At 34.9% G+C, this 288358-nt stretch overlaps 2 long non-coding RNA genes across 2 annotated transcripts; both read right to left on the bottom strand.

The window, feature by feature from the left end:
• Positions 1–140871: 140871 nt before the first annotated feature.
• LOC135301253 (uncharacterized) lies at positions 140872–278529 on the bottom strand. The gene is made up of 3 exons (XR_010362987.1): positions 278252–278529; positions 263477–263600; positions 140872–144812 (listed from the first exon to the last, which is right to left on the bottom strand). It is a non-coding gene; the product is annotated as an uncharacterized LOC135301253 (long non-coding RNA).
• Positions 175496–178309, bottom strand: LOC135301252 (uncharacterized). Its single transcript, XR_010362986.1, has 2 exons — positions 178055–178309; positions 175496–175751 (listed from the first exon to the last, which is right to left on the bottom strand). It is a non-coding gene; the product is annotated as an uncharacterized LOC135301252 (long non-coding RNA).
• Positions 278530–288358: the final 9829 nt, after the last annotated feature.

The raw sequence follows: 288358 nt of genomic DNA, 5'->3' as shown, positions 1-288358 counted from the left end.
TGTTCTGTAACCTAGTGTGGAGTCTGGCTTCTTGTCATGTTCCAATTAGTGAAGCAGATGTGAAAGATTTATTATCATCACCTTAGCCTTCAATTTAGCTTGAAATGGAACATTCATAACTATGCTGGAGTTTACTAGTTCCGTTGTTTTTCCCTACATGCATATTGATTTCTAAGTTATTTCATTTTAACTTTAAAAATATTGGTCTGCTCCTACTTTTACTGCTCCTGGACAATTTTTTGTTCTTGGTAAGTTAATGGCAGTTTTGTCATAATCATTAGTGGGAATAGAAGTAGTTTCTATAATGTGCTAATTATTTTAAGCCAACTTTTAATATGTAACAGACAGTTCTCTATTGCTATATTATTACTTAATTAATTTGCCATAAGATATACTGATAAAAATTTATTCAATCCACTTCATTACGTGTCAGTTTCAAATAATTTTCTGTCTCATTATCAGAGTTCTTTCCCATAATAAATGCAAAGCCTTATGCATACCTAAGAGCTTGTTAACTTTTCAAATGGTCTTTAATTCACTGGCCTGATGATTTCAGGGGCTACTTGAGTACAGGCTAAGTCTTTAACTAAGGTTCTAGTGCATGGGGAGCTATGACCTCCAGCCTCTTCAGAGCTTTACTAAGACCCACATCTGTGACAACTTTCTCGGATGTTTCCTCAGCTGTTGCAGTGCAAGGGGGGAGTTTCCACTGCAGCAGAGACCACCACCACCACACAGCAGCACAAGCAGCACAGGTGACAACCAGCAGCACGTGGCCCATGTGCAATAACCACAGTGAGTGGGAAGTCTCCTATTGGGTAAAAAGCAGCACAGCAGCCATGGTAGCACAGCACCATCTCTATTCATAGTCTAATTTCCAGGGAGTGCTCTGAAATATGTAATCCCCCTGGAAAATGGATTGTTAGACCTTACATAGCAGGCAAGTGGAGGTAGCAACAGGATTCAAGGAAGAAACATTTTTAATTATCAATGCAAACTTAGCTGCCATCTTGATAAAAGGATTGCAATAATAGAAACCGGAGGAGGAATTCTGCATCAGTCTTGTCCCAGGATAACCAAAGAGTCGACAGAAAGAAATTACCAGTAAGCTTTGCACAGAAAAGAAAATTTTTTTTCCTTCACCTGATACAGAGAAGCTATCTGTCTCTCTCTATTGTCTGTGGAGAGAAGCTATGGAACTAATTTAGATAGGATGCCTTGCATTTTAGGCAACTTCAGTGAAAGGAATCTTAATGAATGCTGAAGAAATGTACTTCATGCTAAAGAGAAAAGAGAAGAAAAAAGTGTACAGAACTCACTGTGATTCCTCACAATACCTCCTGACATTAAAATAAAAAAAAAAGAAAAGAAAAAAAAAAGAGAGAAGAAATAAGAAGAAATAAGAAGGAAAAGTAAAAGATGAAAAAGTTTTGAGAAATGAGACTTTTTAATAGTAACCATGTAGACATTCTTAGAAATTTAGGACCTTTAATAGAAGTAATACTCCCAATATTAGTCCTAAAAAAAATAGCATGCAATAACACATAAACAAACACACTATAGCTATATCAGTGGTTAAAATCAAAGATCTGCTTGACCTGAACTTTTATTTTTCTGAGTACTGTCCAATAATTTGCAACTTCCTAAATCAAAGTGTTTTCCAACAATTTAGGAAACTTCAACAGCTTTATTTACTACATTTGTCCCACCTTTCCTTAAACCCAAATACGCTTTCAATTTTCCCAGCATTCTGAGACAATGTCTTCCATAGCTTAGATTTTTTAATATCTCATAGAATCCTAGAAAAATTGAAAGTTTAGTTTAACCACCTGCTCAGGGCAGGGATGAGTTCAAGATATGGTCTCTTTTTGTGTTACCTGTTAGTTTCCTCTGACAGTCCTTCCCATAGTTCTTCCATTGGCAGAAGAAGGAAGAAAGATATTTACTATCTCTAGATATACCATAAAAGTCGTCTGTCATGTCTTCTAGATATTTCCTCTGTTTTTCAAACTGAAGAATTTAAAACCTACTTATAATATGAAACAGTCAATTTTTCCTTCTTTAATATCTTTCTTGGAATTCTCAAATTTTTATAAAATATTTATTCTGGTATTTTTCCTATTTATTTTTGAGACTGGTAATATACTGTTTTATTTTGATCAAATTACATAACATTTAATAAATTTAATTATATCTGAATGATCTGAAGTTTTCTAGCCCTATTCCTTGTTAGAAAAATTGTCTCTGAGTCACTGAAATAGATTGACTTCTAACACAATGGCAACTACTAAAAGTACTTGAAGCCACATGAAATCAGACCAAAAGCAGTGTGTTCATAAAAATCAGACAATTTCTATTTCAGACCTCCTTTCACAAATACCCTTTAAAGTTGTAACACACTAGTTTCATAACTAGATTATATTTGAATAGTACAGAATGATTTCAAAACCAGCAAGGCAGTTTTGTCAGCTGCCTTGGTGGTTTTGAAATCACTTAGTTTGGCATGATTCTGTGATTCTGTTGCGCTGGTCCTTAACTCTAATAATTCACTGCTTGTTTTTCAGTACTATGACAAATAAATTAAAGTTATGGTATAAAGATACAAAATTTGAAGTCATAAACAAACATTTCTTTCTTCTTTTTTCCCCCAAATATGTTTTTAATAATGTATTGTGGTATCACTCTCATCAAAAGAGTAAACATTCATTAATTGATCAATCTGAAACTAATGTATCATATGGAAGAAGATTTTTAAAGGGCATTTATTAAATTGAGATATTAAGCTGCTAAATTTTAGTTACAGTAAATGTCACTGAGTGCACTAGAAACAATTATTTGCCTTAATTTTCAATTTGTTACATTTTAAAATCAAAATATGATGGTTACAAGTCATGTTACTTTTCCTTTGAAAAAAAATGTTAAATTGCATTATTCCAGTTCAGTACAGTGTCATCAATTTATTAAGTTACCATTACATATATCACCAGGGTCTCCACCGAATGTGACAGGTACATTTCCCTATTCTATTTGAGTTTTTTCTACAGCCCATCAAACTGCTCTAGCAATTGCTGATCTGCAAGTAAATATTCAGTAAGTAAATCTTCTAAGGTAGTGCCTAATTGAGACTGAGAACAACATCAGCTGAAACTGACTCTAAGGAAGGCATGTTCACAGTGGCTTGATCAGCCATGCTTGTTAATTCCAACCCTGACTAGATCATTTATTTCTGGAAGTGTTAGTAACAGCAGATAGTAATTATCCCACAGTGAAGGAGAGTGCAAGGGGTCACTTTCTCATTAAAAAAGGAAAATTAAACACACCAGACCTAAACCAGTTTTTTTGCCTTTTATTTAACATTTTGATGAAATGACTTCCAACTAGAAATAAATAAATTATATAAAAAAGTAATTCTTTTAACCTGTATAGACAAATAATGTTATTATATGATGCATTCCCAATACCAGAAGAATACATATTTAAACTCTTTTAGGCAGCATCATGATAAAACAAGCTGTAATATTATGTCAGTTTGGGGAAAAAAATCTCCTTTTATCATATTTGTATCTAGACTATGGAGTACGTTCCACATCATGAAAATGTTGAAGTACATTTTGATGAAGTGAAATTTCCCAATAAAAAGTATTGATCATTTTTTCTAATACGATGTATAATATATAATATATATATTATATATAACATATATATATAAGTTATAATAAATGTAACATGACTGGCTAATGAGCTCAATCTGCATCTCAATCTGCTAGTCCAAATGCATCTTTGACTAACACTTGACCCCAGGTTCTGAGTCATATACCTGTATTTCAGGCAAGCTTGTCTGCTACTATTGTGCATACATTCTCCACCCCTCAAACCCCTTCTGCATATAAATAATATACTGGGTCAGGTGTTCACCTCCTTCTCACTGCCAGAGACACTCCTGAACAGTCTGATGGGGAAGTTTTCTTAACAACTTTTTGGTAAATATTTTAGTTATATTGGCACGTTTATTCAAAACTGCAAAATTTGAACACAGTAGGATCCACCCATTGCGTGTGATACTGAAAGTGATCCCCAGCAACACTCTAATTGGAAACTTGCATCTGGAAGGAAAAGAAATACTCAGTCTGTCTGTTAGAAATTGAGAAATAAGAATGCCCACTTGTTATATTTACAAAAGCATAATGACATGTAGTCAGAAATACTCTATATTTTGTAAGTTAGAATTTAACAGTGTCTACTAATTAAAATGTAGACACACTCTCACCCAATTTCAAGATCATGAATAATTGTGACACTTACCCAATAGCACCTTGCCAGTTCACCATTTAATTTCAGCTGTGAATACCATTTTTTTAATTGATTGTTTTCCTTCTAGCTGCAAATAAATGCATAATGGATGTTTTTTATAGATATTTAGCAATTAAAATTTCTGTATTCATTGTTTTGTCATTGGATGTTCAGTGACATATGACCTAACATAATAAACAAAGAGAAACTACAAATATGATGACATATTTGTGTTATTTTCTTTCTACACTGATATAAAGATATTTTAATTTATGGGATTATTTTAAAGGTCAGTCAGATATTTGGATTTGTCTCCAGATTTCATGTACCATTTTTTTCTTTTTATTTTATTGGGTCATCTGTTTTATTATGCGTGATCTGAGTAAGTAGTCACACCTGCTCCAGAAAAATTTACTGGAAAAAAAACCATGACAAAACCATGTTTGCTCTGTAGGTCAAAATACCAAGTGGTTAAATAAGAATGATAAAAATCATGTCTATTTCTATGCAGAGCCCAAGGGCATCAAAAATTGTTTTTTAATGTATCCAGACTTAAGTTCTTGCCTCATTTTAGTCAAATACTAGAGAATCTTCTAAGTAAAGAATTGTTAGGATATTTTCACATCACCATAAATTATTTCTTAACTATACTTAAGTAAGAGTAGAAAAATGTCCAGGTTATAATTCATAACCTAAGCCACTCCTTCTCTCTTTTGGCAACATAGTGTAGCTATATTTAAACACTTAAGACACAGATAAATGCATATATGCCAGGACTATGAGGAATAATGCAGATCTACTAAAAGGCTGCTTTGACTTCATATTGCATATAATATATCTCACAGCTTAATCTTTCTTTAGCTATTACCCATCAAGGACATATTTTTTGCAGTTATACAAATGATGATGCAATTCTGAAAGAAGCAATGCAATTCAAACTAGAAGGAGGCACCTAAAATAATGTTAAAACCTTATGTGGCTACTCACACAAAGACATTTAGTATCAGTCAAAAACCCACTAAGAATTGATAGGGAACAGGCAATAATGAATTTTCGACAAAAAAACCATTGGTGATTTACCTCGACAAAACAATTTGTAAAATGGCACTACCCCTGTGCTTAGGCAAATAAAACTCTATGTTGCTATCTAAGGCGATCCAATGGCTCTTTCTCTGAGATTCAGTGACTGAAGTGATGTCCCTTTTTGAATAGCTCCATGCCAAGCATGAAGACACCTTCTGCTCAGGCATCTTACACCCATATACAGATGTCTGAATGCAGGCCTACTACACAGGAATTGGAGGAAATCTCACTCCCCAGCCTATTAACCTCAGGTAGTGTTGATGCTCAGACAAGGAATATTAGCAGAAAACCAGCCTTTCTGTGTAGCACTTCATATGTTTGCTGCAGCGGAGTCAGCATTATACAATAGGTATGGATAATCAGAATTATTTCAGAATTTTAACTCTGCATTAGCATTTTCCTTTATTTTTTCTCTTAAGGGATTTGGATCTCCAGAGAGCTCATTTGTCATGTAAAAAAAAAAAAAAATAATTCTGGGATGGGGATTCACAGATAGTGAGAAAGTTTTAGAAATCTGCTTAGGATTTTGTGAATCCTAAGTGCAGTGAAAGGCAACAAGAGTAATGAAAAAAAATTACAATGCATTGAAAACATTGTAATGTGTTTTTGTTAATCAAACCCAGAAGAAAAATCAAACTACTAAATCCTTTTGCATGCTGCTTAGGTAGCTCCTACCATGAGAATAAAAATGAAAAAAAAAAAAAAAAAAGTTTTTGAGTTTTCCTCTAATAACCTATGAATTCCAAAACTTGGTATAGTCAGAGGTATTTGAAGCTTACCAGAAGTAGTGCATTGACCCTGGCTGGAAACCAGATACCCACAAGAGTTGCTCTATCACTTTCCTCTGCAAGTGGACTGGGCAGAGAAAATATAGCGAAAGGTTCATGAGTTTGTATAAGGACAGAGAGAGATCACTCACCACATATTATCACAGACAAAACAGTCTGAACCTGGGGATAGTAACAAACTTATTATTAACAAAGAGCAGAATAATGATAAGTATAAAATACCTTTAAGAAAACACCTCCTCCCTACTCCTCCCTCCTTCCCAGGCTCCTCCCCTGCAGCAGTGCAGGGAGACAAGGAATGGGGACCTGGATGATTATGGTGGTTTCATCCCCTGTTGTTCCTGCTGCTGCTCAGAGAGAGGAGTCCTTCCCCTGCTCCAGCACAGGGTGCCTCCCACAGGAGAGACAGTTCCCACAAGCATCTCACACATGAGTCCATCCCAGAGCCATTACTATGACTCCTGACTGGCATGGCCCTGGCCAGAGGTGGCAGTGGCTCTGCAGAACACAGAGAAACACTCCTGCAGCTTCTCAGAGAAGCCATCCCCATAATGCTCCAGCTGCCAAAACCTGGCCACACAAACCTGATACATCTGAACACTTACTGTTGTTACTCTGGAACTTAACTCTGATCTTGGTTTTTGATCTTCTCTAAACATAGCTAATTCCCTTGAAGAGAATTGCATTTGAGTAAAAGTAGTCAGGACAAAGAGAAAAGTAATATAAAATGCTCAGAAATGGTTAGTCTTGATTTTTCCTAATTTCCACTGGAATCACAAGTCAGTGGAACTCACAAGTCATATTATACCCAGAGAATTTCCATCATAATACAAGTTACAAATAAACAGATGAAAAAATATTTCTTTTCAGAACAAGGGCCCTGTATACTAAAAATAAATAATTTTAAAGCAATACTCAAGAGATATGCATATTACTGTTGCCAACAACATACTATCTAATTTTCCTATTCCCCAGTGATTCAGGAGTAGTAAAACACAAATTAGTATGGAGATTTTTTTGCAATGGGGCACATACTTTTTGCTAATCAAGCAAGTCTGTCAAAGCAACAGAGATGGAAGAAAGAGTAATTGGATCTTACTTGAAAACCTTCAGCTTAAGTTGTGGTCTAGAACTGACAGGTTCTGTCAATATTTACAGAGAGATTTATTACTATGTCATATATGCTTAGAATGACACACACAATTCTACCATCATAAAATGAAATAAATAATGTTATTTTCTTTTTTTTTAAATTTGGTGTGTATAAAGTGAAAGAATATTTTTTTCATTTGCATGAAACTTACAATTAACCACAGGCTTTAGTCTCTGGTTTTATTGGAAGTAAACAATTCATTATAAAAACTGTAAAAGCACATTACTTTCATAAATGAAAAGCAGATATTATGCTATTTTATGCATTTTGCTTTGTTTTATAGTATAAGATCATAATTTAAAAATAAATTAATAACAAAAGACAATTGCAAATACATGTTAGTAATTAGGGTCTGCTAAATATCATAGTTTAATTTCATTCACAAACATATGATCAGAAATAACTCACAACAAAAACCATATAAAATAATAAACATGAACAACTTTGAAGTAAGGGGAGGTTAATTTCTTTAACATTTTTAATGTGACTCGTTTTTTCCACAATTTCAGTCTCAATAACTTACTAATATTTTCACATGCTGGGTAACTGCATATTTTTCTAAATGAACAATGGTTAAATGGAGCCTTCTTTCTAAAACGACTCTGTGTTTCAATCTTATCTCCGACATTTCTCGTGTTTTACATATGATGTTGAATCTTGACCTGTCCACAGACAGTGGTAGATACATGATTGATTTCCATTTCCTTTTGATTTTTTGCCTTGAAATAATAAACAGAAATGAGACCTAATTCCAAAGATAAAATTAGATCTGCTATATATACTTAGAAGGGAAGTCTGAAAATTTCGGAAAATTGTTGATATTTGCATTCCTGAAATCTGTAAAATTGATCAGCCATTTGGTGAATAATTGCATTATTACCACTGCTTCTATTTCTATTTCTTTGTTACTCATACTTCGTTCTCACTGAGAAACAAAAAAGACTCATGAAAATTTGGAATGCAATTATATTAAGGGACATTAGTCAAATAAACTGTGATGTTTTGTGAACAAAGCTCATTGCTTCTAAAGAAATGTCAGTAACATCTGCTGTGTATCTGCACTTTCAATTTAAAATTTGAAGGGACATTTTTCTTACGCAATTACATATGAAAATACCAAAAGCCTGTTTTGAACTCTCAAGCTATATGAACTGTGAGAATATATGGCTAAGCTATCTGAAAAACCCTTTTCGCTTACCATTATTAGCTGAAAAAGGCCGAACACAAGGGTTTTTAGGGAAGAAATATCTGACAAGAGCATGCATAAAAATAATCTTTTATTTTAAGATGTAACTGCATAGCTCCCAGAAGAGTTTTTAGACACTAAGTTCTCCAAAGTACCTAGTGGGAGTTCTGAATTTAGTACTTAGGTACAGGAGACAATTTGAGAAAAAGCTCTCATTCCTGGGTGCTACTCATTGGCCTGTTTAGCATAACTGACTTGTGGGAATTGCACACTTGGAGCTTTGAGTTGCTGAATGCCTACAGGATGCTTTGCTGCAATATCTATAAGGCAGTTAGGTAAGATAAGTGTACTTAGATTTCCAAATAATTAGAGGGAAAAAAAAAGCTCATTAGATAGTATCTGTTAAATATTTTTTGTAGTAAATTTTATTAACACCACTGTCATTTTTTTCTTTATTCTCCCTAGATTTGCTTCAAGAAAGAAATAAACAACTTTTGCATATTTTTGATTTTAACTTTCTTCTATTTGCATATTTTATAATATTGCTCTCAAGTCTAAGGAGATATATTGCATAGTACATAAAAATGACTAGAGTCTGATCTCTGTTACATCTGAATAATAAATAACACAAGATGGCCTTACAATGCAAGCAGCAGTACAAGCACAAGATGTAAAAATGATCGAGAACTCAAGTTTATGGGAACACACAACTAAGGGGAATAGAAGTAAAGAAAAATTAATCAAACGTGTTTATGAGGAAGCACAGAATAAATCTATGTGGGTTACTCTTCTCCATCAGGCATGTATAATTGCATTGTTTCAAAACTTGTTTGCTGGCTCAATTCACAAATGTATTCAGGGTTTGGAAGCTTGCTGTTTTGCATTTGTGAGCCCTCTCCAAAAACCTACACAGTGCGGTCATTTAGAATGTTGCTAAAACATATTCTCTAAACCCAGGTCCATGTCTACTGCTTGTCATACACTGTGTAAAACTGAGGGTACTTTAATGTCAGTTAATGATGGAAGGGGAGGGGAGGGGAGGGGAGGGGAGGGGAGGGGAGGGGAGGGGAGGGGAGGGGAGGGAAGGGAAGGGAAGGGAAGGGAAGGGAAGGGAAGGGAAGGGAAGGGAAGGGAAGGGAAGGGAAGGGAAGGGAAGGGAAGGGAAGGGAAGGGAAGGGAAGGGAAGGGAAGGGAAGGGAAGGGAAGGGAAGGGAAGGGAAGGGAAGGGAAGGGAAGGGAAGGGAAGGGAAGGGAAGGGAAGGGAAGGGAAGGGGGTCCTTAAAAAATTTACCATTAGACGTAAATTTTGTGATCCCAAGGATCCTTCTTTCTATATCTCTGTATTATGGGAACCAGGTTATAACTGATTTTGTTTTGTTGTTTTTTTTTTGGTTTTTTTTTTTTTTTTTTTTCATACAGAGTATGAGAGCTATTCCTTGCTCATGAAGCTTTTTGAAATTCCTTTCTAAAAGAAGTCAGACGAACAGGTTGCCTTACAGGAAGACGTAGTAGTTGTCTCAACAAGCCTTGGGAGGGTAATTGTTGTATAACACTGCCAGTTTACCACTGGCTGATGTTTCAAATAGAAAATGCTGAGTATGCTGAGGCAGAACACATTTTCAATTCATGTCTTATCTCTATCAGCTGTTTTTGCTGATCATGGACAGTCAGCTAAACATCTATAAACCCTCTTCAGTCACAGAGCTGGAAAGGGTAGATCTAAAGAAAGAAAAATATGCTGGCAATGTGACAGATCTTCCTGCTTGCCAGCCCATCAAAAATGGTGCTGAGTGGATCAGAAGAAAGCAGATGATGAATCAGTGAGTCAAGCTAACAGAAGGACATAAAGAAATTGACAGTTCTGTCAACTAGCTCTTGGTGAGAAGCAATTAGGTTATGATGAATAACAGAAATAAATCATGCAGAAACTGTAGACAATTAATTAGAAGAAACCTCCTCCCAAAGTACAGAATTGCTGTAAAATTTCAAAGAGAAAATCCAGATTGCAGTGTTTTCACTGCAAAATTAAAATTAAGAGACAGAACAAAAAATGCACAAATATCTAGTGAAAACTCATCATTTCTTTCATCTGCCTTTTCTTCCTGTCTGCCCCATCCTGTTCCTTTCTTACCCTTCCTCCATCCCCATGTTAATTTGAATTTTGTTACAGAATAGCTACTCAGAACAGAAGTGGAGAGAAATACTTACATAAGAGCAAGAGCTCAGGAATATCAAGGCCTCTACAACTGGGGAGACAAAGAGAAACAGAATAGTGAAAATGTGATAGGAAGTCTGTACTGGCCCGAGGGGCCAAGGTACTACAGGGTAGTACCTAGGAATGCAGAATGTTGCTCTTGTGGCTTTTGAAAAAGCATTATGATTAGGACATGAGAGTTTCAGAATTCCCCTAAAGAACCAGGCAGCTCTTTCTCTCTGAAATCTCTCTCTTTCTCCCAGAAATAATTTTAATAGTTACCATGGATTACACTGGCCAGAGCTACAGACAAACTAATTTTTCTTGTTTTTTTTTGTTTTTTTTTTTTTAATTTTATTTTTTTCAATTACTAAACAGGATCATGACTTCTATTTCTCATCCTCCTAAGCACAATAAAAATATTTAGGTGAAATATTTAGGTGAATTGTCTGCAGTTTTGTATTTTCAGAATTAGAATCAAAGTGGGCCAAAGCTGGTGTCAACAACTGATCATTTTCTACTGTGCAAGCCCACTTCCTTTTTAATTTCGTTTCATTCAGAGAAATAAAATTTACTGTATCATAAAATTATATGAGTATAAAATATAAGGGAACAATCTCTCTGACTGTGTGAAAAAAGTGTTACAACAGGGATGTTAAATCTCAGTTGTCCCATTCCTTCTTAAGATTAGCTCATAGTGCTTTTAATTTTAACTTCAAAATATTGTATGGGTTACATCAGCATACCTAAAATGTAATGACTTGTTAATAAAGAATCCTAAAGTAATTTCTCATTTGGAAGAAGTATTTTATCAGTCATTTTCAGATTACATTATGTTTACTTTATGTTTGGCTTTGATTGCTCAGAGAGCATTTTAGTAACTTATGAGTTCTTTTAAAAGCTCGGGTTCTTAATATTTACTATTAAAAAGAATAATTTTATCTGATATAAGGCATATTAAGATGTATTTAGCTGCAAATTTTATTATATTTTTTGGCGTTTTTTAATTTTTAAATTTCTTTTATCTATCATCCACCTTGTAAATGTAAATTGTATGTGTAATTGTAATTTGTATGTGTAATGTAAATGTAAATTGTACGTGTAAATGTAAATGTAAATGTAAAATGTAAAAACACTAATAAACTGCTATCATAGAGAAAAATCTATTATTGTATCATACAAAGATAAACATATGTAAAACAAAGTAGATGCAGAAACCTTGTCTTTCATTAAAGGTACAAATAAATGACATTAAAAATCAAATTCAAACTCAAATGCAGTCAAAACTGATCTAGACAAAAGAAGTCTGACAAACTGCAGTACTGTGATTTTGCAAAATTGTTGCGAAATTTTAGGAATTTTGCTGGCAGTGGCAAGACTGCATGATGTGAGATGCTTTCAGGTTTGTTCAATTTCTGTGTTTTGGGTTTAGGTTTTTTTATTTTGGGATCTTGGTTTTTGAATTTTTTTTTTATTTCATGTGATTGAAGGCTCTTGCAATTTTTGGAAAAAAGGTAACAAAAAAAACCACACAAAAATCTACCGAAGCATTTACATCTGATCGTTGACTTTTTAACCAAATAATGATTAAAAATCATATAAAGGTAGGACAAGTCAGCTTAGTTCCTCATTTGTTTATCATATTTTAATTTCTAACCCTGGGGAGGTCTCTTCCTTTTATAATGTGTATTTCTTGCCTGAAGTTTTAAGATTACTTACCTGACTTACTAAACATTCCTCCCTTACTAACTACAAATATGATATAGAGATCAGAATCTTAAAATTCTCCATTTAAAATTAAATCCTCATATGATTTTCCTGTCAGTAAATTCTGTGTCTGTAAGTGCCTGTGTGAGATCTGTGATAGAATCTTCTACCTTCTCTAGTTCCTAGTTTCCAAGTGGAACTCTCCTGGGTAATAAGAACTAGGTACCTCTGACATCTGCACCAATTGATAAAGACTGCAATTATGAACAAATATATTCCTCCTTATCCAAATCTGTCATTACTGTGTCCTCTTGGCAGTAAATTGGGCTTTCTGGTTAAAAATCGTGTCATCATCCTAACTATGGTGGTTTCTCCATTTTACTGCCACCAAGACTTCATCTAGACAAATTAAATAACAGTGTACTATATGAAAAAGCATTTACCAATGTAATCTCAAGCACACATTGGCGGCTTACAATTTAATCCAAAGCTAATAAACTTAGTTTATGTAAATGCAATCACTATTACAGTATATGAAATTTGTGCAGGACACTGGTACTGACCAGATTTCAAATGGAAACTGGAAAAACTCTGTGTATCTAACAATGAAAATCATTTACATAATTTCTTTTAAGTATGTTTTTTCTTGCCTAACATATGTAAAGTGCCCTAGGCTGATTAGATCAATGTTTACTAGCAGAGAGCTTCCAACATGTAGAAACATGGGATGAATGTGAAGGGCGGTGTGAGGGAAGTCTACATCCATAAACTGAGTTTGAAGGACCTGAACTTGGAGACAATAATGTGCCCCAGACATTTCATGCTTTCATTATCTTGCTTCTGTCGTAGAATTTCTGAAGATTTCATTTTTATTTTAGATTGAAGAGTTAACTCAATAATTTCTAGAAAACTAACATGAATAGAGCTTGTGTGAGGCATGATGTATTCATGTACATTAAAGCCAGAAAAAATAGATTTCAAGGACTTAGGTATCCATATTTCTCACCAAGACATTAGTAGGTTGTACTCAATACTCAATACCTTTTGTTCAGGGTAGTAGCAGTAGCAGAAGCAATTGTCAGAAACTGATAATGATTCAAATTGTGCTTTCATAAAATGAAAAGAGTCCAGCAAAAACTAGGGGAATCAAAGAGTGAGTAAATTCATGTTCTTTCTGCAGCAAAGATTGAATCAGCTTTATAGGCCTGTCATACTCCTACTTATAAATTTAAAAATATTCTTGATTTCTCATAGGTTATTAATATTCTTCACCTTCTAAAATAAATGTAGCTGATACATATATCAATAGCTACATGCCTTGGGAATATCCAGCTGCATTTCCCACTGGATGCCACTGTTTAATCAAATTCAGGCAAACCAAATCCTGGAATAATTGTGAAAATTCATAGCTTAAAAAAGCCATTAAATCAAATTAAAACATAAGGTCTTTAGGAAATATTTGAAGCATGTTTTATTAAAATGCCTGGAGCACAATTACAGTGGTTTTAGTAAGGATTATACAAAATTGAAGACTGCACGAGGAAAGAAAAAGAACTTACAGGGCATGATAGAACAATAGAAAAATGTAATTATATGTAGAACAGAACTTATTTGTTGAATAACAGATAATTGTTTCAACATCTTACTCATTTTGAATATGAGTTTGTAATTTGACATTGACCAATAAGGGACTTGCCACTAACATTTCAGTATTTCACAGGTGAAAGATCAAGTATGCTTATCTTTGTTATAATAGAATTAGCTTAGTATGAGCAGTTTCAGTTATTTCTGAAAGCCAATATTCTAATTTTACTGTCACTGGAACCATTGGCACTTCACCATTCACTTTCAGAGGATATCATCAGACCAACATGAATATTAAGAATATACTTACTTCATCTAACTCCTTAAATAAGCATTGTTCAAGTGACAATAACAGTATTCAAACGATGGTAAGTGCACTAGTATAAAATCAGAAGTGGTCTCTAAAATGTAAGTAAACAAAATGCAATAGCACCAGAAAAGAAAATATTGTAAGAACATACCAGTATAAGGAGCGTAAATGAGGAATACATGAAGAAAAAGCAAAGACTGTAAGTAAAATTAATTCAGTTTCTGGAGATTAATTCAAAAGACAAGGAATTATCAGAAATTTATTATGAAACATGCAAGGAAAAGATGGTGATAATATTGTAAATCTTCCATTGTGTCTAGATTACCATGCACTAGTCATTTTTATAGCATTTGAAGCTTTGCTTTTGCTTTTTTTTATATAATTTGAAGTATTACACAAATTGTGACAGCAAGACATTGATTTGAGTATCTTACATAAATCCTTGACTTTTGTAAGTACAAAAATGTACAGCTAATTACAGTTATCTTATAGCAGGGACATAGCATGGGGATTTTTTTGTGATAAATTGAAGTAATCTTTCACATTACTCTTCAGCCTCTTAGCCGTTGTGTATTATTTTCTGATCTCTTTACATTATAATATTTGTAGAATTCTGAATATCCATCATACATCACTCAAATACATTCCTAAGGCTTGCTTTTTGCTTGAAGACAAGAATAACAAAAGCCTACTTATTTTAAAGATGGTGTACTTTACAAGTCCAGGCTTCATGAAACACTGCAGTTAACTGAGCCAAGTCTTGTTTTTCCAGATTACTTTAAATAAAGACCGCACTGTAAACCTTGAAATAATTGTAAATTCTGGCTGGCACAGTTTCATGGTATCTTTTGACAGTATCTTCTAGCATTCTAAAACAAAAAACTCTTGATATGTCTCTTGGAAGCTGATACAGTATGACTGTCTCAAGCCTTCGATCAGCAGAGGAAATTCTGGCAGAGGACAGTCAGTTTCATTGGGATGTGGAATAGCAGAAGTTAAGAATCAGTAACAAGAAGGAAAATGACATGGGATAAAAAAAAAGTGTAAGAGAGACTCAAAACAACAAAAAGTGAAATGTTTGGTAGAAACTGAAAAATAAAAAGAGAGGAGCAAAGAAAAAAAAAAGATAAAATTATAAGTGTTTTATATATCAGGTTTTTTGTTTGTTTGTTTTTAAAAAAAACCTATTCTTTCCTGCATTTATTCTGTGGATGGATTTTTGGAGGGGATAAATCATCTCAGGGAAAACTAGTGAGTATGCTCTTTGTTTTTATCAATTCATACATTTATGTGTGTGTATCCGTGTATCTAAGAGCATGTGTGTGTACGTTACTATTTTCTTTATGGAACACTGTTCCACTTTTCCTAGGAAGCTGTCTATACTCTGATTTATTTTTATATTTAATTAAAATTTTCTATAACTAAATAAAGAAAAAAAAAGGATGCGATACTTTGGACATTGTATCATAAAAAGGAAAAAACAAAAAGAGTCATACATCTGTGCACATATTCTACATGTGATTGTGAGGTTAAAGTAAAAGTCTTCCAGACACTCATCTAAACTACATTAAAAAAAATTAGCACCGGTTATTTAAGGATGCTGCAAATGGCTCAATTCGAAACTTACATATGGATACTGCCTAGAAGAGACAAGTGCATAGAGAAATCCCATCTGTCCCAACCATGAACCAGTCAGTTAAAACCCAGCCTTGAGTGCTAAGTGCCACCTTGAGTCAAAGTGGCAAGTTAAAAGGCCCTGCAGGAAGCAGGCACAAATCTCAGGTGAGAGCTGATTTGTGTCAGAGCAGCTCAAAGCAGGCAAAGCAAGCTCCTGTGTTCCTGGAACTAGAAGTGCACACAAGTCTAGACCCCGTGTCCCAGGTTTCCAGCAGCGTGTGCCAGCAGTGAGCTGCTCAAGCATGGCAGGAGGCATGTGACAAAGAGGACAGCCCTGGTGAATAAGCTTTAGCACAGCCTGAGAATTATGCCCAGGGCAATCGGTGATGCCTACTGCTGCCAAAGCAGGCAATGAGGAGGCACCTGTAAGGGCACAGGAATAGGGGAGAAAAGTAAGTCAGTGTAGGCTTCAATCAGAAAATATTACTGTAGATTCAATAAAATAACAGGTAAGAATGGGGTTTAAATGATAGCATTTCATTTGACAGCACAGCTTCCCTTTGTTCTTACAATCTCAAATAAATTAAATTAAAAAAAAAGGGCTTGATTCTGAAAGTATGCTTATTAGCAATAACAGTTACATGAGTATATGAATACACATTCCAAGGCTGGCAGCACTGTAAATGACCAAATGAGTGCTAATTGTCAATATAATGGTTGAAAAGGTCTTCTGCACATCTGAAATGTTTAAAGAAATCTTTTTGCATTACCTTTTTTTTTAGAGTTCATAAAATTAAGCTAGTTGTGAAGTAGTGCTATGCAATCTGACTTGGTTTCCTTCATCTATGTACAAAATAATAATAACTTCTGTATTGTCATTTTTTGATGATATTTCCCATTTGTGTTTTTGTTCTTCTTCTTTCCTTTCAGCAAAGATACTTAAAGCAAAGTCCTCACTGACACATCTTGCCATTTCAACATAAACTAGGCCTTCAGTTTCTCATCTTAACCCACAGTCTATTTTTTTCTGCTTTTGTTTCTGTGGAATTTTGTGGGTTATTTTAATCTCTTACTTTAAAGACTCACTAAGAATCTTTACCTCTAACCATGGCAATTACAAACAAAAAGTATTCCCTAGATGACAAATGAAGTACAGTTTTTCAGATTTATCTGTTCTTTAATGTTTAATGTAATTGTTAGATTGAGTGTGGTTGATGAATATGAGGATGATAGAAAAGGCAATAGCTTCCATCTTAAGCAAAGATATCCTTCTGTGGTTTTGGTGACCTAAATAGAAATAAATTGAATTTCCATATGATTTCCATGACATTCCATATGGTTTTATTGACAAATTCTGATTCATAATTTGTGATGATGATAAAATATAAGTGCATATTATTATTTTCTATGTAAATAATACATTTTCTTGAAAAGTTTGCCTTTTGACTTCAGTAATCTTAAAAACAAATTTATCTTCAGGATGGATTTCTGAATTTGGTATGGATTTATTCCATCTGACCTGCAGTTTAAGTATTCTAAAATATCAAAATTTTTCCATTGATGTCATTGTAGTAATTTTGATTTCTGGAAGGTAAGAAAATTATCCTTCCCATCTTTTTTTTTTTGTCTGAGTTCACGGCAACTACTGGAAGACATAAACTATCATTTCATGGGACTATTATAAACAAGTAATATTTCACCTGGTATTTTTTAACACATGAAGAACAAAGCTTAGGTCACAGTGAAGTTCAGGTTATTATATCAAGGCTTTAAAAAGTCTCCTTTCTTTGAAGTCTCTGAAAAAAACATACTTCTCTCATGGTTAAAGGTAAAATCTATTGCAGGTCTTCAGTGTGGGAAAGTGGATATTTATAGAAAGGGTTAGGGACAACATATCTTAAGAAGTTTAAAATAAATTATACTCTGTGACCTTCAAATACTAAACATTGCAGGTGATCCGTCATTACATTGCGGTGACAAAACAGCAGCTCTCTTTCTGACCAAACACTCTATAAAAAGAGCAATATTTTTGCAAAATTTCTTTTCTTATCTTAAACTGCCTTGTCTACCCTAGGGTACTGTTGTTTAATCTGTCAGTACTCAGGGATATTATACAAGCAGATAAATTAGCTATAATCCTTGCCCCTGAAGAGTTTCATTACACATAACTACAATCATATGAGAGAAGGTAAAACAAAAGAAAGAATTAGGAGGTAATAAGGGGAGAGAAGAAAGGACATCAGTTATGAAATCCTCAGTTTTAATGTTGCTTTGGATAGCTTTCTATTTAGATAGATTTTTATCTTTCACGGAGGAATAATGCAATTAAAAAAATGAGAGTGGTGGAACAGAGAAAAATCTATGAGTGTGAGGAGGAAAAAAGAGTATGTTCCCAACAAGCAGGGACAATGGAGGGAGAGATGTGAAATAAAATGTGTCTCTTAAGTTTGCAAGAAAAACAGTTTTTTGCTAATAGAGGTGCATAATACACAAAGTTGATCCCACCTCCAGAACAGGAGACTTTCCATTCTGTTGAGAGAGGTAGCTTGAAGAAACAGAGCAGAGAAAGAAAAAGAGCAATAAAAAGAAATCAAATTAACCTGCCCTGCCTGGTTTTCTGAATCTCTTCATGCTAATAGAAGTTAGTCTGTCTGAGAGTGCTGTTCTCTTCTTTGCAACAGATACTTCCCAACCCCAAGGTAATTTTACATTAATTTACTTTTTTTTTGTTTTTGTTTTTTTTTTTTTTTTTTGTTATTTTTATCCTTGTATTCACAGCCATGTGGTGATTTTCCTCACATATCAAAGCTGTCAATTCTCCCAGCAGGTATTTATACATAAGTAAGATTCCTCTTGAGCTCTTTTGTCTCCAGGCTAAACAGATCTAGTTGTTTCAGCCTATCCTTATACTACAGGTGATCCAGTCTCTTGATAATAATCAGCAAAGATTATTATCTTTGTGGTCCTTCTGGCAAAACAAGGGCTGAGAACTGTACTCCACAATTTCCACAAGTCCTGAACAGAGGGGAAGGGTCACCTTCCTGAGCCTGTAAGAAACACTTTTCTTTATGCAACCTATGAGGCCGTTGGCCAAAAAGTCAGACATTCAACTTGATGCCCTCAACAGATACTGCAATCTTGAGATATACTTGCCATTTCCTTTTGTTGAAGTTTGTGAGACTCCTCTATGCCTGTTGAGATCCCTTTCAATGACAGCACAATGATCTGATCTAACCCACATTCCCACTTCTCTATCTTGTGGAAACTTATTTTGGATGCAGTATATTTCATTATGCCTATCATTACTCAAGTGAAAAAGTATTGGTCCAGCCTTGACCCCCAGGGCACAACATTAGTGACTGCCCTCCAGCTGAACTTTGCTCCACTAATGGATACACCTTTGATCTGGGCAGCTCAGGCAGCTTACAAATAATTTCACTGTCCCTTTAACGAGCGTGGAATTCAACAGTTTGTCAATTAAATATTATGACTTTGTAGAAAACCTTGCTGCAGTCAGGTTATACAAGGTTATACAGCATCTACCACTCTGCCCTCATCTACCTTGCCAGCCATTTCATCATAGAAGGTGATTATCAGGTTGATTAGGCATGCTTTCCCCTTCATAAATCCATACTGACAACACCCAAGAGCCACCGCCTCATTCATATTTTAGTAAAGGTTTCCAGGATTATTTGCTTCACCACCTTCCTGGGGAATGAGGTGAAACTCTTTAGTTCAGTAGAGGATCCCCAGATTCTCCTTCATACCCTTCTTGAAGACGACAATGATCATTACTTTCCTCCAAGACTCAAGAGCCTCCTTCACTTGCCATGACCTTTAACCACTGAGAGTGGTTTAGAGTGCCAGGTCCCTCAGCAGGAAGGGTTGTATCACATTGGGTCCCACAGATTATGCCTGTGCAGCTTTGGTTTTTTCAGTGCTGCTTAGCATTTGACAGGGAGCTATGATTTTTGACAAAGTCACAACCTCAAATATTTTCATACAACCCTTTGCTTGCACAGTGTGACTGTGTCCATCCACAATTTCTACTTTATCAAGAATGACAGAAAAGGAACACACAAAAGCAGCTGCCACTTTTGTCAGTAGCATGCGCCATATGTTTTCATATGACTTTTTAGTTAGCAAGTTTCGATTTGTTGAAACTGTTGTCCATTTTCTCCCTGAGAAGCCTCTGATGGTTCACATTTTTGCCTTCAGATGAGAAAGGCTCATGTATGAAAATATAAAGAATATTCCATACACACATATATGTAAGTAAGTGCACAAATATTTATAAAATTCAATACCTACATATAGATAAACTTTAGATATGTATGTATACACCTTTGCTTTTGCATATACTTATATATAGATATAAAAGGTAATTATATGGATTAATAAAGGTGCATGTACAAAACATTCAGAAGTAAAAGTTAATGGGAAAAATAATTAAAGCTTAAACATAAACAGAAAGTAATTAAGCAAAGTCAAAAGTGTTGGGCACTCCCATGTTACAAGGCTAATGAGCTATTCCAAATGATTCCTGTTGGATCATGCTCCTTACTGAAATCAGTTTCTTGACGAATTGCTCCCAGCAATAATCCTTGAGGCCAGGTGGGTTGACATTACAGAAGGTCTACTTAATCTTGCATTTAGTTTCTTTGTGTACACCACTGCTGTGTTTCTACCTCAGAAAGCAACTAAATCCTGCTCAGCTGCTCACATATCCACTCCTTGACCAGTAGGGAGGGGAATCAGAAAAAAACCCAACCTCTTGGTTTGAGATAAGAACAATTTAATAATTGAAACTAAACAAAATAATAATATTAATAATAATAATTATTAAAATACTAGAGAGAGAGGAATAAGCCCCAAGAAAAAATAAGAGCTCTATAATAAAATAGTTCATCATCCCCTGACCTCTGCCAGGCCATCCCTGCACTGTGACTGGCAGCTCTTCCTGGCCAACTCTCAGTCTATATCCTGGGCATGACATGCTATGGTATAGAGCATCCCTTTCTTTTTGGTCACCTTTTCTAGCAATGTTCTCTTTTGGCTTATTTTGCACTTACTCACTGGCAGATCATGTGATACTGAAAAATTCTTGACTTAGGTTAAGCACTACTCAGCAACAAACAAAATTCCAGAGTATTATCATCATTATTCTCAGGCCACATCCAAAACACAGCACTAAATCAGCTACTAAGAAGAAAATTAACTCTATCCCATCTGAAAAGAGAGCAATCATATTCCTGTATGCACGTTATATCAGCCCAGCTTCTGAGAAGCTGAAAGGAAGAATGCCCTGAAAATGTCCCAGGGTCAGAAACAGATCCAGAAGTGAGTGCTGGTGTGTGTCCAGGGGCTGTGAGCTGCAGGCCTTGCAAGCTCACAGTGCTTCAATTCACACTCTGAACCTGATAAGGGCTCTGTTGGAGGCTTCTGTGATTCCTTCTGATGGCATAGGATGAAAAGTAGACAGTCTCTAATGAAACTCTAATAACAGCTGACTAAAAACTCTCTGTGAAAAATGATTAGTGAGTTTTATATAAATCAATAATTTATCTTAATATTTAAAAAACATAGGTCTTTAAAATGTTTTTTAAACTGAAAAAAACCCCCTCACTACCACCAAAAAACCAAACAAGCAAAACAAAACATGGAAGTAACAATGAACTTTCCATACAGAGAGAAGCTTCAACTAAATCTGATAGTCATAGAGCATCAACTGACCAAAACACAATTTTCAAAGGAGCTGCAAGCATTCTTGCAGTTTGACAATCATCATAATTTAAAAGTATTTAAAAGCAAATCCATGCATGTTTTTTGAAAAATACAGCACAATTTGTGGTTCCCAAGGGGTATTTTTCCACTGTATTTCAACAAATACTGACATTTAGAAAGCTCTTTTTTTGTAAAGTTTATTCTATTACACACCACATACTGTGGTTTCAAACATGTTTTTTTTTGCGTTAGATAGATTCATCATTGCAGTTACTTAGTTTTTCTACAAATCAGACCCACAAAATATAACAAGATCTAAGGTGTACATTTTACATTCATATGGCAGCTATGGTGTGCAAGAAGCCCATGCTGTGTCAATGAGAGATAATATCTCTACACACTGCGCAGAAAGATAAATCCCCTGAAGCCTGAGCTGTTAAGTTTTACGTGGGACAGCAACCATGATGTTGTGGAATATTAACAAGATAAAACGGCAATTGGACATTTGATTCCCCAAAAGTGTGAAGCCTAAACAGAAGCAGCAGGGAATGTGTGCTTTGTTCTCATATGGCAGACAACAGATCTCACAGTCCAGAGTAATACATGACTTGTAAAATACTCTTATTTGTTCTTTCATTTGTCTGGTGCCAAAACTTCTAGCCATTTGTTAAGTTCAAATCATTGATGTTTTTAAAAAATATAAAAACTGTGTCAAGTCACTGGTGAACATAATTATATCACAAACAAAATTTAAATATATACAAGCAACGCTTTCCAGACTGAAAATTAAGGGTAAACGATAGCTATTGTCAGATAAATTTAATTTTTACCCTTAATAATTGTTACATTTCCTCTCTTTATTTCGCCTTCCTTATTTATCTAAAAGATATCATCTAATCATAGAGAAATAAAGACATTTATCTGAATTTATTTCTTTTGATTTGTACTGAAAGGAAAAAAAATATTTTATATATATGCTGAAGAAGAAAAAATATTCTATGATTAGAAGTTCAAAATTGGTCTTGTTCCAAAAATATTCTTCAAGACAAACAATGTATCAAAATAGGTAAATATTTATGAATTTAAATATTTAAGAACTCCACACATCTGCAACATGATAAACAACTATCAAATTGGAAAAATAAATATATTGCCTTGTGTCCTTTCTCTCCATGCCCTCTTTGCAAAACCTGGTATAAGTACCTCTGTCTAAAAATAGAAATAATAATGCAGCATGAGTGAATCATTTCTTGATATCATGAAAAATAATTAATTTTTCAGGTAAAGCAGATCTGTATTTTTTTTTTGGAGGGAGGTGTTGTTTTTTCGGGGTTTTTTTGTGGTTTACTGTGCTTGTTTTTTTGGTTTTTCATTTTATTTTTTAATTAAAATAAACCCCAGAACCAAACAAAAACCAAACAAAACAAAACCAAAAAAAAACAAAACCAAACAAGAAATAAACAAGAGAGACATTAGCTCAGTGATCAACATGTCAACATTTTTGAATAGAGAACCAGTTGCTCACAGTCTGCATATTGGTTTCAGTATCCTTAGAAAAAACTGCCCATAAAAGTATACTGATGGCAGAATACAACAATGCTGAAAATAATATTTCCAGAGCACATTTTCTTGCTTGGTAGGTGGTGATGTATAGACAGAAGTTAATCTTCATGTTGCGTCAAGTGTTCTGTTTCCTGTAATTTATTCACTGGCATATTTAAGTAAATGCAACAGCAACTGTAGCTGGGATGAGATGCATTCACCACGGAACTATCGCGGCTGTAGGGTGCTGTGGATGCACAGGGCACGGGCCTGGAGACAGTGCAGCAGGAGAAAAATGAATGTTCTGTAGTCTTCAGTCCAAGGAAGGAATGCAATTGTTAATACTGCTAACATTCAAGGCCTGCTCTCTGTCAGGTCTGAGGTAAGCCATAGAGCTGTGGTCACAAATACCTGTGTGTCAGTGCAGTGTAGGTATTGTGTAAGCTGCTGGAAGGATGAAGTGCCCTTCATCAATACATGCATCTGTGCTGTGACAGAAGCATATCCCCCTTAATAAATTACTGCTTTTCATATTTATCTGTTTCTAAATATTGATAATTCAAGCACAGTGACGCAAGCCTAACTGCAGGTGTGCCAAAGAATAAATTACATACACACTCCCCCAAAGAGATATTGAATAATTTGAAAAACACCAGCAAAAGTCACTTTATTTCATCATGTTCCAGGAGATAGGCTTTCTTAATCACTTTAAATGTATTTTAAAAAAATTTAAAATAATGTTATGATATATTAGAAGTTTCCTCAGTTGTCTTTCTCTTTATCCTGGATTCCAGGATTTGAAGGGTTACGTGCCCCAAGAGTTTGCTTTTCCTCCTGTTGTCTAGGCCCTGAGTCTGCATGCTGTTCTACCTGCAACATCATGCTTTTCTGAGTGCTAACGCTTTCTGGTCCTTCATCTGATTTCCCCAAGATTCTGTTGCTCTTTGTGAAAGAAAAAAAGAAAGACCAAATCCAAACTATTTACAAATACTTCCTAGGAAAAGCAAAGTCAGCCTTAACGTGGAGATTTGAAGTGTTTAGAATAGTGTAAACTCTTACTCATTATAGTGTTTCTGAGTCACTGACCTGTGTTGGACACTGCATGTTGAGGTATGATTTTATTGTACATGCCACACAGAAAAGCGTGGCCTTTAAACTCCTTTCTTTCTACATTATTAACTGACAACTGGGCTTCTGGACTGCTGCTACAAAGCGGGACTTAGGACAAGAAAGCATAAGAATGGCATCATTGTCTGCTAGCATAGTCTGCTGCTGTCCTTGGAAAGAGGCTATCACCCTGAGAGAAGAAAGCCCTACTGATAAAAAGCTATTTCTCTTTTGCTACAGACCAAACCCCAGTAATTAGTCACACTGATATCAACTCAGAAATGCAACTGAAACAATACATTCCCATAGAACACAAAAACTCATTCCAAGAGGTTTACATAAAAAAAGGAGAGAATACAAATGTCATAATTTTGAAAAAAAATCTTTCAATTACGTTCAAAACAGAAATTATCTACTCATCCTGTCCCCACTCTTGTTGGTTTCACTCCAACAATAAATTACAATCTGGCTGGAGAAGAAATGTTAATCAAATATACATCTATATTTTTCATCATGAGGATGTAGGGAGTGAGCTCCTTACCTGCCTTTACAGACTTCATGACTGGTATGCTTGACATATGTTAGCTTAGTTACCTGGGTTTTTGAACATTTATAGGATGACTTTTAAAACTCTGACCCAAGATTACTGTAGTGAACAATATTTTTCAAATGAGCCAAAAGCCCAGAACAAGACAGCAACAAAAAACAAAACAAAACAAAACAACAAGAATAGTATTTTCTAGTAAAAGGCATTATATGTCCAAGACATTTTGCAATGATATAGTATCTTTTGTGAAACTGATGAAAAAGGAGCAAATAGCCCCACAAAACCTTTAGCTGATGAGAGTAGATGTCTTAGAAAAATATTATTTTCTAAGATTAACAAATCAATATATACAACAAAAACTACATCTATCTATAATATTGCAGGTTTTCTGTTTATTTTTAACAGAAAAAGTGAAGCATGAGAAGGCTTTTATTTTAATTCTGGTATATGGGTGATGCACTAACAAAGTTTTCCTCTTGGTAGCAGTTTCTAAGTAAAAGTCTCAACATAAATGTGATTTTGATAACCTAAACTCATGCCTTAGTTTTCTAAATTTGTACAATTAATTTTTCATTTAGTGAGTGGTTTCTTAGTCAAAGCTGAAGAACAGTTAGCCTTATTTTAACAGCTAAGTGTTTGGCTAGAGAAAATATTTGACTTGGATGAGTCTATTGACATGTATTGATTCACTCTGGATTTATGGATAAATAAGTTAGATTTCATTACAAACTACAAAAATGTATTCTAAAAAGTTTATTTACACACTCAGGAATGGGGCAGGTGTGGACAAAGTAATTAATCTCAATTAACTTTGGGCATAAGGCTACCAATTTTACAGATCCTTTAGAGTGTTAAGAGTAGTGTAAGCTCTGCACCAGCCTTAGGAAGCATCTGTTTTTCTTCAAAAGTTATTCAGAAAGTCCAAATTGAAAAGTGTCATAACCTTAGATGCTTAAATTTAAATGATACTTTTTTTTTTTTTTCAGATAATAAAAATTATTGGCTGTGGGAATCCTTTGATGCTGTCACTCAGTCTTCCACCTGGGTGTTTACTGGATGTTTATAAGTACAGATACTTATCTCTGAACCTGTCACTTTATTTTCTCTATGTGTTAACATTGTAGTTCAAGCTCTGGAATAAAGGCTATTTACTATAAAAGCCATTTACGCAAAAAAAATGTGGGTAAAGCAATGAGGCAATTTTTTGACAATGCAAAACGAGCTCTGACTTCAAGAAAAACCCTGTAAGATATGAAAAAAAAATAAAGCATTAGTAATGGAAGATACACTTTTCTCAGTGGAATATTGTTCCCAGTGGTTTGAACCTGTGTAGTTTTAAATATCTTATGCAGACATTGCAGCAATGAATAATCCAAATATTTGAATGTTATTGATCTTTTGGGAAGATTGCCTCTGCTAATCACATACTATCATTATTCTAGACAGAATTTACAGAACTGAAGCCGGAAAAATTAAGTTTTCTTTCTTTTCAGGTGTTTTTTGTCACCAAGGAGCAGAATGTGCTGTATTTCCTCTGCCTGTCATTAAATTACACACACATAGTCTTTGGAATGACCAAGGGAATACACTTCATCTACATTCTATAGTCATGGAAAATTTTAATTACTTTGCACCTCTTAATATATTTTTATTACTTTCATAAAGATCAAAGAGCATCCTCTGTTGGCTTATACAACACCTGATTCTGTTGTGCTTCTCACTTACTATTGCCTTGTGAATAGGATAACTAACAGTGTTATGAAAGGGTGTGGGTTCAATTCCTGTAGAGGATTTGCTTTCATTAAAATTTCTTTTATTAACATCTACCTTCTTCTTACTGGGATGAGACTAAATTAATTTTTAAGTTTAAATTATTTTTCTCATATTTCTAAATAGTTCTAATTCAGGAACCTGGGAGCATGAAAACAGTAAGGCAGACATTAGAATAACAAAAGAGATATCTAGGCAAACTTTTCTATTTTTATACAAGATATAGTCTTAATGTTTTAAAAGAGAGCCCTTTAAATTTTGACTTAAACTTCTAATGGAAGATTATAATTTGATCTGCAGTTTGAGCTGAACAAGATTTGGGTTCTGTCTTATGATTAAGGATGGTATTAATGATGGCAAATAGAGCAGCTGTAAAGGAATATCTTTCTTGTCTGACAGAGCATGCCTTGTACTATATAAGAGAGATCAGCACTTTTTTGTGAGTTCAACATAAAATATAGGTAAGGATTACCTTAAGCCATTGTGAATTAGTTCTGGATGATCAAGGTCAGTTATGATTATCTGGTGGGTTTCATTATGATTATTCTTTTCTACAGAGGCCTAGCTATTTTTCTTCCTTCTTGCAGGCCAAGAGTCAAAGCCTTGAAAAAGCCTCTCAGGTGGCAGCATTAATCTACTCTTACATGAATAAATCTGTTGTATCACCTCTCTCATACAAGACAGAGGATCATCATTTCAGAAACAAAGTATCATTCAAATTGCTTCACCTCAAAAAATGATATTGTAGAATCCAAAAGATTGAGAGAAAAGGTGACAAAACTTAATGGAATTACTTTCATTTACTTAAAATACAGTCAATCTGCAGAACTTGTTACCATAGGATGCCTTAGATGTATGAAAAAAAAAAAAATTCTAAGAGAAATTTAATACATTATTACATGGCAAGGTCAAAAATATTTACCAAACCTATGGGAACTTACAGGACATAGGGATTGAGTTGTATGTGAGTTGAGACCTTTGGTATTTGATGTAGTTTTTATATGGTCCAACTCCATGACCTTGACTCAAACATGAAAATTGTTAAATTGTGAGAAAGGACTGTGAAAAAGTACATAGCATAGAGCTATGTAAGATGAGAGAGATAAGATTGCTGATACAGTGATAGTTCAAGGGTAAGAGAGGAAAGACACTGATAGGAAAATATATGAAATCCTAAGGAAGAAACCCCGAAGCAGTGAGCCAGAAGACAGCAGCTCAGCAGCAATGCACATCAGTCCGTTCAAAGGCGCAATGGAGGCCGACCTGCCTGACCCCCCTGGCAGCTGAGAAGGCTGCAAAGACCCTCCAGCTACTTTATTGCAGATGGTGAACACATTGTTGGTCAGCTAAGTAACTCCTTTGACCTAAGTATCTATCATGTGTGTTACTCTTTGATATCTGCCTTATATTTCCAGCTTGTGTTTAAAGAAATTTTGTGGAATCTCTGTATGAAGTGAAGGTGCCAAGGAAAGATGATTAAGAGGGGGAGGGCTACATCATCTTTTGAAAGATGCATTCTGTAGGGAAATACATTTATTTGATTCTTTGGATGTTAACTTTTCTCATATGCTTATTAATTCATAGCAATTGCTGTCTTAATTAAAAAAAAAAAGGAAAACAAATAAACAAACAACTTCCATTAATTTTAAATTTCACTTATCTAGACTGATATAGGACTTGTTTCATGTCCACCTCAGTTGTATTAGAAAATTTTGCCTCATTTATAATTAACATAATTAGTAATCTCTCAATCCTGACAAATGCCATAAGTTCAGAATCTGACCTGTTCCAATACATATTAATGTTAATTTGCACCTCATTGCCTACAATAGGATGCAATTATTTTGCAATTGCAAATACAGTTTGAAAAAGCAATGTCTATTGAATTATTCGAAGCCTAACTCTAAAGTCATTTCATAGCTTGTCTTTTTTTAATGACAGGAATTGTTCTTATCATTAAAGTATTTCACGGCACTTTTCTTATTTTTGCAGTTACTTTTGATCATCACATGCAGTATTACAGAATCATTCCAGAAATATAGCAAATAGCTTTTTTCTGAGAAGTCTCATTTCATGTTTAGATCAATATTCATTAGATTATGTTCTTTTTTTTTTTCTATTTAGACATTACAACTGGGACATATTCTGAGAAAAAGCAGTGTGTACTCTCATATGTGTGTTGTATTTTAAATGCATTGGCAATTTTGATAATACTTAGAGCAATATTTTAGCATGAGATATTGACAAGTGTATATATTATCATTTTCCCTTCACAGCCCAATTACTCAGAACATTTTCATTAATATATGTTAACTAATTATGAGATTTGGAGGGTAATTGTTACTCTATTATCTATTGCCTTGTTGAGAAGGATGAAAGTTTGACAAGAAAGTCTCACAGATATGTATGCTTAGCAGAAAGATTTTTGAATGTAGAAGCTGAGGAAGGAATAGAGATGGAAGCAAGTTTTGATATAGAAGAAAAGAATTGCTGAGCCAGTCTTACTGGATAACCAAGGAGGCAAAGGGTATGTTAGTTAGAAGGGGGTTTTTATGACTTAGAACAAAGGATAAACTTACCTCGAACAAGAAGATGTTTACCAAGCAGAAAGATAGCACAGGCAAACAAGTCAGCAAATGTTGCAAGTAGAAAAAAGGTCTCAGAATTTTCCACTGCAAGAAAACTGAAAAACAACTTCTAGCTTAAACTGTAATGTACTAACATTTGGTGATTGGAGAATACTAACATGAATATGGTAATTGTAGTAGTTATGATAGGCTATAGATAAAAGTTAAGGTATAGATTGGTTCTACTGTATTAAGATGCTCAGCAAAGAAAAGTATATAATGCATTTGTAACCTAAACTAAAGGTCTCCAGGCCTGCCTGCAGCTGCAGCTGACAGCTGTAGTCACAGGCTCTGTCGCCCACGACCCTGGACTGCTCTAACATTTTGCATGTAATAAACTGCGTTTTGGAAGAGCCGCCTGGAGTCCAGCATCTATCATTTAGGCTCTTACATTGCCTTTTTAAAAAAATATAAGTACATAAAATAATCAAATGAGCAAGTATTGGTTGCTCAACTGTGTTATGTTCCATCCTTAGAGTGGTTCAAACAGAGTTTTGAAAGATTTGATGAACTACTGTGTGTTTAAACCTTGATGAACCATGCACCATATTATAGAGTTAGACACATCAATACACTTATTGATTCTGATTATCACTGATGGGTTTATAACAGTTATTCAGAAAATCTCTTTGGCCTTTGCCACAGCAATGCAAATCAACCCCTACTTCACTGTTGTCAAAGTTACATTACTTCAGGACAGAATACTCCACTGTAAGCAGCAGTAGATCATTGAATTTTAAGAATCTGCTAGCCCAAAGATTCCCTACTGATCACAAAAGCACTTGAGGTTCACTAGTGAGTTTGGTAAGAAGACAGTACTGATTTATATGAAATCCTCAATAATTGCTTAGATTTTCAGGTACAGAGGTCTGAGATGAATTCTGTTTTTCTTAGTTTAATTTTCTTTCCACTCACATAATTTTATTTTTAATATGGAAAGTAGAGTTTCAATTAACCACAGTTGTAGCTTTAGGCTTTATCTATCCAACAGTTTAAATAATTAAAGATTTAGCAACTCTCCTTGGAGAGTTTCAGCTGGGATAGAGTTAATTTTTAACTTAGTAGCTTCTACAGTGCTATGTTTTGGATTTAGTGTGATAATAACATACTGATGTGTTTGTTGCTCCTGAGCAGTGCTCAAGAGCTTAAGTCAAGGGCTTTTCAGTTTTCCATGCTCTGCTGCTGAGCAGGTACACAAGAAGTTGTGAGAGAACATTACCAGGACATTACCTGAACTGGCCAAATGGATATTCTCTAACATGAATGCCCAGTCTACAAACTGGGGGGAAATTGGTTGGAAGGGGCAAATCATTACTTGGGGATAGGTTGGGCATTGGTTTCAGCAGATAGGGAGTAAATACATTGTACATCACTTGTTTTTCCTTGGGGCTTTATTCCTCTTTACTTTTTGTTTTAATACTATTTTTACTACTATATCCACCACCAATAATAATATTTTTATTATTATATTTATTATTATCTTTATTTCAGTTATTAAACTCTTCATACCTCAACCCATCCCACCAGGGGGCCAGTGAACAAGCATCTGCATGGTATTTTGTTTTGCCTGGGGTTAAACCATTACACAAATTCAGAAGTGTAATTGTTTATTTCACTGTCTTCTGCAATCTGCATCTGTTAAATTGGTAAGACTTTTTCATTTTATTCTGAGGAACAGAAAACAGTGGATCTGAAACCAGCAGAGCCCAGTCAAGAGTTAATAAACCACATCATAATATACTCATTTGGAATGCAATTTACTGCTTTTCACAAGCAAGTTCATTGTAGAAATGCACTGACTTGCAAGAGGAAAACTAACCTACTCAAAGAAGTCGCTTCTGTTGATTATCCTTTAATATTTTTACTTGACCTTTTCTGTGATTCTCTAACTTACATATTTAATATGAAAGTGTATTCCTCCCATTTGCTGAGGTTTGATGCCTAATATGCCTAATTTATCTTTAGGTTGCTGATTCCATCTTTTACTTTATTTCGGCTTTGTCAGATCTTTGGTTCTTAAGCCTCCTTATAAGTGTGTTTAAATTTCTGAATATTTTACACAAGGTAATTTAATTTCTGAGTTGGTTAGAAGAGCTCTTAAATCTTCCCTGTTTTATTTTTTTTTCCATTTTATATTCTTAATCCTCTAGAACTTTATCTAAAGAGTATTCTGTGTGAACTGGATTTTCAAAGTGCTATTCTTCTTTTTCATTATTGTCTAATGTGGCCCAGAATTGTTCTGCGTCCAGGGCTTTCACCTGGGGTATGGATGACCCACTTGTAATTCAGCTTTACCTGATTATACAGTAATCAATATTAATCACATGGGTTCCAGGTACATAAAATCTCTCAGATTATTAATATCTCTTGTCTTGATACAGTCAAATTTTCTCTAAACAAGTGTTTGATAATTTAGAAAAAGTAATCAAGTAATTTAACAGCCAGCTTGGAAGAATCATATTAAAACCCTCAACAACATTATAATGAGTGGGCTGCCTACAATATAAACATTAACATAAAATCATCCTTTCAAAATATTTCATACTTCACATCTTTTAATATTATGACTAGTTTATAAATGCAGGGATTATTATTAACATTAATATAATTAATAATATTTACATTACAATTAATAATATAGATACTATTTACAGTATTCTGAATTTCCTTAAGGAATTCTGAGATGAAACAGGTTGCAAAACTGATTCTGTCTATTTTGGAGATATAGAAATAAAAATAAGATAAAGAAGGTCTAGAAAGCAGGAAAATAAGATTGTAGAATTGCTGATAATGGACTTCTGATGAAGGTCTGAGTTTCATGGATGAATTACAACACAAAGTTAACAGTTGGCAAGCTGAGAAATTAAGATATGGATCAAACTCATATATATTCATGTACCACATACTCAGATTTCGGGGTGACACAGAATAATAAAGTGATAGAATACTGAGATTTATGTTAGATAATTATGGTATGTGACATTAAGGATTAAGTAAAAAGTCATTCTACCTGTTGATACAGCTGTAAACACAAAATAACATCTGAGATATTGACAGTTGAGGTGTTTTCATTACATAAATCTGGTACATAAATAAAGAGAACATTTTATTTAAATCTAATTTACAACACAGAAGCTGAGAAAATTGCACTTTAAGAATATAATACCCTATAACATATAATTCCCTGTGGTTTTCAGTGGAAAGTGCTTATCATATCAGAAAAATAATAAAAAGTTGAACTTCCTTTACCTACTAGCACATGATTATTTATATAATGTTTAAGTGACCACAATGCTGATTGACACAATCCATAAAGAATGTTTAATGATAAAATCTTAGCCTGAAATGAATAAAACAATCAGATCAAAATTGTAGAAAATAAAATTTGAAATAAGATATTTTGTTCTGTAACAAACCCTATTTTAAATTAAAGTTACATGATAAATATTTCAATATAGTGTATTTATCTCACAATTTCCATATTCACTAATTAGAATTACTATCTGTTGTCATTTACAGAAAATAGTGAAATGGTATAGAGTTACTTGAGCATTGGGAATTGTTGGAGAGTCAAGTCAGTTATGGGAAGAAAGGAAAATATAAAAATGAGCACTCACATGTCATGCTACTAAACAGCCAACCCCACTTTGTTGCAGCTGCATAATAGTGTTTTGGACACAGTCCACTCATCTCCCCCTGTAAATGACTGAGAGATGCAGCTGCTGTCCAACATGTTTTCTACTGGGACCCTTTGTATATCAGGCCACACAGTAGAAAAAATAAGCAAATAATTGTTATAGGAACTAGGACAGGTTTAGTTTGGTTATGCTAAAATCTTTATTTTAACATTTTTGTTAGTTTTTCTTTATACATACTTTTGCTTTGTAACTTTCACTGTTAACATATTTTTAACAACCCTTTCTACCCTTCACAGGACAACAGAATTCTAACCAGGCAGTAGCCATACAAATTATCTCCCTATTGTGGTGAACAATATCACTGTAGTCTTTCTGCCCTGCCTGTGCTTGCTTCCAATGTCCATACAGTTTCCTTTTCCACCTAATTTCAAGAAGATCCTTTCTCAGCCAAGCTGGGCTTCTGCCCGTTTTCATTTTCCTCTGACACTTTGGGATTGTCTTCTCCTGCACGCCTAACAGATGTCCCATATAAAGTAAACAGCACTTACAGACATCAATAACTTCAAAGGTAGATTACCAGTGATCTTACTAACTAGTTCCTTTAGCAGGCCAAAGTCTTTTCTGCCCATACTGAGGGCAAAAGTTTTGCCAGCAGCTTTTCTCCTCTCACCCATTATTTCAAACTCAACTACTGCATGATCATTGTGACCAAGGTATCCACCCATCTTAACCCACAAGTCCCTCTCTGTCTGCAAACAATGAATCTAGGACAAATCCTTTCCAGCTGGTTCTCTCAGTAACTGCTCTAAAAGCTATTTTCAACATATTTCAGGACCTTCCTGGACCTGCTTGTAATGAATGTATGATATTCCCAGTTGACATCTGGGACATAAAAGTCACTCATAAGGGCAAAGACCAGGTAGACTTTGTTGTCTTTTCCGTTTATCCTTACACAAAAGTCTCTCAGCTGTCATCACCACTTACAAGCCCCACACAATGAAATACCTCCATTGAATTCTGCACCATCTCCCTGGTTTGTGTGCCTTCCCTGTCCCTCTTGAGGAGCCTGTGACTGTCCATCACAGCACACCAGTTGCAGAACTCATTCCATCTGGTTTTGCATATGTCAATGTGCCACAGATCTGAGAGTGGATCAAAGCTTCTAGTTCCTCCTGTGCATTAATTAATAATATTTCATACAGAAGAATCTGGTATAACATATATAATATATATACTACTGTACATAAAAATAGAAGAATATATTAAGAATATACTTTATATAACAAATTGTTTTATCAATGTATATTATTATTTTATATTAACATAGAAAACATATAAACCAATAAAATCTTTAATTAATTAATGTATTAAAATATATTTAACATATCAGTACATTACTAGAATTCCCGCCATGGCATGGGCTTTGGAACTAGAAAATTTGAAGCTTCTTTTCAACCCTGATCATTCTATGATACTATGATCAATAATAATTACTTAATGATTGACATAATGTATTAAATATTATTTTATGTAATAGATAATGTAAAAATGCAGGTTTTAGAATGGTAGGTACTGCTGCCTATTTCTCTTCTCCAGCAAATGTCTCCTGTTGTAAAGCAAGTTGAGTTAACATTCAGGCAACGCAGTCAAACCTCCACTCAACACTCACTGCAACTGGCTCAGCAATAGAGGCAAGAAAGGCTCTTTCGCAGGGTTTTATTCCAGCAGGGTCTCATGTAGCTAAAGGAGAACCCAGTGAGAAGGAGAACAACCAAGTGGAGCAGGCAGCTTCAGAAGGGGAAGGGGTGGGGGGCAGAACTAAGGCCTGGGCAGAGGGCACTGGCCTCCAGGAGAAGGAGGGTGGCCACCAGGGATGCCAAGTCAGTGAGGGGACAGGGGAATTTGTGACACAGAAGTCCATTAGGGATTCTGTCCTTTTTTCTCCAGGAGGACCTACTCTATGGTAAGTAGTTACTACTTTTTTCCAGGGCTGAGGATTTGGAAATTGGATGATGTAGGAGAGTTCATGGGATGCTACAACTCCCCTTTTTTTTCTTACTAAGAAGACACCCCCAATGGACTTCTTCATACACTTAGACAGGGAAACATAGGTAAAGCCAACACAAAAAAAGTGGTGGTGGAGGGGTGGGTAACAGTGCAAACGAGCGAATAAAATTCAACAGAGAGTCACTTGTCTTCAGGAGCAGCAGAGGGTCATCTTCTTCTGTGAGGGACCTTTGTTTTTACAGTCTTTTTCCTCCTTCTCCACACTGCCTGAGTTTGGGCTCTTTCTTGTCTCTGAGGTTCTGGGGAAGTGTCTATGGGAGCTGCACTTGGCAATTTGATGAACACCTTGACATTCTTGCCAGAGATCCACCTGGGGCCAGATTCTGTGGACACACAGGCATAGCCTCTGCCCCGTGTTACTAATGGAAATGGACCCATTATTTGGATTCTGATCAGCACAGTGGGTTTCTCAGTGAGTAGAGCTCTGCTAGCATTGGAGTAGTGCCTGGGTATGTATTATTCTATTGTGTTACATTTTTTTTCTGAAGTCAAATGCTTTAAGCTCTGTGCTTTCAGACTTTGTAAAGTATTTCTGGAACTTGAAGTTAACACATATGTAGGGACTTTTCCATGGAGCACAGCCAGTGCCACTCATCAGATTAAATGTAACTGTTCTCAAATCAGACACACCTGAGGTTTTCCAGGGAACTGACTGGTGGTTAAAAAGTCACTGCAAAAAACCCAAAGGTTGGCTATTTTGTGAGAGTGAAAATGGCATCAATCAAAATAAATTCCTGTCAATTTTGTTATTTTTAATAAAATTCATCTTTTAAAATTCTAAATGGATGTATAAAAAATCTCCTTATGAATTTAACCTAAATATAACATGTTATTTATATATCTCCTAAAGTTTATCTCATTTATAAACTGATATTTTTCAATAAAGATTTTTTAGTGTGAACATTGTCATTCGTGAAATAAGTTGTACCCATTTTCTAGATATTCTTACAGTACAAGTCATAGTTTTGCTTATTAAAGTGGCTTACGTTCTGCAATGATGGACGTATTTATGTCCACCAGCCAAATTATTCTTTTGTTCATTGAAAATTACTGTAGTAAGTGATTCTCTGACAGTGGAGATAAAAAATAATTCAGACTAGATTTGATCATTTACTGACACCCTCAGTAATTTCCTACTCATGACACTAAGCAGATGTTTTTGCTATGTAACTCAAAGGGTACCTGATAAATAATTTTTTTCTCTCTTAATCAGGAGCAGATTTGGATGCGTAGAAGCCCATGCACTCACTGATGGAGTAAAAAAAGCCCAAAGAGCAGCTGTACTCATGTAGCTTTGAAGTGGTATTCTCAGGAGTACTGGGAAAGATAGGCTGTTTTAGTGGCCCTTATTTATTTCATAGTTTCTCTTTTACAATCCTGTCTCATACTAGAATCAACAACGTGGTGGGGTTACTGTATCTATATGCCAACTCACTTCAGTGAAAGGAATGAATCCTTATCTGAATAGGCAAGTAAAAATTGAAACACCTCTTAGGCATAATCTCTGTCTTCTCTAGTGCTTAAATAACAAAAAGACTGTAGTAAAAGAACAGTGCCAGTAGCAATGAAAATATTATACAAATATTAAAAAAAAAATATAAGCAGAAAAGCTGATATATTTGTTAGAAAAAGTGGAGAAGGGTATAAAGGGAGAAATTATAAGATAGCTGTGAAAGACAATCCCATGAAAAATAATACATTTTTTAAGGATGGAGGTATTTTCTACAATGAAAGAATTCAATGAGCACAACAAAATAAGATCCATAAGGTCTTCTTGAATTAATAATAAAGATTTCCCTGCAGCAGTTGCAATACCGTTATATATATAATTTGTAAGGAGTAAAAGCTTTAGATACTAAGTTCTTTAACAATTTGCTCGGGAAAACAGATTTTACAACTGAGCACTTCAGGTCTAAATTACTTTCATCAAGATTATATGAATCAAGTGCACTCAATGTACCTTTTGGATATGTTACTCATTCTAGTCAGACTCTAAAAATGGTTTATTCATCTTACATGAAAGCATTTAAGACTAACATGCATAGAGAAGAGCTGGAAACAAATTCTCCTTTCTTCCTATATCACTCCTTTTCCATGTTAAAAAGTACGAGGCTGACACTTGCATTTGGCAAGTCTGGCACTCTCATCTGCACACTCCACCTCTTCTGGAATGAAAGATGGAGTTTCCCATTCCTACCTCACAGCCAGTTTACTCTCACTTTTGTGAAGAAGGTGCTTGGTTCTCCAAAAACAGCAAAGAGAAATCAGTGAAAACTCAAAGAAGTTAAGTATCTTTTCTAACAACTAAGTATTATTTAGGAACATTAAAAAAGAGAAATTTGTGCTACCTCATTGTATGACTTGAATCTAAAAATCTGGTTGGCTAAAAACATCATCAGAAAATAAATATTTTGTATAAAAATGTCTAATTGAAATTTTTATGAAACTACATAGTGTGAGGCAAGGAACAGGTCGCACAGGGCTTGAAACAAAAAATGACTGAGACAGCTGGGAATCAGCTATTGTAGACTTCTTTCATGTCACAGTTGGTGGGGAAATATGCAGCCTTTTAATATTATGCTCAAAAAAAGGTAAATATGTGTTGCTACACTTATCAGGAAGAACATCTTCCTCCTTGGCCTCAATGGAAAACTCAAAGCATCTTGAATGAAAAGACTAAGCAGAATATTAGATAAGCTTCTGTCCAGTCTCTCAAAAAACGTATCAGTCACTCATCATTTGTTGTAATGTCAATTTAGGAAATTAAACTACTTGCAGAAAGACTCTTGAGCCAAGTGACTCACAAAGTGTCTGAACTCGCACAAGATAATAGTAAAATTTACTGAAATACTATTATATTATCTACCTGTTGCACTTATAAAATAACCACTTTATTCTCTAATCAGAAATACTACTAATAAAAAATTATTATTCCATTCTTGTCATTATCAGCTATCTTTGCCTTTCTAAGAACCACAAATGCTTTTCATGATAGAGTTCTCCACCTTAATTTTTTTTCTCCTATCTACAAGAATCCTCTATTCTTGCATTCTTAATTTTCTGTATCACAAATCTCATCACAAAGGCACTGCATACAATTATCCGACTGGTGACATTTTCCCATCAATATTCAAGTAGGTAGCACCACTTATTATCAGCATGTCCTAATTCTGGTACTTAATTAAAAAGTCAGGAAGAAGGGACCTTTTTGGTTTTTGCTCACACTGCTCTCAGATGTGTTGGGAGGGTCGTGGCAGTCGTGTGTGGGTGATCCTAGACCTGCACATGGTCCAGAGGCAGCACAGCACATCCCTCCTATGGAGCAGAAAGCCCAGGATGTCACAGCCCAATGAATACAGTCATATAACTTGCTCTGCTTTTCCTCACTACATCAAGCACAGTTTATATATTCTATGTTGTTGTCAGAGAAAAAAATTGTGAGCAGGATATCTTTAGGCAAAGGAAAGGGGAGGTTTAAGGCAGAATCTCATGAAGCACGCCTCTCAGGTGTAGTTTATCATCACAATGCAGCTTGCTCTTACCCAGCCTTTAAAAGTGTGATTGAAGATCCATGACCTGTAACAAAACAGTGTTACTTCAGTGGGATTCACACAGTAAGAGGTTTGCTGTTGCAGCAAAGGGCAAACCCAGCTGAAGTGAATGATGCATTCATTATACTAGACACTGAGCACTACTGGAGGCAATAAAATACAATTCCTTCGAGGAAAAACTTGCTCTAAACAAACCAGACATACATAAGTTAAACATGGAAATAGCAGCAAAATTTTGCTACAGCAAATTTTTAAAAGTCCCAACAAAGTAACATGTACAAAATAGACAGCACTTGGTGTTTTTGGAAAGAGGGGTACATTTGCTTCTTTTCAATCAGAACTTCTGATGTCCTTCCTACCATACACCACCATCAAAGATTATGTGTCTTTGTAATATGGTGAGGGAAAATCGAACATCAAACTGGAAGATCTAAATCCTCTGTAATCTGAAGTCAGGGAAAAATATGATCAAGGATAATGTTCCACCTTTTACCAAATCTTCAGAAAAAAACATCCCTTAAAGCATGAATAAATACTCAAGGCAAAACTGAAACTAATTAACATCAATGACTATTTTAAGGGGAATTTTGGCTGAATAATGTTCAGTATTTTGATATGATTTTTCAGAAGACAGATGCAAATCCCCAAGAATTAAAAAGGAGCTCTTTGGAAGATTCTATTTTGCTTTACACCAAGTATGAGAACAGACCATAAAACCACTTATCTTTTAAATGAAATTTAAAAGATAAAATAAGACAGCATCCTCCAAAGACAACATTCACAAAGAGGAAATTATTGTAAGTGTTTGTATACTTCATTCAAAAGTATCAGCTTGGTACTTGCTTAAGAACATATTAATATGAGTGAAGGGCATGGAGAAAATAGCTATAATTGTCAAAATTGTGTAATACTAGCTTAATGGATTTCTGTATAATGAAAAGTTTCAATCTGTTAAGAAGCCAGTTGGGCGTAACAAAAATGCCAAAAAATAAAATATGATGCAAGGTGTTACACAGAATTTAATTTAATGTCAAGGCAAACATATTTATTCAGTATTGTATTAGCTCAAATGACATCACAGCCACTAAGGATCTTTATTAATTTTCTGTATAGCTTTCAGTATAGACTGTGGCAGAATATTTTCATAATAACGATAAATTAAATCAACCTCTAAGTACAAATAACATTACATTCCTGTATGCTACATCTAACCCCAAGATTAAGACAGCATCAATGTCAGGAACCTAAAAAGATAAATATACCCTTCCCTCCTCCAAACAAATGCCAGCTAGTCCCCAAAGACTATCAAACTGATTTTTATGAGGAATACTTTCATTATGTGAATGATCTTTCAGCCATTGAAAACATGAAGTTAATGTACACAATAATTTAACACAAGTTACTATAAATAAACACTTCAATAAAAATCTTCAATAAATAATTTACGAATTAAAGAAACACATTAGATATCTGGGAGTGGGAAAGAAGCACCAGGTTAAACCTGAACCAAAGTAGTATTTTACATAAAGAAGTGCCATATTGGCAAAAAACCAGAATAATACATTTTACAGTATAGAGGTTAGAATAAAGACAAGGAAAGATTCACAAAACTAGAGAGGGAAAGGCAGCTTAGACAATTGTCAGTGAAGATAAGCAGTACATGAGAAGGGTTCGTCAAAGGAATAAATGCAAATGACAATGTTAAAAGTGGAGAAGAGATTGAGATGATGGGGATGTGTGACCTGTGGAGCAAGTGAAAGACCATGCACTAGACTGTGCAGATTAGCTCTGCTCAGGAAAAAAGGATGTTAAAATAAATGTACTTTTAGGTGCCTACATTCTAGATGTCTGCAGCGATGCAACCAGAAAAGGCTGGAACTGAAGAAGATATCTGAGGTAGCTGAAGGAGAAAATTAATCAACCAAAGAGGTTTTGAAATTAAAAATGGTTAATGGGTTGAAACCCTAATACTGTGGGCATTAAATGCACTCAGAGGCTCATGAACTAGAAATAACTTAGAATTTTCCTAAACGGTGAATGAATTTGGGAATACTAATGTAATTTTTAAGCAGTTTAGTTTGAAGATCCTCTTTAAAATGTTAAAAGGTGTTTAAGATCATTGGTTTCATTATTTTAAGGAAAAATAGAAAAAAAAAATCAATTTTACCAGTGTAACTTGAAATTCTAGTAGCATTTGTGCCAAGAATCATGAAGTTTGGGAGACATGAAAGTTAAATTTCAGTTGGTTGTTTTGTTAAAGTGGAGTGGCTGGTTATCAGGGCTGGGGCTATGTGCACACATCTGCTGCACCCGGGCCTCTAATTCCCCCAGTGGTCCACAAATTCCTTAGTTACTCATCTGCAGAGACAAGATAGGGATGATGAGTAATGGACTGCCCCATGAGGAGGCTGAAATGCTGGCTGCCTTGCAACAAAGCATTGGATTAGCTGCTGCAAAAGCTCTTCAGGTAGGAATTCTGTTCTGACTTGAACATTTCTTCTGACTTGAAGATTTCCTCAGGAAGGACGTGCATTGCCTACACTGAATTATATATTTCAATGTGTAGATTTAAAGTCTTTGGAAAAAGATGGACTTTCTGAGGACTCCTAGAAAGGTTATTGCTACAGGACTCACCAAACCTACATAGATAAGACCTTTACAAATAAAAAATGGTCAAGTAAGACAAGTTTTGCATATGATTACCATAGTTAGCTTGTTTGTGTGTGATTTAAGTCAACAGCAGTGGGACAGATTGTGTCTGAGCTGGAGTGCTCTGCTCGTGTAGGAGCACAAACCAGCTGGTTACAAGAACTTGAGAACTGGGTGGAACAGCAGGGTGGGGAATCTCACCCAACCCAGCTGAACACACCACTGTAAGAACCCTTGCAAAGGAAACTTTCACCATCTAGACAATGACTGAGAATTTAGCTCAGAGTATTCAATTACTTATATAAGCATTCACCTATTGCAATACTGCAAACATTCAGGAATTTTGAACAGATTACCAGTGATTGTGCAGCAAATTCTGATTATAGGGAGGTAAAAAATCCCAGATACCTATATCTTCCTCTGAGTATAATAAACAGTATGGTGGAAAAAGTTAGATTGCTGTACCCCTCAAGCCCAAAGCAAATTTGAATTATCAGATTTCAGATAATGTCACTTAATTGTTTTTGCTTTTTCTCCTAAAAGTGACAGATTCAAGGTCTTGCATGATTTTTATTATCTGAATCGGTTCTAATCATCAGTTGACATCTTTGTATGTGTATGATTACTTCTATTATTATTAAAGTGTAAAAAGGAGAGAGAAAAAGAGTGGTTAAAAGGTATTTACAAATTAATTTGCTATTGGCATCACTGGGTATTTTAGATTCTAAGACTAAGTTAATTCACTTAAAGATTTTCATCTAGATGGCTGAGTCAGATGGAATATTCATAATGTATGAAGCAATGTTTTGTAGTTTATGTTTTTATAACATAGTTCCTTAAATCATTCCAGTGCACGCATCCTGGGATGATAACTATTTTCTTTGTAAAGAGCTAGGACTTTGAAGAGAAGATGATGCTAATAATTCTGGAAAAATTCCTTTAAAATCTTTGGAGCTGTAGAAGATCCTCAGGCAAATAGTCTTACTGTTACAGTATCATAGTAAATTGTTTAACAAGATAAGATAAGATCTACATAAGACACCTGGATGTAGCAAACTGTCCTTGGGGGTAAAAAAGGGTAAGAAAAATGCTTTGTGTTCTCTGCTGTCATAAAACAATAGGGAGATCAACACATTTGTTGAAGAATCTCCCTATCAGTAACATATGCAGGTCCCTTATCAAGAGGAAGGGGCTGAAGTAGTCCTTCCTATACACTCTTCGAGCTGTGCTCTTGAGATATGACTTTCTCCTTAATTTGACTCTGATATTTCATAGGCATTGAAATGACAATCATTGCTTCAAATCCTAGACATCATTTATCTAAGGAGTAGACCTACAAAACTTTTCAATATTAAAATATATAATTCACTGCTTTACCAGTGAAATATGAACTGCACCTGTTTTCATGCACTTTCTTGTGTTTTGTTTTACTGTTTTTTTTTCCCCCCGTGGATGAATAAAATGAGGTTGGATCGAATTTTAAAATATTTGTACCATATGTAATTATTCAGCTGTGCAGTGTTATGAATATCCCATCAATGACTTCTGCCATTAAAAATATAAAATATGTTGATGTCTTCATTAGGCAAAACCATTTTGGAAAAAGAAATGTAAATATTGTAATTTTTTAAAATATTACTGTCATATTAAAGCTCAAATGAGTAAGTCAAGTAGAAAAGTGTTGTGATTCATGTTTATTTTGCTAAGTTGTAGTTAAATGGTTTGCTCTCCCACCCCGCCCAAAGTTGCCCATAAATTGATTTACCCCCGAGTTGTACCCTCCCTTCAAGCTGTCTCTCAAGCTATTCCCCTACCTTTGTTCTAATCCTTTCCCTGCCTATCAAGACAACCCTACCTACCTTCACTGCCTGTCAAGGTGACCCTGCCCCTTCATCCGGAATGTTCTTTGCCACTCATCCCCTGGGCCAGTCCCCAATTACAACACCCATTTGGAAATCCCCTGGCCCCTGTGACCTTTCCTTCTCCTACCCCTATCCTGACTGGTCCTGTGTTATTGATGCAAGCCCCTCACTCCTCCTCTGGTACTCCCTTATTGGTTGGTTGTATCCACTCCTTGACTTGTTAGAGTATTGAGTTGTGAGCACAGAGATGCTTGGGGCTCTTCTGTCTTACCTACTTTGCCTGGTGTAAACCTTCCGTGTGGAAGCTCAAGACAAAGAGCCTCTTCTTTCCCCTGGTTCTTGTCATGGCTTGGTGTCATGCACCTGGCAGCAAGCAGCTCTTTCGGCTCAGCTGTGGGCAAACTCCAGTCCCCAGCTGTTCTCCACTTTTGGCAAGCTGCCAGAGTATTCACAGCTAGGCCAGGCTCCAATGGGCTACATCAGAAAATGTAATGTATTTCATTTTATAATAGCTGAAAAATAGATGTTAGGTAGATGTCATACATTTGAATGTAAGTAGGAATTCCAAATTTTCTACAAAGATTTAACAATGTATTTGAAAAAAAAAATGTGATGGAAGTACAATCTTCAGTGAATGTAAGTGTAAAGATAATTTGTATTGTTTTACACAATTTGACAATAGAGTTAGTAATAATATTCTGGCTCATTTCTAAAACTATCCAACCCATGCAAAAAAGCAATAAAGTTTTCTGTGTTTTAAATGTGACTTATAAAAATACATATGAAGCTGAGGTTTGATTCATCCTTGCTTTTCATTTTAAAGATACCTAGGATGAGAAGTTTCTAAGGTCAGTTCTTCCTCACACCATCCAAGAAACTACCAGAATGTCACATCATGACCAAGGAAAATAAACTTTTTTTGCCAGTCCTCCTCTGCTAAATTTCCTCTTTCAGTCACTCCTGTTCTCCTTCTACTAAATTATGTGTCTGACAGTTGAATTACTTTGGTACAACTCATTTTATGAGGAAAGGAATCTCAGCTAAAAATCATGATTCAACATTTTACCTTAAAAGAAAGTAATGTAAAAAACCCCGTAGCATATCAGTGCAGGTATAGCTTAATTTATTTCCATCTGATTTGCTGAAGGTCTTGAAGTTCAAACATTTTCAGGCAAAAGTGAAAAATGTTTTCATTTTCCAAATGAAGTTAAAATCTGAAAATATTTTGGTTTATGTATAATTAAGTCTTTTCGTCTCAGAACAATATGTTTTTGGTAATGTTTTCCTTTCTTGTTTATAATTCTTAAAAAATTTCTGAATGAAGTAAAGTTCAAAATGAAAAACAAGTGCTAAGAAAATATTGAAATTAGCCTTTAAACTCTTTTATTCTCTAATTTTGCTTTTTCAAATCAGGTAGAAATGGCATGGTTTCAGTAGCTTTCAATAATCTTATCTATAAATGTAGTAAGAGAGTTCAAAATTCTTAATGAAAAATACTGTAGTTTCACTAATCTGTAGTTTCTTTTTCTAATGCAATATTAAAAGTGATTTCTTAGAATCAAGCAAGAGATTTAACAAACATCTCATATCTAAAAATGTAGAAAAGCATTTAGGCAGTAAACTCATTTTATTGTTAGATCAGTATGGTCTGTACTTACTCAAGCATGTAGAAAAACTGATTGTTTACTGTACTTATGAAGCATTAGTTGATGAAGTAATAATAATATCTAAGTATCTGGATTAAATAACTATTAATAAAATTGTTACTGATTTTACACACATGCTTAGCTATATAGCATTTTTTTTCAAAAAATGTTATTCCTCGTTTTAGCACTATTATTAATTTAGGGACATATCCATCAGCAGAGATAAAATCTATTCCATTCTATTTCTATTTTTATATCACCTTCATAACTGTAATGATGAGCAGATTTCAGTAGTGCATAAAATATCATTAGTAATATTTTTCCCGTGAGTTTTGCTCTCTCTCTCTCTCTTTCCCTTTTTCTAGATAATGATTATTGTGATAATAAGATTTTTTTTTAGACTAAAATGCAATACATCCTTGACTAATTATGCACCAAATGATGATTTAGTTTTTTAACTCCCGTAGATCTCTGGAGTTTTGGCTTGTAGCCGGTGTAAGTATGTCAACTCTCTTTATGAGTATTAGTCTTACCACTGCAAAATTCATGGATCTTTTCTAGCAGAGCAGCCTCAATGAGAGTTTTATTAAAGCTCTATTTCAGCTGGTCTATTTGCAGTCTTAGTAAGACTGCGAGCCCAGAGGTTCATCCAAAGACTTCTGTATGAGCCCAGACTAAATGTGCTTTAGGCCTAGGAAGGAAATATATCACGCACACCTATGGGAAGGCTGTTGATCAATTAATGTAATTATTCCTCCTTTCTTCTTCAGATCTGAATTTACACACATCAAAGAAAAGAGAGTAAAATAATTAAAAGTTTGAGATCAGACTTACACCCTGTTATCAAAAGTGTACAAATGAGATGGAAAAGTCTGAATGTGTCAGTGTTTTGCAGTTACCCTAAAACACCAATATTAACACTTAAATGTTAGCGAGACCTCTGCTGAGCTGAAACATGAAGCAATGAGAGCCGGATTTCAGAAAGCCTTCAGTGGCACAGCACCTTTATTAATGCCAGAAACATCAGCAATACAAGCAGCAGCTCAGATGCGCGTTCACTAAATCCTGATGTTCATAGGACAATGCAGCCCTGGGTCATACCCCTGATAGCTGCTGCCAAGAGCCATGTTAGAGGTAAGGTGGAAGAGTCAGATGATTTTCTTCTACAAAGAGGAAATAATAGAAACACAATCAAACCCCTAAATAACAATATAAATATCACTTAAGTTAGCTTATTTGATGCGATTAAAGGAAATGAGTATGCCTCTCTTTAATAGAGATAGTTAAAGGGTTTACTCAAATACTGCGAATAGCTTAAACTACTCTAGAAACTCATGCATTAAAGGGACATCAACTTACCAATTTTTTACAGAGATATAGAAAGTAAATCAGGCAGAATGCAATAAATAACTGTATTGAATTCCTGACACAAAAAGAAATAGAGACAGCTTTTTGTCTGAATTGACAAGTGGCCTTTGGTTTTGTAAACACATCTTTGCTCTTTGTAATGAATGTGTCTAAAAATCTTATTATGCCTGAAAATCATATCACTCAGCCTAAGTAATTCTGAAATTTAGAAAGAAAAGCCCCATTCAAAATGACCAATGTCAGGCTTGTTACATTTTGATACTATTTACATGCACAATAAATTTAAGATGTAGCTATTTGCAGAAGAGTGATTATTTGCAAGATAAAAAAAAATATATTGAAGATTTTAATTGAACTGAACAGTCTATGTGGAGCTTGTTATACTACCTGAAAAGGAGAAAGTAAGGAAGGAGGAATAGGTGAATGATGAGTATGAAAATAACTGCTGTAAGATAAGATTATATTGACAGATATAAATTTTAGTTTTGAGAGCAATGGCTTCATATTTTCCAGCTCTTCCCTCAGTTGTTATGATCATGGTTGTTGGCAGATGTTTTCAAAGCTGTAACGCAATGGCATATTGATGTTGGTATCCCATCCCTGAAAGTGTTCAAAGCCAGGCTGTAGGGTTCTGATCAACTTGGTGTAGTGAAAGGTGTCCCTGTCCACTGCAGGGGTGTTGGAACTCTAGATCATTAAGGTCCTTTCCAACCCAGGCCATTATATGGTGGCTATTAGTTCTCACTCTTAAAATCCCAAGCTGCAAAGGTGCTGAAGAAATATTTGACTAGCAGTGTTTAATTTAAAAAAAGTCTTTCTTTGAGTAGACGTGGAGCAATTAGTGCAAAGACTCAGTTATGTAGATGCAAAGGTGCACTCAGAAGTTACGGTGGTAATTCTGTAATTTTGAGAGTATTGAATGCTAAGTGTAAAGTGCTGAATATTGGTTTTGATTACTTATAAGAATGCTTTTGGAAAAAAAAGTCATGTGTGACTAGACAATGAAAAAAACATCCTGAAATCTAGGGCTCCATCCCTGCTACCTTCTTTATGGAGTAAAGAGTATTGAGTTTGGATATGGAGATTACAGGGGATTCAGTGTGTGTAAAATGATTAAATTATGGGTTCTGCTTAATTTGTCCCTTCACTTTTTATTTACTTACTTGGACACACATTAACTTACTTCTAATGTAGATATATACAGACCACATAATTGCATCTCACCACAGAGGACATCTCATCTCTACAAAATCTGTCACAGACTCTTTTTTGTACAAATCAGATTTGTGTAGACTTTAGCAAAGTCTATAATCATTGAATTTTCCACCAGAGAGATGAGACGTGAACAACGATGTTGCTCAGGACAACAATTCAGGCACTGCTGATGAAAAAGTGCACCAAAAAGCCTGTCAACCCACTCAACCAAAACAACAAAAAAGAAAGTGATTAAACAAAGAAAACTCCACCAGATTTTGTCTTTCCAAGCAACAGCAACAAGTAAGGATAGGCTTTTCTTTTCATCTTGTAAATTAGGTTCAACATGGGGGCAAAAGGAATAGCTTAGCAAATTGTGAAACACTTGAGGTTGTTACCTTTGTTCTTTTCAAAGGCTGCCTTTAATCTCATTTGAGGAAAAGTATTTTTTATTTGAAAATTCAAAGATACAATTTATTTCTGAGATCATAAAATGAAAATACTCTTTCTAACTAAACAGATTATTTTATCCTGATCTTCTCATAGGTTCCTTTTTTTATAATTTACCCATACTTTTTTTTTTTTTTTTTTTACGTCAAGATTCTTAGCACACCTTGAAGTCTCGTTCAGTTTCTCACTGTTGTATCTGGCTCCTTTTCCTGTGCTACTATTTTATGAGTTGTTCAAGACAGATTGCAAACAAGTGTCCAATTCAGATGCTCCTTTTTTTCCATGTGGCTAGTTCACTCAACTTCTATCACATATCCCACATTATTTTTATGAGAAATTCCACTTAACATGTGGCATTCCTGTTATCCTCTACCTCCTAGCAGTTCAAGCTCTCTTGATGTTCTTGAGTTCACTGTAAACCTGCTTTTTATTTTGCCTTTTTTTTTCTTTTTTTTCTTTTTTCTTCCTCCTTTCTTTTTTCCTCCTAAACATGGAGCATAATATTTACTGAGATTTTTTTATATATACCCATGTTTATTTTATTTCATTAACTCCTGCATCAAAATCAGTGTGTCTTTCTGCCTTGGGTAGCATTTCTTTTTTTGCTCTATTAGACATATATCTTTTACACTAAGAAGCCATTCATTCCATTAACATTCCTTGTCAGCCTAAAGAAATAACTAGTAATATGTCAAAAACTTGGTCCAGTAAAATGACAGCAGGAAAACTAGGAGAGGGGAAAATAGTTTATGTAGGTTTTTAAATGTTTCAATACATGTGCAGAACTAGTTATTTTGAGAATGACCATGACCACACATATAAAAATTACAGATAACTTTATCATATGTAAAAATTTGTAAGTCATTCAAGACATAATGTTTCCTCTGCATCTTTGATTCAATAAAAGATAGGTCATTGTTAGATTCAGAGAAATGTGTAGTCACTCATACAAATCACTGATTTCTATCCCTCACAAAGATGAGAAGACTGGGGTTTTTCTTGTCTTTTGTTTATGAGGTTGTGTGAGTATTTTTTTCTATTTTCCCTAAAATATGTTATGTTTTGCAACATTGTTCCTTGTGGGAAATGGAAGGACGGAATAAAGGATAAAATGGGGGGAAAAAAAAGGGAAAGGAGCTAAGCGATGGTGCTGTTTGACAATTGCTGCAACTACTGTAGCATGTTATCCTATTACTGCTAAATACAAAAGTTACTGAGATTTTCCTTACAAAGTGTCATGTCAAACAAGACCTGGATTACAGCTAAAATGTTTTAATCTTCAGAGTAGAGAAGTATAGCATTTTTGTAATAGGATGTGAGCAGTGATACTCTATTGTCAATGACAATGACAATGCTACAGTTTTTTAGTTAACTCTGGTACTAGCTGCATTTTCTATCTGGTATTTTGTTTAAACTTCATCTTCTAGAAATTAATAACATATTTCTATGACATCATATCTTTAAGATGGGGATACAGAGCCATTTGAAACCTGCTTTCTGTCTTATTTAATGTTTCACATAAACTCCTTACCTGAGCTAAAAATGACCAGTACTACAGATGAAAATCCAAGTACTGCTGGTCTTACTGGAGGTTCTGTATTTACTCTGAACCATCCATAGTGTCCTCTAATGACAGTTTCAATACTGGAAGGCAAGAATTTCAGAGCCTGTCAAAGTCAACAGAAAACCAAGACATGACTGGACAAAGATCAGCAGGTCTTTGCAGCAAAAACATTAACCATAACATACTGGCTAAATTTGAAATTTTATATTTTTGTGCTCTCTATTTACATGTTCTGCTAGGTAACAATTAGAGACAGTGGGACAAATTCTATCATCTGTTTTTGATAACATCTCTCAAATGTTTACCAAATCAAATTAAAATCTGCCACATGCAGATATATCTTCTGAGCTATCAAATCATAAGAGGGAGCTATATGGAGATAAAAAAGGTTTTCAGGAGATTTATGCATTTTACTGCTTTCCATAAAGTATAAAATTTCATAAGGATCTGTTATTAGATAGATGCAGTTGTTTTATTTTAGATTTAATTTTGGAAAAACCAAAATAAATGGCACCAAATAAGAGACACTCACCTTCATTTTTGTCTTATTTTCTTTCCTCACCTCTCTTTTTTTTTTTTTTTCTTCTCTGAAAAGTTCTGTAAAAGACAGATATGTGTAAGCTTATCCAAAGACCTTTATTATCAATTATGTTATTTGGGGAGAAGAACATTTCAACATTAGAATGTTTGAAAACACCCTGAAACAAGAAGAACATATGTAAGGATCACTGAAAAATGGTAGACTATACTGCCACCCAAAGGCTCTGTTTAATATGTTGCTTTTGTAGTATGGTGAAATAAGGATTTACTTAGTTATTTCTTGGTTGTTAGTTAACATTACTGATTTGCCAGCATCAGTAATTTAATGAAAAATTTTGTGAGCTTTACTTTTAACTATGAAGTGGGTTTGTGACTCTTTTGAAATAAATATTTTTAAAATTAATAAAATACACTTTCATATTTATTCTTCACTTTTGTTAGCTAGTGTTTTTAATTAAGGTGCTATGTGCTTGGATTTAATAGTAGTCTTTTCATATTATATAGCTTTCTCTTTTCACCAAGAAGAGAGTATAAATTGGTAGCCTCTGGAGTAGAATTGGTGGTGTCCATTTGGAAATAGGAATGTGTCTCTAAGCTCTCTCTTATTTGTACATAGTGATTGATCTGAATCCCATACGATAACTTACAAACAATTCACCTCCTTATTTTTAATGGGTGTTTTCATGTGCACAACATATGCATGTCTCATTTACCTAAGTGTGACATATGGCTTTCCAGAATGCTCATTTTGCCTGGAAACTTAGGTGTTGTAGACAGATTTGCAAACCCTGCTCCACACTTTTTTCTGCTGTGTCATTGAGTGATTGTGTGCTGCATAACTTGACAACCTCTTCTATCAGCTCATCAGCATAAACTGCAACATGCATAATAATTACAGTTTCATTTCAGGAAATACATGAGAAGGGGACAGAAATGTGTCAAACTGTCTAACTTCTTCTTCTACCACATCTGTTCTACTTAGTACTTGGACAGAGTGGGAATGCCTTATAAAATAATAATGCATTTTTAAAACTGGACTAATCTTTTAGCTGTCACACTGCTCATTCAATGTTATTCTATAATGCATATTACTGAAAATTTCTTTATAAAATATATTTTAATAATAAATTATAAAAATCATTGTGATCACAATACCATACACACAGTTCTATCCTTCACCAAGGCTTGAATCATACAAATACAATATAAAAAGTTCTGTGTCAATGTTCTGTGTAGAATTTAGCACTATTTTGAGGGCCACAGTTAATATTAAGATGCCTGTCATAAATTATTTGCAGGTTTTTGAAATGTGCAAAAATAATTTGATATGTTATAAGCGTATCACTAAAGGCATATATATAAGTGGCTAAAAGCCATAATAATTTTATTTACTTTCTGTTATATATATAATTTTATTTCATAAAATGTGTCTAGCAAGTTTAGTAACAATTTTTGTGAATAAGGCTTTAAGCTAAATTCTCCCCTTTAATGGATTTGTATGTGTACAGATTTTATTATTGCTCTTTTATTGGTGATCATTAAAACATACTTTCAGTGTATTCCAGGAAACCATTTTTTGTCATTAGACTTCATTTTTCATCATTAGACTTCATTTTTCACTTTAAATATAATGTAGGTAGACATGCAAATACATCATATGCACCGTATAATTTGTATTATATTACACATTATTGTTAAAATTGATGGAAAAATTACTTATAATTCAGTTTTCTGATAAGCATCAGGAAATTCTGAAGTAAACATAACATATGGTAATTCTTATTTTTTCTACTTAAACCTTCAAATTCAATTTCCTTTTTTTTTAATCAAAAGATCAAAGATGTCTTGCAGAAGCAGGAACCCGCAAGCTGTAATTCATGCCCATAAACTAGTATATGCAAATGCTCCTCAGAAATTTTCAGAGCCTAAAACTGTGGCAGAGAGATTCTTAACATACTCGAAATTAGAGTCGTCTAGAACTACAGGGGAAACTATCTTTCTCACAATAAAGCTGCAGAAAGGAAAGCTGACATTGCAATAGACTTGTCAGAGCTATTTTATAACAGGTGATCTGTTTTCCATCTGATGAGAAAGCAAACATCAAGGACACTGTCCTACTTGGCATTTTTGTCGAAGGTTTCAGAGGAAAAAACACTTTTAAAGAATAGCAAGCTTCTTTTTGAGATTTTGATTTAGACTGAACAACAAAAATGTTAGATGTTACAGTGAGTCAGATGATGAAAAACTGTCTTCCATAGATTTAGTTTTGTGTGCGTCCACTGGTAGAAACATAAGTATTGTTGTATTTTTCTTTTTCACTGAGGCAGAAAGAAAAAAAAAAAGTGATAAAGTATAACATCTAATAGAATAATTAAAATGTATTGATATGTTATAACAAAGAGGTGATGAACAGCAATGTAAGTCTTGTACAGATATCTAAATCAGATAATTGTTGACCAAATTCTTACTTCCTTAAGTTCATGTAATCAATCATACTAGAATCAAACTCCTGCCTCTGTTTTTTTTTTTTTTTTTTTTAATCGGGGGAAGGGTCACTATTTCACTGTTTCATGCCTGGAACATGCATCAGGACGTTGGGTCCTGCATCAGGGTGTTGTATTTTGTTTTTCAAATGTTGCTGAGTTGAAAGCATGCTAATAAGATCTCTGAATTGTAAAATGGACAATATGCTATCTGAGAAACTGACTGATGGTTATCAGAACCAAAAAAAAAAAAGGGGGTTAGTAGTCAATTGAAAAAGGACTGCTTTTCTATCTCTTGTTTGAATATATAAAAATATATAGTATAATCCTTCTGATTATTGTCTGAGAAACTCAAAATACATCTATGTATGTCTGAATATATATGTAAATGTATGTGTATGGATGGATATGTACAGTGATAATTTTAAATCTGGAGACAAGCTTTATTTTCCAGTGGTCACAAAGGTTCTTTGAACATATTTTTCTTGGTTTCCTTTATTCCGACAATCAAAAATTTAGAACACATTAAGGTTTTTGTGCACTTGAGGATTGAGAGGAGGATGTCCTGGGATAATTTGTTACAATGATGGCATAAAGTTACTTGTAATAATTGTACAGTGTGATTTTTAAAAAATTCTTTTAGCCATTGTTGGCAGAGACTGTGTAATAAAGCCAGTGAATACCTCTGGTCCTTTTGGCTCTTTTTTGATCTTGAAGGTAAATATATTACTTAAATTGTCCCGGATTTTCTCAAAGTCTCCATTCTAGATATATACCTACATCAAAAATTCATTATACCCAGAAACCAGACTGAATTTTCTCTTTTTTTATTCAATATTCTTATCTTATCTAACTAATTATGCAATAAGCCCCAGTTTCTTTCTAGTTTATGGGTTTATCATCAAATGGAAAAATATTTCAACATATGACTGGAATCAGTAAAATATGTTGATATAATCTCATCACATTTGATATTTTGTTATATTTAAACAACATTTAATTCCTTCTTGAGTTACAGAATCAAAGTATATGCAATTTTCATTCTCCTAAGAGAGCACGGGTTTTGGAGTCAGTAATAATGGTGCTGTAAATTACACTAATGACAATAATTGTTTTATTTTGATTCACTGATAAAATTTTAATCAGCCCAAGAATAAACTTTCAGCTCTTATACAGAGTGTGCTGTAACAGGCTTTTTTATGTGAAAGGTGTGCCTGTCTTCTTTCCTAGGAATATCAAGTCCAAAAATCTGGAATGTCATTCAGAAGCAAATTTTATAGCCGAGATCAATATTTTTAATTCACATTTTTATTGCAGATGAACATCAAGTAATTCATTAACAACTTTCAGACTTTGAAATATGTGTTGATCAGGCATAACTTAAACCCTTCACAAGTCATTGTAATGACTAGCTATCATGCTTGTAGGGGGTTTAGATCAAATGCCTCATATCTTTTGTATTATTCTGTAGTGGAATTAATCAGAAAATTGACATTCTGGTAAGTTCTCATGGTCCAGAACAGGAAATAATTAAGCATATTCTTACTTTGTCAATGTGATGGTTTGTGAAGAGCATTAGTGGCACTTTCCTGTTCTGCTCTTGACTAAGAGCAGCATTCTCTTCTTCTTCAAAGAACTAAAAACTATTGCCTAATTGGTCGACCTTAAAATCATAAGGCACTCCCACAGTCCCCTCAGATTAAAATGAGTCCTCTTGATTTAAACAGATTTATAGTTCTTTGTCTGCTTCCTCAACATGCATGTTAAAAAATGTCCCCTCAAATTTCAGCAAGGACTCACTCAAATGTGATCAAATTCATTGCAATAGGACTACCACCAATTTATGGCTTAAGAGATGCACTCTTTTGTTGTTTTCACACAACTACTTATCAAATATTTGAAAGCACTTCAATGAAATGCTCTCTCTGGAATGAAATTAAAGAGAACTTTTGATCCTCTAATTCAATAAGGAAATATTAGTACATTTTTTCATGGCAGTTTTAATGGTTTGATGCCAGATAAGTAGGTCCAATACCGCTCATCACTCTCATTCTTTGTACAGTGATAAGATTGAGTAGTGTTATTACTCAATTATATGCTTAAGGTGTTTTAATTAAGCTTTTTAAAAAAATGTTCCTTAAATACATTATAAGATTTTGCAAGCATGTAGTCCTATGTCTTGTCTAAGCCTCTGTTCCTCCCACTGTTTTTTTTCCTTCTAATGATAGTCAATAGTGCTGAAAAGAATAGTCATCTCCTAGTGCTCAGTACTTAACATGATTTTAACTAAGGAAAGTCTGCACATCAAAGGGTTACAGTATGTAATATTATACAGAATAATCAGGAGTTTATTTTACAGAAGAGCCCTGAATATGTCATTAGGCATGTAAGAGATTTTCAAAAGCACCTAAGCAGATTATGTATCTAACTCCCATTGACTTCAAGATAGCCAGATGTCTTTGGGAGCTGTGAAACTGAAAATGTGATAAGACAGATGATGTTTGAATTACTAGAGTAGAGTGACACCTCTAATATTATATCTAAAAGCTGATGCATTTGCCTGGTGGGGAATGAAAGTTGTTTGGGCAGAAGTGGAAGATCTGTGGATAGATGGAATAATTTAAATGATAACTAATGAGATCTGTGCATGTAAGTTATGAATCAAATTCCTAATGCTATTATAAATAATCCATGAATACCATGGCAATTGCACAAAGTCAGGATACAGTGCTCTAAGACTTTCACTTTTATCCAGTGTAATTTACTTCATGAAATTTTATAAACAATGACAGTAGAGAAAATTAAATAAAAAAAATAAATGAAAGCTTATCACAAGTAACACTTTTTCATCTTGTTGTAGTGACACTAGCTTAAAACTAAGAACAAAATGCTAACACAGAAGAAAGGGCTTGGTAAATTTTTGTAAACACTATTTTGTGGTCTCCCAATTTGCCTTGCTGTAGAAATCATGCAAGTAGATTCTGATTAAAATAGGTCTAGCAGACAGAATTGTTTTGGTGGTTTTTTTCAGTGTAATTCACAAAATTGTGCTCTTAGTTCCAAAATAGTGTCCGGATGAGACCATGTTGAAATATTTTCCTTTGCTTAAAAACATTCTTCAATTCCAGTTGGGGAAAACAATTTCAAATAATCCTGTCTTCAACATCTGATTTCTACCTATTTCAACAGTATGTCAGACACTGGAAAATTTCCCACTGGGTTTTTATTTGACTATAACCTACTGTTGTTTTTTATTTGACTATAAACCTACTCACTGCTATTGGTATAATCAACAGGATCTAAAATCACAGTACCATTTGAAAAAAAGAAAAAAACAAACACCTAAGTGAAAGCCTAAGGTTTAAAAATTCAAGATAAAATATCATTGAAATGACAGCCTCACATCCTATAATAACTGTCACCTTCATCTCCTTACTAGTGGACGCAATTCCTTTTGTTTCTGAGGAAATTTTTCTCTCATTGTCAAGGACCATACTTATATGACATTCATAAATAAGAGATTTCTCTGTGTTTTATCAGCAAAGAAAATAAATCTAGTTGAATACTAATAATTGAATTCTAATACAATGATTTTCCTATTACCTATCAGTATTTTTTTTGAAACAGGCAAACAAACCTGTATGAATAAGGTCCAAGTTTTCATGGTAAAATATTAAGCCAATGTGCTTGATGAAACAACTGCATTTCCTGTGTACTATTCACTCAGTCTACAAATCATATCTTCTTTCTGACAGTTATATCTGTTATTCTTGCAAAATTAATTAAATGAACACTTAGAAACAAATGAGAAATTGTATAAATCCAGGTTTTTCAGTCAAAAATTGGCTTGAAACCACAGAATCTTTTACCTACAGTAGGTCTTCTTTGAGACAGCTACAAAAATGTGGTCTTTAAGTAAGACATAGAAAGCAGAAATTCATCCCCAATTACCCACAAACATGCTTACATCCATGTTGCCAATGGGCACATCACTGATGAATTTACCCTGACTTCCAGGTTACTGATGTTATGTGAATACCTGGGGATACACAGCAGACTGGAGGTACTCATGTTCTTCTAAATTCTTTTGTGACATATTGTTTGATAGAGAATACATGTGTTTTCTGTTTAGGAAAAGTGCCTTCAGACTGAAGAATAATTCTTTCTTTAAAGACATCATTTTGCAGATAAATCAATAAGGTATTAACTAGAGTATCTTACTAGCAAACAGGATCCTGGTTTCATGCTGCCACTATTTTCTTCAAATAATATCTAACTGTGGGGTCTGGACATACTCAGGAACTCTTTAGACAAAGATCCTTAAAGTGAAGAGAACTTTCATACAGCTGTCATGTAAATAAGATGTCATTTTTCCAGCTTTTCTTTCACAAGACTCCCCCACCCATAGATCCTTGCATCTCTAGAAGCAGTAGGAATCTTGTCTTTCATCTGGGATTTTGTTGGATCTTACTGGGCTATGAAAATCTGGAAATCTTGCACAAATGCCCATCTGCGCAGTTCAATGAGTGATGAGTGATTAGGAGTGATGTATCATGCTTTTGAACAGAATCTGTAAATTTAGTGTGTTTGTGTACAATAGAACAGAGGTCTCGTCATGCTCTGTAGTGATACAAACAATTTCCGTTGTGGAAAAAAGACAGAGTAGACCAACATACAGTATAAATGTGCAGAACTCTGGAATTAGCTCAGTTGCTTAAAAAATGGTGCAAATAGCACCTAGGTTGTGAGTTTGATCCCTGTATGAGCTGTTCGTTTAGGAGCTGGGCTAGATGATCCTTGTGGGTCTCTACCAACTCAAAATATTCTGTGACTCTGTACAGACGAGTTTCATCTTTGATCTACTAAAAGTGTTCTTTGTATGACTTATATAACCTTTTTTTGGCCTGTTTTTCTATATTAGGGGTTCTCCCACCTTCATTCTCAGTAGTAAGAGAATTTATTTGAAGGAAAATGTTTTGCAAAATTATTCTATTCTTGACTCTCTTAAAGAGCCAAAAAGTATGCACATATTCTTTAAGATTTCCATCTTGGAGCATTTTATACATTTCTAGTTTCTCCTTCTTCCTCTTTCTCAGAGCATAACCAGATATGACTTTTTAACAGTTTCTTTGTTTATTTTGCCTGAAGCTGTTTTGAAATCTCTTCTATCCTTAAAATTATGTGTTGGTAGATATATGATCACACTTCTTTGCATATTTTTTTTTCTTTTATATTCTGGCTAATTACCTATCTGGAGCAGGGAGTTGCATGACCAAACAAATGTACTTTCATACTTAATTGTACTCCCTCTGAGAGAAATACAGTTGAATAGCTCTTTAACAATTTAGAGATCAGACACTGTTTTCCAAGCAGAAATTTAGCCAGTAAAGACAGGAATGAGAAAAAAAATCTATAAGATTTTCCTTACACTTAATTAACCATGAACAAGTTTTTGGTTTGGTTTGTTCTATTTTCTTCATTTCGTCTTAGGAAAATCAATAGTGTTGCATGATGAAAAGCTTCTCACTGATACATTTTTATTTTTGCTCCTTCCACTTGCCTGTATAAATATGATCACATTTTTCATTATCCAATTCGAATAAGCTCTCTGATGCAACAATTAATAGTCAATTTAAATATAAATATCATGCTATCTCCAGTTCTGGCCAGAATCATTGATTTAATTTCCTAATGACAGAAGAATTAAGTGATAGGCCCTAAGTAGGAATGCAAGCAGTCGTGTGAAACCATGTGCCAAATTGATATTTTAGCAACTCTGATAACTTATTAGGATGATGGCCATGAGATGTCACAGAACTGAATGATAAATCTTCAGTCTGCTTCTTTCCTACTTCTTATTTAAAATAATTTTTCTGTTGCAAAATTAATTGGCAATTGTGTTGACAGTCAGTCATCTTTAGTAGTGTTTAAATTAAGAAGCTCACAGTGTTACTAAATGTGAAAAAGTAAAGCAAATAACTTTGCCCAATAAACAAGCAGATAAAGGAGGCTGGAATCCCTTTCAAATAGGGCCAAACAAAGTCTGACACATCATTAAAGTTCATTTCATGGCAGGATACAGCTCTTAAGCACTGCAGAGTTCTATAAATGGAGAATTTCACAAAAGAGAGGTAAATTGAAAAACTCTGAATTGCTAAATTGCTATCCTAAAAGCATAGATGTCAATAGTAGCAGAACAAAAATATCTCAAGTCCGAAATAAACCTCTGGCTGCTGTGAGGATTTTGGGGAAGAAGTCAGAAACACAGAGTAGTGATGAATCTTCACAGTTATATAGTTTTCAGGAGACTGAAAAGGGTCAATAAGATTTTAATAAAAAACCCAATATGACTCATGCCTATAGGCTAGATTTTATGCTTTCAACTGAACAGAAAAATTCTTTACATGAATTAATGGCTAGGCAGTGTAATTATCCCCCATTATTCTCAACTTCTTACCTTCTCAGCATACTTACCAACCTCGGAAAATATGTCACTGATCCAATCATAACAGAAGGATTTTTTTTCCCGCCATCCTTGGAGTACTCGAAACATTGACAAAACTGTAGAGGTTTCAGCTAGTGATATCCTTGCATATACTTTATCAAACTGCCGTACTCTAGATTCTGTTCCAGAAAGCTACTATAGAGCTGGGTTTCTTTTTCTATTCTTTGTGCTTACACAAAGAATGCAGACTTTTAAGACTGTGTTGAATATCAAACAAGCTGGGAATGTCCCCTGAGAGCAATGGTGCAGCTGTATTCCAGCCTTACAATCTTGAAACAGATTATGTATACAGAGGAGAAAGCTCTGTCTAAAATACAGTGTAATCCCTAACAATACTAAGAATCAGGAGCAGTAGTGGTCTGAAAAGGATTTGTCAAGCAGTGACATATATGAAAACAATATATGTTGCAAAACTATGCTACTGTTCTTCTTGCATTCTATGGTTGCTAGAGATTTTCCACTCTTCCTGATGGAACAGGTTTTGCACAGACAAATGTCTTTGAAAGTTAAGGAAGATTCTGTGTTTTGAAAATTACACTCCCAGGTACAGAAACCAAGTGGATACTGTAGAAATGATGATGTGTAACTTCTCTGAAGCATTTCCATCCCAGAACTCATTTACAGGTTTGCAACAAGCTTTGTGTAAGGGGACCACACATTGCTTCTGCTACAAGAAAGCCAGGAATTGGATTGTAAGGATGAGCAACTCACTAAAGTATGGTGGCTCAATGTATATTCCAAAAGCTTCATCCTCACTCCAAAGCCTACAAAGCTAAACAAATGAAGTGAAGAAATCTTAGTTTCTCTGACACTGTATCTCTGGGCAGTTATGACATCTTAACAGGTGAGCAAAACAATTAACCTCCAAATTAATGGTTAGAGTACTTTAAATACTAAAAGTAGTAAAATAGAGCAGTTATAAAAATTATTCTTTCAGACACATTTTCAGAGATGAAAAAATACAAATGAGGCTGCAAAATCCTATGTGAGTTAAAAATACACTTGTAAAACTCACTCCTGTGTGAGTTAAAAATACACTTGACTAGTAAAAGATATATCCAGTGTATCCAAAATAACTGAAACTATTTGTGACATTAATTCTTTCTTCAGGTACTGTAATGATTGCATAAAAAATTTCTATGAGAAGTAGAAAACTAAAATTTTTAAAGAAATTATCCCTATAATTAATCATGAGTGTGGTAATTCTAAATAAACAGAATAATTCAAAATGTGAATAAAGAACTTGAGTCTTAACTTTACTAAAAGGTCAAATTCTGTCTGCAGATACATGAACTTTGAAAGAATGTTCATGGGCAGAGTTTAAGCTCTGATGTTAATGACACAAATTTAACAAATACATTACTGAAACTATGGCTGTTTAAAGACATTTCAGAATCATGTGTGTTAGCTTGGCTGCATGGGGAATAGGTCTTTGTGAGAAAGCTCAGGAGAACAGAAAGTAATTTGCTGTAGGATATTTATTAACATATAGCTTACTATTATATTTATGAAAATAATTTGGGTGTGGAATTATAGAGACAGTTCCAATATTATAGCTATTTAGTATTTCTTTAAATCGATCATTTTTGGTTGTATATCATATTGCCAGGCTTCAGAAGTGTAGACTGAATGTATCTACACTTGGTAAAAATTTATTATTATTATTATTATTATTATTATTATTATTATAGCAAAATTGTAAAGGATTTTTTTAAGTTTGGGGGGGCAAAGTTAGCAACAGATGCTGCAGATAGTTTTGCCTGCTTGATTGTTATTCCACTGCTCTTTATAAAATGTCTTTTGTGAGAAGTGTATCATCTGTGTGGCAGGAAAAAAATCTGCAGTCCACATGGTGTCTTACTAGAAATCCTTCCCAACTCAGATTTATGTAGATAACTGGAAATTTTTATTTGGAAAAGCTAAAGCACCTACAAAAAAAGTAACCCAAGCTCACCCAAAACCATAAACCAAACTAAAAGAACACTCAGGGAGGGAACAGTTTTCCCTGTTTATTGAGAGCAGTGAGTGTTTAAAGTGTTCCAACACTGATTTCAGAGATGAGTGTTCAACGTCTTCATTCACCTGGCAGGAATCAAGATCCACATCGTGGGGAAAATGCTTTAGGCAGAAAGATTTGAATAGTTTTTGTGTCGGGAGCTAGGCAGGAAGAAGAAAATATCACCATTTGAAATTCTTCCACAGCACAGTGAAAATGAAATAATTCTGTACTATGCATGGTAGGACACTCAATAAATAGAAGTTTGTAGGTGCCAATCCCCAGTTTGAAGCCTGGCTATGCATTTTAGTGAATTATCTTTTTCATATAAAATACACAGGCAGGGACTGAAGCTGAGATATATTTGCTAGTTTTTTCCAGTGCAGCAGCAACTTCTGGTCAATCCTCTGGGATACTGACAAAAGAAAAAAAAGAATGTGGATTCCATCCAGCATAAAAATAATTCCTATGACAGCCAGAAAACCATGAATACAAAGGAAACACACTTGCATTAAAAAAAAAAAAACCACCACCAAAAAAAACTACTACAAGGAAATTGCAACTGTCATTATGGGGTTCTGAGGATCATAAAAGAGAGAAAAATAAGACAAAACAGAATAAAAACACAGAACACAGTTTTTGTCTTTTGGTTGTTTGAGGAAGGCACTAGAGACGAACATGCAGGTGAGCAGGGTTTCAGGATTTTAACCTTAGGTACTGAAATGTATTAGTTTGAGGGATTTAAATATTTATTTTCTTGATATGTCCCATTTTAACTTCCTAACTAATAGTTCCTTATAAACAGTTAGGGGTGTAAACCTCATTGATTTCTGGGAAAGAAGTTACCAGATTCCTGCCTGTGCTGTGATGACTGTCAGCTTCTGGTTTCTCTTTCCTCATGGGGAAGACCCAACTTTGTTTCTCCAACACTGTGGGCCTTAATGAAGTTCCTGAAAGGAATTAAAAATGAAAGTGTAATTATAATGTCATAAGGTTATTTTCCACACACCATATATTTTTCACAAAGCATATATTCATTGTTCATCATCATCCATTCTTGGCAAATGCAGTTGGACAAGTTAGGTGCTCCACTTCTGGTCTCCAGTATCTTAGATCTGATTTATGTAGTGGTGTTACTCAGAGACTCTGGGAGTACTTCAGAATGCTCATTACCTTGCAGTGGTTAGCATTAGCAGAGATTCATTGTTTGCAGAGAAGATCTTTATTGACAGACAGTAATGGCATTAAGACTTTATTTTAAAAGAATTCCTGCAGTCAATCTCTTTTAGCAATGTAGTATATCAGTCAAAGCCATGCACAAATTAAGGTTCAGCTGAATTAACACTACCTTTAGAACATGACTTCTTCTTTATAGTATAAAAAAATCAAAGAAAAGTTCTTTGTAGAGGTCCATTTATTAATTTAAAGACAGCCTTTAAGTTCTGATGGTGTTTTACCTGCTATGTATTCTTTTCAAGTTGAAAAAATATCAAGTATTTTTTCTTGTATTGATTTTTTTTTTTATTTTAAATCCCAAACAGAGACCAAGGTAGTTATTTCTAGTAATAGATAGTGCAATTTTAACATGGTATAATAGTGTGGCAAGAGTTGTATATTATGTGATGGTTATGACCAGATATCAGACAGGATGTTATGCTGTTGGAATAATCCTATTGCATTATGATACTATAGACTTTCCTGGTACTCATGGATTATTTCTTACCATAGATTGTTCCTTTGAAAAAATGTCATAGCCTGTACTTCAGCCTGCCTTTTGCTATCATAAGCATTCATATATCACATATTTAATCAAGCAGGAAAACAGAATTTGGAAACATAGTCTGTTGAGACTTTTTATGAGTTAAATTTTAATTGGACTCTGTTACTCCTTTGGTTTACTATGCAGATATATGAATATCAGTTTTAGTAGCAATAGAAAATAGAAAATAGAGGCCTCCAATACAACTGCCTTCATTCAGCCTGCTAGAAAAGGTATATTAGGTCTCCTGGAATAGCAGTTTCTTGTGCATGATGAGAAGATTAACAATGAAAAAACGTGTAAGACAGTCATATAATTTTACATAATATTTGGAATGAAAATAAAAATGTGGATATCCAACAGCAACTGACTCAAGGATTGGTCTTCTGGGGAGTTATTGTGTAACAGTTTCCTAAAAGGTACACTCATCCTGAAAGCTTAATTTCTGAAGGATTCAGTTATTATTCCATATGTTCATAAAACAGCATAACAATGTGTACAAATTATTTATCCTACAGTAATCAATAAAGATTAATTTGTTTTACTTTGTTCATCACATGCTTTCCTGTGTTAGATTTGGAGCACAGGATTAATTCTAGGAACACCACTTACACTTTCATCTATCTGCTACTATATATTTACAAAAATGATCTGTAATTAATGCGTGGATTTTTTTTTACCTGCTTCTTTGACAATTGTTGAAAAGCTTTCATAACATTTTCCTTCTCTGCAATATAACTTTGCAATATTGTCTTATTTGAAGATCTGGAATGCGTGCATCAATTATAATCCAAGCACTCAGGACATATCTACTTCAAAGTCCTTTCAACATACTCTAATGTACTGAATTAATCTTAAATAGCAGAGACAGAGCAGAGCCTATGTTTTCAATTTCTGTTGCATATTATTTTGCCCAAACCATGATGTCACATTTAACAACTTCCAGTATCTACTTAACAATGACCCCATTGATATGCATCCAGCAGGTAAGAGTTTTCCCTCCTTAGCCTCAGTCATTATGCAGACCACACCAAGCCTGGCAGGAGTGTTGATCTGCTGGAGGGTAGGAAGGCTCTGCAGAGGGATCTAGACAGGCTGGATCAATGAGCCAGCAACAATTGTATGAGGTTTAAAAAGGCCAGGCGCCAGGTGCTGCACTTGGGTCACAACAACCCCATAAAATTGGGCTTGGGGTAAATTAGCTGCAAATCTGCCTGGGGATAAAGGACCTGGGAATGATGTTTGACAGCTAGTTGAACATGTGCCCAGGTGGCTGAGAAGGTCAATGGCACCATGGCTTGGATCAACAATAGTGTGGCCAGCAGAAGTTGGCAGTGATCATCCCTTTGTACTTGGCACTGGTGTGGCCACACCTTAGATCCTGTGTCCAGTTTTGGGCTCCTCATGACAAGAAAGACATTGGGGTGCTGGAGCACATTCAGAGAAGGGCAACAGAGCTGGTAAAGCGTCTGAACACAAGTCCTGTTAAGGAGTGGCTGAGGAAGCTGGGATTGCTCAGCCTGGAGAAAAGGAGGCTCAGGAGGGACCTGATAACTCTGTACAACTATCTGAAAGGGAACTGCAGGCAGGAAAGGGTTGGTCAGCTCTTCCAAGTAACAAGGGACAGGACAAGAGGGAATGGCCTTAAGTAACATCAAGTGAGGTTTAGATGGGATATTAAGGAAAAAACTCTTCACTGAAAGGGTTGTCAAGTATTGAATCAGTCTGACCAGGGAAATGGTTGAGTCACTGTCTCCAAAGGGATTTAAAATACATGTAGATGTGGCACTTGATGACATAGCTTAGTGGTGGAGGTGGCAGTGCTGGCTTGTTGGTTTGACTTCATGAACTTAGAGGTTTTTTTCCAACCTAAAACATTCTATTATTCATTATATCACTGTGAGAAGTAAGAGAAAAAAATTCTATTTGGCTTATGCCAGAGACCTGATTAAAAAAATTAACAAACAAAAAATCCAAACTATTAAATTGCACAAAAAGAAAATTTAAGACATGCTTCCATTTGTTTTTCTTGAAAGTATTTATTTTTGAAACTTTTGATATGTGCTGTGACAGTAAAATAATATTATTTCCTTTTAAATAGCTCAATCATTTCACAGGAAAAATAAAATGTCATGAACTGCTAGTTGTTTTAGTACATGGAATCAATATTTTTCAAGCACCTTCACAGTTCCATCTAATAATAATCTATTTCATTGTATTGTACCACCTGAAAGTCCTATCTCCATATCAGCTGTGCAAAGATGAAAACGCCTCCAGCTAACACTGCAGTCAACATACTGTTGAATTATGAATTTTGTTCTGAAACACAAAAAATGCTAACATTTTTTATGTGACTCATACCAAAAACTATATAAAGATTCAAGTTTCACTCTGATTTGTTAATAAAGGAACAAATATTAAGAAGAAATAAAGAAAGGAGATTGATTATGGAACCCTGAGTTGGAATGGATGTTTCTGAGAAATTTCAAATCACCTACTGGCAATTTATAAAACAGAAGAATGTATGGAAATTCCTTGTGAGATTTTTTGATTGTCAGTGTAATTGGGGTGTAAATGTGGAGAGAAATATATCAGACTTCTAAATCAACAAAGCAATCTAGTGAGAGAGCAATGTAAACCTCATATTTTAGTTTGAATATACAGATGACACTGCTTAATCATCTGGAGTTATTCTTGAAATATCTATAGGAAACTATGATCTAATTTACCATAAATCTGAAAAATACTTTTTTTTTTTTTTTAATTTTAATGGAAACAAATAAGCAAAACGGAATGATTACTTAATTACAACAATTTTGTAGTCCACTGTACAGAAAAAACAGTGAAATATATTTTTTTCTACACTGATGGGGGTCTTTAGAGAAATTACAATTATTTGAATTTATGCTGTGTGGCACTTCCTTTAGTGCTACTTCTGGGTTTTAAGCAACATCTATCTGAGGCAACCTACATAAATAAGTGACTGAGTTGTCAGTCTTATACCTTACAAGGAACTTACCTCCTGTGACAATTTAGTCCCTATGAGACATAAAAAAGTATTCTGATTCTCATAATTTTTCTGTGTCTTGGTTCAAGGAACTTGCTTGTTTTCAGGAGCATAGCATGGCTTTTTAAAAAGGGAGTCTTTATTCCTTCCTGTTCTCCTCATCTCCATCCTTGTCTTCAGCTTGATGGTTACAGCACTCTGTGTTCCACACAAGTAGGAGTGGGTTCAAATCCTGGCAGACTGAAGTGAGAGTAAAATCAAGTCTTCCACCTCCTGGAAAAGTGCACTAACCACTATCATGAAAATAAACTGGTGGTAGTAGCAGCATTCAAAAAGAAAGCAGCAGCCACCACAGTGTGTGTGAGGTGCCCAATCTTGTTGGTACATGTCAGGGATTCTCTGAACAGCACCATGAGGTCAAGCCCCTCATGGGACTTGCGCATGAACGTGCTGGTTTCTGAGTTGCAGTCAGGCAGAGACTCTCCTATGATGACACATATCTCAGCAGCCTCAAGTTTGAGAGACCTGTGGCCATACTCAGGACTGAAACTTTCAGGTACTTAAGTGCTTAAAATTAAAATTTTTTAAAAACTCATAAAAATAGGTAAGAATAGGTGATACTACTAACCTTAGATGGACTTTGAGTTTTCAAGACCACAGGTTTTGACATAAAATAGTATATTCTATCTAGCTATCCGGATCTACATACATAGGAAGAGTAGGGAAGGGATAAGGGGGTTGGGTCTGTGCCATGATTTTATTCTGGAAATATTTCAAATTCTTTAAAAAAATATTTAATGTAGTTAGCTAAACTCTCAGATTTCACAGCCCAGCTTGCAACTTGACGGAATAAACCATTTCTGTGTATTTTATTACTTTGATTAAAGTGGCTAACTGAGTAAATATTCACCTAAGCAAGCATATTAGTACAATTAATTAAACTAATTATAGACAGAAAAATTTTAATTGGGGTCACAGTAAAGATGGAGCCAATAAAATTACTATTTTCAGACATCTAAATCTTCAAATAAAATAGGTAATCACTGAATTATGGGTTTGACATAGGATGCAGTTATTTTGTACTAATCTTGATTTATGAAATAGAATTCAGAATCTTTAAAACTAGTGAACAAGCAATTCCAGTCACTGCAGTTATAATTTCTTACCAGGGAATTAGCAAGGAAATTTACAAGATGTATGTGTTCCTTATTTAACTGTCTCTTCTGAGCAAAGCTAATTGAGAAATATTTTAAATTTTTAATCAAAAGAATTATTTACTCATTCTAGACTTGCTAGTTAGGCATTAAAAATATTATTTTCTTCTTAAAATTATTTTAAATAATATAATCTTTTAAGTCCTATGTTTATTGATTTATTTATTGGCAGATGCATTTATTTTACAGAACTGCAAATGATGTTTTCCTTCCACATACCTGCATTTGTGCATGGCTATGCAAAAAAAAAAGGGAAAACCTGATTAATGTAAAGTTTACGTTTCTTCTGCTTTTTTTCTATAAATAGAAGACATTTATGCCAATAAAGTAAAAGTTTGGAGCTACATTTTTGTACTTCATCACAGTTGTAAACCTATTTCAAATAGATTCAAGAAATCCTGTTTCCAATGAGGAAATTGAAATTATTTAAATTTAGATATCATAAATGGTAATGTGTCTTTTTCTTACCATTGTATTAGAAATTCCCTTTAATCATGTTGTTGGTTAAGAAGTATTAAGTATTTGGAAAATCAATTAATTAAAATATTTGTTAATTTAAATTTATTATTAGGAATATTTGGTGGTTTAGTATCTTCAAATTGATTAAACTATGAAATCAGTCTAGTATATTGATGTACTAAGCATTTTACCACTGTGGAAAAGGGGCCTGCATTTACATTTGCTACATCTCTGTGGAAAGCTACCCTTCTTCAAAAGTTTAAAGAAACGAGCTCTTTCTTTTAGGCAAGTAAAAATATTATTTTTTTATGAAAAAGAAGAATGAACAGAGAATCTGAATGTGCCCATGGCATATTTCTGATGTCAAGAAAAAAAAATTGTGGTTTACAATTGTGGAGCCACGGAAAGTTGTTACAATGAGCAAAATGGCACCGAAGAGGAGGGTGAATATGTCTGCAGAAGGGGAAACCTGACAAACACCAGTGTACCTCATGCTATGCTCTCCTCTGTCTAACCTCTCCACTCAGAGAATTATGAATCTGCCATGTGGAATAAGTTTTAAGCATCTATTAGGCTCATTTTGGAAAGGCAGTGCAATTCTTTTAATTGAAAAATTTTCACTGACATATACAATAGTAATTTATTTAATTCTGTATTAGTAATACAATGCAATATAGTGGATTCATTGCCATATACAATAAATATGGCAATTTATTCTACATGTGCAGAACCTCAGATAAAATTCTGACCTCAGACTGAAGTATAAGGCTTTATATTTATGTGTCCCAAGTGAATTTATATTTTTACTATTTTTGCTTGCCTGCACAAAACATTATTTCTCCTTGTACTCACAATTTAATTTTAGAATGAGAAACACAAAATTTAGTAATTTGTTAGTCATGACCAACATGAAAAACGTTCACTTTGTTGCCATTATTTGGACCCTTCCCTGTAACAAAGTGCCCTAAGCCTGATTCTTGCCCTGAAGTAAAGATGACACTTTTAGCTCTGCCTAGTAACAGAATAGAAGAGGTTCATAATATCTTAGATACAATTCTTTGGGGATGAAGGCACTGACAGAGCTGGACTGTGAATGTTGGAAACCGGAGTGATGTGTCCAACCCAGAACACTGAATTCTTGTACTGTGCTTTTACCAATGAACCCTTGGTAAGAATGGAATGACCTTTTTTTTCACTGCCTCTCACCGCAAATGTGCCATTGTGAAATGAATACAAGACCTGAAAAAGCAGGGAATGAATAAAAGATTCAGTAATCAAGCTGAGGACACTTCCTCATTCTTTTTCCATCAACATAACATGCACGTAAATACTCCCCTTACTCTCCTCTACCTGTTCCTAATTAAAAGCAAATTACTCTGATACGATGATGTTTTAAATGTCACAGTCCTGTAGAATTTCAGCAGTTCTGCATTTTTTAGCAGCTTAGAAGCTCTGCAGAACAATTTCTGATTTGCATTTCATCACTACCTTAATGGAGGAACAGCAGTAAGCTTACGAATTAAAGCTTGCTAGATTAGGGAGTTTGTGCACAAGATTTCAGATCTCTGGTGAATGGCTTGCTGCAGCACTACAAATCATTCTGTCAAACCAAATTGTGGTGTTAAAATACACATTTAAAACAATGCTCCCCATATAGGTAATACGGAGGTAATTGAAAAACCCAAAGTGCATAAAATAGTTGGAAAAAGTGAGCAGTGAGGGAGCAAGAGACCAAAGGAAAAAAGGAAAAAGAAACAGACCACAAAACCAAGGCAAATGTAAATAAACATTACTGTAGGAAAAAAAAAAAAATACTTTGTCACCAATTAGAAATAAACCACATACTTTGAGGCTTAATATTTTACCTATTGTGTGCACATTAACATTTCACCTATAGTGCTATCTACTGAGATGTGATGGGGAATCATGGGGAAAAGTAGAGAAAACTTTATGCCTCATAAGTCTCCCACTGAAACACACTGAGAAACATGTAATCTGCAAATGCACAGAAAATATCCAGCTAGGAGGTCTTCATTTCATTAAACAGAATCATTGATTTCCATGGGAAGCTACAATTAAAAGAGAAAATAGAGGACAATGACAAATGCTAATTCTCTAACAGTTTTTAAATCAATGAGTTAAATATAAAAACCCAAACCTTCAGCACTGTAGAACTCAAATTTTATGGACCCTGCTGTAGGCTACACTTAATAGTCAGACTTACTTCTTCAAGTGTTCATCAACCTGAGCTCCATAAGTTAGTATGTGTGCATACCAGTGACACTCATCACAAACATTAAGACAGAATAAATTTAAATTTGTCTTCTCTTTTCCCCTCCCCCCAGAATCAATCTATGTATTAATAAAGAGAGATAATTAATAAAATCAGCTTAAGAGATTTTTAGGTTCATATTTTTAATATTAAAATATGTATAATTAATATCCAGTTCAACTCTATATAATTAAAACCACAAACTTTTAGGTTAGATAAAGATGCTAATTAAGTGTTCTGTTGAGTTAATCTGTTTCCATTAAACGCCTAGGCCAACATGGATTCTTTCTTCATATGCACGAAAAAAAATAGAAAACCTTAATAGAAAATCCTGATCAATGTGTTGTTATGGATTTAATTGAATAAAAAAATTCCATCAAAAAAACCAAAGCCACCTTTCTTCATTGCATGGAAAATCAGTTATCTATACATATCAATGAACTGACACTGAAATTCCCTTCTGTCCCACATGAATGTTTGACGCTTCATTTAAAATTTTTAAAAAATTGAACTAAATTAATCCTTGTGACCTTTTATGCCCAGAGTTCTTAATCAATTGTCTTGATTGATTAATAGTTCTTTTTATGGCCCTAAATTATAGTGCTCAAATCCTGTTCTTTTCTTCACTCTCTTTTAAATATCAAGTAATACCAGAGCAAAAAGACTGTCACCCATGTTTTCCCATGCTCTAAGGCAAGCCTTATCCTTTAAAACAAGCTTAGTGAAATACAAATAACCTAAATTCTGATTTTTTTTCTATTGCAATCACTTCAGCAAAATTTTCAGATTATTTTTGTTAAGAGTAAAGCACTTATATTCATCTTCCTATCCTCAGGTGTGAATATTTCATATTTCATATATTGCATATTTTGATCTGCAGGAACTAAAACCAAAGATGTATTCTTTTAGTTTGGTTGATTTTGTTGTTTTGTAAGTATTGGCAGAGTTGGCATACTACGATTTAGTTATTAAGAAAATCAGGTAATTAAAAGATATGAAAAGAATTACAAATTCTACATTTGGAAATGTTTCCACTTGGATCACTTTGGGAGCCCAGTCCCTCACTATAATTTTAAACTGATTCTCTCTTATAAGTGCAGGAAGTAATAGCCTAAGGATTTTGGACCCATTTCCACCTGCTTCCTTTACACTGACAAATAAGGTGTAAAACATCAAAGAAACATGTCTTGTTTGCTTTTTCATATGAACTAGAAGTTCATTTTTTTGTTATAATCATAGGACAGAACTTGCATGATATTTTTTTTTTTGACAGAATCTCCACGAAACCTGTGAATGGTCCAAAATTTTAACACCTCTAATCGATCACTTCCAGATGAAGCTATACACAGAAATATATTATTGATAAGTACACTATAGTCTTTCTTCTTCACTGTAGTAACTCTATCTACCTAAACATCTATTGAACATTGTGCAAGAAGTCGAAGTATTTACATAAGTCTTGTAAGTCCACATACCATTCAGATATGACAGTTAACCATATTTTAGTCACGGCAATATAATTTTAATCCACAGTTCTCTTTCTCCTTCCCTTCTTTTTCCTTCTCACTCAGACCATAACCATGATCATATTTGTTTACTAATAATTTCTTTATTCATGTAGGTGCATATTCCCATGTAATGCAGAGGCAAAAAGCATATTAAATGTAGCATGAGGAAGAATTCAAATGCGGAAAGAATTTGAGTGGAAAGTGAGGAGAAAAAGAAGTGCTTCTATGAATAGTTAATTAATTAATTGATGCATTTCCAGATAGGAGAGGAAGAATAATGAATATTTATAGCAGTGGGTTCTGAATTAAATCTATTTTTCTCTCCCAGAGGAGCAAAAGTATTTGAGCCAAATTTGCTAATGTTTGCAAAAGGGTTTGGTTGTGGGGTGTTTTTTGGGTTGTTTTTTGGGTTTTTTGGTTGAGTGATTGTTTCCTCCTACTTTTCTTTGCAATGTACATTTGGTTTATCTCTTCATTTCATTTCTCTTGAAATTTTGCTGAAATGAAAAATGAAAATAAACCTTAAACTATCTTGAACTGAAAAATAGAAAGACAAGGCCATAAAGAAATAAAGTTTTTTTTTTAGTATAACAAATCATTTCTCTTGACCGTCTTACAAAGTGATGGATCTGAAGATACTAACCTCGAAAATTATGTGTGTGTGTTTAAATGGTGATTTGAAGTATAGGGGCACCTGAGTCTGTGACAGCAGATAAGTGAGGAATTTAGATCATAATTAGTATTTTGATATAATGGTGATTTGGGTTAGCTAAACTATTTTTCCCCAGTACTGTTAGTATGCTTAACTACTGTTAGGCATACTAACAGTACCAAGGAAAAATATCCCCATTCAGAGTATGATTATGTTTTAAGGTTTGTTTGGATTTGTTTTATTATAGCATTCAGTAATTAATTGTTAAAAAAAAATGAATATAAATGGAATATTTGGAATAATTATAAGGTTTTCGACATTTACAAAAATTTATCATTATTTTGAATGCAAACCTACTTTTCAAAAATTGTACTCTTAAAATATCTATATTATTGATTTTATATGTATAAAATTTGCATGCCTTCTGAAAGCAAACACATGTTAAATGAGTATATATTTGGTATATATTTGCCAAAAGTACTTAATAGACTTTCTATTATGATTCTTGAACATCAGAGCAGTATCCTTCAAAAATAAGCATGAGGGTGCCATGTCTTAAGAGTAAGAAATACTTTCTTAATGTCATGGAGAACAATTAGGCAAATATCTACATGAATTTGTAGACGTTTCTGACTGATATTTGGGCTATCTGAAACTGAGGAGTTTTGCTATAAACTTTGACATACTTTGAGGGAAAAAACATCACCTATCTATTAAAACACAATAAAATGCAAGCAGTCTTGTATTTCAGTTTGGTCCTCAACATAAAAGTTTGATGTAGTTTTGCTTAGTTCATTGCTATCTTTGCTGTCTCCAAGTGCAAAATCAGCATCTTCCTACATGCCAGGTGAATTTGATTTCCAGATATGCTGTAGCCATGATATTTTAGTGAAAATTCCTCTGCTAGGATTTTTCCTGTCCTGAGGAGCTGAGAGCCTCAGGAAAGAAATGAAAACAATAACTATCTGCTGCTGTGGAAGGCCACAGGTGCATCTTCCATTGGTCCATGTGGATTGTGCAAAGGCTGTGAGCAGTCACAAGATTTTGTTATTGATTCTTATTCTATTCTTGTCTTTGTAGCCTTTTGATCTTCTTTTCTCTGTTCTATTAGTATAGTTGTAATGTAATATTTTAATATAATATATAACATAATAAATCAGCCTTCTGATCAAAATGGAGTTAAGCCTCGTGTCCTCACACAAGGGGCAGCCTAAACAACAATATGCTGATCTCTTTTCACTTGAAAAACAGTGTGAAAAACCTCAATCCTCAGGATTGCTGATCACCAAGCTGGGCAATACTTAAAGTGAAGTTCTTTCCTATTTTCCCTTTCAGAGAGCTTTTGTATAGATATTTCTGTAGTTATCCTTCCTTCTTCCCTCAAAATGTTAATTGAGGAACCTAATAGATAGTAATGATTATCTGTTGTATGGTTGCATAATCAAAGTCCATAAAATAAAGACTATCATCAGATTCAATATTTGAAAGGCACTTTGAAGATAAGTGCTCTAGAAGTGCTTAGTTTTAAAAATGTGTTTTACAAGTGTTTGAATAAACCACAGGACTGAATTAGACCATTGTAATTTTATAGGTATATACTTTATCCCTGTTATACACATATCTGGGATTTAGAGCTATCTCTCTGGAAGTTTACTCAGCTTTCAGTAATTTCACAAGTTTCATGGGAACCAAAAAGTGTTTCCCAGTTCATCTGACAGCTGGCAGATAGGTCAACTCTTATCCAAGCCTAAGTAGAGCTTTAAAACCAACCCAGTCAAAGTGTGAATGGGGACATGCTGACAACAGTCAAGTTTTCTCCAATACACAACTGCTTCCAAGACTGACAGTAGGGCTCATTTCTTCATTCTTAGTCAGCGACCCTAGAAAAAATACACAGAGAAGCAGAAAGAGAACTGGTCTAAGTGTTCCCTCCTGGCCTTAATTTGCACCACTTTTGGAATTTCCTAGTCTGAACACACTAAAATTTCTGCTGTCTGTATAAAAATTCCAAGGCTTGACAAAGAATCTTCTTCCCTTCTAAGAAGATGCATTAATACTGGGATATTGCCAGCAGTGAGTTTAACATTGCTTTTTACAATGACAACACTGATAAAGCACCTAGTTTATTGTTTGACTGCAACAAGTATATTCTTAATCATCTGGCTACAACAATCTCTCATTTCTTCATCATGAGAAAGAGGAGCCTGACCTGAGCATGAAAGTTCAGGACAAATGTTCACAAAATGTTCTCCCAAGATTTTTGAGAAAAAATAGGTATTCAACTGTTTCTGTAAAAGGGTCAAAAACTTGGCCTTCCTTATGGGCAATCTTGATTAACCTGTGCAGAACAAATACTCTTTGATAAAGTTTTCAGTTTTGTAGCACCAATAATCAGCACTTGATTTACTGGAAGTTTTTTGTTTCTTAGAAGAGATGGTGTCTTCCGTAGCACTGAAATCCCATTGTGGGTTTAGCTCTTTGCACTTCTATAACCATTCACTTTAAAAGGACTTAATGGGATTACAGAAACTGTCAACCACATTCTATTAACATTCTATTAAGAGATAAGGATGTCCATAATTAGACTATGCTGAAGATGGGACATCTGTTAATAATGATTTTCAGTGCACTTTATGTTTGACACTATCTCAAAAATATGTTTAATTTGGTAGAGCTACCTTGAATCTGAAATGCAGGTAAATTCACCATTCTGTGATCAGAATGAAGTTATTTTTCTATAGCAGAAGATCAGAAATTTGAACTTCATGCTTTAAGCTGCTTCTACTAATAAAAACAACATATTGCATCCTTCCTTGGATAACAGTATCAAAGAAAGTGATCCTTAGAAATACTTCTGTGATTGGCATTAGCAAGACTTTGATACATACTATTTATATCAAAATAAAATAAATGAAAAAAAACCCAACCAAAAAAAAACCAAAAAACCAAAAACCCAAACCCTATTATGCTTCACTTAGCTCCTTTGATGTCCTTGAAAGAGATTGCACATAATTCCTCATGTAGAAAATGTGCACTGTGGCTTAAAATTAACAGGAACAGTTTCCTTTACACACTGGAGTGTGCAGTCACTAAAATTTATGTTGGGTGTTGAAAGATTGCAACATGATGGTAACTTTCCAGTTAGGAAAGAAAGCAAACTGCTGCTTAGGCTTTTGGGCTTGGTGTATTCTGGCTCTGCATATGCCTCTTTATGGCAAGTATGGTAAAAGATAACTAAAGATTGGACAGGTACAGTGGTGGAGTATGGTATTTAATCTGTGTTTTTTAATGCATATTTATTTGTTTGTTCACCATAAGGTAATTAACCAATTTAAATTTGTAAGTCAAAAGGTATCTCTCAAAATTTGCCTTGACAATCTATCACAAATAGGATAGTTGACTTCACAGATCGACCAGTTTTGTTTATTTGTTTTAATATTTCTCATCTTCATGTGTGTGACCAAAGAATAATGTGTCACAGAAAAGTTCTGTCTTAACACTACCAAATGTCAGCATCTATTCCTCTTATTGTGTTGTCTGATTTTATAAATGTTTACTAATGATTCAATAAACTGTTTTCCATACAAAGTTGTAGAGGTAACCCACATGACTTCAAAATACTGCATCATGTTATTACTATTTGAAAAGCTGGTGAACAGCTAGCTGTGCAGAAAACTGCTCTTATAGAAGGGATAAAATTAGTGTTTTGCATTACAGCAAATTCCCACTTGGCTTTTCTTTTCAAAACTCTCCAGAACATGGCATAACAATACTTAAAAACAAAGAGACAATATAAGAGAGATAGGGAATTACTTAGGATTGTTGCCAGAAAATAAATAAATAAACAAATAATGAAAAACTATGCTGCATGAAAGTATGATGGAAATACAGAGGGATTATGAAAAGCTGAAAAATATATAGGAAAAATATATCAAAAAGAATTTTCTCAGTAAGTGTTAGAGCATTTCATCATAATTGGAAGCAAGCCTTTGTTATGTTCCACTGTATTTGGAAAAAGCTGTACCAAGCATTTTGCTCAGGCTATGTTTTGGTTTTGCTTTAATAACCCAAACAGTGCTGTCTTTACAAAATATATCCTCAAGAGATTTTCTGCTGTAGAGGCTTGAGATTACTATGATGGATTGTGATTTACTGTACACTGAGAGGAGCCTCACTAGTATTGCTATATTCTCACAGAGGTTAAACGGTATTCAGTATAGAATACTGTCAAAAATGTTTTCTTTTGTGACAAGAAAACAACACAAAAAATAAAGGAGCACCCACACAGTCATGATCCCTGTGTCCAGTCTACTTTCTACTAAGCATCAAATAATGGACACAGCAGTTTGGGAGTGAATTCTCTGGTTCTGGGTAACAATGACTGGTATGGTTTCCATTTTTTAATGCATTTCTTGATTCAGTTGAAGAAAAAAGGCTGTTGAAAGTATAGAAAATAAAAAATTACACTATTACTTCTGTGACTTTATTTCAGAAGAATCCTACACCATTAATAGAGAGACATTAATTCTTCTAGATCTATTTAATGCTTCGATAGAATGTTTTAGAATATGACTTACACTGATGTTAATTTATAAATTATTATTTCTATGTGGGTTTTTGTGTTATTAATTATATTATATATTTTTTCTTAAATATAAGTATTTATTTTAATATTTAATACAAGTATTTATTGTTGCAAGAGTAAATAAATCAATTTCAGTCCAAAACCAAAGCAGGGAGACTGAAAAACAAAAGTGTAATTCAAATTAGATTTTAGATAAAGCACTGTCTGTATCTAGAGAAAAAAAAAAAAAACTGTTGCTAGCACAGTTGTCACAATAACTTGAACCTGAATGGCTTCTGCATGACTCATGTCATCAAGTGATTCACTTGTGTATTACTTTAAAAAATTCTGTCTGACACTTTTGACATATCATATCCTTTGAGTTTTCCCTCTTATTCAGAAATCAAGGCAAAAAGTTCACTTTATAAAATATTAATAGGTGCAAGTATTGTCTCTGACCTTGCTTGATCAAAGCGATTAGTGTCAAAGTTTAATTGCATTTCATGTGTCTTAGTGACATCTCTAAATCATTCATGGAGTCAATAAATTATCAGCATCACAAGAAAATCTCAGAGAGCCATAATATAAAGTAAGGAAATTCTGTAAACTGATTCTTGAGATTTAAATGAAAATTTATTTTATTTAATCGTAGTATTTTGCTTCAGTTCTTACTAATGATCAAAGCCTGAATAATTCTGTGAGATATGGAATATTGGGGTATTTATCACTAGACTTAGAAGAAGAGTATGCCTTAATTTGAATAGATACTGGGACAACCTTAAGATCACAAAGAGTGTTTTCTTCTCTGGAATTTTTTGCAAGACTGTTTTAGACCTTGTAGTTTGCAGTCAGAAATCAGTTCTTGGTCCTTGTATTGAGCAGACATTGACATTCAGCACAATTCTTTCTCCTTAATTTGTGTCATCAAGTATTTGTTTTCCTTCTGTAATAATTTTGCTAGCAGCATTAGTAGCATTGTACTCTCCCTTCTAATACCCTGTTGGATCTGTGATTGACTGTGCCAGTCATCCTCAGTCAGCAGTGACAAGTGGTTGCCACTAGAGTCCCAAAGCCTTTGTTGGGAAGAGTATAACACAGTGACTGAGTTCCTTTCTCCTCAAAATTTTGAAATTTTTTGTATATCTCTCTTGCTCTAAGTTCCTGCCTTCTGTCTGCATGGCCCATTTCACAGCTTTCCCAGCCTCAAATTTTCCTCCAGGGCAATGAACTCCTGGGTTTGCTGGACTCTTCCCATACAGCCATTGGAACAGCTCAGGCTCAGACAGGGGAGGCTACGGGCACTTGTCTCCAAAGCAGAAAGTGAGACCAGACCAGCCTTGAGACTGGAACTCTCCGGGTAGAACCTGTGGCCTTTTACTAGGAATGGCAAAAAATCATATTCCCTGCACTACAGCCCTGCAAGTGGAACTGCTTTCATGGCAACAAAACTCTTATGTGCTCCAAAATGATTGCTAGACTTCTCAGTCAGGAAGAATAATATTACTTCCTAACAAGAAGAGTCTTTTGTCACAGTCTGCACATGCTGAAGAATTAAAAGAAATTAGTATGGCTAACATTTTGTCTTTTGGCTGTCTCTTCAGCCTGAACTGTGCCTCTATTGGATTACTGACAGCAAGTTCTGACCTGAAGAAACCAGTCATGCAAGGATTCCACTATCAGCTTTTCCGATGGAAGTGCAAATACTTCAACATTTACCTCAGCAGAGAGCTCATCCTGCCAGTTTTTCTGGCTTGCAAACAGCTGTGTAAGCCAAGGGATCATCTCTGCAGTAATCAAGATGTGGTCGGCAACGTCTGCTCCTCTTTCTCTAGAATACACTTATGATTCATGTGAATCTCCACCTTACAACTCTCGACATCACTAATAATTTCAACAGAAAGCACTTGTCTTGTGTGTAGCTTCATTCAGTTGATGTCAAAGTTCTTGAATCATAAATGATAAGCTCTTTATTCCCATCTGGTTATGTCTAGCTGAGATTTATTCCCATGCCATAGACTGCAACAACCCAAATAATAATCAAAAATGTCTGTTTGTCATAGCACATGAGTAGAATTGCATGTCAGTCACTTGATCACATTTTCAAAATGCACTTTTTACCGGAAAGTCCATTGCCATTGATCTGTCTTGTTAAAGAAGCAAAGAGGAGTTATCATTGATTTTTGTGGCACAGAGGTACCAGAAGTTCACAGAATATTTAGAGATTTTGCTTATGTTTTAACTGAAAGTAAATTGCCTTCATGTTGTCCTACAAAACCTATATGTACCTATTTAACACCTCCTATAACTGTAGTACTCAGAAAAGTGATTATCCCTTGGTCTATCCTCTGCTTTCACTGTTGGTGGACCTCCATGGAATGCAGGGTGACAGTTGTATCACTATGGTCTTCTCCCATAGGCTGTTTTCATGCCTGGAGCACCTTCTCCTACTCCTTCACTCGTCTGGACTGTTTCATATTTTCTTCCCGCCACTCATTCACAGCACCACTGCAGTGTTCTTCATCCTTTCTTAAATCTGTTATCACAGAGATGCCACCAGCATCACTGATGGGCTCAGCTGTGTAGTGGTGAGTCCCATTTTGGAGCTGTCTAGACCTGTCTCTGTCTGACATGGGGGCAACCTCGTGTTTTCTCACAGAAACCACCTATGTATCACCCCCACTACCAAAACCTTGCTACATAACCCTAGTACATATGCAGCTGTGCTTTTGTGAATATTTTGTTCTTGTCCAGTATCTATGACAAGGTTTCACACATTACCTTCTGCATTGGATGAAGCTCAATAATACCAGGTTTATTCTGTAGCTTTGGCAGATGATTGCCATTCTTGTAAACAGAAATTGCAGTTTTGGTTGTGCAACAGAATTTATTGTGCTAATGTTCATCAAGTGAATGGAATTCATTATGCTAACTGACCATGTGAGCAATCACATGCATGTGGGACAGCCTGATTTTCTCTGGCTGCTACCAATTAAGTAGCATAAGAGAGGGAGAAGACATGATCTCAATTCTTTCTTCATCGAGAAGAAACAAGCTCCTCTGAGCAATTCATGCAGCACAAAATGAGTGCAGTAATGTTGTGTCCCTGAGAAAATACAACATGCATACTCACAGCACATAAAGCACAGCCTGGCGTTCTATCATTAGAGAAGCACAAAAAGATAGTTACAGGCATGCACAGCAAAACTGATGGCTTTCCTCCTCTCCTACATATCTTCTCAATATATATTTCATTTAAATATAGCTACTGTAGCCTATATAAAATAGTGGCTTCCAACACCATGTTTATCTGGCAGAAGAACTTCCCATGGCTAAAATCTCAATCCCCCTAGAATGTAAAAGATTTACAACTTTGTAGCTCTTTTTTGATTTGGGATATTTCCAACAGTCATATGAGAACTGTTTTCCTTATTTAACAATTTTATTTTTTTCAAATAGCCTGTTCAAAAAGCAGCAATAATTGGTAAAGAGACTTCGGAAATTCAGTATATCATTACCTTTTAACTGAAAGATTTTGACTGATTTTTCTAGACTTATGCCTAACGGATTATACAAGCATTTGAAACAGAGAACCGAGTAGATCTTTTCTTACTCATACAGCCATGAATACTGGTTTCATGTGTTAGAAATACCTACCATGTGGTGTGTTTAAAACCTATTTTAGTATTTCAGATTCATTTTTATCAGGTTTTTTTTTCCTTCAAGCAACAGATTTGTGTATTTTTCACTCTGAAAGTTGATATTTCAGACTGTTTTCATTCTTTTGAAGAAACAGTTTGAGAAAATAGATATGCAGAAACATTCATGACTAAAACCCAATTAGACCTAAATAAAACTAAAATTTGAATTGTGAAATATAACGTAACATCAGAGAAGCCTAGAGTATTCACAGCACCATTCTAAGTGACTATTTCTTTTATGGTTCATGCCATGTATAGTTCAGCAATGCTAAAAGCATTTCTGTACGTTCTGTGAGCAATTACAAACATTGGTCAATGCACCAATAAATGCTAAAGTGAATTACTTGCATATGATTCTATACAGGCTAAAGCAAAAGTAAAGCAAAGAGAAACCATTCAGTGCCTGCAAAATTGATGTGACCATGAAATCTAAAAAGTGTTATATGGCTACATTTTAAAAATGCATAGTTTTTATAGAATATTTGTTCAACACTTGATCTCTGCTTCTTCAGAGATTTCTAGATTACCCAATTTTTATCTAGTGTTTCTATCAGCTCAGAACAGAATGCTTGTAATTCATCTAGTATCACAAGAATAAAATATAGCTAGTCTTGAGAATATATTTTTCCAATTATGTTTTATTTACATAAAAGTAATTCTGAAAAATAGACACTGTTTGACAGTTACTCAAATACCCTAATGGCTGCCCTTCCCAATATTCCCTCATACTAAGGCCCATACCTGCAATGACTACAAAAGCTTGCAGTTATAATAATCGCACATAAATTGAATCTATTATCTTCAAAACCAGCCCACATTTAATTTCTTTTATAAGCTTTTGTTAGCTTTAAGTACACCTGAGACATATTTGTACAAATTTGTGCTCAGGCAACTTAAGGACAATTAGGTAGATATAGGAAAGGGAACTTAACACTAGAATGGCACTTGTCAGCTGCCTATGTTGTCAGTTTTACTAAAAATACACAGTTCTTGATCTTAGACTTCACTGTGTGAAGACATATTTGGCCAGACCTCAGTGTTTTATCCTGAACCTGAATATATGCAGTTTTAAGACTCCATGATATGCCGCATGTTGATACAGAAATATTTCATTTCAGTTCTATCTCTAACTGCATTAAGTATTTCATTTTGGAATGCAGAGATTGAACTTCTGTTTTCACTTCCAATAGAAGGAACATTTGCCAGCTGTGGAAAGAGCCATTTTCCCTGACTATACATAAATGCCATAAGAACAGCAAACCAAGTTGGCATAAATACAAAAAAAAAGGAGACATTCAAGTCCAGGGAAAGAAGAAGAAAATTAGAAGGAGGGAAGGAGGGAGGGAAGGAGGGAAGGAAGGATATACAGTGTTCTTACTTACTACAATTAAGAGAAAAAAGTAATAAAGACTGCATGAAAAGATTATTAGAAACAGCATCAGCTCTTGTAGAATAAAATCATTATTAAATGAAGACTATTTGGGCAAACCTATATTCTATGGTATGTGTTTTGCAAGTCTGATGTATAAAAAAGAAGAAAGCAGAGAATTGATTAAAATAACTTGTTAGTTCTGTTGGTTGCCAACAGGCAATTTGGAGTGAAATTTTTTCTTATTTGAATAACAGATCAATGAATTTAAAATGTATTTTAAGCTCTTCAAAGCATTTAATTCTAAAAAACTATAGGAATCTTAATTTAAATCAGATTTTTTTTCTTTTGAATATGATATAAATATATATATATAGGTAATTGGTAATTACAAAATATACAATTAGTCTATGAATGTTTTGATTTGGTCAAGTCTATATATATTGTGACAATAATACAGAAATTTTTACCTGTCATCTTCAGTAAATTTGTGAATTTACATCTCTCCCCACATTAAATAGTGTGCATAAAATAGGAAGTGAAAGAGAACTGCAGAGAAACTGTTGGTGAGTGACACACAATGGTGTTAGTAAAATTTAGCAGTGTTTGGTGAAGGCACCTATGTCAAAGCAGCCTCAAAGGAAAGAGCTGTTTTCTGATTGAAGGAAATAGCATGATCCTCATTTTGGAGGAGACAGAAGCTTTCTCTTTGCACTGACATGTATTCCTGAGCTCAAAACCATGTCTCCCACTGCCTTAATTTCTGTATAATGTAATGTTGTCAGGTCTTTCTATTCCAGACAGGTTTTTTCAAGTGCACTCACTTAGAAGCAGGCAGAAATAGAAGTCTGTTTAGCAACAACAGTTAGCTGAGCTATTCTGCTCCCTAAATTCCTGCTCATCTCTCTTGACACTCTGGCAGAGGCATTTTTAATTGCTATTTAGTGACAATGGCATTCAGTCAGAGTTTTATAATTGTCAAAAGGCTTTTTTAAATTTTACAATACCTCATCTTACCAACTAGTTATAGCTTTGTCAATCAGTGGAATTAGAGTGCAAGTTAATTTACATTTCAGCAAATGTGGTAAGACTTTTGCAAAAATATCTCTGTAACTCAACCTTAATTTTGTCCAAACTGTTCCACACTGGAATATCATCATTCAGCAGATGCTGTAAAACCAGTTGAAACGCTGTTGAAATGCAAAAAAGGAAATGCACTCTTCATGCCATATGGGAGATGAAGTGTATATATGCTCAAAGCAGGACTGCACAAATCTTGTCAGTACAGAAGCCAGTACTAGACAAAAGCAGGTGATGTGAGTGGGAGAGAGCACAGAACTCACAATAAATAGGTGCCTACAGAGCATGAACATGCTAGAAATTATTTCTGTCACTGAATCCTAAATGACTTAGAGTTGGAATTGGTGTCTGGGTTTCTGTCTCACTGTCTATATCCTGCCAATGCCTACATGGTAAGAAAATGCAAAATGAAATTGAAGGAAAAGGCAAGTGTCCATACTTAAGCCACAAAAATAAAAATGTAAAAAGAGACATGAAAATCATGGGAAGATTTTTATGAGATAATGTGAGTTACTAAAATAAATAAAAATTGTTTTAAAAGAACAATTACTTGCATGGTTAAGATGTCAAATATAAATTTTAAATCAATGTTTAACAAGAAATATAAATAAAACATTTTGTAAGTTTGTAATGAAAAAGCTCTAAGAAAAGCTTTTGAAAGAAAAGTAGTGGAAATGATTAAAGGGATGAATAGACTTACTTATTAGAAAAGATTAAAAGCATAAATACAAATAGTTTAGTGAAGTAATTAGGTTAGGGAAGAAAGGAGGACATAATGTACTACAAACATCTGAAGGCAGTAAACACAAAGGAAGGAGAGGAATAATTTAGCCTGATACAAGGGAGTGTAATTAGAAGTAAAGGAATTAAAGTTAAAAGGGGAAAAAATACATGGAGCCGAAGAGAAAAACACTTGCTCACTAGATGAAAAAAGATTGAAGTGGTGAGAGTCTATATCTGAGAGTAAGTAGATGAAAGGATTGGAAAGTATAACAGAACAAAACAATAACAAAAAGATAAAAAACAAGTTCTAGAGGGCTGCATGTAATTGTCTGATTACAAAATTTACATTCTAGGACATTGCTTAACTTCTAAAAAAATACTTTTTAAAAAAATAGCTGTAATGATCCTTTTAAAGATACTTTTCACTTCTGTGCAAGTCTTTATTAGTGCCTGTTATCTCACTGAGCCTATGTCGTTTGGTTTGGAAAGCCCTTTGGGAGAGTGAAGAAAGATCTTCAAGACATGTTAAGCCCAGAGAGCAAGAATCAGATTTATTCCCAAAATCACTGACAGAGCAATGATCAGGACGATGTGTGAGAGACTCAGCGCTTGGTCTTTGTCTTGCTTACTTGTAAAAGTTAGGGCTTTATGGGGAGGCTGTTTCAGCACTTCAGACTTGGATTCCCCTGTTCCTTGACCAGGTGTGTTCCATAGTCTTTCTGTGTCTCTTTCCTATTTTCTGTCCATTTCCTATCAATTTCAGACTATCACAATTCCTGTTTCTTTCTTTTCCTGCAAGTTTCCCTTTGTTTTCCATGCAAGAACAGTAGCTTCTCTCTGCCTCCTTTCCACTATTGCTTCTCCCAGAAGTCCTAATTCCTGCCTCCATTTTTTGATTATCTCCTTAGAGGCAAATGACATGGAATATCTCAGTCCCACACTCTTTCCCTTAGCCTCCTTCTTCACCTTCCTAATTTCCTCATTCTAAAAACAGCTCTTATGATAGGAGAAAAGAGACGACAGTGCATAGCTTTCTTTGTTATATGTAGAAATAATTTATAACTCATTTAATTTCTACCATGATATAAAAAGCAAAAAGTATATTCAAATGGAAAGCCACAGGTTTAGTTTTAAACAGCAATTTTCAGGCTCCTCTTCTGATTTTAACAAGAGTGAGGTATGTCTTGAGACACTTTTCCAGAACTTCATTTCTTTCTAGAGGCAAAGAGGAAGGCAGGGTTATAAAGTGAATAACCTCATATTACCATGAGGTTTAACTGAAGCACAAATAGAGTAGCTGTTATTAGAGGATGGCCATGTATTGGCATGAGGCTGAGCTCTAATCTCTCTTTCTGTCTTTAGCTTCTGTTCCCAGGACTTTTGATCCGGTGCTCAGGGCAGTAAAATATATTCCTACTGTCTGTTATGTTTCCCCAGTGTTCTCCATCAAGGCTGATACTCTTTTTCATAGGTAATGGAGGTTGTTATACTGTCTATCATTATTCAGACTTGTAATTATATTTTAAAAGCATCCTAGTTTTTAGTGCTTTTAAAAACTTGGTCTACATATGTAATGCTTATCTTCCTATTGAGAGATTTAAGGTATAAGCTAAAACCAGATATAGAAAAGAAAAAATAATTAAGACTCCTTTTCCTCTTTCTATATTCAGAGGGAGTTTTTTTTCCTACTTTTTTTCAGGTGTACTCTAGCAATTATGACAGATAATATCAGAACTATATATGATAACTTTTAAAGGAATTAAATATGTTGTTAAGATTGATTTATTAGTTTACAATCAGATCAATTTTGAAGCAAACTTAAAAATAAAGAACATCTTCCAAGTTCCCTGACTAGTTTGGCTGTTAAAGAGGCTACTCTGGCCTTGTTATGATACATAAAAGAACTAGAGTTGCTTATGAAAGAACCCTAGAAGAGATTCTGTCTGTTCCTTTCGTTTGAGCAATTGGAAAATATCTGCAAGAATGCCCCACAGAATTATTACATGTACAGCCATGCTACTTGAAACAAATTTGAGACAATTTGTGAGTACAAATTGTCTCAAATTTGTTTCAAGTAGCATGGCTGTACATTTTCCTTCTTGAAGCTCTGCTTTGTGTACTGCACTTAGAAGATCATTGCCCTCAGCTTCACTGAAAACCCCAGAGAAAAAAAAGCCACGGCAAGAGCAATCCCTGAAGTCCCTTGCTTTTGAAAATGGAAGCCAAAGTATACAGTCCAGAGACTCACATTTTTTTTTTTCATTTTGTCTCATTTTAAAAATCCAAATTAATCTCATGTGTTTACTGGTTCAAGTTCTGTTACTCAGTTATTATCTAAAGATATTAAATATTTACCCATAGCCTAAAAGTAAAGTCTGCTCATGTTGTGTTCCTTTGAGGGAGCTAGTGGTTTTGTGGATTCACACTAAAATGTATATATGTGTAAGAGCATATGCAAGTGATTTTTCCATATGATGAATATAATTTTTAAAAAGGTATTTTAATTTTAATCAGAATTCTTCATTGATGAATAGCTATGAACTGGAAACAGCATTAGAAATCTCCCTAACACTAAAATCAGATTCTGGTAAAAATGGAATAATTATTTTCCTTTCCATTTCCCAGTCTGTCATTTTGTGATGACTCAAGTAATCTTTTTTTCATCCTGTTCTTGATGAGATGGCTAACAGTTAACTCACTTATTTTAGAATGAAAATTATTTTGCAAATCATGGACAACTTATACAATTCAAATTCCTCAAATTATTCAGTACAGGTCCATTTGGAAACCTTGAGTTTGTTTTAATAACAGCTTAAGATCAAGCTATCAGGTGTGATTACAAGTCTCACATTTCTTAAGTGTCTATTTACTTACAAAGGTGTCAATTCTCTTCTGATTCGACGCATTAACAGGTCAGAGGTCAAGTGCTGAAGGAAAAGTTACCATGAAAAGCCACACACCTGTTTGCTTTGATTTGGCCCTTTAGGCATAGTGAACAATGAATAGAGTTATCAATATCAGCCAGTCTGCCTGGAGCTAAATAACAGTGTAATAGGACAATAAAGCATCAGACTGAATCTGCAAAAAAACAAAACAAAAAAAAAAAAAAAGAAAGGCAAATAGAAAATTTCAGAAAAGTAGTATGGAAGAAGCAGAAAATTTGTCTTTATAACCAAATAGCAGATATTTTTTGGTTGTTTTTTTTTTTTTGGTGGGGGAGTTTGTTTGTTTGTTTTTTGTTTTGGTTTTTTGTTTCTGTGAATGCACTTAAACATTCATCAGACTTGTAGACATACATTTCCCTTAGGTGTTTTATATCTCATGCCATCAGGAGTAACAGCTAAATGTTAACCATATAACTGACTCTATGCACTGACTTATCACACAGTTCTACACCATTCTGTCTCCATAAGCCAGGTCACAAAAGAGAATGCTAATAAAAGTACTTCTTCAGTGTACTACAAGGTTCATCTCCTGACAGATTAGACATTTTTGTTTCTGTCAGTATGACTCTGATTTGTTCAGGGTCACTCCCACTTGAGCCCTATAGAGCATGTTCTGGGGACACAAACTGTGTCTTAAAAGCCTCTCATTCCTCTCAAAGATTTTTCTCAAAAAAGAGCTTTCTTCACCATCTCAAAGCTTTGTACTAAGTCTCCTCTGGTGCAGACAATGCATGTAATTAGGAAAACCAAAACCATTGCACCACCCTGATAGCTCTCAGCAGTTGCATTGACCTCTTTAAAAGGCTTCTTAGAACTTATGTCTGATAAACATAAGTGTAGTTACAAAATCCAAAGGACATAATGTCAGTTTAAAGCTGCTTTTAGTTGAATGCCTCTCACATCTCCTGCCAAGAACTTCTTTGTGGGACCAGCAGATAGCAGGAGTACATGTTGTGGCTCTCTTCCTTTTAATATTTTCGATATGGGAGTAGGAACATGTCAGAGTCTATTTATGAGTGGCTGCCACTACTGACCTTTTTTATCCAGAATGTTTTCTAATAAGTAAAGAATTAACACCCAAAGAGTAGCAGTTTGTAATTTCCTGGCTTAACTGTGATATGAATATTACCCTTTTGAACTCTATCATTACATTCTTACTCATCTGAAAATTATACATAAAATTAAAATCAGAGGCTGAGAATATAATTTGTTCCATTCAAGCTATGGGAAAAAAAAAATCCAGTAAGAGAGCTTGAGTTCAAATAGGAAATTTCAGTAACATCTCAGGTGAGTGTAGATCCATCTAAATAATACCTTTCTCTTTCCAAAATCAGAGACAAGCAGTTATAACATGTTATGTTACAAAATCCTGCTTTCCCTGTCCTTACAAAATTATTCTTACGTGAATGAAAAGATAAAAAATGTTATGTCTATATGTGTTCTGTTATACATCATGTCTCATCCTATTGGTAATAAGGTCCTAATTTTTAGTCAAACTCATATAAAAATGTCCTCCGTTTTGCTTTGTTTTATATTGTTTTATTTTCTCCTATATTTAACATTTACACTTTTTTTAAACCAGCCTGATTTGTTAATTGGTGAGTGTTTTACTAAAAAAGATTTAATATTTGGCTTTAATATTGTTCAAGCATTTCTATTGTTCAAAGTTTAAGTCATCTTATGCTTAAAAATGTAGCATAATCTTTAAAAGACTTTTCCAGTTTTCCTCTCATTAAAAGATTCACCACATATTGTTATTCCCCTGCTATTCAGAGAATTGGTCAAATATGCAGCTGAAGAGGCACCTGAAGCTTTTGGGCTGTCTCCAGACTTTGGCCAGGAGTTGGGAACAAATACAATAATATTGTGCTGGGAATCTGTACTTTGTAACTGCACTTTCTGTACAGACTGTGGTATGTAGTGATGCTACTTAGTAGCTCTGTTTCCACATGTTCTTTCAGTTTGGAACCTCCAAAATAACAGTGATTTTCATGGACTGACTGATTTATCTTGAGACTTCTCTTAAAGCCCTCTATAAATCATAAAGCCTTTTCTTTTTGCTCTAAGGAATGATTGTCATTCCTCAGTGTTCTGGCATTCAAGAATCTTCATAAATAAACTGCAAGTGGAAAAATTAAACTACATACTATTTTATGGTTGATTGACCTTGTCTGCTCTCCAGATGCCCAGCCTCTCTATTACTACCGCTGCCCAACAGGACCAGGGAGAAAATGTGACAAAAAACTCATGTGCCAAGATAACAGGGACATCATTCAGCTATTACCATCTTGGGCAAAAAGGAATCAAACTGGTAAAATTGGTAGAATTTATTTTCCATTAAAAAGAATAGGATAATAAGTAATAAGGAAAAACCTGAAACATCTTCTCCTCACCCCTCTCTTCCTCACCAAGTTCAACTTCATCCCTAACTTCTCTACTTCTCCCCAGAGCAGTGTAGGAGGATTGCGAGGAAATGAGTTGTAATATCAAACCCTATATCAAACATCCTATACTGAGTTCCAGAAACCAATACTCTAATTTATCCCTCTGGATAATCATCACAATCCAAACTGCCCACCAAGAGGGACAGAATAATTAAAGAAAAGGTATAAGCACCTGATGACTTTTCTGGGAGAAAGCTGAACTTCATCTGCATAGGGAAAGCCCAAGAGGTCAGTGTTTCAAGCAGGTGATAAAAACACAGATGTAGAAGCAGCTATTGTAAAATGAAAGAGTTTTTGGCAGTAACTTTTAGTTTCAAAATTAACATGCAGCAATCAAAAATGAAAGATCCAGACAAGCTTTAAAAATAACCAGAAGCAATGAAAAGAAAAATGCCACTTACATAAAGATGGTTAACTGGACATTTTGGGATTCCTGAAAGAGGTTGGAACTGTTACTTTATAATTTTGGGATATATTATCCAGGATAATTTTGAAATCCATTTACTTCAGGAGTACATCATGTACATATTCCATTGACACCAGTTGCTCTAGTGTAAATACTTAAGACTTATATACATATTTAGGGTATGGGAAAAACATACTTTTTTTTCCATAATTTTTATATCATGAGTGTGCCTACAGTAGCTTCTTTCAAAAAAGTATTTTCACGTAAATATAAAATTTTAATTATTGGACACTTAAAATATTACTATAAATAACATTATTGTTAATATTAGCAGCATAAAATTAAAGAAAATGTAATTTATAATTATTTTGATTATAGTTTTAAAGTATGTGTAATAAGACAAAAATAATTTAAACTCTTTTTGCTAATGTGTATAAGTGGGTGTCAGTAGAAGAATTCAATTATGGGGAAAAGAAACAAAAAAAGGAAGAAAAAAAAGCTTTTCTTAGCTTTTCTTAACCATTAGCAGACAAAGTCTGAGAAGGCATACAAAGATCTGTTGCATGAATAACTCTTTTCCAGGTTTGCAGTAGATGACACATCTACCTGTGGTAAGAAATCAGTAGCTGTTTCTGTGCTAACTCATGCTGTCTGTTTGAGTGGTATGCATGCCATAAGAAGATGTACACAATCCTTCAAGAAATAATGAGTTTGACCAAAATGAGACATGTCCAGATGTTGGTGCTCCCTATTTTTATTTTTTCAGTCAGTCTCTAGAAGCCTGAGCTAATTTAGGCCCAAAGGCTTGTACATGATTTGCAATAGCTTTCATTTGAACTTTGAAGATCTCTCCTCTCTTGAGATAGATAGATAGATAGATAGATAGATAGATAGATAGATAGATGATAGATAGATAGATAGATAGATAGATAGATAGATAGATAGATAGATGATAGATAGATAGATAGATAGATGATAGAAAGAGCAAGCCTTATCTATCTGCATGCCTACCTACCTACCTACCTACCTACCTACCTACCTACCTACCTACCTACCTACCTACCTACCTACCTACCTCAGAATATGTTACTCTCTGAGAGCAGTTATTGCTCTATATTTCTTCACTCATGCAAGCACATTTCTGAAATGCTCATAGATATAAATGTTCCTACAAAATCTCAGCAGCTTCTTAGATATTTTAAGAAACTCAACACCACTCACTACTTCTTCAGCAACTTGCAGCGTTGGTTCCTTCCTAATTTTAATATGTTATTTCACTATCTCAGCACTGGCTTTCTTTCCTCGGACCCTCTGACACTGATTCTTCATTTGAACCATGTACTGTATTAACAGAAGCTGTTATAATACTGATTTGATATAATTTAAAGTTGGGCATATTGCAAAGTACAGTCCCTTACAGGGGCAGGTAATTCCTTTAGTTTCATTATAGTCTTTGGTTAATATTATTGGCAGATCTGGTTGCTGTTACCAGATTTATGAAGTAATGGAATAATCTTTGGGGATAATTATTGTAACTGTAATAAATAATTTACTATAGGGCAAAAATAATTTTAATTAGTTTTAGTCTACATCACGTGGAAGGACTGAGTGTTTCCTATTTCCAGATATCTTAGATGGTTTTCTGTAAAACATCTCCACAATTATTTTTACCCATGTTCTCCAATTCTCAGTTAAGATTTCCTCTTAAAAGCATTCAGTTCAGTAGATTTTGTTCCATCTAGTAAAGAAGTAGTGGAAAGGATAGGAAAATATGATTAAATTTCTTTGCAACATCCAAAATACTAAAATAGCTTTGTTGCTAAGGGCTTCTGTATCTAGCCTCAATTTTGCAGCCCAGTGTGTGAGTTAGGTAGGTTTGATTTTTTATGGTTTTCTTTTTTCCTCCTCTTCTGTTATTTCTCAGCACTAAGTTTTTTGGATTCACATTGCAGTAATTGCTTTAAAAGCAGTGGTTTTCCTGCAGAGGGTGGGTTTGGCCACAAATGCCTAATTAGCAAGATGGAGTGCTTGCCCATAAAATGCCCTGTTAAAAAAAGATCTACAGCATGTATTTATGTCAAGTTAAAACAACCAACAGGACAGGCACCACAATCCAACAACATAGAAATCATAAAGAATTTATATAATCACTCGGTTTGATTTTTTTCTTCTTCAGTTTTGTATTGTTTTGGAGGATTTAGCTACAAGTCATCAAGAATTTGTCTCATATAATTTAACATGGCAAATGCCAAGTTTCATGATTCCTTATCTTAAGAGTAATTTTCATAAAGAACAAAAAGTTACAGATTTTTGGATTAAGATGAATAAAGAAATGGCTTTATGTCAAGGAGCTACAGTTATGTGTGGTCATTATTTTTAATTAAATAAATCTGAGAAGTGATACATAGCTAGAAATTTAGCATGAGTGTGACTGTGTTTGTGCATATCTGCCTAAGATGAGAAAGGGGAAAACATGGGTACAAAAGTCTTCTTCAGACAACTAGAAAAAATACCTCATACCTGTAGGGGACATTAAGTACCTGAGTATCTGCTATAAGGACAATACTGCACACAATCCAGATGGGGTTTGGAGAATTCAAATAATCTCTAGACACAATGAATTCATGACTCAAATGAGACACTTTATTGGACCTTATCAAATGAGAGACTTTTGCATCAAATGATGTACAATGTCCTTCCAAATTTACTTGGAAAGCCTCACAATTGACAGTGTGAAGAACCAAGTATTTTGTGTTATGTAATTATAATAGGCATGTACTTCTGTATATTCCAGTTTTTCAAGCATGTTATATAAAAAGTATTATATTATTTCCCCACCCTGATTTTTTTTCCACAATTTTTAGTAATTTTCATAATAGATTTTATTATGTCTGCTTGAACTTTGATGGCTCTATATTTTAGTGTTTCAGCTATTCATTTTTTTCATCCCTATAACATCACCGAATCAAAAGATACTTGTGGTTGACAGGGACTTCTGGGCATTGCCTAATCCAACTCATCTGCTCAAAGCAAATTCAGTCAGAGAAAGTTGTCTAGAGTTGTGTCCATCTGGGTCTTGAATATCTCTGCAGATGGAGACTGCACGACTCTCAACAACCCATTCCTGTGTGTGAGAAACTTCCCATTAAAAACATTTTTTTTTTAATGATTAAACTAATTTTGCTGCACTTCTATTTGTGCTTATTGCATTTTGTCCTCTCACAGGATACCACTGGGAAAACACTCTTTGTACCTTCCTATCAGATATTTATATAGTAAAGAATGCTTAAATACCATATGGCAAAATTTTATGTTATTTTATTTTTAAATTTCCTAATAAAACTTTAAAATGAGGGAATGAAGGAACTTATGTGGGTTTTGTAGATTTTTTTCTTTCTTTTTCTTTAATTAAATGATCCTGACAGTAAACCAACTCATAAATCTAAATTAAATCCTTTCAAATTCTTTCAGCTAATTTTACAAATTAAAACATTTTGGTGGTTAATGGGAAAGGAGCATTCTGCATATATTCCTTGTGTGCTTGTGCAGAACTTCCTGCAGAATTAGATGAATAATATTTCATTTCAAAGAATATATTCCAGAGAGTTGAACAGATATTAAATTGATTATTTGTTGATAATGTGCTGATAAGTTTTAATTAAGTGTTTTGAGGCAAATGTTTTTGATGTTTTTGTTTACCTCAAAACCCCATTAACAGGGTCAATGTTACCATTTTTAATTATTATTTTTTAAAATCCCTCCCAACAAATAGGTAAAACTTCAGTATAGTTTTAGAATTAATTTTTCTTATACTACTTTTATTTGCAAAATTCCGCCTCTTTGTGCAAAGAAAACTTTTCTGAGAACTAATAGCATAATGTGTAGATAAAAAAATCAAGGTCTTGTTAGTAATTTCTCTACTACCAAGAGAGAGAATGAGCTGTTAATACCTAGCATCTATGTTTTTTTTAAACCTTTTCTGTAGGATGATGTGTAGAAATGTAGAACATCAAGTATAGACCCCCTTATTTTGTTTATCAGATCTGCCTGAAAAGCTGTCTCACCATTCCTACAGTAAAAGTCGTGGCAAAACCCTACTTTGTGTCCAAACTCTGAAGTCTTGTGGCACAGCTTATATTCAATTTGGCTCTTCTTAAGCACTGAGATTGGTCATTTACTGCATTTAGACATCCCAAGGTTTTGCTGGACTTTATTGATCATCTGTTCCTAGATAAGAGAGCTTTTAGGCAGGATCCTGATTCTCCTGTCCGCTTAGCAACCCAGACTAAAAGATTAAAGAGAAACCAGCCCAAGAAACTGAAGCAATATCTTTAAAGTGATATGCTTACAGTGATATGTCATCACCCCAATTGAGTGGTTTCTGTTAGTGAGGCACACAAAATCCCTGTTGATTTGCATGGAATTCGGTCTTCTGATGTAACTGAAAATTAACCTTGCTCAGTACATTTTATGTAAACAACTTAATATCCTAAATAGGGAAATAAAGGCTGAAGTCTTGGAAGGAGTGTGGACACTGCTTGAAACTTAAAATTAGTCTTGCTTCCTTTTAAACTTAATAGACTGAATGCATACATCCTAATGAGACTCTTGTCCTTAGCTTTAAAACAATTTTATTTAATTGTAACAAGTATTCCACATATCCTTATAAGAACAGGCAAATTGTCATCATACTAATCATCTTTCTTTTATTAGCAGATATATTTTAGTAGCAGAGACTTTAAACAGAGGAAAACAATCTGTCACCAATTAATTGCTAAAAGGATGGGAATAAGTCATACTGTTTGTCTATGTCTTATTTTACTGGCTTGTGGCCTAATTTAATCTATTCCAAGTGCACAGTAAATGCAACATAGTCATTTTAAAATCATAAACCTCTCAAAAAAGCCAGGCAGAGGTCTGCTATAATGTGTTAGGTGATGGATATCCTATTTACTATTGATCTCTGGATGTGGAACCAATCCATTCTGTACTAGAAAACATTTTTCATATATTTTTAGAAGATATTGAATGGCTCTTAATCAGTGACAACACTGTTTTTGTGTTACTGCTCAAAGTAGATTAGCAATATTATGCAGCATTTCACTAGAAAAACAAAGCTTTTAGAATCTTGCATGGCAGTACTTGAATGAACTGACTTCCCATTCAGATTCCCTTAAATTAAAGTTCAGAGTAAGCAATCCAAATGTGCTACAGGAGTTATAGATGGAGATCCACCTAAGCCTATATTGTATGGACATAGTATTCATTGTAGTTTGAATCACTGCTGGGGAGGATTTAATTTAATTAGCTACTTGATTATTATAGTTGGTTTCTGTGGTATCTGTCTCAAGAAGCTTCTGTTACATCCCACTCCCTAGTCATTCTATTTTTTTTTCCTCCAAAATACCCCATTCTAATGACCAGGTTTCTGCATCTCCTTCTTTTTTTTTTTTTTTTTTTTTTTTTTTTTTTTTTTTCTATTCAAGTTTGGGTGCAGAAATCCCCTATATACTAACCTGTTCTCAATTTTGTGTTCACGGACCACTGGTTCAGGCTTGGATGACATTTAAAAAATACCACACATCTGGTCTAACCAAATATGGAATACAAGTGGGTATGTACTTGTATTAAATAAATTAATATAATCAGGTTTTGACTATTAAAATCTTTTTATTTTGGAAAGCTTGTCCTGCTCTTGAAGTCTATTACTTCCTCCTTTACATCTCCTTAACAGCCTTTTCCTATAAAGACTGTGTTATTACACTCCCACAAAACTCAGAAGTGGCTAAGAATAGAGGGTACGAATAAAATAATAAGATTCAGTTCTGATTAAAGACTCTAATTTTAAGTATCTATCAGCACATCTTTAAAAGATGTTTATCTTCCTGTTAGTCAACAGAAGTTGAGGGTAGGACTGAGTTGTGTAAAATCAGGTATATATAACACCACACTTTTCCAGAGGGTGTCCCAGATATCCACACAGGACTGGCAGGTAAGATGGATAACAGACAAGAAGCCTCAACCCTTCTGAAGCAGCAGGAGAATGCCACGCAGTATGTTCTATGGCATTTCACATGCCCCTCCACTCTTGCTTTTATATCCCTTGTTCTCAGCACATCCAGCTTACCATAGAAAATCTTTGGGGACATTATCACCCTAGATAATATCTACCTCAGAGTAAAACAAATCCCTTCAATGAATTTTTGGAACAAAGAAACAATTCCCAAAACAATAAGCAATAATGATGGAACACTAGCCTCTTTCCAAGGCTTGTATAAATGACACATTTCTTTTAATTATACTCTTATTTGTAAGGGAAGGGTTTGCATCTGTGCATGAAGAATGACAGATTCTGACTGAAAAACAACCAAACTACAGCTGCTATGAAAGAAAGGGAAATTCAGTGAAATGTTTCTGAAATTAGCTATCACATCATGTTCAATTACAGAGGAGTCAGGTGGTGTCTCTGAAGGTATTTCAGTTACACTTCTTACATTGATATTGACATTCAATAAAAGTACCAACTTCTAACTCTAGTTTAGTGAGGAAATCTTGTCTGCCACCAGTCCCTAGTCAACTCATTACAAATTTTCTTAGTTTCTGATAATTTATTTTTCAGAATATTATTCACAAAGCCTACGCGCATTAATAGTAAGTGTTTGCATTCAGGAAAATAGGGATCATGAATATTCTGAATGCATAAAATCTTCAGAAAAGTTATGCTCTGTCTTACTGACTTTTAAACTAATTTATTAAATAAATTAAAAACCAAAAATTTTGAAAATCCTGTAGCAGACATTTGAAAATCATTTAAATGTCAGTCCTTAATTTTTATTCCTTTTATAGATTAAAGATATGCCAGATATAATTGATTATATATTACTTTTTTTCCTTGTAAATGTCACACTCACAAAAAATCTTCTACATTTTTATCATTGACATTAAATCCCATGAAAGGAATAGTACTGTTGATGGCTTGAAAATTCGTCTGAATCAGCCTACAGAGTAACTTCTCTCTACTGTTAAAAGATGAAGTAGAAATTTGTTCCTCATTTCCCAGCTATAGAACTATACCAAAATATGTGCCAGCTAGTATCAGCATGTTTTTTTTAATTTTCAATTCATTAAGCACTGAAAAAAGTTTTCAGGTTTAAAGAATGCAAGTGCCACAATAATCTGAGTTTTCCTTACATTTTATCGCATTGAATTTTTTTTGGTCTTGATAATGCTTCTTTTTTCATTTCCTCTGAAAAATAAAATTCTTGAAACACAATTCACTTATTTAGTTTTATTGTCATAGAATGAAAACATTTGAAGCTTTTAAAAGTATTTTGTCAAAATATAAATAGAAATTCCCTTTCCAAAGTCATTTAGAAGGATTTAGAAAAAGAAGGATTTTAGAAAAATGAAATCTTTTTCCTAGAGTGAAAAAACCTGATGTTTCAATACTAAAATGCTACAGATATTTTTCTGCTTTCCTTTTAACTTATGGATTATCTACTAGGAGAAGACATTTAACATTGTCAAACCAATTTAATACAAAATGATCAGTACCACCAAGACTTATTTCAAATAAATATGAAAGCCTTTGAAGATTACAATCTAAGCAGGCTGCAAAAAATAATTCACATAGCGATGCCCTGAATAAAATGGACAGTTATCTCTGTTGATATGGCTGAATGTGTCAGAAGCTGTTGCAACAATTTCTCAATTATCTGTGTGCAAGATAATGTGAGGCTGGACTTGGCTCTGCCTCGTACTGTCAGGCATACCCTTTCCACAAGACTGCTGATCTTCAGTGTCCTACAGGACATTGAGATGTCTCTTCTTTGAAGAACTTTTCCAGAAGTAAATAATTCCATTTACTGCGCTGATGTGAGAACATCACACACAAATTACAGACACGGCACCAGGCAGTGAAGGGCTCCTCAAACAAGATATCAGCAAAAACAGCAGGGAGAGCAAATTTTTTTCAAAAACTTGAAAGGCTTTAATTCAGCATATCACCTCATTTTAAAAGTAATAGAGATTTAAAGAGTTATTGAGTTCGTCACTGGACCATGACAAATAAACATACAACATTTTCTTCACCAATACATGTCCCCTCTGGTAGACTTTTTTTTTCGCCCTTAATTTAATTAATAAAATGCTTTCTCATGTAGATAATGCAAAACACATTTGGAAAGTCCAAATATGTACTATAGATCAACTCATGTTAACAATGAGATCTGGAAGAAAACAGTCTAAAAAAAAATCCTCTTCCTTTTTTCTGATTTTGTTGTTTATTCAGGATTCTTAGTCTGGTTCCCAAAGACAGTACAATCTGGAATGAGATGATGCTACAGAAAGAGTTACTATCAAACTTGGAATCAACTCTTTGCACAACACTGCAGGACTAGCATTTACACAAATCACCTCCAACCCAACAAACAATGTCATACTTTGAGTAAACATAAGATACTAAATTGTGAGGTTGAGGATTGAGAGGGAGGGAAGACAGAGTATGTTTTAATTATCCCCTCCTCAAAGGCAGCAGAAACTGCAGAAGGCTTGATATGGGGTATTTTACTGGCTAGTGCATTTGAAATTTTCATGTAGGCTATATAGTGTCATGTTTTTCAAAGCTGTTGTATTTGCATCCACACTGTGATTCTTCCTGGACATGACATAAGAAAATGAAGAAATTAAAGTATTATTAATGTTATGAAGCCTATAAAGCAATGAACATAGCCTGTTAATAGTTTCCTTATAAACTATTTATACATACTAAGATATTTTTTCATTATATGTTTCATTTGATCTTCTGTCTCCACTCTTCTTCTGGAAAATTTTTCTAGGTCAGAAGTAGTTCATGAACTAAGGGATTTAGGAGTTATGGATTTAATGGAAAGACATTTTATTTGAAAGAATGGGAAATGTGGTTAACAGGAATTGTACTTGAACACTGTTACAAGAATAACCTTCTCAATTTGATGTCTGATTTTCCCTAGATCATAGATTACTAAACCAATATGGGTTGACATGGTCAAATTGTTTATTGCCTTGCAGACAGTGAACAGGGTGGTATTTGTTATTAGAACCTTTTTCTACAGGAATGAAGCATCAAAAATAAAATAGTCTGAGCAAAATGGAAGAGCAGAGATGTGAAAAGCAATGAAAGAGAAAACAGAGTTCAATTTAACCTCTTTGTCATCATAAAATAAGCTATTTTGGTCAGACAATACATCCTAATATTCACAAATGACAACATCCTTAAGTGGGAAAACTGTGTTCTCTTTAAAAATGTATAAAGTACATTTGATTTTCTTAAAAAAAAAAGAAAAAAAAAGAAAAAAGAAGTGGCTTTGGGGTATAACATCAGAAGTCAGCTTCAGTGATTTAAGAGAAAAACAATATAAAACATAGCTTTGATTTTTTAAATTAATTTGAAAATTCAGAGTAAAGTCTTTTGTTGATTTGCTGAACATTTTCAAAGTTCCATCCATAGAAAAAGTGCCACCAGTAGCCATTATTTTAGCTCTGGTGCCTGCAACATAAGAAGGACACAGGCCAGCTGAAATGAGTCCAGAGAAGGCCATGAAGTTGAATGGAGGGCTGGAACAACTCTCCCATGAAGACAGCCTGAGGGAGTTGGGACCATTCAGCCTGGATAAGAGAAGGCTCTGGGGGGACCTCGTTGAGGCTTTCCGGTACCTACATAGGACTACAAGAGAGCTGGAGGACTATTTATGAGTGTATGTAGAGGGAGTACCTTTAAACCAAAAGAAGGGAGAAAATAGGAGGGAAATCTCTACCGTGAGGATGGTGAGACACTGGAACAGGCTGGTGTTGGTCGGAGAAGGTGTGGATGCCCTATTCCTGCATGAGTTCAAGGCTGGGTTGGACGGGGCCCTGAGCAGCCTGTCTGGTGAAAGGTGTCCCTGTTAATGGCAGTGGGCTGGAACTAGATTATCTTTATACCTGGAATAAATACAAGTTAATTTGTAACATCTAAGAGGGTGTGAACTCTGCTCTATAAGAGACGCAGTGTTTTGCAACATTCAGAGAATTCACAAACATACAACCGTGAAATTAATTATGTATATGTCATCCAAGTAGAAGATATGATTTTCTGCAGACTTGGCAGTTGATGAGTTAAAATAATGTTGTTCATTTCTGTGGTAACATTTTTACTAAAAGCAAGAAAGTTATAAATAAATTGATGTATTCTGCTCCTGCCCTGTATTTTCTCAGAAAAATTTCAGTTACTGTAAATTTTCTGTTAGCTGAATAATTTTGTATGTTACCCTTAACAATTGCCACGTAACCATGTCAGGTGCTGAAAAGTCCCCCTGAAATCTTAACAAAGGACAAAACAAAGCTACAACATGATTGCAGTTACAGTTGTTATTCAATGAAAAAAATTACTGTTACAAAACTGGATTGGAAAGCATATACACCTACAATCAGACCGCACAATCAAGTATTAGTACTACTGTCTATGCATTTCAAAATGTAATTTGATGTTATGTAAAAAAATTTTCTGAAAGGCAAAAATGCATTTCAGCAGTGGTTCTTCAGTTTTAAACCATGCATAAAAAAACCAATAAAGAGCAAAATGCTAATAGGTTTGTAAATGGCCCATGACCTTTTCTAGCTATTTTTCAATATTTTTCAACAGTTAAGAAACAGTCACTGAAGTAAGTCAAGAGTGTCTTACTGTATTATTTACTTTAGAAAAATGAATGTTTATCAAATGGACTTGAATTGATAATAGTATGATAGTTCATGCTTGAGAAGTCTCACAATCGCTAGTGTGAAGAACTGGATATTGTCTTTCTGGCATAATCACATGGAGAGTGGATTGCATTCACACCTTCCATGACCTTGAAAAAAGTTTCTCCTACCAATGTCAGAAACATTTTTTTTTTTAATTCTGCTGCTGCTGCCAAGTGTATTAACTAGACAAGTAAAATTAAAAGGTATAGTAAATATACTGGTAGTAAATAAACAGTTATGCTCTTTTTTCAGTTTTAGGATGAAAAATCCTCAAAATTATGAACTACAATTTAAATTGCAGATTTTGTAAGACATTTTATTAAGAGAGTTTAATTATGCTGAGTTCTTATAAATTGCAAATTGGAATTTAAATGGCTAGTGTTTTTAAAATTTGTTTTTAAATATTCACTGAGATTCCTTGATTTTATGATCCTAAGTTTCAAAGAAGTTAGATTTGATTCATAAGCTGTTGTATATTAAATTCTTTCAATAGATTCGAATTCTTTGTTCCACTATATATTCCTGAATTTAGCAGAATATATTTTTCTTTGTTTTCATGACATTTTTCTCTTAAATGTCTTCTAGATCTGCATATTGTTGTCATTCTCTGGATATCTTACTTCTACATTGGACATGCGTTAATGCAACTGTTATGACATAAAAATTTTCCTTGCGTCTTAAAATGAATATCTATCCTGTATTTATTGATGTGTTACTCAGCATTTCTAGAGTCCTTCTCTAAAGAAGACCAAGGAAGTCTTCCTCTTCCCTCTGTTCATAACCTCAACCTTACTGTAATATGATACAGAATTCTAAAATGTCACAACTATAGCTAGGAGAAGGTACATGCTCTATGTGAATATAAGAAGAATATTGCTTCCCAATGGAGTGAGCAAGAAGCTTCCATAGGTTTTTCCCATGGGCAGCTATGAAATTCTTAAGCCCTACAAAGTTGTCTATTTCATCTTTGTTTTTCACTAGTTTATTTTTCAACTGATTTTTATTTCAACTGTTTACATTGCAGTCATAACAGATCACCTTATCTATATGTAATTATATCCATATAGCCCATATTTTTATTTTATCCAAACTCTCAACACTGTTAAAATGTAGAAAGGCTCCATTGTATTTAAAAATTACAGTAGATTACCATATTACTAGAGAAGCATTCTTGATTTCAAATGGGGATTGGATTTACTGACGTGTTTAAGATTTGTTAGTTTTGGACAAGAACATAAAGTAGGTCAGTGTTTCTGAATTTTGTCACCATTTAGTGGAAAACATACCCTTTGAGAAATAACAATCTACTTCACAATCATGTTACAGCTATAGTCACAGTTTATGATGATTTATTAATATAGTCTAGTTTGGGTTACTCAAGCATTTTATTTTGCTTGATCTGAATGCTATCTTTGACACTGTTGATTATAACACTCTGCTTTATCATTTATGAAATTATGTAAAACAATCTGACAATGTTTTGAGATGGTGTCATTATTATTTATTAAAATACATGTCCATCTGTGTCATTACATATTAGATTTTTCTTGTACTGCCTTGTCAGTTCCTCCAGTTTTTGCACAAATTCATTTTTCTTTAGTATATGATAAAGCTTTTCTTTAGGTAACTCTATTCATCGTTTGGGTAATTCTTCCTTCATGTAAGGTAGTAAGGAATGTGGGATTGTGACTTTTTCCAGTTGTATAGAAAACTACTAAACACTGGAAAGAATGTGTTTGCAGTTTAAAATGTATACAAACACAGAGGAACATGTGTGCATGTCCTGGGGCACTGGTAAAAATATTTTTCTTCTGTAGGTAAAGTTAATCAGGAAAATATGAAACTGGGATATATCACAGGACAATATATTATGAATCCAGGATTGATCACAGCTGCAAGAGACTTTATCAAGAGAAATTAAGAGAGTTTCCACAATTCTAAACCCATATGTATATGATTCTTCTGAATATTTTTCATTACAAATACAATCTTTATTGATAAATAAAATTAACTGCTGTAGGAATGCACATGGGACTGTACAGGGCAATCAAGTTTCACCTACATTATCACACTATTTATTTACAGAAAAATCTGCATGCATGCCTTCAATTTGGTTTACATAAAGTATTTATTGTGATTTCACTTCAAGAATTGCATTGATACATATATATGTGTAACTTAGAGGTAACACTGTTTTTCACTGGTCCTCTTGAACAACAAAACATTTAAGACACTCCAGACAATTTTTTTTCACATGGCAATCTTTTTTTACTCTGTGAAGGTAACAAATATGCTGTTGTACTCAGTGACATCTTAGGAAATGCCTTTGCTTTCTTCAGGTTTCTTAACTGTTGTGGACCACTCAAACAGAACATGAGGCTGAGCTGAGACGTGTAAGATAACCAAAATAACTCTGAGTTCCTTTGTCCCTGTGGTCACTGTGCCTTGGGTCTACCCCAGAAACTTTGCCTGGCACAACATTGTCAGCTATAGACATTTGGAAATTTTTTTATGATACTGTTTAGACCACTCAAGGGCCTGAAGTAGACACAGCAATTCAAACAAAGTCTCTCTTTCTCACATAGTTTATTTTCTGTGGGAATGTGCTATCTGCTACATCCAAAGAAACATATTTTTGTCAGTAAAATCTGCATCTCCTTTTAGAGCTTTTGCTGAGATAGATGTGTTAGCAATCCCCCTCTAGCTTAGACTAGCCCTTAGCAATATAAAGCAATTAAAGATAATCCTGGCATGCCTTGAAAAAGGATAATGTTTTCTGCAGCTCCTTTGTGCATGATTTTCAGGTGTGTGCTTTTCTCTACTGCCCCTGCAGATCATGTAATACAGATTGCATACTGATAATGCAGGCTGTTATCTGTAGGTGTTCCTAAATAATGAATAGCCCACTGTAACAGCTTTTCTTACAAATAACTAGCAAAATCTGGCTTCAGTCTGTTTTTTGAACAAAATAATTTATAGCATTTCTAAAATAGAAACCTACCCCTAGGTTTTGAAATCCATTCTTGGGCACCTAAGGGTGTCTTTCAAGTTCCATTCATTTCAACTTTTAAATTATATTTAGTCCAAAAATTGAGATATTTCTTTAGACCACACTGTGCACAAACTCTTGTCCTGAAGTGTATTGGATTTGTAGGGCCTGTTTTTAATTAGCTGGGTGTCAACAGAGGTGGCTTCTATGAGAAACAGCTGGAACATTCCATGATGTCCAGCTGAGCCAATCCCTGATGGCTCTGCAGATAGACATGCTGCTGGCCAAAACTGGGCCATTTAGATGTTGGTAACGCCTCTGTGATAACTGATTTTAGAAGAAATAAAAACAAAGGTGGTGGCACAGTTTTCATTCCAACCAGAGACGGGGAGGAGGTGAAAACACATGAGCAGAATAACATGGCAACACCAAGGTCAGCAGAGGCGGAGGGGGAGGAGGTGCTCCAGGCACTGGAGTCAAGATTCCTCTGCAGGCCATGGTGAAGACCATGGGGAATGCAGAGATCCGCCCACAGCCCATTGGAGACGTGCCCATGCCAGATGCCTGCAGGAGGCCGCGATCCAGTGAGAGTCCTGGAGCAGCCTGTCCATGGAGGACTGCACCCCATGGAAGAGTGACCCACACTGCAGCAGTTTTGGGAGACTGTTGCCTATAGGATGGACTCACATTTAAGCAGTTCATAGGAAACTGTTTTTGTCATGTTGGAGAAATTTGTGGAGAACTGTCTCCTGTGGAAGGGACGTAGTAGTGCTGCAGTGCTGCAGCAGAGGATCAATTTCTCTCCCTGATCAGCAGAAGCCATGGATGATGCTCTGACCATCACCCTGATTCCCTGTCTCCTTGAGCTGCTGGGGCATGCAGTAGAGCTGGGAAGGAGGGAGGGCTGGAGAGAAGGTGTTTTTAAGGGTCCATGTTACTTCTCATTATCCTGCTCTTATTTTATTAGTAATAAATCCATTTCAAATCTCTACTTTGAGCCTGTTTTGCTCTTGATGGTATTTGATCAGCAAACTCTTGCAGTCCTCAACCAGTGAACCCTTCATTGAATTTTCTCTCTTCCATCTGGCTGTGGAGTGGAGTCAGTGGGTGACTTTGTGTGTGCTTGACATCCAACCTAGGTCAACCCATGACATGGAGCTGCAAGGAGACTGTTATACAGTATTTCAGTCCCCAGGGAAACAAATCTAGGCATGACATTCTGTAAATATTCCTATCTTACATATCCATATGTGAGAAGAAGACAAATGCTAGATGATAGCTCATATGGAAACATGTTTGCTCTCTCTCAAGTGCAAATGTATGCCTCCATCACATGTTTGTTCTACCACATCCTCTGGGGATTACTATGAAGCATATTTGTAATGTGCAGGGCTGGTGAAGATTCTGGGTTTCTTGTTAGCTTGAGGTTGTTTTAGCTACTTTCTCAGCATGAGCTCCCTTGTTATTACTGGCCATGACTCTGTATATAGTAAGAGAAATCTCTTACTATAGGGGAAACAGGGGGGAACACAGCGTGTTTAGTAATAATTTTGGCCCCTAATCCACTGCCCTGTCCTTTGTTCCGTCAATGTGACTCAGCAAAGACTACTTGCTGAAAAAGCTGTAGTCATTCTGCTCTGTCCTTTATTTTAAACTAAAGCTGTAACTTTTTGTAGTCCTTGGTGCTTAACGGATCCACATCTAACAGAAGATTTTCTTTATGGAAATTATGCTTGCACTGAGTCAGATACTGTGAATAATAAAGGATAAGTGAAAGGAGCAGATTCTAAATGATAGTTTGCACAATTGGAAATTGATAGTCAGAATTTCTTGAAGCTCTAATCTACCATCATATTAGGCCAATTAAATACACAAGTGATTATGGCACCACTATTTTAATTTGTTTTTCTGTCTTTCTGTAACCATGATTCCATAGGAACATAAAAAAGGACATAATGTACTTTTTTTTTTGGTCACAGTCTTGCCTCTGTCTACCCAAGGAATTATTTCAATACATCGTTAGTCATCTTGAAATTAATTTAAAAGTTCTTCCTGAATGATCATAAGGGATTTCACACACTTAATTTATTGATGCTTTCTCTGCTATTCTCATCAGACTAAAACACATGCCATATGAATAACCTTGTTTTTAAAAGAAAGCATTGCAAATTATACTCTTTTTAATTCTCTATTAAAAATAGTTTTAACACAAGAACAAGTGTCTCAGTTAAGTCAACTTACATTATATATATACTAAGAAGAAAGGAAATAAAATAACAAAGTAAAAATTGAAATATGAGAGAAAAAAATAAAAATGTCAGCATTTTCATTATATATCTCCTTATTTTTAGAGGTTTTATTCCATGTCAAAAACTAAGTAAAGACTAAAACCTGGCATATGAAATGTGACATTTCAGTCTAGAAATAATTTTGATAATATGATATGATTGAATGAAAGGTGGCATTACAAGCTGGATAATTTCAAGAATTTAGATAAATGTTAGCATTAAATGTATCTGTAAGAAGTATATCACATTTTTACATTCAGATTTTCTTGATAAGTTTTGGCGTTTATGTTTGGAACTCTGGTATATTTTTTTTCCACCACTACAGTATCATTTAGTAGTATAGTTATTGCATGTTAGCTTTAGACTGTGCTTATTGTGCGTTACAGTTAAGTTGTCCTCACAGTTAATGAATTATATGTGTACATGTACATATGTAGTATATGATGCTTGGCAGTATGCTCTCATTTGAATTCTGTTTTCTTTTCCAATAGTCTTGTATTTGACTGCTGTATTGCTGAAGAGAACGCAGGATATTAGAAAACCTTCTGGTGTGTTATGAACAGAGCCATCACGTCTCGTAACATGAGCATGAGACTTAGACAAGTGGCATTTGGTTTGCACCTTCTCACAGTAACACTTCTGTACCGTATGTTTTTACAGCACAAAACCAGATCATTTGTCACACTTTGTGATCCCACATGACAATCACAACTGCATGCCTTAGCTGTCATCTGTCAAACCATTATGCCTGTCACACAGGGGTCAGAAGAAGAAGGAATACCTTGCTGCTGTGATTCAGCCAGAGGGAAGAAGAAGAGAGATCAATGCCACATCTCAAAGGAGCTCCACCACAGGGTAACATTACCCATCTCCAAGCAAATGCTATTACACTCTTTCACCACTTGAATGTCTTGAAGAAAAATTTCAGTGGCCACTGAAACATATTTTATTTCTGTGCAATCCCTTAAAGAAAAGTGCTCATGCAGATGTGCTACAAGACTTTGAAGGGAGTTTCAAATTTTTGTTGTTGAAACACCACAGAAACTCCCATCTATTGATCCTTTGGCAGAAGCTGAAATACAAACAAGGAATTTAGCTTTCCACAGAATATTGAAAGTACAGTTTGCTGTGAAGATTAACACAGGATTGATAGCATAGCTACGCATCCATTGTTCACACTCCTTGGAGTATGGCAACCAAATATTTCTGTTAAGCATGGCAGACAGAATTCACAGAGAAGCAGATACAGGAAATTTCTTTCTTCGCCCCCCAAAGAAGCAATATACATAATCCCGAGATGTCTGATTATATTCCCAGTTTTGTTCTTCATCAGTTAACATGTCCTGCCTTTTCCTTTTCCCTCCAACTGTATACACAATAACACTCTTTCTTTTATGATAAATGTTGCTTCCTTGGCTCCAAAGTTTTCCTTTTAAAGGTCTGAAATACTCTGAACCTACTTGGTAATTACATTAAAGTATCAGTTGATTCACTTTTATTCTTTCATTCCTTAAAGTACACATATATATTAAAAAACTAAAAAGAAAAAAAAATCCTCAAAAAATCCCCAAAAAAACAACCAAACAAAAAACCCCCTCAAACAAACAAAAACTCAAACAAAGAAACAAACAAAAAAAGACATATCAGACATACCTTTACAAAGTCCACCTCTCTAAAGGACATCTGGAACTCATTTTTCAATGAATGGCAAACTGCTGCCATAGATGCCTCAATATAGGACAGTGTAGTGAGTCACAAATTCTTTGCTGAATAAATATTTCCATGTTCCTGACCATTCAAAAGTGTTGAGTGAATTCTAAATAATTAAAAACCCTTTTGGTATGAGGATTTAAATTGCTGAGTTTGGTAACCCTGCAGTGCTTTTTTCAGAAGAACTTATGTGATTAAATAGAAAAATTACTATTGATACTACAAATAATACAAACAATACAAACAATTTAGTCAAAATAGTGTAGAGATGTTATGATATTTCCAACTAAATGTCTAGAACACATAGATATTTTAAAGAATAAGAAATGGTAGGCAAAAGGAGCTTTACAGATTTAGTGAGATCCAGTGTCTCTCTACTGTTATCAAATATAACTGATCCTGAATGATCCTGTCCTGAATGAAGGACTGTTAAAAATTGAAAGTCACCAGAATGCCTAAGATATGCAACTTTTGTAATTTTCTTGTCTGCACAAATTTAAAAAAAAAGATCTTCACTGCTCTTTTGAGTCCTGCTGGTAACACTTTTGAAAATTCTTCTTACATACTTGTAATTATTGACCTGTCCCTTAGATATTCATATTTTATGAACTGTAGCCACCACAATAATCCTATAAATAAGAACCTGGTTATTTTATAAATTCTATATTGCCACTTGCTATGTGTTCTTACACTGCCTGTCAGCACGATCCCTTATTATTACTGTAACTTGTGCAATATATTAATAGCAATTAGATGAATTATTAATTCCTACAAAAGGAAATAAAATTGATAGCATGCAGCAAGACTGACAGAGTTCAAGAGGCATTTGGACCATACTCTCACTCACTTCTGGGGATGGTGCTGTGCAGAACCAAGAGCTGGACACCATAATTCTTGTGAGTCCCTTCCAGCTCAACATATTCTGTAGTTCTGTGAAGTAAAGATATGGGAAATTTTCTTACAAATGTTAACTACAATATAATATCCAGGTATCTCAAGTGACAGACTCCTTCACAAAGACCTTTCCTCTGCCTCCTTCAGATATGGAAACACACAGTATAAATAAATCCTTATTCCATCAATGAAAGGTAATTATAACTTTAGTGGCATCAACAAAATTTGAGACTGAAACACCTGCATGCATTCAGTTTGTGATGTATTGGCCATTTAGGAGACAAGTATGATAGGTCACAATTAAGGTTGTGACTGCTTTTTTTCTTCTAACCTAACTTGCCCTTTGATTTTAGGATATCAAATGATTAATTTGACTAGGCACAAACAATTAACTCCTAAATTGTTGTTGGGGTTTTTTAAGCACTGATATCTGACCTAAGATTAGTTTCAATGATCTGAGAGACCCACAGTCAAACCTTAATATAATAATTTAGAGAGCCTTCTAAAGCAAGGAAGGAAATACCTAATTGATGTCATCTTTCAATAGAATGGAGGTGCATAGAAAAAGATGACAAAAAGATGAGAACTTTCCAATTAATTTCTAATACTTATGCTTATGCCATTAAAATTTATATAAATGTCAATAACTGATTTTTTTCAAAATGAAAGCATAAATACTTTCAGAGGATTTGAAGGAAATAGCTGTTGATCTGCTTTGAACTGTTACCATCTGTTAATTATTCAGTCTTTAATATGCATTCAATTCTCACCTCAAATTCAATTCCACATACACTAAATCCATGCATAAAAAACAACCATGTCTTTAATGAACAAACATGCAATAGCCTGACCTATTTTTCTTAATATATTTTTCCTTTTAATTTTCACATCTTATTTCAGCTTTGCCTCTATTTTCTTACTTGTCACATACAATCCTAACTTATAAATTCCCTGAGTCTTCCATACCTTCCTTTTCCCAGCTGATTTCATATCTATTATTTGTCTTTACAATTGCAGAGCCACACCCCCATCCCTCATTTCACATCAACCTTTTTCCTCAATATTTTTTTTACACCATTGCCACGCTTCACTGCTTCTCTTGCTCACATTCCAGTCTAACATCTTTAGCACTTTAGTTTTATCTCCTCACGCTCCCAGACTAGTTCTTTGCATGATTTTACTTACTCATTTTTGGTTTTACTACAGGCTAAGTTCTATTCAGGCAAGAAACGTAGTACAATCATGTATTTTGGCAGGTTATTGCTGTCAGTCATGCTAAGCAGGTGGGGTAAAAGTACTATTTTGCATTAGTTTGCTTCCACCTGCAAAGACAATACTACCTATGTTGTCCATGGTGTAATGAAAGAACCACAGCATCACAGAAAGTGTGTTGGAAATATATCTCTAAATGTTAGAAAATAGATTTCCTCCCTGAGGCATTCTTTGAGAAACTTCATTCATACAGACAAAATTATGGAGATCTTACTGAGAAACTGCTTAACAGTTTCTCTCCAAAGATATCTGGTGTTTTACTATGATTGGTTTCAAAAATAATTAGATGGAATTAAAGTAACCCCAAGACTGTTTTTTTCTGTACTCCAGAAAAATGAGAAAGATTCTTAGGCAGAAAAAACATTACTTACCTTATTATATATTAAGACTGCTGTCTTACATGAGACAATCAGAGTGAGTTGAATCAAGGAGAAGGTTTGCAGCTTAAAAAAATATTACCTGGTTAATATTCTAGGATAATGTTTTAATAATGAAAGTGTTCTTAATAAAAATAATTGATTTATTGATTTTTAGCTCTCTTTTAAATATTACTATTGTTTATAAAAAAGGGACTTTGCAAACCAAGGTATTTTTGAAAACAATTCTTTTTTTTTTTTTTTTTTTTTTTTTTGCAACTTGTCTTTCTATGAATCTCCTTATATTTTATAAGCATTTTCTGACTTAAGATTGTAGGGAAAACTTCAGTTATTTGAGACAATTTCCAGACTGGAAATTTCTAAAAATACATTATTTCTCTTCAGACGTATTTAAAATTAATCCTTTTCAGACTATGGCAGTGGATTTAAATTAAACTAGAATTAGTGCTCCTGACAAGAGAAGAAGCACTACAAAGCTTTTTCTTTTGACCTTTAAAATAATAATTAACTCAGCTTAAGCAGATGCTTTAAGCAAGACTGGAATTAGGGGATACTGATTGGTCTGAAAAACAGGCAATTGTATTTGACTTAAAATTATTTGCCATAAAATTTACTTTGTTGCTTGTCAATCAATCTAAACAAAGCTGTGTGAACAAACTGGGTCTCTATCAGACTGCCTCTATTTCCCAGGTTCTGAACCACTGAGTTTGTCAGCTGCTTACAAGCAGTGGGACTGGAAACTGCCATGGGGCCTTTACTGTCAATCGCTTAAATGTACAGAAAGAATGTTTGAAAATTGTTCAACATGGTTTATTTTTACCTATTAGCTTTCATACACGCAGAATTTTCTTTTTGGTATGACTGTTTTTATCTTACACCTTTTGGAAGTTACCAGTAAAAAAAGGCTCAGTTAACTCCTGGTACGGAAGTCTGCATATCAGCAGCCCAGTGAACTGCTGCTTTCATGACAGGTAATGGTTTGTCTAAAATTGTTATGAATTTCTAGAAAAGAAGAATTTAATGTTTGAAAATTAGTACTGATTTTTTTTCCATTTTTAATATGTGTTTAAAAATAGTAACTGCTTTATCACAAACAGGGGGTTTGGAGTATATTTTTCTAGATCTCATATTCAGAAGTCCTTTCCTCCTCATGAGATTTACCACTGATAATAGAGATGGTGTATTTGATTCTTCATCTGAAATATCAAAAAGTTTGCCGATGCAGGTGAATTTTCAGATACACACCTTTTGTTTTTTAGAACAGGATCTGAATATTTACCATTGCTTTATCTTGCTGGTGGCAATCACAGTTTATATACAGTAAAGGACACAGATCTTTAATTCCTACTTATACCACTCGTTTTGCATCTTTTCTCCTTCCTGTGCTATGTAGTATCTTATCTGTTAAGAAGGCAGTCTTATAAAATTACATGTTTTCTATCCTATGCTATTAAAAGTCAGGACCATGTGACTTCTTATCTTCTTTCATCTCCAGATTCCACTGTAAATAGTCAAGAATGAGTAGTTTTACAAAGTTGTAATAGCTGATGTCATAATCGTGTGATTATGATATTAGCTACATAAATAGAAGAATAAAAGAATATTTTAAATGTAAAAACAAATTCAGCGTGTGAAGAAAACAATCTAAGAGAAGAAGTCATGTTCAAATATTTTTTGAACTTTCATGCTCTACATATAAGAAAATAAAAAAGATTTTTTTCTTCCTAATTTCCCTAATCTGTAGAACATAATATTATCCATTGTTCTCTATGTCGTATAAATTCCCCTGGATCTGGAAAGTTATCATCAAACAATTGATACAAGAAACATGATAAGGTATGGACTTGTGCAGTGGAAAATGAGCTCAAAACCAAAATTCATAGGTTAAAAACTCATATTAAAAAAATCTGCAAAATCTCTTCCCAATACTCATACATTTCAAGTCCATTCTTCTTGATAGCACTTTGAAGAATGGACTGAATAATAGAAAAAAAATCAAAGGTAAAATATTGTGGGTTTCTGAAGACTTTCTGTATTAGAACACAAAAAGATAATAAGTTCTGTTACCAATCTACATATGCATATATTGAAGAAGCAGAGCACTGTGCTTCCTGAGGAAATAAGTCAATAAAGAGCTGACAGTCAGTAAAAGCTGGAGTCAATCCAGCTTGGTAAGGTACATTCCTAATATTTAAAAAAGCTTAGGAAAAGCCTTTACTCCTTGAAAATTATATAATTCAAGACCGCTGAAAGGGTCATTAAAATAATACCTAAAAACAAGGGAAAACCCAGAGCTGTAAATATGAATCACTGAATGGAGAAAATCTTGGAGCAAGAAAAAGAAACTTGATATCAAGGAAGAGCTATTATCACAAGAATACAATGATCTGAACGAATCCATAAAAATCACTGTCGTTTTGCAAGAAGATTCTACCATGACTCCCGGGTTTCAGTGTGCTACATAAAATCTTTTACAAGCAACAGTGAAGACTAATATTGATACTGAAAATTATTTTTTTATGAGTCCTGAAATGTTAGTTTAGGTCAGTTTCTCATATTATTCATTAACTACAGTAAAACAGACTGAAATTTAATTTGAATTAAGGGTTCATTAATGTTTCATGTAGATACCAATCCTTTAACAAGCTTGTGAGTTATAGGGTACATGAGACTTTAAAAATGCTATTTTGTGGCATATTTCCATAATTGCATTAAAACTTACTGCTACTTAACTCATTTCTCAGGTTACTGAACTTAGAAATTGATAGAAAAAATTCCTTATGAAAAAGCAAACACAAAATAATATCCAGTTGTGTGGCAATGAACCATTTTTTTGTTTATTATAATTAGACAAAATCAATATATTAACTATGAGCTTAGTCATCTCACTTCACTTTCCTCCAACTGGAATTTAAATCAAGAGTGTTGTTCCATCGGTCTTTCAAACTGCATATCAAATTAAGGTGTCCAAACAAAGGGAGAATTGATCCTATTAAAAAAATCCCCAAAAACCAACCTATCAGAATATCCTGTATTCTTACCAATGCAAGGAAAAAACTAGTGAGACCAGATGGTAAATTTCAAGGAAGTATTTCTATCCCAGAAATGTTTTTCAAAAATAAAAAACCTGATAATCTTGAAGGTAGCCATTAATACAAAATTAGCCATTTAGACAAAAAATAAGAATTTTAAACTTTTAAAACAAAATGCTGTGCATTGCAGTCATCTCATATAACCCTGGACATAGAAAGGAAAAAAAAAAAAAAGCTTCCTTCTTTTTTCCTTGTCTCATTACGTCTCATGTTACAAGTCTACAAAAAAGTTCAAGGTGCTGATAGACTAAAAGGGCATTAAAAGGGCAGTTAAGCCAGTTAGAGCAGGTAAACGCATTGCCATGGACATAGTAGATTATTTTTCTTTTTTCCTCTTTTTTTTTTCCTCTTTTCTTCCCTTTTTTTTTTCTTGTTAATGTCAACAGCTGACAATGCAGACAAATGCTGAGGGCTCAATTCAGGTGTCTAAACATCTGCATCTGGTACTTGAGGGTTCTTGGTCAGTCACAGGGGTCTGAGAGGAAGGAACCAGCACTGGGGGGAGGGCTCCAGCGTTTCCACGGAGGCAGCTAGAGACCAGGACAGATTGGCAACGATGAGGCACAGAAGTTTCTATTTAGGCAACTGACAATGTCACCATATTCCTGTTCCTCTCTGGTGATAAAGTTACTGTGACAAGCTTTACCACAGAACTTCAGGTGGAATTATGGTTTACTGATCATCTGTCATGAGCCCCAATTTTATTTTTTCATTGGTTTACTCTGAGAGTTGTTGAGAAGACAATTTTAGGGAATCTTGCTTTTGACAGAAGTAGATCAATGATATATCATCAAAACTTTAATATTTTTTCTATTCTGCTGAAAGGTCAGGTGAATTAGATAGTCTAAAACAAAGTAACTTGTACACAGGGTATTAGTCATTGACCCTCTTTGGACAAAATCAAACACCCCTTCTTAGTTCTTTTCTCTTCTGCAATGCCAAATGGGATCAAAAGCTGGAGCACAATGAAACCAGAGAAAGTATTATAATGTTGAAAACTACCCTGACTGAAGCATATTATCTATTTAGACTGTTTTGGAATAAAATTACATTTGTTTAAAGTAATCTAACTTTTTTGTTAAAATGGACACTAGCATTAAGAGGAAACATATTTCCTCTTTACTTATCTGTGTTTAGTCATTTGATACAATTCTTTATGAATACTGAATCTGTAAACAATATAAAAATATAAAAATATATATATATAAATATATATATAAATATAATATATAAATAAATTATATATATATATAAATTAAAATATTTATAAAAATATTTTTATTTAAACAGTTGAGAAAAAAATGGTGCATGTACTAAAATATAGTTTTAAAAACTTAACATGTTTGGCAAGTTTTGTTTCAGATCTCCAAAAATATGGTAGAAAATTAATATAAAGGTAGACAAGTCTACTTGTCTAAAATAAATTCTGAAAAGTCCTAATGCCATGAATATATGCAAGGGATAAATTATTTAATCCCCTTCCTCCCAAAAAGATAAAATAACAAATGCAAGAATGTCTATAACGTAGTCATTTTCTGTTAAAATACTAACCTGGGGGAAATACGCATTTGGCAGCATTTTGTTCAATTTTTTGGCAATGCTTTTTCCATCTCAGTAGCATGAGAAAATGAGATGAGAAGACATTTTTAATAAGCTTTTGTCCTGCAGTTACTTGCTCTAAGTATTTTCATTAATTGTATTTTCATTTTATATTATGTGAATTTCTAAATATATTTCAGGGAAAAAAGAAAGATGTCCTTGACACTATTTACACTGATCCTCATGTTAGTGACCACTGCAAAATAACATCATGCAGTTGCTACTAAAATGTAGTTCAGAGTTTCAATACACCGCTTGTGCTTGACAACTAATTTTTTTGTTGCTCCCTTGGGGAGTTGCTAGAAACAGTCTTCAATGTAGATTCATCCTGTGACTGAAGCACAGAAAAGAAAAGCTGAAAAATGAGCAATGGGAGCAGCTTGCTGATGAAGTTGAATGAGGAGCTAGTAATGATATTGATGACATTACTAATTACTTAGCAGGCAGAATTCAAAATGAGAATTCATTTGTCATCATGATATCATCAATCAGCTTTCTATTGCCTTGGGTAATAGGTTCGTGCTTGCTTGGTGCAAGATAAACTTCTCTTTATAACTCAGTTTGGTTTGTGCATATGTACTTACTTTTTATTTTAATGTTTTACTCTTCCCTGTATTGCTTTGTGGTTTTATAAGTGTCCCATTTCAAAGGTTTTATGTTTTACACTTAAATCAGATAATTAAAGACAACACAATCTCTGCCTCAAAACAAGCAAATTTTCAACATGTTTTTGTATAAGGAGTGTAGCCTAATGTAACATCCATCCCTGATGCAAAAAGAAGCCTATTCAAATTTTACACTTAAAAATTCATATAGATTCCTAGATATTTCAAGGAAAAAAAATTACAGTAAAAATATGCAAATTCACCTAATTTAGGGATAGAGGATCAAAACTCATAGTTCCTGAGTCCTTGAGTAAAAACAAAAACATCTCTGGGTATTGATTTAGGCTTTTCAAGCAATCCAATATTCCTAATCCTTCAGCCTTTGAATCAGTATCACAGTCCCAAGAGCCTGGAAGCTATACTATCTCCTCCAAACAGCTGAGATTCCTGGCTGAGTCACCCTGTTGGAAAGGGAGCTGGCCAGACTTTACTGATTGTGCACTCCAACATTTTCCTCTCTCCAGTCCAACTTGGCATTTCTGTCTTTTTCATCTGCTTTCTAGATCCTTGAATACTTGCCTTGTCTTTCACAGGGACACTTTCCACTTTTGTGGTCATACGCTATGATCATTAGTGCTTTGCTGTAAAGTAAAGAGAATATTTGTTTACTCACAAGGGAACTGCTAACTCTCCTCTTGGAAGCCATGAAAGCTGTCAATGACTTGCCCTACCAGCCCCACGTCATGGCAGTAGGAATTAACCTGGGAGTTACCCATGGTCCCAAATGAAATTGTGGTCACCTTGGGGATCTGCTGGCCAGCTGTATTTGGCCAAGGAAGTACTGATCTGAATCAGAAAGTATATTGTCTTTTAATACTCTTCTGGTACTATAGTCCAGTAATATATGCATAAGCTTAGAGGTACCCTCTAACTCATTAAACAAGCTAATGGATCATCTGACAGTTGGAAAGGTTTTCTGTGTGATTGAATATTAAAGTGAATGTGTTAATTTGAGCCTGTATTATTATGCCATCCCATTTGCACTGTTTTCTATAATTTTGATTCATGCCTAGATTGTGACAAACACGTAGAAGGAATGAGGGATAATATGCATAAAACTGCAGTCTATGGATGTTCTTACCATTCTAGTTTTTGTATCTACTGAAACAAAATAAGTAAAAATGGAGAGGGGAAAATAAGATTCTTTTGGCTTTCAGTCTTATAAAATTTATAAGATTATAAAATATTGATTTTCTCTATCACTTCTACAAGATGGGAATGAAGTAGGTTTTATTTAGTTAAATATCACAATCACGAAAAAGTAATTTACATATATTTTAGTCAAAAACAGGGGAAAACTTCAGAATGTTCTTAGTATCAAGAAATATTTCCTGACTGAGCAGAGTCTAAAGAATGAGGGTATTCCAATTCAGTGAGTTTATAATTGCAGTTTGGATTACATGCAGGCCATTAATTTCTCCAGGACACTTTGAAATACATTTGTAGCTTGTCATAACATCTCCACAGAACTGATTTTCATTTGCTTTATCTAGATTGTTTCACATTAAGTGGCATTTCACAGAAGCTGAATACTTTTTTACTTCTTCTGTTTCAAATATGGGTCATATTAAATAATAAAAAATAAATATTACAATAATTCAACAATTTAAAAACCTGTAATACACCCTAAGTATACAATCACTAGGATAATTTCATATGTATTCAGTTGTACTACAGATAGAATTCTTAAACAACACCACACTTCTACTATATCAAATTCTTGTGAAAATGGAAGAGACTTAAGTGGATTTTCTGTTTTTCTAAAACAGGCTGGCTGCTTATGTTAGTTACCCTGAGTAGAGTTCAGAGCATCATATTGTTTCTCCTCTGAAAATCTAACTTCAGGAAACTCTAGAGAAAAGCAAGATGGCATCCTAAATCTCATCAGAATCATACATGGAAATATCATTCAAACAAGCCTCCCAGAGCAAGGAGGTGTCTCTTAAAATGACAAATCGGATGACTGTAAATGAGAACTGCAGTTCAAGACAACTGGTTTGAAGGTGCTTGAATATTATATTACCAGCACATTGCCTTGCTCTGTATGGTGGCAGTAGAACAGACGTTCAAATTTTGGCACATTACCCCTGACTCTCCTGCATGTCTCTTTCCAGTAACTGCTATGATAAAGTCTTTCAGAGGAAAGTAAAAAATGTTCCACAATGCATGTGAATCAACATTCTTGTGAGATAGGACAACTTTTAATAGAAATTTATTTTTCTGAATAAAGAATGGTGTTTTCCCTAAATGCATTAGGGGCATGTGTGAATTATATTTGAAGGCAGGGTAATATATGCCATTAAGTGCAGTTAGCTTAATCTGATAATTAGTTTTAAGTACAAATGCATTTCAGAAAACTACTTTTTATTATTATTTGAATTTTTTATTTTCTCTCCTGAAAATTACTTTCACAAAAGCACTCAAAATGGCCTTCCCTTGGTGTAATGGAAGACTTGAAGCAAGAAAATTTCATCTCCATAGCTCAGGCTGCCAGCCTTGTCAGAGGTTCCTATTGACAGCAGTCTACTACTAAAAAAAAAAAAAAGAAAAAAAAAAAAAAAAAAAAAAAAGCAGAAAGGAGTAATTCTAGGACTCTTTACATTTCTTTTTAATCTAGGCACTATCTTCAGTCATGATTTTGTGCTGGGAATAGCTTATTATTGTTAAATTTGTTCCTATTTTATAAGTAGAGGTGACTGACTTCGCTCTTTCAAAATACTCATTTGCTTTTTTTCTGTGCCATTGTCTCTTCTTTTAGTTTTTACTGAACACAAGAACTGGTACACTAAAAAAGCTGTTGATTAATCTAATTTCATTTAATGAGATAAATACATAGCATGGAAAACTGAAGGAGAGGTCTTTGATCTTTTCAAGTTAGAGTAAATGATAATTGAAATTTCTCACTATAGGTAAGAAGGTTGTTTTCAACCTCTTAAATCCCTAATATTGTCAGTTACTCAAAGGCTCTTCCTAAGCTTTTCAGTTCAATTTAATTAAAATAGATATTATAACAATTGACTTCCATTATTTCAGCACCAGAGAATCCTATAATGTTGTCATTACCTTATGTAAATGGATTTGTTTTACATAATATGCAGTAATTATAGTATGGTCCATTAAAAACATATCTTTCTGAATTAGTATTAAGTAAAGTGGCAGAGGTTTTAAAAATATTCCAATCCAACTTTTGTATAATTGAGATTTTTTTCCAATAAGAAAGCCTATTCATTCTATTTACTTTTTTTTGGTTTGGTTTTGTTTCGTTTCTTTTATTTTTTTTTTTAGGAAAACATATGAACGATATTAATGAAATAGTATGACTTATTTTAATTGCATTCTTTCCTTGAAAGCTGGAACATTTCAAGATTACGTTCAGCACAAAAAAAACTCTGAAGCAAATATTTTGCTCTAAAAAATTCCTAATAGACCTTAACACATTTTTGATTACTAAGTGTCATGCAATGGGCTAATCATAATGGATTTTTTTCCTTTTCTATTCTACATGGCAGATATTAATTTACGTTTAACCTTGATTTTTTTTTTTCCAAAAAAAAACCTCCATTTATTTCTTCTTCACTTTCAGCTTTGTGATTTTCTATGATTCCAGGGAAAATTTGACAGTAGGTTGTCTGTCAATCTGCTCTTGCTATAGTTTTTGGATACACCTGCTGATCATTGTAATGACATAATTTCTTCAGGGATATACAGATTCTTTAGGAATTCTTCTCCTGGATCCACCTTTTGCCTGGATTGTAAGTTATTTGCCTAAGATACAATATTCTTGTTTGATTATTTTGCACTGCCTGCTATAAGAGAGTCCTCACTTTCTGAAAATGTTGTACAGATTGGCAGTGACACTAGAAATAGTGTGAATATAATATTTTTGTGTCTGGATTTTTATTTTCTTTTATTCATAACCATTTTGACTGCAGATTCAGAGACTGTACCATGATGGTACATATTCACAAGTAAATTATATTCATAATAAAATGTGTCTATTACATACTATGTTTTCCTGTACATTAGTCTTGTGTAGGTACTGCTTTTTCACTGCATTTAACTGAAATATATTCTATTGGCCGATGAGTTTTAAAACTTATATTCATAAGTTTAAAAAATTATCTTCTTCAGTCTTCAAATTAGTAAAATTACTAAAAATAAAGGTAACACTGAAAATTTAAAAAAAAGTTTGACACGAAACTTATGTGTTCTATTTTCTCATATTTTTCCATTATTATACTGACAGGTACTGCCTTTTGTACCTGGTTCAATGGTAAGAATGGCAAAAAAAAAGAAAAGCAAAACTTATTCAGTTACTTTTCTGAGTTTCACAGAATGTTCCTACAAGTCCCTCACTTTAATGGTGAGTAGGGAGCTTGAGAAGCATTTTCCAAAGTTTGACTAAATGAGTCCTTGATGTCAGGACTGATGGCTATCCTTATGTAATTAGGCAGCCATAGAAACAGCAGAGAACACGAACTGAGCTGAGTTGAGGATAGTACCCAATCTTTTTAAAGATGAGTATCTGTTTTGTTTGTCCACCATGCACTGTATGTAATGTTCCTTTAAAAGACCTGCAACTGCACGGCAGGAAAATACAGGCTGCTTGCTTGCTTTGTCCTGACAGAGAGCCTCTGGAGGCAGAGTCATGTTGCTCTTCAATTGGAAGTGACTAAGAAAGCCAGGAAAAGGGCAAGTAAAAGAGGGAGACAATCTTCTGGAGAATGGTTTGGGACAGGGAGATTGAGCCAGACACAAAGGGCAGGAAAGGTTATAACTCCAACAGGTATTTAAGAGTCTTCTGAGAATAGGAAATGGACAGTCAGGTCTGCTATGTAATGTAAAAGAAAAAAAAAAGAAAAAAAAAAAAAACAAAATAAAAAAAAAAGAAGACAACAACCAAACCCTTTTATTAGGGATCTACTCAGGACTGTGTGGAACATGAGGCATGTGTTTTGCAATCCCATACACTGCACACCACAACTACTTTTTAAACACTGCTGCTTTCTTGGGAATCAAGTAGCTGCAGTTTGCCAGACATCCCAGAAATCATTTAACATCAGCCAAACACTAAAGCACACAAACGTCTGGATTGCTGCAGCCCAGAAAAATACTGAAAATTGCTTATCTGAGTATAAAAACTGTGGGAATTAATGGTAACACAGGGGCCAGGATTTTGCTTTCAAACTTCCTGTCTGTTACATATTACCTAGCAGAACTGAGCTGTCTTTATTCTTTTTGTTTTAATAATCATGAAATATATCTTTAGAGAATAAAATCCCCTTTCTATTCTTAAAAAGCTTAATGTAAGGGCAAGATGGAGGATGATTTACCTCAAAACTCTAGTGAAGCTAGAGAACTCTAGGCTCCAGCACAGAGCGAATTTGAATACCACTTGTTAGAAACCAGCCTAAATCAGGTTTCCCTTGTAACAATCCCTGTTTGCCAGTGGTTGGCACCCACAAAAAATATCCACAGCTCACATATTTATTTTCATTCATTCATTTTCTTTATTTTTAAATATTAAGGAAGAAATCTATTATATCAGGCCTTCATTCTAACTATTGACTTTCCTGCTGTTGACAACACTGATATTTATAGAATATTAAGTGATGTGAATGAGTTCTGGGATATCTTGAAGTACTTTAAGTTGAGGATGTTGCTGTATCATTCCTATCAGCTCTAGGGGGGAATACAATTAAATCTGCTTCTCTGCTTTGAAAAATCGTAGCAAGTACATTTAAAAACCTGCCTTCTACTCTTCCATACTCATTTGCTAAACTGGAATATATCCAGAGAATTTTCAAGTTCTTCCTAAAGCTCTTTGTTGGGAGCAATCTACTTCCCATTAGACCTAATAGTGAGTGTGTGCCTGTGCTGCACGTTGGTCTCTCACTTTCCTACCTGCTTTTCTCTCTGTAGGCATTAAAGTAATTCTAGCTTCCTTACATGGCCCCTATGACTTTTTACCAGTCTCACCTATGACAAGCATATGATCTTGTGGTGAAATACCTTCTTTGATATGTGAGATAGGGCAAAGAGGGCAATAAAGAGTGCAAAGTGACAGCTTTTCTTGTCCTGTTCTCAGCTCTTATTTCAAAGGGAATATAAATCACTCTTTCACACAGAGATAACAAAAAACATTGATTATTTCAGCAGCTCAGGCTGTCATCAAAAAGGCACTGCTACAATAACCTGTATCTCAGAGTTAAGAATTTTGACTATTCTTGAATTTTTAAATATGCCACGCTATATAGACAGTCCCTGCAACCACCTATTTCTGGAACTCATTGCACTTCAGTCGTTGTTATAAAAATACTTAACTACTAAGCCAATTTAAAATCAAATCACAAATTAAAGACTTTTAATTTTACTCACTTAGTGGAGGATATACTTCTACCAAAACAGGCAACATTTTCAGCCTATGAGCAAGTTATAAACAAACTGAGAACAGCTCAGAAGTGTGTCTCCCAAAGCATGCTCCTTTCACCACTGCCTGAGTTGCAATGTTGCACTCTCCCTGCATGTTCAAGGAGAATGTGATCCATCCTTATAGTTTTCAAACTTCAGTTTATGGATCCAAAATTAATTCCTGTCTAGATGAAGATACTTGATTAGAAATTTTAAGCCTGATGGCACACTTGGGATTTTGTTCTTATCTTTCAATATTTAACAGTGGTCCAGTGTTGCAATACAAGGAAACAGACCAGGCCAGAAACTGATCCTTGGTATTCGTCCTCAGTCACCAATGTGAAATATTACTTATTTCTGCCAACTAGCCTTTTTCCAAATAATATCTGGCCAGGATTTAGGGTCCAGTACATCCCAGGAACTATCCTTGACAACCACTTTTCATGTAGTGTCCTTGTTCTGGAGATTGAGAGACTTTATTAACATCGACACATGCCCCTCTGTGCCAGTTGGCCTCTGTAGTTAGAAAATTTCCCAGACATACTCAATCTACTTGCATGGGTTAAAAATTTGAAGGCCTTATATTGTAATCATTTATTGTTGTATACCCAGTTTATTGACTAATTTTTCCTTTTTTTTTTTTTTTTTTCTTTTTCCTGCTCATGGTTGTATGAGACAAGATTTTTAGATGTTTAGGTTTTTGATTTCTTACTGTGGTAATTTTGATTTCTGTTTTCATTTCATTGTCATTACAGTGAATTCAAAAGATAAAAATGTTGATCTATTCAGACCCATATATATCATAACCTAATATGAGGAAATATGAGGCTTGTCAGAACATAACATAAATAATTTTATTTTGAATATATGAATTGATAACTTTAAATGTTTATTAGACATCCATCTTAAAAAAGAGTCAAAAATTATTTGCACATATTTTGCTCTCAAAAAGCAAGAGGTTTTTTAGAGAGAGCTGTATTCATTTTCCTCAGGCTTCATGAAAACCTCTCGCCCTTGTTATACAGCAGCAACCATCAGGAATGTTCTGAATTGTGTTGGTTTGATTAAAGAGGACATTTCTGAGCCTTTATACAGCAAGAATTACACTCATTAGAAGAACAGAACAAATGCCTATTTCCAAGTGCAGTAAACCTATTTCAACTCTTCTTTAAATAGCAAAAAGTAGAAAGTGTATTTCAATATTTCCTAACTTAAATGTTCCCTGCATATGAACCCCAACTCATTTCAAAAGCAAAATGTACATCAGTACATCGGTAAGCAAAATCAACAGTAGTGCATATCTGATTATAGAATGGTTAGGGTTCCCTCTCTCTGCTGGGATTTTATATCTTTTTAATATATATGGAGGAAACCTATATTGCCTACAGACCTGAAGTCTACTAAGTAGTCAAAATATCTGATAAAATTTCAGAATTCTAATTTAAGAACCCATGCTGATATAAATGATATATTTATTTTGTTTTCTCATTAAAAGAACAGCTCAACTAGATGCTCCTGAATTACTTGTGGGATTACTTTTATTTATTTCAAAGTTATTTCTGAAGCCCTTTGATGTCTAACTAAGTCTAGAGTACATCAAACAAAAACTTAACTAGTAAGGCTCTTATACTAGTGGGTGTAGGAGAAACATGACAAGAACAAAAGTATGTGTAAATCAGATACATTCAATTTATATTATGGATTAAAATTGTATTAAATTGCATTTCTATATGTTTCTGGCATATACCTTATGCTAGAAGACTTTTCTTCTTCTATGGAATTACAGTTGAATAATAGAACTCAAGATATTTTACTAAGAACTACTAATTTATAATATTTAGGAAAAATAATAATGTCTTATTACTGAAACACCTGAAATAAACAATATTTTTACTATTAAAGACTCTCATCATAATTACTATTACATTTCTGGACATAAGAATAAATGGACCAAGAATTTTTCAACATAAGAGCATGACTTGCTCTTAAAAAATTAAAATATGGCTATGTTACGGAATCAAGGAATAATTTTGTCTTTTCAATATAACATTTCTAAAATGGAATTTCTGATAAGAAGGTTAGATATTTCCATCTCAAATAGCCAACTTTGTAATTGGATTTTTATTTATGTGACCACTATCTATGTGTCAAAATTCAATTTCCTGTTCTGTGGGAAGATGATCACAACTTTGAGGTTCAGATTATTCCAAGGCAAACCTTGCTTAGTCAGTTTTATGGCTCTTTTTCACTTCAACATCTCTGAGCAGAGACTCTAATTTCCAATTTGTGCTGGATGTAGCTTCCATACTATGGACTACAAATAAATGCTGAGTAATAAAATTTCCTGTAATGCACAGATTGTGCCACCCTAGATTAGTCCATTGGTTCTGATCTATATAATTAATCTAGAATAAAAGAAAAGCAGAATTTGAAGAGTTATGCCTTGAACTTCCTCACGTATTGATTGATTACATTGTTTATCAAACAGCTGATCCTTTTCTAACATATTATTACAGGATTAATTTTTATATTAAAGAAAATTTCATTTTTCATATCCTCATGGACATTATCGGTTACGGTGCAATTCTCAAAGAAAGGAAGAGAAGAAAGAAATAAGGAAAATAGATGATCAGCATTTTGTTTGACTGTGAAAATCACTATGAAATACGAGTGTTGATACTTTTTGCATAGGAATTTTAGTTGACATAATACAAGCATAAAATATTGACTGTTTTGAAATAAATGGGCAGGAGATCTTTCTCCTTTTTTAATGCCTTTATTACGAAGAATCAGCTCAGGTGGGGAGAAATCGATGGGTTGCGCCCACACCGCCGTTGCTCCCAGGCGTGGCATGAAGAAGGAGGATGATGCAGCTTTGTCCGCTGGTCTGCAGACAGAGCTGGGGACTCTGTCCTCACGGGAGAGTCGTAGAGCCCTGACTTGTTTGTTTAAAAACCCGGGGTGTCTCTTTAATCAGTATCTTTTAGGTTAGGGTGAGAAACAAAAAGGTCCAAGCAGGTATGGGACTGTGCTCCCATCCTTAGACGTCACTTAAGTCACTTGTTGGCTCGTGATTTTAGGGGTTTTTCTTGTAAAAACTGTAAAACTGTAAAAACCCAGGGTGCAATGCATTTCTCATTTGCATGCTGGCTCTGGTGTCACTGCCCATTCTCTTTACCCTGGAGGGTCTTTCCTGATGTCTTCTTGGCAAGCGGCCAGCATCAGGGAAACAATAGTTAATCACCGGCCATTAACGGGTAATTAAGAACTTTTTCTTTGGCAGAGAAACCAAAGAAGTCTGACCTGTTTGACTTGTTTTTTTTTTTTAACTCTGAAACTTAAAAAAAATACAACTTTCTATTCATAACATGTTTTAGGATCTGGTCCAAAAACCTTCCTCGGTGAATATTCAATGCACTAACAGTTCCTTCTCTGGGAGGAAAGTACTTAGAGTAAAAAAATAAAACAAAAAGAAACCCCAAAGGGAGTAAAAGGAAAAAGAGGAAAAGTAGACGGAGAAAGAAAAAGAAAGACGGAGGAGGAAAGAGAAAGAGAAAGAGAAAGAGAAAGAGAAAGAGAAAGAGAAAGAGAAAGAGAAAGAGAAAGAGATTTATTTTATTTAAGCACTACCTTTGAGGCAACCAGACAGTTTACCAGAGTAGAATATTTTCTGATTGATGATATCTCTAAAATAGCAATTTGGACTGGTCTTCTTACATTTATTTCCCATTTTCTATAAGGTATTTCTGGTCTGTTCAGAAATTCTTCTTTGCAAGCATCCTGTAAAACATAGTTAAGGTACCCTATCTGGTTTTGGCTCAATGTGGAGTTTCTTATAAATGGAGAAATAAAACATCAAATGTATCTCCATAACCATCTCAAACTGGTTGCTGTGGACTGCATTCTATCTAGAAGATGCAAAGAGAGGTAAGAGAGGAAGCTTCCCTCATTCCTTAAGTTAGTCTGAAAAAAACTATCAAAAAAAGATGAAAATATTATATAAATAATCAGGTTTCTGTTTCCTGAACTTTGCAGCACAGGGAACTTTACTGTTTCATACACACAATGATCAAAGACAACCTTACTGCATCCCTTTTTCTATCCTGGCACTGAGTGTCAGGGTGACCCAGCCATGAAATAGGCAGCCAGTTATAATATTCCTGGAGGGACTGATCTCTACAACCCTTTTCAAGACTCCAAAAGGAATTTTTGAAGGACTGCCTGCCACTGGGCTCCAACTAGAAATCTCTTTTCTGTACCTGATAGCAAAGAAGTTACACTCCTACCTTCAATAAAATTGTTTATTGCTTTTTCTCCAGGCCAAAAGACTAAATAGACTAGATACTGATCTTATCATCTTTATTAATTTATATTAATAAAATTAGAGAGTGCATGAATATGGGATATAATTATGAATATGTATAGACAGAAAAACAACAGATAAACTCAGGCCCAGGAGAGACAAAGAACTGAAAGCTGAAACAACCTAGAGAAGATCAAGAAGTTCAAGGAATTAATGGGAAAAATTTAAGAAATCACAGAATCACAGCATCAATCAGGTTGGAAGTGACCTCTGAGATCATCAAGTCCAACCAATAACTAAACATCACCTTGTCAACCAGGCCATGGAACTCAGTGACACATACAGTCCTTCCTTAAACACCTCCAGGGATGGTGACTCCACTACCTCTCTGCGCAGCCCGTTACGATGCCCAATCAACTTGTCTGTGAAGAAATTCTTCCTAATGCCCAACCTAAATGTCCCCTGGGGCAGCTTACGACTGTGTCCTCTTGTCTGTCACTGGTTTTCTGGGAGAATTGACCAACCTCTATCCCACTATCACTGCCTTTCTGGAAGCCATAGAGAGTGATAAGGTCTACCCTCAATTTTCTTCTTCTCCAGGATAAATACCCCCAGCTCTCTCACCCAATTCTAGAAGACTTGTGTTATAGACCCTTCACCAACTTTGTTTCCCTTCTCTGGAGATAGAGATGGATGAAGAAAAATGAAAATTAAATTTACAAAATTTGCAATGAAAAGGAAAATTGTTACTTCTAAAGATTTCAACCCCAAGGAGTCCAGTAACTTTGTTAATCTCTCCCATTTATTTTTGTAGGAAAATATTTCCACATTCTCCTCCAGGATTAACTTAAGGAACAGAATCTAAAGAAATATGTATATTTGATATACTACTTCTCCCAGAGTCCTGACAATATACTGGCTGATGTAGTTGTCAAGCCACTCTGCTTAATGTTTGAAAGTCATTGCAATCAAGTCCCAGAGGACTGGACAAAATGGAAATAGCACACCCTATTTTTCTTTAAAAAAATTAGAAAGGAGTATTCTGGGAATTATCTAATTGTCAGCCTCACCACTATGCCTGGGACAATTACGAAACAGATACTTCTGGAAGCTTTGCTGAGGCACATGGATAACAGGAAGGTAATTTGTGACAGCCAGAATGGCTTTATCAGGGGCAGATTCTGTGTCAACAGTTTAGTGGCCTTCTCTGGTGGAGTGACTGCATCAGTGGGCAAGGGAATGGCTACAGATAAAATTTATCTGGAATTCTGTAAGGCCTTTGACCTGGTCCCCCACAATATCCTTCTCTTTAAATTGGAGAGAAATGGATTCAATGCGTGACTGTTCACTGGATGAAGAATTGCTTGAATGATCACATCAAGAGTGTAGGGATCAATGGCTCAATATCCAAACGGAGACCAGTCATGAGATGTTCCTCATGACAGAATTATTTTGCACTGGAACTATTACTATTTAATACTGCCATTAATGGTGATGAAAGAACTGAGTGCACCCTCAGCAAGTTTGAAGATGACACCAACCTGAGTTGTGAAGTTGACACACCCGAAGGAGGGGATGCCATCCAGAGGGACCTGGACAAGACTGAGAAATGGACCCATGGGAATTTCATAGGCTTCAACTGAACCAAGTGCAAAGTACGGCACCTCTTTTAGGGAACTTTCCAACCCAAACTCTTCTATGATTCTGATTCTCTATATTACATTATACACATAAATATAAATTACCCAATATACAGGTTTAAGGAAACAGCTGAAGAAATGTGGTACTACAAGTACATTCAATAAACCAATACACCTACGTATACATGTTAAATTTGTGTATGCTGCAACAATTTTTTCACATGATTTACTGATTTAATTGTTTTGAACTGGTCTGTCTTAATTAAATCAAGTGTCTACAGGATATCTAAAGGCAATATATTGAAATATGATTGACTAGCATTCACACTGTGCTGAAATGTCCATCTTCTGTATAGATCTTCAAAATTAATATTTATCAGGGAATAATGGCAATTTTTAGGTTTATTGTCCTCATGCTGGAAACAGTGGAACAAATTCTGTGGTATATCATGTTGGCTAGGTTCTTTCATTAGAAAGAATATATGTCTGACCCTGGTATTACTTTTTCTTTCAACTTTTTTTTTTTTTTTTCTGAATGACAGCATTTAACATCAAGGGAAAACAAGTGTCCCCTTTTGCTATACACAAGTACAACAGCTCTTGTCAGTACTAGGTCATCTGCAAGCTCACTTTTTCTCCTGCTATTGATGCTAAATAAGTGCAAGGGCTCTGAGATACATTGGTGATATTGCCGCTAGCAATTGCAATCAAACCCTTCTGAGTGCAAACTTATGGGAGTACCTCCTGGTCTTCTTAGAAAACATTTGCAAATGTTTTCACCTTGACCAAACAAGTCAAACTCATAGTCTCAGTGTGTTTCTTGTTCATGGAGTGTACTAACTACCAGAAGTGGGAATTGCCTCAATTTCAGGCCTTTATTTTTTTATCAGCTTTCACATCTGCTACATTTTTTCTATCATATGCCAAATATGACATAAGAATGAGGGTAAAGTCCTGGGGCAATTTCATCTAACAAAGTTTCTTGCACTCTCTGATGAAAAAGAAAGCAAGCAAAGCAAAAAGTCAACTTTCAAACTGTGTGTATTCTTTTATACTCTAATTTGATTGACCGGGATAGAAAGGGAAATCACAAGACAGAGACAAGAGTGTGGTGGATAAAGTATAAATTGGTGTCAGCTATAAAATTTGTAATGAATTGCTGCATTTGATTCTAATACTAGCTGTTGTCATTTATGCATGTAACTAATCCCTAGATTATATCAAGACTTTTATGAAATATTAAATCTAAATGTATCAACTGAAAATCAAAAGAAAGGATTCCTTCTCCCAAAAGGAATACAGCAAATCATTCCAGAGGACTATGATCACAAAATTTAGTACTGTGTATTCAGAAATAACCTTAATATTAGAGGATGTTTAAAACCAAGGTTGGGAGCTAGAGATGTAGGAAAAAAAATTCTCAAAGGAGAAAGGGCTACTGAATAGAACCAAGCAGTTATTTATCTAATATGTATATCTGTTTCTCATTTCCTTCTTCTGTTTGACAAGAAAACAAAATCAAGATACCTCAGTTGTCTTTTTTTTTTTTTCAAAATGCTCTTCAGAATTTTTAAGAAAGGAAAGGAAAGTTCAAATATTAACATTTTATTTAGCTCTTAACATTCATGTCGAGAAGACTAAAGGGTGAAAGGAACACGTTTATTACATCTTATAACAGAGTCACTGAAAATATTAAAAAAAGTAAAAATTGGACATACTGCAGGGTTTTCCCAGATATTTATGTAAAAAGACACTCACCCTCCCTGTCTTCCAAATTGTCTAAACTTGAAGAAAAGCCAGGAGATGAATTATGGTAATACTGAATCATATTTCAAACCACTGCATCTATGGCACTTGTTTATCTGAAACCCAGGACAGGGACTACTTTAGAACTTGACAACTTACTGAGTGAAGATTCCTGTTTTCTTGTCCTTTTATTTTGAGACTGTACTCCAAAACACTGAATTCAGTGTTTTTCTGGGGTTGTAGGAAGACTGGAAGCCGACTCATGCTGACTTTCAGTGGTATCAGGGTATACAACTCCCAATAGGGCTTATGAAATGTCATTCCTAATTGATATTGAAAAAAGCTTACATTATTCCACATTAAAATTGAGGTTATTTCATAGGATTGCCATAGAAAATTATTTGAATTACACAGTGATGCATGTTAATTTTTCCATATCACCACCCAATAAATTCTGCAATTAACCCATATCATTGCTCTAATATCGTGTGCTTTGGGGAAATCTTTTCAATTAGAAACTCAACGCCAGGAGTGGAGAATTGGAAGGGATGCTTAAAATTTGATTTATTTGGTTGTTTTCCCTTAAGGTTAAAATAGGCTTTTGAAAAAAGGCATCTTTTCTTTACATTGTTTCTTATGGTTTTTTCTCTCCTTCAAATGGAATTAATGAATTGCACAGGATGCACAGGAATCAAAGAATATTTGTGCATCTATTAAAATGAGAGATATAATTTAGAATAGTCATAAATGAGAGGTAACTAATTTAACCATCATCATAAATTGAACAAAGAATTTTTTTCTGGTCCATATAATTCTTGCAAGGACCTCAAAATGAATAATTTTTACTAAAAAAAAAAGCAAACCACAAAAAAAAGCCTTGCAATGACAATAACTGCCAAACAATATTAATTTATGTTAATTTCTATTTGTAAATAAACACAGTTAAACACAAGGTGCTTATCATAACTAGGCTGTCAACTGAACTTTCTCTCTAGAGAGAGAAATAGGATATGTTTTCTATTCTAAAGAGCTCAGCACATGAGAGGACTATGTTTTTGTGACTAGTTCATTTACTTTGGTGTGGTTTTGTTCTGGGTTTTTGTTGGTTTGGTTTTGGTTTTGATTTTTGGTTTGGTTTGGTTTTTTTTTTTTTGTTTTATTTTTTATTCTTAGTTTACCTATGTTTTGCTTTTACAGCTATTTTTACAGTTTTATTGGCACTGAGCCAGCAACTATTGTTCAAAGTCAGCATTTTGCATTAGTGTGTTTGTTCACCCTAGCCTGGGTTTTGTATTGTACAAAATTAGTATTGAGGTTCTCAATGTGCTTTTACAGTCTTGGTATAGTTTTCCCTTCCACATTCCATTTTTGTGTTCTCATGCTGAAGGATACGAGGAGATGTCATTGATTGCAAAGGGCTAAAACATATACCCTAGGTTTGGAAAACATGGCTCCAGAAACTGTGTAATCTGGCTCTAGAGTGATTGTGGCAGCTTCATTCAGGTACACTGCTAGAACAGCAGTCAGTAGGTGCCTTTGCACTCTGGGCACCAGGACAAAAGAGCTGTGCAGAATTCCATAATGGTTCTTTGCAATACTCCTGTACTGTGACTGTTTCTGATACAGGGAATTCCCAGGACACAATACATTGGCAGTAAAATAATCTTCATTACTCTTCAATACACTTATATTACTGGCTATTAAAAGTTTAATTATACTTTAGAGAAGACTATTCAGCCCATTAAAATAATAAATGAATTCTGGCATTAAACAAACTTGGACAATAATCATTAATTTTATGAAAGAGAAATATACTTCTTTTGCCAAATGATATGACAATCTCTGGGGGAAAGGCTCATAATCTAGTTTGTCTTAGATAAAGTATTTCTCATTAGTCAGGAAATTATGTCAAGTTTTTGGGAAAAGCTCCTAAGACTCAGGATCAAGTCTAGTTTCCTTTCACACTTTGTAGCTCCAATATGGAAAAGCGAACTGTTTTTAGAATCCTCTTGACTTTTTGAGATTCTGTGAGAGAAATTAAAGTATCTGCCCTCACTGTGCCTATTTCAGAACTGGACTTGCCTTGATAAGAGTTTTAAGAGTTTGAAGTTATGAACTTCTCAATACCAAGGGCCCAGGTTCCTACAGTGTGCTTTTTAGCTAAAATTTAATTTATATAAAAGTATTCTGTTTACTGTAGACATCATGCTAGTCCTTGCATGTTAATTTGTATCATGAACATTTTTATATCTCTGGCTCCAGAGATACTTCACAAATAAATATATCTGAAGGAAGAATATGTGATATTAAGTCTAGTTTGAGAAGCATTCTAACAATAGGAAGTCAAAGTCTTTATCTGAGGTACTATTAATAGATTTGGGTATATTATGAAGACACAAATTGCCACACAATGTCACCTCCATTTTACTTGTGATGGTGGAATTCTAATTTTTAACAAAATTGTCACAGATTAAGAAACTACAAATGCCAACTCATATAAATGGGCAATAGCAGATGGGGATAATTTCCATTTGTTTAGAAAATATAATAGTAAAAAGAAACCCTAAACTCTGGAAAAATCTTTTTAATGTATTTCAAAGGTTGCAATGTTGCAAATAATTATCTTTTTACCAACAATATCGAGAATGTCACTATAATTTTTTTCTCTTAAATAACAAATAGATGTCAATGCATATTTTTGTTCAGTACAGACTTTGATTGCTTTGCTTTCTTGTTATTTGCATTGCTATGCAAAATCCAATGACCTTTATGTTACATTAGAATATCAGAAAAATTGCAGAGACATTTCTGTCTTGAGATAATAAATGCTATTTGTTTTTCATGTTCCAGTCCGCTGTTGGGACTTAAATCCCACATGAATGCATTTTAAACTAAGATCCCAAGAGAATATATGCTTATTTCTTCTCTCTCTATAGGGATGCAGATGAGTCAGAAAAAAACAGTACTCATGATCATGCATAAAAAGATCCTTCAGGTTTTTGGTGCTCCTTTTTTGCCTCTTGAAATATTAGACAAACACGACCTGATTCATTTTTTCAGCACTTTCTTAAGAACATATTTAATGTTTAAATGACCTTGTATTTTTTCTCCTTTTTTATTTTTCATTTTGGATTAAAATTATGATCTATTAATTGGTATGCTAGCAGGAAGAAGCAGTGAGTTTTAATTTTAATTATTGTTGTAAACTGATTATGGAGAGGTTTTTCTATAGACCAAACTTTCCTCATTAATAAAGAGTGGGCTGATGTCTGGCCCGGTGTTGAGATTTGGAATATGGACAGTGTCAAGAAACTGCAGTGAGAAATCACTAAGGAGTTCAATATGTACTTGTGTTCCAACGTAAAAATCCTGATTTCTGTTAAACATCAGGTGCTTTAAAAAAACCTTTTTATGCTGAAGTTATTATCATTGAGTTTAGCTTACATATGTATTTTTTCTAGCCTTTCCCAGCACACAGCTATATTCTCCCCTGCAGTATGTATGAAGCTATCTGAATTAATGCTTCTGCAGTTTAGAAAACCTCTTGTGCTACATAATTTTGCTGGATGGAAAAAGATGGAATTAGACCTCTTTTGGCAGCCTCAGTGCAACTACTCACATATGAGCTGTCCTGCTGTTCCCTCTCTGAAAAGCCATTGTGTCTCTATCATTGTAGACTTCAGTCTTGGCAAAACTGCATTGCCACAGTGTGATTTCCATGGGCTTTATTTTAAACAGAATTATTTATGCTATTCTTACAGAATCTAAATCATCATGAGAGCCTCCAGAGTGAAGGTTAATTCTGTTGCCAGCAGCTGTAGCTTCGCCCTCCGAAGCTGAATCTGGCGGTGGCAGCAATTACTGCCCATTCCTGTTCCTATAAATTTGTGTTTTCTCTTTGATCAAATATGTCAAGCTTTTAATTCTGCATAATCATTGATCGCATGAAGTGCCAGACCATCTTGTTTTATCATCATTCACATCTGCTGTTATTTTCCAGTCACACAGGTAAAATGCATTGACCTAGAACGTGCTGTTTTAACCTCAGCACCCTTATTGTGAATGAATGCCAAATGTGTCTGAAATACTATTTCCAAACACTTGTAATTGCAAGAGATGATATACTAGAAAAAATAATTGAAAAAAAAAAAAAAACAACTAAAGTAATTGTCCCAAAAGTAAAGTGCCAGAAATTAAAATAAGATGGAAAAGTTGTATCATAGGGAGGAACACAAGGCCTTTGATCTTTAAGAATCCTGTGGATCATGCAGAATACCTGTTAAATTTATGTTACATAGTAGAGATCTTCTGGAATAACTGGAGCTCATTACTCTAATGATAAGTAAAAACTGATAGGTCAAACTCCACATTTCTTTTTTTTTCAATTTGTCCAAGTTTGGCAGAAAATCAAAATTTTAAAAATAATGCATGATGATAATAACAGACTATTAAAAATACCCAGTACATCACGTATCATTTTCTGCTATTTATGATGTTTTCATTTCTATATTTATTATCAGCTCAAATTTCTAAACAAAAAAACAATTTGTGTGCAAATTGACCTTTTCATTTTGAAAAATGCCTAAATGGGACTATTTCAGAACTGTTTATTTTTTCTCCTCTCTCCACAGTGAATAAATTGTTGTAACAGGAACATTTCCTCTAAACCTTGTTTCATTAGATCTGTCTTTTCGGATACTTCCAAGAAATTTTACAGTTCATCAAGTATAATAGCCAGGTAGCACCACAAAATGGTCTGATAAAATGGAACCATTTACTACCCATTTTCTCCCTACATACATACATCAGTTTTAAGCATTCACTAATTCAGAAAATAGGAAGCTTTAAGAAGAGGAACATGCTTCCACTGCTTAGTTAAATCCTATATTTTTACAAACATTAACATTTTCCATTCTTAACATGCCACAGTACGCTTTCAGCTCTTCAAGCCAGAAGTGCTAAAACAAGGCCAGGTTATATGGGGGGGATATATTTGCTCTGAATTGTATCAATTCAATTTTTGCATTATCCACTCTCGGAATTTTGCACCTTGAAACCATAACTTAGAAACACAATTTTTAGACATGAAGCAGCAAAATGTCATGAGGTTCTACATGTCATATTTTCACATAAGAGTGGAAAATTTCTAAGCTCAACACTGGACAGGTTGGTATATATCTTTTGACCACATCCAGTAATGTACACTTCATTTTATAGTAACTTTTAATACTGTTGTACAAATTTAGCTGTAGACTTGCTCTTTAACAAGCACTATTTACTGTACATGACGAGGTTAGAAGTTCAGCCATTTTTCAATAGTCTGAGTGATAAAACATGGTAATATTTTTGAGATGGAAGTTTAGCACTGCAAAAGTTCTAATACAAAAAGGAGGTTTTTTTCCATGGCAAAACCAGAAAGGACTAGGAAATATGTTTATGACTGGATAGAAATTAATGAAGAACATTTCCAAATAGGTGGTAATAAGAAGAAAATTTTAATAGATTTGAAAATTTTCAAAACAGTGTTCTTTTTTGGTTTTGTTCTGGGGTTTCTTTTGTTTGTTTGTTTCTTTGTTTGATTTATTTTGGCTTGCTTTTTTTTTCTGCTTTGATCAATCCCCCATTCACACTCACACTCATTCTTATACACTCCAGTAGAACAAGAACATTTGAGTTCCTTCCTCCTGGTAATGCTGCACAGAAGAAGCAATTCTGATAAAAGCAGCAGTGCAAAGCAGAAAAGATATAACATTGACAGTACACATACAGATTATTCTCACTTAGATTAAAATTTTTCACCTCTTTCAGTAATGACCCTTATTTTGGTCTGCATTACTTTTGGTTAACCCCTACATTTCAGAATTTAATTATTAAGTAATGAAAGGAATTATATTTAGCCATTCCAAATTATCATTACTGGAAAGCATCTAATCATTTTGCTTGCAGGAGCTATCTAGCTTTTTATTATTTCTCTGTCTGCTGTAAATACTTTTCAAAACATTTTGTATTCTCCCATATTCTCAGAAGGGGCCACAACTAGACTTTGAAAATTTATGTAAGTACCATACTGTGTCTATGCACTTTTCACAATATAGCAATGGTGTACTAGCACATGGAAGTTCAAACCACAATATATATTTTTATAAGGATACCTAACATAATCCCTTGGTTTCCTCTGTGGGTTTATGGACACCTAGAGAGTAAACAGTTATGTCACAGGAGTTCGACAAGAATTCAACAGAAGTTTGACAGAAATAGTTTTTACATACATTGGAATCAGCAGACTTACACAGGTATCATTCAGTTCATCTTAGGGTAGACAGAAAGAAATTCTGTCAGAGGAATCATATCCTATGAGTACCCTACCTCCATTCACTTAAAAATGGAACATACAAGAGTGTAGCTCAGTAAAGATGTCCAGATTGTAGACAGCGACATCAGCCAAGACAATTTCCACCTTTACTGTGTTTCTCATTTTAGTACATAAATGGAGGCATCCTACGACAGGCCAATCTTTCAAAGTTATTACACTCTTAGGGAACAGGGGAGTTTTCTGTCATTACAAGTAAACCTGAATGACAGATTAGAAATTAAGCCCATATATAAAACTTTCATTATCAGATATTAAAAATAGTGACAGTGCTTTCATTACAAGAAATTAAACATAGCAAAATGTGTATGTTAGAAAATCTTTGAAAATATATAAATATTGTTCAGTGCTTTGAGGTTTTGATTTTGGTTTTTTTGTTTGTTTGTTTGGTTGGTTTTAGTGTTAAAAGTAAATCCACAAATTGACAAAAATTTAACTGTGTTGTTCAAGTTTAGCAAATAATTTCCATCATACCTCTGATGGAAGATAAAAAATACTTAATGTCTAATCAATGTTTTTTCTGACAAAATTTGTTAAATTGAAAATCATACATCTCATGTTTTTTTTAAAAATTAGCACTGACATTTCTGTTGCTTCTGTGTTCTAGAAATAAATGTGTATTTTTATTTAAGAATGAGATGATGATATTTATTATGGAATATGCTAAAATTAGTTTCATAAACAACTATTTTCCTTTAGAAACAACTGCCACCTTTTATTTAAACATAAACTCTCAGTGAAATAACTGGTCAGCATATTTAGCTACAAAGCTGTTTTTCAGGGAATTTAAGCTCTTTGTAAATTGTAAATTATGAATTGTAACATTTACCTCAGTGCACTTGCTACAAAATCACATATAAAACTGCAATGAACATCATTAAGAAGATGCTTAGAGCTATTTTTACTAGCTTTCATTAGCTTTAACATGACATGACATACATGCATATAAACATCTTGTGCACTTGGTTATTTGTGCAGCACTAAGATGAATCACAGAGAAATATGATAATTATAGAAATATCTTCTCAATTCAGATATTAAAAAAATGCAAACAGACAAGCTTTTTATTTCGTTCTTAATTCAAAGACCTTTTTAAACAAAGAACGAAACTTCATTTACAGCAAAACAAGATGTTTTCTCCTGAATTTGTTTCAAAACCAAGACAGTGTAGCAAATGCAAGAGCTAGAGATGGTCTGCGGAATGTTATCCTGCTGCCATATCACTTCTGCTGAGGTGAGATTGTCACCACCAAATTAAAACAGCACTATTTACCCACAAAGATTTAGAGGATTTACCCACTGATTTCTTTTAAGAAACAGATCTGCATATCAGGAGTTCACACACACTCTCATGTGCAGCCTGAGGGCTCAGTTGTACTGCGCTGCTTGCCTGTGTGAAGCACATCGTGCAAAGCAAAGCTGGCAATGAGCCTTACAGCTAATTTCTCATGTGTGCACAAATGCAGCTTTCCTGAGGGGTAAATTTCTTACCTTCAAAAGAGGAAGTAATTGTACTTCTGGTCACTGCAGATGTGCTCTCAAAAAGTTTGGATACCATAAACTCAGACCTAACTCAACTGTGCCCTGTATGCAGTGCACTGAATTACAGGGTGGAGGGAAAATTTCCTTCTAGCATTATTACTCAAAAGATCCAAGATCCTCACAAGGACAATATTTTTAGAACTCCTTCCTAGAACATATGGACTGCAAGTAGGGCCCAGGAGAGGGGCCGATGTGCAGACTACACCAATCTGTCACCAGCAGAGGCCAGCAGTACCAAACTACTGCCCTGTCCCGGAGCAAGGGATAAACGGGAAAAGAGCTGTGGCTCCTGTGGGTAACTCATAGAGGGAGCAATAGCCTAAATGAGACTTGCAGGGCAGTGAGGAAACCACGGAGGGACATTAGCAGTTTCAAAGGCACCACACAAGCCAAGGGACAGTGCATAATACAAGAAGAAAAGACTTTGAAGGAAGATACCAAAAGTTTCCAAAGCACTGGGCTGCCACTTTGCAAGAAACGCTAATGCTTTAATGGGTAAGTGTAGAGCAATCAGCAGAAGAGGCTTTGTCTACTTTGCTTGAAACCAATGCAGCTTCCCTTCAGAACCTTTAGCAGTAATCCATAATGCACAACGTTATGAAATGCAATGTAACAGTTGCTGAAGGCATTACTATTCAAGATCTGATATTGTAGAGGCGAGGGACACATAAATAAACTACCTGCTACCACCTTAGGGAAAACTACAAGTTCTTTCATAATCATTAAGTCTTACAAATAAGAATTACCTAGTTTTTAACAGAAAATATTTTTCTGAGCAAAGGGAAGACCTCATACATAAGAAAATTAGGATTTGCTCTTAGTTCAAATACAGTTTAACAATCTATGAAGATGTTAATGGAATGAAGGAGAAATAAAGTTAAGGCTACTGGGGGATTTTCTGCCATGCCAGGATATTAAACACCTGTGGAATAAATTTTTTTGATAAATTAAACTGAAAGTGGACAGGCTTTTACAACATATAATTTCTTCCTTCGTGTCAAAACTTCATACACTCATAAAAGCCATGCACTTGATTTTTAAAGGTTGTTGAATATGGGGCACCATATTTGTCTGATTCTGATACTTCATTTCTTGACAAGAACATCATACTTTCTGAATGCTAGTTGTTGATGAACTAGCACTGAGAAATAGGTATTATGGTTCTTAAAATTAAGTAACAGATAAAAGAAGAGAATGTGTTCTTTAATCTTTCAGGTGGTCATATCAATTATGCTTCTGATACAGATTTTTTTATATGCATTATAGATAACATTAATATTATAATTGTGGGGAAATGTTCCACATATGATAAAGAAATAAATAAAGCAGCACTTATTCTGGTCAAAAGTTGTTATTATTGATGTCATTGTGGTGTGGGTGTTTTTCTCACATTGCAAATAGAATTTCTAAATTTGCATGTGTTTTAACCTATCTCTGACTTTACACTGAAGGATAACTCTAGGCTTCACAACTGTAAATGGATATTTGTCCTTTCAAGTCTTTGAATGTGATACTGGAAACACCATTTCCTATTTATAAAATCTAATTACATCCTTTTTCTCTGTGTGTTTAGCTATAGACAGTTCCATACTTCTTCACCATGTCAAATCAAGAAGAAAAGAAAACTAAACAAAACCTAGAAGAAGCCTAAAAATGACCAAAGGGGGAAAAAGCCCCCAAAAAACCCAGGACAGTTAAACCATTTACAGAACACTTAAAAAGTTCCTGGTGAATGAAGAAGGAATTCTGAGGACCAATCTAGATTTCCACTGGGGTTACAAAATCTATTATCAAATATGTTAGATTTGAGAAGACAATTCACAAAGAACTACTAAAGACATTGCATGAAAATGCACCTCAAAGGCTGGGTAAAACCTTGTTTGAGTGCTGCTCTTCTTTCAATGTACGTATTGGAATCTATCTTGTAATTGTAAAATTTTCCACTCCATACCACATAGTTTTATAGTTATCTGATGAAAGATTTAATGGATAAGTCTATTGTTTGTCTATGTTATAGCTTTCAAAATGTAATCAGAAAGCCTTTGTTCCATCAAAAGAGATAAAATGATAAAACTAATATCCCAGAGGTAAAATTGACTAGTAAAACTACACAGAGCTTATCTGATTGAAGAAAATGTCTCATTTTCAGTTCAGTAGAGAACTGACTCTAAAGTGATGGAATTCAAATTTCTTTATGCCTCTTATACACTGAGTAACAGAAAATAATTCCATCTTTATAGAGGAAAATGCTTAAATGCTACTCTTTTCCATAACCATGGAGGTGGAGTTACCTATTCCCAGTCATTCAGTCATCAGAACTGCTCAGAACTTTATTTCACATGTTTCCTTTGTTGCAAAAGGGAACCATTGAGTCCCCAGATTCTGCTACAGCTTGCTCGGTAGCTGTCACTGTGCTCCAGATGCAGAAGAGTAGTTAAGAATCAAGAAAGTAGGAAAAGTCAGTTTTCAATTTTTGTATGCAAGCTAAAGAATAATCTGCTCACAATTAAATAAAAATATCGTGATTGCAATTCCATGCAATTATTGTGTGCAAAATATTAAGCTGCTCTAGAAACCATAGAGAGAACAGGCACATATTTTGACCCCATATCCTTTGATATATAGTCACAATGCTAACCCACTACCTCACTTCTAACAGGGTCAAATCCATTAGTTGTTGGAAATTGGAAGTTACATTAAAGAGGGTTGAAAATTTCATGGAAGCAATATTTATATCACAAAAATGCATAAAATAAATTTAGTGGAGCAATAACAACACCCTTCAACACTAGAACTATTAAAGGACTTCAGAAGCCAAAGAAGTATCTTACTTTAGTAAAATTGAATTATACAAAATGTAATAAAAACATTCTTTAAATATAGATATTAGTCTTAATTTCAAGATATGTTCACTAGCATGTAATTTTTCCCCAAATAATTAAAACTGCTTCTTAAGATGTTCTGTAACGAGTAGTGACACATTAATGCTGCACAGTTAAAATAGATTATTTTAAAATTGAATCTAAATGTACTGTAATTCACATTCATTAAAAGAGTAGACATTTTTCAAGTAAATTAAACTATTCTATAAAAATCAATTCACTGTACAACAGTAACATATTACAGGCCTGCAGTTAAAATTCAATCATTTAAATGGGAGAAACACTAATCCAGTGGTAATAATTCCGTAGGCACAATATTTGTTCAAATTTAAGAAAATAATATACCCACCCTGCATCTGTGAGACAGTCCAGAGTATCTTTAGATTCAGTAATTGTTTATTAGCCATGAAAAGACAGATTATTTTATAGACAGTAAGTTATTTGAAACATTGAGAATTGGAGAAAAAATTACTTGGCGAAACACTTCTAAATTCCATCTATAGATTTTGATCCCAGGATTACATATTTGACATAAAATTAATGGTTTTGTGTAAATTTATTAGCTTAATGAAAAAATATCATATGATCTACAGCTATAATTGCATATGAGTTTATAATTACTGTTATACTTTTACTGAAAACATAAGCTAATATGTGCTATTTGCAGAGTTTCAGTTTAGGAGCTTTCTTCAGGTAGGTTTGTTGGAGAGGAATTGCAGAAGTGAATTTCTTTTCCTTTTTAATACTAAACTTTAAGCATCAGAAGGCATAATTTAAAAAATTGGCAATTTGATATATTACTTAAACAGTAACATAAAGTAACTGAAATCCACCTTTTATTAAGAGTAACACCATCTCCCATTGTGGAGCTTGCATTTAGTCTCATGTATCAGTGTGAAACCAGATATTTCCCATTCCAAATGTGGTGAATGAATGTGATCATGATTTTGACTTTAACTGGTTTATCTCTTCCTCCTTAAAAAATTCAAAATGGATTGTTCGAATTATATTAAACATTACTAAGTCTGTTCCTACAACATTAATTTTTTTCAGTTTTCATGCACAAAATAGAAAGAAAGACAGAAAAAGAAGGCAGGCAAGAAGGCGGGAAGGCAGGACGGCAGGACGGAAGGAAAAGGAAGGAAGGAAGGAAGGAAGGAAGGAAGGAAGGAAGGAAGGAAGGAAGGAAGGAAGGAAGGAAGGAAGGAAGGAAGGAAGGAAGGAAGGAAGGAAGGAAGGAAGGAAGGAAGGAAGGAAGGAAGGAAGGAAGGAAGGAAGGAAGGAAGGAAGGAAGGAAGGAAGGAAGGAAGGAAGGAAGGAAGGAAGGAAGGAAGGAAGGAAGGAAGGAAGGAAGGAAGGAAGGAAGGAAGGAAGGAAGGAAGGAAGGAAGGAAGGAAGGAAGGAAGGAAGGAAGGAAGGAAGGAAGGAAGGAAGGAAGGAAGGAAGGAAGGAAGGAAGGAAGGAAGGAAGGAAGGAAGGAAGGAAGAAGAGTCAGTTATACTGAAATCTGACACATTTTAATTATTTTATCTGAACCAGATTGACAACAAGCGGTAATTGAACTTCATACACTGAAGAAGTTGCAGAAGTCAACAATGTCCAGACATTTAATAGTTTTAGTTTTCAAGACCATGCATCAATGAATTAGGCTGCATAAGGCAGCAGAAATGTCCCAGCATTTGTTACATAAGATGGATTTTTCTATTTTAAGTGTGTACTACATAAAGTTGCTTCAGCATCCAGTCTTTTTTGGACAAATGAAATCCATTCAATTTCACCTGGATGTTGTTGCGCTTCAAAAGGTTCCTGATACTTAGCTCATTCTGCAGTGCCACAACATTGAAAGACTGAAATCAAATTTTGCCAAATGTTGTTTCAGGCAGGCAGTTGAGTTTCTTAGGACCATTACTTGTCAGAAGAACCTTAAATTGTTACCAGAGCCACATCCTACCACAGATAAGAAACGGTATATTCCCTTACACTTTTATATTCTCATGGAGTTATTTCCTACCTACATTTTAATATGTTAAGCTGTTGAGATAATATTTCCAGGAAAACACCAACATGCCTTTGGGTAGATAAAAGACAAAAAATGTTCATCCTGATTAAAGACTTCAGTGTGAACAGACAAACAGAGTTTGATTCTATGTTACCTACCATTATGACAATTGTTAACAAGAAAGCAGAGTTTGCTTCACACCTACTTAAACTCATGAAGACAAACCAAGAAGAATATTTATGTCAAGATCTCTTAAAGAGAAGCAGCTGACAAATTGTATCCCACTTGTGAAAAATAATCAATGTATTACTTAAGGGCTTTGGGAAACCAAAGATACTATCTTTGGGTATATAGATTCTAACTATCAGAACAATCAAATCAACACTCCTTGATGACATTAGTAATAAAAGGATTTAGATAAACAGGAATGAAAATTGCCTGATGATCAGAAAGGGTACCTCCATTAATGTGTAACATGGAGTACAGAACAGAAACTGAAATTTTGATGGCTGGCTGCTTATCTCATCTACTGTTATCTCTACCAGATGCCCAGATAAATGATGATATAGAGTACTTGCACAGTTACTTGCACAGTGAAGGATAGCAGTTTAGAAGTACAATTTAACACCTCATTCACCTGGAAATTATGTGTTTTCCTGATAACAAAGTGGCCCAACAATCTCAAATACTTTCATTTATGTCTACAACAGCATTCTATTCTAGAATAGAATTTATGTATTCATTTTATATGCTATTCTATTTTATTATATAAAATGAACTTTTCTTACAAAATATTCATGACAGGCTTGGTTGCTGTTAATTTTTCAATGGATACAATTGTTTAATGGAAATCATCAACAGCTATTGGGACAAAACTGTAGCTGTGAAAACTGTGCTAGTGGGCAGAATTACATGTTGAAGTTAAAGTCATCTAAGTTTCAATCCAGTCTTATACAAAAAATGCATGAATTTATATAATATAATTATCAACTCTTCCTCAAGTGTAGACATTATTTTTTTTTTGTGTTGGAACTTAAGGTCACAACTGACATATCTGATATCCTACTGCCTCTGTAGGATATCTGAAATTTATAAACTCAATTTGAGCCACATTTATTGTTAAAATTATAATATTTTCAACATGCAATACATGGTCTAATTTTTTTCAGAAGATTGTCAAAATCTTATATTTTCAGAAGGAGGGGTTTTATATGCAGGCAGTGAAGAACATTCTGCCTTCAAGACAACAAAGTGGTTGAATGCTTGAATAAAACTTTGAAAAAGATTGCTAACTTGGGAGGAAAATTTTGAAAATTCTTTACAGACTTTCTACAAAGTTACAAGGTTACATGTCATCCAGCAATTCAAAGAACACCTTCTGATTTACTGCATGGATGGAGAATGCATACAAAGCAAAATGTTATATGTTAATGGATTACCATTGTCTTATCCTGAAAGAACATAATCATTACAAGACAAAGCCAAAAATAAACACTAAAAATTTGAAATATACACAGACTGACATAAAATATTTTAAAATATACATTTGCAAAACAATGAAAACTCAGAGGGACTATGGAAATAAGGTTTCACAGGGTATTTCTTTGCATTTGTTTTGATTGCTCCTTGCTTCATTCCTTAGCAACAGGAAAGAAGGATGGGACAGCCCTAATTTTTTCTCCCTCCTCCTGGTTCAGATCCCGAAAAATGTTTTTGCTTTTCACTATCAAAAGGATTCATGTCACAGTGCTTGTCCTACAGACCATACTCTTCACACTGTACCATGAAATAAAAAAGTTTATTTTTGAAATCCATCGGAAGAACATTTTTATGTGCTTCCAGCACTCTAGGTACTCTGTAGCCGCATTTGATCAGCAGGTAGTGGGAACAACAATTCTGTTGGAGCATATCATAAAAAAGTGAATATCTTTGTTCAATCACCTAGGGAAAAGATTGGACCTCTGCAGTCAGCCTTGTTGAGGCCATACCTCAAGTCCTGTGTTCAGTTCTGGGCCCCTCGTTTCAAGAAAGACGTGGATGTGCTGGACTGTATCCAGAGAAGGACAATGAGGTTGGTGAATTGTTGAAAGAGCAAGTCCTGTGAGGGGCAGCTGAGGGAGCTGAGGGTGTTTAGACTGGAGAAAAGGAGGCTCAGGGGAGACCTTATTGCTCTGTACAATTCCCTGAAAAGAGGCTGTAGCCAGCTGGGGTTGGCTTCTTCTCTCAGGCAACCAGTGACAGGAAAAGAGGAAATGGCCTCCAGCATGCCAGGGGAGGTTCAGGTTAGACATCAGGAAGAATTTATTCACTGGAAGAATTGTCAAGCATTGGTATGGACTACCTAGGGAGGTGGTCATCAGGACTGTCAGTATTCGATAAGCAACCAGACATGGCACGTAGTGCTTGGTTTATTTGACATAGTGGTATTCAGTCAAAGCATGATTCTATGAAGGATAGGATTAAATCCTGCCTCTCAGTGTACCTAACATAAAAGAACTGTAGTATCTAGATTCTGTCTTTTATATGTATGTAAAATTGCTCACCTTGCTTTACAGAGGCAGTGCAATGCCAGCTATGTTTTGGTAGGTTGTTTTCTGCTATTCAGTGCAGAGCATGGAGTGTGACAGGAACTTGACTCTAATCACTATTCTCCTAGGTGGAGAAAATGGAGATTAGGCATATATATCCTGAAAAAAGGTTGGTCGTTATTCCTGATGTTAATCTTAAACCACAGGTCATTGCATTACTCAGCCTTATTAGCTGTCTAGCTATTTACTGACTGCATAATTACTATTAGAATAAGATAAATTCTATTTTAAGTACAGTAAGTTATGTCCAAAAAACATATAGAGTTGTTGCATTGGTACTTCTGAGTAGAGGATGTCAGTCAGTTGTTATTAGCTGAAAATTGAAGCAGAAGACTTTGAATGGGATATGGATCACTATTTGTGACTGGTTTTCACATGATTTGCAATTGAAAGTCATCTATTCTGATGTAACAGACTTATTACAACATATACTTGAGTTTTCAATTTAGATATGTCATGTTTGCGTAGAAAAGTCATCTGCACCAGAAAGACTAGACATGGCTCTTAGCTTATATGTTTGGAAACCTTTTAGCATGGCTGCAGTAGACTACAGATGCATCTTAGCTCAGAGTGTGAGCTAACACTTTCAGCAGGTGTTAGCAGGCAAAATCCACTCAGATTCCAAACAGACTGAACATGCATGCTCCTGTTTCCTGAGATGCAGAGGGAGTTGTTCCTGCCATTCAGCTGTCTCCTTCCATGCATTGTACACTCATTATGACCAGGCCTTACAGAGGAAATCAGAGGATGGTCTCCTTGTTTATTTGCAGCAAATTGCTGTAGTTATTAACGTACACTTCTTCTTAGTCAGAGGTGAAAGGAGCCTTCCTTTCTGGAATTCAAAACTGTTAAAAGAGAGAAGAGAGAAGAGAACAGAATTTGAAAAGAAATTTATTTGGAAGATGATCTGCAGGTGTAGTGCAGGGTGGGATCATAGCTTGTTAAGATTTTACAGAGGTCAAATGTGACTGCGAGAATATTTGCCTTTAGGAATAAGGAGATTTTTAATGCAAAAAGGCTGAAAAGTTTTAGTGCTTCGAATTGTGCCAAAACAACTCATTTTTCTAATACAAGATATTACAAATTATATGTTTGTGGCAGTTTAAGTTAGATAGTGGTCAAGACAAATTTTATATTGAGAGTAACACATTTTACCTTTCTTTTTTTTCAACCCACATAGAAGATAGAGGGAAAGGAGTAATGACTAAATGGAAAAAAACTGGAAATGTTTATCCTTCCTTTTTTTCAGCTGGGTCAAAATCAGAATATCAATAAGATCTATGGTACTTCTGAAATAAATAAATAAATAAATTACATTTTGTGAAGTATAATCAGAGTAATTGAAACCTAAAGCTTGTTAATCTACAGTGGTTTTCATCTTCAAAGCAACTACAAACACAACAAATTCCTAACTATTTCCCAAAGCATGGAGCGTGCCCCATGAGAGGACTGATGAAATACAGGCGGCAGGCAGAGAATGACCTCCAAATTGCTCTCTAGAGTCTCAGCTATCATTAGTCACAACAGAGTGTAGGTAACATTTTCAAAAATGTCTCTGTGATTTAGGAGCTGCCAGGCTGGTAGATGAAATCTGGCAAAATTTCTTCAGCATCTGAAGATGGCAACACGCCACAGTGATCTGTTTTCTGCCTCTGTTCAGAGTTAATTCCTGTAACACAACCTCCGATGTTGAATCAAAATCCTGTGTTTTGTATCCTAAAAGTTTTCAGACACGGGAATATATAGATGTGTGTCCTCAAGGCACAGGTGTACATTGGGTGACGAAGTCTTGTTGCCTCCCATCATTCAGTCCTAAGTTCTGAAAGTTATTTTAGTATCTGCCTTTGGGGAAGGAAAAAGAAAAGGGACTAGACTCAGGAACCTGAAGGAAATTATTGATTTTCAGAAGCTTACATTCAGTATTTTCAAACTTTTCAAGCTTATGAATTAGAATCTCAGAAAACTGTTTCAAAGTTTTCCCTAAATAAATATGCTTTCTAGGAAACTAGTACATACTAAGTAAATCTTTTTGACATGAACAGGAATCTCAGAGGCTATACTGTTGCACAGTCCAAAATTATAAATTTTCTAAAGCCTACCAGGAACAATAGGATTTGAAAACTCTCTGGATTTCTGATTCTTACAGTCTGAGAAGCAAGTATGAGGGCTTGCTCTTCTGCACCTGCCATGGAGATGGAGTAATTCAGTGGCCATTTGATTAAAAATGTTAACAGTTTTAGGAATGGGAAATAGAGTAATTTCTCCTTTATGTTCCCTGCATTACTCATTTTACTTTCTTCCAAAAGGAGAATGAAAGTCAAGGCCAGACCTAAGAGGAGAGATCTATCAGCTCAAACCTTCCAAGCCTAAAGGAGAGGACATCTCAACTTTCCTGACGCAGCACTGTCCCTGCTGAGAGTTCAATGAGAGAAGTATAGCTTAGGTTCCTCTCAGGGCTTAGATGACATTTAAGAAACAGATCAAAACCAGTATACTCCTATAGTGTTAGTGTCCTTCTTTTTTTTCCCCACAGTGTGTAATTTTAGATGTCTCTGAAATGTTCATGATATCAGCAAAGAAGTGGTCTCACACAGTGTTAGACTTCTGTACCTATTCTTGTCTTAATTTCCTTTTAACTGTTTAATCTTTGCTAAAGTATTTAACATTTTGATTATTAGGAAAGCATTTTAAAATGTTGTGACATTATTTTTTCTCTCCTTGCAAAAATGAAATGACTACCACTTAGCAGACATTTTCATTTAGAAGACAGAAACAAGACATGATGTAGACTGGAGGTTTGCTGAATTGAATCAAGCTGGCATGATTTTCCTGATAAAAACCACTTTTTCAGAAGTTTTCTTATTAAAGTTTGAGCTCCTGACATGGCTCTGACTGCAGTGATGCTTTCTTGCAAACACATTTTGAAACATGAGTGAAAAACCTCTAAGGATACACCACAAAAATGAACCCAAAGATGACATTATTACATGAAGCCTTTGTTTCAGCTCTCTGTGTTACAAATACCTTATGGCAAAACAGAGAAGTTACAAAACTATGCATAAGTGATAATCTCAGCTGCTCAGAAATTGAAACAACATTTTGTAAAAAGAGTCAAATGGATTAAAATACCCGTGAATTTATTAATTCTTAAGCTCTCTCTATTAAATATTTAGTATTTGTTTTCTGAGTTTTGAATATGTAGCATATAGACATTGTTTTCTCTAAAACTCAAGACCAATAAAAATATTTTTGCTATTTTGAAATTAAAAACTGAGTCTCTTGAAATGTAATAATGTTGAAATCTATCCACATGGATGCCTTTAGGAATGCCACCAAATATTATAACAATAAATTTATCAGCATAGGCAGCACTATTCTTGCACAATGAATTTGCTGCTCATGAAGTTTATTTTATAGAAGTAAATAATGTACCTTAAATTACAAAAGCAGTTAAACATTTTATAAACACTCACTTTGTTGATTCAAGTGCTTCACAGCAATTTTATCCTTTAGAACATGTCTCACATTTCTTTACCATTACCTGAGAGATCATTTTGAGTTTTTTACCTTGAAATATCTACTTTTAAATATTTTTTTCCTCTTTCCTCTTAAAAACTTGAATAGCTTCTGGTATTCAACAGCTTAATGTTAGGAAAGAACAGAAAATACGTGTGCATGGAGGAATTTTTAATCCATTCCTGAAGATAAATATACAAATTCATTCTGGAAGCAAGTAATGGAGTAAGACATTTTACCTTCTTGATATATATTATGAATCAAGAGTCTTTGTATGTGACACTGGGCATTAATCCACTTGAGGAATGTTTAAACATCCTTAAAACACTGAATGCAGCTGTCCTATCACCACACAGATGCAGGCAAGGTAGATATGAAGAACTGGGAATGAGGCGTAAATCCATGCAATACTCTGCAGGAAGGCAGAAAAAATTCAAACCTTTCCCTTGGGGCATCTACTTGTGTTTTATGTGCAGCTTGTCAGCAAGGCTTAATAGCTCAAGATCAGGCTAAATTGGCAACATGTCTTCTGGTTTGGAAATTATCCCATCCTTCAGGGTTAGAATACATCCAGAGCACATTCATTTCCACCTGGAAGTAACTGTGCAGCTGTACCTTACAGCTGAGATATGGGATACTAGGGCAGAAGGAAGATACTGCATTCCCTGGTTTGTCAGCAGCAGCTGTTTGGCTCACAGCAGTTGCCAGAAATCTAAAAGTTACTGTCAGTTTTCTCTCTGATTCTTTGTATCCTGTGGGGTTTTGACTGCTCAGGAAAATAATATTCCCTTTAGCCTTGCTGTTCTTTGGTTTCACTACATTCATAGATCCACAGAAAGGACCTTTTTTTTATCCTGGGACTGTTGTGGCCATTGCATAGCCTGTAAGTATGTCTCCAAAGCTGATGTTAATCCCTGAAGCCTTTTAGCAGTGTCATAGAACCAGCCTGGTGTATCAGGCTTGACTGAACCAGGGTTTTTCAATTTACAGTGAAAAGAAGTGAGAAAAAAGAATGGGTTATCAAGTGAATTCCATGTATTCTAAAAAACAACAAAAACAAACTCACAATATATATAAAACACCCTTCCCCCCAAAAAAACAAACAAACAAACCCACCAAAAAAACAAAACAAAAAACCCCAAAAACAAACAAACAAACAAAACCAAACCAAAACAAAAAAACCCAACCAAAAACAAAACAAAACAAAACAAAAAAAAAAAAAACCAAAAAACAAAAAACAAAGCATCAGAAATTAACAATGTATAAAAAAATCCAGAATGCAAACTCTAGTCTGCGGGGGAAAAAAAAAAAGTCTGAAATCTTGGAAAAAGCTCTAACAATATGCTTTTGAAGTAGTCAGATGCTACAGGAGTCCATATTGGAAATCATTTAGAAGGACAGACAGTCAATTTGTCAGAGTGGTGAGTGCATTAGTCAGCCTTAATAACCCCAGTCAGCCTCACCTGAGGCCTTCACCCACAGCCATGGGCCAGGGGCTGTATTTAAGCTCTGCCCTGGGCATTTTCTTGCTCCTTAAGCTGTGGTGCTCTGTCTTGCTTACCTGTGCCTAGCTACAGGAACCCTGGGACTGGGGTTTGACCTGTGGCTGGCTTGACCTTGGTTCTGCCTGGTAGGTCAAATGCTCATGATCCTGACTGTGACCTATGGACTGACCTCAGTCTTGTCTCATCACTGTTCTACTGTCCTACGACCTTTGAGTCCCCATCTCAGGTGTTGTCGTGGTTGGGTGCTGTGAGTTGAGGCTCTGGCTTCTGTCCCTCCTGACCATGATATCCCCCTTGGCTTTACAGCCCTCAGGGAGAAGCTGGTCCTTGCTGTTCTCTGAGAGGATAGATGTCCAAGTGCTGAGTGGTATCTCACAGACTTCGTCTTACTTTTTTTTCCTTATAGTGACTTTTAGTTATATACCATAATTAACTGCTGTAACTTAAGTAAATAAGAGGTGTGTTTAGCAAAATGGAAGGCTGAATGCCTGAGATTAGGTCTCTAGTAATAGGAGTGAAAGCTATGTTTGTAAAGTGCTATAGAAACATGCCAGGACTGAGCCCTGTCTTCTGCTGTTTCCCTGCAAGAAGCATTTCTGGTATGTAATGAAAGTATTTCATGCATACTCTTCACTTCAGCCAAGTTGAGATGATGAAGCAAAAAGCATGCAGAGTTTGAACTGCTTCTTAGTTATTTGTCAACAGACATTCTTGAAAGTAAAATGAAAGCTAAAATGCCTAAATCTATATGAGTCATATGAGTGATGCCAAAGGAATGTGCTAAAAATGTCTCTAGGTATTGTGAAGCAGGAAAAATAGCTATTTGCCTGGGGGAGGGTCCCTGGTTTACTTCTGTATATACTAGAAAAGCTAGAATACTTGAATTCCTGATTTGGTCTTATCATAGCATAAAATAACCTTGGTAACTCTGAGGGTTTAAAGGGTTTTAATATCTTAGGTTTTTGGTTATGGTGGTTTTGCTTTGGTTTTTGCTTTGGCTTTTTTTGGGACGGAACTTAGGCGATTGTTTTTATGGGTTTGTGGGGGTCTTTTTTGAGATCTTAGAGCAATAATGCTGTAGAATAGGTGACTGACACGACTGGGTTCCCATACGAAACTTGAGATGGAAGAGAGTAGGAGCCCTACACTCTACCTCAAAGAACTGGATTTCAGTTTTGCAGCTTTCAGATGTGCTTTCTAACACATGAACATGAAGAAATCCTTTTGCTTCTTTTTACCTTTGTTCTTTGCTCTTTTTTATAGCAGAAAAGTTATATTGTTTCAGTTTGGAACAGCAAAGCTTTGCTGCCAATTTTGATACTGATGGTTATGAAATTAGTGAAGATCAAAATGCACTCTTTCTTGAAGTTGATGTCTAACTTCCACTGAGTGTAGGATTATCCTTTCATAAGCATTTCCTAATTACTAACTCAGGAGAATCCAAAAGATGCAGAAGTATTGGGAACTTACTCTCTTGCTACACGTTTTCATGCTTTGCATATGATCCTTTGCCTTCTGTCTGTCTGAACCAAGGAGAAGAGTAAGGAAAAAAAAGATAGGTTTGGGGCTCTGCAGTGACTGAGAAACTAAAGAACACTAATAAAAGCTAAAAAAAACAGAACTGAAAATATTTTCCATGTTTTTTCTGTTTCATCTAGGGTTTCTAAGACCTGGCCTATTGCCCTAGTGGCCTGGTTTGTGCTTCCTAAAATCTAAGGGCTGAAAAAATTGTTATGAGTAATATTTTTATGCTTTGGGTTCTGTTCTTTAAAAATACGGATCTTAATTTTAAAAAATAATCAATAGAAAATATAGAAGTTGGTTTTTTTCAGCTGTATAAAAGAATTCTACCATTTTACAATGTGAAGGTGGAGAGATTAAACTGCCTTTGGAAGGGCAGACTGTAGATAAACCCTAAAAGTTTAATCAGAATTTTGCTAAATATTTATACTTAGAGTTTGGAAGTATCTATAATATAAATCTACTTTTAAAAACTACTGATCTTTGCATACATTAGCTTTTTAAGCTTTGTTGTAAAAGAAGTAGCAATGTCAGAGGAGAGTTCTTGATGTTTTGCTAGTCATTCCATTAATAGTTTCTTGTGTGAAGACTACCAATTTTTTCCTTAAATTTAAGGTTCACAAGCAAAACCATATTTCATTAAATCAGTGCAATTAAAAATAATAAAACTACTGTTTACTTAAAAGTGAAAAGTGAACTGTCTTACTGAAAAGGGAGCTCTCTTATTGATAAGTCTTACTGAAAAATGAACTGTCCTAAGTAATAGTGGCCTCTCTGAGATTACTGACTTTCAAAGTCACATAAATTAATTTATTGAATAGAAATAGTTGCATAGCACATTTTGATAATTGTTTGATTTTGGCGCTTTTACAGGAAGCAGTGTGAATCATGTCTTTGACCTGCAGAAATTACCAGGTAATGGTGCAGTCTGTTTACTCTTCTTGCTATGTCTTTTTTACTAATTAGTCAGTTCACCCATGATGTTACTGAGTTGGACTCTAGATAGCTGCTCTACATGGAACATCTTAGGCAGGTAAACTAATTAAGCTCCTTCTCTCATATTAACAAGCTATAAGATTTGCTGGGTTTACTGCATGGGACTCAGCTTTGTAGTTTTCATTAATTTTTTTTTCATGTGCTGGTGGCATCTGCATGTCATTTTTACCCCTACAGCTCATAAAAGCTCTAACGCAATATGTATCTCTGAAGCTCTGTTATAAGCCTAGAAAGGCAGAGGTGCTGTATTTTGGGTAAATACTGCCAGACCCATGACTGAAGGGATCTTCATCTCCTCTAATACTCTGCAGGTCCTCTAGTACTCATTAATATGTCCCAGAAAAGAATAAACAAACTTAGAGGCCAGAAAAATGTATTAAATCAGGAATTTTTTTCTTAAACATTTCATGTTCCCAGCTCTCCTTGCCCCATGAGCCAGTAATAAATTATAGCTGTAGTGTTGACAGGCATCTCTGTGATTGCATAAGACACGGCCTTTAATTTAGAATATAATAATGTAATATCGTCTAAAATTGACATAATATTCCATCTATAGTGGATATCTCTCATAACTATTGTTCCAATGTCTTGTTTTATTGCAAGATACAGTAATATATAGTGATGTAATTTTTGAAATATTAAATCAGGAATGTAGATAATAAGTACTTCAGTTATCCAATTAGATATACACTTAAATCTCAATGGTTTCAATGAGTGACTGCTCAGTGGGTGACTAAGAACATCTAAAAGGAGAATATCATTGCTACACATCAGACTGCTGTTTAATTTTCATGTCCTTTTGCAGAAATTCATAAACATTTTACTTGAGATAGACACCTTTTTTTCTCTCATCAGGAGTTTTGTTTTTTTGTTTTTTTTTTTCCTTTTTAATCTTAAGTACCTACCAATACAATGTTACCTAGAAATACATTTTCTCTCCTACTTCCAGAAAAATGAAGTCTAAAAATATGGGTTTACTTTAACATATAAGGTATGAGGCAAAATATCGGTTGCAAATAGCAGCCTGAAAAATATCTGTTGACAGCAGTATGAGGATTTGATTGCTAGAAATGCTACTTTGAAACATTTTCATTGCAGGAATGTTATCACTTATGTCCAATTTTGTTATGCTTGAAGCAGAAGCATGTTTCTGTTGGCATTCCTGGAATCTGAATTTCATGGAAAAATAGTAGCAGTGGTACTAGCTCTTTTTATGACCATAATTGATATTATTGTGAATATTTTCATCTTAATCATCTTAATCAGAAACAGCCTCATCTGCAAAGAACAACCAAAAAAAAAAAAGGCATCCAACACATAAACAATTAATACCCCCAAGTCTTTGTGGTCTGATATAAAGACAGCGAAGTAGGTGAAAGGTTGGGGATGCAAGGGATGCAAAGGCAATCACAGCCTTTGCCAGCTGAGATGGTGACTGACACACCTTGGACAACAAAGTCCCCTCCACTTCATTCTATAACTAAGGTTTTGATGCTGATCATGTTACATGATATGGAATATCCTTTTAGCTGATTTTAGTCATCTGTCTTGGCAGTGCCCCTCAATTTCTGGCCCACCTGCAGCCTAATTCTGGGAGGCCACAGGGAAAAAAATACCTTGATGCTATGCAAGCACTATTCAGTAACAACTGAAACACTTATGTTATCAACAGTGGTTTAGCTGTAAATCCAAAATGCAGCACCAGATGGGCTGTTATGAAGAAAGCTAGCAGCTTTCCACGCAGACATAGTACAACTTGTAATGGTGGACATCACTTTAACTGGGCTGTAATTTTGATTGGCAGCTGAGCAGAGGAAAAGGTGGAAAAAATATTTATTTCTTGTTACACTGCATTTTCACGAGGTGCTGCCAAGTTCTACTAGAGCCATTTGAATATATTCATTTTTATCTGCTTTTGTTTCTATGTTATTTCTGATTTCTCAGCGAGATTTTTACTTTGTGAAGATCTTTTACTGAACATAGGAAAAATGTAACATAATAAAACAAATAGTCCCCAGTCTTTAAAAAAAAAGTTCACTCTGAATTTGGAAGAGTTAAGAAGGAATTCAGGAAGAAAAAATCCTAATGAATCATATGAAATGTTGTTTTGAGTGTATGAAAACAAAGTAGTTGGAGAATCAATGTAATTGTAACATCTTGGCAGAGTTCTCAGTACTAAAAATATGTATTATCTGCAACCTTTTTTTCTGTAAGTGAAAATATTATCAGGAAACTGATAGCTAAATCCAAAGAAAAGAAATAAAAATTTTGTATCTCATGCTTCAATGCCAGGTTGTCCTTGAGAAACTGATGAAAAATGTTTCCCAAGAATTGAATACAAGAAAGAGTTCAAAATCTAATTGACACAAAAACATTGTAATAACCAATTATTCTAAGGGGCCAGAAACCTGAAAACAACCTCTCTTGAAAGATGTTTTTACTTTCATAGCCTTTATGTATTCTCAGCATCAGTTTTTTCAACAAAATATATCAGTGCCTCACCTTTCAAAGAATAAAAACATAATTTTAAAATTCTTTTTAATACAGAAAAACACAGGTGAAGTTTTAAGATACTTTCAAGAACTGTGTAATCAAATAGGAGTTCATCTGAATCAATGAGTACAGCAAACTGCTTTGTCAGAAGGACAACACAGATTTTAGGGAGTGTCTTGTGATCATGATGGTCATTATTATGACTGATGTAAATCATGTGACATCTCAACCTAAATCTTGTTGGGTAACTTTAGTGATATCAAGTAAGTTTACTAGACATAAAATGATATAACATTGTAGCTTAAATATAGGTTGAATTATAAGTGGAAAAAGGTCACTGAGTTAATTTGCCCTTAGATAAATAAACACATATCTATTTCTCATTCAAATTATTAAGCCACACACATCATAAATTATCATTACTCTTTACACACTGCTTTAAATTCATATTAACTTTCTGATCTGCAAAACACTAGTAAGATGAAATATTTGAATTCAGCTCAATTGACATCAAGGTGCAAGTTTTATTTTTTTGGTTTTCTCTCTTTTGTTTCAAAACACCACAAGCTTAAAGGTTAGGTCTTTTCTGGTCTCAGGGTTATATTATGTGATGCCTACCACTCAGAATTAATGTTAAACATGTATTTTTTTAATGATTACATTTTTTTTTGTGTGTGGATATTTCTCACATTCTTTAAGATCTCCAGGAAATTGAGGCCAGTTAAGATTATCAGTGGACAGACCTATTTATATAAAAGTGATGATATTTTTTATCACCATTGTATAGTTCATCAGCCCTTCAGGCTTTTACTTGAAGTGTTTTGTTGTTACTGATTCTCATTTCACCATTTTTTTCCTTTTTCTCCAGTGTTTTAACTGCGAAATGACAATGATAAATAAAGAAAGAAGATAAATAAAGTTAAAAATCACTGTAAATCATTATGATTTGAGCATCTTGGTTGGTTGGCATGTTAATCACAGAATAGGAAGAGACCAGCATGGGTCATCTGGTCCAACCTTTCTGCTCAAGCAGGGTCATCCCACACCATATTGCACAGGGTTGTGTCCAGATGGTTCTTGAATATCCCCCGTGAGGGAGGCTCCACAACCACTTTGAACAACCTGTTCCAGTGCACAGTCACTTGCACAATTAAAAACTTCTTTCTCATGTTCAGGTGGAACTTCCTGTTCATCAGTTTCTGCCTGTTGCCTCTTGTCTCATTGCTTGGCATGACTGAGCAGAGCCTGGTCCATCCTCTTGGCAGCCTTCCTTCAGATATATGTAAGCATTGATAAGATCCCATCTCAGTCATGTCTTCTCAAATTTAAACAGGCCCAGCTCCCTAAGCCTATACTCAAACAAGTGATGCTCCTATCCCCTAATCATCTTTGCACCCTTCCACTGGAGCTGCATATGTCTCCTGTACTGGAAAGCCCAGAACTGGACATGATGCTCCAGGTGCAACCTTGTCAGGGCTGAATAGAGGAGTAGGACCAAATCCCTCAATTTATTGGCAATGCTCTTCCTAATATACCCCAGGATAATGTTGGCCTTCTTGGCCACAAGCACACGCTTCTGGCTCCTGGGCAGTTTGTATCCACCAGAATCGACAGGTCCTTCTCTGCACAGCCACTTTCTGGCAGGCCATCCCCCAGCCTGTACTGGGGTGTGGGGTTGTTCCTCCCCAGGTGGAGGAGCCTGCATTTGCCTTTCTTGAATTTCAGGAAATTCTTCCCGGTGCATCCAAATTGCCAAGACCCTTCTAAGGGCTGCACAGCACTCTGGAGTATCCACCACACCTCCCAGGTTTGTATCCACAGTAAATACACTGCAGAGGCATCTGCTCTTTTGTTCAAGACATTGGTAAATAAGTCAAAAAAGTCTGGACATAATAATATGAGTACTCCTAGTTACTGAGAAATTCTTAGGCAGTGAACTCCATCTGAATGACACTGCAGGGGTTTTTGAGAAAAAATACTATAAACGGCATGGCTGCCATCTGAGAGCTGTATGAGAAAACCCTTAACAAATTTGATTTCTTTGGAGACACTAGTCTGCAAGGCCTATAAGACACACTTTCATTTCATCTGTAATATTGTGGTTATTTTCCAGTGGCTTACATGCATGTACATGATTTTTATGCCCCTACTCTGTGCACTATGTGAGTACAATGCTAGCAAACATAAGATTGCAGTGGATACAAGGCTATACTAAATTAATCATAATAACAAATTCACAAGTCTGTTACCCCCTTTCAACCAAAGAAGTGACAGGGTATCTTCTTATGTTATTACTTATGTTGTAATTCCTCCCTTATTTTCTTTTGTATGTCAGTGTTCCTTTATATTTTCCAATGTTTCAATGTTCTACGCTGAAGATTAGGTCTTTATCAAATGTGTTCTCTAAATATTGAAATACTTTTCAGTGTTCTTGGAAAATTCAGCTGGCTAACACAGGCATTATTGTAAAATCCCCGATGCTAGTGATGGTTATGATATTAATTTAGACTAGTGAAAATATCCATGGTAAATCCTGCTTAGGCCTGATTTTCATTCCAATGTCTCTAAGTCACATCTTCTGTTCTTATACGTACTTCAAAAAATAGTGATTTTCTATGTATATATTATTTAAAAGATCTTACCAAAGACAGTGTCACCCTAACAAATAGAAAAAAACCCCATACTAATTTCTTCTACAATTATGTAGTCCATGCCTCCTTCTTCTAATAAAAATCTAATCCTTCTTTGAAAATTAGAAAGGCTTACAGAATCAAACTTCATTTGCCAGTAAATCATTTACTTTCATTCTCAGTATAAAAATACATGAGGCGAAAAAAAAAAAAAATAGATTTTTAACTGAATTCAAAATGTGTTCTAGAAGCAAATAATTCTGTCTGGTTTTCTGGGAGTTCTTTCAATAAGACTTTCAACTTAATATATAGCCTCAAAAGCATGAAGAATACAAAAACTTTATTACTTTTTACTGAGGATTTTTTTTGAGTTTTGCAAGCTGTTTTTTCATATATATGGAAAAGACATCTAATTTTTCATAAAAAACAGAATAAAAAATACTGAAACATTGGGTATTTAATTGAAAAAAGACTAAGCAGCTGTGGTATCTCCTTTTCTGTGTACGTCCTCCCATTGTCCATATACAATAAGCAGAAAAATTATGCTGAAAATAGTTGTGCTCACAGTGTGTTAGGTGTACTCTCTCTTTTATCAATATAAGAGAAGGGGACATGGAGAAAGGTTTTTAATATAGAAAAAATTACAAGTACTGTAAATCATGCACACATGGAATGCTTCCTGTTAGTTTGCTTTGGTTAGTAGTCACATATATATATCTGTATATATAGAGAGAGAATGCCTTCTAAAAAAAAAGATGAAATTACACTTTATGTTAAACTGTAAATTTAAACTAGTAGACTAAAATTTCTTCTAGTGGAAATAGGGATTAAGGAATTAGAGATGAGCTATTTTCTACAGTTGCAACAACCTTGTTAAATACTCACAAAATACCCTAACCACTGGGAGAATCAGGTAATTATCTTTAAAGGTCTAAAATGTACAAAGTTTCATCTGCAGCCTGATTCATAGAGTAATTTAGTGTCAGATGGAGAATTATTGCAGGTCCGGTTGGATGTTCTGCTTTTTTTCCCCATGTTACTGCTGCTGGAAGTTGAATCTGTTGGCAAAGGAGCTTATATATTTAAGAAGGAATATATTCCCTACGTCTATTTAAAGTGTATGACATTGTACCAGGAGCTGTTCTCTATTAGGTGAGAAAAAGCAGTATTGCTGTGACTTGAATGGGTGGGGTAGATCTTAAAGATTGAACTTTAAAGCTGAGTACACCTGGATCAGCTTTTCTCTCTTTAGACTGTCTATCCAGGACTTGTTCTGTAGGACCACTGCACTATCTTTCTCTAAATATTTTCTCAGTATTCATGTGTCTTTGAAAGCCTTCAGCAATTTGGCCAATTGCAAAGAAACTGTATGAAATCCAGTTAGTATTTTATTGCTGTTAGTATTAGAGAGCTGTAGAATTCAAAAGGATAGCTAATATAGAGTTAGTTGTTAGGATTCAGTCATTTAAAACTTGAGTTGTAGGTGCACTTTGCTGGGTACTGCTTATGCTTCCTTGGGAAGCAATTGACAAGTTGTTGATACACTTCTCTTTACTATCTAAAAGAGTTAATACAAATACCATTTTTATATTAACTCCCATTCACCAACCTGTTAGACACTGATCTCATATAAAAAAAAAAAACCCAAAAAACCCCTAAAATAATTAATAATCTTTATGGTTTCTCTTTGCAGCTTCCTTTCCTGACAATAGTGTTTTATAGGCTATTACTTTTTATTTTGTTGTCATTTTTCCCAAGTTAACATAGGTATTGCAAACAAAAAACCAAAATCATCATGACAAAAGGGATATATGTAGAATATAGTACTTGTAGATCTAGCTCACTGAATTCCCCCCCCCATTTGTTTAGTGTCTCTAATAAGAGACTGTTAGGTCCTGGGTTTAGTTTTAACTAACATCCTATGCCAGCTTGTTACAACACTTACCAAAGCCTGGATACTGCAATACATAGATAACTGCCTGCTCAACTATACTTGTCTCTGGTTAGGTAAAAAAGGGGTTAGGGCCACAGGCAACTTTCTTATTGCATTGCTTCTGGGGTTGCAGCTGTCTCCATGTTACTGCCCTTCTCACATTCATTTTGGCTAATCTAGAGGCACATTCTCATTCCTATTATAAACTTTTCTGGTACAGTGGTTTTGGAGAGGATTTTTGCTTGTTATGGATATTTTCTTGATTTTCTCTTTACAATGCAAGAAAAAGAAAATGCTTTATTTAAAGGAGAAACTAGTCACTGCACCATTGTGAAAAGACTTTCAAGTCAGTGGCAAAGAACTATGACTCTCTGAGAGTCACTGAGTACACTTGACACCTTTTGCTCAATCATAACTGTTTTTTCACTGTGTAATGATTTTGCTCCATGTAGCTGTTCAGCTGGGTTGTGGTGAAGTATGCCTCAACCAGCTTTGAGAACAGTAGGCTAAATCTCACTACAGATGGAGTCTGGTGGAGAGCTATTAATCAAATAGCCAATTAGCTATCTCTCATGATAGCAGGTTTCAACACCATGTGATACAGCACATACCAGCTGTATTGTACAGGACCCACCATCTTTTGGGAAAAGTTGCACACAGCCACTGAAGTCTTAACAACCAACCTTCCTCTACACGTGACATCTTACCATCCATCTTTCTGCTGCAATGAATTTAGTAGAATCACTGGCCTTAGAAAGTATCATCCATTTGAAATTAGAACTTAAGATAATATGCAGTGTATCTTGTTAAACAGAAAATAAAGAAGAAAATAGTTGGGAATTTTTTTAACAAACTGGAAAGAAAACTTCTGCTAAATTCTATAAATATAAATTCTACAAATGCTTCCTTAGAAATATTTGTTATTTTTGTTATGAAATTGGTTGTTTAATCAAAGGCAGCCACACCAAGGAAACAAAAGCATCATATGGGCAGTGGATATAAAAAGAAAAAAAAATCTTAGATACATGAAGATTGAAATAAGAGGGACATGTGGGGAGAGTAAAATAGGAAGGATTTATTATTGTGAGTAAAATAAGACAAAATTTAACCAGTAGGCAAGGAAAGAACCATACTTGCTTGCTTCACCTTTGAAAACACAGTGGTAACATGATCTAGAGGCCTGCTCTAATTATTCTACTTGAGGAAAGTAGCTCTAATTCTGCCTTGGGCTTCATAAGGTCTGTCTGCCAAAGGCAGTACAAGAGATGCTGAGAAGCAGCAACACCTCTCTGAACTCTTTGCCGAAAAGCTCTGTTTAGCTTCCTTCTTTTGCTTTCACTGCCTGCATCCCTCAGCTTGTTGAAAGACTAGATCTTGTTTCAGAAAGAAAGATAGGGAATGAAGATGTTTTACTGAACATATAAAAATGAACAAATGGTATCCTACCATATCATTCCTTCTGGTGTTTTTATCCTGTTGCAGAATGGGGTGGCTCCCACAGTTCCAGCATAGATTCTTTCTGGAGGATACATTGATACATTCCTTCTGGCTACAGCCTGCTCCAGGGTGGGTCCCCTCACAGGGTCACAGCTCCTGCCAGAGAACCTGTTCATGCATGGGTTCCGCTCCATGGCTACTGTTCCCTCCAGGAGTCTGCTCTTGCAAGGGATTTCCATGGTCTGCAGCCTCCCTCAGGGCATAGCCTTTTGCTTCAGAGATATCCTTCAAAGGCTGCACGTGGACCTCTGCTACACAATGGGCTGCAGGAGAATCTTCCCTGGTGCCTGGAGCACCTCCTGTCCCTCCTTCTTCACTCTTTATTGACCTGTGTGTCTACAGGGCTCTTTCTCACTTATATTTTCACTCCTTAACTCACAGCTGCTCTACAGTGCTCCTACTTTTTCTTAAATGTGTTTACACAGAGGCACCACCACTGTCACTCTTGGGTGAGCTGCATGGAATTGTTTGTGTCTGACATCGGAGCATCTTGTGGCATCTTCTTACAGAAGCCACTCCCACAGCTCACCTGCTATCAAAACCTTGTTGTGTAAACCCAGTCCTTAAGCAAACTAAGTTGTAGAGACATAGTGTCAATTTAAGTGTAAATTTCACAAGCACTTCCAAAGAAAAGAGAGCCATATGCAAGTCAAGGATTTTATCACAATATAGGCCTGATTTGACTATGAGAATCCTGTGTGAAGGAAGGAATGGCCTGACCCAAAGCCAAATTAACCCATTAATTGTGTTTCTGATGAATACATAATACATTAATAGAAATCAGCCCCTTAGTTTTCCACTGCCTCAGTTAATGGTTTGTGTTGGTTTTTTTTTTTTAATTTTTTTTTTTTACTTTCAAGGAATTGCCCAACATTCCTAAAAAAAAAAAAATCATGTTACTAATCATTACTGAAAGGGTAAGCATGCAAAAAACCCCTAAAATTATATAGAGAAAAATATATAAGTTAATTATTACCTGTCTTTCCCCACAGGGAATAATGGCTTATCTTGAAAAAAACAAAAATCCACCTTATCAAAAGAATAACAGGAATCCCTAAACCATTCAAAAAGTAAAGTATGAACTGCAGTTTTCTCTTTTTGCAATTAAAACTAATTGCTCTTTTGGCCCTAAAGTCTTGATTTTTTAAAGCCTGTAATCTGCTTACTTTCTATTCTCTCTGTTAAAAAGAAAGAATAAAAGTAATTATTGTCAGAAACAGTAAACTCATATTAATCACAATTACAAGAAGTAATGTCTGATTACAACTTTTAATCAATCATGCTATTCCATGTTTAACTCAGTAATGTTGGGACCACTAGAGTGGACAGCCATCTGTGCCTCTGTAAAATTAGAAATATGATGAATTATAGCTACTGGTAGTTTAAGACTATACTATGAATACAAATCATTAGAGCTGTGGCAATTTTAACATACTGCCAAAAACTTTTTATCAGCTGTGTTTGCTGTTCTCCTCATGGAAAAAAAAAAAGTACCAAGAGAAAGATCCACACTTCACTCATCAGCTTTCAATAATAATTTACAGTGAATGAAAAGCCAAAGTTCTCCTGACTTTCTGTTTACATAGCACGAATCCCTTCAGTCATAGTCAATGCTACAGTCTGAAGATTACAGTCTACTCTTATCTCAGATGGCCACTACCTAAAATCTGTTAAGCTTCCACACTCTCAAATAATGTATCTCAAGTGTTGCATTCAGCCAAGTTGCTGCATATTCATCACCAGTATAGCTAAGAGAATAATCAAATCTCTTTGGAATAGCTGAATTCACTGATTTGTCAAAATTATAAACTTAGTAAGAGAATAAAATGGCGCATGAAACAACAAATGAAATACAATAACATTCTTAGAGCCACTTTAAGTGTCTGCTGTTATTTCAGAGGTTAAAAGACTAATTCAGGTTGGAAGGGACCCTAAGAGATCCTCAGCTCAAACTCTTACTGAAAGCAAGACCACCACAAAATATGTGGTCAGACATGGTTGATCGGGGACTTATTTACTCCCAAGCACAGAGAGAGAATGCACAATAACTCTGGTCAGCCTGTGTTATGGACTGAGAGTCCTTGTGGGGAGAAGGTTTATCCTTACAGGCAGTGAGAACTCCCTTTTGTTCAATTCATTTCCTTTGTCTCTGTTGTCTCATCTTGTGCCACTGTGCAGGGCCTGGCTCCATCTTCTCTGTTGCCTACCCATGGAGGGGAGCCGCTGTTTGCTGTACCTAAAGCTGCTCTTCCTCCAGGATGAAAAAGATCAGCTCTCTCATGATCTTCTTTTAGGAAAACTACACCAAGCTACAACTGTAGTGGGCCTACATTGCGCTTGGTCCAGTATTGTCATGTCTTTCATGTACTGAAAGATCAAAACTGGATGCAGTACTCTAGATGTATAGAACGAATAAATGCTGAATGAATGGAGACAACTAGGCTCCTCAGTTTACCAGTTGTGCCTCTGATAATATAGCCCAGGATGTATATCGTATTCTTTACTGCTAAATCAAGTACCTCTTTACAATGTTTGCAAATACGTGTCCAGTGGTTACTGCTTTCAAATCCCTACAGTCATGCAGAAGCACACTGTAAAAGTATGTCTGGTTTTATTTTTCATTCTTGGTCTCAAAATAAAGATACTGCCTATTCTCCCTCCAAATTACTGTGAATTTTCTCTTCCTTTACATTTTCTTAATTATGTAATTGCTTAGTTGCCCTATTTCAAATGATTACTATATATGCATATTTAAAACAGACACAGAGAGCAAAAATGCAATGAGGAGATTTTTCTCCAACAGTATTTTCAGATCATTGGTTAAATATAATCCCTTGAAAAACATAGACAATAATAACCTTGAACAATTTAGAATTTAACAGCTTTTCTCCTTGGAATATATGGATAACTATTCAGGATGATGTTTTATCAGAAACATAAAATGTTTCTGTTATTATTAAAAGGCACTACAGCCAGTACTGGTTTTTTTAGAATACGATTCCTAAGTCTCTCGGCTCCTGACAAAGCTGACAGCTCTCTTTGAGAATTTAACGATAATAGAGATAGAAACAGGGCTAAATGCATGACTTTGTGCCTTATGAGAATAGATCGGGTTTGGACAAAAGTTAGTATTCAAATAAGAAACTGGACTCTAATCTTAATTCTGTGAAAAAAAATGCTATGCAAACAGTTGTCTTTCATCAAAATACATGATCAGATTTAGCTCCAAATTTCATTATGTTGATTTGTTTTTTACATTTAGATAAAGAGCTTTGGATAGCTGGACAGTTCAACATCAAGAAAAAAAAGATAAAGGTGTTTGACTTTAAATAATTTTTTGGTGATCCTTAGTAACTAAAAAATTAAGAAAAAAACTAATACACATAATATCTTAGTTCTTGGAATGATTTGCATATTATATAACTTCATTTTTTTCTGAAACTTCCTATAGCAACTTCACGGTAAGCATACTCATAATATATGAATTTTGCAATAATATGTAACAGAATCAATGAAACAAAAAAGAGAAAATCCTGACCTTTGTCATCAGTGTTTTCAGTGCTTGCCTGCTCTTACAGAGAAAGATATGTTTTATTTTCAATCTGTGTTATATTTCACCATAATGAGCACAAAAAAATGCAAATATTAATTGATTTTATGCAGAGGTCAGTACAAGGGACAAGCAATCTGTGAAAAAGTTAGCAGTCCTAAGTAAGAAAAGTAATTAGAAAGATGACCATAACCTTTCTTTAATGAATAGCAATAATAAATTACTTCCTTGGTGGTTTTGTGACCCTGTCAAGCTCGTAAGGTGGTCTTTCAAAGTGGATCTATGTTTCGATCCCTTTTGTAATCACAGTCTCACAGCTGTGGAAAATAGTACCATTTATTAATTGATCCCTGATTGCTTTCATCTGTACTGGGCAAGAAGCACTCAGGTTCATTTTCCACTGTTGTGAAAGGCTCTTGGGAGAAAAAGTGGGGACATTTGTCAACCTTCGGTCTTGAGCGTTGTTTTTCTTACTTCTTGGTATTGTTGCTTGAGTCATTCACTTGTCAGTGTCACAGCAGGCTTAAGTGCAAGAGTAAATTATAGCTTTAGCAGTCAGCTCTACTGCACAAAGCACATGAAAAATATCCTCTCAAAACTAGCGCTGGTATTTTGAGTTTCATTAAAAGTATCATCCAGTAAAAGATATATTTAAGAAAATCTACTTGTGTATGTTAATTTGAGATTTTTCCTGCTAGCACAAACATCTATTGTGAAAGACAACCATTGGTTAATAAGCACTGTAATTTGCATTGAGTAGTTTGAGGCTTTTTCCTCTAAAGGAATCCCAGACAGATGCAGTGACTGGAACCTGGCTGGCTGGTCTGGGTTAGAGAGGCTCTCACTCCTGTGAGATAGGATGCAACAGCAACAGCTGCTTCAACATTTCATTGAGGCATAGAGGGAAAAGAAGAAAAAGCCCCACATTCCGCTTATTTTCAAGCGGTACATCCCCTAATGCAGTACCTGAGAACAGCCTGTGCATTAATACCTCTGATTAATTTAGTTGTCCTGATTTCAAAACACTTCTGCCTACAGGCTACTATTTAAGATCTTTCATAAATAGACTTCTTGACTACATTTTCTAAGCCATATTAAAGTTTACCTCCCTCACAGGGTTTTGAGACAGACCTTTTTCCTGGCACTAGTATCTCTTGCTCTGCTTTTAACAGAATTATAGGAAGTAGCATGTTAGAGATAAGATAATCATCCCATGTGTATTCAAGAAAAAAAAACCTGAAAAATAATCAGAGAACTGTAGACCAACACTGGGGAATTTTAGTGCTCCACCAAAACTTTTTCTAAAAATCTAAAATTGCATTTTTAGACAGAAGCAGCATTAAGTAAGCATACTCACTCTGAGTTCTCATATATATGTAGGAAGAATATTTAACTGCATAAAGTTAGGAATAGAAAAGGGAAACTGCAACTTCTAAATGATTACATCTCTGCTTATATCTTAAATTAATATATTTTGTAGTTTTTATCTTCACACAACTTCCAACACAACAATAATGATTGAACATTTGTCTCTGATAGATCAATTAAATATTTACTAAAGTATACTGCAATAAATCTTTTATTCTTGTATTTCTGAAACTAACATCAATGTATAGATTTTTAAAAATTGATAGGAAAAAAAATCTTTTTAAGTAAAACTTTATCTTGGTTCACTACCTACTACAAATGAGAAATTGAATCCAAAGTTCTGAAATTATTCTGGTATTTGTAGATGAAAATTTACAGTATCCATTTTTGGAGTTAGATATATAGGTGGTGAACTCACAGTTTTCCTCCCATTTGGAGATCAAAGTTAATATGAACAAATTCTGATATTTAATTTAATTTAGATTTGAAGCCAGGTGTCATTGCTTTGGAGAAATTAATCCAAACAATTCTCTATTAAGGGCATTTAAATTTTCAGGTAGAAAAATCTAAATAAAATTCTAGTTTCCTGTAAGGCAGAAACAGTAGATTTTCCTGATAAGACCTTCCCACCCCCAAAATTTTAATAAAAAAATGTATACTAGCAGAATAACTGGAAGTATTTTGGGGAATTTTCTCTTCAAATCACATCCTCGGTCATAGATCTTGCTTTGGAAATGCTAAGAGGCAAGCTAAATACCTTCATATTTTATTGTAGGCTATGGGAATGACCTGCAAGAATGAATTTCCAAAATACAGTTATTAAATCCTATAAACATCAGGGGATTGAGAACCTTTTTTAAGCTGCAGTCTTTCATATGGGCAAAGTCCAAAAGCCCATTGAGAATGTAGTGTTTATGTTCGATGAGCTGCCAAAATGTAATTAATTTTTTTTGAATACTTTCATGTTAGCACATTTGAAAGAAAAAAGCATCATAAAGGAAAAGGGAATGCAATTTATCATACTAAAATAAGTGCACTGAAGAAATGTGGGCTTTATATTAGAGACACTGCCAACAACTAGTCATGCATGTCTATCCTTCTGCCAACGTTAATCTTGTGCATTGTACTTTTGTTCCTTTCACTTTCGACATTTTTTTGTTCTATTTGAAAAATATAAAGAAAAGGAACATAGGACGTGTGTGGAAACAGGGTGGCAAGAAGTAAAAAAGAAGGAATCTCTGGAAGAGAAAAAAAAAAGGTGGAAGAAAAGGCCAAGTTTAAATATTTAGGCTAAGTAAAAGTCACTTAGATAAGCATCTAAGTGCTTTCCACATTTATTAAAAATTTTACTTAATCTAGTTTCATAAAACTGAAAAATCTACTTCCTTGCAATCTACTTTTGTTCGGTTTGATATTTTGTACAATAGAACGCATTTCCACCCACATTTTGGTAAGTATGCCAGGTGTTTGAGCTCACAAGTTCTAGTTTCATCCCTTTTTTTTTTCTGTGGTGTATGCAGGTCTTCCTTTTAACAACAGAGGAGAGAGAAACACTATTTATTCAAAGAAGAGATTGAAATGTGACTAACTCACAGAAGTTACCAGGGTAAAGTTACAGTCCCTTAAAGTACTTAAAACCTCATAGTTTCTCAAATGTTTAAATATTTGTCAAGGTCACAGAATCACAGGCTGATAAAGGCTGGAAGGGACCACTGGAGATAACCTGTGCCACCCACACACATGTTAGCCTGCTCCTTAATTCTTACCTGTAAGCTCTCCGCTCATTCTTCATACCTAGGCAGATCTTGATGCAATCCAGCTTGCTTACACAAAAAGCAACTCTACCACCTCGCCTTGATTCAAGTCTTGATTAGACAACAATAACTAATATGATCACCATATAAAATCTGACAGTGGCTAGTGCAAATTCAACATATGTAAGTGCAAAAGTGGTGACATACAGGTTTCTTTAAAAAAAGAAAAGCAAGAGTTTTTTGTTTCACTTTTTAAAAAATAATATTTTTAAAATAATATATTTATTTATATATTTAATGCCTTTATCAGGATCACTTTGTATGGATCAGCCCAGTTTGCAATTCTTTGTTCCGAGAATCAGAGTCATGATCACTGCTATCTTTTAACAAGTGTAATAACCTACTTTTAATACTCTCAAGAATCAGCCACAAAAACCAAGCTATTAATTATATCTAGGTAATTTTCTTACTGAAGTACAACTACCTAGCATTCCTGTATGGAGGCAAAAATTTGTGGTTTTTTTTAGATTTTTTAGATACTTTCTTTTGTTTTTCCCCTCCAGATTGTTTACATGATGTCCTACACTGATCTAGATAATTTACATCTTCAGTCACCTCAGAGGTCACATACAAAATATTTCCTGCACTGTAAACTCAGTTTGCTCCTAAAATCAAAAAGAAATGTAAATGTGTTTTAGTTGTATAAAGGTTAGTGTTTAGGAATCCAAGGTAAACTTTGAAGAAGATCAAACATAAATCAATTGCTGCACATTTTCTTTCCTGAAGCAATAAAAAACATTTAGGCATGCTTTTCTTTTAGCAATTGTTCCTCTCTGGGTTGATTGACACCAGAGATGGAAAAAAAAGGATGGTGCGATAAAGTCATTGGATTTTATTGGAGCACTTATCATTACACTGTGACAGTGTTAGTCCTGTTCATGGTGACATGGATGACAATTTTTGAAGGTCTTTTCTTTAGGTGGTATTTTTGCAGAGCCTTCAATATGTTCAAGGAAAAGTTTATTTTGTTATAAGGAGGTCCAAGTTAGCAAGGCTGATGCATGATTCTTGATAGCATTGAAAGATGGAAGAATAAGAGAAAAGAGAGTAGAAGCTGATTACAGCTGCAGCAACAGCAATGACATTTTAAGTAATTATATCACTGAGCTGTCAAAAGACAAAATGTGTGACAGAGCATCTCTGCTAATCTTGGCGCACTGAACGACAGCCACAACATTCCATCTTAGAAGATTGGAATTTAACAGTTGTCTAAAAAATAGGAAAAGTAGTAGTGATGATCTAAGACATACAGCTTTCCAAGAAACAAACATTTTTGTACATAAATATGGATAAAATAAAGCTAAATCAAACAACTGCCTAGTGGCTTTGTCTTTTGTTATGGAAAAAGTATGATCACAGTAACATCCAGCTTCTGACTTATAATCTGTTTGATCTATTATGGAGCTCTTTCACACAAGAGACTCTATATGTGAGCATTACAATATTGAGCTCAAATAAGGAATTAAAGATATTGTCTCTTCTGAGGATGCAATTGGAAACTTCGTCTCTCTGAAAATCTCATACAGAAATGATTTGTATTAAAATCACACAGAAAAGGCTTAAAATCTACAAAGCAATTATATCAGGTTTAAATCTTGTGACTGGTCTAGTTTCTTTAATTTTTTTTTTAATGTCATGTTAAAGTCATATGTGAAATCCAGACCTCAGGTCCTCCTTCAGAATGTGTAGCTATATAATATCCAGCTTTTAGCCAGCTGCAGTTGGACCCCACGTCACAGGATCCTGACACAGATTTGACCAGCTGCTTAATGGGTCTACTGACACCTGATGGGATGCACTTCTCTCAGAGGGGAAAAGGAGTTCTAGCACAGGAGCTAGTACTCCTTGTCAGAACTTTAAACTATTTTGGGATGGAAAAACCAGACTAACCAGCAATGAGCACTGCAGTGGTGTCCCAAGGATTGAGGAAAGGAGCGCTAATGGGATTCCTCAATCTGCTTTAAGATATCTTGGGCACAATGTACCACACCTGAAATGTTTCTACACTAATGCACCCAGCATGAGGAGCAAACAAGCTCAAGGCTTTGGCTCAGTTCCAGAGATTTGACATCACTGGCATAAGTGAAACTGGTGGGATGAGTCCTGTGAATGGAGTGCCCTGTTGGATGGTTACAGGCTCTTCAAGAGGGACAGGCAGCACAGGAGAGGCAGGGATTGGCACTGTATGTTCTGGAAGGGTTAGAATATATGGAGCTCACAGTTGGCAACAACAAAGTTGAGATCCTCTGGATAAGAATCAAAAGGCAAACAAATAGTGTGGATGTCTTCCTAGGAGTCTACTATAGACCTCCCAGCCAGGACAATGACACTGATAAATTATTCTTTGAGGAACTAAGATATGCTTCCAAGTCAATTGCTCTTGTCCTTAAGAGAGACTTCAATTTCCCAGAAATAAACTTGGAAGCTAGTACAACCCAGGCCAGAAGAGTCTTAGAAAACCTGACATGATAAGGTAGCCTATCTAGTTGATCAAGGGAGGGGGAGTGGATGTAATATTTTTGGATTTCAATAAGGCTTTCAATACTGTTTCTCATAGGACCCTTCTGAACAAAATGTCCAGCCACAGCTGGATAAGCACATCATGGAATGGGTGAGCAACTTACTCATGGGTGGGGCACAAAGGATTGGAGTGAATGGGGTGACATTAGACAGTGACCTGTCATTAGTGGGACTCTGCAGGGCTCTATCCTTGTCCCTGTGCTCTTCAACATCTTCATAAATGACATAAATGGACCCAGGACTGGAAGGGATACTAAGCAAGTTTGCAGACAATACAAAATTGGGAGAAGCTATTGACTCCTTCAAATGCAGGGAGGCCCGGCATAAGGACTCAGCAAATGAGGGGACTGCACAATCACCAAAGTTCAACAAAGGAAAGGGACGCATTCTGCATCTGGGATGGGTCAATATATATTTTTAAATATTTTCCCTTCAATCCCCCATCTCTGCACTGCAGGTCCAAATACATTCCTGATGTTTAAGGAATTTATCTGGACCTGAATTTAAGCAGACCTGGAAAAATATGGAAAATGTATGTGAAACAACAAAGAGAGACCTCTAAGGATCAACAACATGACAAGAAATGAGGTGATTTATTTACTTTCCTGCTGAGGAGGCAGCTATTGTGTTTTGATTAGCCCAAAACCTCATAAAATATTTTTGACATTTTGTAAAGTTTGAGGATGCTGATAAAGCAGCAATAAAGTACTAGGGGAGTATAGCACTAAAACTGCAGTACTATGGGTAGAGTTGAAAGTACAGCTGGGAATATTAAGCACTCTATCTCCTCAGATCTTCCTGCAGAAAACTTGAAATTTCTCAAAAAGCAGAACGTACTAGAAATAAAGCCACATTCCATATTGATAAACCCTTAATTTCATTTTTGCTTCAAAGAAAAAGCATGAGTCAACAAGAGAAGAACTTTGAGCTACATAAAAATGTTATCTGTATTAATGGGGCAAGGCCAGCAAAATGAAGGCTGGAAGTGCTGATAAATAGAAGGTAGTTTAAATTATGCTGATGTGTCTATTCCATTTTCTCAGCAGACCTTGAGCAGCATAATTAGATTGTTTTTTCACTCTTCATCCAAAGGGCATTCATTCTTTGTGTCCCTATCCTTTTTACAGCAAGTGTCTGGGAGTGGTATCCTATTAACACTGTCACTGGAAAATGAATCCTTAGTGTGCTTTCAGCTGGAGCACAACTTCCTTCACCTAAAACCAGCAAAGATATCTACACAGTCATAATTATCTGAATTATGCATTCTGAAATATGGGCACAGGTCTCAGTTTACCTTGAACAGATAGAGGGACACACCTTTAATTTTAATTTAATTTTCTCTGCCTTTCTTTCCTTTGCCTATTCTAAATTGTAATTTATAGATTACCTAACTGTCATCTGCCATTGAGTAGGAGAGCCCAGGCAAATTTCTGTGCTCTCCCATTGTCACAGTCGTGAAACTCCTCCTGAAACAAATAAAGGAATTAATATTGGAAAATTATAGGATTTTTTAAGGTGCTTCAAAGTCTAAATGGAGGATAATTTGAGATAGGTTTTGTGGGGTGAGGGTGGTGCATATCAGTGTGTTTTCCATGTTGTCCTCAGCTGACACTCCATAAGGGCTCAAGCTTCCTCTGGTCTCAAGTTGAACTCCAAGGATGCATTCAACTTGAGGTTAAGACATCTGAAGTTCAGTGACAACTTGTAGGTTTCTGTACAAGAGATAGTTAATAGACTCAAGCTAATGACAGAAGTCTGAAAATATCTGCTAGTTAATTACAACTAGTGCTGCTTCAAAGGCCCAAGAACACCTGAGATATCTATCTGGCAGGTATTCTATGGGTCAGAAGGGAGAGATACTCTTGAGTATGTCTTGAGTGACACTGGGCAGCCAAGAAAGTTTTGTTCTGATATTGTGACTATATTAGATGACTGTTTTGAAAGCTATTCTGGAAGTCAACTTTTGTGGCAGCTCAGTCACTTAATATGCTCCACTCACTGTATTAACCAGATTTTTAGAAACATACCTGTTGCCACTTACATGAACACAAAGTAATATAGATTTCCCTAGATAGAATTGAATTGTCTCTTGGAATGTGGAACTACTTTGTAATACTGACACAAAATTTGAAAGATGCATGGTACTCCTGTACTGTGAGCTTGATCGCTACAAAATACACCTAAGTTTACACAGAGAAATCTACTTAGCTTATTAAATTAAACTCGGGGAAAAAAATCTGCATTTCCCACTGAATAGGCAGGTTAGAAGATGAGCATTAAAAATCTGGGATTACTTTTTCTATAGATGAGATCTTGGAATGCAAGTTGTATATAAAATCCAGGAAATAATGGGCTAAGGTGTTAAAATTCCTTTCATATTTTTCCATAACCAGTATGACCAGGAATTATCTGTATTGCTTAGGTTATTCTCTTCAACAACTCCGTTTCAGGAAACAAAATATCAATCACATTGGGGAATGATGATAATTCACAGTTACTGAGGACTAGAATTTTGAAGGGTGATACCACTTTATTATGGTGTGAATAAAAATGCTTGACTGGTACTCGTTTACAAATACAATATGCTGAGAAAAACACTGTTTTCTGCACTTAAAGACACAAGTCCTCAAATGACAAAACTCTCAATTTTCAGAGATCTTACTCCTAAGCAAATAAAAATCATGTATTATGCTTGAAATGACAAATGACTTGCTGTTTCCAGCAACCACTTTCCAACAATCAATGTACTCATTACAAACACAAATTTAAAAAACAAATATTTTCATTATATTTCTGAGAAGCTTGGTTTGAGTATCAACATAAAGTAGTCCTGTTCTGGCCACAATCCGAAAGAAAACTTCTCAAGACCAGTATCAATATTGTCAATAATGCACTGATCTCTGTAGACCTCTTTTACTATGGCCCCCTCTGCCTCAAGACTCTGTGATGGATGAGAAAGTCCCACAGAGTACACAACAAGGAAGATTTTGAGAAGACTAAAACAATCAAACAAGGATTCAACTCAAAACAAAACTAAACTATTTGTTGCTATGTTAAGCATCTCAATTAATCCCAAGGGAATTTTCTTTCATGCACTCTTAGGCATATATTTTCTGGGTCAGGTCCTGGACCCTGAGACCTTAAAGCACTATTCTACACCGTATAATAGAATGTAGGCCAGCTAATACAGCTCTGGGCATATGCTCTATATTTCAATAAAGGATGTCCCAGAGCTATTATTATGGCTAGTTGAAATATGGTGTATGGATGAAAGGCAAGATGATGAAATGTTACAAATACCCACAAGACATGCCTTCAGCTGTCACATTAGTTCTGCAAAAGGGCAATATGTAGAAAGAGATTATCTGCTATAGTGAGGATGCATCCTATCTTGGGATTAAAAGTTGTGAAACACAAGAGGAATACAAGTGGGTTATCAAGACACAGGACACCTGTGCCCACAGCAAAAAGAGAATTTCCAAGAGAAGTCATGGAATTCACTTTTAAACCAAGCTGATGAGAAACTATCATAGCCTAAGAAGTGTTTACATCATCAACACAAAATTTAGAATTTAGGCCTCTGGCTCAATTTGCAAACTGAACTCTTAAGGTTGTCATAGAAAGTTTATAGCCCTGTGAAATCATATTAAGAAAGAGATATTCAGGGGTTTTGTTGAGATTCATCTTAAAACAGCATAATTTACTGTTCTTCCATTTAAGTTATTTCTTTAATATGAAGCTATGAATAGAAAAACCTGCTATGGAACTCACAAATGATATTTCAGCTGTTATTTAGAATGTTCCCAATGTAATTTTTTAAATTTTTATATTAAGTTACAATTTTTAAATTTGATCAGTGTAGCAAGCTGAGATATGTAATATGAAGTAAGTTTATAATATTGTCCATTGGTTTATTTGCATATAGTATAAGAGTGCGAGTCTTCTTCATCTTGACCACATGATCAGACTTTCTGAAAATATCAGCATGTACATATGAATTTAGAAGGTTTTAGGGTAATGTGAATTAAACTGCATTCACTTCCACCTGAACCAGGTACAGTGTACTTCTCTAGAACTAAAACATTTCAACACCTCATATAAAGGCAAAAATAGAGGAAGGATATTTCATCCCAACAGGTAAGATAAAAATATACTTTAGGAGGCACATACTTTTCTGAATACTGAAGATATTAAATGCAAGTATTTAGTGAAGAAAGAACTCTTTCAAAATAGTAGTATATGAATTGAGGACATATTGGTTAGCATATAAAGCACAAATTTATGGGATTAATTTAGTTTCCCAGGTAAATTTTTGTTTCCTGTAGTTTCTAAGGATTTGATTTTGAAATGTTAGTATGTTTTTCAAGTAGATTCTGTGTGAAAATGTATACAGGTCATATATCTAATATTAGTGTTTTCTGTGTCTGTGTACAGACATTATCCACATGATATGCCAAAATTCAGTGTAAGGGAAGATTCTACATCAGATTTTTGTAAAATGTCTTCCAGAATACAGTTCTGTCAGAAAAATATCTAGGATTTAGCAAGCTCATGCACCAGTTATTTTATCTTTTCTCAATTAAAATAGATTACCATCTTCCCAGGGAGAGGAAGCCCTTAATTCTAGCTCTTCTTTCCCAAGAGTCTGCAGTGCCTCCAGCAACAAATAGTGTGTATACAGCTGGTTGTATGGTATCAGAAGTGACAACACTGAGATAAAAAGAATAAACGCTGAGAACTAAGAATAAGAAAATATGCTGAACTAACTTTTGTGCCTTACACAGGAAAAAAAATCAAAACCAGATAAGTTATTTATGCTGTAGTGTAAGAGCTGAATATGTCACTAGCTCCACTTAAAATACCTTAGAGCTTTCTTAGAGCTGATTTGTTACCTGTTCATAGATTTTACTTTTTTTACTAGAGAGGTGCCCAGTGCTATCCACAGAAATATGGCTCTGCTTGTTGTCCTACTGTTACAATGTATAAGCAGAGGGTAGACATACTATGTTGATTTGCTAAGAGCTACTTTGGCAACCTGTTTACATCAGTTATGGTTATTCATACAGAGCTGGAGCTGCTATCTCATCTGCTGAATACTGCAGTACATGAGCATTATTGTTTAGGGGATTCTCACAGCCTTGAGTTACTCATCCAGGTTCTCTGGACAATGCCTGAGGAGAGACAGGGAGCTTAAAGATAAATCAATGTTGCAGTCATTTGCATGAGCACAACTTACATAAACAGGTAGAACTTACTTTAGAGTAGCTTAAGTACAGTCAAGGGTATAGCCATCACAGTATAGATGTCTGAGACTGTTGCTGCCTTTTGCATTAAAGAAAGCAGTAGATAAAATGAATAAATAGTATTATGACCACATATCAGACCTAAAATTTCCCTTGCCGGAAAGTAGCCTTATTTCTGGGCCATGGAATCATAGTCCCATTTTCTTATTCACTCAATCTCTCCCCTTTGAAATTTGCATTCTGCTGTACTAGTACGTATGGTGAAGAGAAGGATAATTACCTTTTCCTTTATGGCTTGCAACCAGCCACTCTGCTGAGGGACAAGAGAGATGTGGGTCAGTTCCCTTCTTGGAGAGGTTTTTCATCTCCTTGACAAACACTGTAACAACTAAGTAACGGGAATCAATTAAATATAAATGGTGAATGCCTGCCAGACTCCTCTAGCTACTTTTTGTAAGAAAAAGTTGAGCCTGAGTTTGAATAACTTACATAGTCAAATTACTGAATTTGCTATAGCACCTGAGTTAAGAAGAGAATTGGTAATTTTTAATATTGTTTTTAAAGGTACAGTTATCTATTATTGTTGATTATATTATGATTTAAGCCATTAAATTTTTGATGCAAAATTGCAAAAAAATTAAATTATTTCCTAATGAGACTCTTTTAGGAAAGTAAAAGGCTTCCTTGTAGCAAGCTCTTCATAACCTAGAAATTAATCATCATTGATATGTAGCAAGCTCTTCATAATCTAGAAATTTAATCTATAAATGCTATTAATCATTTTAATCTAATCCTGTGGAATACTCTATGTGTTATAAATTTCTCTCTTATATTGTCAAACTGGATTTATGAATTCTCCTCATAAGAAAATATTATGAAATTGCTAGAAAGTAGGAAAGGCTGTTATCAACCTGCCTACGTACATGTGTGAATCTGGTCATGTCTCTCTTCTCTGAATCTAGGCCTCTGAAAAGGGAAAATTGTGGTATATTTTCAACTGCCAGACAAGGGAGTAAAGAGCATGTGCATTGCACTTCACATTAGTCATGTTTCAATTCTCCAGACAAGAATAACAGAAGCCTCAGGGCACTGCTTATGCTCTTCATGCAAGGGTTCATGCCAGTGTGTGCAGGCTGTTGTAGGAGCATAATCTTGCAAAGGCTGCTGTAGTTAGCTGGCTTTTCCCAGGGTACTCTTCCTGCAAAACAAACAGGAACGAATGGTAACATATTGTGTCTTGCAGTACACAGCCTTTGGATGCCCCATGTCCAGGGTAAAGCTACAGTTCAGCCCAAGTCAAACTGCAATTCCATAGAGGGAATGTTCTTTATAGTTCTGACAAATGTGATAACCATACAGAATATCCTGAGCTGGAAGGGACACACAAGGATCATCACACTACTGCTGGCCTTGCACAAGACAATCCCAAGACACACAATGTGCCTGAGTGCAACAAAGAATATTAAGGGACTGGACCACCACTTACAAGGATAGGCTGAGAGATCTAGGCCTCTGTACTCAGAGAGAATTCAGACTTGATAATGGAAGATTAAGAGGGAAACTCATCAATGTCTATAAATATCAGAAGAAAGAGTGTCAAGAGAATTGAATCAGAATCTTCTCAGTGCTTCCAAGAAATAGGACAATAGGCAATACCTATGAACTGATATACAAGAAGTTTCACCTGATTATGAGGTAAAATTTCTTTATTGTGTGGGTGACCATGCACTGGAACATATTGCTCAGAGAGATTGTAAATTCTTCTCCACTGGAGATATTCAAGAACCATCTTGAATATGGACACCATGGACACAATTCTGCGCCATGTGCACTGAGATGAATGGTCTTGAGCAGGGAGGTTGGACCAGATGACTTCACTGTGGTCTCTTTCAATCTTACCCATTCTGTGATTAGCCAGCTCTTTGAGTGTTCTCAGATTAACCCCATCAGGCCCCATGGACCTATAGGGATCCAGCTGGAGCATCAGATCTGGCAGAACTTCACGGTTAATTGGGACTTTATCATTCTCACAGCCATAGTACTCAAGCACTGGTCACTGGAACCCCCTTAACCCATAAAGCATAGAAGACAGAGAAAAACAAAGTATTAAACATCTCTGCCTTGCCTATGTCCCTGTCTTCTGGACCTCTTTCTGCCATCTATGCAGCATTAACATCCAGCAACTTGATGTTCCCCACACAGTTAAGGGCATTTAATTTGGAAGTGTCTTTAATTCCTTGAAGAATAATCCACTGGATTTCTTGTCCTGGCTGGAAGGTCTATAGCAGACTCCCGTTATTTATTTGCCCCTTACTCAGTGGCCCTCATCCATGCCTTTTCCAACTGTAAGCTCCATACAGTCCTTCTGTTACATACAACACCACACCACTGCCTCTCCCACCCTGCCATCCAACACAGCACTTCATTCACAAGACTCAGCCCACCAGGTTTCACTTATGCCATTGTTGTCATCTCTGGAACTAGAACAAAGATTCAAGCTTCTCTTATTTGTTCCTCATGCTGCATGTGTTGGTGTAGAAACATTTTAAGTGTTCTTAAATCGTTTCAGCTGACACGTTGTGTAGCAGATCCAGGGTTCCCAGTAGTGCTCAGTTCCTCAAGTTTTTGCATTCCATCCCATTGCTTATCCCTGTCATGTCTATTTTCATCCCTTTCCCTCTTTCAGGCTGGTTTAAAGCCCTATCAATGAGTTCTGTTAGCTTCTATGCCAAAACCCTTTTTCCCCTCTGAGAAAGGTGCATCCCATGAGGAAACAGTAGACCTGCTGGAGTACAGACCATCCCATGGCCAAAAACCCCACAATTTTTCCAATTCCAATTTGAGCCTTTTCTTGGTCTGAGGAGTCTGCCTGTTCCTTTCTATATTCTTCCTTGCTACTAGAAAGACTGAGGAAATCATTACCTGTACTCCTGTTTCTTCAACCAATCACCCCAAGGCCTCGAAATCTCTTTTGTCCTCAGATTTCTATTTGTCTTCTCATCAATAATGGATAATAATCAGAGGGCTGTAACAGACTGGACAGTTATCTAGTAGTGACCTTCACCCAAGCCTCTGATAGACAACAGAAATTTCTGTCTGAATATTGGGCACTCTGTTTCCTTGAGAATGGAGTCACCTATGATATCTACACTTCTTTTTCTCTTAACAGAGGTCATAGCGTAGGGGATAGACTGTGTTGCCCTGTGTGGTCCCTCTATCTCCAAAACACTTTTGTTCACCTCTCAGGTAAAACTGTCTGTGGCAAAACTGTCCTAGTTTTAGAGCCTCATATCTTTTGCAAAAATGCCATTCCTACTTGTCATTGTCAAGTTTTCAGGAAGGGAAGAGCCCTTCTTCTGGTATGGGCACTGACAATCTTCCATCCTTCATGTTCAAGAGATCCTTGATTAACTACTTGACAGAGTTCTGAGTCCCCCTGCATCTCCACTGTCATGGGGTTTTTAGGCTCCTGAGACTGTAGCATCTCTGAGAATAACCTACCAATTTCTTGCTTGTTATCTTGAATACTGCACATCCTGTTCACTTTCTCCTGTAGTTCCTTTGCACAGCTCATTGACAGTTGCAGACTTTTTGCTAAATGTGTGATTGTAAGTCCCAGACTTACAGAGAGTCATCAGACTCTCTTGTTAACCTGAGACCTGGTGAGCTACATTTAGCAACAAAAGGTCTGGCTGGCTGGAGGCCTCTGACATGGCTGGTGCAGTGACTCAAGCAGCTGTGGGGAAACAAGTTCTGTGACACATCAAAACCATACCTGAGAGAGCAGGTAAGACAGGGGATGAAAAGATCTCTTTGTGACCTCCTTCACCAGCTATTGAGTTTGCTCACTGCCTCTGTTGGTTGACAATAGAGGGTTGAGGTCATTGACAGACAGCCCAGGTAAAAAATTATATCACTTACAGTGTCCATAAGAAAGTAAACTTTTTCTTAAAGCCACTTTGTCAAATCTAGCTAAGATCACTCAAGGGTACAAAAGCAAGCATGAAATGGTGTTGTGGCTGTATTACCTGCCACCGGGTACCAGCTCTATGGACCTATACTGGCAGAAAATATCAAACAGTGCGACCTTTATAAAGATCCATTTTGTTCTGTTTTCTAATCTAGAAGATTATACTTCAGAATCAAATTTGAAATCATCATTTAATTATATGCCATGTTTCATTTACTGTCAAACAGACATATTCAAGCTAACAGAGTATTTTGTCCATCTGCTATAGCCATAAGTACTTCCAGCAGCAATGTCAATTGATTTTCTCCTTCACAAGATTCCTTGTCAGTTTGTTTGACCTTTTTTTTTTAAAGATGATCAAGTTATTCTGATTTTTGTTTTATTCGGGTGTGTTATAGTGAGAGAAAAAATGTAACATGACCTCAGTACCATTTTAAAAAGAGAAAAAAAGGCATGCAGTTCCCTCTGATATCTGCAGAGAGTGGTTTGTTTTGTTTGGGTTTTTTTTGTTTGTTTTTTTTTTTTTTTTCTTTTTGTTTGTCTGTTTGTTTTTTGGTTTGTTGGTTGGTTTTTATTTTCCAGCAGACCAATTGGGTGTGTAGAAAAACAGGAGCTGAAAAAATAATCTTTCAGAAAAATTGTAAGAAATAATTGCAAATTCCATGCTACTGGTTGAAGCAAAACATGAGACCCTGCTGCTATTAAATAATATTTAAATTATATTCTGTTTACTATAAAAATAATATTTTGTGAGTTTATTCAAGCGAACAAATATGTTGACTAATGCAATGAATTAGTGTGTGCTGAAGAGGCAATTATCAGCTGCAGAAGGAATAAAGAAAGGACATGGCCAATTAGTCAGGAATTCAGTGCAGGTGGCTGTCCTTGTTTGGGTTAAGTAAGCAGTCTCCAGAGGTGATGACATTTCATGAACTGTGAAAGAAACCTTATCAAAGGCATAAAGCATAAATTCCTTGCATGAACTGAAGTCTGAGTTTCAATCTCTGACTTAACAGAAGAGCCACAACTTTCAAATGGCAAAACAGACAGGACATCTTTTAAAAATAATATTAGAAGAATAAACTCTTTTTGCTCTAATTTTGAGAGTTGTTGCAAGATTTATTCTTCATACTGTCTTCAATTTAATTTGCTTTCTTTTTCTCTTTTCTAAAAGTTATATGGAAACAAGTGTAAGAAACTGCATGGGGGATTTTTTCCTGTTTGGTTTCTACAAACTTGAATACATTTGCCCAGCAGTTTTATGCAGAGCATGTAGAAGAAAGAATTAATCATTGAGAACTTTCTAAGTTCAAGTTGTTGAATAGTTTGCCATACCATGCTGATAATATTGAGTTTTCATTAGGTTTTACAGGATGCAACTCAGACAGAATTAAATCAAGTAAAGATAGGTTGACCTCCTACTGCTCACACTGGCCTTCACTTTTGTTTCTAAACAGTAGGAGAAAATCCATTGTAAGCATTTGCTTTTGCAATGGTTTGTTATATTATTTCAGCTGTGCAACTGCTATAGGAACAGAGAGGAACTCCCTTGCCAAAACCACAGTGAAAGCACTTAAAATTATCTGTGGGGAGCCTGATGAAAATTTACAATCACCACAAGCTGGTCACACAGATTTGCATGTTTACATAGCAGAAAAAGTGTACTGAGAGCAGACTTCTACATTTATCAGCCCACTATGTGTTCCCAGAAAAAAAAAAAAAAAACAAAACCAAAAACAAAAAACTTCTACATCTGCTGTGCAGGTAGTCAAACAAAAGTTTGTATGCAAAAGTCTAAAGAAAATAGTTATGATATCAATCACACAAGTGCTTCATAACACTTTTCCTCCAAGGGTCTTTACTTTGTTCTAGAAATCTATTAGCCATTAAATTGCAATTTTTGGAAGAAAACTCACACTTTTTTTTATTTAAATCCTTTATTTAAAAAGACAAAATTCAGAACTGATGTCCATGATTTAGACATTCAGATGTGATTTATGTTAATAAATCTAGTTTCTTAGCTCACCTCACCTTTCCTGTAATGTCAGTATGTCTTTCAATTTAATAATGATGCAAAAGTAGATGTGTAAAACTCCTAGGCACAATTTACATTGCATTTCTTCATAAAGGCACATAAATTTCTCCCCTGCCAACTGTTTTGTTTTACTCTCCCTAAAGTTTTCAATCCTTAACTAGCACTTATATAAATCCATGCTAACTCATATATTGCCCAATTACTATATTGCCCCAAAAAGGCCCCTTGATGAGCCAAATATATATATAATTAAAGTTAGAACTCATTAGTTGGTTTGCTGAGAGCTCACTATATTATATAAGACTGGATATTTCAGTAAGGAAATGTTGTCACATAAACATCGGGTCTAGTGAAATGCTAGGTCAATAAACAGACATCATCCACTCCTTTCCTCATGCTGTCCATATTGTAAGTAGTCTGGGATTATGGCACTTAAATACTTAATAGCTAGAGTTCATGTATACTTCTTATTTGTGAAGTGCAGAGCATTCTTACACTACCTTGAGTATCTGGCCGGGGTCCTTATTTTCCAGTTTGTTCCCTGAGCTTTTCCTACAAAAAGTGGACAACTCATTATATAGTTGCAACTATTTTTTTTCCCCACTTGGTTATTTCAATTTCTTCTTCATCATTCCATCTTCCCCATGTCAGAGAATTCTTTTCACAAGTACTGGCATATCTCCTTTATTCCTCTAAGAGCATCAAGAGATATAGTTCATCACTAAGCCAAGGTGTCAGTGCTGTACTGGCAAGTGCTGAGACATCTGTCTCCTTCAGCACTGGAGAGGATGGACAAGGACAGGCAGTGTACCAGTCACCACTGCCTTGAACTAGCATTTCAGGAGATGCTGACTTCTTTCACACACATATAGGAACTACTGCTTCCTGCACTTACCCAATCATTCCATTGTTTTATGGCCCTTGTCCTCTTCTTGGTTTAGAGTCAGCAAAAACAGAGCAAACATTAGTGCCACGAAGGCCTTCTTTTTGAGTGTCTCAAAAAGTGATCCAGGATTCCTAAAGATTTTTCCATTAGAAATGAAAAGGTTCTGGCTGCAATACTTTAATGGGATGGCATTACACTTCAAATTACGTCAGGTAACTTTTCAAATTACCAGAGTATTATGTTAGCACAAGACTATTAATAACAAGATACATGTCATAAAGAGGTAAAGAAGGAATTCATAACAACCATTTCGAATTTTTCTTTCCATAAATCATCAGCTGTAATTAATGAATTTATAATTCAAATAACTATAGTACTATTAGGTATAATTCAGTAACTACAATTATTCTCTAGAAAATTATTTATTAAAAATCTCAGATGTGGATTTTTTCTTGAAAAATCTTTATAACGTCCCTCTCTCGAAGGAGAATAAAGGAACAAATTATTGTATTATAGAAATCAAATATATTAAAATTTTTCTGTGGTGGCCAGCATAAATGTATTTTAACTCAACATATAAATTTAAATATGCAAATTACTCACAGGCACAAACACAGAGTAATTGATACTAATTGCTCAAGCACTTATCCTAATATGTTCTTGGAATTATAATGAAGGAAATGTGGTACATTAAATACTATGAGTGACATCTTTGAAATGAAGTTTCTGTCAAAAGATTTACAAAGTAGTAGCCATATGCTCCAGTTTGCCATGAACACAGAATAGAGCTCAATGCTTTCGAGATCCAATTACAAACTCAATAACTACAACAAATGCAGTAGATGATGTATCACTATAGAGCTCCCAACACAGAGATTCCAAAACAAATTCCTGTTTTCACCCTAAACTCCTGTTTTCAGCCTAACCCTTTGTCACAAAATTAGATTTTCTAATCTTGGTCAAAGTGATTATTTGCAGAAATTTTCCAGTAAGAAAATCATAGCTTAAATTATCACTTAGTGTCTGCATGCTCTCTCTCTGTCCCCCAAAAGATCAAGTATTAAATGAAAGAATAACAATATTTGAATTGGGAGCCATAGTTTGGTTACAGACAAAACACACTTATTGCTTCTGTGTCTGATTTTACTAAACTTATTTTTTCATGATTTTGGAACAGAAGCAATTTGTACCTTAATATATTACTAGATAGGATAATTGAAATATAGAGAAATAATAAAAGACAAGAAATAAGAGTAAAAATCTCTCAAAAGCACATAAAATGTTTTACTCTAATGTATGCTGGAGAACAGTATTCACAGCACATGTTTACACAGCCCAGTCTAAAGGATTAGGATACCTCCTAGCAAACTAGACATAAGTTTGCATGCAATAAGGTGACAAAGGACTTCCTTGAGAGACCTGCATCATTAGACACCCTGCACTTAGGTAATTCTGCTTTACAGACCACTGCCTTTTTCTAGAGGTAGCCTACAAAAAATACAATATATGTATAAAATACAAAAACTAGTGGACACATTAAAGGAATTAGGATGTGTAAAGATGATATAAATATTTCATACCTAGTAGCCTTAACACAATACGTGTCATCCTCTGAGGTAGGTCAAAGATCCTCTCGCTTAGCTGTGCAACATAATCCGTGACATCTGGACATAATCCAGAAGACTTTACACTTTTACTGTGTTTCCAAGCCCTTCCTAGGCCTCACTTACCTCAAAGGAACTATAAATGCATCAAAACTCAATGAAGAATTCCTGACGTGCTTTCACCAATATCTGAAATAACTTCCTTCCTTTGCTCTTCAGCAATGATTTCTCACCTTCTCTGTTCTCTAATATGCTGTCATAGACTGCAAACTCCTGAGAGCTCTGAAATACTAGGAAAGTTATCACCAGAACAGGTGAGGTGCCTGAAAATTCATCATTAGGTTACGCTGGTCACAGCACTGCACAAGATTTTCAAGAGCATATCTGAGTAAGAGAAGCTACCAGCCTTAGGCAGGATAATAAAGAGTGTGCAATTTTATGAGGACCACTTCTCACTCCAGCAACAGGTAGCATGGATCACCCATTTCTGGCTATCAAATAGCTTTCATAGACCTCTGCAAGGAGCAAGTTATTAGTCATGGGCATGTCATTCCCAAGTTCCTGTCTTGACCATTCCGTGTCTCAGGAAGCTTCTTCTTTTGCCTGTTGCAACACTCTATGTGTTCATGAGCTACTTTTAAATTACTCTCAAGGCTGTCTTCTTGCAAGGTCATATTTTCCATCACCTTGTCTACTTATCTGAAATTACTACCTGTGACATAGTTGTATCCATTGGATTCTGGTAAAGCAGCATATCCAGCTTTGCTGTGACCATCAGTGATGGACATATCCCCAGTCAATAAGGCCCCAGTGGATCCTAGCACATCATTAATGACAGGCATATCCCTGTCATAAGACCAGAATTTACTGGAATTTCAAGATATTCTAGGACCTTACCCATCATTTCAGAAAATTCAGACACACTAGAATCATCTACTTGATAATTTTCTTCATACCTGAACATTTGACTCTTCCTGATGCAAATGGGCATCTTATTTCAGCGCAAAATCACTTTTTTGTCCAGAAAGAAGAATCTGAATTCTCAACAATGACAATTGTCTCCACTGTCATCTTTCACAGACCTCTGTCTTGGTGATCAATGTAGAAAAGCAACTGCTCTAAGCTCTGTCTCAATGACCTTCACTAATTCCATTAAATATTTCATTTTCTAAGAGATGCCTGTGATATCAAGTAGATGCCAAATTGAGAATATAAACTGAATCACTGTGCATGTACTGAAAACTGAGTAAAAATATACAGGAAGTCCTTGCAACATTTTTGTAGGAAAGCCTTGAATGCAGCCCTAATCTCCTGTCTGAGCAAAATAAACCACAATTTGACTTAATGGCAGTAAAAATCCATGAAGTACAATGGTTATGAAGCATTCTGTTGATGCAGAGATATCCAATTCCTTTTTCAATATCTTCATCTGCCTCTTTTCCTTCTTCAAATAATTTATTCCAGATTTCATTACTGTCTTGAGCCTTTTTGTGCTGGTCAGACTTCCACTTCTGTTGTGATAACAACAGCAGAAGCCTGGCTTTACCTATTGCCACTTCTCTATACCTCTAACTGAAAACATTTTCAGATAAGAAAAATTTTGATTCCCTCTCATTGTTTACCATCTGGCAATGATTGGAAAATATTCTTTACATGGAGTACCAATAGCCCTTCTTTCTTATCAGAAAAGGCGTTGCCCAATGCATGCACACATGAGTTTTCTTGACCTTTACTCCATGAGACAACTTTGTCAGAAAGGACACACTCAAGTCTCTGCTTCTACTGGTTATGGCTGGAATGAAGTTAACTCTCATCACAGCAGCCTGGATGGTTCTCTGCTCGTATTTGTGGCTAACAGTGTTGGTAACACACCTGTATTTTGCCCACTGCTGATCAGTGCTTACACAGGCCTTTTTTTCTCACTCTGGCCCTGCCCTCAACCCCGAAAAAGATCCTGGAGTAAGCAAGAAAATGGAAGCAGTACAGTGGGACAGCTGACCTGAATCAAAGCAAGGTCACATGGTATCTTGCTCAGGAAAAAAAAACTTAAGGATAGGAGCTGAAGGGTGAAACACAGGCGTTTATGTTGTCTGTCTTTACAAGCCACTGCTGCTTGTGATGAGGATCTGATTTAGAAGCAGCTAAACATCTGCCTGGGAATGAGAAACAATCAATAAGTTTTTTATTTTGCTTTGCTTGCACATAGAATTTTGTTTTACTTTTTAAACTGTTCTTATCTCAACCCACAAGATTTCTCACTTTTGCTCTTTTATTGTCTGCCCCACCCCACTGCAGGGTGGGATTGGAGGGGAGGGTGGAAAACTTAGTCACCAAATGTGTGGGTGCTTAGTCAGTAGCCAAGGTTGGGCCACAACATTACCACATTCATATATCCACAGAGGCACACAGAGAAACATTTTTCTGTCTCCCTTGTACTATATTAATCTGTATTTAGCTTTCTTCCAGTTTTTATGGTTAAGCTATGATGTGTTGAGACAACCATGCCTGTTATCTATAGGAAAGCAAAGGAAGTAGCACTCCACACTCCTGCTGAAGAGAACAATCACCACTGATGCTGTCATCAGCCCCTTCTATAATGAAGTCTGTTTTGCACTACAGCCTGCACTCATCTTTCTTTTTGAATTGGGCAAGAATACCTAGAACTTGCCCTTTCTTGTGAGAGGATGATAAAAGGAAGGACTTGCTGAAAGGTAAAGAGAAGGAAAAGGCTCTATGACCAGAGATATATATTTTATTGCTACGAAGTTGTGGTTTTCCTCTTGGAAAATATAGCAAAATTGCTGACCACATGAAAGGCTAGCATAAAGAAATAAAATCTGAACTCTGCAGCCACAATAATTCTGTACTCAAACTTAGGTAGGAAAGGTGTCTCAGGTAACCTTGAAGAGGTTATGTCTAGCTTTAGAGGAAAAGTCTAGCTGAGGTTTCTCGCTCTGGAAATTATAGATCTTGTTTTCTTTTCACGGAAAGGTCATGTGGTAGAAGAGAAGGAACTTAAAAAACCCTATTATTAAATCAGTTTTTCAAGCAATAGGAAATAAATCTGTTTTGGAATTCATGGTAGTATTTAATTTATAATAAATAATAATATAAATTATTGGATCAGGAGCTTGAGGGGAAATAGAGCAACTCACTTCTAAATCTCCATACTGACCTGGTTCAGGCATATGGTTCCCATCAGTCTAATCACTTTGCCACATGGTATAATGCAATCACCCTATTGAAATTTCTTCTGAAGTTTCTGTTACTGAATATTATCAACGAAAATACATGAAGCTAACTGAAACACATCTGCTTTAGAATGAGTATTTTGTGTTAGTGCACTATGACTGTTTTTTACTGTTCAGAAACAAGGAAAAAGGAGATATTATTTAGCACTCATAGTGTCTGGGATTAATAATAAAGAATAACTACTAAGACAAAATGAAAAGTAAACACCATGGGCTGGGGTTGATATAACTATATACATCAAGCTGTGTATGTGAAAATCTCATGAATTCCAGTGATTCTCATCAGTTTAAACCAACTAAAATAAGGATGCAGGAATACAGAAAGCAATCTTTCATCATCCGAAGAAAATAGACAATTAAAAAATTCTGAAGAGTAATTTATATTATTTTCTTCTGCAATGTAGCAAAATAAATGTTATATCTACTTTATGGTAATGTGAATGCCACTTTGGTCTTGGGGCTCAAAGTTAGAACTAGAAATTTCCATGTTAAACAGTAAAAAATCTGCCATACTCTTTACTAAAAAGAAAAAAAGAACATAAAACAAACAAACAAAAAACTAACAAAACAACAAAACAAACAAATAAAAACCCCCGGGAGAATAATATGTCCCAAAACAGTAATAAAAAAACCACTCCAGGGATCATTCATAGAGTTTCAGTCTCATGCCAGAATATGTTTCCAGCAATGAATAAATGAACAGACTAGTCACATGCTGGATGGCATACTAAAACCTGTGCAAGTTATTTTATGCAACCTTCTTCAAAGTATTGTTGATTGAGTTAAAATTGGATTTCTCCTCCAACTGATTATCTAATGTGATAGAAAATACACAGTCCAAGAACAAATTTAGATTTCTGTGGAAAATTAAACTGTAATGTGGGGTTATCCACTGAGGCATTAAATATAGCTGTATAATTGTATCTGCAGATGACAACTGTGATATGACTGAACTTCATCTGGTTTCCAATGCAGACTTACAAAAAACATGTTCACAAAGGACAGATGCTTCCTTTGAAATATTTGGAGGGGAAAATTGATTTTCACAGTACACTTTTCATAAACAATCACTGTACTTGAAACTTCTGAAGAAGTAGCTCAAGTGTGAAAGTTTTTGCTTCTGAATCACAAAGGTAAAGAGAGTTCAGTGTATGGTCATTTTCACAAAAAGAGTAACTGAAAAACTATAAGCAATTTGAGTAGTCACAATTCAATATCACTCAGAGCATTATACCATTCTTTTTCCTTTTGTTTTATTTTTCTTTAAGTGAAAGTCTGCCCAAAGATTTTAGTATAGAACTAGAAGTTTTGTTTTCAATCTGGGTCAATATACCAGTAAAGTTATGTACCTTTATGAAATGAAAATATTCCTAAAAAACAGGTACACAAAATAAAGGGTCATTTCTTATACCTTCAAAAACAGAGATAAGAAATTAGGCATAGAAAGGTGACTAACAACATTTACATATTTATTAAATTTTTACTTAGAACTAATTCAAAAATCAGAATTTTAGTTGTGATTTAACACGTCTTTTAAAAAAATTTTCTGATTATAGTTGTGGTTTACCAAAGGAATAAATCCAGATGAACACTTCACTAGCCATCTTTATTTGAGTTATTATTTTCTGCTTTTCTATTTTAACACACTAATCTTTTCCTCTGTGTGATGATCACAGAATCAGAGTCAGTTAGGTAGGAAATTGTTCTAAAACCATCAAGTCTGACCATATGATGATGAGGTAGTCTTGAGCATAAAAAAACATGTGTCATCCACATCTGTCAGGGGTAGAACACCTTTTAAAGATTTATGATCTTTATTCTGCTGCCAATGACTAAGAAGGGGAATATTTGTCTTGTTCCACAAATAGCATCCCTACACATCTTCAAATGCTTTTAGAAGTTATAATGAGTTCCTAGAGATATATGCATGGTGTTTATCATAAATCAGGTTGTGTTACTCCTATACTTCTGAGATGACTGTCCAAAGCCTATCAAGGTGCAGCGCAGCAATGAAATGCGAAAAACTGATTAAACTTACAACAATAATAAATATGTTTCTAATGAGCTACATAGTGGCAGGAAAATGAAACATTTCAAATATGTCTTCCACTTGTGCAGAATAACTTTTTTTTTGTTGCAGAATTTAATTTCTAACATTGAGATTTTTTGCAGCTCTGATTGGTTGAGGCAAAACTCTGACTATTTCTTGTTGTCACTTAGAAGTGTGTATAGGGTGTAAAAAATAATTACTATGCTTTACATTTTATTGATGGTCTTATTAACTTGAAATAGTTGACATACACTTAAAAAATTATGTTACACGTCTTCACGCAGTAAAGTGTTCTTTGAGCTACTCACAAGGAAAGACATATAAGTATGAACCTCTAGTAAAGGTATTAGGTTTATTCAGCAGCAAGATATCATGATTAAAACCAGAAAAAAATAACATGCTTTCATCATTAATACCACATGTGCACCCAATAAATCACATAAGCACATGTTCTGGATGATGAAAATGACAGGGGAGAAAAAAGGTATTGTCATGACCCCTATCAGGCCGTACTATAGGAACACAAGGTGTACAGTAGGATTGTAATGGAGAATAATTGAGTCTGTTAATGTTAAGGCTGGTGTTGTGAAAGTTAGATGCCTGGAGGAAGTGAGAAATCTCTTATATAATAGTTTCGCCTGCCTCTTTCTGTACCTGGAACACTCCTCTAAGAATTGCTACCAGGGCATATAAAAAAGCCTTGACAGCTATGAATAGAGCTAAAGACAAATGCTAAAATAGAAAACATAAAGATAGATAATTCAGTCTAAAATTTAATAGTCAATGTAAATCATAGCTTTTTCTCCTGCTATAAATAAGGCAAAATAGATATCAAAAGAATATATCAAAAGAATATAATGAGCTACACTAGAGGCTGATGTAATTTGAGGTAGTTCCTTTTGAATCTAACTGGATTTACATCAGACAAGGATTCTTTTCTACAAGCTGCTGAACAGACTTAAATAAAACAGACAAGGCAAGCAGGGGGTATAAAACATACCAGGGGAGTGCATAACAATAGATTGATACAAATAAAGAGTTATATATTAAGATTTACAACTATGTGATTTGTTGAAACTCAGCTTTGCTGACTCTGCTTTGTGGTATGACTATGAACAGATCTTAACCTACACAGCTGAAAAACCAAGGATGTTCAAGAGAGACTAAGACAGGGATCAAATAAGGACCATATTGAGTGAAGGAAACATCTATGGACAAAGAAATCCAATTTTATGTCATAACTACTTTTATTGAAAAAGAAAAATGAGTTAAAATTGGTGAGAAGAAAAGATATATAAACAGATTTATATGTGTGTATGCTTTGCAATTGCTTCTGCTAATTTTCACAGGCTGCAAACCAATCCCTCATCCTAAAATGGGAACACTTATCAAAGCTTTAATAACAAATAAAAAAATCTCCAGAAGTAGTTCATGTAGAAGAAGGTCTGGACCTAGTGGAGTCAAGTGTCAGGTGAAGTGATTATACTGCTTTTTAGCATTCTCAGGGCTCAGCAAAAAAATCCTGTCAACTTCCAAATATCTCCTACCTTCTACATGCAGAGTGGTTTCCTCGAGTATTGCTTATGGTAAGTCTCACCAGCTTTGTCAGCTTCTTAGATCCAGTATTTCTGTTAACTCATCAATTGTTGTGGTGTATCTACACCATTTCTAAATTGGTAGTTATATTTTTTTTCTAATAAATGCCAATCTCTTCCTGTTAGTATGAATCCATATTTGCTATTGATTATTGAGAATGATCATGCTTCAAAATATTTGATTTTAAAGAAGAGACATTGATAGAATAAATGTAAGAGGTTTTTTCATATTAAAGATGGAATAATTTTAAAGCATTGAAAGAACTGTATTATGGACACAATAATCACCAAAATAATTTTTTTGTGTCATTTAGTGGGGTTATTTATCTTATTCTTATAGCAAAAATAACTTTTTAAACTGATATTAAAATTTAAAAAATTAAACAACGTATGTTAAATTTAGAAGTGGGTTGACATAAAAGAATTAAGCTCTGTTACATTGGAAATTATAATTTGAAAATTAAATTTGCAGTTATTTATATAACATTTGAATGAAAATTATAACACTCTGAAAGACATTATAATAATTTTTTTTTTAGGAGACAAGCCTTTCATGTAACTACAGAAGAGCAAAATATTTTAACAATTCTTAACTACCTATACTTCAGCCCCAAATATTATTAACTTTTGGCCAAAGGTTGTGTTTTAGGTATTGTAGTACCTTGCTTTTCAGTACCCTTCCCCTACAAATGATGCTATTCAAGATTCTTCTCACATGTAGTGTAATATCATTCTAGCCCTGTTGTAAACCTTTGAAAAATATCCAAAGAAACAAAATTGTATGTGCTATACTTGGGTCGAGTACATTTGTTATGTACACAAACTTGGACTGTTAAACTGCACATGTATTATTTTGCAAACATTCTTAATTGTTTTACATTTGATCTGAGGAGGTCATTAATGGGCAAAGCTTAAGCTGATCTCTTGTGTGCTACAAGAGCATTCAACAGAGGGGCTAGGGAAAGTATTATTTCAGTCCTAAGCAATTATTAACATTTGATACAATTTCTCAACTCCAATATTTTTGGTAACACATTAGTGATTTATTTTGGAGCATCAGGTCTTTTAAAAAAAAAAATAAGGTTTTACTATGAGGTAAGTAAGTCAGACTTTTCCATTAGGTACATATGGAAAATGTGATGTTATGGCAGTGCTCTCAGTGCTTTCAAAATCTTGTGAAAAAATAAAAAACGTACTCAAATTACAAATAAAGGAGTTGGCTAAGATAACATTTAAGTGGTCCAGATTACCTAAATAATAGACATACCTCATCTGTAAGACAAAATTATTGACAAACTTTGGGTCCTAGTGTCAGTGATAAAACTTTTTCAAGAATCAGACTTATCATCCTGAATCCTTTAAATGAGAGAATGCTACTCATGGTGGGATTTATCCTTCTTTGAAATTGGGTAGCTTATTTTTGTTATCAGACATTGCTTTTTTCTCACGGTAGCCCAGGTAAAGTCTGCAAATGGCCCATCAACCTTTCTTAAGATCAAGTTAAGAAGCTGCCATATTTGGGGGTTTTGACCACTCAGTTTGTCAGAGTGTTCCTGTAAACAACATTGTCTAGCTCAGTCAGGTTAGGCATTTGCAAGGGAAAATTGATCTTATACTTTTAGCCAAGATGAGTCCAGGTGAGTCCTCTTGCAGAGTAAAGTATAGTCAAGATTCAATTCAAGGAGGCCTTTTATTTGCAATGGTTCTGGTATTTAGGGATTTACATTCTGTTGCAGTCTATGTCTGGCATAAAGAGAAGGAAACCGATCACATTTACCAGATGGGTGGATGCATTCAGTCAAGATGCAGGATTTCCATTTGGAAAATATGATAAAGTATGTTCAAGGAGAGTCTTGAACCTGTTCTCTGCCCTGGTTCCCTTACTTAACTACTTAAGAGCCATTCAGTAGTAGCCTTGGGGCCTATGGGAACTTTGCCAAGAATTTCACTGAGCAAAATCTTTCTTAAAATCCATCTATTTTAAAGGATATGCTAAAAAAAATTGGGAAGCAGCGACACACGTCAATAGCATAAATCAGTTTCTAACACAGGACTGGCTACCTCAAAAGATTAATTTTATTTTATTTTGCTTCTGATATAAATGTACCCACATGGTTCAAAGGAGCTCTTTGAAAAGCAAGGACTCTTCAGGCATTTTACAGAGTAGCAAGCATAGTGATGTTTAACCTATCTTTGGTGTGCATTTGTAATTAGTTCAGGTGTGTGTATGCATCTCTCTCTCCCTCCCTCCCCGCACCACTTCTCCCACTCCCCACCTTTGGTGGTTTTAATACAGCTGAGAGTGCCTGAGCAAAGCCAGAGTGCTACAGACAAGCAGGTGTTTACAGAGACATGCAGGTAATTCTAATTTTTGTGTGCCTTTTATATGTGCATACAAATACTTACTGCAAGAGATGAGAAGAAATCCTGAATAGTCTTTTTTTTTTTTTGCAACACCGAATTCATTATGGCTGTCTGCTAGATCTTGGCTATTACAACTTATTGAGGTATGAAAAAGAAGGAATGACATTAAGGCAGACTTGTACTCATGAGAAAAAAAAACAAAAAACAAACCAACAATGAAACAATTTAAATCCCATGCTTTCTGTAAACAGTATGCTCTAAGGTTAAAAAGAAGTGAAAAAGAAACTCTGTTCTCAATTTCGCTTCAAAATGGGATCTAAAACCAGATATACATGAAACCAAAAATCTGTTTCCATGAATGTGAGCACACAAAATTATAGTAATAATATATTAATCTTCTATCCAAAAATCATATTGAGCCTGGTGTGCCATAATGCTACAAATCCTCACATAATTTTTTGAGCATACAGCATTTATTATTGCCTGCTTCCTTTTTCCTTTCCAAAGCAGTATGTTAAGTATAAAGCCATATACATTTTCAAAGTCTGTATCGTGCTTTTGTTATTAATATTATGATTTAAGCTGGAGGGGTGTATTACGGGCAATTTTGGGCTAAGGGTAATCATATGGAAATTTATTCTTAAAACATAGATTTGATTGAATTTAAAGACTGGTATTTAAGTAAATAAAATTACTTCACATTTCTCATCTCACTTTACAGTGTTATTTGATCTGGTTTTTTTATCCATGTGATTCCATTGAACACTAAAACATTTCACATTTTGCTTCACACAGTAAATGTGTTTGCAGAGACAGATTTCCAGATATTGACATTGGAAATTGATGTAAACCAACAAATATAATGTAAGCACAAATGAACAGGAGGGCCACAGAAAATTCCTTTTTAAGCTTTCAGATGTGCCCAGTGAGAGTTACATAATTATGTAGAGAAACAGGGTAAATTCTAACTAAGAGAAATAGTGCAACTACTATATTTTTTTGTGATTCATCCCATTTCCAAATATGATTTTATGCAAAAAGCTGAGTTCATAGAAAATGAACTTGCTGAAGTTTAGATGTTACAGCTAATGCTCAGATGGCTTTTCTTTCTTGACATCTCACTGTAGAAAGTCTAAAGTTTTGTATCTTTTTGCATTTTAATGCCAGACAGCAACTGCACACCACTCAGATGCTTGCTCACTCTTCCCCCCACCAGAGTGGGATGGGGAGGATAATCAAAATGGGTAAAACCCATGCATTGAGATGAGAAAAGTTTAAGGATTGTATTGTTATTATTATTAAGGAGACAACAAAAGAGTGAGATAGAGAAATAAAACCCAAAAGAAACAAGCAACAAGTAATACAATTCTTCACCATCCACTGACTGATCTAACCTAACCCATCTCTCAGTAATGATCTATTCCTCACAGCCAGCTTCCCCCAGTTTATACACTGGGTGTGGTGTTCTATGCTGTGCAACATCCCTTTGGCCAGTTTGGATCAGCAGTCCCAGCTGTGCTTCTTCCCAATTCCTTGTGCTCCTCATTGTCCGAGCATGAGACACTGAAAAACCCTTGATTTAGGGTCAGCACTACTCAGCACCAGCCAAAACACCAGTGCGCTATCAACATTAGTCTCCTACTAAATCCAAAACACAGCATTGTACCAGTTACTAAGAAAAGAATTAACTTCATTCCAGCTGAAACCAGAATAATCTACTTTAATTTTTGATGCTGTAATTTTCCAGTTACATGACAACTTTTTTTTATGTTCATACTACTTTTGGGGAAATAAATTGTAGTTTGTGCTTAGGCACTATCTGGTTCTGTTAATTAGGGATTTATTAAAACAGATAAGCAGTTAAATTTAGTTTCAGCCTAACAGATCATGCCCCAAGCAAAATGCATTCTACTACTTTTCTCAGCTTCAGGAGTACATAGTGAGAGCTGAATTAACACATTCAAGATAGGTGTTCACTTCTTTCTCTGAGGAAATGCTCTTCCAAACCTTCTAGAATGAATGTATCCTATTATGGATTAAAGTCTCAGAGGAGATGGGACATTAAACACATTGTGTGGAAAGTAGATGAAACTTAAAATTTGTAAGCCAGAAAGAAGAACCTAGATGAAGCTCTAAGTTTTATGGTTAGAATGTGTGTGCTGGCTGAGCAAAAATATTTCTAGTCCTTGTTTTAAAGACTAAAGCTATGAGGGGTGTTGTGTTGGGTGGGGGCTGGGGTGGTTATTAAAAATATAATATACAGCACCAAGATGTGGGATCAGAACATGCATTTAGCTACTTCATGGGTAAATGGATGCCACAGGATTATGAAGCTAAAGAGTTATTTTTTTTTTAGTTTTATCCCTAGTATAACATCAGAAGAAGGCACAAAAAATAACCCAATTCAGAGAGTGTATTCTGGGGTTTAAGACATTGTATTGGAAGGTAAAAAAGGAGATGTGAATTAACATCACCTATTAAATAGCTGCATAAAAGATGAAGAGGGTGAAAGCATAACTTCTATGAGGTATTTTTATCTATGAAAGAAAGCACTGCAGTTTTCTGGAGTGAAGAAAATGTATGGACATATAACTTACACATTAAGACTTTATGTTGAGGATTGTGACTAAAATCAGGAAACTGGATTTATAAGATACCTCTGTCATAAATTATATTTATTCTTTTGTTTCTTTATAAGGCAACTTTATAAATTGCCTAATAACAAGAACTTTTAGAGGAGCTTAGGATAAAAATAAATATTTTTCAGCATCTGGACCATAATAATTAATACATTCTTAACCCTTATTTTTTAAATTATTTTATTTAAATTAAGAGAAAAATAGCTATTTAGTCTTGTATTTTAAGATCAGTTATATATACATATCATTTACTCATAAGGTGTCATCTTGAAAATTCTACTATATAGCTAACATTACATTGTATGTGTGTGTGTATATATATATAGAGATATATATATATGTCTCATGTGATTTTCTTAAATGTCAGATAAAAGTTTTATTTTGCCCCTCAAGATTTCTTAAAAATGTCTAAATATAGTATTTCTTCACCCTTTTTGAAAGCCTTCAAGATTCTGGACACCCAGCTAATAACAGATTACATGATTTCTTATTCTGTGCAGTTCATGGAAGAAAAGTCAATTTAATGGTTTATCTCTTTTCCTATTCTCTTTTACTCTGTATCTTATTTGATCTTGAAATTTTCAACTTCATCCTTCACTGATCTTTTATTTTGCAGTGTTGAAAATCTTTTTAGAAATGTGGTTGCCATCTCTTAACACACATATCTATTTCAATTATCTCTTTCCTTTCTAATATCCCCTTTATCTGTTTTACTGTTTTCATCATTCTTCTCAGATTTCTATTTCATATTTTTCTGCATTTTTAATATCCTTTTTGTCTTTTTAAACATTCTTCTCAATGTCTGCAATTCACAATTTTCTTTTATCATTTGATAACTCTTAAAAAAATGATTTATCTAGTAATCCTAGAGTGTTTATTTCAGTTAACTTGAAAATTATATGACATCAAGTTATTACATAAAACCATCCACTGTAAACTTTTTAAAACACTAAACATTTCTCCTTAATTGATTCCTTCCTCAATATCATTACATTTAATTATAAATAATCCCTTCTGATACGGCCCGCTTGAAATTAAACATTCATTCTGGTACTTATGCCTGACTGTAAAAGAATTGGACAAACACGAATGAAGTAACCACAGTCCAATTTAGCAGTTGCACTGACTATGAAAATGGCAACCTCTACTTGGGTCACTTTTTCTGATCTTGAGGACACATACTTCACCATCTCCTGTCCCTTCTAAAACTCCCAATTTTAATATATACATGTTTCATATTATCATTTTATATTATTTCTATTACAACATATGTCTCTACTCCTAAAATCAGTCATAACCTAAAGTGTATTATCTCTATAAAGCACCAGTACTTATCAGAAAAAATAATAGCCTTCTTTATATTTTATACCATTCAATTCATAACTCACCTCCATTTGTCATTTATATCTGTTCTTTCCATGACACGTTTCATATAACCCTCCCCCATCATTCAGTCCATGTAACAGTTCTGTCTTTAGTTCCTCAACAAACTAAAGTAAAACTTCTGAAATCCTTATTTCTTTGTGAGATATTATTTTTTTTGTGGATTTATATAGTTAAAATCAGTCTCCTCTCACATCACAACTGGCAATGTCACCTAAAATCTTCCTCCAAGTCCTTATGCCCATTCATACCCTGAATTTTTATGTGGTTATATTCCTTTCTGGAGTGTGTTTTTCTATTTATAAAACTAGTGGAATTTCTAGTTGTCCCCACTAATGTACCCCTGAGTACTAGTTTCTGGCCTGTATCTCTCCAAGCCTGAAACACTTACATAATTATATAGATATGCATATTCTTACTGAAACTTGTGTAAAATATACATGCAACTTTGCAGGATCAACAGCTAAATTCCTACATCTTCTGAAGGATCTTCAGGTTGTGGTAGGTGCAGGATGCCAGGTGACCACCAAAGCTGCTCTATCACTTGTACTCTTTAATTGGACAGGGGAGGGGAGAAAATAAGAGGGAAAACTCATTGGTCAGATAAGAAGAGTGAGCTATTGACCAATTGCTATCATGGAAAAATGCATTCAACTTGGGGGAAAATTAATTGAATTTGTTACCAGTCAAATTAGGGTGAGATAATGTGAGGTAAAACCAAATCTTAAAATACCTGTCCCCATCCCTCCCTTCATCCCAGGCTTAACCTTACCCATGTATCTGTACCTCCTTCTCCTCAACAACACAGGGAAGTGGGATTATGTTAGCTTCAGCACATTGTCTCTGACACTCCTCCTTCCTCATGAGCTGGACTCCTCTTTCACTTCTCCAGCATCAGATTGTTCAGCCTCAGAAAATGAGGCTTAGGGGAGACTTTCTTGCTCTCTGTAACTATCTGAAAAGAGGTTGTAGCCAGGCAAGGAGGAAGTCTCTTCTCCCAAGTCACAAGTGACAGGACAAGAGGAAGTAGTGCCCTCTCAGTACCTAAAAGGAATGTCTGGATAAAAATGGTCTAGAAGGGATCATCAGTGAATAGATGCACCCATCTGCCCCTGCAGCTACAGCACATGGGTAAGATTTTCAAGTTATATTGTCAATTTATCTTGGCTAACTCAAGGGAAAAGGAAAACCTCTTCCCTTGAGAGGTTTTATCCAACTTTAAAACAATTCACTGTCTTCATAATGTGTATGGAGAGTAAGTATCTTAACAGCATGGTTCTGAACTCCACTTAGGGGGCAATTCCATAATTAACCACCAACAACCACTTTATTTGCCACTGAGTTTTTCTGCACTTTATTCTCAAGATGTGGCTATGAAACACAGAAGTAAAATTTAAAATCTTTAAATTTTTAAAATAAAAAAGTAAAATTTTGGGGAGTAGTTGGTGTGAAGTCTTAGGTGGAGCCTTTTTCCTCACAGGAAATATTTGTTGGAAATGCATGCTGAGAGACATAATTTTTGGGTTATGGTGCTATTCTCAGTATATGTAAATAATTTCTGTTCTGCCACTGTTCATGTCCAGCAAGCTCACCTCCATGAGGAAACAGCTAAATATATACACACAACCTCCTTTATGTAGCAGCTTTTAGTCTTTTGTCAACTTTCCAAATGCATAGAGTGAAACTATAGAAAAGGCAAAGAACATCAGGAATACTTTAAGCTGGGGGTAAACATATAATTTTTTTCCACTCAAAGACTACATGAAAAGTAAGCATCTGGAAAGACTGTCTTTTTTTTCTTCCTACTGTATCTCTGAGACTGCAATATCAGACTGTGTGGTCTATTTACATACTGTTTATTTTTAATTCTGTAGTTATGAATGTGTTTTCACATAGGAGAAAAATTACACAAAGTTATCACATAAGACACAAATAACATTATTGATATTTTTCCATATTTAATGTTTATTATAGCATGGCTTCCGGTTTTGTTATTTGCAAGCAACCCTTAATTTATGTTCGCATTGTGCATTTTAATTTATTAAACAGAAAAAAAACAAAACCAAAACAACTATTTCAGGATCCATAATTACAACGTGGACCATTTAAATCATCTGAGTCCAAGGCTGATGACAGCTTGTTTCATCCAGAAGGTATGGGGCTCAAAAACTCTTAATCTACAGAAAACTAAAACTAGAGGAAAGTGAAAGTTTCTAAGAAAGAGATTTTTTTTTCCAATAGTTTAAATTCTGCTTTTAGCCAAAACCAGTGAGTCATAGAATCAATTAGTTAAATGACAATATCATTCTGATATCTGTAATAATGTTATAAATACTGGCAGATTTTTTTAAAAGAATCTCACTTTTTTTATACATAATCTCTTTTCAAGCAGAAAGAAAAAAGAACCCCACTGTTTATTAATAAAAAATATTTTATTTCTAAAATGACAGCAAATTTTGCAAAAGGATACTCCATATGCAAACTAAAAGAACCAAAAACCACAAACCTAAAATCAATACCAAATGGCATATCCAGATATTTCTAGGTGAAACTACCCTGTTAAAGCTTAACCAATGCTTTAGTTAATTAGCTTCATTAACACTGTCCTACTGCCTTCTAGCTTCTGAAGGCCAAGAACAGAGTTTGCACTTGGAATTAAATGTATTTTAATTATAAAGAATTTTATATCAAGCACCCTCTAGAAATGAAGAATGTTTGATTAGAGTTAGCAAGCCCAAAGAGCACTTTATGTGCTTGCTAATCCTAACCCTTTCTTTGTGCAAATAGTTATCAAGGAATTTGTCATGGTCTAAAATCCTAAGGGGTTCTGATTGTTCCTTCAAAAGTCTTTAGAAGCAAATGCACTCAATGACTCAAGATGTCATCCTTTCCAAAGTTAAGTATTAAACATTTCAGAAACAGATTAATCATGTGTTTATTAACCTCTGCTCTGAAACCATCAAATACAGGTAGCCTTGTTGACTTAAAAGTAAGGCTAGGTTTATTAACCCATTTTAAAAACAAGTGTTAAGTGCTGCTTTGTGCTGAATCCTATGTGCAGAATAAACTGATTTTAATTGGAAATATATCAGTATTTTGTGAATTCTGCCCTGTCTACAGTAAGACTAAGTGAGGACAAAGAAAAGTAATCAATAGTTCCTGCCTAAATACACATGCATTTAAATAAATTTTTAGGTGTTGAAAAACAACAAAAAAACCTTATTAGTATAGGAAATACTTGGTAGATTTGGTTTCCAAAATTAATGAAATTCATCCCCGTGTTCTAAAATATCATTACATTACTGTGATAATTCAAAACTTTGTATTATCATAGAATGATTCATAGAATTGTATGAGTTGGAAGGGATCTTAAACATTATCTAGTTCCAATATCCCTGTTTTGGGCAGGAACAGCATCTTGCTCAAAGACCCGTGGCCTAGAACTGTTCCATGGATGCGGCATCCAAAACCTTTCTGGGAAACCTGCTCCAGTGCCTCACCACCCTCACAGTAAGGGTTGCTTCCTATTTCCTGATCTAAACCTACTCTCTTTCAGTTTGAACCATTCCCTCTTGTCTTATCACTACACCCTTTTGTAAAATGTTTCTCTCCATCTTTCTTGTAGGCTACCTTTAGACACTGAAAGGATGCAATTAGGTGATGCCAAAACCTTCTCTTCTCCAGACTGAACAATCTCATCTCTCTTACCCTTTTCACCTAGTAAAGGTGCTCCATCCCTTCGACGATCTTCCTGGCTCTACTTTGGCCTCACTCCAACAGGTCCCTGTCTGTCTTGTGTCAGGGATCCCAGAGCAGTACTCACCAAGAGTAATACTCTTTTGCATTCAAGTCTAAGTTATCTTCTAACCAACCATGTTCCACTATGGATAAAAGTATGCCAAGGCCCTGACTAGGAGGGATATGATGTTCATCTTGTTGTAATTTTTGTTTCCTTGACCTGGACTGATGCCTTCTGGCTGCTCCACTGAGTGTGAGCATGGCCCCGCAGCCTCCCCAGGCTCAGCCCCCTCAGAGGCTCTTGTTTGTTGGACAGTGACTCCCTGGGTTTGTCAGACTCATCCCATGGAGGCACTGGCACAGGTCAGACTCAGACAGGGGAGGCAATAGACACTTGGCCCTGAGATAGAAGCTGAAGCCAGCCCAGCCCAACTCTGGCCGAGGTGAGCCCTGAGCCCTGGGCACTAAAGTCTGTAACTGGCTTTTGAATCATAATATACTGATATCATAAATAGATCTAGACAGCTCGTACAGGCACAACAGAAAAAAAAAGTTAGAAATCCAAAGTTCCAGGATACATCAATGTATTTTTGAATATTGGAATAGTTCTCCTTTTCCTTTTGCTACTTATTCTGCCAGGCCATCTATAACATGAACAATATATGACAACATATCAAGAAAAACAAACAAACCAAAAAAAATCCAGAAAAGACCAAAGAGTGTCAAGGAAAACAATCAATAAATAAACCCAGTTTATTTTTTCTGACTTGTTTTAACTAATATCTCAGCTCCTGGATCTTCAGTTTCATTAATGACTGAACTGTATAATCAAAAATAAAGATGCTCTGTGGAAAGCTTACCTATTCACCCAAACCTTCCTCTACTGCCAGTGGAGACAGAGAAGTTACATCTGTACTGTATAGCAAGACAGCAGCAGGAGGCAAAGTCACCACTAGACCACTCATCATCCATACTGCTAAGCATTTGCATGCTCCCTGGAATATTGGAGGCACTCACATTTGCTTTCTAAGAGATTGCCCAGGCATGGTTTAGATGTTAATGTATGCTGGGGATCATTTGCCATAGATAGTAGGGACAATAATGCACTTTCTCTGCCCTACAAGGTCCTCCGACATTAGCCCAGTTGGCTTTGTGTCTTCAAACACCCATTACATGATTCCACCCCACTCACCAGGGCTAGACAAAAAAGCTTTGTTTGTTACTGTGAAAACATTCTTGTAATGAACTGTAACATATCTTGGCAGTTTCTTGACTTACTTTGAAGTGAACCCCTCCTTCATACAGAGACACACACACACACAGAATTAGAATTAGATTTACTTCTTTTGGCTGTAGAGGTGCCATATGGGCCCTGGAGAAGCCTTGGGCCAAACACGGCATCATGTGAATTCAGTGAGCCTGCGCCAGCTGGCCTCAGGTTCAGACAGTGGTCTCTGATTAATTGTATTTAGCAATATGACATAATGCTTTGTTGTGATTTACCCCCAGGTGACAAGTAAGTACTAAACTACTGCTTACTCACTCCATCTAGAAATAGAAGGGTAAAAGTGAGAGGAGAGAGAGAACTAAAACCCAATTAAGACAAATGACAACAAATGAGGAACTGTTTCTCACCATCAATCAATGGTCCAGCGTCCAACCAACTTTCCCTCTGGATTATGTGCTGAGCCTGACACAGCTATGTTAAATGGTATGGAAGATATTGGTATATTGAGGTCAGTTGTCAATCTCTGGATCCTCCCAACCTTTTTGTGCACCCTCAGCCTATGCATTGGCAGGGCATCATAGGTAGCAGAAAACGGCTTGACTGTGCAAGCACTGCTCAACATTATCAAAAACGTCTCTTGTGCTATCAGCACAAATCCAAAATGTAGCTCTATATTCCTGTTCTGGTTCCTCCCAGATCATCAGGAAGGGTCAGGACCAAGGCATTCTGTTATTTAATAATATATTAAATAATTTGTGGGGTGGGGTAAGGTGACCTCTCTCTTGGTTTGGAGAAAAAAGGTGTGGAGAAAGCCTGGTGGATGGAGCACTTGAGATACTCTGCCACCACTGGCTGCAGTTGTGCAGCATCCATTCTAGCTGGGTGTTTTGCAGGTAAATCACCCACTCCTTGTACACTTTTCTTTTTAGTATTGTTTCTCTTACTGTTCATTCTCTTAGTTCTTTGCTGTTTCCAATAAATTGTTTTTATCTCTACCAGTGATTTGCAACTTTTGTCCCCACAATTCTCAACCCCTCAGAGAAGGAAAGGGAGAGGAAGGTGAGGAGGGTCTGAGTAGGATCTGGTTTCAGAGAGTCTCAGTGGGAGCACTGAACTGGAGAATACTATTCTTAAACCACAACTATTATAATTTAAAAAAAAAAAAAATTACCCCTGACAAAACCAGCACACTACACACCCCTTAACTGTGCTATTTATATCATGCTTGGGTTCCACACTATCCAATACATCCTCTTTAACTACCATCCTCTTTCTCATCCTTTGATATTGTACATAGATATTATTGCCTTAGTCTACAGAACACCCCCGTGAAATGTCTGTAAAATATCTATAAATGTCCATTAATTTCATTTAGTTGAGGAATTTGATCTCCATCTGTTGTGGTAGTCACTCAGGGCAGGAGAGGTAGTACATTGTGTGGAGTTGTTGGGCTACAAACCCAGCTAGGTTGAGAAACAAAGATTCATCTGTTATAAATAAGGAAATCAACCTGAAAGCTCTTTAACAATTTAAACAATCACATTTTTTTAAATATAGCTTTCTTGATCAATGATTTATGCCAAGCCTTCCAAATTCTAGCATTGTGTGTCGAGTCTGTCATTTTGATCTGTGTTCTGTATTATAAAGATAATGATATCTATTTGTTTTTTTATATCAAGAGGAGAAAATATATATAAAACCTGTATTGGTACAATTGTTACAAATATTTTGATTAAATAAACAAAAAAATGTAAAAGGTTAGTTATGATTGTAAATAGAAAATTGTGAAGTATAAGGTATAGAAATATTAGTGGTGCTGTGTTTGGAATATGTAGCTGTAGAAACCGCACCAAGAAGTTACTGGACCTTTATGTTTCAGTCAAGAAACTATGGAGACCATCATGATCACTAGTTATGCTCCTTGGAAACGCACTAGCTTTCCCATCTTGATTTTAATATCAAGGATTCCAATCAGTATATCTTAGTTAAAACTATTGGTTTAGGATAAGAATACTGATAAAGTTATTAACTACTGGAACCAATAAATGTAAAGGTTAAACTTAAGAGTGGGTATAGTATGTGTAGTATGTAAAAAAACTTGTGTAATGATGATTTAGCATAAAAAAAGTATACAAAAGGAATGGGTTACATTTGTTGTGTGGGATATATTGGAGAATCTATCCCCCGTCTTCCCAGCTCCCCCAGTAAAGAGGTGTCTGCTTATTCCCATCAAAGTGGTGTTGGGTAAGTTTATTTTGTCCCATTTAGTGATACAATAATTTGAAGCCTTTCAATTTTGCTTTCTTGCAGCACTTGTTTTCATCTGCGCATATGGAACTGGAGAAAATGAACAAAAATAAATTAGTAATAACTTTCCTACATTTCAGATACATATTTTTTGTTTTAACTCTAAGAGTGGTCAAGTGTGATGGAATACTATTTACTACTTTTCATATCTTTTTAGAATAGTCTACTTGAAAGAATATAAATGATGCAGAGAACAGAATTCATTAACTAGCTCTCAGCTTCACCATTAATCATGCACTTTATTTTAATTCTGATTTTGGTTAATCAATGACATATGCATCACTTTAATCAAATTCTTGATTAAATTCTTTAATAAATAATTTTTCAAACTTCAATATTAATTGCAATGCAACTGTTGGAGCAGAGAATGAGCCTATGGTCATTCAAGTGGTGTACACACAGGAAAGTGTTGTCTTTTACTCTTTTTAATATTCCCATACATATTCAGCAAATATTTTGGAAAAGTCACACATAGAATTCATTTTTACCTCACAACCAGCTAACTGGAAGGGCATTTGTTATAGTGTAAGATTGTTCTCTTTGTGATTCAGAATGATCACAGTAGCCTTAGTTCAATTCAGTGAGATGCCTTGTACATTCATGTGTGCCAATATCATCTGCACCTGATTATATACGACAACACAGGATGCTTTCCAAAAACTGAACTACTAACTAGTTCATTGTATTGCCCGAATTTTTCAGCAATTTGATAGGTGCTCATAGTTTGATCATCACTGATTACAGTAAATTTTGTGTCTCCATGATCCTGAATTTTTCACATTACAAATGTTATGTAATTTAAATATTAGTATATTATATTTACATTGAGCAGATGGTTTAAGAATAACATTTCACCATAGCTGAAAGCTTATGAAAGTAATCCACTTCTCGTTTAACACTGAGATACAGTCTGAGAATGAATCTATATATGCAATTTATATATGTTTGCAAACAATTTATAATATGGTTGGAGCTCTGAAGACCCAGAATAATATAAACAATTGAGAAAAAATTATGTATTTATAAATTTCTAATAATTTTATAAACAACTATGAAGTTTTGATCTGTCTTTTATTTCAATGCCAGTGTTTTTGCATATCTTTCTGGACTAATTTGTATTAGTTAATTAACACATCTTTCAATCACTGATCGTATAATGGAAATCACTGTAGTTCTTTCATATTTAACCAAATTTCAGGAGAGCAGTAGGTGACCTAATTTCAGTTTAATGAGAGTCAGAAACACAAAATAGGCAGACGAAAAACCCTGAAAAATCCCTCACTTTTGTTTTGATCCCTAGGTAATACTTTTTCTTAGATAAGAATTTAAGGTTTGTTTTTTTTTTTTTTCCTGCAGTTGTGGAGTTCTTGTGTCTTTAATCATTTTCATCTCACTTACCAAGTGGCTTCCTGTGTTATTTTTGTTTGGGGAAAATTTTCTTAACAGTAACAAGGATGTGGATAAGTTGAGAGGAGCTGGCAGCAGTGCAGATAAGGTAGAGATGTTCTAGTTATTAATAAGCAGTGCTTACACAGAGTAAAAGTCTTTTCTGCTCCTCACCCCACACAACCAGGACGTAGGTTTGGGGTGCACAAGAATTTGGGAGGGGACACAATAAGGGCAGCTGACCCTAATTGACTCTAGGGATAATCTAGAGCATATGGCATCATGCTTATCATGTTCAGACTCATGGCATTTGTCTTCCCAAGTTACTGTTATGTGATAGAGCCCTCATTTCCTGGGGGTGGCTGAACACCTGTCTGCCTATGGAAAGTGGTAGAAATTTCTTATTTTGTTTTGCTTATTTTCGTGGCTTTTGCTTTACCTATTGAACTATCTTTATCTCAACCCATGAGTTTTCTCACTTTTACTCTTCGTGTTCCCTCTTCCAAACCACAGCGGGTGAGTGATCAAGTGAGTGGCTGTGTTGGGCCTGGTTGCCAGCTGGGGTTAAATCACAACACTTTCTCATTATACTCTGGCAGCCCACAATACAATTCAGAAATTAATTTCCTCTGACAATTAGGGGTTTCCAGAATGAGTTATTGTTACAATATAATTTTTCACAAGATCTTGCAATCAAGAATAGGTCTTGTTTTGTCAATATTACTACAAATAAAAATAACAATGTGAGACCAGATATATAAAAGAATGCTTTATGGGGAATCCAAGCTGATTCTTTGCCATTAATGTTTACATATCAGAGAACTGGAGATCAGTGTTTTTTGCATCAGTTCTGTGTTCCTCTTCCATGTACCACTTCAAGTGTTTGCCATTATGTGCAGATGTGGTTGCAAATTCCTATAGTGTAAGTACATTGTTTTCACAATCTTTGCTGCAAAAAGATAAAGCCCAGTTAAAATAGTTTTCTGTTTCTATAACTCACTGAAACACCATAATTTCACTGTCAGCAAGACCAATTCAGGATTATCATGTAGTGCTGATTTAGGGAAAATAATATCTCCACAGTAAATAAAGAAATGTTACACTTTTTATATTATCATTATTATTAAAAATAAAATCAACATTTTAAATTCATATTTCAGAATAAAATATTTTTATTGAATCTTATTTCAATAAATTATCATGTTCTTTTGTCTCACCTTCAAAATCCGATTTATAACTTCGTTCTTTAAATGTGTTCCTGAATGGCATTTAAAAGCCTGATGAAAGTGGTGTTGTGAAATATAAGTGATTGGTTTACCCTTCAAACTTGTAGTTGATGGGGTGAATACTGCTGATAATCTGCAGAAGGTTGCAGCAGAATACTGGAAACCACTAGAAGGACTAAATTTGGATGAAAGTCTTAGAAAAAAAAAGCAAGACATGTAAGGTACAACAGAATCTGCTGTAGGTGCAGTGGGTTGAGCGTTGCTATGCCCACCTAGCTGTTCTCCCACTTTCCTTCTTCAATAGGGTAGGGGGAAATAATGAGATAGAAAACTCCTGGGTTGAGATAAAGACAAGGAGATGCTGTCATGAGCAAAACAGACTAAATCTGGAGAAAATTTACTCAATTTATTGTCAGTTAAAATAGAGTTGAATACTGACAAAGACAAAATGAAAACCTCTCCCTATCCCTGCTTTCTTCCATGCCGAGTACTTCATCCCTGACTCTTCTACCTCCCTTGTCATTTGTCACAGAAAACATGGGAAATGGGGAACTGTTGTCAGTCCATAACATTTCCTTTTTTACTTCATTCATTTTTAACTGTGCTCCAACATGTTTCTTCCATGGGCTGCAGTTACTTCAAGGCATATCCCCCCATTTCATCATGGGGTTCACCATGATCTGCTCCACTGTGGTGTCCTCCACAAACTGCAAGGGAACCCTGGATCTTATGTCTGGAACACCCCCTCACCTTCTGTCTTCTCTGGCCATAATGTTCACAGGCACATCTATCTCACAGGTTTTCCCTCATTCCTCACTGACTAGGTAGCATTTTGAACTTTCCTAAATACATTTTCACAGAGGTACCACCAATTTAGCTGATGGGCTTAGCTGTGTCTTGTGATGGGTCCTTTGGAACCAGATATGCCCAGCACAGGACAGTTCTGGCCACCTCTTAGAGATGTCTTCAGCATCCCTGCTACCAACACCTGGATATGAACACATAGTGCAATACGAACAACAGGTCAGAAATTTCTTATTTTCATGCTATCTAGAAAAGAGTTGTAGCAAAATAATTCTTTGTGTGATGGATTTCTGTAGATAAGTGTCCTAGTTTAGGGCAAATTTGGGGAGAAAACTTCTGAACTGGTCTTCTCTAAAAAGCAGATTTCAGCAGCTCCCTCCCCCAACTGATTCATGAGGAAAATCTCCTTCAAGAGAAGTGGAAGAAACTGGTTTTTTAATAAGCAAAGTACTCACAAACATGGAAAAATGAATAATATTAAACAGTAAAACCTCTTTTCATTCTGAAGACATAGCAAATTCAGAGAAGGAGTCTGTTTTGTAGGCTGGAGCTCAGCTCACTCAGTCCTTTGTCAGTCCTTCTTGCATTGGAAAATGCCGCATCCAAGGACCTGGTGGGCCACAGGTGTGAGCTCCCAGTATTTTTCTGGATTTTCAGTCCAGAGCAGGTCCAGAAACCTGTTTGCTTCAGCTAGCTAAAAAAACAAAAAGCAGAGGACAGCTCTGTCCTGCTGTCCGCGCTGCAGACAACACAGTCTGTGAGAAGGAATGCAGAGGAGCAAGTGCAGTTTCTGCAAACAAACTGCATGCTCCTTCTCCCCACCTTTGCTCTTGGAATCCACGTTAAAGGTGCAAAACTCAATATCCAGCATAAGCAGAACAGACAGGTGGGGATATAAGAATCATAAAGTCACCCTAGGACAATCAGGAGAGACACTTTGGTGTTTGCAAACATATTGTTCTGTACGTTTAGGTCATTAGTAAGCAATGTCACAATGTAACATAGATGTTTGCTGACACAATTTCTGTAAACTTAGGCTCCAGTCCCATGCTTTCTAGGGTATGTAAATGCCATAAAGAAAAGTAAAATAAAACCTGTTTTGCAGAGGAAGAATAATTCAGTGTAACTGAAAGTTTTGTGGGAACATAATTTGCATTATGTGGCAAAATATGGTAATCGGCTTCCTCTTGCATCATGTTTTAAGTAACATGTTTCTTTTTGTTACTTAGATGTGAAATACTTATATATGTGGAGGTGGTTCATTGTTTCCTAAAGAACTGATTATTATCACAAAATCCAATAAAATCAGTATTATATTGGAGAAAATAATTTCTTTCCCTTGATTTACTTCTGTCTCAGCAGTATTAAAGAGTGAACAGATGAAACTGTTATGTGATGTGGTTAGTAACATTGGACCTGATCTGGTGCACTAACTGGGTCAATTACTGTTTTGTATCCCTTTGCTCCTTCTTTTCCCTTTAGTAAGCTTCTTGTGCTTTCAGCATATTCCCATATGCTAAGTGTAACTGTTTCACACATCTCCAAGTAAATAGAATGGCCTAGAAATCATAAGAATTCAATTTTGCTTGTAAAATGATAATTTAGCAAATATTCTAAAATAGTAACTTGTTTGTCCACCAAATTGCTTGATGAAACACTTTACCTTGAGTTTAAATTAACCCAAGAGATCCAGAAGCAGATGTAAGTGTAAAAAATATGTTTATTGCCTGCACAAATGCAAAACATTCCTTCAACAATTTAAATAAAGAAGGGGTGCAATTTTTTTTTCCAAATTTTTCCCCATTACTTGGAGGATTTAATAGAAATGGATTTTAGGAGGCTTTGTTATCCTTGTATGGATGGATTATGCCTATCCATGATGACTGGAAGGTATTATAGGGCTCAGTGATAATGGTGGTGTTTTCACTTCTGCATTCTGTGACCATGTCTGTACAAATTCCTGCAGACAAACTGGCTCTCCCTCCTCATGCTCTCAACTGTCTGGATAAAACCCAGTTTTATAAATCTGGTTTTACATCCATAAAACAGTATTAGCATGTCTTAGCCGTCTAAGAATCAAGACCTATTTTGTAGACATAAATCTCTTTGTCAGTAGCCAGACTGCCCTGCAAATTCCTTTTGACAAATTACATCTAATGAAGATGAAGACCATTGTATCCATCATTACCTTGGCAAGACAGCTTTGGCAGAGAGAAAAGGGGTTGGTGCTTCTGGGAACTAGCATGCCTAGACAGCTGTTGTAGGAGACAGAGATGCAGAAAGGAAGAGGAAAGGACAGGAAGCTGTCAATATTGCAGGAACCTTGAGCTTTGACAAAAGATGTTCTGCCTGTCTTAACTTAATGGACAGCTGCTTCTTGGAGTTCACTGAAACCTTTTCAGTTTTTTCAAAGCATACCATTTATCTCTAAAAACTCTTCTAAATTACCAAACCACAATATCTGAAGTAAAGGAACTTATGCAAGATTCATCCAAAGATTTCTCAGGAAGAAACCTGACAATAATAATACTGAAATTAATAAAAAGTGATATTTTAGAGTTGGAAAAGAAGAATTGAATATACTCAAATAATATCACATTTTAAAAAGGAAACCTAATTGATATCTATTTACTGTAAATCAATTTACATTACCTCATTTCATTAAGGGTCATAAGACATACCACTTATGATTATGCAAAATTAAAATCAGACAACACCTGTAATTTATAGCTTTGTTATTTTCTTGGAAACTAGGTACACAAAATGTTGTGTTTTCTCCCTCAATTTCATATTGAAACAATTAGAAATAGTGGCAAATGGTCCATGCCTTAGTATTTTATTTAACTATTGGGTCATCTTCTGTAAGTTGTTCATTGTTGCAGTCAGGACAGTTTAATCACCTATCTATGATATATTTATTTTGCTTTGGGAACATCTTATTTGGCTCTTTCAGTAAGATGGACTGCAATGAAGAGTCTAGGTCTATTGGTAGCCATAGAAAAAATTGACAGCTGTGAAACCAGCACTTTAGCTTACTCCTCCATGAAACACAGTGCAACTGAAAAAAGACTGTAATTTTTACTAGGTCTGGAATTAGAAAAATTAAAAAAAAAATCCTCTGCTCTTAGGACTGCATTTATGTATCAATTTCTTTTTACCAGAATAATTTCTGCAGCTTGAATGTCACTGTAAAAATGATCCAATAAGTGATATTCCATCTATTTCTTTGACAGTACTGGATCTGTAATCTTTTATCTCTCAAATTCCATTAAGAATTCCTACCATATAGGAATCCAACAACATGATTCTTCACAACAAATACTAAAAAAAATATTGCATAACCTGCTGTGCCTAATGAGGGAGAGTCAACAAAGTTATTTTTATAGCGTTGAGCAACCTCAGAACTACTTCAATTCTAACAATATTATAAGATAATTTTTAAGTTCCTAAGGAAAAGGGTTTAGATCAGCATTCATGTCACACAGAAATATTTTTCCTAAGACCTGTCTATGCTTTCAAGTAATTTTACAGCCTTTATTTAGCCAGATTTCATACAGATGTCTATCATGAAAAAGACAATCCAGTTTTAGTCAAGTAAAAAGATATATTTAAGTTTCTATTTTAGTATCTTCATCTTTCAAGGACAGTTCTGGTTTTGTTTTAGTGAGTTACTGAAAGTTGGCAATTTCTTTCACTTGTCAGCACCCAACTGATATTCATAATGCAAACAATTATTTTCCTGTCAAGAGGAAAAAAAGAAATAAGTCACCTTTGATTCTATGATAAAAATGAAACTTGTCACTCAGCACTGGGAAAGAAATTAAGCACTGCTAACTTCAACATGCATGTTTATTTATTTACATATTATATAAGAGTGAAAGTACATTTCTTACCTAATAAAATAAACACTATTTTGATTCAAGATCTTGTTACCATAGTAAAAAATGTTTTCAATAGAAAGAACTTATTTTACACTTCGGTCATAAACATATTTTTCATTTCTGTATATTTATTTTGGGGTGGGTAGCGTTTTGTTCTTGTCTCTAACTAGGCCTTTCAGAATTAATATAGTATCATGATCACACACTGAAATGTGCGTACTATAATCTTTCTATAATCACTACTGTAAATATTTTACTTCCACTGTGAGCAGAACTAAATAGCTACCCAAATATGCAGAACATAGAGATTTCAAAGTGAGATAAAATGGACTTAATTATTTTCTGTTACCTACAGAAACCTGAATAAAACTAAAGTGAAAAGAGCTACTCTACAAAGCAGAATTTGACTAGATTAATGAAAGCAACTTTTCCACTTTCAAAAAATATTTTCAATGAAAGTTCCACTTGACACTTACGGACAAGATACTGCAATCAATAACATCCCAATTAACTCTCCAATTTACCAATATAAATCAAGAGTTTAGTAAATTTATTTCTATAACTTTTAAAGTGGCAATAACCAGTTTATTTTTAGGGTCAGTGATCTGAGCAAAAGACTGAGAGGAGATAAGAATCATATTTAAAGGTCTGTGAGTGATTTTCAAGTAGAACTCAAACTTTATCTACCTGAGTCTAAATTTCCAAATTTGTGAAAGAGAGTTAATGATATTACAATAATTTTTTGTGGTGTAAAAACTGATTGTAATAACTTTTTTTAGAGCATCAGAACAAGATATTAACTCCACTGTAATAATTTGGTGGTGTTCCAAGGGTGTATTAAATGTGACCCACATTCTCAAAAACAATTACTTTGATCATAGGGAAAGAGTGCAGGACTTTAAAATGGGGAATTTTGAACAAAAACTTTACATCTGTTCATCGTCTAGTTCTATGGGGATTCACCCAGAACCCATGTGACCCAGAATTTTTGCTAATTTTTGCTAATGGTCTGGATGATAACAAGTACAACTAGATGTTATATTCATTACATAAACTTCTGAGCTAATCTAGTCCATACAGTCAAAAAAAAAAAAAAAGAAAAAAAAGAAACAAGGTTTTAAGACTAAAATATTCTCTTTGGAGCAGAAGAAAAATATGTTTAATAGTGACATGTACAACTGCAAAAAATGGGCAGCAGTAGTTGACTACTAGACTCATGATTGGAAATGTATACAAATACATTTTACAGAAAACAGTCAGTCTTCCACTGGACCACAAGCTGAGTCAACAGTCCTGTGAAAAAAGGAAACACCATAATAGGTTATATAAATGAGCATATAGAAGCTACAGGACAGGAGATACACTTTTGATAAACATACTTCAAACAAGGCCCCTCTGGAGTACAGCACTGAGCCTGGACCAACTTTGTAGTGCAACTACACTATCATCTTTTGAATAGAAGACTTAGACTTCAGCATTTACAGGACAGAATAGCATATGTTTGACTTGCAGGTGTTGATACAAGGGACAGAAAAGAAGATCTTAAAAAATATCTTAAAAAGAATATTGCAGGGAATCTTCTGCTTTCCCAAATCTATATTTATTTCACACTGATAAAGTAATATGTAAGAAAATATAATACTTCCATGGCATATCTGTCATGTAAGATAATTTTCCTAACATGCTTTAAAAATACAGCTCCTGTGGTAATCAAAATCTATTCTTATTCTCTTTTTGGACTGAGATATTACTAGGAAAGAAATCCACAAAACCCCAACAAATTTCTGTTCAAATCTCCTCCCAGTTTTTTCTGCCTCTAAGATTGCTTTCTTAGTGCCTCTAGGTCTACAGTCTAAATCCTATTTCTCCATAGCAAATCTTTCTACTCTACCCATTTAGGGATGGTTTACAGCAGAGGATTCACTGAATCATTCCAGTTCTTCACAAAGAAGATCAACAAATGTTAACAAGTCTGTCTCACAGCTTGTTCTTGGAGGATTTGGTTATAAAGTACTGTGCTATTTTCCCACCAAATCCTAAAAATAATACTAGAAAGTAGTAAAAGCCCAGGAAAGTAAATTTGTATTTCGTACATGTCAATTGGTAAAAGCCAGAAGTGTGTAGTTGAGATGAGGAATTGTGGTGATGATTGCTCATAGAGGAGATGGACTCTGGTTGTTGGAAGTTCACATTAATGGATTAAAATAAAATAGATGATTAGGAAGAACAAAAAGAGAGAATGGATTTCTCTCAGTATAAATATAACATAGCCACCTCAAAAGTAACCTAAATACCTGATCAACATAAACACCTGCAACTGTTCTTTGATATATATTATTTGTTCATGTTCCTTGGAACAGAGGAATGGATTGATCTGGGAATTAAAGAAAAATAAATTGTAATTTTTAATATTGTAGTGATTAGCAGCCCTTGTAACTCCTTATCCTATTTCAACATTCATACAAGGATCACGGAAATCAGTCCCACCAGACATCTGAGCTGTAAGTGACTGTTGCATGCAGGTCTACAGGGCAAAGATAATTATGATGGATGTACGACAATGCCACTAAATATTGCTGTGATGCAAGTGGTTGTATTCTATTTTATGGAGGACTCAGGGAACACTAAGACATTTTTTGTCTCTTGAACACATATTAAAAGCAAAAAGGTAGTTAGCAATTTCATCAGTCACTTCATTTTAAAATATCATGGCCACATTCCTTCACACTGTCCTCTCAGCTTCACATCTTTACTCCTGAAACTCCTGGTGAGAAAACACTATAGACAGAAAGCTCTGAGAATGCAAGCCTACATGGCCAGATCTATTCCAATGAACCTGACACTATTTGCAGGAAAATTTGTGAGACTTCCCATTGGCATCTCACAGATATGTGTTGCACCTCTCATGTGACCATCTCCACATCTTGGCTTCCTTTTCCAACTGGGGAAGAAATTAACCTCTCTGCCCTGTCTGTACTGTAAACACATTCACTCTCTGTATCTTTGAGCTGTCTTTGGCTGATTTAATATATGTTCCTTTTTCCCTTCTGCTCTGTCACTGAACTTGCAGAAAAAATATGATACGTTGCTAAAAACAGGGGTGGAAACCTCTTCCTGGAAACCTCTTCCTGGATGCCTCTGATGTGCACATAATACCCTGCCAACAGCTCTTTGGCAGTCCAATATTTTTTGGAGTGCAAGTATATGTTATTACTAGATACTTAACAAAATCTATGTCTTTCTAGGCTTGTAAGCAGAATGCTGTAATGGAAGGGTTCTCTAGTTGGGAGGGAAATCTTGCTTTCAATGCATGCAATACAATTACTTTGTCTCTGTATACAAGTGCATTATATAATATTCCCCTTGCCTCTACTATGATAGACTTCTCTTTTACTTACCACTCTACATTAATAGAATGAATGCATATTTCATGCTAAACAACAGTTATCTTTATACATAGGATCATATCTAGAGACTTCTGCCTCAAGACGTGCTTAATTACAAGAAGTAATTACTTTACAATATTAGGAAGAAAATTTCTTCAATGCAAATTCTGTAAATAAATTTTTCAGCTACTGGCTTTCCTCAGCAAGTGATAGAAAACATCTAACAATGTCATCTGGGAAATTAATACATCTGGAAAAACTGTAGAGTGAACTGATATATGCCTCTAACATTAACATGCACAGATGATTTCTCTCCCTGTATAGAGCCTTTGTATTGTTTCTGTTGCACTACTTGTTCCTATCATAAAGCACAGAAGAAATCTCTCTTGGTTTGAAATTTGAATACATAGGAATAAAAATTATATCTATTTTTGGAAAGTTGAGTAGTATCTCTTCCCTTAGGGAAAAATATGTGCAATAATGATGAATTTACTTAACTGTCAACTAAATCAGATTTGATTTCCTATAGCTAGCAGTATTCCATATTCAAGGCCAATAGTTCATTAAACTATTTCTATAATTTTACATCCAGATACCCTTCTAAACCAAACACATTTCTAAAAGAAATTCCACCACTGTGGTCCCAATTCTCTAAATACTGAGACAAATTTTCCCATACTGCATAATGCATGCACAGACACACTTTCAGTGTATATCACAGGAGAGAATATAAAGAGGAAAAATTAAACACCCTTAGGAAAAAAACATAGCACATATAATTGATGGGTACTTATTTTTGCAAATCCTAGACTTTCAACATAGAAAAAAAAGTGTAAAGGCGTTCTTTTTTTTGGTGCGGGGTGTGATCTTAAGATTGAAAAATGCCTGTAAAATGGATGGCTATGGGTAAACGTGTTTTCCTATGAATTTTAAAATATTAACCAATAATTCTGCAAGGATTCTCTTGTGATTTTAAGCCCAGCGGGAGATTAAACACCCTACAGTTTCTCATTAACCCTTCCTCTCTTCCCCGCTGCCCCTGTGGAATAGGGAGAAAAATCAAAGTAAAACTTGGATGTTGATATAAGAACGGTTTAATAATAGAAAATACAATAAAGTACAATAATAATAACAGTAATAATACTAATACTAATAATGATAGTAGAAAGAGGAAAAAAATTATGCACAATACAACTAGCCACCATGCACTGACAGGTTCCAAGTCCCCTTTCCTGAAACCAGATTGGTCCCTTCTTCTGGATAACTCTCTCCCAGTTTATATACTGGGCATGTTGTTCTATGTCTCTATGTTCTGTCTTTGGTCAGTTTGAGTTGCTAGTCCCAGCTGTACTTCCACTCATTTTCTTTTGCATACCTCCTTACTGACAGAGCATGAGACAAGGAAAGGAATGGTCCTTGACTTAGGAAAAATACAACTCAAAAAAACTCCAAAACATCACTTTGTTATCAACACCATTCTAATTCCAAATCCAACACTGTAGCAAGTATTGAGAAGAAATGAACTCCACCCTAGCTGAAACCAGGACATATTCTTAGTTTTCTATGTAATTATGTGTTATTCATCTTAGCTGGATCAATGCTGTAAAACTACCTACTCTGTGTCAACTTAACCACTCCTTGATAGAGTGAGAGAAATTCAGCATTGATGAAAGTTGGTGCAATTCCAATGACTTATCTTGATTTATGCCCACTTATACTTGAGATGAATTTGGTCAACTCACTTCTACATGGGTTGAATAAATTACTTAATCGCATCAAGCTATTGGAAATAAAAGTGTTTTGCTAATGTAAGTCTGATTCTGTGAACACTTACAGTTATGTGTATGATTCAGTAAAGCTGGTTTTGTGGACAGACTGGTACAACAGCTATAAATCATTCAAAAGGAAACAAAATAAAAATGAAAATACAGGAAGACAAAATCATGCTTTATCTCACATCTTTAAAAACTGTCTGTAGTCTTGGAAATGTAAAGCTCTGATGAATGCTTACCATGGCATGATCCATATCAGCAATGTAAAACTTTTCACTCCATGAATATTTATGCTTTATTTTAGTGGAATTCTCTGAGAATTTCCTCTCAGTTTCTCAGCCTCAACAGAAATTTACGTGTTCTTTCAGATTAATTTGATCCTAAGCAAGAACACAATATCATTGTTAGTAGTTGCAAAACCTTAACATGAGCTATGTATTTTTCCTCTCTTTTCCTTAAGCTGCTCAACTTAATGAAAAGTAAACAAGAGCTTTAAACCAAACAAGTAGAACAATGCTGTTGTATTACTTTTTCATTTTTCATAATACCTTGTATACTCTGGTTAAAACGGAAAATTGAAGTGAATGAAAACAGCCCACTATCACAGGTCTCACGGAGATGTGGAGAAGTTGCAGGATTTTAATGTTTCTATGTCATCATTTGAAAACACTATATTAATAGAGACCAGCAACATGTTATCGTAAGTACTATAGAAGAATCATTTAGAACGTGGTCAGGCTTGATGTAAAATAGAGATCATCACAAGTGGTCTCATTTCCTCAGGGCCTTTGAAAGTCTATATTGAATGAACAAATCCAAACACACTATTGATGGGAAAATGTCTGTTTATTTCATTTTTCTCTATTAATAAAAAAATTGAGGGCTGGATAGATCTTTCTGTTTCACCTTTCAATGACTAGTTAACTGGTTTTAATGCCTAATCATCATGAAAAATTGCCTACATTTTGTCAGTAACAGTACACACATTTCACATTATTCCAGAAACAAAACTTTTGCCTACTGATGTACATCTTCCAGTAACTGCTCAATTAACCTATAACAGTGATGTACAGTACAGGTCTCATTACAACCTCTCCAGAGTCAATTTGCCAGGGTCTTGAAGTTCAGCTGCTTCAAAGGAACAAAAGGACTTCATTGTCATTGAAATCACAATGAAATAAGTACTATTAATTAGTTTATATTACAAAGTTACTTGTTTACAGTTTCCTGGTTTGGGTATGCTTTTCTTATATGCTTTGCAATCATTTGCATAGCAAATTTCAATTTGCAATGGAGATATACTAGAGAAATATTAACTAATATTATCAACTTAATGCATTTTCCCCTAATTCTCTGCTGGTACTCAAAGTTTATTTTTTAACCTTCACTAGCCCTTACCTTAAGATCATCACCTGTCTCCAATATTTTCACTGTGTCTTATTTCATCATTTTACCTCTGACCAACTTTTCCTGTTAACCGATAATCCTGCTTTCAGTGTTTTGGAGACACAATCACAGATACTTTTTGGAGAAAAAAAAATAATACTCTCATTTGGGAGCTCTGATAAAACAAATCAGTAAGACTTGTGTTCATGTAGTATTTATCTCAGAAACTGCAGAACCAGAGAAGCCTGGAGGTCTCAGTGATCTAAGTGTCCTACCAGTAGATAGGGCAGACACTGTTGAAACAAGTAGCATTTTACAAATTTCTTGCTAAGATTATGTAGAGACACATGAAAAAAAGAATAAAGATGTCAGAGAAACACAAAGCGAGTTGTGTAAGCTGCTCCCAACATATAGTTTATTCAGACCTAGGAAATTCTATCTCATTAGGAACTTGACATACATTTTGAGAAGGCAGTTAAAAGCAGTTACCACCCAAAGCTGTGAGGATTGCAAGTAGATTCCTTCAGTTAGCAATCTAAGTCTTCAATGTATTTATCTCACATTTTTTCCACTGGAGTTTCCATGCAATAATCCCAAATACACACACTATCCATGCAGGAAGAAACACTTCAGTGCATGGCCAGTGAATCAGGCATCTTTATCAAAGATCTGCACATGCTAGACATTTCGTGAATATTTAATAAACTCATATTCAATCTTATGCTTCCCACAATATCAAGTTTTCTATTTCTGTGTGGTGTAGTGCATATCCACAAACTTTTGCTAGAAACTACCTCAGGTTTGTAAACTATTCTCCTGCAAGAATCTTGAGCATGATTTTAAAACAATATCTCCAAGCACCTTCAGATAATCAAATCTTACACTTTTCACAGCTTCTTTAATGGTACTGGACTTAAATGCCATGAAATATGAAGCCTGTAAGAATAGAAACTTTGTGGTCCTTGATATACGGCTGAAAGAAATTCACATTTTCAGTTGGCTACTGCACAGAAAAGCTTAACATTGTGGTAGAAAAATAAAGTATGTGAGAAAGGATGAAGGAAAGAAACCAGAACAGATGGTTAATATGGGAGAGGTAGAAAGAGAATCAGACAGGAAAGAAATAATTTTAATTCAGATCAAAAAATAAGTCCAAATGTTTATACAAAGCCCTAAAAATACCACTTTTCAGACTATGGATTTAAGTATTTTTTTCATCAGATCCAAAACAGATGCTTTTTTCAAGTACTAAATCAGTATCAGTAAAAATTATTTCAGCTTCCAAAGCAATCTTCTTTAGATCATCATGAATAAAGAAAATGTTTCTAGCAATAATGGCCTGATTAAAATCAGATTTAAATCAGATTAAAATGAAGCATATGTGAAATTATAATTAATTATAATCTGAGCTTCTAAATACAAGAGAAGTGGTAAAAATTAAGACTCTTTCAGACACTTTCACTATATATGTCTATATAAACAAGAAGAGCTTTTATAAAAATGGCACAAGCGCAACCTATTCCTCTTAAACATAACATGGCAAATGAAAAAATCTTTTAAATATAAAATGGTTTCTTTTTTTTTTTTGTTCACAAAAAAAATCCTGAGAGAGAATACCAGTTAAAAAAATAGTTACTGAGTACTCAGAAATATAAAGAATATTTGAGTGGGCAGGGGGAAAATTGCTGCATAATTTCTAACAAACACTCTTTTTTCTCATTTATTCCAGAAATAGTTCGAATGAAGGCACAAGACATTCCATGAGGAAACCAATCGTGTCTTCTTCACCTTTTCTAAGATTAAGAAGGCTTAAGCTTATTTGTATATCTGCAACTGCCAGATAACCTTGAGCAAAATATTTGTCGTTTTCTGCTTCAGGTTTTTCCCTTAATAAAATGGAGGAAATCACAATGACCTTCTAGTACTTTAAGTAGAATATTCACTCTTACAACTGTTGCTTCTTCTTTGTAATTAAATGCCAGGTAGATTCTCTTTTATCAAGAAGTGTTGCTGGGTAACTTTCAATTGAGAAGGGCAATATGACTTTAGTGCCAGGCAGAAAATACTTGCTGCTGACTCAAGCAAACCAGGTATTATACTTTAAATGACACCTTAATAAAAGATCTGAATTTCAGATCTGTCATAGAACTGTGTGGTTATATGCTGGGACAGTGCTTGATATAATTTCACATACACTTTTCAAAACCTGACCAATTAAATGAGACATCTTAATGTTTGGAAATGTTGTACTTTTTCATGAATGGCCACTCTGCTGGGATTTTTACATAGAGAATGTAAAAGCAGTACTTGAATGCTCAAACATCTAGACAAAATTTATTAAAGAACACAATCCCAGTGCATCATCAATTCTCTTTTTATGATTTTGTTTACAATAGCTTTACAAATCTTGAAAGCGGCTGCTAAAGAGAAGTGTTTATAAAGAGTCAAGGACCAGCAAGTCAGACAACATTTATCACATCCATGGTGAGAATGCCAGTCTGAGACCACGCGATGACCCAAGGAGGCAAGGAGGCCAAGTCAGTGATACCATATCAGGGACAGTGGGTACAGTGTTGGGCACACAAGGACATAGAGCAGGGGCCTGAGCTTAAATGAAGCAGTCAAGTGAGGGGACAGAGACCCCAGAACAACCTCCCATAGTGCTTTCTTGCTTATATGTTTGCCTACGTGTTTTCACTCATCCCAGGTAACACAAATACTGAAGAACACTTCAGCAAACTGAGCATACCATACATCTGTCACAGATAAGCTGTTGAACTATGGGGTGGGTGAACAGTAGTGAAGTGGATTAAAATGGGACTGAACAGTTGTGTCCAGATGATCATTGGCATCATTTCTAGTGCAAGACCAGTAACTAGTGGTGCATTTCATGGGTCAATACTGACTCAGGGGTTAATACGTTACACAGAAATTTCTGTCTGAAGATCAGAAAACACTTTTTTTTTTTTTTTTTTTTTTTTTTTTTACTCTGAGAGTGACTGGCATAGGTTGCATAGTGAGATTGTGGAGTAGAGGGTTTAAATAAGATTTCCATTTAATTTGATGTAGCAAGTCTCCTTGCAGGTTGTAGATAAGAATGAACTGCAAATAAACATGGTTCTTTCCTAGTGTTAGGCCCCAAATCTTTTAAGTGTCACTTGATGAGACATTTAACAGGACTTATGATTGTTCATGTACTCTGAGTTAAATACATTGCAGAAATACTAATGAGATATTCTCAAGGAATCAAAACAACAAAAAACTTTACTAGAAACTTTGGAAAATCAGAGAACTGAGAAAAAAGTTTAGAGCAGCATTCAGTCAGCTTGAAACATTTCTCAAAGCAGTAACTTAACCCATTCAACTCAGGAAACTCGAAGCCTGTTTGATTTTAAGTCACTCAAAAATTCCAAGAACAGGGAATTAGAAGAGGAAAGAGGAAATTTATAGGAAAAAACCTAACATTGCTACTTCTTCTGGTTCCAGCACTGTTCAGCTGGTAGAGATTCCAAGTGAGGGTAGAGTCAATACATGTGGTTGCTGCATGTTGCAATTTAAATACCCATTGGTCTTCCCCCACATGGGTCTTCAGATTATTTGGCCACACAGGAGCTGAGTTAGAGGCTCCAGGGGCAGGTGTGGGGTATCAGCTCTGCTGCACCAGGTTTGGCAGCCACTGCCATGCTGGGATCCTGGCTGCAAGGGTTGGGGTGTACAGGGCAGTGCAGCTCTTCACCAGGGCAGGGCCTGACCTTCCCCTTACCCCACACACATGCATCTGAAATGTGTTGAGCCAACAGCCCCTCCAGTGTCACACACCTACAAATATTTCCTTACATATTCCCTTACATATTCACTTTCAGTGAAGGTGAACTGAAGCTAGTATTGTGCATAGGTGAATTGGACTTAAGACAGTGCATGCTGTCACACCTTGATTCTGCAGAGGAAGAATTTAGCACACAAAAAGTCATTCTCTGAGACATCAGTTTAAAAAAGTCCCTATAGCAGACATTTTCTGTAAATAGTGAAACAAGGAAATATTTGTGAACTTTACATTTATTCTTGCATCAGATTTTTTTAATCTTATGATACATACACACTTTAGTAAAGACTGAATTATGTCTTCCTTATACTGGATGTTGATAACATTTGCTGATGATTGGCCCAGTCTCAATCACACTGTCTTGGTTTTCAATAAAGTATTCAGAGAGTGCAATTACTATTCAAATTTACTAAGAATGAGTTGTTATAAGGCTGATAGTATCTAGTAAGTACAAGTACTTCCCCTGAAAAGCATGTTAAGTATAATGGAGACGTATCTCTTAACATAGATGGCAGTAAGCCAGTTATTAAAGCATAATAATTTACATCTAAGTCAGCTGAGGCATGTAACTGAGCAAAAGCTGCTAGCCTATAATATAAAAAATTAAATTATTGTTTTACTTCATGAAACAGATTGCTCACTTCAGAGGGCATAACTTTCTACTTCTGCTTCTTACTAGCCTTCCCATTTTAACCTCCCTTTAAAAATTATACTTACAGAAGATTAATCACATGATAGGCCCTGGTAAAACAAAGAACTTGACACATATACCCCCTATGTTCTTACTTATGGGAGGACATAATTATTTCCTCTACTTTCCAAGGAAAATAATCACATGACTATCTAATTTATACAACCAAATAGATTTGTTGTAAGCCGTTTTTTTCAGTCATATAGATCAATTTAGGGTTAGAGGACATAATATCTCTAAATTTTAGAGTTCAAGACTGGAAATGAAAAATAATAAAATCTCCTGAATATTGTGTCAAGTGTCAACAACCTCAGCACCTGAATGCATTTTGTCCTTTTTTACAAACGATTGAGCACAAAAACATCTCAGTTGAATACAATCAGCTGATGGAAAATACTTAAATGGAAACACAGAACATCTTGCAATAACTCATATGACTTAACCTTCAGCTTTTTCTTTTCACTTAAGCAGCTTGAATTTGAACTTTCTTTGTGAGTTGGATCCTTACAATGTCCAGACAAATTTCATCAGGTAAACTGGAAAAAAAGTATTTGCTCGCATGTCACCTTCTGCCAAGAAATGGCAAGGAATTTAATTTCACCATGATGTCAACTTTTCTTAGCTCTTTCTGATCAATGTCCAAGGCTATGACAAGTGCTTTCTCCAAGTTCAGAACTAAATACAGAAATAAAATAGAATCTTTTATCTGAAACTTTCAGAAATTGAAGGAGTTATTAAAAAGGGAAATCGAAATTTCGTGTTTCCTTTTTCAATTCCTCCAAAAGATATAGAAGGTTTTGCACTAAAGAGACCATCACAATGACAAAATTATAATTCTGTCATGGGTCTGAGTTTATACATTTGGCTGAATTTATGAACACACTGGAAAACAAGCACACAGAGACACCAAGGAGAACCTAATTTTTTTCTTTATCCATAGTCACTTTACTTAGTCACATTTTTAATTCCAAAAATGAGGATAATGTACATTTTGTACTATCTAAGAAGTTTTGGCATGCCAGGATGTGTTGTCATGATCACGTGTAGCTGTAGTTGACATTAGAACTATAATAGTAATAAGATTACACTATTCTAACACTAACATCTTTTTTTTTTTACAAAGAAATCTTGACTGGGTTGATCTGGAAGATGTTTGAATTTCACTGTTTTTTGTACATTTCTTGTATAAATGTAATTATGTTTGTAATTTTAATTATAAATATAATAATAATTACATTATTAATATGATTACTATGCAAGAGATTAACATACCTAGGATGCATCAGATAAGCTACAAAACACCAGTGGTCTTTGAAGGGATGCTGAGCTTAGCTCATACAAGATTGTACAGAAAGAAGATGTAGCAAATGTGGTGTGTTCAGAACATGCTGAATTCCCTATATATGCTCTATAGAGTGCACACAGACATGTTCATGTCTGTGAAATCCCTGTCTTCACATTAAATAAGCACATAGAATTCTGAGTTAAATCTATGATAGAGAGCAAGAGTTTCAACGTGAAACACTAAAGCAGGATGTGAATCGTACATATTTTTCTCCATTGGATTCCTTTATCCTATGGATAGAGGAGTAGGGTTTTTTCCTAGCAGTACCACAGCATAAAAACTACTGCTGTAATTCAAACCAGGATGAGTTCAATCCCCCCTCCCTTTCATTACAAAAATGTGTGATTTCAGCAATCAAGAGAAAATTCCAAGAAAGGTATTCCACTCTGTCCTACTGTCTCTTCCAACAGTCTCTGAGCATTGCTTTCTAGAAGAACGTGCTCGGCTGCCAAATCTGACAAGCACCAGGTGGCCACAATTCATTTAGGTGGTAAAATAAAAGGTGTACAGTGGTTTTTAATTGCGCTGTTATCTCTTATGTCAGAACTGGACATGCCTCCCTATTCCTGTGTATGAATAAATCAGAAAATGAATAGGACACTTAGACTTCCCTTTAAATGATGTGGAGTCTCAGTCTTCATTGAGTAAACATTGCAAGGTGCTTAAAAAAAGCATTTCTGTATTCTTGTGGCAAACAACACAAAGCCAGGTTGCTCTTTTTCAAGTTTTGTTTATTCATTTCACCAAAATTTCTACCAAAGTTGAAACATAAAAAGTAAGGTCTTACAAGGCCAACCTGATAAATAAAAAAAATGGAAATTTTGCTTACATTAACATCAATTATGGCATGATTTTGATCAATCCAACCACTTTAGGAAAAAATCATAAACGCGTAAAAACATTATACTATCACAACACAGAGAGGAAAAATATGTTCTCTCTATCTCTTCTGCTAGATTTTCCTTTTATATGCCAGAATTTATACTTGTTTGTTTTGCTGCTTGCATTTTGATAATTCAGAAACACTTTTGTTTCATTTTTGGGAAAAGAATAAGGATACCATGGTGACAAGAATCCTTATTGAACCTGAGATAAGCAGATAGGAACAAAAGGGCAAAATTGTTTAGATTACAATAGTGGTGTAAGAGAACTGAGTAGTTCTGCTCAAAATTTTATAAACTCCTAGACAAATGCTGTTTAGACATGATTATAATCAGTTACTTGGCCACTATAAAAAATCTTCTATACCTATCTTACACACAGGATCTGGAAAAAACACAGCAGAGACCCTTGAACTATCCTGCTAACCTATGCTCTTCAGTAAAACCAAGCCTCTAATTGTGTTCTCTTTAAAATCCATAAATCTAAATAGGAAAAAAAAGCTCCCTCCATTTGGCATTCCATAATATAAGCACGAAATGAAAATAAAAATACACATTTTAAAAATTCCCATAGATGCACAGTTTTCCTGCCTAGACCTCAAACCTGCACTGACCGCACCAGAGGATTCATCAGGATCATACATCCTTTGTTATCTTCATATCAAAGCCATAAATATAGAGTTGCTTTCTGTAAATACCTATTTTATGCTTTCTATTGGTGTAAGTTTGCATACAAATTCAACATCATGTCATTTAATTATAAGAACTAGGGTAATAAGTGTGAAGACAAATATTTCACAGGCCTAATCAGGAATTATGCTTTTAAATCACTATTATCTGTTCAGAAATATGCACAGCAATCAATAGCAGGCAAAGCCATCTAAAAGGTAATTAGAACTGTGCAGATGATAGCATGCCCATTTTGGATGCTGACATTATGTCAAAGATGTCCAGTTAGAAAATTATATTGGGTTTTCTGCAGAGATTATTGGACTTCTTTTGAAGCTGGGCAAAATATAACATTCTTGACAATATATCATAATTTTTATTAAAACTTTTGAACATTTTCTCATACAGAAATTTTGATGTGGATTTTTTCCATTAGTAATGATAACATGGTTCATCATAAAGGGAACTCTTATGTTATTAACAGAAAGAAAAAATAAACATAAAAACTGATTAACTACAACACTATGACTTTTTTTCTGAGCTGTACAATAAGTACAATTACATTTGTAAAAGATTTTTTTACAACAATTCCAATATTTATTTTTGGAATTACATAACAAGTCAATTAATATAAAATAATAAATTACATTCAAATATAACTTTGAGCAGTAAAGAAGTGAATTTTCTGACTTAAAAAAGTAACAGTAGAGGAGGTAGAAATCATATGGAAGTTTAGAAATGTCATGTATTTCAAGTACTTTACGTATATGTATCTTTTTTATAATATAATTTGATGTATGGGTTTGTTTACTTCCAGGACTTTCTATTGATCACTTTCTCTTACACACATACTTTTTCCTGCCCCTTCTGATTCAACTGGGGAGGAATGGTTGAAGTTCTCTTTTGAGAAATTGAAGTTCAATTTCACCCTTTCATCTGTCGAGAGAGCACAAATTAATTGAAGAATTCACATTATATTTTTAGGGTTAGGCACTCTTTTTACATTCACCAGTCTTTTTTCCACTTGGCCTAGTGTGAACTGAGCATTGAAATAAACTTTCTCATTTGAGATTTAGGGGTTTTTTTAATGGGCTTTGTTTTTGGTGTTAAGTTTTTCTTTGTTTTATTTTGTTTTTCCTCAAAAATAAGGATCAAAGACATCTCAAAATCTTATCAAATTGTGTTTGGTAGGATTTACTGTATAATGCACAGTATAATGCACAGCCATTCTTAAATGTGGTTTATATCTACCATGATTTGCAAGAATGCATTTCCCTAATATTTAAAAGTAAATAAAGGGATGAAAAAAATATTTGCAAATAAATCCTCTAGAATAAGAAATATTGAAAGAAGAAAACCAGAAATATTTCAGAAGACAAACAGTACACTAATAAAGAATTACTGAGACAAAAAATTAGTGTACCAGTTAATTGCTTCTCTGATGAATGCATAAATAAATGAGTCTTTCAGACAAAAAATTAATTTGAATTCTAGTTAATATACTTGATGATAAGATATTGTTTCTTATATATTGATCCCAACTTAAGAAGCTTGAAGGGAAATACAGCAATTTGACTATACAAAAATATTGTGTTGAAAGTTTTCCCAGATCTTGGGCTGAAAAAAGCTGTACATAAAATTCTGTGTTTCAATTTAGAAGAAAATATTTTAGAAGTAAATTGAGAACTATGCACCAGCAAAAATTTTGTAGAAATATTATGGAGCCAGACAAATTAAGCAGATATGTTTAAAGGAAACTAATACCAAGAAACAATGGAAACAAATATCACAAAAGTTTTTCTTTCAGTAGATCAGATTGCAAACATCTTAAACATTACAGTGTTCACTAACACAATGTTTACATAATGAAGATCTGTACAGTGCACGCCTTGACAGTAACTACATGATTAGTAGGTTAATAATCTTGTGAAAAAAATAAAACAAGATCATGAAATTAAACAACAGGCAAAGAACATGTTAAAACTTGCTCTGATAATTGCTGATGTTCTGATTTAATGTGGAACTTTATGTATTAAAAATGTAACTATTTATGGTAATAAAAGGAAGAATGTGTAAAAATTTTAATGTATCAAGGGGGCTCCAATATTTACATACTTGCTTTCCTGATAGTATAGGTTGATCTATTTTTAAAGTTTTTGTTTCATGTAAATGTACAGGAGACAAAAGTTCAAAACATTAAATTTGAGTTAAGTGTATTAAAAAGGAAAAAATTCTCACAGAAATTGCCACAGGACTTTGTTTCATATAATGCAGCCCTTTCTCTGCAAAATGTCACAAGGAAAGCTTCAGGATCATGACCATTTATTTATTCCTTTCTACATAAAAATATTAGTATATGTCATAAGAGATTTGTGCAGTCTTGGGGGCTGACAACATGTGTTGGTGAAACTACTTTGGTTTTAGTTCAGAAGATATATTTTTCAATAAAATTCTATAAAGAACTGCTTATTTTGCATGAGAAATCATTTTGGATAAGACTAAAGGAAAAAGTAAGAGAAAGAGAAGTGAAATCTTTGAAAGTAGAGAAGGTAGATGAGAAAGGCACCTAAAACAGTGAAAAAACACTCTTCTAAAAATTAATCCTGTAGTCTGAAATGTTTCTGATAAATTCTACTGGACTACTTAGTGGCTTTAAATTAGTTTCTAGCTTCACTGGATCAAAATAAAACCTTCACCACTGAGCCACAGGTAATCAAATTGTTTCCTGCAAGTATTACCAATTCTCCTGAGACTAAATATACCTATTTATTCACATCCACTGGCACAGGCAACAAGTAAAGCTAAGCCTTGTTCTATTTCTCTTACATAGATCTTATTTGCTGCAAAGCAGGAAAGAGAACCAGGATGAAAATGGATAAAAGCAACAATGAAATTCTATCATTTCTGGACTCTCAGCAGAAGATATAAAACACTAATCCTAAAGGATGGGTTCCTACATCAGATTAAAACACCTTGAATTTAGATGTTTTGTTTTCTGATTATATCTAAATAAAACAGATTTCAAAAAGCTAATGTGCATTTCATAAAACTCTGGTTTAAGCCGCACCATTCTTAAAAATTAGACAAAACAGCAAACATAGATTATCCTGTACACAGTCCAAAAAATGTTCTATAGTATATAATTTGCAAGCTAGTATTTACTCTTTAATATATATAATATTTTAAAATATTTGTCTTGCATTGGTTTGGATAGTAAGATGAAAGCATAAATCAGGCAGACAGCGCTCAACTAGAAATCCAGTTTTTGTTTATATTCTGACATTACCCACAGATTTTTGCTGAAGAAGAAATATTGAGGTATTCTGGAATCTTTAGTGCTATTTCTCATTATATGTACTCTTAAGTGTCATGCATATGAGTTTTAGGGATGTCCACATCCATGGGTTAGTGATGCTTATTTCCATTGCTTAGTTCTTATGAGCTGTGACCTAATCAGGGAGTACCAGAGTTGAGCTGTTTACTAGGAAAAAAAAAAAAAAGTAAAAAAGTAAATAAATAAATAAATATGTATTCTTGATTTTTTACACCATCTGTCTGATAATTTACTGGAAAAATCCCACATTTTCAATCTGTGAGAAATAGAACATTATCATTATGTCTTCACATTTTACAAACAATTTGTGAATTTATAGTCCTCTATTATATTTTTGTTCTGCTGAGAGACAGTCTCAGTGCTTTAGAAAGTAAAAGCACTTGCAAAAGCACTTGCAAATACAGTATCAAAAACCACAAAAAGATGAGTGATATATTTTCATTTTTCCATGTAGAATTCTCTCAGTGCACTTTATTTATTCAGTTTTCCACTATTGTCTTTTTCCTTCTGATAGTTTTAATTCCCTTTTTCTAAGTAATACTCAATTATGAGTCTGTAGTTTTAGAGATCACTTCCAAAGTCCTTGTTGAATAAGATATTCCAATCCTGAAAATTTTCCTGATTAAATTTGAGGAGTTTATATGACCTCTCCCCTTTTTCAAATCAGGTAATGTCTGAGGGAAATCTGAAGCATAAGTGTTATGTTACACTGATTTAAATGCATATTTTATTTTATTCATTGCCATTTAACTTTGGTTTGAATGATCTCTGGTCTTGAGGCATTGCTCTGAGAAGGACCAACAAACACAATGTCATGTGGTATATGTTTCATTTTCCACATTTATCTTATTTCCCAATAATCTGCATACAAATTATTTAAATGATCCTGCTTTCAAAGACATTCTGGTATTAGCTCCTTGGTTTTAATGTGAGTATGTAACATCTGAAATATCTTTAAAAACATTGACAATGTAGTTTTCAGTGCCTAATAAAAGTAAAACCATTAAATTGTTCCTTGAAAAATTACTGCATATGTAGAAACCAGGAAAAATATAGAAATAGAGGTGGAAAATCAGATACACCCTGGGATAACAGAATTAAGATATTATCTTGCAAGGAACTTTTGCTGTAACGCAAAATGTCATCTAATTTGCTTGACTGAGAGCACAAGAGAAAGAAGGGACCTGAAAGAAGGGACCTATTTTTAAACGGCATAGCACAAAGGAGCACGATGTGCTAAAAGAATATTTCTATTGCAATTTCTATACAATAATTTTAAGCTTTTTTTTTTTTTTTTTTTTTTTTTTTAAGAAATATGACCTTTTGAGAAAACCTTGTTTCTATTGCTTTTAAACTGGTCACTTTACAGAAAGTATGAATCAATTCTACTTCAGGACTAATAGGGTTCTGCAACATTCCAGACCCTTTAAGAAATTTAACTATAGGATATTTTTGACAGAACAACGAATAGCTGACATTATATTTTTGAACCAGGTGTTGCATGACAGGTTTGTTAAGTGCCATATCACATATCAGACACAGTCATTCCATTCAGTGACAGATGGAAAAGTAAGTAAAATACCATATGATATTGGGTGAGTTCAGAAAAAAATAACAGCTATTGTAAACCATGGTTTCCGAAATTCTGTGTGTCACATGCATTGTTTTAATGTTTCAAAGTCTTTTGGTTATATGAAGTGTGTAGCAATGTTTATTTCTGAAGAAAAAAGAAAACACTATTTTTGAAGCTAACACTTTCTTTGGTTTAAGGATACTTTATTTTTGTAAAGAACAGATTGAATATTGTCAGGAGTGTATTGTTGTTCACAGCTTTGTTATTATTCATTCTCTGAACCTACTTTGACATACTTTGCTATTTGATTTTCTTGGTTGAAAAGTGCATGTTTTGAAATTTGAGCTCACTTTGGAATTGTTCTTTTTCAAGGCATTAAATAAAGTAAATTCAAAAGTGACAGTAAATTGCAAAAAGTCAATGTAAAACAGATCCTTCAGTGATGTTTACAAATGTTCAGCTGTGATTACATCCAACTGAATGGTAGAGTGCAAGAAAAATCTAGATTGTTAACCTGAGGAAAAACCTTTAAATTCAGACAAATCAGATTTGATTCTAAGAAAATAATTTAGAAATACCAGTTGCTCACTGTAACCTTCTACTCTTTCAGTATAAATCTGATAGTATAGGAAGTACATCTCTACTAGCATACACTTAGTTCTGTGCTTGCAGTTATAATGCAGCTAATAAGCTTGCTACACCACACAAAAACAATTTTTCTACATATGCGCTCATAAGACTATTCTTAAATGAAGAAACCTCTATGGTTGCTGAGGCATAAAATCCTCTGTGGCACATGATGGTACAAATTTAGAGACATTCCATTTTATTCTATATTATTACAGATCTCTACAGAAGCAGAAATTGCCCTTGCTGTATGGGATGCTTTGGTAGCAAATAAGAAAAATATATTTGGTATAGCTAGTGTCAGTTAGGGAGGATGGAGAAAATTCAGCATATGGCTAGTGGGATGCTAAATGGAAAAAATGACATGGGCTAAGAAATTTAGAATTCTATAGTTCAGAGAAAAAGGCACTGAGAGATAACAGAAATATATTATGTTTATTGTTTAAGGTATGTCTAGAGAGAATAAAGTGTGTTTTATTTTCAAACACCAGCACTCCTCAGGTGGCAATAATGATGTTCAAACTTACACACTTCTCCTACCACTAATTGCAGACATGACAATATCTCAGCTCACTTCATGCCCAGTCATGATTTGTTGTTTAATTTGGCAGTCAGCTGTAGGATGGGATGTGTTTTAGGATTGTTTCAGATTGCAGGCAAATAGTTACTAAAAGCAGAAATATATTATAGCTATAAACTGCTCAAGTGTAAATGGAGAGCTTAAGTTAAACCAAAACTCCAAAACTAAATTTAAGTAAAACAAGGTTGAAAAACAAGAAATAGGTGCCTCCATCAAAAATAATCTTGGGGGAGGACAGTAGAGAACATAACCCAAAAGCAGAGATCAGCATTACAGGTGTGAAAATATTTTGCATGAAAACAAAATGAGAAGTATGGGGAAAGATTTTAGAGGTTTGAGAGAGGGTTATGAAATACAAATGGCAGGTCTCAGTAGTCAAAACTTTTTCTTATTACTGTAATGTATCTTGACACTCTAGACAAGACAAGTGAGTTGAAGGCAACAAATTCCAACGCCATGAAAATTACACACCATTTGTAAACTGTAGATTAGGGAGATTAATGAGAGCTAAAAGAATACTGAAGATCTATATTTTTCACCTGAAAATTTGATTAAATTAGTAATTAAATATAGTAGATAAATAAATATGCAGAGGAAAAAAGGGGAAGAACAATTAAGAGAAGAAATGACAAATGGAGGTGAGGAAGTTTATATTTTCATTATTATTCTTAGTAAGTTTAGGGTTTTTTATGAAAATAAATATGTATGTGAGAAACTAGAAGTGAATAAAAGAGGAGAAAAAAGCCATATGAATAGGCTGTATTTAGGAGAGGGTTTCAATCAAGTCAGAGGAGGAAATGTAAAGCATGTTCAGTAGTAAAAGTTTCTTAAAGTTTCTGTCTCAGTAACTGAACAAAACTCTGTACAGAAACGTCTGGACAAAGAAGACAACACTTGTGTCAGCAAACAGAGCAAGAAGATGTAAGAACTGTGGAAGTCTACCAGAATTTTATGTTGGGTGACAGCCAGTATTTTCTGTGCCCATGAAAAATGACAACTACAGCCTATGACTCAGTGAGTTATCTAGCTAGAAATGCAATGTATGGATCAAATCCTGAGATATGTTATGTAATGCAGTAAAAACACATTAAATGAAGACATCATAAGCACTTCTGACAATTAGGAATAGGGGCATGGTGATAGTTACATTACAATAACCCAGTTTAACAGATTAACATAGCAATTTAATGAAATTACACATTAAGTAGAAAGGAGCAACAAGGACTGAGACAAGATTTACTTTTTTTTCCTAAGGCTGGGTTTGGAACTACATTTCAATATTAATACACAAGAAATGCAACTCTTCTTATACTTCAGGCCATGTTTAGATTTTTTGCCTGCTATCACATTCAACTATATAGGCATTCAAATACACATTAAAAACACAGTTTATGTGTTGGGGTGAAAATGATAGAGATTCACAGCTGGGGTGAAAATCATAAGAAACTAGCAAGGCTTACTTCCCCAAGCACAGTATTAGTACTGTCAATGGAAAAACTTAATCTGAAATCAAAAAGGTCTTAGCTGTCACCAAAGCAGGAGAGTGGGACACAGGAAATCTACTTTTGTAACCAGATATTATTCTCAGACTATTTACTAACGATAGAGATGATTTTCTTTTTCTCACAATGACTGTATGAAATAGTGATGATGACAAGAAAGATAAAAGCAACCCTTACTAGTGAGAGGATTGAGATATATTGTCATCTGGAGTTATAATAACTGTAGATTGTGGGTTTTTTGGTTGTTTTTTTTTTTTTTTAATTTGATGTAGGAATTGTGGTATAAATTAAATTATAAGCAAAAAAATTCCAGTAAACAAAAATATTTTACAGTTTTGACTTATGTTAAAATTTGTTGACTCAGTGAGTGACAGGAGTTTTAAGCATCTATCTTACCTCTCTTTCTCTGTAATGCCACATTATAGAAATTTCATCTTCCTCTTATAGCTTAAAATTTTCAATTTTTATCAAAAGTCAAGAATAAATTTTGCTGTTTATACTTTTTCAGGTTTTGTTTTGTTTTGTTTTGAGTTTTTTTCATTATTTTTATTTGGGTTTTTTTTTATTTTGTTTTTCAGAAATAAAGCTATGTACTAAAATATTGCCTTAATCAGGATAAGTGCAGCCTAGGTAGCTGGGTTTTGTGTTTTGTGTTGCTGGATGTACCATCAATGATAAAGTCAAATTCCAGATTCTCAAAAATGGGGTAGTTTCTTCATACAGTAACTTTGAGAATAAATATGCTTCTGCTTAAAGCAGCAATAATATTTTAATTATATTTTTACCAAAATCAGGAAGTTAAGTATTGCTAGATCTCACCTACTATCTTTGAATTTGAATTGAGAAATAATGAATTAAGGAAAAAAAATTGAGTTTCTTTGTTGAGCGTGGGAAGCTCATTCTTTCCTTTCTTTCCATGGACACAAAGCTAGCCAGAATAAGAAAAACTTTTAAATCTTTGAGAGTGAAAACATGTTGCAGGTGCTTCCTCCAAGACAGAATATATACTCAAGACACCTTAATTAAAATCTTGACAAATCTAGAGAAGAAGCAGCCAGATTAATTTAAATTATTCACATACACAGAGATAGATAATTTAAAAAGATATAATTGCAGTGTGTCTCCCCGTTCAAAAGTCCCACCTACCTGTGAATCTGGTGCATTTTTTATCTATCATCTCTAGGATGCCAAGTACCTAAGAACTAGGACTTGTGGTATCTTTCAAAGTGTCAACACTAAAGAGCGTGACCAGCAGAGAGTGCATAAACAGCATCCATTTACAATTCATAGATGAATCACCACCCACACCACTCTCACTTTTCTGGAGGGGGATTGGGGGGATGACTTTTTTTGTTTTTTCAGACAAAACATGGAAAGAAAAATACGTGCTGTAATGTTTGAGAGATGTTACATATTGTGGTATTTTTCTTCTTTTCTCCTCCTTCCATTAAATTAGCAACTGCTAATACCTAGAATGAATTTAGAGATACATCTGCTTAACACATGTAGCATTTATATCCCTGCAACTGCCTTTCGGGCAGGGGAATAGCTTGTGCATAATAAAGTCAATTGGTTCCTGCTTGTTTCCTGTCAACACCAAGGGAAACCAACAGAGAGTAGGAGGAATTGAAAACAACTCAGAAATTAAAGCAAAAACTACTTGCTTGTATTGGACAATCTGTCATTTTGGCCCCACAATCAAAAACCAACTTTCCTAGAGTATTGCTGAACTCTGTCAGAAAGATTTTGTGTTATCTAATTTACTGGACTCAGCAAAGCTTGTAAGTCCCTGAGTTTCTATATTATAAAACTTCTATTGTCATTAGCTTCATGGAAAATCCAAAAGAGACCTTCTGGTCCACATAATCTGTAAACTAGATGGCAATATTTCCCACAGATTTGATATTTACATGCTTTCACTAGTGTTAGTGACAGAGGACGAATATGTTTTCTTTCATGATTTATAAGCCCCTCCATCAAGTAAAAAATAAATCAGTGGAAAAGCTGGAAAATGTACATAGCTATATTAGCAACACTCCTGTGTCATAGTCTCAGCTGTGAAAATTCAGCTGTGCTCCCTTGGCATCCTGAACTTGCTCCAAGCAGACAAACAGAGAATTTTTTGCATATAGTTCCAGATGTTGAGGCTTGTTCTGACTACAAACACATTGCAGAGTACACAAGTGAGTAAGACATGCACCTTAAAACAAAGATTACAATGTCATCACCTAACATAAACGTTCAGTTTAAGAAAATGTAAAAACATACACTCTAAAATTGTCTCAGAGCCTACACCTCACGGGTACACAGAGTTTATTATGCCTGACTGACTGTAAACAGTAGAATTCCTTCTTGTAAACAAGAGGATTCATTTCATCTTTGGACTAATGAAATGTATGACACTTATTGTTGCATTTAATTACACTTACAGAATAATTCATAAGTTCTGGAAAGATAAAAATTATCCTCCTCTTTCCCAAAGATTTATTAATAAGTTTAGGTATTACCCTTCTTCTGATGATTAACTACAAACTCTTGAAATACCTGTTAAAACATCTGTGGGAAGGAAGGAGTGAAAGGACTTCAAATTTTGTATGAAAAAAGTCATTATTTAAAATAAAGGAGATTTTACAATCTCAGTAGTTACTATCACTATTTCTACAAATTTCCCAAGTTTTCATCAGAAAGACATGGTCCAAAGCAGACATGCTATGCTTGCATCATTCTTTCTCTAACTGGGTTAAAGATTTTAAGAGTCCAAATCAAGCAAAGTCAAGTTCAGTTGATCTTGCTAATGAAGAACATAGAGTAAGAGTCACCTAAAATCCCAGTCCTAGTGTGATTTCCAATTAGGTCTTACATCTCTGTGTTCACATAGGAATACAGTAAATATTAAGGCTTCACCCTGCACTGAGAGCCATGCAAGCAGAGTATTGCTTCCTGGCAGAAATCTATAGGAAGCTAAAAGAAAATATAGGACTGCCAAGATTTGTGCCATGGAAGATAAACCAATTTGCCTAAATTTACAAAGATCAAAAACCTCATTAGTTTCAATAATCACATTACTAAGAGAGTAACCACTTCCAAAACTGTAATTTAGGAATGTAGGAGCATGGATATGAAACACATAGTTGTATAATATATGTAAAACATCTTTTTCTCTAGATATGTCAGAAATGTTCATGTCATGTCAGCTGTTTATCACTGCTTTCTCTCATCTGACTAGCCACAAGCAAGCAGCAGCACTATGTTTCATTTCCCAGACAGAGGATCAAGAAAGGGGATATCACTGTCATTTTTATTCCAGCTGTGAGAAGACAGAATGTTGTGGTGTTTCTCCTGACTGACAGATGAGTGAAGAAGTCAACCAACTGTGTCCTATGGTTCAGGTTATTTCCTTCAGAGAATATCAGAATAAAATTGAAAAATAAGTTCTTGCTATAGAGCTGTCATAAAATAATTCAAAAATCCTATATAACAGCTATCATTCTTTCTTAAAATTGGAAAGCCAAGCATTCTTCTTTGACACAGGCTGGTTCTCAGACTATCTGAAATTCTTTTTTGTTCCTGTTGCAACTTTCCTACTTAATTCAAACACGTTTGTACTTGTTCTTCCTCTCAGAAATTTCCCTCATCTTGAAAGAACATCCTTCCGCTATGTTACTTTCATTTCCTATTGGACTTGGTTCTATATTAAGTTGAAAGGTAATAACAACAAAATGAAAGGTAAAAAATATCAAGAATATTGATTTATGATGTAAAAGCAAGTTCCTGTGTTAGCTCTAGAAAATATTTTTGTAAAATTAGTTGCTTGTTGCTTCTCCCATCTCCACCCCTGAGGATTAAACTTGCTGAAGTTTTTAAGGTTTAAAAAACTGTTTTCTTTCAGAAGAAAGGAAAGAAAAGTTGGGACTCTGCAGCCAAAGAAAGAAAATAAACAAAGAGGAAATGATTACCTGCATATGAGGAAGAGAAGGAATATTCGTTCTGAGTGTGCCCTGTCATTTTCTGAATGAAACTTGACCTGGGGGTGGGGTGGGAGAAGAAGAGCAGAAGTGGGAAAGAGAATAGTCCAGCTAACTGGGAGCACATAAATGCTGCTGAGTTTTTGGTGGCTGTCTGATATTCATTAATGTAACCTGTCTTTGCACAACATAAGAAACATAAGAATAGGGATGTGGCAGCCACAGCCACTCTCAGCCATAACACAGCTCTCCTGCAGCTACAAAGGCGAGGTGCCTGCAAGATGTTCACAAAATCCATTCATATCCTGGAATAGTTGTGATTAGTGTTTCCTTTCCTGTTACTGGAGTGTATCAAAAAGAAAGATACCCACATCCTAATATTTCAAATTCAAGGTATAATCTGGTATCTATTTCAATCATTTGCATACTCCAAATAAAGAAAAATATGAAAAACCTTTTCATGCTAGTATTTTGTCAAAAAGACCCAGGTGAACATCAGAGGTGGGGCTGGCTGCTGGTTCTATCCTGGCTCAGGGTCAGGTGCAATCACTTGAACAGAGGTGGGAATGATACTTTCCCAAAAACAATGAAAAATTCACACTAGGAAAAACATTAGGTGTGCAATGTAAAGATCATAAAGGAGATGTTTCACTTTGAAATCCAACTTCAGGTTGCTCCTGAAAAGATTTGCCTCTGTGCCCAACTGCACGTTCCCACCTCTGCTACATCTGCTCTAAGAGTCATGAACTAAACCCAACTGAGTGCCAGACATGCACTGAAGTCAATGCAAAGGGGAAAAGAAGATGATGTATCAGAATAGGAAGAGAGTAGAAAAGCAAAAGAGTCCTCCTTAGAGAGAACTGATAGCTAAATTAGATTAAGTATATTGAGAAAAACCAGTCTGAGATTCACAGGAAGGAGATAGCCTGTGGGGGAAAATGTTGGTTGAAGCATTTCTGTGTTAAGCAGAAGTAAGTAAAAAGCAACATATGAAAGTTAGCAGAAAGTGAGACCTTTTTTTTTTATGAACAGCTAGAAGACAGAATAGTGTTCTTGCAATCTGTGAAGTCATTCAAAGAAGTAGGAACAAATATCACTCTAGTAGGTTTTTAAGGTTTTTAAACCAGGGCAATATTCCCACAGTAAAGCTACATATATGTATTTTCCACCCATTGATTTTACTATAATGTACTCTTTCTAATAAAAACTTTTATTAAGATTTGAATGCCCTTTTACTGGTTTTGTAGCCCTGGCTAGAAGTGAAAATAGTCATATTCCTCAGATCTGATATATACTTGATCCTGAGAGAGTGCCTTAGCACAGACGCATAAATATGCATGATCTAATTTTAACAGTTCCTCTGAAGCTGGGCAGACAATTTTGCCATATAAAGTTCTCAAACCAAAATTTTAGAAACAGCTAGTGAGTTTGAACTTTCAGTGTAGCCACACTGAAGCTAACCTTCAGGGAAAAAACAAAGAATCTACCTTTTCTATAAAACCTGTCCTTTGCAACTGAACACCTCTGAAATCAAAATACCAAAATTAAAATTATTTGGGAGTCAGTAATATTTTTACTATTTTCTTCTTAAAAGATGGTCTGCTAAAATCTATATCACTACTATAATAATTCAGCTGACAATTCTTAGAAATCTACTTTGTTTTTCTATAAACAACAAATTGTGGCTGATAACAACTCAAGATGTAACAGAGTGAGAATGAAAATATTTTGCCCTCATAATTTGTATTAAGTTCCTCCTATGATTGCTCATAAGTGCTCTTAATAATCAACTAATGTATTTATTAGAAATAAAAATATCCAGCTTACATATCTGTAAGAATGGAAATCTAGATGTAAGTAGAACAACAGTGCATGCCATATTTTTTATTATCTGACCTTCATCTACTTAATTGCCACATTCATTATGTATCTTAATCACTTTTTTTCAGTTTTCTTCAAGTTTTAACAGTAAGTATTTAATAATGAATACATTTGAAATTTGTATATAAACCACACATTTATTCTTAATATTGCATATGAGAATCTGTGTTACTCTCAAATGACCACATATGGAACTCTTAGGAAAGTAATCAGGATGTCAAACTCCAATACACAAAGCTGCCTGTAGCTACCCCATGAAAAAGATAACCTTCACTTCCTTGGGGAACATCACAATAGATTTATTTTGCCTTTCAGAAAGCTCTAGAAGAGCAGGACTTCCTGTTGCTCACTCCAAAATGAGAAAATTCTGTACTACCTCAGATAATTTCTCCAATTATAGATACCCCTTTGTCCTCTGCAATCTCTAGAAATTCACTTGATGTTTCACGCAAAATAATGGTGTATATGCATATCGGTACATCTTAAAATAAAGGTTTGTCCTTTATAATAGAAGGCTGACTTCTAACACTAATTTACCAGAGTTTTTTTCTGCTTTAAGAAGTTCACAGACAAATTACAAAATTAGAATCTGTACCAAACTAAATAAATAATTTGAACATCTGATGGATGATGAACAGTTTTGGCTGCCTAAAGGGAAAAAAGCAAGTATTAAGTTATAGATCTTGTGTAATAAAATATTTCAGCCTGGAGAAAATATATGAGAAAAGAGTCACAGCAGGTCTCCAAAGCTTTGATGTTAACAGTTCACAATAGAAGAGCAAGGCAAAACCATGAAGTTATACAACTGTCATGATGGTGTTAAAAATATCTTTAGCAGAAAAATAATGAACAAGATATGAAAGACCTTAAGTCCCATCAGCTCTGGATCTGACATCCAGTGTGGCAGTGGGGTTTGGAAGATTATATGTTTAGTCTCTCCCTAAAGTTGTTTACCACCTGTCTTCCCGCCTTTTCTCCATCGCAGTTATGATAATTCCAGATTCTTCCCTGTCTACTCTTCAAAATTCTGCCCCTGCAGCCTGCCTATCATAATTTGCTACACTCATTTATACAGAAGATTCATTGTCAGTTTTATTTCCCTACTCTCATTGGTATGCACCTTTCCCGTCCCCTTTTCTATTGGTATTATGTTTACATTTGTTCCCCCAGACCCCTCCTTGATTCGTTAGATGGTCTCCTCCCAGGAAACCACCCCCCTGTAAATGCCGTTGTTTTTCTTTGTTTCCTGCTCTTTTGTCACTGCCCCCTTTTAAGCCTGTGCTGCTTCTGTGCGGCACTGCATCACCTGTGGCGCTGCAGCCCCGGCGCTGCTCCTGTTACGGGAAAGAATAAAGACGGCTTGGAGAAGCAAGTCAAGAGTCCTTCCTTCTCCCTTTGACTCGATCCTTAGACGTGGGTCCACATTTATCAGCCACACCTGTTGGTCGAGGATCCCAGCCAGTGGCCGAACCGTGATCCTGCCTGCCGTGGTTGAGGCAGGACGCAGCCACACCTGATGTGCGTCGAAAGAGAAAGGGGATCAAGAGCATGTGGGCAACCGGAGCCACCATTCCTCCCATGATCGGGACACAACATCCATCCAGAGCAAATAAAAATTTTAAGTCCACTTCAAAATGATCTTCAAATTGTTTCTGAGATATATTTTGTTTGCTTCTGTCTCTGGTTTTCTCATTGTTGCTTACTGAAGAACTTAAAATCATTAAGCATTTTACATGGTATATCACAAAAGAGTGACAAACTTGAATCTGTTTTGTGTGTGATATGGTTTTGCAGGAACCCTGACCCTGAAGAAGCATCCACGTGCTGTGGGATTCTGATGATCTTTGGTTTCCTGCTTATATAATCCAGGTTGCTGTTGTCTTTCTCTGCTACCAGGATGCTGCTGGCTTATCTCATCTCTGTAAAAACCTCCAAAGCTTTTCCTGCAGAGCTTCTCTTTACAAAGATACAGACTAGGTACATTTTCTACCTAGTCTGTATCTTTGTAAAGAGTTCTTCCTGCCTGGGTGAAGGAATTTGCATTTGACTCTACTGATTTCACAAGGTTCCTGCTCCTCATTCATCCACTTGTCTAGGTCCCTCTGCCTCAAATAAATTAGGTTATCTCAGTCTGATGTCAGCTGCAAACTGGACTGAGAGTGTACAACGGACTCTAAAGTTCCTTCTTCCAAGTCATTAATAAAGAGATTAACCAAGTCATATCCCAAAATAAGACCCCTGTGGTATCCCACTTATCAGCCTGAAGTTTGAGTGAGCCCCATTAACCATGGAGCTTCATCATGATATCAAATTTTTACTTATCTATTTACCTGTCCATACAAAGTGTGATATCTCAGTTTGGATTTTATTTTATTTTGTGGCAGAATGTGTAAAAAAATTTGCCCTATACACTATATCTAAGGTCCTGTCCTCATGCACAAATCCAGTCTTCTGACCCTCAGGTGTAATGACATAGGTTAGACATGATTTACCTTTTGGTAAGTTATGCTGACTGCTCCCAAACACTCTGTTCTCCTTCATGTCCCTAGAAATGTGCTCCAAGAGGATTTGTTCCAGAATTTTCCTAGTTAACAAGGTGAGTTTTTCTGGCCTTTAGACCATTTTACTTTTGACCTTTTTAAAGACGGATTTTTAAGCATTTCTCTTTCTCCAGTTGCTGGAGCCTTTCCCCAGCCTCCATGACTTTTCAGATATAATGGAGAGCAGCCTTGTGAGGACATGCTTTTGCCTACAGGCTGTTGGGTCCCATGGACCTGTATGAGTCAAGCCATCTCCAGCAATCCTGGACTTGACTCTTATTCACAGATGCTTGTTCTTCTCTTGGAACCATTTCTTAGGCCACAGCAGAGATCTCTTATTGACAAAGACCAAGGCAAAGAAGCAAAGAACACTTTGAATACTTCAGATCTGTCTGCGTTCACTGCCAATAAATCCCTTACTTCATTCCTCAGTGTGCACAGGTTCCTTGTTCAGATTTTCACTACTAATGTACCAGTTGAAGCTCCTTAGGGCCCTTCATGTACCTTCCAAGCTTTATCTGTCACTGAGCCTGGTCTTTCCTAATACCGTCCTTACATGATATGGCAATGTTTCTAACTTATCCTTTGTAGTATGTCACAGATTCTACCTTCTGTACACAGTGATAAAAAAATGAAAAGTGCATAATTTGCTTGATTTAAATGTCAAGAGAACCATGTTGTTTCTCTAGTGTTCTGTGGAATTTTATATGGTAAAAAGAACAGTGGTTTCATTGCTTTTCATCTCTAGACATTGTTGAAGATACATGTATTTATACCACATTGTAGATTTTTTAGTTAATAAATTGGACACCATGAACAAGCCATATAATCTGTAGTGCTTCCCATTTTAGTACATGAGTACCTTACATTTACTAGTAAAAATATCTCTCTACTTTTTATCTTAAAAATATATTATATTCTTTTAACACACAGAAACTCAGTCAGATCTGTCACAAGTCCTACAATGACAAGAAGCTGATTTTCAACAAAACTGAAAATTGGATAATTTAAAATAAGGTTATTATTTTTAATATGCTCTTTCCCTTGAGCAAAACTTGTTGAATCCAGTGCTGTAGTGCTAAGTGTTTAACAAGATTAAAAGATAGACCGACTGAATCTAAAGAGAAACTTCTATAATATAATTAGAAGTAAATGTTATTATACATATAAATCTTTCAACTTTAAAATCCATTGTTGAACATTTATAGTTGAAAAACTGTTTTATAATCAGATTATAATGTAATTATGGCTTCTGAGACCAGTTAAATATCAAAGAGAAAGTAGCAACTTGATAGAACAGATTATTGGTCAAATTTAGTATGCAGCTTTGTTGGTTTCCTTGAAATATAGAAAATTTGCATTTAAAACTTACATTAGTTTTACACGGACACTAACTAGCTTCAAACAAACAGGAATCAAATCCCTGTTTCGATGGCAATTTACAAGAGAGATCATTGCTTTCATGAATATCAGATAATTTATAATCCCTGCAGCTACTCTCAAAAAATCCATGTTTATAAGCAACCTTCCTTATGAGGAAAGGTAATTATTTCTTGTTGGAGAGAACAGATTTTTCATCAAATGCGAATCAAGGAAGTTTAAGTAGAAAACAATGGCAAGTTGGAAAAGAAATTTTAAAGACTTTTGAAATGTTATATCTACATAATTGGTTTAAGTGATTGAAGAAAAAGTCTTTAATATCCTAGCTGTGACGATCTATGGAAGTATTCATGACAATTAGCATATCTCATTTCACACTCTTCCTTTCTTCAACCAAAATAGAGAAATATCTTTTTTCTCTGAAGAAATTATGATTTCATAGCACCTGGCATAGACCTTTCTGTCATGAGAGACAAGAGAGTATTGATATGTAAAACTCAAATCTGGAATTGGCTAATTGGGCGTTTACAATGTAAATTTGTGAAAGAAACCACTTTTAATGAAGTGAAACTTTCTGAAAAATCTGAAAGCTTTCGATCCAGCTTCTCCATGAACCAAAGATTTTTCAGTATAAAGCAAAGAGAGCCCCTCAGCCCCTGGAATAACACTAGAGGCTAGAGAAGTTATTTGATGTACAGATTTGCATATAAAAACTCCCAGCAAAAATTTGTTAGCAGAACTAACATTTCTGTTGGATTCTTTCAATTTAATTTAAATTCCTAAGTAGCCAGTGGGACTGAGACTTGAACTTTGATCTCCCTGAGTCTAAATCAGTATCTCTCCTACTTGTACTGTTTTGTTTTTATTCTTCCCATTCCACACCTAGAAAATAAGGGACTTTAGAGTTAAAATTCTGTAGAGCTGTGTTATGTTGATAAATGAATCTCTTATTGTTTAGTGGCCAGAGTCTCTAGGGATATAAGTAGTTAAAATTATCATTGCTATTTATTTCCTTTTAAAATAAGATTGTTGATAAATAAATTTCAAAGTTAGTTTTCATGTACACTATAACAATTCTGAAAAAATTGCTGGTAAGATGCATTCCTTGGTGTTAATCTTCTTAAAATGCAAAGCCAAAATAATCAAACAGCATGTAAACATGAAGCATTTTACAACTCTCAAGCACTACTTCTCATTCATAGGGCATAGCAGATAAACAGGATCTTAAAAAACTGAATTAGTGCCATAGTATATTTCTCTCAACTATTTCTAAAGAATGTTTCTTCTCCAAATGATCATATTATCTAGTGCCAGCACAATATCTACAGCTGCACCTGCTAGATGTTTCTTCTCTTCTTGAAAGCACGTTAGATTTATATGTGTAGCATGACCAAGACTGCAAATATTAATTAATCTTTACAGCTAGTCACTGAATGAGTCTGACTGGCACATGAAAATACTGACAAACAGAAGCATTGTGGTAAGTAGCTTCACAGTATCTGTTTGGCAAAAGCTTTTCAGGCATCATAGCATTTGAATACTACTTCTGTAGAGACTGAAAGGCATTTTTTCACCAAAAATTTGGTATTTATTACACTGATTAATCAAAGCACATATTTTAAAGAGATGTATATTTTGCAAAGTTTATATATATATATATATATATATATATAAAATATACATATATATATATAATGTAAATATTTTGCTTATTTAATTATCAGTTGGACACATAGAAAATATCAGTCTCCCAGAAAACAAAACATATTGGTGATATTGGTGGCTTTTGTGGAGAGTGGGAGAGTTATTGTATTGTATATGTTTGTCAAAGTCAAGGCTACTTCTATTACATTTCTCAGCTAGTTAAGCCTGTCTATAGAGGCAAGCATTATACAAAGCAGAAAGGAAGAGAAAGTAATTGGAAGAAAGGATTCAAATCTAAGCTAGGTAACTAAATTGTGCCAAAATTTTATGTTCTAGGGGCACATTCTTCCTGAATATATGCTTATGGAGAAGGTAAAAAGGAAAATATTTGTGAAGTAATAGAGAAAAATTCTTGTCCACCTAATTTAGGGTTCTAAAATTAATTCCACCTTGAAAATATAGCAGTGAGAAGTAGGAATGAAGTTCAAACATTATGAAAAGGCACTACATCCATGTGCAAGGAAAAATTACAAAATCCAAAATGTTCCAAAACCTTAGCTTTACTTAGTCACAGAAAATTATTTTAGCATCTGAAACAGTTTGTGATGGTGATGTTTTTAACTATATATCTATGACAAAGGTGCAACTATCTCATCATGCTGCCTTGCAAAAGAATGATAACAAACAAGGCAAAAGCCAGCAGGTTTCAAACTCGAGCTCTTTAGGCCATAACAGCTTCTGATGCAGGTAATGGAGATATGCCAATCTTACTGTTATTTTGATCTTACTTATCTGAAGAATAGATCAATTTGTACAATTTTGTGGGGGCAGAACCCTTTGGCTATGCTTTGTATCACTGGATTTGCAAGCAGGCGAAGAGTAGTTGGTGCACACCTATTCTAGAAAGTACTGTGGCTTAAAAAATTAACAGCTACATATTCAATGGGTCATTAAATGTAGATGTACTTCAATTTTAAATTATTATTACAGAGTATGGTGTCATAAAATTATATGGAAATTCATCTAACTCTTTAAACCAAGAAAAAACATAGGGAAAAAAATCAGTGTAATATAAATTTGCTGAAATTTTCTCTTGCCTAGAATCAAATTTCACAATGCCTGTAGAATTCATTTATAATACTAATTTATGAATGCTCCAAAGATCTTGGCTCTTATATAAAACTATTGAAATAAGTGGTGAGTGCACTGCAGCTACAGTGAAAAACCTGGACTGGGGGCTATTTGACACCTCTGAGACTTGGATGAATTCATTCACTCTGGACATCAACACTCTGGAAAGTTGTCCATACTACATACTATATTTCCTTGTAATTCAACATTAAAATCAGCAGGTACTGACTGTAGTAGGTTCTCTGATGAGTTGCAAGCTCATTAAATACTGCTCTAAATCACAATTAAACCTTCTGTGATCCTAATCTCCCAATCTGCTGATTGTACTCACTAAATTATTGAGCTGCTGAAAGTTTAAAAAAAAAAAAAAAAAAAAAAGGAAAACACGTAACTCAGACATTAAATGTACTTTGGGCACAAATAAAAGACTTATGTCACCTTGGAAAAAAAAAAAGACTTTTGCTAAGAAGCCACCTTAGCTTCTGTATAGATCGTTAGTTAGTCTCAGAGTCAGGAATGGACCTAAAATTGCTTCATGTCTTCCTAAAGCTTACAATCAAAGAGTAGAGATGGCCTCAAAACTACAGTGGTCTTAGCTCAATGTCCAAAGGGCACAGCAGTGGCCTTGCTTCCAATGCTCTTTTGTTAGCTTTTGCTGGTGTCTCTCTATTCATCATTTCTCTGTCTTGTTTAATATTTTTTCCTGCTAACCCTTGTCAATACCTCTTTTTTGTGTCCTCTCCCATTGATTGACCTTGATTCATCTATAAGAGCATGACATGATGAAAACATAACTGTTCACAAAGAAGGAAGAAGATTTGTAACAGGTACTCAGTCTTATAGATAAAGAAACTGTTCATTCTGAGAAAAGAATTCTCTTCATCCATTCTGGGAAAAGAAACATAAATAACAGTCTTTGGAAAAACAGGTAACAAACCTGCTGGTCATGTTTGTGCCTCTGCACTCTCCATATCACATAACCAGTGCCTGTGCATTTAAATAATGCACATGTCTTATATCCCTGGATAAATCCCCCTCCTAACATTTATTCTTGTCAGAAAAAAAACCAAACCAACTGGGTATTAGGCTACAGCTACGCTTGCTCAGTTCCACAGAACAACGTTAAATATGGCTAAGTTAAATACATTCAGACTGTGTGTTGAGAACTAACAAATTTCCTGTACAGCATTTAGTCTATGGTAAAAAAACCTGTTTTATATGCAGGCAGATGGTTGCTCAGTTGTGATGAATGTCATAGTTGGCTCAGCTGCGTGGGAACTACAGCTTTAGTATTGCAGGCCAACCCAGGAGAGCGGGCACTTATCCCTTTGATGGTAATACCAGTGAACGTATGCATGAATGTATGAATGTAAGTGGCTGAATAGCTGCATTGAAAAATCAGTGTCTTTGCTTTTGATGAGAATGTGAGTCAGCTATAAGAGACAGAAAATTTTCTTCTTCTTGCCTGCAGATTGCAAGAAACCATAAACATGTTAGTCAAGAATCAAGACTACATCATTTTAGGTAAGATGCACTACAAAACACAAGGTAGGCTACTCCTGTGTATGTTTTGAAGGCTTTCAACTTTTCTGAATTCTCATTACCTTAGTCCTTGCCATAATGATGTTGACAAGTTTTAAGTTATTTCAAGTTACATGTTTTCATTGATATTTAGAAAGGAGAATATAAACTATGCCCCTTATTATATGAAGTATCCAAATACCTATCATGCATATTAGATATTTGCCTTTAAAATATTTTTTATTCCTTTAAAATGCTGTTTGAAGTATGGCTTCAATCAAAACTCTAAGATTTGCTTATATTAAAATATTGCAAAAATTATAGAAGTTCTTTCATCCTTAATGAGACTTACAGAAATAATTTTATACTAATTTGTTGAATGACAGACTCATGGGCCAGCAGTGAAAATTTCTTTTAATAGATAAGTTGGAAGAAGCCATTCTTGAACTAAAGGGATATGAAATATAAATGCTGGCAAGCCCCTGTCTATAGTACTCCAAATTATGAAACTCTGATACTAATAATCCTACCACTCTTCAAAAATAATATTCCCAAAATTAAATATAATAACTGGGAAGCCCAATTCAACATTAGTCAATAAACTAATAAGCTTGTTAAAATAAAATAATTACTTGGCTCCAGTATTTGAAGACCATCTATTTATTCTGAAATCCTCTGAAATGCAAGAGAAAAAAACTGAATTAATCTTAGCACAGGAATAAACTTTCCCTCTTGGATCTCTTGATTAATTAATGTTTAGTAGACTCTTATATGCGAGGCCAAACAACTGAATGCTTAGAAATCAAGAAAGAGGAATCATAAGCCTTATTTCTTTCCTCTGAACTTCCACAGTAGTTATAGGTTTTCTTGTCAAATTCATATGCTACATGAAAAACAAGTTATTAAATTAGAATTTGCATCTTTCTCAACCACTACTCTTCTAGCTGCTTGAGCAAACTTGGAGTTCATGTCTGGGCTGGGGGGCTGGTGAGTCTAAGCCAGAGGTTAGCTACTTGCTCTTGGTTTAATTGTGAGAGAAAAGTACTTTGGGGAAAACTTCCTCCATTCAACAAATCTTTTAATTAGCAAGCATATAACACCAGGACTGATCAGATAACTCTTCATTCCATGAAGGCTTAGGAGATGTTTCAGTAGATGTTTTTCTGCTTCTGAATAAATATGACAATAACATGGGCTAAATGTTAGTACCGATTTCAGTTTTAAAGCCCACAGACTCAAAAAATTTGTCCTTAAAAAAACAAAAAACCAAAAACCAAAAAAAAAAAAAGAAAAAAAAAAGAAAAAAAAAACAACAAAAATCCCCCCAAAAACTAAAGGAGCAATGAGACATTTTCTGAACAAAAATAATGAATCAAATGAATTTTTGCTTGTTATCTCTTAAGACTACATCCTAAAATACTCTCTTTGGACATCAGAGTATCCAGGAGGGGAAGAGGAGTAGGAGTGAGAGAAACTGTCTCTAGTGACTGTCTCATAAGCACAAACTCCTGCTCAAGTTTATTGCCAGAGGCTCCTAAACCAAATCAATACAGAAATAAACAGTTTTACAATTAATGATAACACCATAAGGCACCTAGACACAGATTATCTGGCATACAAGAGACTTTTGCTGAACCAAATGTTTCAGAGAGGATGGATTGACAATTGTTTACCTGTGGAGTTGTAACTTTTGTGCCATTACAGTATATACTTACTGAACAGAATTTTATGCAGTACAAGGCTAACACTAGAACAGCATTTTGGAAAAGCTCTGCAGAACTAGACTGACTGCTTCCTGCAGAATAAATTAAATGCTGATGTAGAAATTTAGGTAATTATTGTTAGGTGCTGTGAGTTTTTTCAAGCTATAGCAAACAGAATACTGCTAAATTCTTTAGAGAGTGAGGAGCAGGCAATTTATTAGGTGTGCTTTATATTAATTTTTTTGCTAAAATGTTTGAGGTATAAAGCAGTGACAGATCATTCTTAGTCTGTGAGGGATTCAATTACAGCAATTATGTCTAGACCAGAAAAGAGAACCACCTACTGATCACACCCTGTACAGAAAAGGAAATCTACAACAAACATGTCAAAGGTGTGTCATGACACAGAGTGAAAGAGCAACTAAGTACCCCATTCCTTGATTAAAATTCATCTTTCCATCAGCAGTAAGCCCACATTTTGAAAGAAATATCACTCTTTCTCCAAACATAGCCACAGTCATCTCTAGAAAGTATTTCCAAGGTGCGACAGCAGAGAGACAGTGGAAATTTTACTTTCTTTACATATTTGTGTAGTCCTCTGGGAATGGAAGCAAGAAAAATATTCCTCCAGAAATAGAAAATTTCATGCTAAAGAGGAAGAAAAATTCTGTTCTTCTGTAAGAGGATGAAAACTATGGAAAATTATTCTGATTTTTTCTTGTATCATGTTAGAAACTGAAATCTACTGATAGAAGTTATTTCAGGTCATGGCACCTAGTCAATATGGAAGATAAATAAAGTCTGGTCTTCTAAATTAATTGAAAATTTTAACTTCAGAACACTGATTTGTTTAATGTAGCTTGTTTCTTCTCCATTTATCTTACCTAAATATTTTTCTTTCAGAATTTTTACTTTCCTATAGGGTGAAAAGTGGAGTGCGTCTTCCCCTAAACCAGAGTAGCAAGAAAAGCAATAGTCTGTTAAAATTTTCAGGTCTATTAAATCGTCATAGTTCATATCACTGGGTGTAGGTGCTGTGTGGTTGTCAGAGTCAGTGGAAATGAAGAAAAATGTTCTATGAAAATCAAGTAATGTAACTAAATATAGACTGTTTTTTCTTCTGGAGGCTATACGTTAACTAAAACAGCTATTGTGTTGTGTCAAGAAAGACAACAGTTTCATATTTATAGCCTGAGTAAATAGTACAGTGCACTTAGGGCTTTCAAATATAACAAATTGGGTCCTAATATCCATATCCCAGTTTATGATTGAAAACTCTATCCCGTTTCTTTATTCCAACTATTTTAGCCTGACAGTGAAGGATGATAATCTACCAACTAGCAAGGAATAAAAAATGCTACATCAGGTATAATGTGCTTAAACAGAGAAGCTCTATACTAAGGCTCAGAATTTTGCATGGTTTCAAGAATATAAACAGGCAGATAAAATATTAGCCCCTCTGCGAACATCTTAAAAATTGCAGCTAATGTAACATACATATCATTTGGCTTCTAAAATTATCAAAATTCTCTCTATTGAGATCTTTCAAGCAGCAAACGCACTGATCTTAGTCTGAGCCCGAGATTAATTTAGAGATCCAGAAACCAAATTATTAAACAGAGTTTGGCCAGGTGGTAGCAGATGGGGCCAGATTCTAAAGAGAGATTTTTCAGAATATGCAGGAGAAAGGTTAAAAGCGGGCATTACTGTGCAGCCAGGCAAAATGGTGTACAAGATGTGTAGGATAAAAGTGACAAAGGAACTGAGCTTGCACAGTTGTGTAAAGGACCAGACTTATGCATGTTTTGTCTCAAACATTGTTGAGTATTGCTGCAGGAAAAGTGGTCAAGGAGAGGGTCCTGAGAGGTGGGACAGAGGTGTTCTGAGCCAACATCCTGCTCCACCTGGAGACTTCTTCTCAGTGTTGTCCTCCAGTCCCTTCCAGTTCACTTCCTGAAGAAGGGCTGTCTGTGTTTGTGTGAACAAATATCTGAAAAGTCTAATTTACATCAGAGATGTGCACCAGGTAAACTAAAAAGGGAGTAGATTGGCCCACTTCTCTCTCTTTTCTCTCTCTCTTTTTATTAGGCTCTCCTTCTCTCCCTTTTTCCTCTCTTTCCACTGTCTCTATGTCACATTTTCTCTTGCTTTCTTCTCTCTTTTGTTTTCTCTGTCTTGTAACCCCAGCTCCAAACCACCCACGCAGTACCAAATTGAGATCTAAGGACTGGTGATAGTCTTTGTTCCCTTCACTTGCTTTCCCTTGGCATAAATACCATAAGAGACCCATGACACACGGTGCAGTGTCTGTTCAGCCTGATGAGAATTCATTGTGAATATCTTGGTCCCTAGGGATGGATCATAACAAGATGAAGATGGGAAAAAATTGTGATTCTAGAACATTTGCTGTGCATGGAATTCCAGTTTCTAAAATTTAAATTTAAAACTGCTGACACTCCAAAGTGGTTAATAACTTTTATGGCTAGTCTCAATAACACATTTATCTAAACATCAAAGAAAAAAAATGGTTTTTTCATATAGTACAATGATGTCACTACATGACACTTCCTCAAAATATGTAACATTTCCATAGATGAAGAATCATGATAGTGCTTAGTTAGAAGACTGAAAAGACAACTAGTCCAATTAAATTAGTGTAAAAAAAATTTACCATGTTGACATTATAATGACAAGAGATAACTTATTAATTTTTTTGTTCATCTCTGGATCAGGGTAAAAACAAAACCTTTTTAGTCCTCCAGATTATCAAAGGGTAATAATGTGCCAGTGAAACATTCCAGACCTATCTCAAAGATGTTATCAAAAGGTTGTTGAGAGGAAGAAATATCTTTCAGGCAGTAGCAATGATCAGGTCAAATAAGTGGAAGACAATAGATAGCATACCAGAATACTGAAGATCAATGAGAAGTCTGAAGACAAGGGTTGTTTGGATTACATGTTTCAAAGAAAGAAAAGACTGAACAATATATGAGAGAAATTTAATATGCAGGAGATGTTAAGCACAGAGTTCTATCCAGAAGTAGATTTAGGTGCATATTATGAAATTTAGATATCTGAGGATGGTTTCATCTGCCCTAATTTAGTGTTCAAATTTCTAAACTGAAGCTCTGTCAGTTGGCAGTAGAAATAGGTAATACAAAGGTCAAATTCTTGAATTACCCACATAAATGTGGTGATGTCATCTTTAATACGCAAAAGAATATGATGTAAAGAGATTATTGATAAAATCTCCCTGTAGAGAAAGGAAAGATGTACATAAATGTTGATTTTAATATGCAATTCACTAATTTTTCATATTTGAGTTGTGTTGGTTTAATTATTCTTTCCCTTTGTTTTTTCACAAAAAGATCAGGATCATACCAAATGCGGTTCTTAATACAATAAGATGTGGAGAGATCTGGCAACATTCTGAACAGGAGACATGAGATTTTAAATCTAAATAAGGCTGAATTTGTGTGCATATCAATTTTCCTTTACTAAGAATAAAGACATTAGTCATGATACTGTCACACTAACAAAAAAGTTAAATTGAGAACTCTAAGTCAATGAAGTATCAGCAAATCTGTAAAATTAATTTACTGAGAACATTCACATATGGAGTAACAATGTTTTGTTCCAAAGGTTTTATATTTGAAAAACAGTAGTATATTACAAAACTAGCATTGTTTAGTTATAGCTTTACAGAAATAATGGAATTTCTTAATAAGACTACATTGCTGTTGTACTATGACAATGTTGTAAATAAGTCAGACTTCCTCTAAAATCTAGATGTGATCCAATACCAGTGTGGGCTTTTGCATTATCATTTTCATTTCAGTTACATTAATTACTGTCATAAGAGATTTTCAATAAATATTTTTGTGTTTCCAAATGGTTGCAAAGCCAATGTATTATGTATATCTACCTAAGCAAGATTATCTATCAAGTTCTGAAATATTTTGTTTTCTATTTTAAGCAATAGAAAAGTAAAGTTATTCTATTAAATTTGCCCGGAAGCAAATAAAATATTATCCATCAGAGATATCATCTACAATTCTTGAAAGTCCCTAGTAGTCTTTAATCTTATTAGTCTAATTTCTTTCATTAAAAGACTGGTGAATTTGCCTCTCACTTGTTTCCACGGAACTGGAAAAACACTTTCCACATTGTAATCCACCAATGTTTTTAACATACTAGTTTATTTCTAGCCCTGCTGCTCATTACAAAACTCCTTAATTCAAAGTATGGATCTTCCTTTCATTGCTTCTCTATGCTGTGATAGAAATTTTTATTTAAAAGGAAGAGCCAAACCAGATTTTCTTTATGATAATAAAGCACAGGGGGTTATTTTTCCTATCTGTTATTCCATGTTTATGCTGGTCTAATTCCACTAAATTGAATGCAATGACTGTAGAGTAAGAGAATAGTGTTGCTTATATCCAAGCTCTTAATGTTTCATTTGGACATGTGCAGATTAGAAACTTTTGAATGTTGATTGAAACTGATTAAAACATTTGATGCTATGATTTCTGCAGAGTAACAGTGTCTACCACAAGTGAACATTTTAATGTGACTGAAAACATTCTAAATCACATCTCTAAAAAAATGGTGTCATAAAAGTATGCTTCCTCCTAACAGACCAACCAGACCAATTTCAAGCAGGTGTGTTGGTATCAATCCTACCATAGCAATATGCAGGAGTTTTGAGGATCTGAGATAGAATTTCACCTTTTTTGAGTAAGCAGTGTAAATGGACAGGAAGGTATGTATTCTGGTCTCTAGGTTTACCCTAGGGTATTAAACATGCTTGATTTTCATGAGAGAATGAAGATAGGACTTGCCAAATATTCTTAAAAAAAGTGAGTATATCATATGTCATTTGTTTCTGCCCAGAAAGGTCAGGCCAGCAGTTCTTATGCTTTTGCTCCCATCACATGCATGCACATACACACACACACACAGACATGTACACTTTAGAAGGTGACTTGGAAACTTTGAACCTCAGGCATTTCCCAGAAATATTTCAGCCAACTTCCTGGACAATAAGAATGTTTATTTTCTCTGGAAAGGTATTGTGAGCAGTAGCTTTGTCGTTGATTTTGTTGCTCTTACTATTATCTGAAGCTTGTTCTTCTACAAAAGATGCATCAGGTTAAATGACAAAAGGGACATTTTAATTCAGACCATTTGTCAAATCTATGATACCACTTCACAAAAACAATCTGTCTTTGGCCTGGAACATTGACTGGCAAACTCCCAGATTACAGCACCTGTTTCATAGCTCACAGTGAAGATTTTATAAATACCTTGCAGTCATCTTGAGAAATCATTCATTTCATGATATGACTGAAAGTCGTTCCAGGAATTATAGGCATTCTATTACACTATTTAACTGTTCCACAGAGTCATTAGATGAAATGTCTAAAAGCGTCAGGCATTTCATGAAATGGCTGGTGTCAGTGCTTTAGTAATTTTATGAAACACAGCATTATGACATTCTATTCACTACTGCTGTGAAAAATCAATTTTTTCCAAGGGAAACAATGTCCTATCAAAGTCCTACTGATATAAATAAGCAGATATATTTGTCATATACTCCTCACAATCTCTCAGTTGCTGCAGGCCTAAGGCAGAATGCCTTTCCTGAGTTTGCTCAGTCAGACAGACCTCCTCCACTTTTGAATTGTTTCTGGGTGGTTATGTATCAGTACTTGTCACTTAGAGAATGAACAAAGCCACAGGGAATTATTAGTTTAGTTTAGTTTAGTTTAGTTTTTATTGCTAACCCACACCCAAGACTGTATTTAGATTTGCTTAGTAATGTAGAGCACTAATGAGATAGAGATAGTAAAAAGTAAGAGATAATAAAAACACCCACTTTCCTATAATTGAGTCAGGCTGAATGAATCCACAGAACTGTTTCGTATCATAAAAGACATAGATGAAAAAGGTCTGAAAGGGATTGGTTTGAAAAGTAAAATCTGTCATGGGAAATATTGTAAGAATTAATTGGGTTTGTGTCCCAAGCAGCTTCTCCAAGAGAGGAAATTATTAATGGCAATTGTGGTTCACTGTTCTGAATCTTTACTGATGGAGATCAGGGTTTTTTAAATGCTGTGGAGGCTGAAGGAAATGTAAAATAAGAAAATGTAAAATAAGTAAATGCAAATGTTCCAAAGTCAAACTGAAGAGCTGATGTCCTGGTTCTGAAAAAAAGTAGTTGTTGTGTTACCATATGGTCGTAAGGTGAAATATTAATTATTTATAAATAAAATTATTATGCACGTACTTTAAAATATGTTATTTAGGTTAATATTTATAATTATTAATAAAGAATTGTGCATACAATGCCTAAAACTGTTCTTCATTATACAAACTTCAAGACAACCAATAGCAAGAAAGCAAGACTCACGATGTTGAAGTGGATTTAACAGCTTTTTTTGTTGTTAATAACATAATTTGTCAAATGGAAGATACTTGAATACTTATGACTTCCTTTTTTTTCCTTTTTTTTTCTTTTTTTTTTCTTTTCTTTTTTTTTTTTTTTTTGCATGCAGCTAGATTTGTGAATTTTCTAGTTTCTCCATGGGTGGAAAAAAACCCAAAAAACCAATAGAGAAGCCATGAGTCAATTAATGAAGAAATGAGTATTCATAAAAATGAAAAAATTCCATGTAGCTGGATCTTACATTCTACTGAGGGATGGGAAATTAAACTTCTTGCCAATAGGCAATAGAATAATCTGCATTCACAGTTACTAAAATTTGGAATAGCTCTTAAAAAACTCAATTCTAGCTCTCATGAGGTGTTTCAGAATTCTTTTGTGGGTTCACTGAATCAGGGCACCCCTGCTGGAGGTAGCTTACTTGTTTATGAAAACCTTTTCCCATCATCTTGCTGCTAATGGTTGCCTTTGCTCATTCACAGTAGAAGGAAATTAGCATGAGGTGAACAGATTTGCACAGTAGGAAATGTGTGTAAGCAGACACCATCTTATAGTTGTCTGAGTAATTTGGGGACATTTGCAGAAAACACCTGGCATGGCTTTCAGTACTGTTATTTGATGTGCCTTGCACTGAATTTCTCCGATGTGAGCAAGTTACCTCAAAACCTAGCTCTTCAACATTTATGATGGAACATTCCATTGCAGTCAACCATTTTTCCTGCACTAAGATAGTAGGATGGAATCTTTAAAGAATTTAGAATTTTCCAGAAATGTCTTTCTATCTCTATCACTCACATAGTGCAAAAAGTTGTTACCAAATGGAAGGTTCCTATGGATCAGCTTCCACAGTCTTTGGTCAGGTGGATTACACCAGAAATCTCAGTGTTTTATTAAAAGAACTGAAATAGTGGTAAGAACATGATGGGCTTTTGCAGCACATAGACTTCATCAGATTCTTATATTGCATTCATTAATTATGCATTTTAATATATTAAAAAAAGGCAAATGACAATGTTCTATTATTTAATTTCAGATATTTAAAAGCATCTATTTATAAGAGTTTTTTTGTTTCTACTTTGAAAATAAACTTGGAGTCCTGAGAAAGTACTTAAGAAATTGCCCTGGACTGACTGTCAGAGTCCAAAAGTTCTTTGATGATCCTGTTCTAGCTATCTACTTGATAATTTTCCCATATTTAATTCCCTTTCTCCCAAAGTAATACAGAATCTAGGAAAATCCACAAAGCTGTCTTCTGTGGAATTATATGTGAAAGAGGAAATTATCAAAATTCCTGAGGACCTATAGAGCCACCAGCACTCAGCAGGCCTAGGAGATTTTGGAAGTGAAGTGTAGTAACAGCCATACTCCTGCAACTGCCTCTTTCTCCCCTTGCATACCCCACAGGCCTGCAAGGCTGGAGTGAATGGCAAATACTGCAAAGGGATTGTACTATAAAGAGTAGCTACATTTGATCTTGCCAGCAACTTTGTGGGTATTCTGCCCACAAATGTCAGGACCAGGCATGATGCCTCCAGCTTAGCCACAGTTCCCCTCTTCTCAGACAAAATGTGGTGTAAGAGTCTTGGTAAGCATTAAGATTACCATGTTTGAATCATTAAAATAACTTTTTGATGTCATTGGGACTATCAAGGATATTTTTGATCATAATATCCTAACAAACCTTATTAAAATATGTGTATTTATTTAAATGTCATGTTAACATATTTTACTGCTTTTTTTCAGCACAGAATGTATATTCAGATAAGGCAGACCTTGAGGGAGGCAAATGGAAGCTGAATTTTCAATGCTGCTCAAATAGAATATAAAGCTAAGCCTGGTACTTACGATACTTCTAGTGCAAATACCGTAAAAAGTAACAATTTTAAAGGCATAACATTATTCATTATGAGTATAAAGCTGAAATGTTAAGTGAAATTGAAATTTTTATGTTAAGACTTGGTAATGGACATCTGGATAGAAATTATTTTGAAAGCAATAGTTAAAAAGAGGGAAATTTGTTCTCTCTTACTTTACTCAATATGTACACACTTGTTCCTACAATGAAAGCAGGTTAGATGTCTAAAGTCTGCAAGATTGAATTCTGTTCCTGCATGTTCCAAGACGAATGGAATTGGACAGATTTCTCTGGAGAATGAAATCAGTCACCATTGTGCTGTATGGATAAATTAAACAGAAGAACAGTATGTCTGAGGAGAAAAAATGCATTGTCTTAAATTTTCCATGGCAGAGTACTTATATTTCGTAGCATTGCATTTATGCTCAATAGCAAAGCTTTGGCACTGCTCAATTGTTGTAACAAAGACCAGAATTGTACTCTGCTATATTTCTCAGAGAATGGGCCACTTAACCAAATAATGCTGTAAGTGAACAGATAAAAGTGGGCTACCAATTTTACAAATGATCCATTGCTACTGCCAAGTACTTCAGAAAGCTGGCATGAGCTTTCCAGCAGGAAATATCCCTGTGTGCAATAGTTCCAAAAGAATGCCAGCTAATGCAGAACAAAGAGGAGCCTGAATGTGTCATGAAGCAGTTTTGAGAACAGAGGGCCAGATATAAGGCTATGGAGTCAAACTGCAGATACATTTGGCTCTGAGTTTTTGAACTATGAGTTAGCAATTTCTATTAGGAGAGCTGGGCATGGAAAGCATCTGGTTGTTTTGGAAACAGGAAATAAGAAGTGCCCCAGAAGACGCCAGTGAGAAAAGCTTTTGCTCTTAGCAACTTCATGTTAGCTGAACAAATTTGCATTGGGTTCCAGCTGCGAAAGCTGCACACTGGTAAACAGAAAAGGTGGAAATAGAACTTCTCTGTCCTGCGTCTGCTTCTCACACATTTTCTGTCTTTGAAACAACCAACTTTACCAGAACACTCTACAATATCTATCTGGGGTCAAGACAATTTCATTAGATATATAGTAAAGGCAGAGTTTGCAAACAGTAGTCCAAAGACTAGCTAGGAGAAAACAAAAGTGAATAATGACCAGACTATCTTATGGGAGTGCAGCAGAGAGAGAAACAGTAGAAACAGAAAGACCCAAGACAAAAAACAATAAGAGTAAGTGGATAATTTGACAAAGCACTGTATTAAATTTTTGATATTCTCTTTTTAAAAATGTTTTAACTGTCTTTATTGTTTCTTGCATTTAAAAATGTGCACAATTCTTGCATTTCTTGCCTAACTCCCCCCTTTGACTTACTGCCTTCTGAGCTATTTTTTTCCAATAATCTGCTTTTTCTACATTATATTTTCTGCCCTGTTTGTTCTCTACAGAAAAACTGGGCATCTTCTTAACATTTTGTGTCCTCTTTTTCCAGGATTAAGGCAATAATCACAAAGAAGGAGAGATGGCTTTCATTTATTCCCTATTTCTCAGGCCATGGCAGCATCTTTCTTCTTCACCTTAGCAGCACAGCTGAAGGGCATCAGGAGTCAGTGCTCTGACTCCACTTGGTGATGTTTTGCTTGCTCCTTCTCAGTTGCTCAAATGAATTGATTGTTCTGCCCATAAGCTGTCAATCAGCAAAACACAGGAAAAGGGAGGCATATTTGAATGGCTGTTTACAGATATATTAGTGAGCTAAAGAAGGTTCATTTCTGTTTGTCTTCTCACCAGAAGAGTTAGTGTTGACAGAGAAAATAAATTCTTTTCCTTCCTCCTTAGCTATAGCACCTGCATTTTGAAACCAGTGCAGGGATTCAGTAGAAATAGGACTTTTATAAGTCTTCTCAAGGTTTATCAGGCATCCTCCATGCATGCACAGAGAAAAGAACCTGAAATGAAATTAAGACTGGAAGCAAACAATATATTCAGAGAATAATAACAAAAAAAATTCTGTTATCATGTATCCTCAACACTTAATTGGGTCTTCACAAATACTTTTCCATTATATGTTTTTTTTCTGGTTGACAAAAGAAAAGAGAATAAGGAAAATGCTGTGAGAAGAATCCAAAGTCCTGGAATAACTTCTGATGGGTTTGGAATAATGTTCTATCTTTATAGGACTTGTCTGTTGTATTCTGAAGGAAAATAATGAATAAATGAAAGAAAATACATACATACAGCAAATTTTAAATCAGAGGGCTCTCTGAGTTATAGCCTCAATTTAATCTTCATTCAAGACCCATATTTGAGACTCAGGTGAATCGGAGGCTCTGTTACTGGACCTCTGTCAGGCAGAATTTCACACCATTATTAATACCATTCTCATGAGATTTTTTTTAATTGACACTTAGAAATCAGTCAGTGAGAGAACATGAGAGTTTTTGATCAGCAGTCTTTGACATTAATCAAGGCAGAGTCAGTGAGGCATCCCTCATTAACAAAGCTCATCTTTCATTGCTTATGCCCCACCACAAATTCCACTTTGTGTTCATGCAATGAGTATGCAGCAGGTTCAGGTACAAACATAGCTTAGAAACATTGACTGCTACTTATGCATTCAAGAGGTATTTTTTACTGTGATTTCAGCCAGGAAAGCTGATTTTCAGAAAGCATAATAGTTATGGCTGACTCAAGTGATGAAGACATAAAGAGCATTATGCAAAAGAGTGCGAAAGCACAAAGATGTCAGAAACAATATAGCAGACTGTTCCAACCCTGCATTTAGATCAAACTCTTCAAAGGAAGTAGAATGAAATTAAGCCTTTTATACCCCTCAACTGGTCACCAGGAGACAGAAATTTCTCTTCTTCTGCAGATTGGAAGGACGAAAGGGGCTAATAAACAATAATTTATGGAGCTATCTGTAACCAAAGTATAAAGTTTCATGCAATATTTCTGTCTGCAGTGTGGTAACTTCCAGAAAAGTTCACTTGTATCAAGAAGTATTTTTTAACTACATTTTCAGGCTTGAGCTTTTTGAAGAAGCAAGCGAAAAAATTCAGTCATACATTTGCTATATGAATTTATGTCCTACAATTTTTAGTTGTATTTGATGTCTTATTCTTCCTGGTCCAATAAAGCTGCACTGCACTGTCAGAGAAATGTAAATTGGTCTTAAAGTGACACTTTTGTCAACAAGGGATTGATTAAAAAACCCCTTTGTCTAGTTGTTTTCCCAAATTTAGGAATTTAAATGCATTTTTAAGCCCCTGCTAGGTACATGCTTGCTTAAGGACCAATTACACTGCAAATTAGGTCAGCCTTACAGGGGCTCATACTCAAGGTCAGTTTGGCTGCTTCTGGAAATCTCAGGGCCAAGAAAAGATACTGAGCAATCTTTGCGTCCAGTTGCAGTTCTGCCAAGCCTGTGAGGTTCTAGAAATTTTGTGTTTCTAAAATGCTGGGATTAATAATACTTTAAAGAATTACCTATACATTTGAGGCAAATCATATTACACTTCTAATTTAGTATTTAGAAAGACCATAGTGTTTTATTAGAGGTACAGATGGCATTAACCAGTTAAATTAATTCTTTGAATAAACAAACCATGTAAACAAATAGCAAACAGTACTTTATCAGAATCTATGAGTTTAGAAAACTATTTAGGTACCAAATCTTGACATCAACGTTAACCTTATGTTTGCCATTTATCAGCAAAATTCATCACTGAACTATTAGGGTATGATTGGGATATGTATTTCCGATCCCTCACCAACTATAGTCTGGGTCATGTAGCTCATTTGCTTTACAGAAATTCATTACCATTATAAAGTAAAATAAGAAGAAAAATGTGAATGTGACAGTCTGGTCAGAGAAAAAGAAAGCTAGATAATCTTTCCCATGAATTGATCTGAGAAGTTTTAGGGAGGCAGAGAGAAAGAATGGTAAACAAATGGTAAACTATCTGCAAGTGGTGTTTATAATAAGCTGATTTTCTCATAAGATGTTTACCAATGGGTGTCTTCTTAATTAACTAATCATGTGATATGTGTTGATTAAATGAACAGTCAGGTCCACCTGTATCAGAACTGTGTATAAAAGAAGGGGTTCCAATAAACCGGGGGCTTCTAACCTCTTAGCCTTCTGATGTAGAGGCTGTGTCATCTATTATCAGCTCCTGACTCAACATTGACAGAAAAATACTTCCAGTGACTTTGATAGTGGAGGACTAAAGCAAATGGAAATTACAAAAAGTAATGCTACAAATTTCCTAAATCTTGCCATGGAGAGCTGCATAATGGAATATGTGGGGCATTGATATTTTTCTGGGATCAGACAATAAAAATTCCGAACATTTTGTTTGAAATTCAGTTGTTGAAAATCACAGCAGATAACAGATACCTTATATGAAGAGGTCACACTTCTTTCTCCAAAGAGCTGGTGATCACCATTAGCTCTCTTCATAATTGTGCTAATAATTCACATGCTCTTAGGACAGTGAGGGGGCTCTTGTCTGAAATTCAAGCTCACAGATAAGGTGCAAGAGCATGGATGCAGTCTACAGCACTGTGTTTGTTCCTTTGACTGAAGTCTTGTACAGTGTCCTGACCTCCTCCATGAAACTCAGCGCAAGGGCTAGAGGCGTGGGATTGCACTGCTTCTAAAGGGGCAGCTGCCACTCCCTGGTGTGGCAATCAGCCATTTTTTCCTCAGGTGAGCAGGTATATTGGACCACAGTCTAAAGGCATGCTTTAGTAAAGGATCAGAGACAGCCTGAACAAAACTGAGCAACATCTTGAGCCACAGTTGAAGGCACTCCACAGGAAATCCTGAGGTCTATTTTTTTTTCCTAAATTGCTTTTTGTCAGAGAATTTGTTACTATATAATATACATGCAGAGACCAGATAATCTTTCCTCCTCCCCCATCACATTCTACATCAAGTGACATGACGTGAGGATTAATAGTCTCAAAAACTCTCAGGAGCTGTGATACTGCAGTGACAAGGCACCATAAATACTGTAAATAATTCTCCATTTCTTGTGAAATTACTGGATTCTGAAAAGGTAAAATTAGTAACATTTAACTAAAATAATTAATTTTGTAATTTAAAAATTACAAATTTTGGCTGAGTATTAGAATAACATTAACAGAGAGTACATGAGGATCTCTATCAATATTGTTATAGATGGGAATAAAACCCTCCTGATCAGAACAATCACCTCAATGCTGTATGCATTCTGAGTCTTTCCAGGTGTCCCAGAGTATTTGATTTAGCTTTTGAATCTCCAGTGGAGCTGCAAGATGTGTTGAAAACTCAAGTACTCAGACAGCTTTCCATTAGCTCTACATCTGAGAAGACTCAAGAGTATAAATTAATCCTTTCAAAGTCAATTGTAACTTCCCTTCATTAAATTGGCTCAAGATCATTCTGCTTGAGAAAATAACATATGACTGACTTATTTAAACTTTTTGCTAAATACTGATTTTTCCCTTACCTCCTTCCTTAAAAATCTGTTTGCTTTTGACATTGACTGTCAGAGCTGAAATAATAGGCACATTTTAGACTTTTGATTTTTTGAGAGGGGGATGGAGCTCTGATGCACGTGAATGTGTGATATACGACCATATAAATACCTGATCCTGAAGAGTTTCTCATCTGACTGAAGGGAGGGGAATCAGTGCAGAGGAAACAGCAAAGTGGAAACTGCTGTGTGGCCTCTAGTGGTTATCTGTTTTCTACCAATTTAAAAAGTTGTTCCTAGTATTTTATGCCCTCAGAGCTCTCAGTTTCCCAAGACAGTGGCAGAATATAATCACTCACATCTTTGTGAGGGCCAGTGCCAATAGAATGAGTTCTGCCATGGAAGCAGGTGAAAACAAGCGGTGCTGAGGTGCAGCAGAGTTCTTTTCATCTTTCCTTCAAACATTCTGAGGTCTTCAAGATCTCCTTTACTCAGTGATTTCTTTCTCCAAACAAGTTCATTTAGAGGAACATCTCTGAAGGGCAATGAACTTTGAGAGGCTGTCCTATAACTACTATTTAGTCTGGATGGATTGCTATGTAGCATAAAGGTAACATCAAGCTTTGGAAACTTGAAGAATTGCAGAGGCACATTTACTTTTACTGCTGATGCATTTGGCTGAATCACCTAATTTAATTCAGTGACACAAAATATCAGTTTCCAGTCAGTCTGGTCCATATAGACTTATTATACTTTTTACATTAAAAATGCCAGTAATACACAAATTAGATGAAACTGAATTTAGCACTTTAACTTTCCTAATACCTCACATAGATGATCTTTCTTGAGATAACCTGTGCTTACCTTATTATTGTCTAGTCTCAAGTCTTTCTGGCTTACTGTAGAATTGGCTTTTAAAGATCAGTTCATTTTTCCTTTATTTTCTGTCTTGAAAATAAAGCTTTCTTTTTTTTTTTTACCAACATCCATTAAGCTTCCAACGTCTAGAAGTCAGAATTTTATTTGCAAGGTGTATCTATTTGCTTTAAAGTGCTTCTTGATTCCAAGAATTCTGGAAGAGAACTTTCTCTATCATCTTCTTGAAGGCATGATCCTATTTCCAATTAATCCTACCTGAAAGCATGTTCAGTCTCAAAAAATAACCCAATTTAAACAACTGGCATATATTTCCCATTTTGACAGCTGATCTCAAAACTAAACAGGTTTCAAAAGAAAGAGCTTCAGTGTTTTTTCTAAAATGTTTAAATTAATCAAGTGCAATCATACCAAGGAAGAAAAGCTTACACCAAATTATTGAATGCAAAATGCAATTGATTTTTAAAATACCTTCATTCATATCTTCCCATCTAAACTGTAATAGAAGGATATATGGCTACCAAAGTTCTCACACCGTCCTTTTTCCACACTGGAAAAAAAAATTACAGTGCAATATGAATTTTTCTGCATTACCAGAGTAATATATTACCTGGTAGTTGATAAAATTCTCCAGAAGTCATGGAGAGAGAGCAGCAACCATGCAACTTTTCACCTGAAAATAGTGTAACACCAAGTAAAATCTTCTGATCATTAGACTGATACCATATGAGTGCCTGGGGGGAAAAAGAAGTATCCTTACAATTTAATGTCAGAGTTGGAGTCCTTATTCTTGCCCTTTTTCTTGGAAGGATTTCTGCCTCCATTTCCTGCTGAAGTACTGACTTCAATTATCTTTTATCCTGTTTTTTTTGAATGTTTCTTTCTGACTTCAGCTTTCCAACTTCAGTGTGTCCTGCCCTGACATTGGGCTTTCTCAGCTGAGCCTTCTCCTAAGTGTGACTCCAATAATCTGTAACCCTGGTCATGACAGTGACACATGCTACTCAAAACTTCATAGGGTGGAGCACCACAAATACGTCTAACCTCCCTCTTGTGTTGGTAGAGCAGGGGACCAGGCAAAAAACAAAAAAGACCAGCCCTTTTTTTTTTTAAATGCACTTTCTGTTCTTTCAGTATTTAAATGACCCAGTTGTAAGATGTAGATATGATATTTTATTTGTAAAGAAGAGCTCTAGTTCCAAATGTAAATCTGTAATTAATTTGGCATCTTGGGTGTGTTGGGATCTGCCTTACTTCTGGATGTCTTCCATTGATAAAAGATATATGGAAGCCATGGAATCCAAGCTTCTGCAGGAATTTTGAGATAATTTGAAGGGAGTTCTATATATAGGAGTTCAATTTATCCTCAATTTTCTTTACACTTTTGAAACAGACAGGAAAAATCATTGATGAAACACTCTGTTAAAAGCTTACAGAACACAAACATTTCAAGAGGAAAAGAGCAACAAAAAATTGATTTCTTGTCTAATAATGCCAACGCCCTTTGGATTTACTGCTCATAAAAAAAAAAAAAAACAAAAACCACCCACACCAAAAAACCCCTCCAACAAAACAACAAAACAAACCAAAACAAACAAACAAACCCACAAGGATTTTTCTTATTAACTTTCCACAATATACTTTAATTAGATAAAATAATGTAAGATATTGATGTTGGCATAATCTATATAAGCTTTAAAAAGTCTTTATATTTCTTGCTCTCTCTCTCCAAATTTAAATACCTTCTCATGGTGCAATAAATATTTTAAATGGAGCAGAAAGACATAAACATAATTAAAAAGTAGTCTTGCAGCATCTCGTTATAAATATTTTATAAGTTTTTACATTAAAATAATATGAGTCTGAACATAGTGAATTAGAAAGGTATTAGAAGCATCTGCTGAATACTTGATAAAGAAAAAATTCAATTTCATTGAATGATAATTTTGAAAGCACAATGCAAATCTTTGGATGATAGGGCATATTTCAGTATACTACATTGGTAGTCATACTTCAAGGAGATAAGGATGACAGTTTCATTTAATTCTGTAAATTATTTCAAAATTCATTTGTAGGAAGTTTTCTCTTTAAATTTTATATGCAAAAAATTGTACATCAATAAGAAATTATTGCTGTACAATTTAGAACAGTGTGTTTGCATACAAAACACTCAAATGACTATGTATTAGGCCTCTCATTGGGTAATTCCATCAGAAAATTTACTTGTATTATAAGGAGAAAGACATAGGGAAATTTACAGTGTACAGCACAAATCTCCTGACTGTTGTAATATAGAAAACCAGAACAGGTGGAAAACCTGTTAAGACTGATTTTCAAATACTCTGAAACCCTAGTTCCCATAAAATAGTGTCAGCACAATTACAGGCTCAACTTGTGTAAACATAATATGTGTGCATCTTAATATGAAGAGATTCAAATAACCACTCTAATGTAAATCTAATTATGCAACAGTATAAACAAACACATTGTATATAAACACTATAAATAAATAGACACAAAGGACTGTGTTATGGGCATGGGATTCTTATACACATCTTCTACTGTTCAAGTTAAGAAATTAATTCAAAAGGACCAATGAAGGTGTACTTTCTAGTTCTAAGTCCATTTGGTCATTTGTTTCAAACAGCAGGAAGAGGTAGTCACCATTTCATGAATAGTATTTATTTCATTTCACTTCCAAATGTAGCTGAAGGACATCTGGTATGTTGGACAGCCCATTTCATTTAAGGCATTTGTCTCTGGTGTGGAAATGAAGAAGGATCTGTTGGAAGCCTGTTTTTGGGAAATCTTCTCTCAAGGTAAGTATAGTTTATTAAGTGTATTTGTGTCTAAGGTTGTATAGAGCATAGTTCAGGGTGTTTCACATAGCTCTTGGGTTTATGTAGGTGTGTTGTTGTGCAAGTTTAACAATATCCTGTAAGTTATAGTTTCATGTATGCTGACCACTATGCCTAGGAAAAAAATATCACACATATATTAAATTTTCATAGAGGTATAATGAGCGTTAAATTTTGGCTGCAATAATAGACTTGCAATCCAAACTTTATTCAAAAGATAAAGATATTTTGCTGATGCATTGCATTATGGACTTTATGGTAATTTACTCAAATATCTTTTGAACTTACTCAAAAATCCCTTGATAAAGTGGCTTATTAAAAGTTCAGCACATGATGAGACAATCAGTTATCTGTCATAATCTGAAAAAACATGTTGTTGTGAAAAGTAACTTTGACTTGGGTAAGGATGAAACAGATGAGTATAGAGTTTTAAGAGACTCCACACATGATGTGATTGAAAGCAACGATAAAATGAGCACCTGAGGTACAAATTGTTCTACACCATTCTGATAATGAAAGATGTATTTAGTTGAATGGTTTCTAGAGGAAACCTGATGTGCCTCACAACAAACCTTTTTAGTGCTTTTTCAACACCAGAGGGTTTAATAAGAGTTTTGTGAGTCCTGCTAATTCTTCATGGAGAGTATAAAAGTAGGCTACTAAAAGCTTACTACTTCTTGAGAAAGACACTAGGAAATGCTATATAGGAAATGGGAGGGTGGGATTGTGTAATTTTCCCCATACTATAAGAGAAAAATATTGGATATTAACTCTGAGATGTTTTAGAGCTCCTTATGAAAAACTGCTATAAGAGGTTGACATGCAGAGACAGAATATTTGTCTTAGGTTTTCTTTCCTTAATTTGATTCTTTTCTTCTTCATTTTTCTAGCATAGTAACATATTTCATAGAACCCTTGGTGTGTTTTGTGAATGTACTTTAATTTGTAGTTGTATCCTTTATATCTGTAATTTGATTAAAGGCAAACAATTAAAAAAGTTATTTAAAAATTTGGAACTACAATAACTTCCTCAAAATTATACCAAAATCCTCCAAATGAAAGCAAATTAATCTTATAAATCTCTTATTAAAACTTCCTTATCTTTCAAAACTAAAACTACTTCATGAGCTTTTCAATAAATTCCAGTCCACTCATATAAACTACTTGTATTCTTCATTGATTTTTATATTCCCAACAAAGCAAATGTATTTAATTCTCATATTTCATATGAAAACTTATAGGAATTTTAACCACCCTGTTTTCTCAAATTGTCTTCCTGCTTAAGATACTATGGTGGCAAAGATCATAGAGTGGTCCATGTATTTGTGTGGATATTTCCATGCAAAGTTCCAGTGACATGCAGCCACTATTTTTATATTTAAAATGAAGGCCATAAAAATTTTCACAAAGCATGACAAACTGTATTAAACTAGAAGAACAACAACATTTAGTGTTTTCTGATACAAAATGTGACATTGGGTACATCTAACATACAGAGATCTGATAGCTAAATAAAGGAGGGAAGGAAGGAAATAATTTCATTTTAAGTAGCAGATTTGAGTTGAAGGAATTCTTTACCTCATTTCTTCATCACTTTTGCAACCCCACAGCTTCTGATTAGCTGCCATCAGACCTTACTAATTGTTCAGTTGCAGCAATATTTGGAAAGAAAATCTCTTAAGCCCAGTCCAGGTGCAGCACACAGCTCTTTTACTGTCTCCGACCCTGTTTTCTCACATTTTTACTTTTGCAGGTTCTCTATATTCAGCACTGCTTACATATTTTTTTCAGAATTATTTGTGAATAGGCAGGGTTTATATTTAAAAATGTAACAAGGCCCTTGTGCTATAAATGATCTGTAGCTTAAAACTTTATGTGCCAAATTTCATTCCTGACGGAGGTCACTTGATACTGCTGCTTGACATCCCTCAGCTGATAAATTTCTCATTAAATTAGACACCTCCACAGTTGTGAGAATTGGCTTTTATGAGTCTACACCACGTTTTTAAGTATAAGTGCAAGGAGCAACTCTGTTAAAAATAATTCTGTAAAACATGACTAAACTCTGGAACCAGGATAATGATTTCAGACACTACAGGAGAAAAGCTAACTGTTTTATCTGAAGGAGATTTTTTTTGTAACTACTTGCTATATAAAAATACCTTGTTAGACATTTGATAAATATTTTATTGAGTGTTCAGTTCCTAGAGTACATGAAGTACAATTACATCAACATGAATGAATGCAATTTCCCTAATAGCACATAATATTAAATATTGGATTATTTTGTTAATAGTAACGTCATCAAAATAAAATACCAGGTGAAATAAAGTGAAATAATTCCATTTTCTCTCAGTTCTTAGGTTGGTAGACCAGAAAATGTGTTCTGTCTGTCACCTTTCTAAGGCAGTCAAATATTCAGCTACTAAATTTTGGAAGCAAATTTTACATGTAGACCAAAAGAATCCAAAATTTCACATTTGGGAAAAAAAAAAAAGAGAAAGAAAATTAATCATTAACTCCCTACTTGATATAAAGCCAAGAGAGATCTTGCATTAAATTGTGGAAAATTAACACTATCTTACAGAATACAAAAGAAAAATATCAATCCATTCTTTAATTGCATATATATGGCCTTACAAAATCTGAATTACAGAGAGCTATGGTCTATATCATTCAGAAAGATCTGTAAAATATGATAAAGACTGATGATAAATATTCAGCATTCCATGTCACCTGAGCATCCTGTAAAGTCTTGTTTGCCACCTACAACAGGGACAGCATTTCCGTCTGCAAAGATACCCTGCCTTGCTACAGGTAACAACTGTATCTCATTTGAACTGGTCCATTAAAAAATCCAGCAAGAGTGTCTGCAGCACCAAGAAAATAAGGAAGAACTGTGGAGAGTGAGGGTGCAGTGAAGGTATAATAAAGTTGGAAATTTAAGCTCTCGTGCCCAGAGATGTCCTCCTGACTTATACCTCTTCAAGGTCACATGAGTAAAGATAAATATTTTCTGCTCTATCTGAAGTCCCTGGTACAGTCTCTTATTCACTGACTATCAGTGCTGAAAATAGTTATATTTCTTACAATTCTGAACATTAAGAAGGATTATCTAAATATTTTAATATTTATTATTCGAATTTTAAATATACAAATAAAATTACATGCTTGCTTACCAGAGTATGTAGGAAATCATTACTAAAATTCACTCGAAGACCATTTTTCAAGACATTCAGTACCTTCCAAAAGTTCATGATATTATTTAATTTGTATTGGAAATTATGGTTTCAATCCTTTCAGGGATTTGAACATTGCACAGTACTGTCAGCTTACCATGATTAATGTGGGAATTGTGGAATTTTATCAAGGTTCTCCTGGATCCTAAGTCTTCCAAAGTGAATGAGAAAAGCAAAAGAGCAATTAACCTTGCAGTTTAGAATTGTTAGGGGAAAAAAAAGTTCAAATATACAGTAGCAGTTTGAGAGGAGATAGAATTACATCAGTATACTCTTTTCAATTACATGACTATTGAGTACCACTTTGGCTAGGGACATAAACTTTATGCTGTTTGTCTTTCCTGAAGATATTTTCTTTCCTCTACATATCTTTTTACTAATTCTATTGTTTGCCTCCTTTTTTTTACTTTTTCCCTGTAAAACATCTAACTTTGCCAAGTAAAATGATTCATCTTCTGTAAGAGTATCTCTAATTTACACCTAGGAAGGCATTATAAAATCATAGGTTTCAAAAATTCCATGCCATAAAATTAAATTATTTGAGCAACAGATAAGATGATATGTCACTCTTTTTCCACAGCAAGGATGTGTGGGAAAGTAGAATTCAAGAACAAAATTATCTGCTTTATCTTTTCCATTGTCTTTTAATTTCACATGTGTGTTTTCTGTTGGGGAAAGTGGAATCAGGCTTCAGAGTATTTTTTTTTTTCTTTGAGCATAGTTAGTAAAAGCCATGTTAAAGTGAAAGAGAAAACAGGAACTGTTTCCATGAGATACATAATTAATTTTATAATGCAGTAAACAGTTTTCTTAATTCTGGGTGTTCACAATAGCTAATTTTTTTTTTTTTGTTAACAATGACATTTGATACAATGAAGGATACCTACGGATATCTTGATCTGAAAAGAAAAAGTAGAAAGAAATTGTTGTTAAAATTATGAGTGGGATTTTTTTTTTCTTTTTCTGTTAGTTTTTGTTACCATCTCCACCCCCCTTTCCTTCTTGCTTTAACCAATCACTAACTCTTTCAATCAAATTCCAGAAACTTCTCTGAATAAAATCTCTCAGGTTTTCAAGTAAAATATGTCCTACACAGCATCATCAGTAAATTATATCTGTTAGAGGCAAAATAAATCATCTGGACTGTTGGGGCAGAATAACACAGGTTTTCTTAATGCCATGAACATAAATATCTGTTTTAAAATATTTAAACACTATTTCAGATTGAATAAAATTTCAAAATAAATAGACTACCTAAAACACATTTCTGCCTTTCAAAAGATGAATTTACATGTGCTCTGACTCCAAAATATTTAAAGGCAAAATCTATTTGAAACATTTACTAAGTCTATTTCTGAGCCCATTTTACTTGTGAGAAGTCAAAAACCCCCAAAGACTAAGATTTGGTTGAAAAATTAAGTAATCTAGGAAACTCCTTTTTTGCTTTCTGTTCAGTCTGTTCTTCCTCTAGTGCTCATGGATTATTTTCTTTTTCTCATGTAAAATAGGATTACACTTTTAAAATCAAAGGAGGAAGGTATGTCAGACAATCAGTTCTGTACAGGATAGAAGAAGAATTTTTAAACCAGCAAACAAGACATAATTCATGTGGAGAAATATGGGTTGTGTTTGGATAAAGCTGAAATTTTTCTGTGGGATAAAAAAGACTTGGCAGTGATAGTTTGCATTTGTTTTTTCACTATGCACACAGATTGCCATAAGCTACAGGGACTATCTACCCTTCAACAATATGCACTTGGAAGTGGAATTAGGGATACATTTACAGTCTTACTGATTATATATTTTCATTTTGCATGCTTAATTGAACAAATCAAATCTTAGGAATGTAGATTTGCGTGCACTATATGTCTGATAACATAAAACAGATAAATCCCAAAAACACTGACTAAGAAAACAAACTTCAATCACTTAAAAGTTCATCGGTCATTCTATTTTTTTTTTTAATTTTTAAATCAGGGCCTCAATTCTTTTTGTTTTGAATCTGCTAGCAAATGTTTTTGTTTAAAACATTTTGAAATATTCCCTAGTTTCATGTCATGCTTGTTCTAGTCTCTTCCAAAAATTATTATGACACCATAAATATTCAAAGCTCTATACACCATCGTATGGCTTGTTAATTAAACCTTGATATTTCTCAGGTGCTGACGAAACTTCAAACATCAATCTTCTGTAACACTGTGGTTTTGCATGATTTACAAATATGCTCATTTTAGATTTAGACTCAAACGCAACTAAGGAGTTCACTCTACAGAGTCTTCACTTGGATGCTGCAGACAGTGAAAAACTGAAGGCCCTGTAATGAAAAGCCTGGTACACGGTTGAAGATAGGGAAGTTACTGTCATGACACCAGTCCCTTCCAGAAAACTGTGGAAGACTGTACACAATCCACCAATCTTTTTTATGATTTTTTAGATAATTTTAGTCTATAATAATCAGAATAATGTCATTGTGTAGTCAAAAGTGCAATCAAGTCCCTGCTGTTCCATGTCTTCTGGTTTTAAATTCTTCAGGATCAAGAAATTCCTCTCAGCAAAGCATCTTTTACACAACTTCAAACAAATAATTCTGCTTTACCAAACAAATCAGTAGGCAGACGAAGACACTGCATTAATTAATTCATTTTAATGTATATGTATATGTATGTATATGTAATCTGTTCATACAGGTGAGGTTATGAATCAGTGAATATAAGTAAGAGAGGAGAAGATTTGCTTTAGGATTCAGCAGTTATTAACTTCCAGCAAATCACTCTGACAACTGCAGGCTGTGTTCCATGGTAGGCATTTGTTACCTATGACAGAGAGTGTCTTGGTCCTGCAATTGAAGCCATGTGCAAACTATTAAAATAGCTCAAACTAAGAAATTCACTAGTAAACACGTACAAAAATTAAAGTATACAGGTTATAGCACATTTGCAATATTCTATCTTGTAATCATTAACTTATTTTCATGTCCAGACAAGGCCTGAAACCTCAGTAATAGGAAAGAAGAATTTATTACTGACTCCATATGTATCTTTCATAAGTTCTAAATAATAGTTTTCTGTGCTCACAGAGGAAAGAGAAAAGTAGCCCTCAATCTGGAAATCTGATCAGTTTATTCTATGAATACTAGAAAAATCAATTTTTCTCAAAGTTAATTTTATTTGTTAAATTGTATATATAGACACAGATACACTGTAAACACTATTTTACATAGATCTATAGCTACAATAAAAATTTATTATTTTGATTTTTCTAATCTGGTTTTCACCACCTTTTAATTTTAAGCAACTTGAGGACAACTGAGTATCTAATATTTAGGCTTATATCCAATGCAAGATAAGGAATGATGATAAATCAAAAAATGTGGATGTTTGACAACATGAAAAAAATGTAAGGAGCACACCAAATATATCTATAACTAAATGTGCATACCAAACATATAATTAAATATTTTCAGATTATCACTTTGCACAGGATCCATTAGGAAACTTCTTCCAAAATGCGGCCATTCTTTTGTGGATACACATCTGCAGCTCCTACAGCTGAGTTAAACAGAGTTAAATTTTCTTTAATATTGTTCATGCAAAATGCATCTCAAAGCACTTTATGGAGGTGCAATAGCAGACGGAATGAGAAATTAAAATGTAGTTTTACAAAGAAATTATTATGAAATGGTTCTGTGGGGTTTTGTGTTTATTACATTTCACCGATCCCACAGCAAGTTTGCTTAGCTTACCTTACTTTATGGATAACATATTGATTTAGTTATCAACTACTGTGCTTCAGAATACACCTAGACCTGCATATCAAATCAAAGGGAATTATTTCCTGATACTCATTCTCAAGATTAATAAAAGACTTTACAAAGGAAAAAAATTGTGTTCAAAACGTAGCTTTACAACTCAACAGCTGGTCTTTAACAGACATGGAAAGCAGTGTCTGCATTATTTCACTGGTCTCGTTTTACTCAATGTCTATTTCCATCTTGATTTAGACTTAGAAATTTTCAATGGGAATTTCTACTTGCTGCAGATTCTTCTATTTAGTCAAAAATTTATTTTCTGCAGACAATGGATGTTACATCTCTTCCTTTTTAACATTACTAAGATTTTTTTAAACTGGATGCACAAGCCCCTGGAATTTCAGTTTAGCAGAAACTGTTTTCATTGAGAAAGAGCAAATTGATTATTTTACCAAATCTTTAAGTCTAGCAGGTACTATGTAAGCAATATAAAACAACACCTAGTTTCAAAACTCTTATAAAATAATTGATAAGGTAGGCAATGAAGGATAAGGAATAGTTAGAAAGGACCCCGCTCTAAAAGCTACAATAATGACAGGGTAGGCACCATCTTTCTGGCAGACAGCATGACATATTCCCAGCTCTAACTGTTGGCTTTATCACTAACAAAAAGTGTGAAGCACTCAGTATTTTTATGCCCTTCACAGGTTAGAAATGCAGTCTTAGAAAACTGGAATTTCCTTCCAAGCATACTAAATAGTAAATTGAGGCTGGATGGTTTTGGTCTGTTTTTGGTTTTTTTTCCCTAACAGAAAAAAGAGCCAAAGTCAGTCAAAGCCAAAATACATTGAAATAAAGTTTTCAGGTTTGTTTTTGCTGTTCATTTCGGGACTGTTTGTCTTTCCTTTTCTTTTTGTATTGTCCATACTGTTTATATTAACAATAATTAAGGTACTTATTTTGATTTTGTTAGTTAAACTGCAAATATATTTTCATTTTCTGCTATAACAATACATTTTAAAAGCATTACTGTGAATTAAAAATTTCCATCCTCTAATCAGTCAGCAGAAATTTTACAGAATTCACTCCCATTCAACAAGTCTACAAGAAAGATTTTAGATCAACAGTCCCTCAGTCTTCATCTAGAATATGTATCAAAGACCATATATCTTATTGAGGAGATGGTATTCAAGAAACTGATAGAAGAGCTTCATTCTTCCCTCTATGAGAAAGCGTGGGCTGAGGAGGAATTTTGTTAAAGCCCAAAGACTTTTACTGTTATGAAAACTCTCTGAACAGAATCAGGCCTGAAATGCAGAAGTGTGCCAGACTCCCCTGAATCAACCCTGGCAAGAAAACGCATGACTGTTTGCAAGGCAATTTGCTATTCCCAACCTGCCCTGCCAAAAAAAGAAAACTTCATATGAAATAGGTACCATGTGCAAAATATTTTAGGAAAAGGCAGTACTGGAATAAATAACATCCCATACCAATTTACATTATCAGCATATGACACTGTAATGCAAGGCTAGTGTATAATTTAGCTTCCTGTATTAGATGTCAGTCTTACAAAATTCATTTCAGTGTTCCACATGAGAATGTATGAATTGTCACAGAAGAACAGACCAACACACTACGAAACAAATCTCACAGAGGACAAAATGACGTATGAACACATTTGTGAAATTTGGCTCAAGATAGAGTTCTGATGCCTGTTGTGCTTTTTGCTTCTTTCTCTTTCTTTTTTTTTCTCTGTTTCCTCTAAGTATTTCCATTCTCCTATGTGATTCAGTAGAACAGGGTTTTCTTACTGAATGCAGCTAGGAAGAATAATTTAATACCAAATCAAATGGTTTTATTTTCTACACAGTGACAAATTATACCTATTTGTGCTAATTACACTGTAGAATATTAAAGTGCTTCTTATGTTGCTACAATGATTTTTGGGTTTTGAGATAGTTTTATTCTGTTTGTGCATTTCATATTTGTTGTTTTTTTTATCTTTAGTTTTTGTGTAATGCACAATTATCATAGAAGTATACGCATTCTCTTTGTTTTACTACTAGGCATCATTAATGCAGAAATAGTTCTAATTAAAGGTCACTGAATGTAAAATATGAATAAAACTTTATTCCAATCCATGATACTTATGCATTATTATGTAGAACAATTTTTTTAATGTGTTTGACAGCATATGGGTATGATCAATAACAACACAACCTGACTTTCTGAAGCAGTCACATAGCCCGTTGCTGTGTCAGTTACCTCAGAAAGGGACTTGTGTTACTAGCATTGAAAGTCTGGGAGTCGTATAGAGCTTTCCTAAATAAGGTCCACCATGGATTATTTTGAAGTAGCCAACATTGTTTTCCTTTTTTTATTTTTTCCTGACTCTTGCTGTTTTAACTAGTGTCTTTAGGAAGCAGAATGTACCACCATGGCTCATCATCATATTATATTTTATAAATAAATAAATAATACAGCATATTACTGAGGAGAAATTTCAAACCATAATCATTTCACTGAAGACATTCATTCAGTATATGGCAGTAATCAAAAAAGTAAGTTGATATGACTTGTAGAGGAAAAGGTGTAATTTTCACTTTCTAGAAAAAAGAATTTGAGAAGTGAAACAAGAACACAAGATCTTTCTCCAGCAGATTTGGCCTCATGAGTCTTTGTTTTCTCTTTCACTAAATTTGAGCATCTTCTAAACTTGATTGTATTGTTGCTCAGCTTCAGAAGACTTTAGATATGGAAGATATTACAATATTCTTGACATTCTATATCCTTGAGGAAGATCTGATTTCACAGGTTTCCAGATGAAAAGGATGCAAATAATGAGTTCTTTAAGAAGCCATCTATGAAGTGGGTGGAATGACTCCTGGTGAATTATCTAAATGCAATGGTGTTGGCCTTTGTTTTGGAGGGTAAGACAGAAGGAAGAATGCTGTTACCAAATGGTGTCCAGAGATCTATTTCAAAATCAGTATGATTTCAATTATCACATGATTCTATAGTTAAGTCGTCTCAAAATGAATACACGAGCCCTTTGCAAGTTACTGACACATAATTAGTGTTAAAAGTAAAACTAGAGTTAAAAGATCTTTGTCTTGGGATAAATGAGAAAAAATTTCTGCATAGAAATGTTGTGTATAGCCTTTCGGCTCGATGGAGTCACCCGTATCAGAAACAGCATAGTTTTTGAGTAAGATCAGGGGATATCAATTCCTATATTCTTCCTGCTAATCACAAGCTGGAGTGTGTGGATACTGATGACTGTTTTTACACGATAATGGTACAGATATTGGTTATGTTAGACCTCATGAAAAACCACCTGTAACTGAAGAAAGCTTTTGCAGCATTTCTTGAGAAGTAGATCAAATTCCTATAATAACTCAGATTCCTGTAATGAATCAATTACCTGAGGAAGTAAGTGTGGTTTCTTACTTTACCATTACCCGGGGGTATTTTTTAGCTTAAATGGAAATACAGCCTAAGTTGGAACTGGATGACCACTTTTCATTTTGTCACACTACTGCCCAGAATCTTATTGATGCTCATGATCAGAATGAGTATCATGTTAAACTGGGTTTTACATTTTGCAATACTGTGATTATGATTTAAATTTGGTACATTCAAAAGCTAAGTAAATTAAAAATACATTTTTATGTAGTTGTTTTCCGATAATATTTTTTGGGGATGACAGTGCTTAGTTTGGCACCATCTTTTCCATTGAGGTTTTTTCCTTATACTCTGAGACAACATGGAAGACCATCAACTCTGTTCTTATCCATCTAATGACTAGAAAAAACTCTACACTGAAACTGAAATCCCATCCAAATATCATGAGAGAATCAGAATATATTTTCACTAACGTGATATGTAGTAATTTATATTTCTCTCCTAGATCATTCTTCAAATCTGTTTTCCATGTCCATAGTTCCATTACATAAGAGTAGATGTTATTAAATGATTAAAGTGAAGAGAGCTGACCGTTACAGGAATGCACTACAGTTTGTCATTTTAAAATCTTCCCCAGAGGAACATATATTTTATTTGACATTCATTCCTTCCATCTCCTTAGATTATCATGTATAGTCTAATAAAAATACCTTATAGCTTTCTAAGCTGCTTTAAAAGGATAGTGTACAAAACAATATTTTCTATCATAGAACCATAACACAACTGTGTACTCCTGCTTTCCTACCCTTATCTGTAACGTAACCAGACCTATTGCTGAGTTACATTCAGCAGTTTCATTTTCTATCTTTAGTGGAAGAGGGGTACAAATGAAAATGCTGTCCAAAGATATCAGATAGAGGCACTACAATGCCTACAGATCAGGACTGAGGTAAGGAAGAAGTTATAATGAGCTTCAATCTGTTGCTCTAGTAATTGCTACCTCTCTCTGTTTATACTGTGAGGGATGGCTCAGCTTTTGTCATCTGACCAACTACACCTTCCAACAAGAGAAAAGGAGACTCAGGCATGACTTTATCCCTCTCTACAACTACCTTTAAGGAGGTGAGGGATGGTGTCTTCACCCAAATTACAAGTGATAGGAAAAGAGAAAACATCCTCAAGTTGAAGAAGGTGAAATTTAAATTGGATATTAGGAAAAAAATTCTTCAGTGAAAGCATTGTCAAGCATATGAACAGACTAATCAAAGAAATGATTGAGTCACCATCCTGGAGGTATTTAAAAGATATGCAGATGAGGACTTAGAGAAATGGTTTAGTTCTGAATTTGGCAGTGCTGGTTTAATGATTAGAGTCAATGATCTCAAAGGTCTTTTCCAACCTAAATAATTCTGTGATTTTAATCCTCTGACCATCATTTTCTTGTTTCACATGAGATATTTTTCCTATTTATCATTCACAGGATACCTGTTTGGATATTAGGCAACAGAGATTTTGTAGCACATTTTAATGCACTGGTTTATTTCACAGATTTTAATCCTCTAAAATTGACAATCAAAAATTGTGAGAGCCATTTCTGTTTTACTCTATTGAAAGAGAAAACTGTAACTAATAACAAGATGTGGTACTTTATTACAGTTATTCAATTTATAAGAGGAGAGAGGTATTTTTTTATATATTCATAGGATCAGTTGAAAAATATTAAAAAAAATGCAGCTAGGATCTTGGTCTCTGATCATTGCAGATGCAGATAATCTTTTGCAGTACCATATCAAAACTCAATAGGAAAGAAAGAAGAAATACAGAAGCTGGCTAAAGAGCATTAAAGTAGTATATTCCTAATTTCAGAACCCCTAAAAAATAGTTTGGCACTGGTGGGTGGACCCTAGCTGGACACGAGGTGCCCACAAATGATGCTCTATCACTCCCTTCTTCAGCTGGGTTGGAAAGAAAATATAACCAAAGGCTCCTATGTGGAAATAAGGACAGAGAGAGAACATTGAACAGTTGGCATCACTGGCAAAACAGACTTGGGGAAATGGGTTGAATTTATTACCAATCAAATCAGACTAATTTAATAAAAAATGATAACTAAAATTTTAAACACCTTCCCTTACCCCTTCCTTCTTCCCAGGCGCAGCTTGACTCCAGATTTCTCTACCTCCATCCCCAACAGTATGAGGGGACAGGAAACGGGGCACGCAGTTACCTCAAGGCATTTTGTCTCTGCTGCTCCTTCCTCCTCAGGGGAAGAACTCCTCAAACCCTTCCCCTGCTCCAGTATGGGATCCCTCTCACAGGAGACAGCTCTCCATGAACTTCTCCAACCTAAGTTTTTCCCATGGGCAGATTTTCATGAACTACTCCCTCTCCACTGACCTTCGTCTCTACAGAGCTGTTTCTCTAATATATTCTCACTCCTCCCTACAGCTGCAGTTGTTTTTTCACTGTAACTTTTTCCTCTCCTTGACTACATTTTCAGAGGCACTACCACTGTCACCGACAAGTTTGAGCTTGTTCACTGGAAGATCCATCTTGGAGCCAGCTGGCATTTGCTCTGTCAGGCATGGGGACAACTTCTGGCATTGATTTACAGAAACAATCTCTTGATGCCTCTCACTACGAAAACAGTGTCACATAAACTCAGCATAATGATTAAAATGGAAGCATCTTAAAAGTATCTGGATTATGATCCAAACAGCCACCTACTGGTTTACTATTCTAGAATTTCATAAACACATTAATGAAAGACTTTATTCTAATTTCCAGCCTAATTTTATTCATGGACATGGGGCACATATAGTATATCCATAGGAAACAATTTAAAAATGCTCTGCCTTAGTCAAGAAAAAATGTTTATTTGCTTCAAGAATAAGTTGCTTAAAAGCAGATGAAGTTCACAAATCTGTTTCTTATTTATCTCTGTATGATTTCTTAGCAAAATTAATACAATTCTGCCTTGTGCAGTCAGTGCACAGATACAGAAAATGCACTTAGTTAAAAGAGATTAATCTATTTAGCACCTCAGTCAGTAGAACAGAATTTAATGTTATTTAATGTAAATAGCCTTCAAACTAAAAAGTTTAAAGTTTACACGGATTTAATATATTTTAAAGTATTTTTTAATTGACTGGAACTTAGTAAGCTACACATCTTATTCTATTTGTATATAGATGGCCTTATTACTGACACAAGTACTTAAATCTATGTTCCAGTCAAAATTCTGTATTACACTTTATAGAGATGTAATGTCTTAATTTCATGTAAGGACATTGTAATTTGAATAAGATTAGAATATTTGCTTCTCCCTGCATTTAATTATTTTTTTCTTCACATTATTTCTTCTCCATACTGTTTTGTTATTTTACAGCTAAAAATTTGCCATACCAGTGTTTTCTTTTTTCTCTTTTTTTTCTTTTTGTTGTGTTTTTCTGCTGAATTGATAATTTAATATTGCATTTGATAGCTCCTTAGAAGAACTATATTTTATGAATTATCCCTTTGGTAATCTCCTGAAGCCATGATTAATATTTAAAGAACTTACTGAGCACAGCAAAGATATAATAGACTTTAAACTCTGTAATTATCCTATTTCACTGCTTGATATATGCTGTGTGTCTAACTGTGAGTTTAGGTATTGAAGTACACAAATGGCTGAAACTGAAGGTTAGGGATTTATTTTTGCTGGTGAGTGCTTATAACATTGCAATATCTCCAAAATATTTTCAGTGTCTGGAAAGTGTGTTTGGAATATGATGTCTCAATAAGTAAAATTTCTGGCTATATGTTTCAGGGTGTTTTTGTGCAGAAAGAACGAGTAACACTTGGATAACTCTTAGTATTGGAACTGTTTGGATAATTTTCACTTCTTAAGGACTGCTGCAAAGAATATATGGAAGGAACAACATTTGCAGTTTGAGATCTAAAACATAATTCTTACACCTACCCCTGAGAGGATTTCTATGTGCCGCAATTAGTCACCCTTTGATTGCATGATTTATTTCCTGAAAGCACCTCCTTTTCAGGTTCCTCTAAGTTTGATAATTCCTTCTGAAATTCTTTCTTTTGTGACCTCATTACGTCTTTCTGAGAAAGGCACTCTGGAGACTTATGATCAAACAATCTTTCATATCAAAAGAAGAGTTTTCAACAGCCATGTATGATGGCAGTTCTTGTTTTTCATGTTTTGTTTAAGGAATTATCTGTGGTCATTTAGGGTTGCAAGCAACTTAAATACTGTAAATCTGAGGTATTTATGTCCCAGAAATAGCATTAAAGTACTGCCTCTCTTGTTTACTTCTGCTTCACCTTGGTGATATCCTTATTTTAAATATGTTTAAGTACTGTACCTTCTCAAGTGCTAGTCATGCAGTTCTCCAGAATAATGTGACCTTAGTCTGTTCTTTTTTTTTTTTTAATAGTAACAGCAAAAGAAAATAAATGGGCATAATCATGTCTTGAATGATCCTTTCTGTTGCCGACTTAAATGAGAAAAAAAAAATTAAGCAGATAGAAAAAGCAGAGAGGGAAAGAAAAGGGAGGGAAGAAAAGTTCTATCTCACTAAAGAGCAATATGAATTTTTGACCGTGAATGAGCAATCAGGAAATGCACAGGTAAAGTGTGATTTATACATAGTATTTTCTGAGCTACTGTGTGTCAAATCTCAAAAATATTTCAGCCAACACTTTGTACTGGAGAAGAGTTTGGCAAGGAACTAGGACAACCTAGGGGCAACCAGTAGCAATCTGGGAAGGCAGTTTATCACCTACTGGTAGATGCTTTGATAGAGTGTTCTTCCACTCCTTCACTATCCATGCTCAGTAGGCATGGAAAAAAACTGCAGCCTGGAGCAATGACCACAGAGAAAATCTGATACCCTCAGTCAACCCCTACCATGCAGCAACTTCATTGCACTTTCAGAGGGCACTTAATGTAGTTCTGAGGTTTTGCTTCAAATAAATCTAAACTTATATGTCTTTATAATTACTTTAACACAAGTCTGTGTGATAATAAAATGCCACCAAAATATACATCCTGTTGATTGAATGTGGGAGAACATCAGGGTTTCACAGAGAAATCAGAACTCATCCTAATAAAACTCAATGGGAAGCCAATTCTAATCACACAATTTAATTTTGGTCCTGAGATTAAAAACGGGGGGAAAACTCTCAATTCATTAATTCCTACAGGAAACCAACTCTAGATTTAGGATTTGAAAGACAAAAAAAAATTAAAAGTAGGATAAAAAAATATCTGAAATCAAATATAAGTTGCACACTTGTATTACAAATATTGCTTTTAAAAATAAAGGTTATTTTCTATTTAATGTCAACAATCCTGCAGCTGCAAATGTATTTACCTTAACAGACTGAAAAAATCAGATACTATTACACAAAGAACTTTATTCAGGACTTTTAAAATGACCTGTTGCTTTAATGGCTCAAGTTGACACAGAGTTATGAAATATATATATAGAAACTCAAATATTACTGGATACGTCACATGTTGAAAGGTTAAGATAAAAATATATTCACATTCCTAAGTTTGGGAGGGCAGAATTTTCTCTTGGTTTTTATTTGTTTCCTTATTACTTTCTTGTAGTGTGTGGTTCAAGTGAAACTTCAATCAGTGTTCAGAGATTTAAGTACATCTGCGCTATAGATTATGCATTTTTTAGCTGTGTATAAACAAAACAACAAAATAAAGTGTTGTACAGTTATTCAAGGATGAACCCTGCACAGTATATAGGCAACAAAATCCTTTTCTCGTGTTTGACAAAGATGAGAAAGTTTCTGCTACATTCTATCCCAGTTTTTACATACAAAAATATAAAATTCCAAGTATTTTTCATGTTGTTAAACCTTTCACCAAAACATTTTTACTTGTTTGTCATGTGAAATGGGGAGATTTCTTTGGCCCTTAGGGTTGGATTTTTCTGTCAGTGCCCCAGGAAAGGTGAGACTTGTGCCTGACCAGTCTGTCAGTGTCCTGTTATGGGGACACTGTACTGAGCAGTGCAGTGTTAAAATCTTAATTATCATCTAAATCTTACATCATCATCTGAACAGGACTTGTGAATGAAGAAAGAAATGGTAAAAATTAACAAACAAGATTTCTTCTGTGAGAATACAACATACAAGATAAACTTCTTATGGAACAGTCGCCTGGTGATGTCGTCTCTGTTTCCATGACAGCTTCTGCTTTTCAATATTTAATATAAAATGTATTCACCTGTCAGTGATTAGGATCTCAAATGCTTTTTTCCATTCTCTTTCACTTGAAAGACTTCCTTCTGGCAGCAATTCAAGCAGCAAAATGTAAAGGCGGCAAACCAGTAGGAGAGGGACAGTGATCAGCTGTTCTACCTAGAACTCAGTCCAGCAGTTTCTGCTGCTAGTACTGCTGAGAGCAGAAACACATAGACTTTCTTGTCCTCTCTTTCTGCAGGTCCATCCCCGCTGGTCTATTCATTGTGATTTGGGCTCTAAAATCTTGGTTTAGATTGTGCCCTAAACTCCAGCAGTGCGAGATTTTTGTCCATGACCATGAAAGTTCTTGCATAAACAGCTGTCCAACAAGAAGCAAGGATTTCCAAAATAATGTAAGATGTCTTTGACTGCTGGTAATTGTGTCTTTTTTGCAATCGCAGCTCTGAGGCTTGTGCATAAATGAGCAGTTACAGACTGATCCAATGTATCACATAAATTCACCAGCAGATAACCTGATCTCACAAATCACAGCATTCTTAATGTAAAAAAATGTAAAAAGAAACCCTAAAAGCAAACAAACAAACAAACAAAAAAAAAATCCAGAAAATCAAGAAAACCCCAACCAACACACACCAAAACTCAGACCAAACAATGAAACCCAAACTCTAGCATTTTCCACACTCTCTAATGAAAGCTCAAAACACCCTTACCCAATCTTCTGTAGAGAGAAAAATGTTTTTCACATATTCAGGGAAGAAATTCAGTGTAACTCACAGAATCATAGGGTAACTCTGATTGAAGAGGACTTCAGTCAAAACTTCTGAAATCAGGGAAGAATTGTGAGATTGAATCAGATTGTTCAGAGATTTATATAGTTGGGCAAACACCTAAGAATGGAAACTTGGGAAAAAAATCTTTCTTTGGACAACCCACTTCAAGGCTCTATAATCAACATTTATTATCTATTATTATAAATGTGAAAGCATTTATTCTTATATCTGGTTAGACATTCCTGTTTATGGCAACTCTCACTTCAATGAATATCCATTGTCTCCTCCCCTCCTGCCTTCAACAGCTGTAATGAGCCTGGCTCTGTCTATTGGTGACTTTAATATTAGAAAGATTCTATTCAACCCCCTTAAAGCTGCCTCTCTTTTCAGCCAAGTCCCTCAGCCTCTCTTCATTAAATTTTATCCTGTTAAATTCACAAATAAATGACAGTTTTAATTCTTCCATTGTAGTGTTTAGAGCTTCCATTTTATATTCCAAATTCTCTTTAGGGGAATATTAAAGCTACATTAATGAGAAAATTGAAAATACAGAAGATGTATAAACGTATATGTTCAGACACTATGATTTGATCAAAATAAGAGAAATTGAGTGACTGGCTGAAGAGATGTTAGCAGTCACAGAACTTTTCATGCTTCAGTTCTGTGACTTGTCCCTATTTATAATTTAAGTTAATAAGTAATGAATTATATAAAATTTTCCATGATGGCAATCATGATTTCATCCTTTCTCTAATTTGTGGTCATGAGTGTGTTCTAGTTCCCTTTGTGCAAGAATAGTCGAAAGGTTTGTAGTTTGCATAAGCCTTTTTAGCTTTTTAAAGTTCCTTGCCTTCACCCTCACTTGCCAATGTGTGCTGGCTCTGTCTGAAATAGGGTTAATTTTTTTACAGTAGCTAGTGTGGGTCTGTGTTTTGGATTTGTGCTGGAAATTATGTTGGTAACACAGGAATGCTTTTCTTATTGCTGTAGAGTGCTTGCACAGAGTCAAGGCCTTTTCTGCTCCTCACCCCACCCTGCCAGCACAGAAACCAGGGCTCTACAAGGAGCTGGGAGGGGACACGGCCAAGACAGCTGACCTCAACAGACTCAGGGGATGTTCCAGAACATATGGCATCATGCTCAGCATATAAAGCTGGGGCAAGAAGAAGCAAGAGGAAGAAATTCTTCCCCAGTGAACATAAGGTTTGAAGGAATCTTGCTTTCCTGGGGAGGGCTGAATACCTGTCTACCCATGGGAACTGGTGAATTAATTTCTTGGTTTGACTGGCTTACATACCTAGCTTCTGCTTCACCTATTAAATGGTCTTCATCTCCACCTTTGATTTACCTCACTTTTACTCTTTACATTCTCTCCTCCTCCCCACCAGTCAAGCAGCTGCAGGGTGCTTAGCTGCCACACAGAATTCAGCCACAACCAAGAGAAGGGAAAGCACTTAATATCACTAACTTAAAATTATTTAAAAGCAACACTTTTGAGATTGCAAGATTTTGTAAAACATATCAGAGTGGGATGAGACTGCACCTTACATTTCACCCCATATCATATCTCTGTATATTTTGTACTGAGAAATGGATATAAACCCATATTCATGTTAGGAATAAGTGCATCATTTATAAAAAAGCCTGGCTGCATCTACACTTAGTAACAGTGTTGTGAAATCTCTGATAGTTAAAAGAAGTTCTCACAGAGAGCTGAGAATGAATCATAAGAGAAAGTCTGTAACATTCTCCTGCCTTTGAAGACTTTATATTCTCCACTGGATATGCTTTTAGCCAACATAAACTGTCAATTTCTGATTTTAAATACAGCCATCCAGCTGAAATTGCATTCAAAATATTGTTTAAAAAATACTCCTTTTTGCTTTGTACTTTCAGTTTTAAAGGTGTGGGTATCAAAGGAGAAAGACTTTACAAAGGAGCCCTGTAAAATGTGTTACACAGTAGGAAGCCCATACCTGAAGGGAGTCAAGAAGAATCCTATAAGTGTTCTATGGTTTTAGTGAAGGGTCACATTCTGGAAACATTTATAGTTCTGACACCCTCTGGCTAGAGTCATATGGTTGCTAGGGTTGCTGAACTGAGTAGCCCAAGAAAACCAAGGCTGATTCAGCTTCAGCAGCAAGACTGGGCACATATTCTCAATATGCACACAGACAATGGCATGTATTTTATACACATATGTATCCCTCTGGCAAGCCACACAGATCAGCACAGACAAAAAACAGAACATTCATGCAAGTGGAAACAGCATCAGTAACCTTATCCTATTTCCCTCACAGGCTGAGCAGGCTGAAGATGCATTAGTGAGAAACATGTCTATGTACATCTCTGTGGATATTGTGTCTGTGTCTGTGTGATACACGTCTCCCCAGGAGCTGGCCTTTGAGTCTATGTGCTAATTAGAGCCCTTATGTTCTCATTCTCCCAGCTTCTGGCACCCAGGCACTCAAAACCCCAAGAACATAGATAAACACACGTGTAAGCCTTCACTGCAGAACATATCTGGCAGGACCTGTGGCCCCCTGGACTGGAGGGCCCATGCTGAAGCAGGATTGCTGGCAGGACTTGTGATTCCAAGGGATGCCCATGCTGCAGCAGTCTGCTCCTGAAGGTCAGCACCCTGTGGAAGGGACCCAAGCTGGAGCAGTTAATGTAGAGCAGGGTCTGTGGAAAGGACTTGTGTTGTAGAAGTTTCTGATGGCCTCCTATGGGATGAACCCCATGCTGGAGCAAGGGAAGAGTGTGGGAAGTCCTCCCCATGAAGAGGAAGGACTGACAGAGATAATGTATTGTGGACTGATTACAGAACCCATTCCTCATCCCCCTGTGGTGCTGGGAAGGCAGTGCAGGTAGAGAAAACTGCGAGGGAAGTTGAGCAGAAGAAAAAGTGAGGGATGAGGGAAGGTGTTTTTAAGATTTATTTTTTAATTTGTCATTATTCTACTCTGATTTGATTGGTAATAAATTATATTAAATTCCCTAAGTCTGTTTTGCTCATGACAGTTATCACTGAGTGATCTATCCCTGTGCTTATCTTGACCTAGGAGTCTGTTTCTTGTTGAGGAGGAGAGTGATAGAGCAGCTTTGGTAGGCACCTGGCATCCAGTCAGAGTCAATCCACCATGCTCCCTCAAAGCATACAGTAAAAATTTTTGTACATTCCCAAAATATTCTTCCTGTGGATTCCATATACATAGGCAGTCAAGCTCAGTGTGAAAGGTGACCTGGAGAGAAGTTCCCACTGTCTTATGGTGGTGGGGTGTAACCTGGTCCATGGGAAGGAAACTCTCCTGGGACACACTTGGAAGACCCAAAAATGGAAATTTTCTCTGACTGGCTTTTCTCAACTTTGTTGAATTTCCTCCGCCCATCCTTGTGCCTCTGCATGCCTCTGTACATGTAGATCAGAGTCTTTTATCATAAAACTTGCCTCTGCAGGGATCTCAACCAAAACTGAGATCCCCTAAAAGACATTTTGCAGCTTTTCTCCCCTCCTAAAACACCTAAGCATCCATCTGATATTTCAGTAAGGGCTTATGTCTTTTTTGTGTTCATAGACATGCTAAAACATCTGCCTATTGAAACTGTGGAATGACTGGCCCTATGGTTCTCAGCAACACTCCACCAGGTTCACAAGCAAGGCATTCATTATCCTTATTCATTTCACAGTAGACAAAAGAAAATGTACTGCTAGTTCATTTTTCCTTATTGGTTAAAGTAGGAAATCCAAATTAATTTTCCTCTTCATGGTAAGATTTGAAATTAAAGCGGTCTTAAACTCAGAGACAAAAAAACCCACAAAATAATTACACTGAAGAATAAAATGCATGCTAAATATACATAGTCAAGAACACAACCAACTGAAACATCATCCCTGCAAAATGACATAAGGGTTTTCTTTCTTAGAAAATGTAAACATTTCAAGCTACAAAATTTGTAGAAGAGAAATTCATGTACCCTTATCTATAGTTTGCTATAGTTTTTCTTCCCCAAATATGTCACTTCAATGATCTGAGAAATAGAGAAGCCTTTTTTTTGCTCTTGGATTGACAAAATTCCAGTATTAACTAAAAAACAAAAACAAAAACAAAACCAAAAACAAACAAACAAAAAAAAACAAAAACAACAACAACAAAAAAAAAAACAACTCTAACTACAAAAGCATAGGAAATACAAACTGTACCAAGAATGAAATTCAATCTGAGCTATTTACTTGGTCAGCTGTGTTTTTTTGAGAATTCTTAGCTGAGGCAAAGTCATCCACTTCTAGGAAGATCCTCATTTCTCTGAATTTTCCTATAAGAAACTGAAGTTAACAGTTCTGTTTTCCTCAAAATTGCTTTAATTAGAGGTGAAAAATAATTAAATAATAAAGACCAGAAAGGAATGTATGACTTTAACTTCCTACTATGGACTTTGTAGGCATACTCTAAAGATGTCTTAAAACTGATTAAAGTCATAGTGGAAAGAGAAAGGAGGCATACTAATAATAATAATTTTTTTAAAAAACCTACACAAAAACAACTAGCTACTGTCTTGTCTTTGTCCTTTGAAGACTAATAAATATACCAAATTTTTCTCTTACACATAGAAAGAGAAATGGAAAAGTAAAATTATGTATCTATCAATAAGGAAGTTACCAGATAGATGGCTTTTGGGTATTTTTAACAGAGTGCTGGGAGGGAGAGGGAGAAAGAGAAAGAAAGCAAAAAAATTAAAAAAAGAAGAGGGAAGAAGAGAAGAGGGAAGGAAAACAAAAACAGAACAAAGAAAATTTTAAAAACCCACTGATTTCTGCATTAATAAAAGTGGAAGGGACTTGACAAAAGAATCAGGATATCAGGGACCTCATACAGAAATCAAATAAACGTGTTCATTTTGCACCGAGAGCCAGTCTTGATATGCGCAGCAACAAAACCACCTTAATGATACCTCCATCTTCTTCAAACATGACCTATGCTCATCAATGAGTAGCAGGAAGTGTTATTTTATTTTTTTCCCTGAGCACAGACAGAGATGTCAGGAATTCTGATTATATTGTTGTGGAGCACTCTTAGCAAACAAGATATTTCCTCTGAACAAGTTGACCAAACCTAAGATTTTTTGCCTTGTAGAAACCAACAGGGAATCAGAGGGCCTCAGGCATTCCATAAAACTATCTTCTTGTTATGGAGATTGATTGACTTAACTTAGCAGAAATTTGAACAGCTTGCAAATCTGCTA

The sequence above is a fragment of the Passer domesticus genome, chromosome 5, assembly GCF_036417665.1.
Source record: "Passer domesticus isolate bPasDom1 chromosome 5, bPasDom1.hap1, whole genome shotgun sequence".
NCBI classification, from domain to species: Eukaryota; Metazoa; Chordata; class Aves; order Passeriformes; family Passeridae; genus Passer; species Passer domesticus.
Note: the sequence above shows the minus strand (reverse complement) of the source record. Positions and strands in the feature narration are given on the sequence as shown.